The 248,297-nt window shown below is 38.7% G+C and overlaps 4 protein-coding genes and 1 long non-coding RNA gene across 12 annotated transcripts; 3 read left to right on the top strand and 2 right to left on the bottom strand.

Moving 5' to 3' along the window:
• Window positions 1-5,090: 5,090 nt before the first annotated feature.
• On the bottom strand, window positions 5,091-46,503 carry TSPAN12 (tetraspanin 12). 3 transcript variants are annotated; one of them, XM_085042432.1, is made up of 8 exons: window positions 46,325-46,501; window positions 45,832-45,968; window positions 32,031-32,113; window positions 31,272-31,407; window positions 19,314-19,388; window positions 14,917-15,024; window positions 11,937-12,080; window positions 5,091-6,623 (listed from the first exon to the last, which is right to left on the bottom strand). In XM_085042432.1, the coding sequence occupies exons 2-8, from the start codon at window positions 45,895-45,897 to the stop codon at window positions 6,318-6,320; spliced, it is 918 nt and encodes a 305-aa protein (XP_084898558.1). In that variant the 5' UTR covers window positions 45,898-45,968; window positions 46,325-46,501; the 3' UTR covers window positions 5,091-6,317. The 3 variants fall into 3 exon arrangements, with proteins under 3 accessions (XP_084898558.1, XP_084898566.1, XP_084898575.1); XM_085042440.1 differs by having other exon boundaries at window positions 46,349-46,501; XM_085042449.1 differs by lacking the exon at window positions 19,314-19,388 and having other exon boundaries at window positions 46,325-46,503.
• A 15,009-nt stretch (window positions 46,504-61,512) lies between these two features.
• LOC146443308 (uncharacterized) lies at window positions 61,513-67,994 on the bottom strand. The gene is made up of 2 exons (XM_085042423.1): window positions 64,350-67,994; window positions 61,513-62,746 (listed from the first exon to the last, which is right to left on the bottom strand). The coding sequence occupies exon 1, from the start codon at window positions 67,992-67,994 to the stop codon at window positions 67,446-67,448; it is 549 nt and encodes a 182-aa protein (XP_084898549.1). The 3' UTR covers window positions 61,513-62,746; window positions 64,350-67,445.
• On the top strand, window positions 67,878-84,624 carry ING3 (inhibitor of growth family member 3). 3 transcript variants are annotated; one of them, XM_085042400.1, is made up of 12 exons: window positions 67,878-68,020; window positions 68,185-68,256; window positions 72,223-72,323; window positions 73,690-73,755; window positions 75,884-75,980; window positions 77,991-78,062; window positions 78,347-78,466; window positions 80,425-80,582; window positions 80,944-81,134; window positions 82,299-82,491; window positions 83,014-83,052; window positions 83,678-84,624. In XM_085042400.1, exons 1-12 carry the CDS (start codon window positions 67,993-67,995, stop codon window positions 83,792-83,794), a joined length of 1,254 nt encoding a protein of 417 aa, XP_084898526.1. In that variant the 5' UTR covers window positions 67,878-67,992; the 3' UTR covers window positions 83,795-84,624. The 3 variants fall into 3 exon arrangements, with proteins under 3 accessions (XP_084898526.1, XP_084898537.1, XP_084898530.1); XM_085042411.1 differs by lacking the exon at window positions 67,878-68,020 and adding an exon at window positions 71,935-72,041 and having other exon boundaries at window positions 68,179-68,256; XM_085042404.1 differs by lacking the exon at window positions 67,878-68,020 and adding an exon at window positions 71,819-72,041.
• Window positions 84,625-96,596: 11,972 nt separating this feature from the next.
• On the top strand, window positions 96,597-234,925 carry CPED1 (cadherin like and PC-esterase domain containing 1). 4 transcript variants are annotated; one of them, XM_085042367.1, is made up of 23 exons: window positions 96,597-96,739; window positions 97,222-97,686; window positions 109,955-110,141; window positions 129,748-129,854; window positions 131,741-131,816; window positions 140,843-140,999; window positions 142,484-142,652; window positions 152,611-152,753; window positions 154,091-154,163; window positions 155,716-155,883; window positions 156,807-156,911; window positions 157,974-158,143; window positions 162,419-162,486; window positions 162,814-162,858; window positions 164,728-164,914; window positions 167,651-167,819; window positions 206,298-206,415; window positions 212,941-213,077; window positions 223,304-223,524; window positions 223,786-223,887; window positions 224,096-224,183; window positions 226,026-226,172; window positions 231,840-234,925. In XM_085042367.1, the coding sequence occupies exons 2-23, from the start codon at window positions 97,435-97,437 to the stop codon at window positions 232,065-232,067; spliced, it is 3,117 nt and encodes a 1,038-aa protein (XP_084898493.1). In that variant the 5' UTR covers window positions 96,597-96,739; window positions 97,222-97,434; the 3' UTR covers window positions 232,068-234,925. The 4 variants fall into 4 exon arrangements, with proteins under 4 accessions (XP_084898493.1, XP_084898484.1, XP_084898501.1 ...); XM_085042358.1 differs by having other exon boundaries at window positions 96,599-96,750; XM_085042375.1 differs by lacking the exon at window positions 226,026-226,172 and having other exon boundaries at window positions 96,599-96,750.
• Window positions 110,160-128,264, top strand: LOC146443306 (uncharacterized). The gene is made up of 5 exons (XR_014846773.1): window positions 110,160-117,151; window positions 121,112-121,212; window positions 124,801-124,851; window positions 125,796-125,888; window positions 127,806-128,264. It is a non-coding gene; the product is annotated as an uncharacterized LOC146443306 (long non-coding RNA).
• Window positions 234,926-248,297: the final 13,372 nt, after the last annotated feature.

Here is a 248,297-nt window from a genome sequence, read left to right as displayed (position 1 = left end):
GCAGCATTGAATTACTTGCAGCAGTATGAACTCCATCTCTTTATCGGTACTTTAAAACATGTTCCCTATGTACATCCAAAAACCAACTGCTCTGCTGAACTTCTCAGCCTACAGAGTTTCCTCATACCTGGTATCAAATTCCCTTGATAAAATATTAGTGCAGAGAGAAGATCAAACTCTTTTTTGTAGCGTAAGAGCAGGTAACAACCCACCATGGATCACTAATAAAGGGCGACTAGCTGCAGACAATGCTGATCAACACTGGGACATGCGATGGTCACCCTTGTAAGGAGCTCACTGCTCTGGGTAGTGGGGAAAGATAAATGTAGTTCCTGTCTATGAACCATTCCAAAGCATTTTTGAGAAAACTGTCCTCTCATAAAACAGCTGCAGGAGACAAACTGAAAACGTACAATTTACATTTCAAAGTTGTTTATTTACTCTCAGTGGAAGCCCACTGACAACCAAGAGAAAACTTTCACAGAAGAGAACATGATGCAGCCTCAGCTGCTGCAGAGAGGAGGGGGGCCTTCAGAGAGGAAGCTGATCTGGAGGAAGATAAATTGCTGAAGCTGCAGAATCATTAAATTTTGGGCAGGGAGTGTGCTTAGGAGGTCATCTTTGCTGTATCTGGGGCCCACCAGGGCTTTATTTTCCCATTGACCATGGGAATATTCTAGGATTATCGCCTGTTCTAGAAGAGCCATCAGCTGATGGGATATGTAAATGTGTGGCTAAAAGAGTAGGAGTGTCAGGAGTGAAAACTATATATAGATTGGCAATGCCCAGAAGGAATTATCCAGACAGTTTAGTTTCTTACCTGCCTGTATGTTATGATCCAATTATTAAGGTTCTTTGGAAATACCTCTGCCCGAATTAAGGTACAAACGAGACCATATGCCAGTCAATAGTATGGGTTTTATTTAATAGAAAATATGAGAGAGAGAGAGGGAAAAAAAGAGAGAAAAAGAGAAGTAGGAAAAGAGGTGGAGGAGACAAAAACAGAGAAAGAGAAAATATCACCATCCGTGGATCTCAATGATGTTGCGTTGATCCTCTCCAGCCGGTCTTCTTGGTGGTGATGGTCCCCCCAGAAGAACAGGATGCCATGGGTTAATATACACTCAGGCCAGGGGCAATGTCCAGGCATGTCCCCTCGGGGGAGGGGGCAGCCTCTAGCAGCACACTCTGCTTGCTCACCTGCAGTCCTGTGGTGCAAGGCCTCTGGGCAGCACTTTGGGGGGTCTTTGATAGATTGTGACTCCTCCTCAGCTCCTCTCACGTGAAAGTCCCGTGGATGTGGCCTGTGGGGTTGGGGGTGCCACAGCTGGGCCAGTTTGTGTAAACCTGGGTTCTGTGAGCTGTGTTCTGCCCCCACCCCAAACTCAGCCAGGGATGATTCTCAGGGCAGCTGGTGGCTTTGGCCTTTGTGGATGCATTCCTTTCCCTCAGCCTGACATGACTGAACAATAGGTTTCCCTTTATCTGATCTCAGCAGTTTGACTCAGTCCAAAGTCCCAGTCAGGTATCTTCAGGGAAGCTTCTTTGATTGTAGCTTCTTCATACACTTTTTGTTATAATGAGCAAAACTTTATATCAATGTTTGAGGCATTAACTATTTCAGTCTCTGACACTGTACTATCTAGTTGTCTACTTTTTACGGTAACTATGCACAAAGAACAACTGAATGCTCAGAGGTTTAGGACATCACTTTTTTTAACAGGAAGTAGTCAATCATACACAAATAGGAATGTCGTAGATACAATGTCACTCAAACAATAGCATTTTGCATGAATTAAATGCAATGCTTATGGTGGGTTGATGATGCTAGCAGGATGCCAGATGCCCACCACAGCCACTCTATCACTTCCCTTCTCAGCTGGACAGGGAAGTGAAAATATAACAAAAGACTCTTGGATTGGGATAAAGGCAGGAGGAGATCACTCACTGACTGCTGTCATAGGAAAAACAGATTTTACTTGGGGCAATTAATTTATTACCAATTTAATCCAAATAGGGTTACAATAAATAAAATCTTTCCCCCATCCTTCCCTTCTTCCCAAACTCAACTTAATCCTGAATTCTCTACCTCCTCCTCCTCAGAGGTGCAGGGAGGCAGGGAATGGGGTCTGTGGCCAGTTCATCATGTTTTTATCTGATGCTCCCTTCCTCTTCCCAGGAAGGACTCCTCACATTCTTTACCTGCTGCAGCATGGGGTCCTTTCCATGGGAGACAGCTCTCCACAAACTTCTCCAACATGAGTCCTTCCCATGGACTGCAGTTCTACATGAACTGCTCCAGCATGGGTCCCCCACAGGGTCACACAAACCGGCCAGCAAACCTGCTCCTCTCTCCATAGGTCCTGCTAGGAGCCTGCTCCAGTGGGGGCTATGCACAGGGTCATGGCTTCCTTCAAGCATCTACCTGCTCAGGTGTAGGCTTCTCCAGGGGCTGCAGGTGGATCTCTGCTCCATGGACCTTTGTGGGCTGCAGGGACACAGCCTGTTGCACCATGGATTTCACCACAGGCTGCAGGGGAATCTCTGCTCTGGTGCCTGGAGCACCTCCTGCCCTTCCTTCTTCACTGACCTTGGTGTCTGCAGAGTGGTTCCTCTCACTCCTCTCTCCAGCTGACACTGCTGTTGCCACAAGCACTTTTTCTGCCTCTTAAATAGTTATCCCAGAGGTGTTACCACTGTCACTGAAGGACTCAGCCTTGGCTAGCAGTGGGTTTGTGCTGGAGCTGGTTGGCTCTGGCTCTGTCAGACATGGGGGGAAGCTTCTCAGCCTCCCACAGAAGTCACCCCTGTAGCCTTTCTGCTACAGTGCCATGCAAACATTAAGTATTTCAATGTCGTAAGACTTTAATAATCTGTGTTTTTCTGCATAGTTCACAGAATCACAGAATATTCTGAGCTGGAAGGGACACACAAGGATTGAGTCCAACTCTTAAGTGAATGGCCCATATGGGGATTGAACTTGCAACCTTAGCATTATTAGCACCATGCTCTAACTGAGACCAAATACAATGCATTTGCAATAAAAAGTTTAAAAGCTATTTATAAATCCCTTCCTCCATCATATTTAACTGTATAGCTGCTGTGACCAACAGCCTCTCTTTTCACTATTCACTCTTTATATATTCCCTTATATTCATATATGCTTTTACAAAATGAAAATTTGTAAGAAAGAAAATACAGGTCTTTCCTTCCAAAAATCTTGTCATACAACCTGCTGGCAGATGAATGAAAGAATCAATCTCTTATCCAAGGACCAGAAACAGTGATTTTTGCCTCCTAAAAGCATCCACTTAATCTCAAATCATGACTGCTCAGCCCCACAGCAACAGGCACATCCCCTGAACTTGATATAGTCACCAGGCGGAACAGAAAATTTGGTGCTGGCACGGAGTGACCCCTTTTTCTGATTCAGTTGCTATCCTTGAGCACTCTCTGAAAAATGTTAAGAAGCATCTCCATAGTTGTTTGTTGCAACAAGAAAGAATTAGTTCATTACATTTTATGCTGCAGAGAATAAAAAACACCCCATCCTTCTCCAAGTACTCTTGTAAAACTGAGGGGAAAAAGGTAGTAAGAGGAAGAACGTTTCACTGCCTTGAGTATCTCTAAATGTTCCCATCTTGCCAAGCAGCCTCTTTCCTACATATATCCTAAAGCTCTACAGGAAAAGAGCAGGCTCACTGCAGCCTTGTCAATTAATTTTATGGCTCTTTGAAGAAGACCTAGAAAAACAGACACCTCATAGTCTGAGCAGTCAAAGAAAAAATTCTGAAAGTGTTCCAATTTAGAGCTGAGACCTATTCTGCAAATGTGGTGAAATACTCAAAATAGATCCTTTCCCAGAACATAGACTGGCTCAGGATTTGGGTAGCCAAGCCCAAGTGAGGCTACCCTGACAGCAGGTGTTCATTGTTGTGGAGGTCCATAAACAATGATTAGGGAGGTTAGTTCTGTATCAAAGGAGGCCTCACCAAAGCAATCCCTCTGCTGTTAAAAACCCCTGACTACACCTGAAGGCAGTGCTTCCTCAGCACCCAGAAAGCCTGAAACCAAATGAACTGGGCTGTAAGTACCTCTAAATTCCAACACATCTCCCTAGCTTGGCTTGCTGTATTTGTCCATGAGCTCTAACCTGGACACAAAAACATACACACGCAACCCACACTGGCAATCTGAGCAGTCCTTGCATGGAAAGACCAGGGATATTTGAAGCATGGCTAAGGGAGCTGCCACAGACACTCCCTGGGTAAAACTTTATGGGCTGAGGTTTCCTGGAAAAAGGCAATTTTGTATTTCTTTTTACATTACTTTATTTACTTTACTTAAGTGAAATTCCCTACATTCAGCAGTAATTCACTGCCAAATGCAGTCGTGTAGGCATAACCCATAATCAAGATTCCACAATTTGTGGTTTGTACAGATTTTTTTTTTGGTTTTTAAACAGGGGCGAGCGACAACTCAATCCACTGTGTAGCACCACAGGTCTCTGTAGCACTCTGAAGCCTGGAGTTGCTCTACACCCAGCCTGTGTCAAATTCCTGCTCCTGATCTGCACAGGAACCTCACCTGCAGCTACAGAACAGGCTGAGCAGTGGAAGGGGTGGAGGTTGGCTGTACCTGTGCAGTAACACCGGGCCAAGGCTTCCCAAACAGAACATAAAGTATTTCTGACAAAGAGACTCCAAGCAAAATTTTGGGATGGCCTATCCTTTAGACTTCTTACCTCCCAAAATAAGTATTAGCATCCACAGAAGTATAAAAGCAGAAAGGTAATCTTACTTGCAATACTACCCTTGAAATAATTGCAACCACATGCAGACTGCTAAAAAGCAAGCAACAGCCTAAATAACTGAAGAGCTTAATTTCATAAGCCCTCAGGAAGTTTTCTCAGAAGCAATTTAAAAAAAAAAAAAAAAAAAATTTACACTTACATTGCAGTTCCTCCACAACAGAGTAAGATGAATGGGTAAAGACATGTCAAATTAACTCACCCTGGAAGGAGGACCCTCCCAATGCCCATCCAAAGCATTTCTACTCTAGGACTTAAAAATAAAAACGGCATTATGGAATTTAAGAGAAAAGTAATTTTATTGTCTACCAAATCACACCTTGATTTTCTTTTCTTTTACAAATTTCAAAACGAATGAAAGAATTTTTTAAACGTAGTATTATTTAAAAAGCCCATTTGCCACAAACTACTATACTCAGTGGAACAAATATATATTTCAAGACTGTGGCCAATTGTAAAAATAATACTATGAAATAGACATTGTTCATAAAAATACAGTAAAATGCACTTTCCCCACCTCAATAAATACATTTTAATCTGTTTCTGGCTGGCATTTTAAGCCACCAGAGAGCTCTTAATGAAGCAGTCACCAAAGTAAAATTTTTCCTCATGTACTTTTACAATTATTGCAATAGCATCCAGAACTGTAAGCATTTTTCTTGCAGTCTTTTGTTTCTAGCTTCAGGGAAATCATGGACAGGAGAAAAGATTTATCTATAAAAATGTGCTACTCCCATATTGATTCCCATTTTGGAAAGAATGTTTAAGGTTTTCTTCATTTTCACTAAGAAACAGTCCACAGAACAAACTGTTTAAAAGAAGAATTCTCCAGAAAACTAAAGTCTATCGTCCAGAACTAAAGTTTTGCTTTCAATCCCTGTTTAATACATTTAAAATTAAAAAATAGTTATGTTAGAAAAAAATAGAAGTTTTAGAACATCTCTAAAAACAAAAGCTAAGATGAAGGTTTTGTTAGAAAAAAGAAAATCTCGCCCTTTTTACAAATCTTGCAAAATTTTAAATCCAAGTATTAACTTGAATTGTAGCTCTGCTTTCCATGCACACATGAAAACACACAATTATACATACATAGATCCCTGATTAAGACATTTTCCAAATGGCTTATTAAAAGTCAATTTCAGCTGAAGTCACATTCTGATTGTTCAAAGCACAGTTGTTTCTTCAGAAGATGAGTATTTCTCTTCCTTTCCCATGATGCTTCCTTAAAGGTTCAGTCTACACAGCTTGTGACAATGAGTATTACTGTGCCCAACTGAATGAGTGTGTTTTAAAAACAAACACACAAAATCAACTCTGTCTCCCAGCTGAGGCCATGGCTAAGAGGCTGATAGGTTTATCTTTCTTTGCTGGTCTCCTTCACTTCCATTCATTAGCAGGTTTCTGACGCATGAGAAGACTGGTGTATTCGGCATATTTGATGGAACAGAACAAAAATAACAACAAAACAATTAAAATCCTCTGTGACTTCGCAGTTTCACTGCAACACCTATAGCTCTTCCATTTCAAAGTGTGTATGAAAGCTGTTTGCCATGGATGTATGTTCAAAGATCCTGGTCAGGCTTGGTTTCAGTAGCTCCACGGAATGACATGACAGCTCCTGCGAGGTATCACTCTTCAGTGCCATGATCTGATCTGCTCTGGGATCCCTTCTGTCATAGTACAGAGCCCAGAGCAAGGTAATAGTGAGGATCATAGCCAGGATCTGTGTTACTCCAATTGAGATTCCTAGAAATCTCAGCACTTGCAATTGCTTTGTCCCCCTCAAGAAAGTGTACATTTTTTTACCGCATCCCTATAAAACAAAAATAGATTAAAAAAATGTCAGTAATATTTGGTTTGTAGTTCCCAAGGCTTAGCTCATCCTACCCACTGCTGTCTTTTCTGGCTCCCAAAAATCTCTCTCTTACTTCCTTTAAACAACACTTGGAAAATTGTTTTGCCTACCTTTTGAGTGCTTCCATAATGGGACCTCTAAGTTTTCTCGTACACAGAGACTTTATTGCAAGAGATCTGTGCTACTCTTCAATTCAGAAATCACTCAAAGTTGATCTGGGTTTTTATCAACTCTCACTGATTGTTAAAGAAACGCAACTGGTTTTGTGAATGTTTAAAAGCCATTAATGTCCTTTTTATCATCTTGTTTCTCTCCTTAAATTGAAGATCTTCAAGGTTGTCGATTATTTTAAACTCTTTTAGACTTTTTCAACAGATAACAACACATTCTGGAGCTAAAACAGTATTGTAGGCAAGATCTACAGACCTGCATAACCTCATCAGAAAATGTCCAATGAAAACTATATTAAAATGTATTAAGTTGATGTTCACAAAAATGAAAATTTAGCTCTTTCCAAACCTTCAATGCAGGCTCTACAGTTTGCTTATATGGACCACTGACCAACACAAAAGGCTTCAGAAAAGCTCCCAAGCCTTTGTAAGCCTGCAAGGATCCACAAAGAGACAGCAGCTTTGGGAACTACGGCTAACAGGGCAAGCACAAGTTACAGTGCTTGTTGCTCAGTAATGGCAAAGCCCAGTCTTCGAGACAATAAACCCATGAGCAGACAGGCCTCTGCTACTCTGCATGACGCTTATTCTCTATTCTAAGCTTTGCAGGGTTTCACAGCACAAAAATCAAAGCAACACAGACATCAAAGGAAAAATTCAGGGTAACAAACTGGATGGGCACTGGTCCCAGAAGCAGACATCAGGTACCCATCAAAATGGGCACTGTCTTCAGAATGTTATTTTTTGCATTTATATCCTTACTTCATATTTCTTATGGCTTTTCTAAGAAAATCAAGCAATCGATCAAAGTGATGGAATCTGAAGACAGGACATGATAAATAACACTTTCCAAACACACTGAAATTCCCCAAAGCCAACAATTTCAAATACTACAGTCCTAAATGTATTTGATGAAAGATCCAATTTTTGCCACACACAAAAAATTCACACTGCAGTCAACAGGTTTTCATTTAGGATCTAAATCAAATTAATGTACTGTATGGTAGTTGTACCAGAGTAAATTAGAGGATCTCAATGTCTTTGCTCATTTCACAGTTTTATTTTCTAAACAGCAGCAAAGGCACAGGAAAAGGAACAAGAACGCATTCTTTGAAATTTTGAAAGAAAAAAACCAACACTGTAGCAAAAGCAATGTAATTGAACTTGTGGGGGGAACAAAACTGTCACATTGGCATCTTCTTTTCTCCAACTGGAAGGCAGTTGTAGTTATACTATTTTCCAAGTTTGCTTTTAATTACAGAGAAACTGGCTGCATTTTAATACTTCTGATAACTTAAAGAAATGAAGGTACATGCTGGTCACAATTCAAAAATGCTCCACCACAGCAATATTCAAACTCAGTTCATTTGTTGCCTAGAGAAAACATCCACTAACAGAGAGCAATAACATTAATGCCTACATCTCCTGCAGTACACAGACACATAACTGAGACAAATTATGCCAAATCCACATAGACTGTTTTCCTCCATTTAATGATGTTCCTGTAGTTCTGCTCTAATACACGTTCAAAATCAGTTTCGAAACTGAGAAACACCCAGCCAGCCCCATCATCTTCACATTCATGCATTTTATTTCTGCTTATGTGACACTTTCATAGTTGGTAGCCTGCAATTAAACAGTACATAAATATACTTTCCTTGGCAAAAGTAAAAGTTTGTCAGTAAATGAGGAGCTCTTGTTGACAAGTCAAATATAGCATAAAACTTTGTAGCAATCATTCAGAAGAATCAGCATCAGCTTCATACAGAGCTATGAATTAAAGGCCCAATTCATATCTATTAAACAGGCTATTTTATACTTGCAGTCTTGAAATAGAAAAAAGCATGTATTTCTTATTTAGCATATATTACTGATTTACTACATCATAGAATAAGAACCTGAACGGAAATAAAGCACTTCTCTGAGCAAAAAAGATAGGCCATCAGCAAATTCAACAAATCTTTTATATACCCAAAGTTTGAGTACGCTGAAAAGTATATTAAAACAAATTGAAAAACTAAAAATTAAAACAAACCAAAATTAAACCAAAATTAATTAAATTAAAATTGATTTAAAGTATACTCAAAATTATGCCAGAAACCAAAAGAAAATATCAAACATGCAAGTTTGATTGGTTTTTGAAAATATAAACTCCTGCCAACCATTTTATCTAGGCTGCAGTTCTCAACCACAAGATTGGCAGAGCTTCCCTTGTCCTCAGACCTCAACAAACCTCCAAGGCCACACTGCCATCTTCAAACGTCTCCCAAAATCATGCTCTTTTAAGGTCAGTCTGTTCCATGAATTGCATCAAAGGTGAAGCTCATCAGAAATTCAAGAAGACTAGCACAACTGAAAAAAACTTTCAATATCCAGCAGGGAAAATATGATTCCTGCCAAAAATACTTTCAAGCAGAACTGTAAGGCACCGTTCTTTCTGCAAAAATTAAATTGTGAAGGATTCCAACTTAGACTATAGAAAGTTCTGAGTTCCCAGCAAAGAAATCACAGCAGAGCGACAACAAAACACATTTATCAGTCCCAGACAAACCAAACTTCTGAAGTACTACAAAGAATTCTTCTGAAGTACCAGAATGGACTTGCCAAATATTTACATAAACCAATTTTAGGCTAGTGAGGCTAATCTTATCAGGCTCCCTCTCACACCACCAGACTATGCAAGTTTGGTTTGAATCACTTTCTAAAAAAGCTTTTTTCCTTCAGTTCTCCAAAGCAGAATTTAGGCAGATTAGTCTTGGAAGTGTAAGTTGGTTTTGCATGATATTGATAAACTTATTAGTGAGCATACTGCAAGTCTGTGAGACACCCCACAGGCAAATGCCATGGAAAGAAACACTTTGCCAACAAAATATTGTACATATCTCAAAGAGAAATGAAGTACTTTTGTGGCTGATACAACTGAACAGAGCCTGTCCCTTTTTGGAATAGATTCTGCAGTAGAGAACCAAAAATAAATTTTTGCTAAATGCTGAATCCATCCAAAATGCACTGTGGTGCAGTAGGGGAAGAACCATAAATGTGCCCTTCAGATTTCTTTAAAAAAAAAAAAAAAAAAAAAAAAAAAAAGCCAAGCAGCCTTTCTTTTTATCAAGTGAGTCTTAACATGCCCCTTATGTCCTTCACAATAATCACCTTTGGCTACTAATTTTCTCCAAGCAAAACCAAAAGAACTTGAACATATGAAGTGCTCAGAGAACCACTTTCCTGGAATATGGCCTGGGCATGAAATGTTAGCATAAGAGATGACATGAGAAAACGTTGCAATTTAAACACTAAACTCCAATGACTAATACTTCTCAGAAATCTTTGAGCTTCCTGTGCTCAAAGAGCAGTTTTTCATTGAGTGACACTGCTTACATACTCCTGTCTTTTCACATAAGTAGGAAGCATGGGGCAAATTAATGTTCTATAGCTTCCATACACTCCTTGAAGGCTCTCTATGACAGACTTATCTGTATGGTACTAACAGCAGCAACAGGAATACAAAAAGCAACCACTAGTGCAGAGTGAGTCACAATTTCTAGTTTTTCAAAATGTGTAAGAGACTGGCAGGCCCCAGAAGAAGCCTGAATGGCTTTCTCTTTCAAGGACTGACACTTCTTAAGTGTAACTAGTGCTGTCAGTGCTGTGAGCCTTGCCAGAAGGCAAGAGAGGTTCTACAAGTAGCTGGTGTAAAAAAACAACCTCTGCCACTGTCTGTAAGGTTCCTTAGCACAGACTGACCTTCTGAAGCATCTGCCTTTTGGCAGCTTTGTCTTCCCTCTTCTTAGTGGAAGCACATGGCCTCCTAGGATGGATGTCTGAAAGTCCATGTTAGATTAAATAATTCCTGTTCATGGAGTCAATACCAATGAGATTCATTTCCCCAAAATTTGACTGTTTCCTGGCAATAGCTAATATTCATTTTGGCATGTTTATATAGCGAATCTCTTCTGCTTCAGAGGTGTTGCTCCACAGCTCCTGAACAAGAGCCATGCAACAGATTCTTTTAAGAACAGGTCTTAAACAGCCTAAGAGACTGAGAGAAAATAAAATGGTTCTTTGGGTATTCTTCCATAATGCAGAGCTACACCAACCACTGGAGAAATGTTCATGCTGCAGGATCCAGAAGTACAATTCTCAGGCCCATCCTCCTCCTTCCTATACACCCTATATTACTCTAAAAGTAAAATCCAGTAAAGAATGCACCTCTTCTCAGATCCTCATAACTGTGGGACTGAAACATGCTTTCTGTCACTGCTGGACTACCTGGACTGTTGCTCATTCTGCTGTTACTGAATGCATAATTATAGGTCTTCAGAGGTCTGTTAGCATAAAAAAATGGTAGCTAACAAAGTAGTCTTTAGACAAAGGTGACTTCAGATAATATTTGTGAGTACAAGTTTTAGTAAAGAGCATATTTACTTGTTTTTATCATTTTCACCCTAAGAATAGTTATGTCTTGCTACCTTGATGACCTCCCTTACCCACTCTGAGTTCAAACAGGTCCTTGCCCTGTTTTAAGGCTTTTTTTTGTAATTCTTTTTAAATAATCACACTGTAATGTAGAGAGAAAAAGCATCTTCACAATAAGTTTCTGTGTATGCTCAGAGTACAGCAACTGAACTACCTGCCACCTGGCATGAGACCTGTTAACCAGAGAGCTCTCATCTTCCAAAGAAATTCTCAAAAGCATCCTTCACTGTACATTTCACTAAAGTACTCTTCCACTTACCCTATGGTAGTCTGATGGGATGAAGCCTGGACACTATACTACACCTAATTTATAACTTTTGGATTGGAACAAATTTGAACTCCAACCTAACAGATATAAAACAAACACTTCAAATTTTAAGCACATCTCAGACTTCAACTGCATTGCCACTAACTCATCTCACTTCCAGGTGGGTGGGTGGGTTAGTTTTTCATTCTTTCTTCCCCCTGCTTCATCTATAACAAAAACTAACCACGAACACTTTCCATAAACACCACTACTCTACAAACTAATTACTCTATTACACTACAAATGATGAATTTGGAAAAATACTGGATCAGGAAGAATGTACAAAACCTTCCAATATATCCGAATTTTTCTCCTTACCTCCTGATAAAGGTCACTGAGATCCTCATGATGTGCCTGCTTAGAGCATCCTGGGAACTCTCTGACACAACAGGAGTCAGGTGGCCAGTCCAACTCTGTCATTTCTAGCCAGTCTGTGAAGTACACCACGCCACAACATTTAAACTGCAAAGAAAGGATTAGCCAAGATCAGTAAGAATCATGCTTCTTCTTCAGAAGGTAAAGCAGGACATCAAAAAACCTAAAGAAGTTCCTAATACCGACTTTGAAAATACTTACACAGAACTAAAATCATCTAGAACTGCTTCCACATATCTTGTTTTGCTGTACTTCGACATAAAAGCAACATGAAAAATGTAATGCAGTGATCAATGAATACTTCAGAAACAGCCAATGATATTGCTCTGTCCTTTAAATCCCAATTGCTTCCTCAAAGGATGCTTCACAGAAATTGTCCTATCTCAGGACTCTCCTATCCTTACTACAAGGAACTAATACATAATTTCATGTCAAAATGGGGACTACTGAACAAGTACACCTGTGGCTGAAAAGAGTAGCAGAAAAAGGTCTTACTAGTGAGGACTACTCTTGCAAGAGTACAACTACAGACACATTCGCTGAAAACCCAAAAGGCACAGATTTACCTGAACATAGAAAAAAAAAATTAAAAGAGTAAGCAAAAGTGTATAGAAATTACAAATGCTGAAAGGAAAACTGAAAATGAAAGGAAAGGGTATCACATTAAAATAAATACTGCAACAGAATCAACCATAAAAGTAAGACGTTTGGCTGCAAAGTAGGTGAGCTGTAACTGGCTATGGAACCCACCAGGACTAAATAACCTGTTTTCTCCTCTGCAAAGCAGACCCAGAGATTTAAAGCCAAATGACCAGTCTACCACATTAGTACCTGCTTTCACATAAAAAAGGAATGAAGCAGCTGCATTAGATTTGGTTCAGCACTGGATGTGGACTTGACATGACTGAAAAGATGCTTTGCTGCAGAAACAAGACGCCACTTTTTTCTGCCTGTATGTCCTCCGGGACCAGCCTGAGTGTAAGTCATTCCCTGGTTCCTTTGATCCACAGGTTTGGGAACATTTTTGCTCTTCAATACCTACTTCAGAGCCAGTGCCCTGTATTCCACACCACTCCTTGTTAGTAATCAAGCAGATGAGTACCCAGACATATTGGCACACACTGTGCCTTTAATTCACCAGTGCTCTCAAAAATCTCACTACTTCTTTACCACAGCTCCAATGTCTGTTTTTATTTGTTTGTTACTCAGTCAGAATCATCCCAAGCCTGGATTTTAAGGAAAGCTCAAGCTTTGGCTCCTCACTGCAATTGCAAAGACCACCTCATTAAACATCCTTTTCTTACTCTTGTATCTTTTCTTCCCACTCCCAATTTTTCTTTCCCGACTTCAGCTGAGCCCTTCCATCTTCCTTAGCATAGTCACATCTCTGATATTAGACCAGCAAGAGGACTGGGAGAGAACACATTTCTCATCTCTCTAGACGTTAAGAGATACAGAAGAAAGAACACCAAGCAGATCAGAGCTGAATCTTTGGTAACAGAACTGTAATTACAATTTTGCTGACTGAAGAAGAGCCACAGGTAAAGTGCTTATTTAGATATAAAACACATACCAGGCTCACACATCCAGCATCTGAATTATGAGTAGATGGAATATGAATGAGAGCCCACCAATTAAGCAGGAACTGTAGAAGAGCTTTCTCAGTTCCCCAAATCATTCATCTGGTCACAGATGCAATATGGAAAATCTAACTACTAAAACTTCCTCTAACTTCCAAAAGGAAGTTCTTCTCCCCTAGAAAAATTAAGGCTTAGTTGAAGTTTTATTACTAATATTCAAAGTATAATCAGCCATTACAATGAAACTACAACAACCAGGAGGATAAGAAGCAGTGTTTAATTTAATCAACCTATACATTTAAACCAAGACACAGTACTAGCTCTATCCAAGGAAAATTGACTGAGACCATTTGATTACATTATCTCAGGTACAGAACAGACATTAACACTCTACCTGCATATGAAGAATTACTCAGTTTCACAGAGTACTTGCATGGCTAGAGCAGGGAACTAGGGGGAGTGTGCTGGTGTGTAATCCTTTTCTTTCAGGTTTTAGTATAAATACAGACTAACCAAGTGCTGCCAGGAAATGTTTAAATAAACAGGAAATCTGTGCAACAATGATAGATTTCAACATTTCAACAAGGGCAGCACAATGACAGGCATTTAAAGAGTTCTCTTCCTGCACGTGAGTTATATTTGGAGTTAATGAGTTTTACCTTGGGCAATTTCATGTTTCTGTAACATAATACTTCATTCTACAAAAACAGTTCTGAATTTTAGTAAGCTAGAGGGCAAAGCTGTGAATACACAAGGAAGCTCTTTGGTTTGTTTCCCACCCCACCCCCCCGTCAAAGGAAATAAAAACCCTCATCACTTTCACAAACCTCGGCCAAAGAGACAGTGTTGGCATCTTTTTGGAAACTTCCTTTCCCATTCCTTTCCAGCTAAACATATCTTAACCATGACAGCTCCATGAAAGGAAACTAACAGAGCCTATGGGAAGGGGAGCACAGTTTAATATTAAAACAATATACAGACACATTCATTTTACTTTACCTGCAGATTTTTAATTTTATATACATCATATCCTTCAATGCTACAGTATTCCTAAAAGGTACTGGTGTCTACTAACCTTACTGAAAAAGGATATGAGAAGGTTAGCAATTTAAATGAATTCATTAACATTCTTTTTTTTTTTTTGGTTTAAGTCTCTTTAGGGCCTACAAAAACTGAAGACTTGGATATCAAGTGATGTTAAACAGCATCACTACACAGTGTTTCACACCAAATGAACTTGCATTTATTTGCCTTTTCACTCAAAACCAAACCTTTTCCTTTAGCGATAAATAGCACTCCCTAAGTGGGTATTACTTCAGTTCATGAATTAACTGTCGTCTTACCTCCCGCTGAAAGAAATTCCAAGCATGGGTCAGCCACTGGTACCTAGGTAGGCCATAGTTGGTCATCCTGGCTTTCAGTGTGATCATATCGGACCACTGCACTGGAACCTGGAGCAAGGAGAGATGAGTGACTCACAATGGACCAGCAGGCTTGTGGGTCCAAACCCACAGGTTTCATCTATACTGAGATCTTTCCAGTGCCATGACTAAAATAACTTTGTATACAAATAAAACAGGAAAACAAGTGTTGCAATTTTTATTATACTAATACTTTACAACCCTTTCTTAAAATATCAGGGAAAAGTTATTTGTTTCCTTTGCTTACAAATTAATGTACACCAAAAAACAGTTAACATTTTGGAGAGATTCTGGGATGATTTGGTACAATTTAATTATATAATTACCAGACTTTTTACTTGGCATAACACTTGAACTGAGTCCCATCCAAATCATCAGGGACAGTATCTATTTGCCCCAGTTTAAGGTATCCCGTTGGTGCTGTCTTAGATAAACAGGCAGCCAAATGGGGAAATTCATCTCAAGATAAGTAATTTAAACAGAGCAGATGAATTATTCCCTTGAAGTCCCAAATCCACTTCACAGTCTAAGGTGACAAACTTTGATTTAAATGTCTAACTTCTACGTATATAAAATTAATTGAGATGAATTCTACCCCAGGAGTTTTTTCAGTGATTTTCTGGCTCTATCTGGAGTCCTGCACACAGGTATCCTGAACGTGCTCCATTTCAATATCTTGCCCAAAAACAGTAACAAGGAAGTGCAGAGAAGGCCCTGTGACCTTTTTTTTAAAATACACTCACAGCCTTGTAAAAATCTTTTCTTCTGAAAGGATTCCTGAAGAATTTTTTTTCAAATGTGACAAATCAGAAGTGAGGTGCTGGTGCAGTCCATTGTCTGAACATGACACGTCAGTTAGCAATTTGTTACAAACAGCTGAGGCAAGTGCTATGGCTCCTAGCATACAGTGAAGTTATGAGTCAAGATCAAAACTTCAATTCAGCAGCACAAATTTCAGTGTGCCAAAACAAAACAAGGATCTGAAGACTGCAGTCACCATTCTAGGAGCACATACCGTCCATGCTCAGTTTTGCCTTGTTTCTATCAGCCTTAACAGTCACAGTTAAAGAAACCACAATTGCAGTATCAGCTGTCACTTGGATGGGAGGGGAACCCAGTTACTCTAGCAGCCGTGGCTTTGCTCTCCTGTTCCCTTTGAAGCTAACAGTAAGGGCATTCTGCAAGTAGCAACAGATGTTATCCAAGTAAAAAAAAATTCGCACAATACTTCCCGAGGAACCTGGTCTTCATTGTGCCAGATGCTCTACAAAAATATAGGGACAATCACAGCCTGCCTGAATCCACAATACAAATAAGAACATGTGATAACATTTCATTACCATTGCTAAGTTATACTACATTTTTGATGTAGCCCTAGTAAAGCTTCATGTCATCAATATATTAATAAGGTCCCAGAAAATTAACATGACTTTCACTTAGCAGACTTTTGCATTGAACTCATGACTGTTCCCATGAAAAATATGTTAGCAGTAGACTACTAAAAATATGTAAAAACATTATCACAGAATATTTCTATCACAAAAATTTACAGTGGTCACTATAATAAATTAATTTCATTTTGTACCCACTGCATTTATCTTTCCACTTCATTGTAAGCTAGCACTCTGCTTTCTTTGGATAATATTTGATAGTGCTGCAATTAAGTTCATATTTGCTAGACTATTTTTTTTATTAACTTAAGTAAGTTAAGTCCAAGGTTATGCCCGCAACATAAGACATTCAACTTCTTTAGGAAATCAAAGGAAAGTAGGGTAAAAAACTCAACAAGTGAGAGAAGGAAATTAAAGGCAAATCAAAACAATCTTAACCCCACTGTAGGAAAGCAACTTCAATGCTGGAGCTAAGGAGGGATTTCAGAATCGGTGTGTTTGACTGCTGCAAGAATGCCAACAAGTAGAACTAAGAACACTGATGTATCTATTAAATATCTTCCTGTCAGCTCATATACACGGTAGTGCATAATAATACATGATGGAGATGCCTCTGTTTGACTATACACCAATACTCATGTGTAGACAAATAAGAACTAGAGATGCTAGTTTGATTTTAACGTAAGTTCTATAAAGCTCAGTTTGCTACTGAGATCTAATTACTCATTATTTTTCTAATGACTTTCAAAGCTTGATCAATGTCTAAATAAGCCAAGAACCCACACTGGCTTTTCAATTTTGTGGGTGGAATAAATTAGTCATGAGGCACACTACATGCTGAGAGCTATCATGAGCTGGAAGGAAAGCTGTTTATGCAAGGACTCTTAGAGCAACTTGTCCACACACCAAGGAGAGCCCAACCTGGACCAGCAGAGGCAGTTATGCCTCAGTGACACTTCTGACAACATCACCCACACTACACCACACACCCACCTACCCTAATGCCAAGTGATCTCTGAAACCCACCAGGGGCTCATGTGATTTCAGCTGAAACTAATACAACATCGAGTCACCCCCGTGGTTATAAGAGCAAATCATCTTATCTTTATCAAGTAGGAGGAAGCACGTTCTAGGGAATGACCTGCACAGGTATGAAAAGAATCACTGAACCACTGAAAAACAACTGCTCTCTTTGAGACTGCCACATTCCCTATGGCTCTCAGCAGCATGAAACCCACCTTATCACAACGAGCAGCAGTGTTAGGACAAAGGCAGTAATAGTAAGAAATCTGATGGAAAAAGACAATAAACAAAACAAAGCAAAACCAAAAAACAAACAAACAAACAAAAAAAAAAACCCCACACCAAAAAACCACAACCAAAAAGATGCAACCCAACACAGTATTTCAGGAGAAGAGGAATAAAAAAGAAATACATACATATAGAGAGAATAAAAGAGACAAAGAAAAGCAAAAAAAAGGAGTATCTGGGTTTGCTGTGACCCACTGCAGAAGATGCAGGCATGGAATTCAGTGCTGCTTACTTTAGCAAAGGGCTGAAGGGACAGCAGTGCTTTCTTCTGGAGGGAAACAGCATGACCAGTGACATAAAATAAGGTAGGGTATGACAGCCTTTATCAAACTGTCCCAGGTTTGGGTTTCAGTAGAATAGCAGAGAACCAAAAGCTTGGGGATCAGATTAAACACACCATAACTTCAAGTTTTCTAACTGAACAGTGAAGGCTGAAAAACCATTGTTCCAATGTTCTGAAGACTACGCTACTTCAAGCAGTTTCCACTGACAAGATTTCTGTGGAAAGATGGATGCTAGTTATAACAATCATCCTTGGCAAAACCCCTGCAGAGGGCAGCTGTGCCCATAGGATGAAGAATGCCTCTTGTCTGTATTCCCAATTTTAAAATGAATCAACGCAAGCTGACATTTAAAGCAAAGGAATAGCTTTAATCACTGTTATATTAGAACATCTTTCTGGAATCTGTACTGCAAGGGAATGCATTCTGATGCAAAGTCCTGCCATGTAACTTCAGACTTCAAATCTGCCAGAAATGTCTTTGGTCCAAGTACTGTGTAAACATCAAGAAAGCTCCCTCACATCTTACTGCAATATAATTGTCATTCACGGTTGGAAAGACCATTATATTGGGAATATCTTGGCAGTGGAGAGAAAGGTATTTGTCCCTCTATTCATAAAAATGTACCAGACTGAGTACAAGATGTAAGGATAAAGCAGCCAGTTGAGTCACATTTCAGTTTAATTTGCTCAACACTTACCTGTTTTCTTACATGATGGTTACAAGTCCTCAGTTTGAAAATTAAAGGTTGGTGCAGTCATAAAAACAAGCCAGAGATAAAAACTCTTCGCAAGTTTACAGAACAGTGTTTTATACTCAAGACATGTTTTGCTTAAAACTGGCATTTATAGCTTGTGGAGGCAGTGTGCAGATTTTAGCAGACAGCAAGTCCTCTACGGAAAGAACATGCTGTCTGTTTACAATGTAGCACATTCTTTAAAACACAAAACTTCTGGGGCAAAATCCCTCCAAATTCTTGCATCTCCTCTCTCAAAATGCTTATTTAAGCCTGAAGTTCACAATTTATCCTTAAAAGTATCTAAGACTTCAATGAGAACCTGCCTAAGCAAGAATTAACAAAAAATGAAGCTCTTAAATGGGGGGATGAAGGATTTTGTTCTCAAATATAGAAGCGGTAGGGAGAAACCCAGACAGGGCCTTCCAGACAGACAAGCTCTCCCAGGAGAATTCTCTGTTTAAAAATAAAGCAGTCACTTGAAATTAAAATGTCAGAATAATGAACAGAGATAAACACTACAGCAATTAGAAAACAGCTAGCTAATGGAAAACTTAGTTTTCTTCTGCTGAAAAAATGCAGCCTCCTTTTCTGACTCACCGTTATTTCCTGCTCATAGGTCCAAACACCACAGGCCAGTTCAACGCAGAATATTACAAGCAAGCTTCCAAAGTACTGTAGAAAACAGAACGGTCTTAGCTAGTTTGTATGCTCTTTGAAACAAAAATGTTTTCAAAGTTTAATATTGTTAAGTGTTTTTTTCAAAGTTAAAGAACATCTGAAAATATTATTAAAAGTTCACACGACTGAAGACATGGAAATGGAAATACATTTTTGTAACCACAACATGAAAGATTCAGGCAGCAAACTCTATGAAAGCTAAGATCATGTGACATTTCTTTTTTGAAAACTGCATTCTTATCAAAGTGATTTAGGTATCTGAGGTCAGGTCTAACTGTACAGATATTTAGAGATTTATTTAAATATCTTTTTCTATTACAAGGTATAATCCTCAAACTATTTAAAAATAGAAAATACAAGTATAAAGAATAAGTATAGACCTTGGTAATAATGCTTAAGAAAACCTTGTTACTGCAATTAAAAAGAGCAGGAGTATCTTCTATATAGCATCAACAAACCCCTCCTGAACTGCAGGGTAAACCTATATGGAATTTACGGCTATTTTAACCGGTGTTATCTATTAAAAGTAACACATTTATCTTTTATTTACAGTAGAAATACAGTCTCATTCACTCTTAACTCCAAACTTTCTTCCATGTCAGTGGACTGAGCTTCCCTTTGCTCTCAGTATGCAATACTTAAAAGTTACAATCTTCATGAATTTTAATTTATTTGAAAATAGAAGAAACACCATCACAATATATACTAGAATAAAATATCATTCCATCGGTAGGATGCATGCCAAATGGCTTCTAATTTAGTTATTTAATTCTGGAATCTATTTAGGACATAAAACATGTACTGATGGTAAGTGATTCTTTTTTTTTTTTCCTATTAAAGGGTAAATAAGATGTCCTGTTTAAAATAGAGTAAAAATTCACAAATGTTATGCTTTAAAAGTCATCTACGTAACACCTTTTATATTCATCTGGTCTGGAACTGCGTAAGCCACAGATACCTTGGCACCTACTGGTCTTGCCTTAATTTCTACTTGCTTACCAAATCTAACTGAATGAATTAGGTATGTAGATATACACAGAGACATATAAGAAGTGCATTTAAAAATACTCATGGTAATTTTCAGGAGAAACCTATGCCCATACCCTCCCCCTGCAAAGCTCTATCCAACAAAGATGGTACTGGAAGAAGGATTCCTGTTTAACTATTCTTCATCATGTTACATTGCATCTTCGAAGTCATTACAGCTGAACCACACACTGCATTTCCTTACAAACCAGCACTGTAACCACATGCAGAGTTCCAGTACTACATGTCTGCAAAAACCAGTATGTTCATCCTTCAAATGTCCAAAAGAGGAAAAACAGGAGTCACACCTTCAAAGACAATGGCGCTTTCTCAAAAAAATAAATTCATGAGCCTCCACGCAATGTATCTACCACTACTGCAGTGCCTATTAACTATGGAAAGAGTTCTTTAAAAAAACTCAAAACATGGAAGTCTACTTTTATAAGTATTCACTTTGAAAGCAGGAAAGAATGCCACATGCTTTAGTGCCACGTGCTCTTTTAATTAATAATTACAATAATAAATTTTTAAGGGCATTGTGACTAATACTGACATTTTTGAGAGGGAGAACAACTAAATGTTCCAATGAAAAGCACATTTCACCTCTCAGCTGTCAAAGGAAATTTCAGTGGGTTTATTCTCTAACGAAATAACAAGCTTGGAACTATCTGCTATCCCTGAATCTTATACAAAAATCACTGATTGTGGTGAAAGTGATACTTCTGGGGGTTATGTATGGCATTCTCTGCAAAACTTAGTTTGCAGTTCTTTGTAACATTCAATTCGTCCATAAAGCTTAACATTTGAAACTTCCTCCTCTTTCTCAGCATTTGAATTAAGAGTGTCTGTGGTATAGCAGTAGGAGACAGAAGAGCCAAACCCAAAATTTTCTCCTATTACTGAATACAGCCCAAGATAGAAAACTATTTAACCAGATTTACTCATAAACCACTTCTGGGTATGCCAGGGACTGAGCATGCCTGAGCAGCTACATCTGGACACATCAGGGCACTGCAGAATCAAACTTTCTGTCCTGAGAAAGCCCATCTCTGTCCATAACATAAAAGAGAAAACACACAGTGAGTTTATACATGTGAAAGGTGATGTTCAGAACTGAGTGACTGCAGACACACCAAACTCACACACAGGAGGTTGTTTCACTCTGCAACTGAAGGGGAGTATTATACCTTTCTATATGTAATGGTTTGCAAAACAAATACTTCTCATATAAATGTTGTGGGGGAAAAAATCCTCAAACCATCATTTACATTTATTACCCTTAATTTCCATCTTCCAAATCTAGAAATTTTTACTGGCTTCAATGCTTATTCCTTGTCCCCAGTTAAATTCCCACAAGAGTCTGAATGCTAAACGCATCTTCCTGCATTTCCATGCTTCTGTTTTTTGCCACAAACAGGGATTTGGTTTTGAAGCAGGCTTAATATTTCTTCCTGTGGGCTGAGTGGCTACATGTTGTAAAGATGAGTAGCTCACTGAGGAGCACGACTGTATATCACACTCAAAACTGCACCAGGAGGTCACCAGGATATTACCTCCTACAGCACATCTCCCTCAGAGTACTCTTGGCCTTTGCTGAAATATGAAGAGAGAGGGTAAGAAGGGGAAAGCACACAAGGAAATGACCAGTTTTACAAAGACACCTACAAGCTATCATAAAATAAAGTCTACAAGCAATTAAGGCACAGTAGTGACCACTTTAAGAACTGGAAACCTTTTACAGGGCAAATCCTAGACTTTTAACATTTCCCTTTTGCAGGCAATTGCTAATCACTATCATTCTCTCCCTAGTCTGACTATGTGAAGTCATCAGAAAACTGGAGGGATGACTGTTATGAATCCATCAGTTTCACTGAAGGATTTCCTCCAGCAAAACTGTGAAAACCCTAAAATGTTGCTTCCTTGAGAGAAGTTGAATGACTGAAATGCTGGCAGAAAACAGCCTTTAGAGAGTAATAAATCAAAGTAAAAATATTTGCCAACTTAAAAATAAATAAAGCATTAGACATTTACTGTTCCACACGTCATACTTGCAGCCAAGATACTAAACTTCAGCAACCCTTCAATGCAAAATGGGCATTGTCAGTAAGCAGGAGCTGGTTCTCCTGCAGCATCCTTGTTAAGCCTGCTCTACCACAGGTCACAGGGTAGAAGGGAAGGAGGGAGAAGAGAGGGAGGCAGCAGCTCTGTAAGGCAGTAGTTTTCCAAAAGGAACATTTAATCTAATACCTGGAACATTGCACAAGCACTTGGGTTTGCTCTTCTGTTCTGACAGCTTCCTAGCTAACTACTGTCAAACTGAGGAGACATTACAATCTACTTAATTAATCCCTAGAGAACAAATATATCCCATCACACAACATAGTCAAAATACTGACTTTTTAAGCCCACTTCCACACAGTGAGAAAGCAAGAGTGCATTCTGTGTATGAAAGCAAATAGCAACGGCACACAGGAGTCAGACTACTGGAGTCAGAAATTGCAATATAGTGAAGAAAAGTGAGAGTTTGGGGAGCTATTGGAAAACCTGTTCTACAAGACTGTAGAAATTCTTTTCTGAGCAAATGCACCTTTCTCTGAAGGACCAGTGTACTTATTAATGAATCATCATTCACATCATCTGTATTTTATTTCATAAACATCTTTTTTTAAGCTTTACTACTCTCCTCTCAAGCACTTTTCTCCCAGAAGATATAAAACCCTTTTTTTTTTTCCCTCAGACTCGAGAAAAAACCCAGCCCTTATGCCAGAGCAAACAAAGAGTAGCTGATCAGCAACTCCAGCCTCCACAGACGTGCTTTCTCAAGCAACATGTTCCATATGGCATTAGAGGTGAAGAAAGCTCTGGAAAGGACAGGGGCTGAAGGAAATTCCAAGAGGGCAGCTGCAGAATGAAACCTTTCGGGAACCTCTAAAAGACCAGAGTATATGGTACGTAAAGCAAATGCCAGCAGATTTTGAGAGTTATGCATAGCATTTCCCAATGCCTAACCGCCTGAGAGCATCAGCCTTGTTTTTCTGAGGTGCAAGCCATCTTAACATCTCTCTGCCCTCTGAGAAATCTCAGATGACCATCACTACTGGATCACCAACAGGAACCAGAATCCTGCTGTGTAAAATCTAACAAGTCCTTCCTCCTTCAATAACTTGCAAGCTATAATTCCCTTTATTTTTGTCACTTTACAAGCTAACGAGGTTATTTTAATGATTAATCCAGCTATCTTTTTTAAAAATGAAGCAAACACTTATTAAATGGAGTCAGACAAGCTGCATGGAAAACTGACATCCTGTTTATCCACTTCAGCAGCACGAACCTTCCCCTGCCTCCATCCCCTGGCACCCTGTAGGAATTAACAGTCCATTCATCATTTTGATTTTAAACTTGGTTTATTTGCTTGACAACACAGAAATCTGTGAGAGATGCTGCCACAAGTCAACAGGGAAATAAGGTGAAACCATAAACTTCCAACATAAGCTGCTGAACGTCATCCAGTTTTTAAAAATAAATACATTTCACACAAAAATGATCAAATATCTCTATTATCTTAGATTTGGTTTCCTAGATCACAAAATTTTATCAAAATTCCTTAAAGTCTGTGATCTTTGCAAAGTCCATGCCTTATATAGGTGCTTACCACTTTTTAAAAAATCTTTATAAATAAATAAATTAATTTTTTATGGCAATGAACATTCTCTGTACTATTTATCCAAGTTTTTTTTATTAAGCCTTTTTTTTTAAACTAAATACAATTATTTATGAATAGTTAGAATTTTGTTCACAGCCTTGATTCTTCTGTGGGATATTCATCACATGTTGTAAATTTTTACTTTAAAGGTTATCTTTGCTTATATAAGAAAACTGGTAGTATTTGGAAATAACCAAATGTTCACTTCAAACAATTATTAGGATTTATTTGCTAAGGGTTCAATTACCTCAAGTCAGTGAACTTTTAGGAATAAGGGTTATTGCACGGTCATGGTAAAGTAGTAAACAGGACATAGGTAAAGACAGATATAAGACCATCATTTTCTCGTGGCTTGTCATATTGCCTTCCCCCTTTTTCTTCCCCTATTTCACAGGATTTATATCAAAACCTAATGTTACCTTTTCTGCATAGATTTTTCAAAACACAGCTTCCTGAATTTGTCTCCCTGCTCTTTATTTTCTGCCAAGGAAATTACATGCCATAAACTGTTTCTTTAGTCAAGAAAACCCTTTTTGCTTGTAAAATAGACCCATTTGGTGTTGATACACAGTAACTCTGCCTCAGCATGCCCCAAAACACTTCAAACAATCACCACTGAGTGAAGAAATGCTCTTATGATGTAAAACGCACACTGCAGCCCCTGTGCACACAGCAAAGTGCCTTCGTGGTTAAGTAGTCAAAAGGGTACGATTCAACAAGAAAAAAGATTAATTTACCTGACAGGACATCCACTCCATACTGAGCTTGTGGCAACAAGAATGCAGCTGAACCACAGCATCAAGGCATACCCCACTAGTGAGGCTGGGCTTTGTTTCAGACAAGACACAGAGATTTGGCTGGGCTTTGTGGATTCACAGACTCCTTCCTTGCTCTTATGGACTTCTATTCCCTACTCGTTTCAGCAGAGGAAAAAAACCTGGGCAAACAAGCAATGAGAAAAGAAATGCTGGAAAGGATGGAGGGGAAAAGAAATGCACTACGGCAGCAAGACCCTCATCTCAGTCAAGATGCAGCTTCCCATCTTTTCTCAGTCAAGATGCAGCAGCCCTCATTCCCATCCTGGTATCAGTCACAACTCTCTACCCTCAACAACCCCAGTGCCTTGAACCTCGTATCAGCCCCTGACTTTTCAATAGATTTGTGGTACCCACATCCATCACTTCACAAACCTCATTATTATTATCTTCCCTCCTCTTTTGACCTGGGAGCATTATTCCAGAGTCCTTTTCAGTTCTGGCGCTGTTTCATTCTCTTCTATTGCCCTGGGTATCAATGACTTTTAAGAACTTGGAGGGAAGAAGCAACATTAACAGTGTAACACTTGGGAATGAGGGAAAACAGGACCAAGGAAGCTATGAGGAACAAGGCTTGCTCCAAAAGGATCATGAGGCCAAACACAGTGACACCCAGTCAAATGAACATTCAGGATGTAAGTCCCCAAGAAAAAAGTAGTTACCTCCCTTCAGGTGAGCCTAAAATTACAGCAGGCAGTGAAAAGCATGTCACAGGAGTCCAGAGAGCTTGTGTCATGAAGAAAACTTACTGGAACCATGAAATGACTACTGTCAGTAGATATCTTCCATTTATCTCAGCACTGAGACAAATGGTAGATTTATCTTTCCTAAAGGATGGCCAAGTATCTCTTTACTATTGATGAAATACACACACACAAAAAAAAAATGGCCTCCTAATGGCACTCTTCAACCTTTCTGTTCTAAGTCAAAGCCATTTGACAGTTCTTGTTACTTGGAGCTGCTGGGTAACTGCACCAAATAGTGCTGTGTTGCCTCTGCAACACTCTTGAGCATTCAAGGCAGCTGCTCAGTGCCTGGATGAAAGCAGACCATCATCACCATGATCACAGCAAACATTTGGACGTAAGTCAAGTACTTGCAAGAAGACCTGGACACTCCCACCAGTTCAATTCCTGTCATGCTCCCCCACACTGCGCAAATGCACAGCTGCTCTAGCTTACTGTGTTCAGCAGGCAGCACCTTCATCACTACACACCTCCCAATATCCCACACGGCCAGCAGCTCGTGTCTCCTCTGTAAGCTCCCTCTCCTAGTTAAGGAAATTAGGCACTGTTTCAAAGCACTTGCCTTTGAAAAAGTCTTTTAAGGACATACACAGCAAAGATTTATTTATGCCAAAGCAAGGTCAACAAAATACACCTCATGCTTACACAGGCAGACAGAGAGGTTGGCACGGAACCCCAGGACCAATATACTCCACTCCACAGAGCTGGGAGCCTTGCCGAGTGCACACGTTCCTGCAAAGCCTGGCTTAGCTCTCTGGTGACACCATGGCATCAGCAAAATCCATTTCAAAATTGAACAACTTGTTTGAACCTTAAAAATCCTGAACTAAACAGGAAAGAAGCTTGCCCTTTATTTCATTTCAAGGCAAAATTATGTATAATAATGATTAGTACAGGCATCATCTCAAGCAGTTTACCTTTGAATTCAAAGTCAGAAATACAGAAAGAACAAAAATACTCTTTTTTTGAGAAATTTGCTAATATAATTAGCAAATTTATATTTATATTATAATACTTACTATTATAAAAATAATTTTATAATAATTAATTATAAATATTAAGAATATTTATATTATTATAAATATTATATAAATATATAAAAATATATATTTATATATTTTTATATTATATATTATACATTAATTATATATAATTAATAAATATGTATTGTATATTAATATAATATAATTATATGAATATTATTATATAATATATATTAATTATATATTAATGAATATTACATATTATATATTTATAATATATAAAAATATTATCTTAAATAATAGATTTTTATAATAATTATAAATATAATGATAAATTATTTTTATAATAATTTTTATAATAATTTTTATAATAAATTATAATATTTATTATGAAGTTATTATATTTATATTATAATATGATTTTTTATTATACCCCAATTTTTTGAGAAATTGGGGTGTAATAAAAATTGGTGAACTTAAAGTGTATTTTCTCTTACCAGCTGAACATGAAACAAGCCACACTTCAGAATGCAAGCTAAATGCCCAGCCCCTTAGTTACCCCCTGACTGTCTTGAAACTGAGGTTTAACAGAGAACTGGCTTCTCATCCAACCTGAACTACGGTATCATAAACACATTTAAACCAGTCTTTCAAAAAAGACAGGCCAGCCTGTCTTGTGAATCTCTGTCTTCCTCCCATTCATGCCATATTTGTAAATGGGCTGTTGATAAAAGGCACAAAATACAAACTCAGTCTGTCCAGCTTAATATTAGACTGCACAAGTTTACACCAAGTATGTTTGTTAGTTACTTCTTCCCTTCAATGCTTGGTATCTAAATAATGAAGAAAAATTAAGAAATACTTCTGGCTGGTAAATAATTCCAGTGCCAAATGTTGGTACAAGGTATTGGAACAGCTGTAACTGTGCTGAGTCCACATGGTTCAGAACAAACATCCTTTACCACTATAGAGCAAATAACCTATACCATGTACTACTGCAGAAACACATGCTGCCACAAAAAGGAAAAAAAAGCCCCAAAATTTATTATCACTGAAGTCTCATATTGATTCCTGCCAACTGTAGTAATAAGTACTACAGAATAGTTGATGCTGTGGTGCTGTAGAGCAGCTAGCATTTCACAACGAGTAAGAATGCCTTCTAGGAAGAAAACATTTGCAGTTACTGGTATCTTGCAACACAGCAGATGTCCAAATTTAACCACTCCTATCACCTCTGCATCCACATGGACTGAAATGGGTATATGTGTATAGAAGAATTTGCCCCAAGTGATGATACAGTCAATAGCATCAAGGTGTTCTTTAGACGGACTTTACAGAAACCACGAGTTTAATTATGGTTTGTCTAGTTGGGTTCCAACTCAATACACAACTTAGTCTGCTAGGGTCCAATTTATAACCAGGTTCTGCCGTAACTGTATTAAAAAGAAAACCCCACTTTAAGGTTACTATTCTTAAAGAATATATGAACTTTTTTAGGGTTCAGGCTTTTTTTCCATTAGGCAATGTGCAGAACAGATTTTGAAAACACTCCAAAATGTACAGAGCCTCAGAAGAAGAGAGGCAAAGGATGTTTTTTTCAAATCCAGAACTTGTTGAAAGAACTGTACCAAACATAAAACCTGTAGTCTACTTTCCCATCCTTGAACTTTTCATACATTCAAGTCAGTGACTTGGAAGAGGCCAGATCTGCCACTTTAGGCTGGCATCACAGCTATTTCTACATGAGGACATTGGTCAATCACACAAAAAAATATAGACACTCAAGGTACACGTGGACTCTTCAGACCAACTACCCTTCAAGACATACTTCTGAAGTAATTAAAATTAAATGATCAAAGCTTTAGAAAGTTGGTTCTGTAAATAGTCCAGAGCATGCACCTCAGAAGACTGAGCTTCCATATTTTCCAACTATTAAGCTGAGCAACCATGAGTTTGATTTGTACTTATTCCCCCACATGAAGACAGGAAGGTTTTTCAAGCATTTAATTGCAAGACAGAATTTCAAAAACAAATGAAAATTACTATGTACTCAGATATATTAAAACCTAACACTATATGTATTTTATTGTCCTTATGCTGTAATAGATTTTTGAAAAATCCACTTCAATTAACATCAGCAATTGCAATTAGCATGCTGCCAGGAATGCCAAGACTTGTATCCAAATATCTGTGCATGCCATCATTATGGCTTTCATGCACTTCAAAAAGAAGATTAAAAGCATGATTGAAGAGGTTGTTAATGTTCTACATGAAGGTTCTTTTCTTTTAGTTCATCTGGTTGAACAAAAGCTCATTTTGTTGATCCATCACTTTTCTGATTAGTCTGATGAATGAACCACTGACTTATGTCTGCATACTTCTGTATGGTACAACATAACTGCATTTGTTTAACAATTAATCAAAGACAATGACATACTTAGGAAGATATCATTTAGTTTTGCTTATCAGTTCGCTTAGCAAGAACAAATCTCAAGCTCCTGAAAATGAAATATTGCAACATAAAATGATATAAATGTCTTGTTTTGATTTAGTGTAACTTGACTGCCTAAATGCACTTCAAATAATTTATTTCCAGATGGCACTAAAGGCTATAAATGATTTCTTCATTTCACTTGCAGTGTAAATAAACTGAAGGCCAAAACCAGTTTTAATTTCATCTTCACATGAAATAGTTAGGTGGGTTTTTTCAATGCTTATACCAAAAGTAACTTTTTCTTTCCCCAGATACTATGTGGCTTTGATCAACATCACGTAGTTGGTTTTACCTTTTAATTAATTTTAATTAGCATTAAAAACTATCACCACTATAAAATAAAGAACACATTACAAAAGTAATCTTAGAACCTTACCAAAAACCCCTAAGGTTTAGTAAGTTTATCATGTTTTATTATTTTCCTTATTTAGATGAAACAAAAATAGGTACAAAGCCCTTTTAAGATAGGTAAGAAAGATTACTAGAGAAATAATTATCTGGTATGAAATCACATTAACCCATTAATCTTATGCACATGCCCATAACTAACTGTCTTAGAACTTGTTCCCATTGACTTTAACATTGCAAGGTTAAGATCTAGAAATAAAAAATGCATGACTATTCTGTTACTCAGATTTAAATGAGAGTTTTCCCCAACAATATAGTTTTGAAAGAATAACCTTCACATTGCATACAGGCTTAATAAAATATCCAAAAAGAGACAGAAACAGCACTGCCCTCTTGCAATTGAGAAACACTTCTGCTGCAGTCATTCAGCTGGAAATACCAAATAAGGCGTTCTCCAACCCTCTCAAATTTCAAAAACCCCAAGTACAGTCTTGCAACTGTTTCTTCTGCAGTTAGAATATTTCTATTAGAGAAAAACAAAGTTTGCATAAATCTCAGCCAACTTCTCACAGTGTTTTACAGTCATTTGGTGCAAACTTGTGAGCTTTAGGTATAACATACTTAAGCCTGCACAGATCCACAAGAAAAGTTCAACTGAATGCACTTTGTGAGAACCCAATATACACTGCAGTGAAAAAACAGCAGGAGCCCAACTCTACTTGTACAGGACCCTGGGTATTCTCAAGAGCTGAAGGGTTATTATTTCTGTTCACTTTCTCCTGCTGCAATTACAGCAGTCAAGTCTGATACACCTCTTTCACACCCACTGCTCACATTCTCTTGGGCTTACAGACTACTTGGAATCCAGCTTATCCTCATGTTAAAAGATGGAGTCCAATTCTGCAAAGAGCTACAGCTACACTTTTAAAAAGCATACAGGTAATTGGCACTCTTGGATCTCAGTATTGCCAACAGTCTAAAAATTTTAACTCTAAACCTTTAAAATTTGTGTGAGCTTGATGGGCTTTTGTTTAAGTGGCCTTTTTTGTTTGTTTTTGGCTGACTGTTTCTTTTATTGTCCTCAAATTCACTGACTTCCAGACAAAGAAAACAATGTTTGTCTCCCTTAACAGTCAAAGCCACATCACAGTTACACTACATAGAGACTTGTGCAGGAGAGACTACTACATTTCAGGTGCTGTCAGCTCAGTTATACACTCTCCAAATTAAGGAAAAAGATGGGTACATGGAATTTATTTTTAAATTTGCTCACAACCAAATGTAACTGCAAAATTCCACATCCATGTAAGAGAAGACAAAGCTTCTGAACACACTCATAATTAACTTTTGTCAGTACAAGTGCTGTAACTTTACACACAGTCAACTGTGGAATAAAGCAGAGTCTAGGTTAGGTAGCTGTTGCACAGCTAAGAGTCAAAACAGTAGCATATGGGTTTATTTCAGAGTGCTCAGGCTCACATCCCTATAATTATTAGCACTTAAGAGTTTGAGTTATTTTTCCCTTCAGCAACTCCTCCAGTAAATGAAGTGAATTTTTGCAATTGAGACACTGCTTGTCTTTCAGTCACAGCATAATGCAGTCTAGGCAATAAATTATTTCCTACTGTGTGCTTTGCAATTATAATTCCTCACCAATACCATAACTCAACATGGTAATAAAAAATAATCAGTATTTATCTGGTGCCTGTGGATTAAAACCTTTCTAACTCTCCCGAAACAAAATAGAAGTTATGAAACATACCCAGACAAGGAGCAACAGATTTCTTTTCACCGTTCCACAGTACCCCAGCATTCCAACTATGATGAGGAAACAGCAGACTGCAATCATAACCGGGTGGACCACGGGAAAGTAAGTCAAAATGACAGCCTCCTCCACCCTAAAATCAATCAAAACCATAATCAAAAAAGCACAATCACACAAAAATGATACAGAAGAAAAACATAATACAGCCATTAAAAAGAAGATGGTTGATTAGCAGATGTATTCTTTCCAGCACCTTACACGTTTCACAGAAATGTCTTCAACATGATTTTAAACTCAAATGCTGCATTTGGGTACCAAAAAGTAATGCATTGTGCAAAACCTCTCCGGAGTGAAGGCAATCTTCCTGTCCTGCACTTGCACAGGACTCAGCACAATGAGGCCCTGTTTTATCACTAGGGCTCATAAGCACTGCTATAACAAAATTAACAGAATTCCTAAATCTCTGGACTGAATAAAGTATTCAAAACTAAACAGTAATATAATATGATTGCATGTTGTCAAAGGGCCAAAAACTGATCCCTGTCAGAAGACTGAATTCCTATCCTTCCCCCTTTTCTAATTTCAGTTGATGCCAGAAATTGTAGTAAAAAATGCACATTTCAGTAAAACAATAATTAGCTTTACTGAAGGATTCTGAATTGTACAAATCCTAATTAGGAAGCTTGCCATACAGAATGAACAACATCTACCCCAATCAGTCACCCATACAGATTAAAAGTTTAACTAAAGCTTTACCTTGTTTCTGCAGTTAAAGTGAGAACATTATTCAAGTAGTCTCTCAGCCAAGCAGAAACACCTAATATGCTAATGGACATCACCTAGAAAGAAAACATTAAGTTATTTATCATGTGTTTAAAGCAAATTGCAAGATCATTCATAATTTAAGTAAAGGATCAACCATCACTAACATATTTCATGCATTCATTTATTTGAACAGCATGTCCCCAAAACTGTACTTCTATATGCTTAGAATTGGTTTGTTGCCCAAGTATTAGGGAGCCAGTGACAATAATCATGTTTCCCAGCTAGTGATGCTACTGCTGGCTCCTATCCCACCACTGCACAACATACCACAGAAATAACAGGGAGGGCTTACACTGCTAAAATCAGTGACTCTTTCACAGCTCACGAGTGATACACATCAGTCTGCATGAAACCATGAAGCCATGCTCAGGTACACAGCTAGTGAAGAAATATCTGACACAACAGTACTGATGCATTGACACACAGGAGATGAGATTTATCTTCGAGTTAAATTTAGAAGAATCTGTTTCTCTTGCTCATTGAGACAGAGTCACACCATGAACACTGTGTCTGTTTCCTGAACCATAAAATGAAAATAAAACTAACTGCATTTCAATTATAAACCACATAAAGCATTTGGGTACCTAATGTGTCAGGGACTTCAGAGGCATGAAGCCACTACACTTTCACCAGGACTGATCCCACAGCAAGTAAATTCCCAAGACTCAACCCACCTAGAATTGCTACCACTTCAGCAGACATGGATTTCTGTCACCTGATGCCATCGTACACTTCAGCACACCTGGAACCTACCAGGAGAAGCTCTGGCCTCTGATTTTCTTGAGAGGTGAAACCTGAATAACATGTTCAGAACCTGCCACGCTGTGACAGCACCAGCTCTGCTGCTGCTGTAGCAGGGGTACTGCTAGAGGACAAGGCACTCTCCACTCAATTTCACATGGGCACCTGTGCCTGAACCACAGCTCAGGGGCTGAACCCAGAAGACACGGGACCTCAGAAGCACCACTGTCTAGCCGAGGGAGAGAGAACTAAGCATACTCAATACTTTTGTTTTCATGCACTGTATAGGGGTAAGACAGGACACATCAGCATTACACTTACAGTTTCTCAGATCAGTAAAAAGTGCTATGTCCTCAAAATCTAGCTTTCCACATGCCCTCACATACTTCCCTGAAGTTGTTCTGAAGAACAAGTTAAGTGGTTCAAACCTAACAGGAAAAGTCACTCTGTGTCCTTACTGGCTCCTTTGCCTGCAGCATGCCCACAGCAGATTACTTCAGACTTTGAAATTTCACAGAAGTCCCAGTAGCTATCCCAGAGGTTCTTCCTGCTTTTCAGATCTCATGCACAAAGTACAGGCACTGCCCTGGTTCTGGGTGCTGCCAGCAAGTGCTGGATGCTTGGCATAATGCAAGCATACTCCTGAAAGCTAATGCATGCTACAGGTCTACATGTTCGTTACATGTCGCTGTTTGACCGCTAGCAGAGTGAAGAGATGAGTCCTTTCAGAGTGCTAAAAGAACTACTTTATTAAATAACTAACAGATTTATATACACATCAGAAGGCTATTCGGATTGGGCCAACAATCATCCACCCCCCGGGACTGATTGGCCCAGGCGTTTGACCACCTGTATCCAAAAGGCCATTTCAATAACATGAAACTTTATTTACAAAACATAGAAGAAGAAGAGAAAAATTCCCGTGGGAAAGGTTTCTGTGCTGCCACACTTTACACTCTGTGAGATCAGTAACAGTAAAGAACATTTTCTATTTTCTTATTTGCAGGAAGCTGCAGGAACAAGGAAAAGAAGGTGACTGGAATCTCCTCCTAAAAAAATTCCTCAACAACTACCTATCTCCTTGGAAGAAAACGTCAGGCAAACACACCACACAAGCAGTCAAAAACACTAGAGAGGTAAAGCAGACTACAAGGAGACAGCCTAGTCTCCTGTGGTCAAGAACAACACAAAACATTTTTAACCCTCCACATCTCCCTGAATGGCCTGTTGATACACACAGAAAAGCATTACCCCACACATCCACTCTGTTTAAGATGAAATATTTAGCGTAAAGTGGACTACTTCACTTTACAACAGTGGTGTTCAGAAGTGAGAAGTCCATCAAAACACTCAGTAACTTTCAGTAAGAGCCAGATGGTCCTGCTACAAAAACAGTACCAGAAAAATGATCACTTTCTAAATAATATTCTTCCTCACATACCAGACTGGTGAACTGCCTAGTCCTTGCTGTCCATTAGGAATTCTCAGGCTGCAAGAATTTTCTTTCACCCTTCAGCATGCAGTAACCCATTGAACAAAACAGTGAGAGGAGGTGCATTTCAAGGCAGGCAAGATTGCTCCTTCAGCAGAGGTAAGATTTGGCAGCATACTAAAGCATGCAGGTTATTCAGAGGCAACAGGGAAAGCCCAGAGCAACCAGTTAAAAGGCAGAGTGGACAGAAAGGACTTCCTGGAGACCAAAAGTACTGAGCAGAGTCCTGTCACTGAGAGAATCATTCAGTTTGCTAGAAGAAGGGACTTGCATGCAAAGGCGAATCAAGAAGAACAAGAACTTTCATTTATATTCTGTCTGCCTAAACTGAGTCTTCTCTACCTAGATATGTATTTTTGCCCACATAAAATCCATGGAAAATCTAGACAGATACATCACCAAGCTGAGGCCAACGCATGGATGCGTGACTTCTACAGAACTGTTTAATGACCACATCAGAGAACATGACTCCCTCTTCACTGCAACTTCTTTTCTTCCAACAGCAACTGGAAGAAAAGGTCTGCTTCCTTTAACTAGGAAAAATAACCTTCACCAGTAATGTAACTACATTAACACCATTTCAGTTCATAAGAACAAACCCTCTATGAGAGGCCTCTTGCATCATTCAGAAAGACTTTAGCCATTTAGATTCCAATCCCTGGCTGTTCTCATTTAGTGTGAATAGCTAACAGAAAATTATTACTGTTTCTTGCTGATGTAAATTACATGCAAGAACATTCCACCTACAAAGCCTGTGAGAGCCAGGCTACAACTCACCTACTCACCTACCCTGTGCCTGGCATGATCTCACCACCATTAGCTCCTTCAGGTGTTACTGACTTCTGCCAGTCTTAAAATGCACCTGAGCTAGCTCAGCATTACTCTGAAAAAGTAATGCCCGATGCTTCACCTCACTGCTACACAGATGCTACACATAGATTACCTGTGCAACACCCTCCTGCCAATCAAATTCCTCGCGAGGCACCTTTGGGCACCTATTTTCAAAAAAGTCCAAAGTGAATTATTACTCTGAATGACCTGAAAGCCAGAGTGCTGTGACACACTTCAATTCACAGGCATGAAAGTCAGTAACACTGTCCAGCTGGAGTGGCAGAAAGGCATGGGTCAGAAAGTGAAGGCAAATACTCAAGAGGCTCCTCTTGAACAGAAAAGGCCTCTGAAAAGGCAAACTGATAACTCAAAAAGCAATTCAGCAAGAAGTTGATTACAAAAGGTGTATTTCACAGCACCTAAACTGGCTAGGGCTTGGCAGCTCTTCACTAACAGAAGAACTGATGTATATAAAAGTTGCATCCCCTCTGATCAGCAGAAGTGAGCCTGAGGGCAGGAACACCCTGAGGGATGAAAGATGCCTTTGCAACATCAGACTGCCCTGCATAACGACTGATGTTTATTCTAGTGACAAAAGATTATCAAGCACTAGCTCCCATCCATCAATCCACTTGCTCACCTGCTCCATAGCCACAAGGGAACCACAACAAGAACACAACACACATCTGACCTCCACAGCCTCCTGCTGACTCAACATGCACATGTGCTGCCCTGTAGAAGCACTGAACATCCTCAAGGGCCAGATGACATCAAGAAGGTTCCAGGCACACTCCACACCACCTACAGCACATGCAGATCTTCAGCCAGCAGCATGAGAATTCCATCAACACCAGCAGCACAACTCAGTCCAGGCACTCAGTAAGCAGGAACAGTAACAGCCTCCCCAGAAACCTTGGTGTGCATCCAAACCCACCAGCAAAGAACAGCAGGCACATCACTGCAATTCACTGCCAAGTGGTTTTCAAGAAGTTGTGGGCAGGGGCAAGGTCCTGATTACAGCTACTGTTGGTTCATTTGAAGGATGGTGAAAAGGTGGCCCCAAAAACCTGCCAGTCCCTACTTCAGCCGTTGTTTTGTAACTAATTTATATGTAAAATACAGTTAAAATCTGTATCAAGCGATCAAAGAACACAAGTTTATGACAAATAAAACTGTTAAAACAATTCTCACATTAGCAGTAACATCATTTCACCAAAAAGTTTTCATTCAAGCTTCTCTGATGACAGCTAGTCTTCTGTGCTGTAACTATAATATGATAGTATGCAGTAAAACATGTTTATTTGTTGCAGCTGGCTGCACAAGTCACTATGGGTTTAATTCTGAACTGTCACAGTATGTTGCACAGCCATCAATATTACACTGAGGAGTTCACAACACCGCCTGCTGTCATACTCTCTATTTTAAATATATTTTCCCACTGATTAAACAAAGTATGAGCAATATGCACAAAAGAAAATATTAAATTTTCAAATGAATTTGTAATGTAAAGTTTTTAAAGCTCCTAAGGTTTTCTTAGACAACTGAATTACAATATCCAACAACAGACTTTAGCTATTAGGTGCAATAATTCCCAAACATAGTTTAAATTGTGTTTGGAACTCTCTTACATAAATTAGACATCAAAATGAAAATATAAAATCATCTGCAATTCTTTAAGTATATACTTTAAGCCATTATTTTGAAAGTTCTACTCACAGTGTCTCTGAGGCCATAACTAAACTAGAAAATAAATCTGCATTTTAAATTAAGATATGAACATGGATTTCTACCTTTAAGGGAGCAAGAACCAATTGATGTTGCTATTCACACACCTGTGTTCACCCTTTCATCATTTTTTTTTATTCAAACATTTTAATACCTTCATTTTGCTGTACTCAAATTTGAGAAAGGGGTTTTTTTAACTGTTAAATCATAGAAAAGATTAAAAGTATCTTCCATACCAAAAATCACACGATCGTTTTTATTCTAACAGATGGAGTAAACATCTTCAGGCCACGCTCTGATATCTATAATGAAATGCTGACTAGCAACACTACACAGCAACCTGCTTTTGAATGGAAAGATTTCTGGCTCCAAGAAAATTACTTCCAAGATATGACAATATTCATCAGAATACGTCTTCTAATTTTAGCTAAAAAAAGAAAAAAAAACCAAAACAATACAAAAAACAAAAACAAACACACAAACAAAAAAACCACAAACAAAAAAAAAACCAAAAAAACAGAACCAAAATACCTCTAAACTATGCCCAAACAACAAAAAAAACTCAACAAAAAAAGCCAAAGCAAACAAAAAAACAAAAAAACAAAACAAAAAAAAAATTTAAAAAAACCCAACCAAACAAAAAAACCCCAAACCAAACCTTGTGAAAATTTTCCTGTTAGAAATTGATTTGGGTAATCTGAGCTGTGACTTAACCTTACCAAGGGGGCAGGGAGATACATCACTACAAGGTCATGAACAGAGCACACTGCAATGCTTTTACAGGATTTTCACTATTAGGTTCAATATTCAGATCCTTGAACAAACACAGATAACAGATCCATGGATAAACAGACAGCTGCATTTTTTGGGATAGAGGGCCATAAGGGTGGAAGAAAGTGTGACAAGAGGCCTTGTTTTTCTGTATTCCCTGGCAAAACCATTTAAATGTTTAGAGAAAGAAGAATTGCCTACAAAAAAGGGAAATCCCCTATTTCCTAAAAAAGTACCTTTTATTGGTTTTAGCATTTTTTAGCTAAGCCTTCTACAAGGTTATGGCTTGGACCCCTCCCACCTCAGTAAACAGCTGAAGCAATTAATATTTGCACTTTGAATCTGGGTTTGCTTGCACAGCTGCACCAGTGAGTTAACAACCTGCTCCACATTTGGCACGGGCTGGAACTCGCACTTTGCAGTAAGGCAACTGCTGGAGCACTGACAGGCTGCTAAGAGGTCACCCTCCCAGGGAACATGAGCAAGTTTTCCAGCAGGTGGCTGTTCAAGGCTCCCAGAGCAAGCACAGCAGAAAGAAGCAAGAGCCCAAGCACACAAACAAGGCTTAGGTACAGCTCTACTGTGTGTCAGACCCACATCAACTTCTGGGCTGTGTAGCACAAGGCTACATTAAAAGCAAAGAGGGATAAGGCAGTGAATATATTTCTTCATCCTCCCTCTCACCGACTACTGAAGCACTGCACTTCTTGTTGGACATGACTTGTGCCACTTTCCCCCCAAAGGTAACCATCTCACTGCCAAGACATCTGTTGCCTTTGGGGAGGCACAGGCATGTGATGCTCATCACAGGGAATCCAGAGCAATGCTCAGAGCTCAAGTGTCCCAAACCATGTCACAACCCACATATCACCATCAAGATGATACGCCTTCACATATGCACAATATACTCTTAATTTTGTTTCTTAAAGAGCTTGCTTTTATTCATGGACAATAGCCAATCTCAGAGATGCAGGCAAAATATTTTTGAACTCAGCATAAATATATATATGAAGAGTGACACAAAAAAAAGAGCATGTATTTCCTATGATCCACAGGACTGCACATTAGCTGTTTGTGGGTTCATCACCCAACTTTCCTGTTTTACACATGAATACCCATGAGCACACAAAGATGACTAAAATGAACCTACATTTTTATTTAAATTCCTATAAAAATGCACAAAATTAAACTGTCCTCCATACCTTGTGAAATAGCTACAAGATATTTAAAAAATTGTTATTATTCCTATCAGCCTTGTCTAGAGCCTACCACAGACTCAAGATGATAGAGAATCCTCAGGGTACAAAAGCAGATTCTGCTGCGTATAGAGACTAATGAATAACTGGACAGCTACTGTCCACGAAAGTAGATGTGAAAGGAAAAAAAAATATACAAGTAACTACAAGCCAGATGGACCCTTCCAGTACAGTGCAGACTGCGGTTTACCAGTATAAGCACATAGCTTGAAATTTTTCCTTCCCCTTGAGCTACAGGCTCAAATCGTGTCAGCACAGGTTCATGATTCATCCTCAAGGTTGATGCAATGAATTCCACTGAGTTAGTTGTGAGTATTACCCAAAATATGTCTGTGGTTCACCAACTGCTGAATGCCAATTAAAAAGCACATTAATGCAATTTCTAACACTGGGGTGGGGTCTGGGTTTGGTTTTTTTTCCTTTCCATTAGCACATCAAGCCACTCTTTTTCAGGACAGTTTTCTAGAAACTCACCTACCAATTCACAGCTGATATGCCACTCGGGGCCAGCCATATCACCTACAAAGATACTTGGGATAAAAGGTTGTATAGAGGTAGACACAAAGTTGACTTATGGCTGAACTCTACTTTGTTAGGACACAGTCTGGTAATATAATAATGTTATATAAGTAATACAGCCTAAAGACTCCAAAAAGTAAAAGATTTCTCAAATACCAGAAGCAAAGACATTTCTGGTCCTTGAAAACTCCTTCTATAGCTTTCTTTATTGAATGCATTCCTTTAAAAAGACAGCATATTCCCACAGAAGCTACAGTATTTTCTTTACACAAATAATGCAAAGAAAATCAAGTTTTAATTATGCATGTCTAAACTGCGGTCTCTAAAATCAGAGTATATTAGCCGAGAATACAATTTACAGTGCTACAGGTAAAGGAAGGCCAGGAAGTGTTCATTTCAATGGATATTATTTGCCATTTAAACTTGAAATATTAACTCAAACTTTTCATTCCAAGTATCTACAAATCCCATCAAAGTGGAAGTCAAAACACAGCAGAAACAGCCTCTATGCAGAATCTGGTCTTACAGAAGATAGGATATGCTGATTTCTTTCTCATGACACAACAGACTTGAAAAATAAAGCAAAAAAATTTACAACATTCAACACATGCATTTGAAGTTAGAGAAAACAGGAAATAAAACATCACTGCTTCCAACCACCCTTGGTTACTTCCTTGCACAACCCTCATATTCCCTTGCTCTGAGTTGTCAAGTGGTACACATAGGCAAAACTAGAAGATATAAGTGTGGAAAGTACTCAAATGGAAAACTAACTGGAAACTTGCTCCACTTTCATACTATGTGATTTTCTTTTAACTTTGTTCACAAACACAAGCTTGAGATAGATGCAAACAATTTCCTCTATCTGCCAGAAGTGTTATTGGCTGCAATCACACAAGAGAAAGGAGATGGTACTGCTGAAGGAAAGCTTAAACACTGCTCAACAGAAACAGCACTTCCCTAAGGCAAAAAAGATCACAAGGTGAAAAGTGGCAACATCACTATCTTGGCTCAAACATCCATTGACACTATTATTCACCAGTGAAGAGATCCTTACCACCTGTGACACAGTCAGCTGCAACTTACAACCCTGATTTGTCCTCAGCACTACAGTGCAGTCACCCTCAATTACAAGCAACACAACAGCAGCTGCTGCTGCCTCACATACTCACCAGAAAAAAAAAAAAAAAGAAAAAAAAAAAGTTGGCCGTTTTCTCAACACAGAAAGTCTATACAGACTTTTCCCTGCACTTTTCCTGCCAAGTCATACTTCGCTTCTCTGTAAAAAAATTGAGGAAATTGGTAAAATAATTGTGTTGCTTTTACTTGCATCTACTATCACTATCTAGTTCATCTATTTCAACTATTTATAACTTTCTTTAAAGAACACACATGGCTAAGCTGCAAAGGAAAGTAGAATAGACCTGTATGTCTCAAAACTATTGCTTTGCTTAATCCCCTACTGTTGCAGGCAGCCAGGAGGCTGAATTTTCCCTGTATTTAGCACCATTTGCTAGTTCCTGTTCTAGCACAACCCACAGCGGATAGTTGCACTCTGGTATCTCCTGCGTTATGCCTGTGCCATTATTACAGGCTGACTATGTTCTGTGACTGAAGGTCTGCCTGGCATAAATGCTTGCAAAGCTGGTTTAACTGGGAAAACGACCACAGAAAAATACAAAACAACGGCAGCATTGCAAAGTGTGGCAAAAAGGGATTCTGTGAGGACAAGTTATACAGTGCTCAAAACGAATGAAGATACTCATGTTACATTCAGGACTGCTACTGAGCTGGGACAGTGTCAGGAGCTTGCTAATCCAGCAAAGCCCCACCAGAAAGAAAAGCCCTGCAGTCTCATAAACTGTGTAAAATATATTTGTAAAGCTATTAAAATTAAATTTCTCCAAGTCCTGACACACACACTATCTAGCTATAACAAAGACCAGTACTGTCACTAAGAACAGAAAAATAGGAAGCAGCAGGAACATGTCTTCCCTCAAGAACCACTAAAATAATCTGCTTAGCTAAGCACTAAGTCTTGACCACAAACCACCAAATCATGCATTTTTGGAGGTCTTCTCTTTTATTAGGCTGTCCAGAATTAAATATACTGGAAATAGCAGTGTTACAGAACATAGAATCAAGCTGGATCCCTCAGTCTTGCAGATTACGCTAAGAAGTGATGCCCATTTATATATATATTTATATACATATATATGGACTGCAGAAGAAGGAAACCGAATGTTAACTGCAGAATTTAATCTGAAGGCTATTCCTTGTCCAGGACACTGTCAAAAAAATCCTTATGAAATTAGAAGATTGAGGAAGTCCCAAAATTGCAACTTCTCCTGCTATGAAAGGAACATCTTGCAGTCAGATGCATGATTCAACTGACCACGGAAAAAGCTTCCAGAAGGGTGTCATCAGGTCTATCACCAGCATCAGTGACTTAATCAACAATTACAGTACTGACAACAAATTGATTTCCATCTAGTAAGAAAAAAGCCTTTCTCCAAGTTGCAGCCCCCGAAGCACCAATCCACTCACATCCACAAAAACCAGTATTTTTCTAGAGCAGTAAAGGCAGTAAATTTACCGGTCCATTATAAAACAGAATGAACCACTACAACAGAGCCTTGGGCTTTCAGTTGATTGCTTATGGATTATTTACAGCTAAACAGACTTCAGGTCAAAAATGACAGAAAGCATTACGAACAACACTTCCTGCCTGCCTCCCTCTCATGCACACACACACAGGTACATCACAGCTCATCAGCTGCGCCCAGTAAAAAAAGTTTCTTGTCAAACAGAGCACACAGCTGGACACTTAAAAAGAAATATGCTGGAGAAGCTACAAGGATAGTAGCAGAGTGACTGATGATGTTCTCTCACTTCTCTGCTTCTGAAGGCACTGAAAGCAACCAAATAATGCAGAGAGAGATGTTTTGCATCCACCATCTGCACCTTCAGTTTTTTAGAAGTATTCATGATCAAACTAGCCAGTTCTGTTATCTTAAGGAGCTTCAGATGCACTAGTCTGCTCTCACCAAGCTGGCAATGACAAATGCTGCAGTCCTGTCACACACACTGGGACAGCTGCACACAGGACACACTTTGAAGCTCTACTTCAGATGTTCTCTTCTAAGAGCTCGACAGTCAGACCTTAGCAGACAGTGACCACTGACTCTTGCATAGTTTTATTCAGGACTTCAAAAGCTTCATACCTCCCGCTTGAAGAAAGTGATCCTTTTTGCAGCATGTGTGGTTATACCTACACCTACTGCTGAACACCATCACAGTGAAATAAGGAGAGAATGTCATCTTATTCCAGCCAGGACCTGTAATCAAACCATAATTTTAAAAAGCCACACTTTTAAAAACCCACTGCAATGTTGTTTGCACATCTTCACAGTTTTCAGCCAAACACTAATAATTGACACAGCCACTGGGCACTTTATCAACAGGCTGGAAGTAATTTGGAAGCAATGGCCCTTGGGAAGGAAGGAAGCATGAGAACACATAATCTCCTCCAAGATCAGGCCTGAAGAGAATTACATGTATATGTCCCAAATCAGGAGGTCTGTACAGACTTTGGAATCACAGCATCACTCTTGTCTTTACCCACTGGGACAGAATCCATCGCTCTCAGGAGGAACATGGCTGCATCCAGCCCCTAACCTAGGCTAGTATTTATCCAGGTAAGAATATTTATCCAGGTAAGAACATAAGCAACCAGCAAGCTAAAGATTTGCAATTAGAAGGAAGAGCAGTGGCAAGGGAAGACTATGGCTGCCATACCCATACCAGTGGATAGGCACCTGCTGCCAGGGGAACTTTCCACAAAAAAACTGTACACCGTGGGTCATGCTATTACACTGAGCAAGGCAGCAGCAAAACTTCCACTAAGATGAAGGGAAGTGAAGCTCTGACAGAGAAAAAGATACGGGAGATTTCACTACAACAAGCAGCTGATAGCAGATTTATATTTAGTTGTTAAATATACGTCTGAACAGAACCAGATAGGAAGTGGAAAGAGGTTATACATGTTCATTCATCCGAAGAACTACCCACCCACCACACATACTATTACTTAAGACACAGTTCTGGCAGACTCAGGGGTTTTCTTGCTTATTTGTTAATTTGCTTTCAGCCAAACCAATGCATTCATCTGCTTTGCAACACACTAAGGACTCTAAATTAACTAGCCAATTCTTCATTTGAGTTACAACACCTTTAATTTTATACACGTGGAAAATGGCTTTAATTCTGCAATATCCATGGTGCAAGTCATCTGCTACGCCAGCATGTATTATTTAATGACATCTTCACATGCTTCAGCACCATATAGATTTCACTAAACTGTTTGGGTGTACCTTCTGGTGTCCAGACCTCAGCTAGAAAGCTAAATTACAGACCTTTTTTGTGTTTTGGAGACAAGATCAAAAAGTGGCTATTTTCTTCCCCATCACTTGTTACACCCCAACAGACTCAAAAGATCTTTTATCCTATTATGACTAGGGAAAAAAGAGAAAGAAAAAAAAAATTTTTAAAAAGTAACACTTTCTAGGTACGGGTAACATTGTTATTAAAAGGGCAACAAAATCTAAAGAATGTGAAATTATTTCTAGCAATGAATGCTTTAAACCAAACCTAGATATGACTTAAGAATGGGCCAAGCCAACAGCAGCACCACATGACAAACGCAGTTAGTGCTGTTCCACTGACAAGTTCAAAGACACTGTACAGCCCCATGCCTGAGGTCCCCAAAAGAAACGTGGAAAAAACAATGAAAAGAAGGAGCAATCTGACATGGAAAGGAACTTAAAATTTGAGCCAAGCGGGCAGACACATTTAAATCTCCTAGGTGAGACCTCGATCTCCCCAGAGAGGTAGTGCAGCACCACACACTAGCCCCTTCCAAAGACAAGGGCAGGCTTTCCTGCACAAAGCATCTCAGGACTGGAAACAGAAGCACTTGGCTCCAGCAACAAACCTCCCATTGCCACACGATGTGTAACTGACACAGCATGAAGGTACAGCCTGTTGTGTAATGTGGGTACCAGCTAAATGACCACCTGAATTACAAGGCTGTTCCTGAATAATAAATCTGATTCTGACACAGCAGGCAACAAGCACAGAGAGCAAGGGAGAAGAGCAGAGGAAGTTTAAGAGCACAAAGCAGTGATTTAAGGTGCAAGCAGAACTTTGAGGAGAGCTCAAAGCAGGAATCATGGAAACCAGAGGAAAGAAGCAAACAGGCAAAAAGTAGGACATGATATTTTCAAGCACGCGAATGTCCATGTGAATTCACTCAAGTCTCATAGCATATGTATAAAAATCTGAAGCTGAACTCCAGGCAGCTGAGCCCAGGCAACCTTCACCATAAAACACAGAGGTTTAGATTTGGTACATAATCCAATGAAAATCATGATGATGCTAGAAACAATTACATATTCCTCTTTTTTTTTTTAAAGAAAGCTTTCACCATCTCCCATTAAAAGACTTTATTCCTAAACAGACTAAGGAAATAATTTATTTTTCATCTCTATTAAATACAATATACAAAGCTACATACTTTCAACAGATTTTCAGCCCCACCCCTCTAACCATCTTGGTGGCCCTCCTCAGGACCCACTCCAACAGGTCAATGTCCTTCCTGTGCTGGGGATCCCAGAGCTGGATTCAGGAGGAAAAAAGGTCAGATATCAACTAGGCTTGGTCCCAGCCCATGTACTCTCTCTGCCTCATTCAAGTCTACAGCACCTCAGCAGCCAGCCCTTGTGAACAGGTGTGCGATGTGATCCCTTTTGCTGTCTTACCCTTATCAGGCACAAATCTCATCTATTCATGTGAAAGAGATTTCACGTGTTGCAAGTGAGTGAAGACTGAAAATATCCATCCTGCTGTTTCTTCAGAGGTCGGAAAGTTTAAGGAACAAGTGTTGATCACACCCACTTGTGCTGAGAGTGAGAAACCCTGGTGCTATAAATACAGCTTTGACTGAAATCCTCAAAACAAAAGAAGGGGTCTTGTCTGCCAGTTAGGATCTGGCCATTGGACGCACAAAAAAGACTCTGGGCAGACTACCCAAATACCTGCGAGAGCCTGGAGTTCATCTTAGGTCACAGGATGCTCTGAAATTCAACCAGTCAAGAAGTCACGCCTGAAAATTCTCCTTTACATATTACAGGTACACAAATTCCCCTGTGTAACGCTCATTCAATTTCACTTCCAACTAGTTTCCAAAGGCATTTTCCCCCCAGTGAACAGTACTCCCTTGCGGGAGCTGGCTGGCACGGCGCCACGGTCACTGGGGCGGCACCTCCTGCCCCGGCCCGGCCGTGCCCGCCCTGCGCCTCCGGCACGGCACCTGCCCGGCCCGCCTCGCTGCACTCACCCAGAAGAGCAGGTTGAGGGCGTAGAGCAGGCAGCGCAGGCACTTCACCGAGTCCTCCCTGGCCATGGCGAGCCCCCGCGGGACACAGCCCCATCCTCTCAGCACATCCTCCCTCCCGAGGCCGGGCCGCCGGCACCCTGCAGAGGAAGAGGGGAGAGTGGCGGCGAGTCCCTTACAGAGGGACCAGCGCGCAGGTGGAGGCGGCGGAGCCACGCCCAGCCCGGACCGGCCGCGCCCCGCGGAGACCCCCGGCAGCTCCCCTCCCCTGCCGGCCCGCCCGGAGACAGCGATGGGCGACCTGTTCTCATAAAAAAATAATAAATCCGCTGGCAGGGGAGAAGCCGCGGGCTACCCCAGCGGCACAGCAGAGCTGAGCGGGGCTGAGCGCAGCGGAGGCACGGCCCGGGGACGCCGGCTCCGTTCCAGCTCAGGATAGACGCGCTGCCCTGGGGAGGGAGGGAGGGAGGGCGGCCAGGGGACAGCGGCCACTTACCGCCCGGGCGCCTCCCGCACTCACTTGCTCCGGCGAGGACTCATGGGGCCGGGGCGCGGCAGCGCAGCGCGGAGCCGCGGAGCCCATGCCCTACGGCGGGCGCGGGAGAAGCTCCGGTCCCGCGGAAGGTCCGGCCCGGCCCCGCGGCTGCCCCGCCCGGAGCGCTCCGCCGGCCCGCGGCAGCCGCACCCGCGCATGCGCCGCCGCCACAGCGGTCCTAGCGCCGCCGTCCGCGCGAGCCCGGCCGAGCCCGGAGTGGGCAGCTGTCCGTGAGACACAGGCTCGTGTCCCGGCAGGGCCGTAACCCGGCAGGGCCGTAACCCGGCAGGGCTGTCCGTGTTACACAGGCTAGTGTCCCGGCAGGGCCGTAACCCGGCAGGGCTGTAACCCCGGCAGGGCTGTCCGTGAGACACAGGCTCGTGTCCCGGCAGGGCCGCAACCCCGGCAGGGCTGTAACCCCGGCAGGGCTGTAACCCCGGCAGGGCTGTAACCCCGGCAGGGCTGTCCGTGTGACACAGGCTCGTGTCCCGGCAGGGCTCTCCCGCTGGCACACAGCTAGTACCCGGTGTCCCCACTGTGGCGGGGCTTAGGGGCTGGTGGCGTTTTTTCCTTCAGGGGACATGTTTGGCAATGGGCTGGCTGGAGTTGAATGACACGAAACCTCCTCTCTTGTGGCACGTTGGCCCAGGGTGGCAAATGCCACACGAAACAGGTTCACAGCGTTTCACAGGCGTCCCACAAGGTTTTAGCATGTTTGCATCAGAAATTTAAGCTCTGCCAACATCAAATCTGAATCTGGTCATTAACAGCCTAGCACCCACTCCCATTGCTGAACAACAAATTTAGGAAAGCAACCATGTGGAAATCCAGTATTCCAGAAATTGTCAAAATCTGCAGTTATTATTTAGGAAAAATGGCCAGTGGTTTGACCTGTAATGTGCGTGGTACTTAGAGATTCCAAAACTGAGCTGAAAGAAGTCATCCTTCCTCTGAAATCCATTACTGTGTGTGCATCTGGTGACCAGAGTAGGAATTCTATAGTCATAGGATGGGTTGAGCTGGAAGGGACTTTGCAGCTCATCTAGTTCCAACCCCCCTGCTGCGGACAGCAAACACCTTTCACCAGGTTGCTCAGAGAGTTCCATCCAGCCTGGCCTTGAATGCCTCCAGGGATGGAACATCCACAGCTTCTCTGGGCAACCTGTGCCAGTGTCTCACCACCCTCACCATATTGTATTTTTTCCCTATTATCTAATCTAAACCTATCTATTTAATTTTTACTGATGTCTGTATTGTTACAATGTGTGTGCATATATACACATATTTCAAAACTAAGAATTAGAGAAGACACAGTTACGTGCAGATTAATAATGAATTTTCCATTAATACATATAAAGGTGTTGCAGTGCCACCATCACAAAAATTAGAAGAAAATATACTGGAAAAGATTTCTTAACTAGAACAGGAAAATACTCCTGAGTTCATGTTATATGAAAATTGTTTTAACAACTGCTAGTGAAAGCTGAGAGGGAGGAAAAAAGGATGTAATGCATAAAATCTAGCTCTTGTAAGGCCAAAGAAAAATCTGTTTCTTGAAGAAACAATGACTTGGAAAAAACACACAAGGTGCAGATATTCAAATGCTTATCACTGAAGCTGCTGGTGTAATCTCAATTCAGTTTTAATTTCACTGTTTCATACCATTAGTAGTGAACTGGGGCAGACAGACTCTTCAGGTGTATTTGCTCCTCCTTAGAGTTAAATAGACATGGAAGGACATAAAATCTCATGCAACAGGGGTTTTATGACAAATTTCTAGAAGTGAAAATGCTAGCAAAGTTGAAAAAGTTAAGAATATTGAAGAAATGTGGTGTGAAGCTTTTTGTTCCTTGAAATTTGCTAAGCTTTAACTGCTATTTTTATCCTCTTTGTGAAATCAAGAGCCTCTCTGGGAAGCATAATATCCACATTTAAAATCTTCAGTAAATGTTGATAATTCCATACCTAAATAAAGCAAATTGAACTACAACAGATACTGTTAAAAGGTGACATTGTACATTCATTGTGCTGTTTACATACCATTCATTCTTTTTATTACTAAAGACTTCACATGATCACAGTCAGTTAGACAGATCTTGAACAGGTACGGCATTTTCAGTGAACCTATGCCAGTTTACAAAAACAGTGTCAGTTTACAACTGAGCTCCAGCCTCGGCTGAGAACAATACAAAATTATCTAAACCAACATAAAGATAACTAAGATTGTGTTTATGTTATCGATTGTTCCTGGGAAGACAGTAAATTGCTTGAGGAAAATTTTATAAAAAATGCACTCCAAAATATTTAGGTAACTTACACTCAGTGATTTTTCTTTAGACATGCCTAAAATAGCATACAAGAAGTTCTCTTTCTTGTTTCAGATATTTTTTGGCTTAGTGTAAAACTATTAGTAACATGTGATAAGGAAATTAAGGGAAAAGAACACCAGTCTCTTAGACATCTCATGTATTAAAAATCCTGCTAAAAATGACACTTCAAGATTTTCTGTCTCTGAGTTTTCATTCTCTGAGGTCTTTGGTCATAAGACACTCTCAGACTAATTTTAAAAAAATGCTGTTGCAACAATTTCATCACAAATATAAAGTGGGTGCCCTAGTTGGCTACACAATTTTTCTGTCATTTTTTGTTATCCAAAGCATTATCTGCCCAGAAGAAATTTTGGTAAAATCCTAAAGAAAACAAGTCCTATTTATGAACAGCTGCTACACCCTATAGGGCCCAAAGCAAAGTCTCTTTGGAATACTGCTTTCTACCAGGCCATGAAACTTTATGAAATTTCTGTGATGACAACACTGGGAAAGAAACACATAGGCAGTTCCCATACATTCTAAACAGTAACTAAAATGTTTATTCAGGGCAAGACAAGAGAATATTTTTTACAAATAGAAGTGTAACAGTGAAGCTCTTCATAGGTTTTTGAAATATGTGTTTGCTGTTGGCAAGTAATGCTTATTTAATGCACAGAGACTTATGAGCACGCGAAATCTTGTGGATTGGTATTTTTTGCTTGGATTCTCTGATGTCTAATAAACTACAGTCTGAGAAGCCTTTTTTCTGTCACAGGGCATCCACAATAGTGTTCTAATATTAATTCTCTAATTAAATAAATGTTCATGATACAGTCTTTCCATCAATGACAGAGAGAGGGGGATGGGAATTCAATTAACTCCAATAATCATTTTCCTCTGCTTATCTGCCTATTTTAATTTGGAGTATGGAAACTTAATATCTGTAAGTTAGCTCCTCTTTGTCAAATGTGCTTGAAATTGGCCAACAGGTTCAAAAGCTATTAGAAGAGCTTGACAGATTGACAGACATTAAGTGTGCATGAAAACAACAGTATGGTCTTGTAAGCCCTTCCTCGTCAAGAAACCTGACTAAAAGAGGAGTGGATATTAAAGACACCCATCCAGCACATAGCTGAAAGTGTCTTTCATTTAAACTATGTGGAATAGCATTAGCCATGCATGTAAATTTATAGTTGATAATTACCTGTTAATATTTGGCAGGAAACTTCATCACTGAAAAAGCGATGAGTTAAAGTAATGACATTTTATATACCACCAGAACATTTAAAATTACTCAGATCAGCACTGAATGAAGGAACATACACATGGATGTGCTTTGGCACATACTCATTTTAATTCTGTGGTGCGTCTACTCAACTTGATCGACTCCAATGAGCAAATTGTTCATGGACAGATTTACTTCCAAGATTTTAGTATAAGCTAGAAATATCTTTGGTAGCATGACGGCAGTTCTTAATGAGTTCGTATTTTTTTCCAGCCACATTGTCTGTTAGATGTGAAAATTCTGTGATCCCATTAATTTGCATGGTATTTGTAAAGTCTCAAGTCTACTTAAGTCATTCCTTTTTACCCACAGTTTTTTAATTCCAAGCCCCTGCCAGGTATATTCAGGGCAGGCAAATTCTGTAACTGACCTCTGTCTGCAGTGAGTAATTTGTATGACCAGCTGTGCCAACACAAGTCAGGATGGATTTCTGAAGCTAGCTGGTGGCTTGTCAGTGTCTCAGGTAGGCATGTCATCACTTGGTCTTGCTTTCTCAGTCTTTTACTTGATTATAATGGTATTCTGTACTTTGATTCTATGTGCTTAGCTTAGGTCTTTCTGAGCTTTGCTCCAGATCTCTCTGCTCCTTAGCCTAGATTCAGACTTTATTTCCTATCCTTTGTTCCTTGAGCTGTTCTCTCTAGAACCCTTCTATGTATGTTTCCCTTCTTCTGCTCTTTGCTTGTTACCTTTCTTAACTTCTCCGGGGTCTGGTTTACTTTGTTTTTAAGCTTGGTTCTTGTCTGCCCAATGAATATCCCTCTCTAATGACAGGTTTAATGTCAAGGGCAGGATGGAGGTTTGTTTAGGAGCAAAATTATCAGATACACAAGCATCTTCAAAATGGAAGGTGTTCTAGCTGTCTCAGGAATAACCTGTCTTGTAAATTCATGTTTGTAACAGGACCCAGCATTGTTGCCATGAGGTAAAAGTGCCTTTTTTTCTTTTGAAATAAAGACATCAAAAGGCACCAAATTGTTCCAGTGTCTAGAGCTTGGTTTTACTCAAACATGTAAACAGCATTTGAAATTAATAAAATATGGGAGATTAACAAGATTAAACAATTAAAATTATAGTCTTGAAAACATTTTGGCTTAATGGGCTCTTGCAAATGGCCTTCCCTGCTTTCTAGTTCAGCAGCTTTCCTGGGCTCTCTGAATTGAAAAAAACACCTCAGCAGTTTTTTTTTCTGGGATCTAGATGAATAAATCCCTGAGCAACATGGTCTGACTGCACAGCTGGTCCCTTCCAGCCTATGTTACTCTCTAAACCTATGTTTCTGCCTATCTCATTTCTTTCTCCTGTCCTGGCCATTGGTATCCCTCTAGAATCTCCTCTGGGTCACACTGTGACTGGGGAGTATCATTCTTCCTTAACTAGAGGACAGCAGCAGCAGCGGTGACAAGGCACACAAGTCTTCTTATGTTGGAGACCCCGTATCTGTATGGGATACTATGGATGGGCTCTCACCAGAGCAGAGTAGAGGGGCAGAATCACCTCTGTCAGCGTGCTGCCCACACTCATTTTGATGCAGCCCAGGATACATTTGGTTTTCTGGGCTGCAGGCATATACTGCCAGGTCATGTTGAGCTTCTTGTCCACAAGCACCCGCAAGTCCTTCTCAGGGCTGATCTCGATTCATTCTCTGCCCAGCCTCTGTTTATGCTTGGGATTTCCCTAACCCAGGAAGTGCAGGACCTTGCATTCAGCCTTGTTGAACTACATGAGGTTTGCACAGGCCCTCCTCTGAAGTCTCCTAAGTTTCAGTTCCTTGCCAGTGATCTTCAGAGTCCTGTAGATTATAGTCCACACTTCCTTTTCAGGCACAACAGGGGATTTTATGTGAGCAAAGAGCACATTTTATTATCTGTGATGTGTCAACAGCACTGCTAGTTATCAAGGTTGCTGACACTTCTTATCATAGAGTCCTGGTGCTGCAGGGAAATACAAAGGAGATCCCATCACTAGACAGTAGCTGCTTTGGAGAACTGTAGTCAGTCTCCACTGCAAAGTTCCTGTGTGGCAAATTCCTTTAATCACATTTTTCCCAGGTGGTTAATTTGTTCTCTTCATTGTCTGGCTTGAGATCTCACAGGCTGATTTAGAGAAATGCTTAAACATTCACAACTAGATCTGAAGCTACTGCAAACTGAGTGAGATGCAAGTAAAAGCAGGACACAAAAATGTCAGAAATAAGTAGAAATTAAAAGACACTAAGAATAGGTAAGACTAAGGAGAATGTAAAAATCTGGAGAATGATGGAGGGATGCCAAGGCTTGAAAAAGAAAACAAGAAGTCATCTTACATGAAGAACTATATATTACTTTGCTATTTTTACAAAGTCTAGCAGGAATTATGAAGTGAAAACACTTTAGACTGTAGTCCTTCATAGGAGGAATGAAAAGTAAGTTGTCTGGCTACAATTTTATTCTAATTCTAATAAAGTTTTTTTCTGTACCAGGAGACACAGATTTTATCATGGCTTTTTAACTCTGATGTGTGATAACTGGATCTCTATAGGAAAACAGATATATGCCTGCCAAGATGCTTATCCTAAAAAAAAAAATTATAAAAGGCCTGGAAAATATGAGAAGGATACCTGTCAATTCATCTTTTCTTTTACGGAGTATCTTGAATTGTCAAATGGCAGGTTTTAATTGCTTTGAACTTATGTGTGGAAGAAGTGAACATTTTTAGGTATCTAAGCTAAAACTTTTTCTCCACAGAATGATGAGTGAGACCAGGGTTACTACCATATTTTTCCTTCACATTATAATCAGTCTCACATTTCTGCAATATGAAGGACTGTACACATGAGTTATTAGGCTGGTATCACGAGAGTCAGCAAGTAACTAGCTTTCATTACAGTCAGAATCAGAAATGATCTTTCACGGAACAGTGGATGACTGTGACTTCCTCAACATTTTCTTCTACTTCCTGCATGCTATCTGAAGTAGGTTGCTTGTGCCCTAAATCTGAGCCATCTCTGTGCTAGCGTTTTTTAAGTAGTATTCTGCATAGGCTCTGATTTTTCCATGAAGCCTCTATACCCTTGCTGCAAGACAAACAGCATTACTTCAAAAATACATACAGCAGAAACACTGTACAGCTTCATCTGAACACAAACCCTCATTATATTCTCAAGTACTTGTAATTCTCAAGTATTTTGAATTTTAAGTAGGCAGCTGAGAATGTATGGCATTTTTGGTTAAAATTCCACCACAAAGAGTCTCTTTATATTACCTTTTTAAATGTAGGCTATTTTTCAAGGGTCAACCCATGGACAACACCCAGGTGAGGGACTGAGGAATGGTGGTAGATTTGCAATGCAGACATAAGCATGCAAAACTGGACTCCCACTCAGTGGTGCAGGACATCATCAGTTCTTGTTCCACCACCCTCTGGCAATGACATGGCTGAACATAGCTACATCATCCATCCACCAGATAAGCTAAGCTGGGGGAAAAAAGGGATACAGAGCTGCTGTACAACTTTAATACAACATCCTAGCAATGCTAGAGTGAGTATAAATAGACTTTGTAGGCAACTGAAAAATACAGTTAGAGAGTTAAATGCCTTAAAGGTCAGTTTTGTGCAACACTAAAACGCCATTATTAAAGAAAATTGTCTGCTCTGAGCTAACATATCAGTGATTTGGACACTTACCTACTGTCATTTGTCCGTATTTTCCATGGAAGATGTTAAAATAGCATTACAGTCCCAGGGGATTGCTTATCAAAGAACTCTTACTTCAGTACTACACCGCTGGGATGCTTTTGATAGCTATGACATGCTTTAATTTGAATTGTCTTCTCTGTTTGCAGCACACTAGTATGCATCAGCTCTTTCAGGATCAAAGGATATCTTACTGCGCTTCAGAAACTCATTAAATCTATATTTGTAAATAAAGCATTTGTTCCACAGCACTAGGTGTCCTTGAACCACTACAATGAACAGCTCTGCAGGACGTGTCCTAAATGTACTCAAGGCTCCAGTGAATAATGAAAATGTGACTTGTCTGTTAAGTGTCCTGGGAACAAGTTGTTATGGCCTATAAAGCAGTAGAAAAAGTGCACACAGTGGTATTCCCAGAGCTGAAACACAAATCTAATTAGACTCCCATAAAATGGCTTATTCGAGACTGAAAAATTGCTAACTGATCACCAAGTTTCCTTTACAGATTAATAGGCTAGTTTAATAGCCATAGTTCTCACTGTGTATGAACTACTTCTTTATGCACTTTACTGTACAGATATTAATTGCTTTGGCTTTTATGTAATGTATGTTTATATTGCTACTATTTTTGCAAATGAGACCTGCCTCAGGTAACCTGTTTAGCCTGTGTTTTCCTTTTTCTTTTTTTTAATGAAAGATAAATAAGTCAATCTGTTTCCCAAGTTAGAATTAGTTTTCAGATTTATCAGGAGCTGAATACCTAGACTGCTATTTATGCTTCCTAATTATTGAAAAATATTTAATTCAATCCAGTAAGATATTAAAATTAGAAGCAGAACAAATTTTACATGCAGCAGTATTTTAGAAAAAAAAAAAGATTGAAATAGTAATAGACCTTTTGGGGGTACTTCTGGGGACATCTTAGATTTATAAGAAGTTACTGGATCTAGGAAATAAGCAAAAAGGAACTTCATCTGTGTCTCATCATAACAACACCTTCTTGGTAATGGTGCTACAATGATTAGGGCTGGCCACTGCCTCACACTGAGCACCAAGAATATACTTTACAGTTTCTGGAACTTGGGATAGCAGTTTTCATTGCAGAATGTTCAACTCTGTTTTCATTAAAAATCCTCTATTGCCTATAAAACCCATGTCCTAAATAGTAACTAACTACAGGACAATGAATTTTTTTTTATGGCTCTATAAACTAATGAGTCCACACCCGTGTCAACATCTAATGCCAGATGTTATGTTTGACTATTAGCAAGCCAAGAGAAGCACAGAACATTTTCTTGAGAGGGAAAAGCTGCACTGGGAACAAATTTTGAAAATACTGGAGGTACAGGGAAGTGGAAGTTCAATTTCAACAGTTAGAATAATACATTTTAATTTTTTTAATATGAAGGGAGCAATCACTTCAGAAAAAAAAATCTGAAAAAACATGTTAAAGCTAGTCATTGCATTCTTGTCAAAATATCCATTCAGTTTAATTTTCTCATCATTAAAACTCTGATCAGTCTAGGAGATGACCATCCAAACTATTTTTGACCAGCCACCACTGTTTCCTACATGCTCACTGGCTTTATGTTGGCCTTTCATGAGTGACCATGAGTTTTCAGTGTTCTCTTTCAGTCTAATTTCTACTTGTGTAATTCTTTGCCATGTTTCCCCTCTTCTCTTTTGTACCCATAAATCTATTTCTGTTCTTGCCCCATTGTTATCATCAACAATTTTCTTTCATTTTCTGTATCCTGAATTCTGCTAGACAAATCTTATGGCAACTTAGGGATCCTCACTGTAAGCTTTTCCATTCTTCTCTTATTTCTCATATTGACATTTCTCATGTCCTCTGTATTTATTTTTTCAGAAGGTCAGATAATTCTTTAATTTTCCAGTAAACACTCCTCAGTAAAACTTTGTTTCTACCACCTGATATAAGAGAAATTATCTCCTAAAAATTCCTCTCTTGCTGTATCTGCCCATTTGCAGTCCACACTGGTTCCTTCCTTCCTTCTCTGAAGTCATGAGATGATTAACTTGCAGCTGGAACCAAGCAGGATTTTTCAAACAATTATATATAAGGTGTTAAGAATGTACTTTACTTAGTTACACAGAAAAAAAGAAACCTTCCCAGCTGTCCAAATAATAAAATAAAAATATAGGTGGCCGAATGACAAAGATGGGAGTTATGTTTGTCATGATCCTGGTTTAAATGCGTATCTGATTATTTACAGTTGTGTTGGTATTTTTTCATGCTATTGTCAGTCTTAAATATAACCTATATACTTACCAACTACATGTTCTACTCTTAAACATTGACCTTTTTTTACCATTGTTTGTTGTTCTTCTTTAAACCTGAGAGCATGAAGGTTTAAGAATGTTTTGTTAGTTCTGTTAGCTGGTCACTAAGCTTGAATGATACAATTTTATAAAGTAATAATCTGAATTGTTAGTAAGGTTTTTGTTCTTTATGAACAGCACTATATTGTGCACATTTTCTTTTTTCTTTCAAGAACATTTTATAATACAAAGAATGAAATAAAAGCTCTTTCAAATGATGAAATTTATATTCAATTAAGGAAGCATCATTTGATAAGTCTTAAGCAGTCAATGCAATAGAGTAGTAGCCATGCTCAACTGGTATTGACAGGTTCTGTGCTATCTTGGGTCCCCTCTCAAACTCATATTTTATTCCATAAATTTCTTCCATAAAACACAGTGTGGCACCACTGATGGACCTTTTATGGGATCACCATTATTTATGCAGTCTAAAGTAGTAAAGTCTCCACTGGGAGATATTTACCTCACACTATCTTCTGAAGATATGTAGAAAAAGTATATACATGCTTTGTGTATTACTTTACTTTTTTTCTATACAAATAATGATAGGAACAAAAGGGATTTATTACTAAAACAGGATGTCAGTAGTTGAAAAGCTGTGCACGTGAAGCTTATCATCCTTCAATCCTGATCCACAGATCTGCTATGTTTCACATTCACTACATGCTGTAAAATACTTGGAACATATGGAAAAAGTGAAGGTGATTAAGATAAAGCTATTATGAAGCCTGATTTTGCCATTCAATGTTGTTTATTCCACGGGAACTCCTTGCATCCCATGGCACCTCTGTATATGATGCAAAGACATTTCTTAAAGTTGCACAAATACTAATAAACATGAAAAGCAAACTTCTGCTTCTTTTATCAGTGTGAAGTGAGTGTTTTATTTCTATTATAATAACCACAGAATTTTCCATAATTCAGTAGGTATGTAAGATATGACATTGTAAACACACTTTTATTCATAAGGGAAAAACATGTAATATTTAAAGATAGAAAGAAAAGGTTTTATGAGAAAGGAGGAGAGCAGTGGGTTAAAGGGACAGCTGGTGTGTGTATGTTAGCTGATATGGGAGTTCTGCTCTCTGTTACTATTTTGTCAATGCTGTAGCAAGGCAGTAAATGATAGCTACTAGTAATTCACTGAATAAGGCACGTGTCTTGTCCTGCTGTATCCATGCCTGCAGCCTTCCTGTGAACAGAATAAAGAATAGTTTCTACAGAAAATCCCTCAGAACTCGCCAGAGGTGAGTAGGTTAGTAGGGTTCTACAGAAATTACTTTAAAACTTACAGAATTTATATGAGTATGCATATTTTTGACACTATCTCACAAGACTACATAATTTGACTATTACTTCCTCATGTAATCTCTAAAATAAATTCAAAAAATACAACAAAATTATAATATCCCTTTAAATTCTATAGGCTTACCTTTCTGATGTTCTCTTTGCTCTTTTTCAATTGTCATATAAAAATTTTGTATAAAACCACACAGATATCTTCTACCGAAAATATGCATTCTTTTCTTTTCCTATCCCTTTCAGTTTCTGAATATATAAGTCTATATTGTGTCATCTGAAATGAATTATGCAGGGACAGATAATGAAAAATAGTGTTTTGAACAAGTGCTGAGTACCATTGCCAAAATAGCACATGTATATGTACGTGTGCATTCACACACACATGTATATACACATATATGAAGTGGATATTTGTCTGAAAGGGGGTGATTAAAATTCTGTTCTGAGTGAGTGATTAAAGCTGAACTCATCACCAGATGACAACAGTTGTCCTTGACTCATACATGCTTGTTATGAACTAAAAATCCATAAAATATATTAATTCCTAATAATGAATAAATTCTCAAATCTCTGAGACAGGCAGCAGACATAAAGTATTTCCAGACTGTACTTTAATTGTATGTGACACTACATACAAAGGCATTTAGCTCTGGCTACTATAATTTTTGCAGAACCCTGTGAAGTCTTTGAAGACTTATGTGACCTCCACTTGTCTGTTGTGTAGTTTGATGTGACCGTATTGCCTGCTGCCTATTTAAGAAAACGTGCCTGTATTTTTGAAAGGAAATACCAAGAACTGACTATACATTAGCTTTACGCAGTTTACACTGATTGAAAAGGGAAAAATTGAAAATAGAAAAGGGAAAACATTCACAGTAAACAAACACCTGTATAGGTGTATTTTAGTTTTAGGTATGTATATAATAAATTTCAGTCCTAGCATGATAATTTAATCTTCTTTCCATTCTGTTCTAGTTTGTTCCAAACATTGTCCCATTTGGCACAGAAACTTCTAGTTCTCTATTAGAAACCAAATATTTTTCTTTCCAGGGGCAGACATTCCTCAGTCAAGTTCAACAAAGTGGACCACAAGGGACCTGTCTCTGTTGTCCAAGCTAGCAAGATACATTTATGAGCCAGCATCAGTAAATAAAGAAGGCAAGCTACAGCTGTCCTCCAGCGCTTGAGGTCACTGAGCAATTCCAGAACCACAAGTCAGTGATTTAACGGAATTTCCCATTCAGACAATCACGGCACATGTGACCATATCATAAGACTAAACACTGGATTCTTAGTGCATTTCCACAACAACAACAACAACAGCAGCAACAAAACAACACCACCACCACCCCAAACAAACAAACTGCTGTGAATCAGATTTTTCTGCCTGGCCTCTCTTACATAATTTTCTTTTTTGCAATTCTGTAATTGAGTACAGAGAGGTTCAGAAAGAGGAATTTCTGAATATGAATTATCATGTGCCTTTTAATGAACTCCACAGCCTACAATGAACCATGGATCTGGTATGAGCCAAGGCCATTTTTGGACACAGGGGCATGCAGCAGTGGCAAGGAGAGGTGCTCGGGAGGGCCCATGAGAAAACAGCCCCCTGTAAAGGCATGTTGACAAGAGCACAGGAGGTAATTCCCATGAGCAGTCAGAATGTGCTCTAACCTGAAGGGTTACCTGTGAATCCTGCCAGTCACATGGCTGAGTAGAGATAAGGAAATAAAAGTAGAAAGTGAGTGCTTTAATTCCAGTATTACTTATAGGGTACCACACCACATGAGAAATATGATAGAGGTCATTTTAGCTAAAAAAAAGGTATAACTGATTATCCAGCCATTGCACGTCACTACACAGAAAATTAATGCGTTGCTCTGAAATCTAATATTTATTCAAATATAAGACCATATGAATTTTAAAAAGCAATTATAAAACACTACAATCTATTCTTGCAAATTACCTGTTGTAATTTTAGCTCTAGACAACAATGACAAATTACAATCCTCATTTCAAGGATATGAGATGCATTACATAATGCAGATCTATACTGTTTTCAACCATTAATCATCATCATCTGGCAGCACTGTTTGTGTTGATCCTGTTTACAAAAGAAAAGAACTGCTAAGACATACTATTTCAGGCTTTTCTTTATCCAGTAACTATTATTTAGAAAGAATCATTTATAATCTGAATTTGCATTTAGCCTCAAAGTGGAGAAACAGCCCAGATACAATTGCAGTAAAGAAAGGTTGACATCCACAATAAAAAAAAAAAAAGATTAAGACCTATTTCTATCTTCACCAAACATTTATCTGTTACAATGTTAATTAGAAGCTAAATGTTGTAATTAAATTACAACGTTGTGTGACCTGATAGTTTTAAAACTATACCTTAGGCACATAATCCAGGAACCATTGGATTTTTCTGAAAAATTTATAAAACATTGTCTTGGAAGATACATGAAGTTCTTCACATTTTCTGTCAATTTTTTCAAGAGAGATTCTCCCTTTCTATGTAGAGAACATTGTCAGTCATGGAGTACCAGATTTCATTGCTAACAAAGTAATTCTTAATTGTATCAGAATATAAACATAATCACAGTCAAACTGAAATGAATTTTTAATGATTTTTAAGATTTGTTTAATTAATTCTGTTCCCTGTCGATGAAAGATACTCAATATCAGGTTAGACTAGGAAATGTGGTTTTTTTGATCCTGTGACACCTTTTAAGGTTTCTTAAATGTTTCTTGTCTTTATTAAATGTCACTAAACACTTTCAATTTAATGAATGCACAGATAATAGCTTGGCAATAAGAGGAATTTACCTACGATGTGAAAGGCTCAGATTCATTCTGCAAGTCTACCACTTCTTCCTGTCCCAGAAATATGCTCCACACACCAGGAAATCAACCCTACAGTGGTTTACCTAGAGATGGATTATGACTTTCTGTATATTTTGTTTAAATTCTCTGCAACAAAGCTGTGAAGCTGAGTATCCAGCATCACCACTAGACAGAATATTGGACTAGCTCCACAGTGGTTTCTCCCACACCTGGCAGTAACATCCAGACAGATCAAGAAGAAAAAATCTCAGGGCCACCACCTAAATCAGACAGAAGAGACTCCTGGGTTTGTTGCTTAACTCCCAAGAGTTTTATGACCACATGGCTATTACCTCTTATACCTCTCACTCTCTAGAGTATTGCATTTCACTAAAAGTCCTGTTGAAGCACTTAGGTTCTTGCAAGCATGTTAGTTTATACTGAGTATTTTCCAGCTAAAAAAATGTTTCATTGACGAATTCCCAGTCAGCTGCATTCCCAAGTGTTTTGCATTAATCTTTAAGGGCAGAGGCACAGAGAAGAGCCAAGAAGATCTGAGGTTCTAAGTGAAATGCAGGATTTTTCCTAACAGGAAAAAATACTAACTCTTTATTTTCTAATTGAAATGGTATAAAAAATTTCAGTGATTTTATTACTTTCCTTATTGTTCTTATGGACAGATAATTATCAATAAGGAGCTTTTCCCTTTAAAAAATATGTTCCCCTGACACATTAGCTTAGAGTTTCTGTAAAATCAGCGAGTGGCCTCCTGCAAAGAAGCTCTCTTTTCTGGTAAAGTCCTTATTTCTTATAACTTCTGGGATATCAACAAATTTAATACATATAACATATGCAAATATAGAGGACCAGAGAGTTCTGCAACCACATGCATGAAAATGAAAGGTGAAAAATTTCTCAATTAGAACCTCTTCATCAAAATGAACTCTTTTTTTAGTAAGACCTTCTGTTCATGTTAGAAAAGCTGTAGCATTCCTGTAACTTGCTACCCTGAAAGTAGGCAGTTCATTGCAAATTGTTATGCCAGTAAGGTCCAATGGGGCCATGTAATTATCTTCATATTTTGTTGAAATACAATACTGACACAAGGTACATGTCTAACAGGCAAACTCTCCATGTGCACTAAAAAGAATATTGAATATTTAAGATTTAGATTTCTTTTTTGGAAAGAAATACATGAAAATAGTGGAGATGTTTGAAAACTTGAAACAAGATCAATCCTTCTAAAATTGACTGCAATGGCACTCACTGCCCCTTCTGCTTTCAAAGTGCACTTTCAAATAACCTTGTGCATGCTTACAGATTTTTGCATATATGCAAAAATGGGGCAATTTGTTACATCATCACAGTATGTGCTGATTGCAAACCTTTAGAACTCATCTAAAAATACGGTAAGGTTATTCCCCCAGTGCATGAGATATAAAACAAATTAGGTATTAACTTTGCCTGTCATGACCTTTTATTCTTTATTTCTGATACAAACGTGAACAGGGCTCACCACACGTGGGACCATGAATTTGCATTTCAGAACAAAAATAATAAATAGTAACAACCTTAAAGTATGCTGATGCGAGCTAGTAAGGAATAACAGTAGTTTGTTTGTAAGCTAAGCTATACTTCTAATTGTAATGCAAATTTGACCAAGGATATATAAAATAGGTACATTTAGATCACGTGAAATATTTGGAAAAGTTTAAAAAAATATCACACAACAAAAGTGAATAGGACAGTTGGAGAAGAACTTCTGTGCTAAGTTGTCTGTATTTAAATCAATTGTATACATCTTAATAAAATAATTATCATCTGAATTAGCTTTCCCAGGAAGAGCAATTTACTGTATCTTTGAGACTATCACAGCTACAATGTTATTACCATTTTGAATACATATAGCAATAAAATTCCAAGGAACTCCGTTGCTCTTCTTTTTTTTCCCCTAAGTTTTGCCTAACATTATCAAACCAAAGAGGTAGATCATTCTTATGCTAAATTGCAGTACGTCTCTCCCTGGTAAGAAGTTATGGTATTTGCTTTCTGTCACAAGGACTGTCCTGTCCTGCAACTCCTCAGAGTCTGAACTTCAGTTTCTCGGGTGCCTCAATCTCTGCACAGCTCTTGCCTAACGGCCATGAAAGAGGTAATTCCTGCGTTATCCTCACGTATCTGACACTGTAAGCCCTGGGGCAGTGAAGATCCATGCCTAGCTTCAAAGTCTATGTCTTCTCCTGGGTCAGCTGTGCTCCTTCAGTCAGTCATAGTATCATTATTTTGGCAAATTTCTCAATTACTTCATTCCCCTGCTGCCACTTTCAACTTCTGTTAATTTGCTCCAGGGACAAAGCAGGCTATACAATAGCATGAATCCAAGTGGAGAGTATCACAACTTCATTGTCATCTCCTAGTGTTAAGCTCTTTTATTTTTTTACTGCTCCATCTGTAGACCTCAATTCTCAGAGGACACATCTTCTGAGCTGCCTAGGGCATAGATGGTGTCATATCCCACATTCTTCTGTGCCACTGATGGCATAGCAAACATTTATAGCATTTCTTGGTGGAAACAAGTAGATATGAGCCATTTAAAAGAACAAGAATATATTGGCCTCATGGAAAAAATACATGTATAAATCTGAAAAGAAAAAAGCAGAAAATGTCTTTCATTACAGACAAATGGTTAAAGGCATTTGAAACTTCAACTTTTACTAAAAGTGTTTAAATAATCACTAAGATAATTACTTTCCAACTTATTGCCATGTGATCCAGCATTCAGGATGGCAAGACAATCAAGCAAACAAACCTGGACATTCTGTGAGCAGAAAAACTTCTTATGTTGATTCCTTCTGCATAAGTTATATTCCTCAACTAAGATTCTTCTATGGTTTGGGTACTCATTGCTTTTGCGTGTAGATTTTCTTGAGTCTAATACATGGAAGGTTCATATTGCAGCCTTCTCCTCAATGAAAGGGAGAAGACAATCCAAAACTATTAGCAGCAGCAAGTATCTATTAAGTTCACAATTATTCTCTTAAAGAACAACTTTTTTTTTCAGTTAGGTTGATATTAGTCAATTCTACAGAGACAGAGCAGAGTGAAAACACAGATAAAGAAGTATGCACACAAACATATGGATTGCTCGTGTAAGCTTTACTTCCTTAGGAAGTCAGGATAAAACATTTCAGTGATTAATATATAAACAGCAATTGCTCATATCCTGCAGACTTTCAGGAAATAACTGAAATCTGCAAGCAAATTTAGCTGAGTCTATAGCAGATAAAATTAACCAAAAGATGGAGATATAATTGCCTGAGTCTGTACACAAAGTCAAACTGAAAGATAAATGGCAGTTCCATTTTCCTGTTGACTGTTAAAGTAAATTAATTATCTGGGGTCATGGATTTGCTTCCAAAAACAGGAATGTGAATCTCAGAATCCAAAAGAGTTTGTAATAAGCAGAAAAAGAAACTGATTTCTCAAGAGAGATTACCATGCAGACGTAATATTCCTGGGCCAAATTTGCCCTTTTGAGGATCATTTCATGGAATTGTGTAGTTTCTTCATAGTGGTGCTCTAGACTAGGGCAACATTATATACTTAAAACTCTGACACAGCTTTTTCCTAGGATCCAGCTTTGGATGGAGTTTCCCATTACATAAAGTGGATTGCTTAGAAAAACACAATTATGCTGTAACCCTTACATGGTGCTCAGTCTCAAGACAATTCAGTTATTTCACTAATGTCCTCCAATAGTCATGGTGTGCACTACAGCAGGAATGATAGTTATTTCCTGCAGAGGGAGAATGAGGCTGTGGGTGATGCCCCTGCAGCAGCAGAAAGGGTGGAATTTGGGAGATGGTGGAGTCCATGGCAGCTGGGAGGGACAGCTGGACTGCAAAACTGGGAGGACTGGAAAGAATGGAAAAAACAGCTGCAACAGCAGAAAAATAGCAGGCAACAAACAGGATGTGAGGAGGAATTACAATAAAATAGTTGAAAGCATGTGAAGAGACCAGCAGGCCTGATACTGACACTGGCAGCCAGCACTGCTGGGAACGCTGCGATTCACAACACATGCTCACAGCAGTGCACCGTGGTGAATGGATTCTGGGCTGCCAGGCAGGACTGCTGTACTGCAGCAGGAGCAGGTGCCTAAGAAAAGCAAGCTGCTCCTTCCTGGTAGTTTAAGAGCTACCCAGGCTTGCAGTTTTATGTAGGCTCTGGTGGATGCCACTTACCTGTCACTCTGTCTTGAAGTTCTTCTGTGAGAGCAGGTTAGCCCTCAGAAACACACAGATTGTACATCTGCAACCTCTGTGTGCCACAGGCAGGGAGGCTCCCTTATGAGAAACAAAAGCACAGGAACCTACCAGCAATAGCTGGGACCTGGAATATCATCTTAGGGATGCGCTAGGTAGGTATTTTCTGATTTTTTCAAATCAAATCATTAGAAACATGCCCTTGAAAACAAAGAAACAAAACATTTGGACTGTAAGTCCAGAAACACTGTATTAGACAAGAGTTAAAAATCAGAGTACTGCAGTAAATACAGAACTGTGACAGTCCTAAATGGGTACAGAAAGGTCCTGCAATCATACAGCTCAGAAGATAGAACAGATTCGGAAGGAAGAAGGAAAGGGGGTATCAACAGTTGGACAGCAAATGAAATAGGAAGATGGAAATGATGGAGTTATATGTGTCAAACAGCTCTACACATGGGAAGAGATAGAATAAATTAGAATAGAAAAAGGATATTACAGATATATGGAATGGGTAAGTGCAGAAGAGAGGGAGAATATTTGAAAATCTTAACCCCATCTGAGAAGCGTACATCAGAATGTAAATTCTTGCTTTTAACCAGCTTTTCTTCCTGTCAGTTGAAAACTAATGAAACCTAAGCAAGCAATTAGCTTTAGGTAGATCACAGGGCAACTGTAATATTCCTTTATGCCATCACTCTGTCACAGTGATGAAACATGATTTATGTGAAACATTTGCTGGAGAAATGCCATCAACATTAATAACATTATATAAACAGGAGAAAACAGCAGCTCCTGTGGCCTCCATTCGCTTCCTGTGCTAAGCAGCTCTGTCGTTGCAAAGGAGTTTTTTGAGCAATGTTGATTGTAATTCACAAATTGAATTTCTTTTTACCTTGAGTTCACAGCTGGTGTTTAGTTTTCACTGTATTTGCATTCCAATAAACAGTCATTAATCCATGTTTCCTTATCAGGATCTGTTCTAATTAGGCTGTTCTAAAAGTTGAATTAATCAATAGAGTTAATTCTTTGCATTTATAAAAAAACAGAAAGTTTGCTATTGTAAAAATGGTTTCTTTTTTATAGGTCTGTTGGCTTATCACTTCTTAAATGTCAGTTTAAACTCAGTGCCATTGGTAGGTCACGATAAGCAGCACTTACACAAACAATCCTACTGAAGTTGGTGTGGCTACTCATTTGACTATACAAAATGAATTAATATGGGCAGAAATTAAAAATATGAGCTTCATTTGTCAAATCAAATTGTATTTTCATTTGTATTCTACCTCAAAATCCCCTCCCATCCCTTACTGTAAAGCTCTATGGTGAACAGTTTTTTGAGTAGATCTCTATTTCTGTAAGAGCCTCTCACATGTTATAATAAACCAGAAAACATAAACAGGGGGAACTCATACCTTGAAGACAGCAGCCAGCCCCACTAGGACTTTGTCATTCTGTTGGCGTAGCCAAGTTTCATTTTCGTGTTCTGCTAATACAGACAGGATTCATGGCATTACTAACAGAAATTACTGAAACATAGCCCCAGAAGCTGTGTTTCTTGGTTTCCTTGGTCTGGGCACCACAACACACAGAAAATACACTTGCACAGTAGCCCTTGTTGAGAATTTTGCTGGCTATCACCAAGCTTTTAAAGATGAGAACAGGAGAAGTCACAATGTCCCAATGTCTGTGCTATCCTAGGACTCTGGTCAACAAGCAAATGGTAAGGACTTACTGTATGACTGTATTTCAGTTGTGGTTCTAATAGCGGTGTCCTTGTTTGCAATATTGTTCTCTTAGACTTCTTGCATGAAATATGCTCCCAATCATGTCTACATTTTTTTCCTAAATTTCCCCTAAATTCACCTAGCCTTTTTCCTAATGAATATAGGATGTCATTATGTTGCTCTGCTTTTGCATGAGTTAAGTTCTCTTGCTGCATCAAACCCTTTCATTTCAGTAAGTGCAGGCATTTATCTTCCCACGAAGGGTTAGTTTTGTCTTCTACATACCAAAATGGGGCCAAGAAATTTCTCACACAGAACTTAAAAAATACTGTCATGCCTACACCGGTGTGTCAGAAGTTGTACATCAAAGTGGTCTGTATAAGCAATAATATAAACATTATTTCAACCAAGGCTAACTGAGCTTAATGACCACCTAAAATCTGTTCATTTGTATGTATGAGAGCAGATGATATTTCTGGTTTGGCAGTACAGACTACATGGCTGATGATGGAGTAAGTATGGAAAGTGACCACTTTGGCATAGCACTTTTTTATAAAAGTTATTGAAAGTTTATTGTTACACTTTTTTCATTCTCCCCCATCTTTAATGACACAGGAATTAACCCCCCCCACTTGTTTGCTATACTTTATGTATTCAATACATTGCTACCATCAGTTTCATAAAGGCTATATACAAAATTTATGCTTCACCTCCCAAAATTCAGTCATACTTAACTAACCACTCGCAATAAATGAACTTCAGACATGAGAAAAGTGCCATTTTCCATTGGTCTCGACCCTCAGAAACATCCCATGCAAGTTTTACTCAGACTTTGGTTAAGCATACACTTCCTATTTGCTTGGACGCATCTGACACAGATGAAGATTTGGAGACAAAAAAGCACGGTGGAAAGCAAACCTGATCTGCTACCACAATTCTTACGCTCAGGTACTTACACCTAACATTACGCATGCCCCAAAAGTTTCTTTCCCCAGGCAAAACACATCTGGATAAAAGCATCTGGATAAATGCATGGAGTCATGCTTAAAACAGTAAATAACACCAATAGAAGGGTGAAGAAATAAACTATTTTGGGGGAATGACACTGCGTAAGAAACCTCAGCCTCAAATATTTAAAAGGAAATTACTGCAAGGAGTATTGTAACTGGACTTCAATCAATCAATCGTGGTTTTGCACTCTGAACAGCAATTCCAAAGCCCTCCCACGTTTCTGCTCTCCTGAGCTGTCCGTACCTGGACCTGTGCTGAGCGGAGCAGCTTTTTTACTCTGCGCCGTGAGAGAACACGGGCTGAAGCAATCTCATTGGTTTTGGCATTTCTCACGCTTTTAACGAATTACTGCCGGCTGCGAGCATTTAAAACAAGGGACACACAAAAGCCTCGAGTCTGGTCGAGACGCTGCAAGTTTTCCCTTTCCATTCGCCTGACTTGCGGCGCTGCGCTCGTGCCAGGGACGCTCCGGAGGGCCGGCAGCTGAAGGGAGCCGAGAGCTGCTCCCGGAGAAGAATCCCGCGGCCCCTGCGAGGCGGGAGTGCCTCCAGAATCGCGAGAGTGCCTCCAGAATCGCGGGAGTGCAGCAGGACCGCGGGAATGCCCCAGCACCGGCCGCAACAACAAAGCCCGGCGGGACGCGCAGTCTCCCGCCGCCTCGCCCAGCACAGACTACGTTTCCCGTGAGGCCGCGCGGCAGAGCGCGGGCCGCGGTGTGCGTCACAGCGCGGCCAGCCAATCGCGGCGCGGCCGGGGCGAGCGCCGTCCGCCGCCAATGTTGTTTTCGCTGAGTCGAGGCGCTGGTGTTGTTGGCGGCGGCGCCATATTGGAAGGGACGAGCGCCCGCTCTCGAGCAGCCCCTGGGCGCGGGCCCGGCCGCCGCCATGCTGTACCTGGAGGACTATCTGGAGAGTGAGTGTGTGCGCGGCGGGGGCGCCGGGCGGCCGGGCACGGCCGGTGCGGGGGAGCCGGGGGGAGCCGCGGCGAGGAGGCGGCGCCCCCCCTCCCCCACGGCAGCGAGTGACTGACTGGCTCCCTCCCTCCCCCCTCTCTCCCGCTCCCCCGTGTCCCCGCAGTGATCGAGCAGCTTCCCATGGATCTGCGCGACAGGTTCACCGAGATGCGCGAGATGGACCTGCAGGTGCAGAGTACGTGAGTCCCGCCCCCTCCGCCTCCGCCCGCCCCCTCCGCGCCGCCCCGCTCCGCCCCGCGGGCACCGGCCCACCGCCGCGCCACCGCCGCGCCCCCGCCGCAGGGCGGGACGGGCGGGAAGGCCGAGCGGGGCAGGAAGGAAGGAAGGAGGCGAAGCGGCGCCGCTCTGGCCCGGGCCAGTAGCTCCACCCGCTCCCCCGCGCTGCCCCGGGGCGGTCGCGCCTCCTCCCCAGCCCTGCCCCGGCTCTCCGGCACCGCCGCTCAGGCCCGGGAGCCTCTCCTCGTCTCCTGCGGGCGAAGGCGCTGCGGAGCCGCAACGCGGCGAGGGGCGGGGCGCGCTCCCCTGGCGGTGTCGCCACAGCCCCCGGCCCGCCCAGCCCCGCCCGCCGCGCCTCGGCGCAAGGCGGCAGGGCTATGCTCTTGGGCTTGTGCTGCTCCCGAAGGCATTTTCCGTGGCACGTCCCAAACTCTTTAGATTTTTGATCCCTAAGAGCAGTGATGGTGGTTTGGAACATGAGTTATGTCCCACTCCTTCCAGTAGGCAGCGGCATGCTCTCCCTGAAACTTTCCAGCCAGCGCTTTCATAACAGCACGTGGGAAGGTGCTGTTTGCTCGGCCTCTTGTGCCCTAGCTGACACGCAGCCACATACACTTTATAAATACTACTTAAGTTTTATACAAATTATATAAACGTATATTTTCTATAAATGTATTTTTGTATAAATACATATATTATACAAAGTATATTTACAAATACACCTCAGTTTCTTTGTGGATCACTTTGTATTTCTCTGCTTATATCCCGATGTAATACACTGAGTTAGGCTGTTCTCAGGATGCACTGCCATTTCATATTTTCTAATGCCATCTCATCTGGGACTTAGGTGTCCTGTAACACACTGGATAGCTGTTGCGGTAATTTAATGCAAAATTAATATTGTTATTTATAACTGTGCTCCAAAGGTATTTGTTAATGAAACTGCTACTGCACAAAAGATGAGAGCAATCATTAATATGGAAGGGCTGGACTATCGTAAAGAGGAATGACAGAAAGAGCAGAGGTTTAAATAACGAGGAGATACTGTATAGAATTAGAAAATGTGGCATTAAGTGGGAGCAGTTCTTGAAAACAGTTTAACCTATAATATTTTAAAGTGCAGTCTGAGGCTTTGCCTCAGATATTTACTTCAGGGGACCCAGCAGGTCTGTTGAACAGACCTTACTGACACATGTAAAACTGTCTATAGGATTTTTTTTTCTATATTATGACCTAAGTGCTGTCTTGGGTTCAGTGCTTAAAGTTGTGGGTACAGTCATGGCTCCTGGGAGATAACACCTCTGAAGTCACTATGACCAGGGAGCAGTGTGAGAGGGAGTAAGCAGCTCCCTGACTTAGCTTGGAATAAATTTACAAATTTTACTTCTGTTCCATAAGAAGATAAAGAAGAGAGTAGGGTTTTTTTGGTGTGTGAGGCAGCTAGCAATGCCAAGATAGCGGGAATGTAGCAGGAATATTGTATACTAGGACCAACCTTAGATGTAGAGAAAAATTCTCTCAGACCTTAATACTTCTGAAATTCTTGTGCAATGATTGGCAGGGTATCCAAAGACATTCATGAAACTTCTGAAGTAGCACCTCTTCAGCATCAGTTGCCCAGCTGCCTGATAAACACTACATGCAAACCTGGAGGTTGTTCAGTGGCTCAGAAGTACTTGACAACAGTACTTTGATGAGTGATGTTGTCCCAGAAATCTACACGATTTGTAATTCAGAGATATCTCTGCTGCTCTGTTTTAGCATCATTGTTGACTTTGTATTCTGTCCTGTTTGGACCGCATTGACTCCTAATGAGGCAAATGCTGCTGTTTGTTGTTGGGAGAAATAATAAAGTGAGTCTATCTGCTGTATATTCTGGTAAGATTGCTGTGGGAAAAGCAAAGATCATCTGAGTTGTGACTTGACTCTTGAGCTTTAACTGAGCTCCACATGAAGCATAAAATATCTTTCTCTGTTTAAGTTAAAATCACAGATAATCAGGTTTCTCTTCTCATAGAAGTTTTGGCAACTCTGTTGGGAAATCTGATCTAAGAAATTATTATGTCAGAATACAGTATCATGAGAAAAGGTGGATGAACTTGAGTGTAGCAGAGACAACGCATATAATTTGATTGATCTGACCTGCACTCCCCTTTGCCTTTTCTGCCCTTTCAGGAGAGACCAAGTTTCTGTGGAAATCTTCCCCTAGGCAGTTTCACACAGATTCATAACGTGTCCCCAATAAAAAGTGAAGTGGGAAGATACTTTTTGTCATTTCTTGTTTATGGAGCCACTAGAATGGCTATCACTTAAGGTATTTGTGCTCTGAGGATAGGAGATAGAACATTCTGTCTTTTGGCTTTATGGACTAAATTACAGTCATTTGGTAAAGAACAAAGATTTTAGAAGCCTCCATATAAAGAGTGTGGTTCTTGCTTGCCTCTCAGGCTTCTTAATCTTCTCCACTTGGTACCACAAGGTACAAGTGGAAAATGCTGATTGTACAAGTCCTCCCCCTTTAGCCTCTTTTACTCCAAAACTGTTTGATTGCTTTGTTTGTCTGTGTCTAAATAAAGTTTAGGTGAACTTGTCACAGCTTATTATGGCTTGGGATTAATGGTGCTCTGTCGAGTCAGTCATAAGTTCTTGCTGGGTTTGATGCTGAATGTTAATATTTTTGATCATTTAGTATTAATGATTTTTGGTTATTGATGTAAATAATTCTAGCTATGAATTTTCACAGAGTTAAGAAGACCCTTGGCTTCTTTGATTTTAAGAGCGAATCATACTTAGGGATTCATGAGCTTCCTGAATTAATTAACTAATTTTCATTTTGTTTTGGCAAGAGATGATTGCCATCATGTGATCCAGCTTTAATGGTAATTTCTGGAAAGTTTCTTAGGTGTTTGCACCCAGAGCCTGAAGTTTGTAGGTGATTCATGCATTGTCATGTTTAATTTGAAACTGATAGCTGGGCAATGTTGTTGAGAATGGTGTGAAAAAAATTCAGTACTGTCATCTATCGTGACACTAGCAAGGCTGTCAAAGCTAGTTTGACTGAAGCAGCTGCATGTTTTTGGAAATATGCAAGCTGTTGAGTGCACAAGTGTCCAGCTGTTGAAATAGTAAACTCAGTGGGAGAAGGGTGGAGAGGAAGAGGAAGGGAATTCTTGTTCCTGTCTCAATAAACAACAACAAAAAAAATGACTTGTGGTTGACATTTCCCTTTCTAGAGATAGTTAATGTTAGAAAATGGGTGGTTTTATTTTTTCCCCCCTTATAATATTTCTGAACTTCATGTGAGTGAGAATCCTGTCCAAATAATATTTCATCAGTCCATTTACTCCTGTGGGGGTGGAGGGAATAATTTGTGAGTGCTTTCAATTTGCCCTGACCCTTCCTAGAATACAATTGAGAGGGCCTGGACTTAAAGGCAATGACTTTACTCTTCAGTTGGTCTACCTTTTTGAGACACTAATTTTTTTCAATTATTTGGTTTTGTATTTGACTGTTTCTCTTAGGAGAACATTTTGTTTCCTGCTCAGTTTGTAACTGGCTAGAATGTTCCAAAGTCAGCAGTCTAGAGCCCTGGGTGAGGAGTTTGGGTCGTGCTTTAAGTCACTACCACTGCTCTTAGGGACAAAAAACCTTTAGAACTTGGAGTCCTGCCTGTCCTATGCTGGAGAGCACAAGAACCTTGATGAGAATCCTACCAGAATGCAATTCTGCTTCTTGGAAATTAAGGTAAATATTTCCCTCCGCTGTCCACTGTCACTTGGTTGTTTCGGTTTTTTCTTTTTTTTCCTCTCTAATAGTTTGCACCTCAGTCCTGTCAACTTTGTTTGAGAAAAAAATTTCCCCGTATTTCCTAATGTTTATGTACATGAGAAGATAACATTTGTCTCAATCTTTTCCTATGCTACAGATGCAATGGATCAGCTTGAGCAGAGGGTAAATGAATTTTTTATGAATGCAAAGAAAAACAAACCTGAATGGAGAGAAGAACAAATGACATCAATCAAAAAAGTAAGGACATCACAGGAGTGGGTCACATTTTTCTTTTGTAAACTAAGACAACCTTAGGAGAAAATAGTTTATGATCGATGGAGATTTAAGTGTTCAGAACTGTGCCTTCCCTTGGGCTTTCATAGAGGTGGATAAAAGTACCTTGGAGGAGAAAAGTGTGTGAAAGGTTTCTTTGATGAAGCATTTATCTGAAGTTTTACCCAGCACTTTCTAGCATTAAAAAAAACGTGATCCTGAAATGGTGAGGAAACCTGGTACTAAATTTTTAGCTCAGTTTTTTTGTTTCTTTTTGTGTGACATGAAGTTGCCTAAGTTAATTTGCATTCTTGTAGAGGATATTTTTCAAGCTTAGATTTAGCATTTCCTGTGATTCTGCCTATATCCTTTTACACATTTTGTGTATGGTATATGTGGCTTGAGAGAGGGAGGAGTAAGAAGATGAGTATGTTCTGTGTTACCCTTCAATACTTGAGCTTAGTAATGGTATTGTTAGCAACATAGTCCATCATTTTGTCAAGAGAAACTCCTTTGTAGTCTCCCACATTGGCTATGTCAGCCCCTTATTTGGGTAAAGGTTGTTTTCTTCTTTAATTAATGCAAACGGATTTTTAAATTTGAAAAAAGAAAAAGGTCAGAGCTCTGACTTACCTAGAGTAAGTGAAAAATTTTGACTTTAGTTAAACCAAAATTTCAAGTAGTTTTCACATAAGCAAGATACTATTCAGTGGAAATTGAGAATTAAAAGGCAGTAAGATCTGCTCAAATTTAAAGTAAAAGGATTTGAAAACATACATTTTTTAAAAAAATGTTTTGTCTGATTTTTCACTGGTTAGTGGAGACTTTTGGATTGCTTTAGTCAAATTACTTGGAATACACCTATGAGTTAGAGAATTATTTTAAAATTATTTAATCTATATACAACATTATCTCTATTTAACTAGAGTGCTGGAAAGGCCTACCTACAAAGTACTTAAGCATCGTTTTGAAGAGCAGTAGGATTTGTGGTGGTTCTGAAGTAAAAGACATAATGTCATTTTAAGTCCATAACATGATGCTGTGTCATATAAAATAAATTCAAGATTGTCTCATTCCTTGTAGCATTTCTTGTAGAAATCTAAATATCAGTCTGGGCAGAAGTGTTCCCATCTTGTAGTTTGGCTTTTTCTAAGGCAGGGAATATAAATTTATATATATTATATCTCTCATTTAAAATTCAGGTGATTGTTGTTTACAGTAAAATTTCACAATCTTTCTGAAAACTGACTTAAATTTGTCCTTTAGACTTACATTTTGTACTTCATAACAGTAGTTTAAACTTACTGAAACTCATTATATTCATAATTAAAAAGAATTTTCTTCATAACAGGATTATTATAAAGCTTTGGAAGATGCAGATGAAAAAGTGCAACTGGCTAATCAAATATATGATCTGGTAAGTGGACACAAGACTTGTGGTGAATTACCTAAATTTATGCCCTAAGGAATTCTAAGCATTTTGATAAGCACTGCAGCTGTGCTACCTGTACTTTTATTTCATCTACATACAGATGTTTTGCTGGTGAAAGAAGCATTCAATATTTTATTGACTTCTAAGAATTTAGGTTTTTTGTGTAATTAATGTCACTTAAATATAAAACAAAGAAATAGGATTAGAAATCATAAGGTTTTAATGCATGTTTTTGGCTTGTTTAGGAGACTGGTTGAGAGAATCCCTTGGGATGCAGTGTTGAGGAGTCCAGGAAGCCTGGACATTCTTCAAGAAGGAAATCTTAAATGTATAGGAGCAGGCCATCCCCATGTGCCAAAAGAGAAGCCAGCAGGGAAGAAGACCAGCCTGGCTAAATACAGAGCTTTGGCTTCAGCTCAGGGGAAAAAAAGAGTGTATCACCTTTGGAAGAATGGACAGGCAACTTGAGAGGGCTACAAGGATTTTGTGAGGTTATGCAGGGAGAAAATTAGAAGGGCCAAAACCCAAGTAGAACTTAATCTGATGACTGCCATAAAAGGCAACAATATTTTTACAAATATATCAGCAATAAAAGAAGGGCTGTGGGAAATTTCCATCCTTTACTGGATACAGAGGTAAACATAGTGATGGAGGATGAAGAAAAGGCAGAGGTACTTAATGCCTTCATTGCCTCAATCTTTAATAACAAGACCAGTTATTCTCAGTGTGCCCAGCCGCCTGAGCTGGAAGAAGTGAGTGGGGAAAAGAATGTAATCCAAGAGAAAATGGTCAGCGGTGCCACTTAGCTGCTGTGCCATTTAGACACATGCAAGTCTGGGGCCCTGATGGGATCCACCACACAGCACTGCAGGAGGTGGTGGAAGAGGTCACTGAGCCACTTTCAGGCATTTATCAGAAGTCCCAATTGACTGGAAATCAGCAAATGTAATGCCCATGTACAAGAAGGGTCAGAAAGAGCATCCAGGGAAGTACAGGCCGGTCAGCCTGACTTCAGTGCTGAAGAGGGTCACGGAGCAGATCATCTTGAATGTCATGATGCAGCACGAGCAGGACAACAAGGGAATCAGGCCCAGGCAGCATTGGTTTTGGAAAGGCAGTTCCTGCTTGCCTGACTTGATCTTCAGTGATGAAGTGACCTGCTTAGTACATGAGGGAAAGGCTGTGGAAATTGCCTACATGGACTTTAGTATAGTCTTTGATGCTGTTTTCTGCAGTATTCTCCTGGAGAAACTTGCTGCTCATACCTTGGACAGGTGCACTATTCAATGGGTAAAAAACTGTTGGAATGGCCAGACCCAGAGAGGGTTGGCATGTGATTTAAAGTACAAAGTATATTTATTGTACATTTTCTCAGGGAACAGAACCTGCAAGTCAAACTACACTCAAATATAGAAGACATAAAACAACAGCTTTAATTTCACTTCAGCTACCAAAAGTTTGTTCTAGAATTTAGAACTTAGCCCTTCTCTTTTGCTTTGCTGGTAACTGAAAAATCCTCTCAGTTTTTAATAAAAACAGGTAGATTTTGCTTTATAAGTACAGTTGTAGAAAGCATTTGGAATGTAATGTTTCTTTTCGTGATAGTGAGTTGAAAATTTTTTTTGTTAATTTTTAGTACCCAAGAGCACATCATAGTTTGCTGAAACACACAGGAGTTTCAACTTCCAGTTAAGACTCAATACACACCAAGTTTACTGGTGTTTATAGTGGCACACAAATTGACACAATTCAGTTCAGAACTTGCAATTTCCCCAGAGCAGCCCAATCTCTACTAAAGACCACGTCATGTGCAGTTCTTTCTCTTCCCCTTTTTATCTGCATACCCAGAGTGCCTCCAAGTCCTCTTCATGTTTGTTTCTGAAAGAAGTGTCTTGGAGCTTTGCCTACAGTGTTTTGGTGTTAACACCAGTATCTCTGCTGAGTGAGGGAAGTGGAGGTGACCAAGAAGATATGCTTCTGTGTGTTATTGTGCTTAGTGCTGCATGGCATAAATTTGCTGGAAGGGAAATACTGAGCAAGCCTGAGATTAAGGATCGAGGTATTAATATTCCAGAACGGAATGGTATTTATTTTTGCATTGTCTAACACACAGGTAGACCGTCATTTGAGAAAATTGGACCAGGAACTCGCTAAATTTAAAATGGAACTTGAAGCAGATAATGCTGGAATTACAGAAATATTAGAGAGACGTAAGTATGCATGATTTTCCTTAAGAACTTGACAGACTTTCTGTGAATTTGCAGAATTAAGGTATCATACATGTGTTAGTGACTGGCAGTATTTTCACCTGTGTTTTAACCCACTTTTCATCAGTGGTTCTCAAATTTTAGTTTCAACCTCAGTTTTTACTGGTGAAATCAAAATACAACTAAGTAGTATAATTCTTTTACACAACTGTTGTCCTTGTGAATTGCTACAGTGAGATACATAATCTTTTAAACCTGTTTTTAATGATTGTTGGCATTCAGCCAAGTACTTTGGCCTAAGCCTGCCACCTACCCAGTTGCAAGTGTACCATTTCTTCCTTGAATTGATTTCCACCAAACTAAAGAGGGTCATTATTTTAGTTTTCCATATTACTTGATGGTTTTCTTCTTTTTCACGGGGTGAGAATGGGTTGTTCTCTAGTGAGGTAGTGAAGGAATAGCATTTTAGGTAAGAAGCCTGCATGTTAAATACAACAATGCTGATATTCAGAATGTGAATAAAAATGGAAAGTGACAGCTTTTTTGCCAGCTTGGTGTAGAAGAATCTGGCTTTTCTGTACTCATCAGCATTTAGACATCAAAGTCAAACGTGATTGTGATAAATTTCTGATTTAACTACTGTTATTATGGAGGCAGTGGCTGTCCTCATAGCCAAAGATGGTAAAAAGTGACTTAACTAGCAATTACAGAAAAGGACTAGTTTAGTTTAAATCCCAGCTGGTTTTAGGATATGATGCTACCTTTTGTTAAACTATGTGTTTGGAGAGGTTGCTAGATGGGATTTCAAGAGCTCAAATTAGAGAAATACTAGACTGTATATTGCATCTTTAAGGCTTGTTTGGTTTGAGGGTTTTCTTTCTTTTTCTTGTTTTTAAATAAAGCTAAAAGTAGAAGACTCTTAACATTTTTAATTTTCAGAGTGAATACATATGGTTGAAGTCCCGCCAGAGGGCAGCCTTTGGGCAAGTTCATAGTGTGGTTGAAGTTCACTCCACCAAAATAGCTCCTTATGCTTTGAACCACTTCTAGAATAATTATATTTAGACTTTTGTAATACACTTACATGTTACTCATATACTCATGTATTTCAGTGCTGTTTGAAAGCACTGGAAGAGGTAAAGAAATACTGAAGCTACAGATTTTGGAAAATGAATGTGAATTGCTTTCTTGTTTTGTCTTCTGTGTAAATGTAAGTTGGTAGGTACTGCAGCTATTTCAAAAACCTTTTATTAGAGACTGATGCACAAAATGTTGTATATAGATTTAAATTTATAGTTAAAATCTCTCCTGTGCTGTGATTATTTTGCCTCATCTTAAATGTTATTTTCAGACATTGACTTTCATTTATGCCTTTCTGACTGCTTCCCTTTTTCGGGGGTGAGGGGTGGAGTTTGTTGTTGTTTTTGTGGGGTTGTTTGTTTGTTTGTTTTGGTATGTTGCTTTGTTTTTGTTTGTGTTGGTCTGTGTATTTTGAGTGTTAAGAAAATCTGGACAATGATCTGCAGCCCTTTCTTTTGGGTGTTAAATTATCTTGAAAGACACTGCATTTTCTTGAGCTTTGACTGAATGTGACAAGGTGGACTCAGTGGGACAACATGCCTTGTTTGTACAGTTTATGTGTCACAGTCTTCATATTGGTGTAGATTGTCAGTATTTTTGGTGTAGCCATTCTGCAACCATCACCAGCTTGTGTGCAACTCATTTGACTAAGTGGCATGTTGAGGGCAATGTTGTTGGTTCTTCCTACTGGCCTTGATTTTAAGTTTTTTATTTCAACAGTTGAACAGTAGCAGTAACCAATTTTTGTTTGAAAACTAATCTCACTGGCTCCTCGTTTACTGTAGAAAGGGTCTCAACTCTAGCAAAAATTCTTCCGATTAAAATAAATGTAACTGCATTGTGATTTAGTTAATATTTTAACCATTCTTTCAGTATGTAAGTCAAAACAGTGCCAACTCTGAATTTTTCCTGTCCTTCTTACCTTCCTCTTAGGGTCTCTGGAGCTGGATACACCAGCACAGCCTGTGAATAACCATCACTCCCATTCTCACACTCCAGTAGAGAGTAAGTATTTCAAACATAAAGATTCTCACTTTTTTGTTTGTTTGTTTCTTTTTTTGGGTTTTTTTTTTTTTTGGAGTAGTATTGGGGAAAAAACAGGTTCAGAACTTTTTTCCCTCCATCATTGAGTAGAGAAAAAAAGGCATAATAAGTGCTAATATTGTCTGTTAAGAAGTGCAAGAATTAAATAGGTTTTGCTGGTAGGAATTAGTTGAAAGTGCTAGTGTAGTTTGACTTTCAGGCTGAATAGGTTTTACATTTAAGTTCCCTTAATTTGTTTCATTTAGAAAGGAAACACAATCCATCTTCTCACCACAGTACAACAGATCATGTTCCTGAAAAGAAGTTTAAATCTGAAGCTCTTCTATCTACCCTGACTTCAGATGCTTCTAAAGAAAACACACCAGGTAATCCTAATTGTCTTTCATTTCATTGCTTGTTAATCAGAAGAAGAGAAACCTAATTATATTTGTGAGTTAGTCTTTTGAAATCACAGAATCATGGAATAGGTCAGGTTGGAAAGGACCCCAGTGGGTCATCTGGTACAACCTCCATGCTCAAGCAGGGTCATCCCAGAGTACATGGCACAGGATTTGTGTCCAGACAGTTCTTGAATATTTATTGAAGGAGATTCCACAACCTTTCTGGGCAACCTATTTCTGTGCAATCTGTTCTTGTGCATTGTCACCTGCACAGTAAAGAAGTTCTTCCTTATATGCAGTTGGAACTTCGGTGCATCAGTTTCTGCCTGTTGCCTCTTGTCCCATTGCTCGGACCACCAAGCACAGCCTGGCTCCATCCCCTTGATGCACTCCTTCAGATACTCGTAGACAGTGATGAGCTCCATTCTCAGTCATCTCTTCTTGAGGCTGAACAGGCTCAGCTCCCTCAACTTTTCCTCAGAAGTGAGATGCTCCAATACCTTAATCATCTTTTTCTTCATTCCACTGGACCTACTTCAGGAGCTCCATATCTCTCTTGTACTGAGGAGCCTAGAACTGGACACAACACTCCAGACACAGCTTTGCTAGGGCTGAGTAGAGGGTCAGGATCACCTCCCTCAACGTGCTGGCCATGCTCTCCCTAATGCATCCCAGGATACCACTGGCCTTCTTGGCTGCAAGGACATACTGCTGGCGCATAGATAGTTTGTTGTCCACCAGGACCCTGAGGTCCTTCTCCACCAGGCAGCTTTTCAGCAGTCAACCAGCAGCCTGTGCTGGTGCATGGGGTTATTCTTCTCCAGGTGCACTGCACTTCCCTTTGTGGAATTTCTAGGGCCTGTGCCATCAGTAATGACCTTCTGGGATCTTCCATTCAGCCACTCCTCAGGCTCGTACTCTTTTCCCTGGGATTTTCAGTCACTTGAAACATGAGAAATTGCAGGCATTGTTACTCATCTGTGTTGTCCATGAAGTGGGTCTGCTTTGTAGTCATACAACAGCTGTATGTTGGCTGTTTCTTTTTATTTACACTTTGAGGAAGATAACAGGACATTTTCATTGTCAGTAGTAGAAATATAAGAGCTCAATGCATTATTTTGGGGAAAAAAATGCATTCAACAATTTTCAAAGTAAGGGAAAAGAATTTTCACACTTTTTTTTTTAAAGAGTTGGTCTGAAAATAAAATATTTCATGTGTTGTCTATGTCAAAAGAGGAGAGAAGTCTTTTTGAATAGTGACTAAAAAAACCTGAACCTTTCTGCCTATTCTGAATTAAGGTGTTTTGTAGTTTCTTATCTGAAAACAAAAGACTAAGGAGTTATAGTAAGTCAACTACCTTAGGTTTTGGAATTCAGTAATGTTCATCAGTTTTAAGTAGTTTCCATCATGTCTTATTTCAGTTTTCTTTTGAAGAAACCTCACATGAGGCTGCAAATAAAATGTAGCTATGTTTGAGCAGCTGTCATCCTGCAAATGACCCTGGAAATTGTGTTGCATTAAAACTGATCTGTGGTTTTTAGAATTAAGATTGTTGAAAGTTTTACTTCAGAAACAGTATAGGTGCATAGTGAAATTCTTACCCTCTTGATATAGTTATGGTTATAGTAGTGAGCATTGTTTCAATGTAGGCATAGGTACAGCAGCTGCATCTGTTCTTTGATAGCTGAATATGATAGTGAGAGCTGTCTTTCTAAAAGGACTCCTTGCACAGGAGGATAGATAGGGAGCAAACTTCTTTTTTTTCCCATAAACAAATACTGACTATGTCAAATTACTTTTAAAATCTTTTTTTCAAATTATTAGACTACTCTAATGCATAAACGGAGTCCCTTCTCTTTCACTGGTTGTCATATAAGTCTTCTTAAAATGCAAAGGAATTTAGTTTCATTTTGAATTTCATAAATGTGTTCTATTCATCAAGGGTGTCGAAACAGTAATTCATCATCCTCTTCAAACAATGCATACAATACAAACTCTTCTCAACCATTGGCATCATATAACCTGGGCTCATTATCTTCAGGATCCGGGGCCGGTGCAATTACCATGGCAGCAGCTCAAGCAGTGCAAGCCACGGCACAGGTAATGTAAAAATGTTCTTGTCATTCTGCCGTCTGCCATAGATTAAGAAGAAAGGCTAGTGACTGCTTTATTTTTTTTAAAATCTGAATTCCCATGATCACTTTCAGTTGCTGTGATTCAGTTCTCATATTACAGTTTTGTTTATATGCCACAGTTCCATCCTGTATAACTTGCCTAAAGGGACAGTTTGTTTTCTGACTTTTCCTGCAGGATATTCTCACACATTTAACTGCTTTCTATAGATAATTTTGTTAACAAGGTAACTAGTGAATCTGTGCAAATCATTAGCAGTTAGAAGCCTGGTATTTCTTATGCAGGAGCTTTACTGTGTAATCTGATACAATATCAGTATTCCTTTCAGATGAAGGAGGGAAGACGAACATCCAGTCTAAAAGCCAGCTATGAAGCATTTAAGAACAATGATTTTCAGCTTGGAAGAGAATTTGCATTGTCCAGAGATTCAGCTGGATATTCATCATCAGCTCTGGCATCCACATTAACACAGACATTAAGTTCATCAACCACAGATTCACGAAGTGGCAGAAAAAGCAAGTAGGTTTTCTTGTTGGCTGCAGTTATAGCTTTTAAGACAGCTAAGCTTTATTTTAAAAGTTCACGGGCCATATTAGAAATACACTGTAATGTCTGTGAGGGGGAATCAGCAGAAGGTAGTTATGCCTGCTGGCCATTTTTTGTTAAGAGCTGTATTCTTTAGTCTTCCCACTTCTTTTTCTTTAAGCAAACTCATTCCATTTTTAAATTAATGCCTTGATTTGCTTTTTCATCTGAGATACAGTCAAGTTTCTTCCCTCATTTTTCTGTGTTTCAGAGAGTGTTGACCTAACAGCAACTGTTGGGAATTACCATGCAATGGTTTGTAGATGGTTTGGAAATAATCTGGAGATCTGTTTGATGCCAGTTTCAAGTACACATAACACTTTCTAATGGCTGACCATATAGAACAGGGAATTAATTTTATTTCTGATTCAAGTTTTAAAACATTTTAAACAACACAATGTCACAACACATTGTGACAACAATCAGAACTTGTACTTGAAAGAATTTGTCTCAAAATGCCCATCCTTTTTAATTACCTTGAGGTTTTTTTCTTCATTCAAATTTACGTGTGTTCACAGCTCAGTTAATAATCCTGTTTTAGAAGCATTTTTCATCTGTGAATATCGTGGGTGTCAGGTCTAACCTATAAGCAAAAGCAGAGAATTTTTATTCTGGCACCATTCCTATGGAGGGATTGCTGACGCTTGAGTGGAGATTAATGGAGAAGCAGTCATCTTCTCCAAACAGTTATCTATTGTACATGACATATATGACATACGACATTATTTATATGTAATTTTCTCTTTTATTGATAACATAATTTTTATAAGGACTTGACACCAAGGCCGTTGATGGAAAATTTTTTGAAGAAAAGCATTCATTGAAGCCATTTGACAGTTTAGAACTGTTAAATTTCATTGATTAGAATAGGGTGTCTTGCACTTGTAAGCTGGTATGACTTGTTTCCTTTTCCAAAGAGCATTCAGTGGGTCCATTCCAGGGCTTGCAGTGGTTGAATGAAACATGATAGTGAATGATGCTTTAGGATTTACACACTGCAGTATTTCCGAGTCAACAAAGTACTTGTTTAGTGATTCTTTCACTTGGCAAGAAATAAATCATGCTATTTTATTTCTTTTTTTTTTTTTTTTAACTCAGAAACAACAACAAATCTTCAAGTCAGCAGTCTTCATCATCATCTTCCTCTTCCTCTCTATCATCATGTTCTTCTTCATCTGCACTGGCACAAGAACTGTCTCAGCAAACAGCAGTAATACCAGAGTCTGACTCTAATAGCCAGGTTGATTGGACCTATGATCCAAATGAGCCACGTTACTGTATTTGTAATCAGGTAAGGATGGTGTCCAAATTGAAATACAACTACAGCTGCTGTTTTGATGTAGCTGAACTTCCTTCTCTGATAGTTAATTTTAAAAAAAATGTGATTTTACTCTTGAAGTTCTGATCTATTTTTATTTACTTACTGGTGATGTGAATAATGAACTCAACTGTTGAAACTGAAAATAGTCCATTTCTTAGTGATGTGATATCTTTGGAGAGTATTAAATCTATTAATGGAGACTTCAGGAATAATTAAATTAAAAATTGAGGGGTTTCACAGTGAATTTAGTTTCTCATCCAATCTGAAATATGCAGCTGTATCTTCTTTTTCATAAACAATTTTTGAAAATGAATTCATTCTGAACATGATGGTGTTTGGGTTGTGTAACAAAAGTAAAATGAAAATGTTGTTACTGCTATTAATGGAAAAAATCCTCAAAGGAAGAAATTTGAATGTTGGCCCTTTGAAAATGTTAATTGCTTTTAACTAATAATATGATTATTAATGAGGTGGTTCTTTCTTATTTACTAGGTGTCGTATGGTGAAATGGTAGGCTGTGATAACCAAGATGTAAGTAATAAAGTTCAAAATGTTCCTGAGAGGCTTGTGTATCTAACAATTGCTTGCAGGAGTTACTTTTTTTCTTAGGTTGTTTTTGAGTAGAGTTTTTTAGAGTTAAGTGCATATGATTTGAACTATCCTTCAGGAAACTTCACCTCATCTCTTCACAGCTGAGGTTCTTTTAGAAGCCTTCAGCCTTTACTAGGTTCAAAAATGCCCTGCTTCAAAATATCCTTTATTTCTGTGAATGTTTAGCTATGTCACTACTAATGCAGTTGTCATTTTCAAATAAAAAAGTTTTTAAAGAACAGTTGAACATAGTCACGTATTTACTGAGATACTACATTTAAACAGAAGTGAGTGGTAAGATTATTTTGTCAAACCAAGTATTTCAAAGCACAACATACTTACTTTGCTCGGAGTCTATATATGACTCCTAGAATTTTTATCATTTTCTTTAGTGTACTGAGTGTTACAGATCCTTCTCTCTCCTCATTTTGTCCTGTAATTTGTGTGAAATGCAGAATATATGCTTTCCACTCATGTTTCATTTTCATAGAATTTTATTTGTGATACGCATTTTGGAAAAAACCCCAAGTCCCAAACTCTGTCTCTTTTAACTCTGTTTTTATAGTGCCCTATTGAGTGGTTCCACTATGGATGTGTTGGACTGACAGAAGCACCGAAAGGGAAGTGGTACTGTCCACAGTGTACGGCTGCAATGAAGAGAAGAGGCAGTAGACATAAATAAGTTTCTTCGTCTGGAAAACAAATTGCGTACTAAAGTTTTTATAAAGGACTTGGGAGGAGAGGGGCAACTCTCACCACTCTTCCTGGCAACCGCTGAAGGGTAACATAGCAATCATAGAATGGTATGGTTGGAAAGGACCTTAAAGATCTTCTAGTTCCAGCGCCCATCAATAAGATCTTGAACTATTGGTTTTGCTAAGTTGTGTTTTAATATTGTCAGTAAATTATTTACGCACTTTGATGTGCTACAGATATTATTCCAGTGAGCCTTGGATTGTTCCAGTGGCCAACATATGCAGACATTTGTACTATCAAACCATTTTCTCTAAGCAGTGGGCATTCTACAATTACTCAATCTTCCAAAAATTCTGACAAGTCGAGATTTTAAATGTATGTTTTATATACAACAGATATATTCTGCTGCATGTACTATACTCAAGAGCTGTTATGTAACACTATGTATATTAATAGTGCAAAAAGTCAGTGCTTCTGAAAGGAAAAAAAGAGACTGGTTTTTAAAATGCCTTTATAGCTTTGGTTCTTTATGAAACTTGATTCAGCAGGCTGAAGAAAATGGTTCTTGTATACAGCGGGCTGTTGTCCTTTAGGGTACTTGAGTATGTAAAAACAAAAAAAATGCTGTAGAATAAAACAAACTTGTGCCATTAGTCTTTATATGTTTCTGCTCCAGAGAAGGTGGGGGCCATAAGAAGAAAAAAAGGTGTTAAAGTGACGATAAATTTTTATACCAAATGTGTTTATTTTTTTGTGCAAGTAATCCTTTAAATTTTAATTGTATTAGGTGTAAAATAAAAGAACCTCAACTCCTCAGATTAATGTTTTCTGTAAATTTGTCAAAAAAAGGTCTGCCCCTGAAATGGTTTCACAAACAAATTTCCTTTTGTTTTTTTTCTGTGGCTCTTAATGCAGAAGCACTGAACAGAAATGTGCGTTTTATGCCTACTTTTTCCTTCCTCCTTCTTTCCACTATTAAAAAAAATACTCTTTCCTTTTGGGGTAGAGATTTTACTTCAGCCCTGGGTTAGGCTGAAAGACTTTGGCTGTCATGTGTTAGCTTTGCAGACCCATGAAGGGGAGAAGAGAGGGAGAGAAGCAGTGTTCCATTGCATGACTGTGCAAATAGTGTCAAGGAAATAAAAACAGATAGATCCATTAGTAATAAGAGTATGTGCAGAGAATGAAACCAGGCTTCTGTCACAGCATGTTTTTTCAAAATGAAAAAAGTAGGCATTTAAAGTCCACGAGCTCAGGAAAAGTAGATGTGTAAGAAGGGAAATGGGATTATGGATGATAAATAGACTTTAGTAAAAGAAAAGGATAGAAGTTGGTGAAAATAAACAGCAAAGAGCAGTTAACTAAGGTTCCCTTGAAACTGGGAACTAAACCCACTGTGTGTATACTTCTGTGGAAATGGCAGTCTAAAAAACACTTGAAGACTAGAATATCTGGTTTCAAGTGAGGCTGTTGAGACAGTAAAGATAACAGTGTTTGTTCTGTGAGAAACTGGTGCCATGCTATAAATTGAAATTAAATAAGCAGCCAGTAATCTAGGCTCTCCTTACACTGAATGTCTGTCTCAACAGCTACGAACTAAGTCCCTTGAGAATTAAGACCACATACAGCAAAATCTCTCACTCTGCTAGTAACCATACCTAAGATGATACCAAGATAACAAATCCAAATTATAATTTCAATTTTTAGTGTAAACATTGGATTGCTGTTTCATTGGAGAATATAAATTATTTTTTCATTGAGAAATTAGAGCACTCACGAGGAAAAAACTTGTCCTTATTAGTAAATTGCTATTTCGTGTCAAGATAACAGAAACAGACAAATGTGAAAATGTGGGAAAAAATGCAATGCCTAAATCAAAGATGTAGAACAATAAAACCTGTACATATTTTTGTTTTGTTTTCTAAATAGGAAGCCTGCAAGAGAAGCTCACAGGTCAGTAGGTGATTAGACTGTAAAGCACTGAGAAGTGTGAATATACACATTGAGAGAGGTCATGCCTCATGGTCAGTAGAGTTGCTGGACACTTCCCTGAGTAGACAAGTACCAGGTGCAAAGTCTCTCATTAGAGCTTCTTTAAAAAACAGTGATGCACTGGTTGAAGAGTGGGCATCCCTTAATTGGGACACCCACTGTGCTATTTGCAAAATATAATAAAGAGTAAAGGAATAAATTAGCATCATTCCCAACACATGCTGCTAAAGAAGAGGAGGATTGCTGCTCAAGAGATCAGTTAAAGAGGCCTAAATAGTAACATAATGTTTGCATGTATGTTATTTTCTCAAAAATAACAAAAATGGAAAGTGCTAAAAGCATCAGATCAATCTCATGACACTGTCTGATAAAGTGGAAAATGTATTTCAACATTTTGCTAAAATATTGTAAATACAAAATAATATATAAAATAATACTTAAATCTCACTTTACCTGCAGCTGAGTCCTCTGAAGTAGCTATTACCATGTAGGAAAAGTGATTTTGGAGTTATCTAGGTAATTTTATGGAAACCTGAGCTCACTGTTCAGCAGCAGGTCACGCAAGTGCTGAGAATGACTCAGGAGGAGATAAAGAAAAAAATAGAAAACAGTTTTACACTGTAAATTGATGGGGCAGTTAGGTCTTAATTTAGTGTAAAATTCTGGTCTGCTCTGTTGCAAAAGGGCAGCAAAGCTAGGAAAAGGCTCAAATAGGAGGGTCAAAGCCGTAAAATGACAACACAGCTGAGAAGGAGATGAATTGTCAGGGCCTCTTCTGGATGGGAAAGAGGCAGCTCTGTGAGGATGTAACAGGGATCTGTACATTCAGAGGTGATGAGGAAAAGGTGTGTGTTTTGATGGAAGTAGTAGCATGGAGGTAGCCAGTCCAAAATGAAAAAATGAGCAACGTTTTTTCACATGTGGCATGCTTACATTACAAGCTAAGGGACATACAGCTAAGATGACTGGGATCAGAAACTCACTGAAGGCTCATCAGTAGAAGTTCAAGAGAGTTTGTAATGAGGAAGTGCTCCAGCTTGCCTCTGACAGTCCTAAAATCCTCTGGCATTCACTGCTGTTTGATACCAGACACTATGTTAGGTGACCTTCAGCATTTAGGTAGTGCAGTTTCCTTTTAGTTTCACCTCAATGTTCCAGCATTTGGGTGGACTTTTAGGATGAGGGGTATTTGTAGTACTGCAAACTGAGAACCAATGTACAAAGCACTGTAATGGAGAAAAACATTGTCCGTTCCTAGTGAACAGTATTGTCTGTTTGCACTGGGGAGCTGTAGGTTTTGTTATTCTAGATCTGAAATGAAAAAGGGAGAGGAAATGCATTCATGGATACTGATCTGAAATCCTGCTAGGTTGTCTCTCTGAATAGCACAGGATAATATGCATTCTTCTCTACTGAACTTTGCAAAATGTTATTCAACCACACACAGTAAAGAACAGAAATTCTGAGGTTTGTTTCACTTTCCTGTTCTCCCTCACCAGGGAGGAACTTTCCACTGTGACTTGGCTTTTCTTGGCAAGATTTTTCATCTCCCTCCTCATTCTGCTGGAATGTCTGGACCCTACACTTTTCTTCTTCAACAGAGGTGGCCTTCAGCTTGACTGCAGAGAGTTCAATTTTGCAGTTAGACGAAAAAGCTCTGAGAAGCAGAATTGCAAGAGGAATAAGGCTCTGAGTTTTTACACACTCTTCAGGGTATATGTGAATAAAGTTATGCCACACGGTATGAACATAGGCACTTCAGTTTTCTTACTCCTCCCTGGTTTGATTAAAATGCTCTGAGAATAATGTAACAAGAAAAATGCCACACTTCAGCATATCCATACCAATTTATGGTAATAGTCCTCTTAGCACTTTCAAATACATATCTTGTTCTTATACTTGTATAAAATTCAATAGAGAAAAACAGTAGCTTTTTCCTCTAGATAAATCTTGTATTTTGGAGCCATTTGAGCATGCAAAAGTTGTCAACAAGTTGCATGACTACTACTTTCACGCTTGTCATTCCATACATCTTATATTTTAAAAAACCCAGTGATTTCCTACATTAGTTAATGATAGATTCAAAGTCTTTATAATAAACATGACTTTAGCTGTTTGCTTACTGTATTCTCTTTTGATAGGGATAGGAATAATTCCCTTATTTCTATTCAGTCTACTGAAAAAAAAAAACCCCAAAGGTATTGAAAAGAAAAACCCTTAGCATATTACAGCTAGAATAGAGAAATACTTGCTTTTGTGACTGTAAAAGAAATCTACCTAATGCAGTAGAAAATGATGAACAATGTTAGGATCCACAACTCTGTTAATATTTTTAAAGACCTAATACCTATTTGCACCTTTTACCTTATATTATGAAGATTCCTGTGTATTTGTGGCAGCTCTGTTCCTTTCTGAATACTTATTCAGAAATGTTATATTCATTGAATCAAATGTGTCTGCCCACATGTATAAAACTGGCTTCTGTCAATTAGAAAAGGTTTTATTCAAGTTAAAGAGAAAAATGAGGGGATTAGATGCAGTTTTTCAGCTACAATTTATATATATTTCTTAAATATATAAAATTTTTGAGGAATCTGTTGCTGAACAGATTTATTTATTTATTTATTTCATTGACAATGAACTTGGTTTTCCTAGTTAAGGCGGTATTAAGCGTTTTTTTATTGAAGAATAAATAATAGTTATACTGTATTGGCAGACATGAGGATTAGTGAAACAGAAATAGGAAGCAATCTGAAGATAATTTTGTATTTCTTCTGCCTGCCTTGTAAGTTGTAGCCTTCTAATTTCAAAGCAAATTTTACTATTTGTTTTCAGAAAAGGACATGTGGGATAGATGTTTGGATAAACTTTACAAGTGTGAGTGTAGTTAAGTGCTGGAAGAGGTCAGTCAGGGAAGTGCGATGGACTTAGGGAATCCTTTTTTTGTTAGATATACAGGAAGAGTTTTCCCTGTGTTAATAAAAGAAATTTTTTTTACAGCTTATTTATCTTTTATCTTGGTGAGATTAAAATTGTATTGTTACTAGGAGTTGGTGTGTAAAAATAAGTGGTCATCATATTTAAAAATTGTTCTAATAAATGTTTGATTTTGTAGCTTGCTTGAAAAGATGACAAGCTGGAGTGTTTCTGCTGTGATGAATTCAGCTGGATGTGCTCGTCTTGACTTAAATTATTTAAAAGTGTCTTTAATCTCTCTGTCATGTTATTTGGGGATTATTAAATTAATCTCAGGATTTTAAATAAAGCACATTCTATAGATGGATCAAATAGCCAATAGTTGAATGAACTGGCCATAAAAATATATGCTTCTTAGTCAGGTCTGGAAAATGAAACAGTTCTACAGTCAGTAGTACTGACCAACCCCTTATTTTAATTTAGGAAGGTATCCCACTCATTTCCCAGGGATCTTGCTAGTAGCTAGAATGGCTAATGAACTAAGGAATAAGCAGAAGTAAAGGTAGGAGTTACTTTAACATTGCCCTAAAAAAAATTAAATTATGTATTAATCATTTTAATCCAGAGCAGAAATTTCCTTAGACAAGGACTTACAGTTTACATGCTTTTGCACACAGAAGTGATGATTTCAGAAGTAATGATTATTTTTGAGATTGTCACTCACATCTGAACAGTTCTGCCTGTCTCCACTATAACACTGTTAGTTGCTCTTGTAAGACATAAATACAGTCTAAAATACACTATGGGAAAACATCTCTGTGAAGTTTTAGCCCAGGACAGGAAAACTAAAGATGATTCTCAAAACCAGAAAAGAGATGAAAATCCAACTTCAAGGTGGTTTGGTTAGTGTCTGCATTAATGTTCAAGATTTTCCAGTGCTGAAGTACTTTCCACTTTGAAACTGCTTTCCAAACACTCACCCACAGCTATTTACTTAAAGACTTCTGTTAAGAGGGTGAAAGGAATGTACTGAAAATGTCTCTGGAGGCTGCCAAGCCTTATAATAGAAAAGATTTGAAGTTTTTCTCTTCCCTATTGTTTGAATCTTAAGCAGTCAAACTCATGAAGAGGCACCTAAACATATTGTTTATAATTACATCAGCACATTATAAAACTGTAACCTGATTTCCTATTTAGCTAATGATAGTATGATTTTAAATCAATCCCAAAAATTGTCTGTAATTATTTTTCGAAAGATTGTTTTAAAACAAGCAAATTAGCTATCAGTCTTATATACATTTTATTAATTTTTAGTGTTGGTCCTAACTGGCTTTGCATTATTTTCCAAAACAAAGAGTCTCCTTAACATGCTTTGGTTTTAAAAGTTCATCAAAACATAGTTCTACAGAAATAGTGATTAAAAAAAAATATTAGGTTATTCATCTACTTTGTACTGTATTTCAGAGCAATTCTGATTTGGTTATATTTTGGTTATATTTTTTTTCAAAATCAAATCGCAAGTACATCTACAACTGCCTCTAGTCATAGAACTTGCCTCCATAATGAAAAAAATATAACAAAACAACCCACAAAAGAGATAGACTCCAACAAACCAGTAATGAGACAATGAATAAAAATGTTTTATTCACTTTTCAGCCCCTCTAGACAATTCAAATTATGTGTGAAGTATAGAAAAATGACAGCAAAATATTTTAGATCTCTCAGACCTGAGAAATATCTTCCTTAAACCTTGCTTTTTCAACAGACCATTGCCTGGAATGCTAGTTTTATACATGACCTGCTTAATTAAACTGGTCAAGATCACCCACTGGTAGTGTGAGGTTCAGCTTCCTCCCAGCTGTACCATCTCCCAGCCTGATGTGTCACAGCGGTTCCGCATGACGTCCCTGCCCAGTTTCAGCTTTCAAGCCCAGTGCAAGCGCCATCAGGCGTGCTTTGAGCAAGCTGTGCAGCCCACAAGGCCAGAACTGAGAGGCAGTGTTGTGACTCTGCATGGGGCAGGACATGAAGAACCCATCAGACCTCACTCCAGCTGCAATGCAGATGTTCTGTGTGGCCTCCTTCGCCCCATTTATTCAGGCCACCTGGCTTTGTAAGATGTAAAAATGGTTAAATCTAATTTTCAGCTTTACTTTTAGAAATATCTTGTTGAGCAGGTTGTCAGAAGTCAGTGCTTAAAAGATGTAATGTACTTAAGGGTATTTCTGAAGTAACTTCTGTGCCACAGTGGTTGCTGTTATCTTGTTCTGCAGCAATCATGCTGTGGCAGCTGGACTTGTGAGAGAAGCTGTACTGTTATAATCAAATCGATAAGTTCAGAAGTATACTGTTTTCTTGCCTATGCATAAGAACAATAAAATAGCTTGTCTTGCATCTTCACATATTCTATTCACTTGTACAATAATTTCTCATCTACATTCACAGTATGTGAAATGCCCCAGGCGCCACATTTCTGTGCTGGCTCATTGTATATTCTGGCAGCACCATGAGAATGCAACAAACTGTTACAAACTGTTATATACTCCGGTATATATAATAATGTCTGGCCTTGATGGGGTTAGTTAAATCTATGGGTGCCTTGAGAGGCACAGTTGAGCATTTAGTCAACATTTCTGTATAATGTGGCTCTCTTAAAACTCTCCTTGCTAACAGAAGAGCTCTGTTAAATAAATATCCATCAGTACAAAGCTTTTTGATAGGAAAAATAAAGTTCTTGTTCCCTTGTGCCTAAAACATCCACACATACAAACTCATCCTCTGAACTCAGTGGAGGCCATGATGTGGTTTGACTTTTATGTTTGCATGGATATTTACTGGATTGGGATGAACAAAAATGTAATGATCAAAATGTCTGAAATGACTGGTACCTGAAAAAATTGGTCCAAAACTACAGAGCTTGTTTGTCGAGCCTGCTAGTGGCAGAAACACCATCTATACCAGCACAGACTAAATCATCTAGAGGACAGCACAAACAGCTGTAGGTATCTGAAAGCATTACACCCTTCCGTAATGGACACAATAGAGGGGGCAAAATTTGCTTGCTTGTAGGAGATTTTAATTTGTTTCCTTGCTGCAAAGGAGCATCAGAGGACCACTGAACCTAGAAGACACTGGGATAGTCAGGCAAAAGTCTGTGAGTGGTCTCAGCAAAGCAACCACTTTGCTAAAGCAAGCAAGGATGCTCCTTATCATATAAGCAGTGAAGAGGAAGAAAGACAGCCAAAGGTAATGAGACAGAATCAAACACAGTTTAAGGAATTTAGGAGTTGAACTGGAAGATGAGTGTTTATGGAATGAGGAGGTCCTGGTCGATGGCAAGTTGAATGTGAGTCAGCAGCACCCTGGCAGCCAGGAGGGCCAACCCTGTCCTGGGGGGCATCAGGCACAGCATTGCCAGCTGAGCAAGGGAGGGGATTGTCCTGCTCTGCTCTGCACTGGGACAGCCTTATCTTAAATATTCTAGGCAGTTTTGGGTGCCACAATATGAGAAAAATAAAAAGCTATTGGTGTCTAAAGGAGAGCAACAAAGATGGTGAAGAGCCTTGAGAGGAAGCCGTATGAGGAGCAGCTGAGGTCACTTGGTCTTTCAACCTGGAGGAGACTGAGGGGAGACCTCATTGCAGTTACAACTTCCTCTTGAGGGGAAGAGGAGGGGCAGACACTGATGTCCTCTCTCTGGTGACCAGGGACAGGACCCAAGGGAATGGCCTGTAGTTGTGCCGGGGAAGTTTAGGTTGCATATAATGAAAAGGTTCTTCACCCAGAGAGTGTTTCAGCACTGCAAGAGGCTCCCCAAGGAAGTGGTCGCAGCACCAAGCCTGACAGAGCTCAAGAAATGTTTGGACAAAGCTCTCAGGCACATGGTGTGACCCTTGGGGATGGTGCTGTGCAGGGCCAGGAGTTGGATTCGATGATCCTTATGGGTCTTTTCCAACACAGCATATTCTCTGATTCTGTGGTTCTCTGCTTGCCTATTTTCACTGTAAACCAAAATCAGAGAGCTGAGCCAAAGTGGGGTTAAGACACGAATCTTTGTTCTCTGGAGTGGAGCAAAATCACAATATCACTAATGCTTACAGGGTTCTAGGAATGGGACAAGGAGAGAAAATCTGGGCTTTTACTATGCTGGGATTGATTTTAACTTCAGTGGTATTAAATCTTTTAATGTGCAGAACAGTCCTGTATTTTTCCTATTTTCTTCATTTTGTGCCATTCTTCCCCATTCACTGCTTATAATGGGACCACACACAGGATTAAAGACACTACAAATCTAATTGCAGTCTGGATTGAATTTAAGGAGAAGTAAAAAATCATGAAGGGTGCAGCTGAGCTGGCTTTTTCCAGCACAGCTTAACAAGATGCTTTGCTTGAATATTTACAGTGCAATTGAGGCCTATTCGTCCTGAAGCTTTTAACTAATTTTTTAAGTTAGTGAGAATTTATGGCCCTTGGCACAATTTTTAGCATGCTAGAAAATAAAAAAGAAATTAAGGAATTGAGCATAAACAATAAAAATTGCATGTAGATTTGCACTGTGAAGATGACAGATGATTACAAGCACTTGATTATCAGTTAATTTAGAAATTATCCATTTGTGCTTATTTTCCATGTGATCTCATTTATCACAGAAATGGTTACTAGGATGCTATGCTTTGAAATTTGAAACTTTGTCCAGAAAGAAAGCAATTGTGAATAGGTTTTTTTTAAACATATTTTCCTTTTGGCAGCCTCTCTATAGTGAAATTATTGATGCTAAATGGTTTTCTTATATCAAGACTTCATCTCACAAGCCCTTACACCTATACTTATTTATGATTTATGTTAGATCTCTGAATGAAGTTAAGCATGCCTAAGACATATGTATCCAGCTGACCTTAAATTCCTGTTAGTTTTCTGTGCCTAATATTTTCTCCTTGCTCCTGGCAATTATATGTCCAGGCTACTGTTTAGATCATGGAAATAATTTTTCAGTGGTCACTAGCTTTCACCACTGAACAAACATGGAGACTCACGTAAAATGGAAGCTGTGTGTGTATGAGCCAGCTTGCTTAAAACCTCAGTGAGATGATGAATAGTGAACATTACATGCCTGCATGGTACCTTGGCTAAATCCTTTCAAATCCCAGTCTGTGGCAATTTTTAGCAAGTCTTGGGACTTTCCTCTCACCTTTTCTGTGTCAGGGTAGCTTTAAACACTTCCAGTCTGTTCCAAATGATGCAGATGGAACTGGGATTCTGGCTACAAGCACTGGAGATTACTCTTGACAGTCATGGTGTGCTGGTTTTGGCAGAGGTGATCCCTGCACAGCCTTGCCTAATGCTGAGCAGGACAGTAGCTGGCTGCTATAGGGAGCAATCAGGCAAGAAGTCCTGAGTGAGAGGGAAGAGCAGGAAGAGGTAAACAGACTAGCGAGCCCTTAATCGATCCACTGGAAGGAACAGGTCAGGGAATCTCAAATAGGAAATCAATACTAAACTTGTTTTGTATTTTGGAAAGATGAGATTTACACCTTTCTGGTAGGAATTCTGAAATATGCCATATACCTGTGAATATAAATACTTAGCTGGATATTTCTGATCTTACCAATATTGAATATATATTGAGTATAAAATATTTGAATATTATATACTGAAGAATCTTTCTTGTGAATTTGAGACCCAGGAGGCCTGACGCTTTATCCACTTATATCCTTTTCCTAAGCGACTAGAGTTAATGCCAGGGGAATAAGTCCCCATATGCAATAGTCCTGACTTAATTACTGAAGTGTCAGAATGTGGCCAGTAGACATGTAAGCCCAGATATGGAGTGGGATCCTGATCCAATAGATAACAGGAACCATGTTCACTGCACTCTAGCTGTGATTGAGGAAAGTATTTACATCTTAAGAGATAGGCATTACATGCTACTGTCATGAAAAGAAACCACAAATTATCGAGAAAAATCCAGCTCACTCCTCAGAACATCTGGGGAAAGCAGATGGACAGAAGGCTGATTCCTCATTCCCAGGAATATACAGGAAGCAGAGTGATCTACCTGCCCTCTGCTGATACCCCTTCATCTGCTGCCCGCTTGTCCTGAAGTCTTGGGACCTATGAATGGTTTTGGGATTGCAGGAAGGATGAATTGACTCAGAGACATTGGGGAAAATGTGAGGATAACGACCCCACTTAAATGCCTGAAAGGGGAAAATAATGTTGGGCTGGAGGGAGAGCACAATTACTTGCTGTGCTGAAGTTAACTGAGGGAGCGGGGGATAGGGACAGAGAAGATTACTTTGTTCTAGTGTGGGATTCTCCAAGGAGGTATGAGCTCCACATTATGAAACAACCATTAAGTCAAATCTTTACAAAATGGCTTTAATAAAGTCTTCCAGCAATAGTACATAAAGCTCTGACTAATATGTCATCACTAGGAATCTGGGAGAAGTTGACAACCATGTAAACCACCCATGCAGCTGGTGGTTGTGGGCCCAGAAATCAGGGCATGCCAAAATCCACAGGACAATACCTTATAACAATAAAGCAAGTCTCCTCTTCTGTTGATGGCATCGCTGTGACTCCCAGGCTGGCTGGCAGTAACTCGTATCTCTGCAATCCTCCTTTGGGTGTACCAGCTCCCTGAGTATCCCTCTCCATTGGATGGACAAGACCTACCCCACAGACAGCTGCAGGGAGTACCCCATGGTTTTCTGATGTCCTCTAGCCAGATTTGGTGGCTTGCTAGAGGTTTTGCAGCACAGGCTGGCTGGAGCAGGGCCTGAGGATGTGAACTGGTGTGCTGGGAAGGAGGTAGCACAAGCAGCATGTCTCCAGAGAGCAAAGGTGGGAGTTCCTCTGTGGTTGATAAGCATCTATCACAGCAGGGCACAGGCAGTTGGAATACTATTTTCTTGTATAGGAAAACCCAGGAGTCTAATTTAGGCAACTACAATCCCAGACATAAAAGTAAAATGCAGTGTGTGTGACCACTGAGGTCCTGCAGGAGGTATTCAATCACTTCAATGGCATTTTTCTTTTTCTGCAAACTGATGGGTTTAGTTTGGAAAAAAAAATTGAAGGTGAATAAAAACCAGCACTTAAAAAAAATATATACTCTACCCTTCCTTGATGTTTATAGGCCTCTAATTTGGTAGTGCTGCTGCAGCTGCCAAACTGTGTAGATTGGCTCAAAGTTATTGTAACAACATTCATTTCTTATATATGAGGCAGTGTAGGAAGAACTTGCTTTTCAAAAATAGTTAACTAAGGATGGAAGATAAAATAGATGACTTTTAAACACATATTTTTAGATTTTAAAAGAACTTGATTATATCAGAAGTTCTGGTCTATAAAGATAACTGAGTTTGTCAACTGTTCCCATCTGTCTTGTCCCTGTCCTGTGTCAGTAGGGGGAAGTAGTAACTAAGACCTTCTGTGGCTTAAATACTAAGTGCTTTCATCGGAGTATTTTTGTCCTCCCTCCTTTCTCTCCCTCTTTGACATCAGCAAGAAGTTTTATTTATATTCAGCTCTGAGATATTATATCTACTATGGAAAATTACTGACAACTGCTTCATCAGTGATGCTTATGTCCAAATAAATCTGCTTATTTTACAACATTTTTTGTTAATCTGGATTAAAATATTGGAGGTGTTGCTGCCTGAAAGATATTAATATTGTTTAAATTAGGCTAATCACTGTAACAGCAGTTTTCTAAAAATTGCAGTGATGGTGGCTTCGAGGCATGCAGCATTTGCAAGGACACTTCTCATTCCCCATCCAGACCTCAGGCTGTGTCTCCAAACCCTGTGCCTGCTCCGAGCAGAGCCAGTTTAGCTCCACCCTCTGAGCAGTCCACCCCTTATTTATATGAAGTCTGTGGCCCAACTGGCTTCAGATGGCGTGTGTATGTGCGTGTGCCTGCCTCCTGAGTGTTTGAGACGAGCTGGGATCATGAGCCAGGGTTGTTCCAAGTGGTTTTAATCAGCAGCCCATTAGAGGAGAACGGAAAACTTCAAACAGGGTAAGAACTAAGTAAGTAAACCTAACTTTGAACTTGCAATCTGAACAAAACAAATGCAAATTAAAATCTTCATAGTCTGTTGGTTTTCAGATAAATTATCACTTTTAGAGAGAAAGCTGTGCATTCTAACAGGAAGGAGGAAATTTAAAAGGACTGAAGGAAACTGTAAAAACAAAGTGGGAATTGAAAATGCAAGAGAGAAAAAACAGCAAATGATTGTTCACAAAGTTGGTATACTCTCTTACTTTTTTCAGCTGTGGACAGGACATGTTAAGCTTTAACCTCTTGCTTTCTTAAATATTATTATCTGGCTGAGTAAGTAGTTCCTTTTGCAAAGGGGGTGAAGATTTTTGTTCCTCACCTGTCTGCTGGCAGATTTGTTTTCCTGCGAGTGTGCTGAGGAGGAGCTCTCCACGGCTCTTTGCAGGATGCCCCATGGCATGCTGCTGTTTGCTGCTGCTCACTTGTTTTTTCTTTCTTAGGTTGTTCCAGTCCCTCCATGGGAAGGTGTTCCTCAAACCTCTGCTCCTCTGTAGCTTGCCTGGCACCAGGAAAACACTCAGCAGCAGAAATGGGAAAATTCATGCTAGTTTTGGGTAAAGAGTGCCTTTGACTTTTTTTATCCTGGCAAGACGTGGCTACTTGGATTACATCTGCAATGTGGCAAAGGGCGAAGTGAGGACGGCAAAGAGGCCATGGTTTGTGGGCAAGTCCCCAGATGCCGCAGGCTTTGTCGCCCTCGTCCCTTTCTTCTGGCTTTAGTGGTGGCCCTCTGTCTGTTCTGTCAGACCCTGACTCCTCTCATGACCAGCAGCATCCTTTCAGCAGTTGTTAATGGGATTGCACCCAACAAACTGACTAAAACACAGCAAGGAAGATACAAGGAGGTCTCCCCAAGCACCATTCACTGCTTCCTCCCTGGCAGTAATTCAGAGACAGTGAAAAAGGTAAGTCAGGTGGAGCAGAGTGCTGAGCAATAATTAGCAAAGTGAGGGATAGCAAGTCTGGCAGGATCATCTGAGTCCAGCTAAAATTAGCCTAAGCTTGGAAGTCTGGGATCTGTATACAAACAAATGGGTGATCTAATGACAGCGGCATATGCGCAAGCACATTCCCGTTACCAGCTCCTCAGTGTGCTGTTACTAACACAGGAATCCTGAAATCTTCCACTGAAATATGGCATTGCTCTGTGACTCCAGCGAGATTTCTGTTTGCTGCACAGACCATACTTTATTTTGGCTTTGGGAATTGGTTTAGAGGCTTTACAGTACAGGCACGTAAATCAGGAGCCAGTGGGGTTTCATGGAAGTGACTGAGACTGGTAATTGGCACAGGGAATGCAGCTGCCCTGTATTAAAGTTATCTGCTCATCAGCTCAACTTTACTGGGATTCTGCTGAGAAGCTGAATTTAACTGCATTTGAGAAATAAAAGAAACACTTTTCATATTTTCAAATCACACTATATACTTTGGAATATTTGTCTCACAAATTTTACTTTGTCAGGAGGTTACCTGACTTCATGTTTATTTTGTATAGGGTTCCTAGGATGCGTGTTAAAACCTAACAAATGGAGACACTGTTATTTTTGTTGGAAAATGTAGTTTGTTAAATGGTCTCCAGACTGAGGTAGTTATTTTTACTCTGGAATCTGTGATCAGCACTAGCACAAATGTTTCAGGTTTCCTTCAGTCCTATAGAGGAACTGCTAACAGGGCAGTAGATACCACGCTGTAAAATTATAATTATGCTATCATTTTTTATACAACTGTAGCAGAACTGTAAAAAAATTCTGACCTCACAGGTTATGGACAGCAACCACATAAAACAGTTCAAATTAAAAAAAATTTAAAAAAAAAATACAAGGCTACTTCTTTGACTAGACAGGGTTCACAGTCTAAAAGGTCAGCAATATTGATTTTAGGTGAGCAGCTGTAAAGTGCATCTTCTGCAACAATCAAAAACAGATATGTGGAATAACCGTGGCATGAACTCTTTAACCTTAACTCTTAAGAATTTGGGGGTTTTTTTCTTACAGTCCATACCACATTTGTCATCATTTTATATTTTAATGACCTTTTAGTACACTAGGTTTAGGTTCAGATTTGATCTGCAAGATGACATAAATGGTTACAGCTTAAAGGGAAATAAGCACAGCTGACATATGCAGGTTGCATTGTGTTACGTCAATAGACACAGTCCATTCCTTTTTACTCATTGCTATTGTAATGGCAAAGAACATTTCACACCTTGGGCTATTTAATGTCTGTAAGAACTGGTGAAATAATGGCAAAGTTTGCTAGTATGCTGTTTGGCGGAAAATATCTGTAATATCCTCTTTTGCAAATTGCCTGAAAAAAAATGCAGATTGTCATCAAACTCAGTGTGCTAGCCATTTGAAATGAGAAGAAAGCTTTTGTTTTTACAACATGCTGTACTTGCTGCTCCCCAGCATACATGCTGGACCTGTGGTACAGATGTGTGTATGTTAACCCTTACAGGTATGTCTTCCAGGGCTGTGCTACTCTAACACATTCCTTTTCAAGTTCTTAAGACCACCCATAGCTGTGTCCCTATTTGTCTTGAAGTTTTCCTCTAGAGCACGGTGAACAAAATGTCTTGCACATGTTGGGATGTTACTCTAAGTTGCTCTCTGTTTCCCAACTTTCTCTGCTGGTTGTGTGGGCTGAATAATAATCTCAGAGAACAGAAAAGACAAACAATGCCAAAAATCTCTACCACTTTGCTTTGAAAGTGTGTTCTTGAACTGTGTTTTCATTCACTGCTTATTCAGATAGCTGAACTGTTATCTGGCTTGATTTTATTGGGCACTCGGTAACATCTAAGGCAGATGTCAGGGTTGAAACTTAACATTGTTTTATTTTACAGTCACGTGCCTACTGACAGTAGCTAGTTTGGAAACAACTTTTCATTAAAGCTCTGCTTAAAATCTTTATGTATGAATCTGGAAAAATACTTTAAAATACATTCACATTTGTAATTAACTAGTCATACATATATTCTTGTTCTATAAATACTCCAGCTGAAGAAAATTTAAATGTATGGAAAAAATCTATTTTACAGTTAAACAGTGACTTAAAGCAAACACTGCATCATGTCTTATGAAAACAAAGTTAATGAATAAATTTTAAGGAAAATAATACCCTGCTGGAGATAATATTCTTTAGGTTTATGGGTTTTGAGCCATAGCATCTGCCACACTGCAGATTCTCTTCTGGGTAGGGGCAGGTTTCATTCTTGCTTTCTTCAGAAAAACAATCAGTATTGTGTTGAGCCTGTTGTGAGAATTTGGTTCTGATTGTTTTTAAAGGAGCAAAATCCCCTTCCAAAGTCTGATAATTTCTTTATTCAGAGTATGCATAGCACTAGGAGCCTCGAAAAAACCCCACAAAACCAAACGAAACAATAAAAAAACCAAAAAAAACCAAAAAAACCCCCAAACACTGGCATCTTTTATGAACCATTTGTTGGAAGCAAAGGAAGAGATCTGAGGAAAAGTCCATCTTTGCCAATGCATCTCTAATAACAACATTCACCTAATTTTGGAGACTTCCAGGCAAGTGTGGAAGAAGCATGAGGCTGGACATTGCCAATTGCATCTGTAAATCTGTCTTTACATCCAGGATGCTCTGGGATGGACTCCTTCCTGTTGGGCACATAGTGCAAGGTGTCTTTTTTTAATTGCAAAAATGGCAGATTTCATTCATAGCCGGGAAAACCAGACAGAGCTCACAGTACTCCTCTCTCAGGTATCACACATTACAGGAATTTTAAAAGCTGCTGATCTTGTCCTGTAGCTTTAAATTTACAGGAACAGAGGTCAACATTTTCTTGTATAGAGGTAAATATTAATATCTGAAGCATGAAAAATAGAAGGCTTTTTTCTGAATCTCTAGCATTAAAGGCATTAGAGAGTGATATCACATCTAGCAGCAAGCAGTCTGCAGGTTTAGCAGGGTACTCTTACTTCCTGAATGATGAAATATTTGCAAATATATATAGTAAGCAGCAGAGCAGGTGCTGTAGAATCAAATCTGGAATAGGTATTAACAAAAAAAGAAAAAAAGCCCATGAAAGCCCTCTGTGTAGTTTGCCTGGCAGGGTATTGTGCCAGAAATACTTCTGGTACCAGCCAGCTCTAAACCTGTTACACTTATCTTCAGTAATTTAGGTCTGCTTCTCAGCCAGTTCTGAGAAGAGCTAATTAGCTGGTCAAGCTGTGTTTCCACTCTGAGAATTAATTCAGCCAGAGGCAATTTAGATGTCTCTGCACTCCAGTAATTTTGCCCAGGTCGATGATGTACCTCTGCTGGGTAAAATGAATGTGGACTATATTGCTTTTAGGAGGGCAGATACCTGGTGGTCAGTTGCTTTCCCAGTCAGAGAAGACCCAAAACCACTTTTCCTGTTTTCTTAAAAAACACAGTTCCTAAGCCATTAAGCTTTACATCCAGGTTGAAATTGTGAGCCTGGTTTACCATATTGACAATGGAATTTTCTGTTTGCTCCTGGACAGCAAAATTCTCTTTTCTTTATTTCTTCCACAGCTGGAAAGAAAGGAGGAGGAAATTATTAATCACCTTTTACAGTTATTTCTCCTGTGAGAGGTGCTTTTTTTTGGCACACCATCTCTCCAGCCATTGCCAATGTATTAAAAAACCCCCAAAAAACAAACAGAAAAAAACCCTCCGACTTTTAAGCTGGGTTTTGAAGGAGATGATTTCATGGTTACTGAGAGGAGTCTTGCTTCACATCCCCTGGCCGTTTAGGGCCAGCTGAGAACAAGAAAATCAAGTATCTACACAACTGATTATATGAGAACTTGATGAGTGTGTTAGGCTGGCATCCAAATAAATGAAATATAACTGGTGTGGTGAAAAAAAGCTGTCTTCCTTTCAAGGCCCTCAGCCTGCCACTTATGTTTTGTGTAAAAGATGTATCTCCAAGAGGAACTATATTGAAGTGAGCAAACAGGAAGGATAAGAAAAGGTTCCTTATGGCTTCATTCTAAACAAATAGGATTGGATATAATTTACTAGGAGTGGGCAGTATGAAAAATCCAAGATAATGACAGCTCGATGTGGCCATATCTCAAAGATGCTATGTGGAAAAAGAAGGGGAAAAAAAAAGGAAAAAAGAGAAACATCATGGTTAATCTTAACTAATTTCCAGAGGAAGATCCAGTTGACCATCTTGCAGGGGTTACTGGTCCAGGCATCTATATTTGAAAATTGGCAGTAAAATAACTGAAAAGCTGAGGTGTTACTAGAATATTAGAACTCTGGACATCCAGAGTGGAATTATCCTCCCTTTACTTGAGTGCTCCACTCTGTCAGAGGCAGAATGCTGGACTTCATAGTCAATGGAAATGACTGCCTCTAATGCAAAATCCATCATGAATTAATGCAGACATTTAAAACAAATCTGATGAACCTCATCCTCTAAAGGCACACCTTCTTTTCTACTGATTTTTTTTTGGCAGAATATGCCTGCTTCAGACAGAATAAGCAGGGAACAAAGGAAATAGGAGCAGAGTCTGTCATGGAAGAAGGCATTGGGAAAGGAAGCAGATGTGGGAGGAGAGTAGGGAACAACAGCTGCAAAGCAATAGTAACCTCAGAAGGTACAGAAGAGATTGTGTACAGAGACAGCTGAATTTGTGCAAGGAAAGATAAAGGGAGAAGAGAATTGAAATGGAAAGAAAAGAAGACAAAGCTAATGGGAACTTTTGAAATGTAAATATGTGAAAAAAGGAGAATTGAAGTTGGATGATAGAATGAGAAGGGATGATTTCTGCTATTATACAGAATGGGGCTTGGTGAGTGCTCTGGATAGAAAAGATTACATTGTGCATAATAAGGGTTGATACATTTTTAAAGTCAATTCAGCTTAAAAATTATATTTATAGAGTAAGTAGGGGAATGAGAACTTTTCTCCTCACGAAAGAACAAAGACCTTTGCTAGTATGAAACCTGCGGTTACTAGAAAGCAATCAACATAGGGTACAGTATCAGCGAGTGATTTCCTTGGAATGAAACCACATTCACATTGTGCCCTATGAAAGCAGGACATTTGTTTTCCCCTTTTCAATGTAAAATGTAAAAGGCACTGAGGAAACAGCTATTTTTACTGAGCAGATAGCTAGAGATACTCTGTGATAAAGGGCAAGGCTATTGTGGTAGCAGTCAGGAAAGAGGGGCAGGGTGGAGACTTTGCAGGAAGGGAACTTTGAGAAGGATGCATGAGGAGCAAATGGAGGCACAATCTCACTCCTGTACTTCATTGGAACGTCCTAAAAAAGGAGATGTTTTGATAAGATGGTAGGATTGTCTCATTGTCTGTTCTCAAGACAGGGCAGTGGGTACTGTGTACTACATGCCGGCATAAAGCAAAAGGATTTTGATAACATAGGCTCTGCATTTCCTGCTCAGAGTATTGGTGATGACTGTGCAGATAACTCTGTTTTTGCTCTTGGATTTATAAAGTCATCAGAAGACAGCCATCAAAGTAATGCCAATAATCTAATTGCTTTTTCTGCATTTATCCAAAAAACAATTCAAAGCAGAATTATATTCCAGCCATTTCATTCTACAACCTAGTCCTTTCTGATTAGGAAATCCAACAGAACATAAAGCCAACACATTTAAATATCCTCCAGAAAGTGAGACAGGAAATTAACTTCTCTCTTACTTCTTGATAAAGGAGCTATGTGCACTTTAAATATAATGGCAGTATGAAAAACTTACTATTTCTATGAACTTTTATGCAAACACACAAAGGATTTTAAAAGTCACATTTGGAGCTAATAAACATCTGCATAGTCCTATAAATGAATGGTTTGGGGCATTGGCACCACATGCTAAGATTTTATTATCACTCTTCTTATTGATGCTGTTTAATAGTAGTGCAGTATTTTCTAGGACTCCCCTTCATGTATTTTTTCTAATGTTGTTCTGCTAGGTGGTATTTAGTAGCAAAGGTAGATGCTGACTTCCTTTGCTAGCTAAATAGGAATTTAGGCTGTTTGCTGCCTGTGAATATTGCTAATAGTGCCAGCCTTGTTTTTATAAGGCTGCTTCTCTTTTGTGGTATTTTTGTTGCACTGTGCTTTCATGCGAAGACCTTTTGGTTTGCATAGTGGCTTATACATTTCTTTTGCAGCCACTCAGTACCCGCAGAAAGCAGTGGGGTTAAAATAAGCTGCAGTCAAGTTATTTGAAGCTACTGGACCAAGCCTCTGACAGTCTTGGCTAGCTCAGTGTGAAAAGTGGCTGCTTGTAATCAACGTAGGGACTAATGCCACAAGAACTGGGTAGCTGAAAAGATGATTCAGTTTTTTGAGTTCTTTCCTGAGAGAAGCTTAGGCTGACATGAGTTGGGCCATTACGTTAGGAGGAAGAATTTTTTTTCTGCAGTTCAAGTGATGGTCAGTGACATTCTATGGCAACAGTTCAAACTGTATATTTGCTTCTTTTCCAGGCATAGACAATGCATCAATATTTATGGAATTATGTAATCTTCTTGGAATCTAAAAGAACTGCCAAGGAACTGTTTTGCTCCCTTCAACTTGAAAATATCTTCACTATTTTTTTCTTGGCCAAAACAAAAACAGTAATTATACATCATAGGATTCGGTTACTGACCAAATTCTAGATTTTCAGAACAACCCAGAAATTCTGTACAACAGAGGAAAGCTTCAGAGACTAGTAGAATCAATTATATCCTTATACATTCATAACCTAGAATTGGATATACTAGTTTCAAGGGAAATGTCAAAACATTTTCTTTCTAAAAGAGAACTTCACAGCTGTGTGGAATTTGCAGACAGACAGAACTAAGAACTGCAACTCCGATAATAGATGTCTATTTTCAGTTGTACAGGGATGGTTACATAATTCTTCAGCTTTCATATTATATAAACTGGGCTGTTTATCTTGTTTGTTAAGACATCAAAGGAATATACATTTGATACAATATTTTTTAAAAAATCTATAATAAATTTTAATGGAGCTCAATTTGTTTTCTTTTGTGTTTCTCATGTTATTCTGTAAACTGAAAACAAAATTACAAAGTTCATTTTAATGCATTTTTATTCACTTTACAGCCCATTGTGGTTTGTTTGGACCAGTTGTTAAGGCTGTGGATCATCTGTGTAACAGCCAATTGCACTAAAATGAGGTCAGTGACTCAGCTAAGTACAGTGTTTTGTAAGCTGTAAGAGCAGGTATATCATGTCAAAGCTGACACAAGTCTCATCCAAAACCATATGGGAAATCTCAGCCTTGCTGTAAAGCCTCATTAATTTCTGTGGAGACAAACACACAGTTTTCTAGGTATGGTGGGCTGTAGATGTTCTTTACCAATCCCTTTCACATAAGATATATTGAATCTGTAATAAACTGACTTGCTAACAAATAAACTGAATCTTCAAACTGAGGAAAAGCTAAAAAAAAATGTCTGGGACATGGGAACATTTGACCACTTACTAATTATTCTCAAATTTTCAAAGGGTTATGGATCTTTTTTTTTTTTTTGGTGTATAAGCCTGTTGTACATTAAAATAATAGGAATGCCAAAAAAATCAGAACCATAAAATGTGGAAATATGTGAACAGCTTATTTTCATCTATTGCACACTGCTTCTCTTGTACCAACTCTCTGTCCAGACCTCATTTTTATGATTTGAGAAACATTTTATGAAAACCGGCAGACTCTTTAAATACATAAACATGACTGCTATTGCTATAATATTGGAAATTCTGAAAAACATCCAGTAGTAACTAGATCAGCATGTCCAGTGATGCAAGGCATTTTGTATAGAGCTTTGGGAAAAAGTATGGAATCACTTGCTACAAGCATGCAGTTGGCCAGAATTTTGTTTTAAATTCTCTGTAGCTGACAACCCACCCCACATTGCACTGGCTTGGCAAGAAAACAGATGACACGTTGCATATTGTAACCTGGACTGCAAATAGCTACAAAAGGACAGGGCACAGAAAATAAATTTGGCAACGCCATGCATGGATCTCAAGCAAGTACCCTAAAAGGTGTGGAGATCCTTCATATTATTCAATAGCACCAGATTAGACATCAGGTCAAGCTGTTAAATTTAGGCTCCCGAATTGCCTGTGTGTCCCAGAGACGCCGTTGCGGCTCTTTGGGAAGCTGCTGGATAAAAATGCCCACAGCCACTCCGGGGCGCAGAGCGGAGTGTCCTCGCTCGGTCCCTCCGGCACTGCGGCACCAGGCTGCCACTCCAGCAGCCTCAGCCGCTTCTGCGTGTCTCCGGAGTGTCCCAAGAAAAGCCCTCCGGACGAGCTGGTGCTGTGCTGTGTGTGAGGGCTCTCGCAAGCCCTCTGATCACCCATGCCAGTGACAGCGCTCGGTGGGAGCCGGGAGGCTGCGTGGGCCCCGTGGAGCCGCTCAGGGCCGTTTCCCTTTGTGTTTTGTGGAAATGACCCGGGTCATTGCCACTGCCTGCACTTCCTTTTTTCTTTCTATGCTGCTATCAGTGTTCTGTTGACTATTCGTCACTGCCAAAGCAGAGCGCTGTAAACATTTCAGCTCTTCCCCAGGGACCTGAGGAAGATGCGTCCCGCATCAGTGCTGCGGAGAGGCGTGATGTGCCCTGGCAGATGCCGCTGTAGCCACGGGCTGAACCCTTGGGACACCTCGGGGCTGCTCTGTTCCTGTCCCTTGAGCTTCGTCCCTCGGCTCTGGATGGCACCGGGGCCAAGGCCTGCTGCAGCAGATGTGCGAGTGGGAAGCCCTGGGATGCTGACCTGGGCCTACTGACTGCAGGGGAAAGGAGTCACTGCTGGGAGCTTGAGGCAGAACCTCTCAATGTTTGCAGCAACATATTTCAGAGCTAACACTGCAGCAGGCTTTGCTTCCACGAAGCAATGTGTGTTTTCATGGCATAACAGAAGTGTGGCAATTGTTAGTGAGCAGGGGGGCACACAACAGTGCTGCCATGTCCCAGGCAGGATCCTCACCCCAGGCCATGCTGGACAGACGGGAGTGGGAGAAGCCATAATCGCCAGGAAAAATGGATCAGGAACAGGGACGTGTCCTGGTCTGCAGCCCCTCTGTACTCCTCGTGTGTCCTCAGCTCACCCCGCAGCACTGGCCCCTGCAGCGCACGTGGGATGGAAAATGGAATTTTCTTGCAAAATAAAGCAAGAGGTGTCTCTGTCTTCTGGGTTTCTTCCACGAAGCAAGTGAAATGGAAAGTAGGAAGTATCTGGCTGGAATGCCTGGAAGAGAAGGGAGAGAGAGCACAAGAGGGGGTTGGGACAAGGGCTGGATTTAGGAATAGGGAGGGAGGGAAATGGAGAGGAAAGGCTGCCAGCAGCTGCTAGTGCTGCAAGAGAACAGGAAATAGAGAAGATAAGAGGAGAGGAAGGAGGGGTAAAGGCAGAAGGGGACAAGAGTGACGGGTGCTGTGGTGGACAAGGGCCCTCTGAGACTAACACTGAACTTGCCTCCTGATTAATGTGTTTTGAAAATTCTGGGATGTCAGGAATGCTATCAAATAGATGACCTAACACAGTTCTGATGACTTCACCCCATGCTATTTGTGCTTATTCTGGCTAGCAAGTGATCAGCCTCTATTTGAATATCTCAGTTTCTAAACTAGTTTTGGGTTGCACATTTAGCAAATATATGTGGAAGACTCTGATAGTGTTTTGAGATTTTTCAGGGTCCCTTCATCAGTGATGCTAACCCTTTCTATGGGGAATGACTGCTCTGGAGCAAAAGATGATGTGGTGTTAGAAAACTCAGGGCTCTGAAATAGTTTGTGCTCTTTACTGCTGCAGAGAGGCTTACACTTCAGCCTAGCATAATGTAAAACTGCATCCCACATTCAGGGAGCATGCTGCTGATGATAGTGCTTTGGCACTAGATTCCAGGCCTATAAACAACTGGACACATTTTGAATGACATTTATTTGTATCAAACTATCTGTCTCTTTTCAGTCTAGTCTACTGTGCAAAAAATGGTGGTGACTTGTTTGTGTAGTGCTTCCTATCTCCAGTGATAAGCTTACTAAAATTAGAAGTTATGGAATAACTTGTTTTTTAAACTGCTGACAACTGTCAGGTTGCAATTCACAAACTTGCAAAGAACTAATTTCATGTCCTGTTTTTAATCCCTGCTGGTATGCTTCAACCCTAAAGACAAATCTCTTTCCCCAGCAGAAGGTCTTGGTTTTTAATGGTGTTTTTATTGCAAAAGAACATCTAGATTGTTTCAGATATTAATGTCCTAATTCCCACATGGAACATCCTATTTTTATGCTTTATGTTATTGGGGTTTGAACAGCAAGGTTTGGTAGTGGGGGGGACTACCAGAGTGGCTTCTGTGAGAAGCTGCCAGAAGCTTCCCCCATGTCCCACAGAGTCAATGCCAGGTCCAAGACAGACCTGCTGTGGGCCAAGGCTGAGCCCATGAGTTATGGTGGTAGCAACTCTGGAATAACAGATTTAAAAAGGGGAAGAAAGTGACAGTGCAACTGCAGCCAGAGACAGGAATGAGGATGTAGGAGAGGAACTACTGTGCAGACTCCAGGTCAGTGAAGTAAGAGGAGGAGGAGGCACTTCAGGCACCAGAGCAGAGATTCCCCTGCAGAATGTGATGAAGAGGGTGGTGAGGCAGGCTGTCCCCCTGCAGTCCATGGAGGTCCACAGCGGAGCAGAGATCTACCGGCAGGCCATAGAGGACCCATGCCGGAGCAATCAGTTCTTGAAGGACTAGGCCCCATGGAAGAGGCCCATGCTGGAACAGTTTGAAGAATTGCAGCCTGCAGGAAGAACTCATGTTGGAGAAGTTCATGAAGGACTGTCTCCCAGGGGAGGGACATCACAGTGGAGCAGGGGAAGAGTGTGAGGAGTCCTCCCCCTGAGGAGGAAGGAGCAGCAGTAACAACGTGTGATGAACTGACCAATCCCCCAGTCTCAGCCACCCTGCTCCACTGAGGGGGAGGTAGAGAATTTGAGAGGGAAGTTGAACCTGGAAAGAAGGGAGGGGTGGGGAAAAAGTGTTTTAAGATTTGATTTTATTTCTGATTATCTCACTCTAAATCCATTTATTATCAATCAAATCAGTGTCCCCAAGCTGAGTCTGTTTTGCCTGTGACAGTAATCAGTGAATGATCTCTCCCTGTTCTGGTCTCTACCCACAAGACTTGCATTTTAATTTTTCCCCCATCCAGTTGAAAAGGGGAGTGGTAGGGTGGCTTTGGTGGGCACCTAGCTTCCAGACAGGGTCAACCCACCACACTGAAGGCATAAAACATCCCCCTCACCCAAAGATCAGATGGCAATCGCCCAGTAATTTGCCCTTTTCAGAACTTAATGATTGCAGTATGACTGTGTGTTTGAGGTGTTTCTTTTCCATTTTCCCTTTCAAGAAGCTCATACCCCAGGATAGATATAGAGGAAGGGTTTTCGCTAGATGCCATTGTCCCTGGGCACTATGTGGTATGACAGCGAGTGGTAGATAATCCAAGTGTTCCTTGGGATTCATTGGAGACATCTGATACCTTTCCACTTGCTCCGATGTACAAGTCTCTCTGCCAGTCCTCCTGTGGGCCAGATCGTGTTGGACTAACAAGGCAATAAGGCACTGACAAGGTTACATTTAACTTTATAGAGCACAGTAATCTCCAGTACTATGTAGGATTCCTGTGTATAATTTTACCCCAATACTCTTCTTAGTTTTTTCAATAATGCTGCATAGCACAACTCAGATGCCTGCACTTACCATCTGCATGGGACCCATATTCTTTGCAACAGTTCACATGGGGCCTGCCTAGCCCTCTCTGCTTAGGTTCACAGCCACAGTCGGTGAGATGGCAATTATTGTTACCAGCTCACCAGAGCAGCTCAGATCTCAGGTGAAGTTGTGGCCAAGAAGGGAAGAACGTGTTTTAAAGATCCTTGAGTGCTACCCAGAGATTTCAAACCTTTATAGTGTTAGTTCAAAATGAACGAAGAAAAAATGGAGAGGCAGACAGAGTGGAATTTGTCGTCAGAAGTCCCTGATACAAAGAGAATTCTTGATTGTATTAGAGCTATTTCCCATGTTGTCACAGTAAGTTGCTAGTTTCTTTTTGTGAAAATTAACAACTGCATTTTATGCTGCTGAGGAGTGTCCTGTCTTACAACCATTGTTTTTGCACTGTTTCGGCTGTAGATCGATGACTCCATTCTCCAGTACTTTGGAAGCCACACAAGAAGAGCAGTTCTCCATGCACCTCCTGCTCACCATGAAACTGACCGTCAGCTCTGTCAGCGCATCCTGGCAAAACATGGATATACAGTCACAGTCCTTGAAAACAGGAGACTGGTGGACGATCTTGGGCATGAGGGTCCTTATCACAGTAAGAATAACTGGATTCGTTAATTTGTCAATTACTAAGTGTGATCACTACTCGCAGAATTAATCCAGCATTCTTCCACAAAGATAAAGCATATAAACTCTGACACAAGTAAGGATAGAAGCCAAGTTCTAACCCTTCTCAGCTCTGTGGATAATCTTCCACAATTAGGTGATTATTCCATTAGATATATCCTTCTCTAAGAAAGAATGCAGCAGAGGGGTTCATCATAGTCTTGACAATTATATCAGGTCAGTTTGTTTCCTGATGACTTCTCATACCAACTTCATCAATACAACTGAGTGATTTTTCAATAGAACGTTTCATAACAAAACACATACCTGCTACATTTTTTTCCTTATCATTTTTCCTCCTAAAGAAAAGTTGTATGTGTGAAGGTATTTTTTTCCTCTAGTAATGTTTTGATTGTTCTGTAAGCTTGTTAAAGAACACAATGTATGACAAGTACCTTTTGCATTTGCTGCAGAAACTGGGATAGATTACTGTTGGTTCTCAGCTCCTCTTGAAATTTGATCCAGAGGTAAAGCAGGCTACTGAAGAATCCTTATCTCTTTCAAGAGGGACTGTAGCTATATTGTGTAGAGTTAACCTGTGCTTGGTAGAGAAGCTTTGGGCACCAGTTATATATGTGATGACCAGGTTTGAGTGTTCTTGGACACCTTAGAGGTATGAACTGAAACTGTGATCCCAATTTGGTCTTGGAAGTCAATCTGGGAACTGTAAGGCTTTGAAAAAAATACACAGGCTACCCATTCTGTGAGAGGAAAAATGGTGTAGTTAGATATTTCTCGTACTAAAGGGAGTACCGTTTGCATCATTCAGGCTTGTGGTACACTTCTGGGGCTACCAGAGAGTTTAGGTTTGCTTTGAGCTTTAACCAAACCACAAAGTTTCATAGATGAAAATTATAATTACTTAGGAAGCTTGAGACTGCTCAAAATTCCATCACTAATTTCAAGTTTCTTTAAGAAACTTTCTTGAAGATGAGGTACATGTGCTTTTCTTTAGCAAGCTGTACCAAGAAGTAGTAAATTGTCTTCATCTCACTCTTACTTTAATCTAGTTGTATAGTCACCTTTTAGCCACTCCTTGCCTTGAGTACTTTTCATCTCAGAGTGACAAGACACACCATGTCTTTAGGCTTTGCTAATGTCAGATGGGCTGCAGAGAAAAGATGGTATCTCTGGGGACTGTGTGCACCATCTCTGTAACATACTTTTGTTTCAAATGGCCAAGGAAGTGGGTATGCCAAATGCAGTTGCAACCTATTAAAAAAAAAAAAAAGACTGCACTGGATTTTCCTACAGTGCTGAGTTCATACTGAAGTTCTCCTGTATGGTTTTTACACTCCAAAAATTGCCTCTGCAGGAAAAAGCTCAGCAGTGGATATTTATACTTTACAGGCTAGAACCAGTACTTCCTGTAGTTTTTTTCCAGTAATAATAAAAAAAAATAATAAAAAGGTTTTAGGTATTTTCCAGGAACAACCTACAGCTTCCAGCAGATGTTTGATTACGTAAAAACGTCAAATGCTTGCCAACTTAAGGCAAAGAGTAAGACTCTACTAATTCCATTTCATGGCAGCACAAGTCTGCCTTTAACTATTCTCTGTTATGTAAGTGTCTAGCTTTAAGGTTATGTTTTAAAAACGAGACGAAAAAGAGCATATCTGCATGCTAATCCAAAGATCTTTTTGTACAGCTAAGCAAATTAAATTCAAAGTTAATTTTCTTCCCCAGTAGGTGATGGGGTTTACTATTCTGGATGGGATACTACTTATTTTGGAGAAGGGTATTTTGAGCTATGCTTTGGTGTAGTATTTTTCTAATATGAATGCTATAAGTTATTAAAAATATACTTCTTTAATCCTCAATTAAAAATATATAGATAATATACTGAGAAACAGAGTGTGAATGCTGTGAAAAATCTATAAAAAGAGTAATTCCTTATTACTTATTATTTAGCAGCTCTATGGTGTGCCTTTATTTTGGTGCAGTCTCTCTTACTCATGTATCTTTCAAAGCTCACTCTAAATTTGAAAGGATTTTTTGTTTTGAATGGCTGAGAGTCAAGACTCTAGCTGAAGTCATATATGGAAAAAAATTCACCACAAAACGTTCCTATCCTTTTTTTTGTGCTGGCCTGCTAAGAATTTTGGGACCAGTTCTGTGCTGTTTGAAACCCAAATGTGACAGCTATGCACACTGATCTTCCAGAAAGATTCTCAACACCTGGGCTGCAGCACTGTGTTGAATTCTTTGCTGTCAGAGAGCAACATCAGGGGAATAGTTTTTCACTTCTTACAAACAAAAAATTTTTCACTTCTTACAAACCAACCAAAACCATTTGGAGTTTTGGTAATTGGAAAACAGTTGGCTAAAAGGGAATAACAGAGTTTTTTTTTATTTTTTTAATCATGGCAAGGAGACTGTGGTTTATGGGTTTACTATGAAAAATCTATACAGATGTGTTCTGCAGTAAAACATAAATTATTCAAACCCCTAATTTTTCACTGAGAAATAGCTTTGTCAGTAAATTCTCAAGCAGCTTTGCTTGAACAAAAAGTAGTTGTGCTTTCACCATTCCTTAGCAATTAAACCCACATGGAGGGAAAAGTCTGATGATATCTGTGCCTGCTCTGAGCTCTTTGAGACTTCCTTCCTTCTGCAGCAGCCCTAAATGAATCACTTTTGCTGTAAGTTTAACATGTCTCTTAGTCTGCTGCTGGGATGGAGATAGCGAGCTGGTATTGTGGTAGAATTGTGTCAGTAGCAGATGATGGAACAGCCAGATTTTGCAGAGAGAGCTGGGATTACCACCCTGAGCAATCTGTTTTAACATGGTCAGTATCTCCAGTAAGTATCTGTGGTAAGTCCGTTTTGAAGTAAGCAGTTCAAAAGAAGTTGCTGATGAGCAAACAGCACATCATAACAGCTGAGAAAGGTATCAGGTTATATTGGCCAAATCTACAAATGGCACATTTGTTTGGTTTGCCAGCTACTGTGATTGGTCCTTCCTTCCTTCCTTCCTTCCTTCCTTCCTTCCTTCCTTCCTTCCTTCCTTCCTTCCTTCCTTCCTTCCTTCCTTCCTTCCTTCCTTCCTTCCTTCCTTTTTGAAAAAAGTGTGAAAATCTGCTCATAGAGGCATAGCCTATGGAACAAGTTATGCCTTTGCTACAGCCTTGGAGGGAATTGAAATTGGTGTCACTATCCCATGGAAAATAATAAAAGGATCAGAAGGAGGAGTGAGAAAGTCCTACACTTCCAGGTTTTCTCCTGGGATGTTTGACATACTGAGCTCTAAGAGCCTCTGGGCTTCCTTCCGTCAGCCCAGGACAGAGCTGTGCTGCTCTATCAGAGATCAGGGGGATGAGCCACCTGACTTCAGGGCTCCCTTAGATCCTCCCAGAGTGGCAAATACCAGAGAAGAACTTGCCAAATATTTTTCAGTGTCTTCTGCCTTCTTCCCTGTCCTTCCAGTCTGAGAAGTTCTCATCTCTGTTACCACAGTAAAGACTGACAGGATCTGTGTGTCCCTATGACTCTGTGCTACCCTGCCAACAAAAGGAAGGTTTTTTCCTAAGAAATTCTTTTCACTAATAGGCATTTCTGCCCTCCAAAAATAATGTTCCCTATTTACTGCCTGAATCTTTCTGGAATTCCATACTTTGCTCAAAGGCTGTCTTCAAAGATAAATAAACTACTTACATCTTTCTTTACTGAGCCATCAGTTTTTCTGTTCTCTGCTGAATGTGCCTGCCTCATTAGTCATTGGTGACCCTCCCTTAATAGGCATTTCCTTAATTTCTCAATTCTTCACCTTTATTAATAGTTAAGCAAATCTCAGCAGACTGCAGGCTCCAAGAAACATGCAGTTGTATGTTACAAATCTTACTGTCCAGTTTTAATTTATTCTGCAATAACATGCAAAATTTTGTCATTACCACTAGCACTTGGAATAGAAAAGATTGTGCAGAAGCTCAATGATAGCCTGTCAGTTTGGCCATGGAAAAAAGCATGTATTCAGGCTCCTGACAAACTGAGTGCAGTGTAACATTATATGCTCCCTGCTGCCTTAGAATATTAGTAATTTGGTGGAAGCTTTTGCAATTGCAATGAAGGACTTTAAAAGAAGGATCATAAACCATATTCATAGTATTGCTTTTACATTATAATTTCCTATTTTTAGAATACTACAGTCAAGTATTTAAACTTTACTATTGCCTCTTTTTGCAGTTTGAGTGACATCCATTGAAGAATAAATTTTAGCCATACCATTAGAAACATCACTACAGTACAAGTATTGATTTGGGTTGGGATTTTGTTTTTGTGATTTATTCTTCCATCAGATAAGTACTGAACACATCTTAGCTGTGTTCAATATTTACCTTTTCTGTCAGTTTCCACTGAAGTCAATACCATTTTCATGTCCTATTCATTTTCCTGACATTGTTAAGTAGAGATCATATACTACATAGATATTTAAATTTTCATATATTGCAAAGAATATTAGATCTGAAGATATTGCCTCTTTTCTGACATTATCAGTATACACTGAATTCTGTTCTGTTTTCTGCCATTTTAAAAGCATGCTGTGTTTAAATACTTGGCTGTGTAAACTAAGCCCTGGTTCCAGCAGCTAACTATGAGGATGATCTGGCTTTTTGCAGATGTGGGAGTGGTGCTTGGGTGGAGCTGTACCAGGAACAGGAAGGGATGACTGAGACAACAGACCCATGGGAGCAAATCTGGGCGAATCTTGGCCTTTCTCTTTATGTGCTGGGGTCAAGAGATCTGTCTGGTATTTAAAGTGGTACTACTTAAGTATTACAGCAAGGAGTAAATACCCCCTCACTGATAAAGCCACCTGAATATATTCAGGCATAAATAATTTTGCTGTTCAATGGTGGTTGGAGAATTGTATTGTTATGGAAGATAAAGGCTCTGTTGCCCCTCTCTTGGCTCTCTGTAGAGAGTTCTGTTGCTTCTTTGTACCCAGTGGTCACTTGCTGTAAAAGCTTGTGCTTGGGGGATGTCAGGGAACGTGAGGCTGCAGGAGCAAGCACAGGTGTTCACAGATGTGGAGTGATGCTAGCTGCAAAGTCTTCTCTCTCTGTATATTTTGCATGACTGAATAAGCAGTTGGAGACAGATGAAAAACTATTCTCATTTGATTTTCTCCAAAAGCAACTTTCCAAGTCAGTCTTTGTCCATTTTTCATTGTGGTTTGTTGGGTATCCTTTGGAAAAATTACTTTTAAAAGAAAATTTACATTTTTCATGAGAAGAAAATTACTCAGTTCACTTTGATTCACAGTGAGAGTTACCAGGCAGGGAAATGTTGCCACAGCAGCTAGAGATGGAGAAAACTAGGATTAAAACTGTATGAGTCACTGTCAGAACTAGGATGGAATGGATGCTCTTTGCTGTATATCTTCATGTTATTCCTTTATCATATTGTATCACCTCTAGTATTGCTCATCATTCATACTTTTGACCAGAGGCTAAATAGGAAAAGTATCAGCTTAATTGCTGCCATCTGGCCAGCAGCAAGGTAGGAACTTGCAGAAGTGCTACTTCTTAAGTGCAGCCAGTAATAGTTTCCTCAGAGCTGCTAATTAGTCTAGAGAATAACGTACAGCCATGGGTTTTGGAGGCCCCCAGGGTCACGTCTGGTGATTGTCAGACATTTGTTTTTCATTTTCCAATACATACCATATCAGCAAAATTAGTGAAAATGTGAGAAGGTGGTAGAGACAGGAGGACACAGTGATGCTCTTTCTTCAGTGAGTGTGAAGACTGCTATGTTTGGGTGAACAGAGGTACTTGTTAATACAAAATGTTAACAAATTCTGCTGCCAAGGAAAAAAGAACAATCTGTTCATCATGCCATAGTAATCAGGACAAGATGTACTACAACAACAAAGTTGTTATTAGGAAATCTGTTTTGGGAGTAAAGATAGTGAACTAATCAGATGGCTTCCTTGGAGCTGTGGAGAATTCAATCTTAGATGTCTTGAAATATTAGGCAAAGAGATTTTATTGGGTGCAGTGAGTCCCCTGGTGGGGTAACAAGATGGTCTCACAGACTTCTTAAAGTCCTTGGCTAGCCATGAGAAAATCAGGCAGACAAGAAACGGAAGAGGGAAAATGGTGATTTCTAAAGATGGAGAGATTTCAGGTATGAATCAGCTGTGGTGACTCAGGGCTTGGAGGAACAAACAGTATGTAGTTTACAGCATCTTCTTAAAATGCAAAATATTCTCAACCCCCCCACAATTTATGAGAATATATTCCTGACAGGAGTGGGGAAGAGGGAAGGGAACACAAAATCAATGGGGCTTAGATAATAGCCAGCTGAACTTTGAGAAAGTAGAAAGCAAATAACACATTGTGAAATAGGGATATTTTTCATGGGTTGGCTTGTAAAAATAAGTACTAATAGAACCAATTTTCCTCCTTTAGTGAATGGTTTTCTATGGAGTTAGAAATACATTAACAAGAGTAGGATACATTAATTTTAACTTCACTTTTCTTTCTTTTTTTTTTTTTAAATTGTTCAGAGTACAGTTAGGAGGAGCCCCTACTTACTGTTTGTTACAGCCTCAGACAAGTTTCCATGAAATCCAACTAACTTTAGCAAACAATTATAAAGACTAAAGGCCTCAAGGAAAATTGCTTGTGTGTTCTCTAAACATCTGGTTGCCATTTTCAATTACAAGGACCAACCCACTGAAGGAAGCAGTTTAATTTTTTTGGAACAGAAATGGGACACTGGGGTTTTTGTTCTTTTTCATGGTGGAGAGTAAAGGAAATGTCAGGAATACAGAGGTCACTAGATGCTCAGCTTTTATAAATACAAAAGTCTCTGAGAAAATTAAAGTAAATTGAAATCAGGTTCTGAAAGTGTAAACAACCATGTGGAGGTAAGGTTAAATAAGCAGGACTGGAGATCCTAGCATGCCAGCAAAAGCACAAGATCATTCTATCATAAGTAAGTAATTTAAAATACTTTGGAAAATAATAATGGTGGGAGTAGCCACATAAATATCTTCTGGGTTACCATACAAATACATATGTATATTCAATTCTAGCAGATGTAACTTCTCTTCCCAAAATCTTTTTGGTTAACTGTTGGTACAAATACATAACCAACAGTATACAAAACTGCTTGGTTTCCTAATTCAAAATATGTTATGTGAGTCCTGAGCTAGGTTTTGACAAATAAAACACACATTTTAGAAGCACTATTTGTATGCTGTTAAACAAGGAGTTTCCTAAACAAGCTAAATAGGTAGAAATGTGATCCTCAGAGCCTAACAAGTTATAAGCATGTAACAGAATTAACCTGCTTCCATAACGTGGAAGTTCATTAATTTTGGAAAGGAAATGCATCCCAGAAACCTACACTGTCTTAATAACTTCTTAAATTTTGCTTTTAGCAATTAATCTCTTGCTGCAAACAATTTGGTTTCAGTACAAGACTGATAAGTTTCTGACATACACGAATGCTGTTCTCTAATGTGATGCTGTGGTTTCTTGTTAGAAAATCTAAATGCATCATCGGTTTTTCTGAACAATATGTATTCTTCTTCCTAATTACTAACAGACCATGTTCATGCTTTCTATAAGAGCACACAGACAATGTCTTTGTACCACTAAAATAAACCCTCTGTAAGATGGTACTGAATCCTCTGTTTCAAATGCACTCTTTTTCTTTAGAAAGGGAAATTCTTCATTTGTTTATAACAAAAGTATAAGGACATTGAGCTCTGCCAGGTAAACCCAAAATATAGCATTAAATGCTAAGTTTACCGAACATATCTTTCTCTGAATGTTCTTTTTAGTTTTATAAACAACACATTCAGTCCAGTGCAGAGTGGTATTTAAGGGCCTGACTTGAAGATTACAATAATTAAAATGATACACACTGATTACACAGTGAGCTAAAATTAAAACTTTACTGGAATAAATTATGTCACGTTAACAGAATCTGAAAAACACCAGTGTCCAGGAAGATCCACACATAGGCCAAAGTATTTTTAAAATGCTTCTCTTTAAGAATGAATCCTGGCTCTGATAGGGTTCAAGCAGAGACGCTGGTTTATAAATATGTATGTCTGCTCCTAAATGTCAGATAATTGTCTGCTAATATAGGTGCTGGGAGAATGACAGTCAGTCTAGCCAGGAGCCTGTCACCGTCTCACCAGAGCACTCTCTCTAAGGGATTGTTGGTTAGTACTGCTCAGTGATTTGGCTGCTGGAAGCTGTGCAACCTTTTTGATGCAGTCGCTGGCTCTGAGCCCTGGTCAGCTGTGAGAAGTGTGCTGCTGCCTTTCATCATTGTGCTCCCATTTTAGGTAGTGGCATTATATACCACTGAAACGACTTTTTTTTTTTTTTTTTTTTTGCTTTAGCTACCATGACTTTTCTTGGATCAAGCAGCAAAAAGCTTATACACTGTGTAGGCCTTCATTGTAATTTGCAGCCAGCCCACGCCATTCCTATATTCAGATTCCAACTTTCTCCAGCTGCATCCACTTTCAGCTGACAGCTCTTTTGAATGCTGCATCCCAAAACCACCCCTGACCTCAAAAGTGCAGTAGCCACCCACGGTTTAGGACATGTTTCTGAAAATTTCACACAACATATTGTTGTTACACTGGCTTATCTTACACCAAATGGGAATATTTTCTTCATGAGGGGAATGATTATTCTACCTTTGTGATGTTCATTGTACTCCCTCAGAGTTGATTTTTCAATGTAATATTGAATATTCTTTTACTCAGTCCCTGAGCTTGTCCATTTGGAGGTCTGACATACTCAGAAATTGAAATGATTTCTGAGTTTCAAGTTAGTCATGAGAACTTTCAGATTCCTGGAAAAAATTATTTCATACAGAAAAATATTGCTAAAAGTGACACCCTCTCTTTGATTACAAAGAAAAACCCCCACGTCATGAATTTCTATCATTTTTCGCAGGCATGTTTCCTTACAAAACAGGGTCCATTTTTCACAACAGGAAGGCAAATATAGAAGGGATTTGGATTAAAAAGTAACACAGGAATAAGATTTGAGCAACCTTAACTGGTAGCAAGATTAAAAAATATATGTTCTTAACATATTTCCTCAGTGGGGCCTCACATAAATAAAACACAGTCATACTCTGATAGAGGGAAGGACAGAGAAGCTGAGTGGTATGCATTTGGAAAGTTTGAACCAAGTTGTTCAAGTCATAAAGTGTTTCTATAACAAGATTATTGTTGTAATGACTTTGTTTCTGACATTTGTTGTAATGCTTTCAAAAATAAATATTTAGCTATAAAAAGGATTTTCAGTTTTAATTTATAGCAACTATTAAAAGTGTATGTAGCAAGAGAGCTTACTGAGTGTTTTTCTGTTTTGTAAATGCAAGATGAATCTGGCAGAACCACAGTTATTTTAGATCTAACAGAATATAGCTCAGTTGATCCATTTATTGAAAAAGGACTTCTAGCGTAAAATGGAGAAGTAAGACAATATAATTTTTTGTTTATTTGAAAGAAAACTAGTTCACTACAATTTATTTTGCAATAGGTAAAACAGAAAACATATCAGCATACCAAAGTACTGTTCAACGGGCTGATAGACAAAATAAGAACAAGATCTAGCTATTTTGGAGCAAGTCAAGAAGCATTTGTCTGTCTAAATGAGAATTAGGCATTTAAATATTTTTTCCCCTTGGCTTCAGCAAGTGTATCAAAAAAACTCTGACTTCAGGTTTCACAGCCACAGTGAGGCCAAGTATCAGGGAAGCCTGTCTAGGAGTCATTCTTCAACAAAAAATAATTGAGGTAATTTTCTATAAAGATGAGGCTGAAGTCAAGGACTTTAAATACACAGATTTTGACATGTTTGCCGTATTTTCCCTAGGAATGTAGTGTTAGGGTTTAAAAAAAAACTCTAAGAGAAGAAAAAAAAAATTCAAGAAAGCACTGGCCCAGAAGGTAATTGTAGGCTCATTAGGTTGCCTTCTTTAAGATAGGATGATGTGTGAAATAGGAAAAATATTCAGCTCTATGACACATATGATTTACACCCCAAATGTTACAGTACACATTTTTTTGCAAATCTAACAATGTGAGGATGTCTGTTGACCTTCAAAAGTGAAGTCTGACCTGACATTTATTTAAAATGTTCATGGAGATAATTTTAAGGTCTACTTTAGAGTCCTTGTTTTATGGATGCTCTACATGGCAGTCATGATCTATCACAGACTTTCACTACCCCATGACACACCAGGTGGGTAAATGTGAAAAGCAGCATAGAGTGATGCATAGAAAACAGTATCTGTGAAGTACAGTGGAAATCTCCCTTACATTAGGCATGATTTAATTATGGCATCACTGCCTTCTGTGGTTTCGTCTAACTCAAAAATAAAATGGGTCAATTCCCTAGTCCTGAGGCCGAGTGATGTAGTATGGCTCATGTCCATGTATCTAAACTCTTTTCCCCTGACTGAGGGTGGCCTGCTTTTTGCTGAGTTTTAGGAACTGTCACTGGCTTAGTCTGTCTCCTGGGGCATTGCATGGCCACCCAGGGAGAAGAAAACAAACACAGTAGATGATTGCAGGCCAGTGGTTGAGCCTGTGTCCTGACACTGTTTAGTTTAGCCATTGTCTTTATTCCCAAGCCTCTTTTTTTGGTATTGTTTTGTGTCTGACACAGAATAAGGATTCTGACACATTAATTAGGATTGGTATAGGATGCCTGAGTGCTGTAATTGCAGTGATCAAGGTCTGCCATTTGGATCTTAAAATACATGTCTTTGTTCTTGCATATGTGATCAAACATCATTATTTTAACATTGTAATTGTTAACTTCATTCATTGTAGTTAAAATCAAACAGGACATCAAGACAAATAAACCCATTTAGTCCTTACCTGCTTATCCTGAGGCTCCTTTATATCCATAGAAGGGAAGAGGCTGTTTTCTCAGCTCTAGCACAGTTTCTGCCTTTTCAAGTCAACGATGAATTCTCATTAGTTCCATCATTCAGAGGACTTCTCAGCTCAGGTACCTCACATTCTGTTGCAAAGAGTGGGAGTGGTGGAAGGTTTGGGGTGAAATGCAGGATGGAAAGTATACACAAGCTGGCAGTTTGGTTTCCTTGGGCAGAATTCCTCCTCCCTAGGAGCTACTTTCCAACTGAATCTTCTTTCCAGCCACCAGCTCATTCTGTTTGTTGCAAGTACGTTTCTAAAAGCCCAGACTCTTCCTTACAAAAGTAGCAGGATCCCCAAGTTTTGCAACTGTCTGGGAAGTGGGGAAGGTGCCTCAGTACTTGTTGTTATGTTCTGTGTACACACTCATCCAATTTAGGATGTGCTTCCACACCTCTTCAGGTCCACAAGGTGCTTTGGGCCTCCTGTTCACTCATCATGATAGGCACTGTGGCAGAGCCTGCCCAGGGACATCTTGGAGGTACCAGGGGAGGAGCTTTTGTCTCTCTGGCATGGTTACTGGGGTTACCCCACCCAGCACTGTGCCTCTGTGCTCCTTCGTGTGTGCGTTTGTACATGTGCATAAGAGAGAATATTTTTCTGTGGGAAGATGTCCCTCCTGGGATGTCCCTGGGAGCAGCTGGGTGCTATTTGGATTCCCCCCACATGCTGCAGTTCCTCTGGCCTCCATTGTGCAGCCTGATCCTTACATGTCTCAGCTACGTGACTCTTCTTCCCACATGCACATTCTCTCCTCCCAGTTTTCACCTGGTCCTTCGTGCCAGTCTACTCTCAGTAGCCTGTCTCTAATATCTCTGGATCTGTCTTTTTTGTCAGGCAGTTTCTTTCTCCACCTTCACAGAAGGTAAGGAAACACCTACACACATGGATTTAACTGAGCTTTGGTGGATCTGTGACATCTGTGCTTTAACTAGGTACCAAATACTTCCATCCCACTGAAGGTTAGGTCTAAGTCCCACAATGTGTGAGTGAGAAACATGTCCAGCAGCTTTGACTGTGGTAGCTTACGTTGTGTATTAAATACGTATGAAGTAAGAATTCCAGCATTTGGGAGCAGTTGGCGTTGTAAATTATTTCAGCTTGCGTACAAGAAGAGCATACGGTATTGGATTGTTAGGAGCTTTTGGTTTCACTGAGGCTTGCTGTGCAGAAAATACCCATGTGTGGAGAACATACCAGCGTAATCTGAATATTTATCCAAAGCATGGTGTGTAAGCACAGAAGTGGAATAACAGGCTTGAGTGTTTGAATTGCCCCAGTGTGTTTGTCATTGGGACAGAACTGCATATTTTCCTTTTATTTGCTATTGAGCTCTACTACAGCTCAGAAAGTATTTTGACAGTGTATTTTCATACCTTGAGTTGACAGGTTATTCCATGATAAAACATATAGGTTGTTAGAGTTACAATCTGTAATACAACTCAGTGGAGAATTATTCTTAGCCTGACAGTCTTTCCTGGATAGACTGAGAACCATCTAATGTACCTGCCTTAGAATACTGCAGTATTCTTCTCCCTCTGTCAGACTAATACAATTTTGAATGCACTTTACTTTTATTTCCAGTATTCTGCCTGTTCTTTGGTTGCACAGAAAAATATATGGATATAGTTTAATAATAGTGCAATTTAATTTTTTTACTACCCTTTGTTGTCTTACAGATAGTTATCTGCAATTGAAAACACAACTTTAAAACATTTGCTCCAGGTCTGAAATTTTTTTTTTTGTTGTCTCTTATAGTATGGTCATTTGTTGATTGAAAAAAGGTATCTGTTGCATGACTGAATGTGATATAAATGGAGAAAGGATTTTCTTGTCTCTTCTCCATTCTTGTACTTATGTCTGCAATAGATTTCTTTTGCTTTTTCTTAGAGAAAGTAATCTGTGTTGTATTGTCAATTGCTCCAGTAAGGAAGATGATAACTCTTTGACTTGGTAGCTAGGTCTAAGGCAGTTTTAGAGTTTGAGACCAGGTGGAGAAATGAAAACATCTTTCCATATTCAAGAATATTTGTGAGAGAAACAGGTAGCTCTTGGCTTTTTACATTCTTTTTTTTACTTTTAAAATTCACCTTTGGATTGACAAGAAAATCAGTCTTGAAACCTGTCCCTGATATAAATAAACAGTAATAAAATAACTCTTTTTTTAAGGCAAGAGTGGAAGCATTGTGCCTCTCCATTTGTAGTTAGATGCAATATCCCTCCACACCCCTTGCAGACGAGATACAGGATAGTCAAGTATTACTCTGTCTTTATTAGAGGCACTGTGATAGAACTTCAAATGCTTATTTCACTGCCCAAATTCTGAACTCTGATGTGACTGTGCACAAATTCTTGAGCACAGGGCAGTGTTTTGTGCTAAGCTGTTCAGGGACAGATGAACTGTCCTTGGAATGAAACTGGTTCCATTTGTTTCAAGCCAGCCTCTCCTCTACAAAGAATGCTTCCCTTGGCACTTCAAATCCTCTTAGTTAGGGAGTAGCTGAGCCAAAAAAAAAGTCCTGACCATCCTCAAGGGGAGTGAATAGTGACTGTCCTCAGGATTCCTTCAGCCTTTCCCTGGCAGCCATACAGCAAATGCACAAAGTATTTTGTGAATGAATTGACAGCGTCCAACAATCTCAGTCTCATACATAGGGTGGGGTATTTTTTACACTTATAATACTCCATTGCAATTAATGTGACAATAGATTTTAATTTGTCCAGCTAAGCTAGTGGTTATGGGGCTATGGCAGAGTACAATCAGTCTCAACAAGTGGCATGGAGCACACTGTTTGAAACAGTGAAAGCTTTGCATATGGCCAGGTGAACAGGTGCTTTCCAGAATAGTTCAGAAAATATCAGAAACCTCACCATTGTGTCTTGTGCTATCACTCAGTGGAGTGATCATTTTGTTGTCGTAGTGAGTCTATGTTGGTGATAGTTTATAACCATCAAGGGCTACACCAAAAGAGAAAATAAAATGCTTCCATTACTTTTTAAGGAGAAAATTCCTGAGCACCTGGGTGTGAGACATTCCTGTAGGGAAAGTCTTACAAATGAAACCGTGATATCAAAAACTTGTAAGAGGACATGTCATTAACAAAGAAAACCTATTCAGTCCAACAAGTGGCATTCTGATATTTACACTACAAGACAGCCAAACTTCTGTAACCAGAAATAGGCTTCAAAGAATATTTTCCCCTGGTGTGTTATCAGCAAAGCTCAGATCTTCAGAGGTGTAGAATTCCCACATCCCCAGACCCCAGCACACAGCCTGCCTGATGCTACTGCCCTCTGAGATGCTCAAGGGCATAAAATTCAACTCAGAATCCAGAGCCAGTCAGTGAGGCAGAAGTTCTGTCTTTCAGACATCTGTTAGTGCTTCCACTTTAAACTTCTGGCTAACAAACTATTGGCTCCTGTAAACTGACTACATTGCAGGGTTGAAGCCGAACATTTTCCCCTGTCCAGATTAAAGTTGGATTTGTGCACAAAAAGCTACTTCAATAAAAACGTGCCTCCTCACCAGACTCGGTACAATCTGTGCTCAGTCATTACCATGCAGGAGCAGAGGAGGTTGACTTTTTTTTCCTTGTATACTATGAGGACTCATGATTCACGAAGCTAAAACTTATATTCATAATTTTTTTTTTTTTTACAGATCAAGATTACAACATGACATGAGTATAACTGAGTACAGTTGAATGCATCAGTATGTAAACAACAACTTTTACTGAAAATCTTCTCTTACATCCATGCAGCTCAGAGGTGCCTGAAAATATATTTCAAGAAGAGCTGACAGGAATTTCTCTTAAAAAAGGATCCTGTACAAATCTCAGGATCTCCCTTAGCAGGGGTTCTATAGTCTCTGTAGAGTAAGGTATTCCAGTATTTGATACATGTGTTTAGAAACTTCTTTATGTACCCTTTGTTTCAAATTAAAATGCTTACTTAGTATCCTGTCTCCAGTGATTAAAGGGACAACTGATTTTGGGTAAAAATCTATTGTGTGGTGTGGTTTAACCGCAGCCAGCAGCAAAGCAGCACCCAGCTGCTTGCTCATCTCCCCCTGGTGGGATGAGGGAGAGAATCAGAAGGGTAAAAGTGAGAAAACTTATTGAGATAGTTTAATAGGCAATGCAAAAGCTATGTCTGCAAGTAAAGCAAAACAAGGAATTAATTCAGCATTTCCCATGTGCAAACAGTTGTTCAGCCATCCCCAGAACAGAACCTTCATCATGGATGGAACTAACTGTTGGTTGGGCAGACACATGCCATCACTCTGAATGTGTGTGTCTTCCCCCTCTCACACCCTTCTTCCTTCTTCCCCCAGCTTTTGTTGTTGAGTACAGCAGCATATGGTATGGGATATCCCTTTGGCCAGTTGGGGTCAGCTGTCATGGCTGTGTCCCCCTCGAGCCCCATGCCCATCCCAGCCTCCTTGCAGCAGGTCAGTGGGAGACACTGAGAAGGCACTGTCACTGTGCAAGCACTGTTCAGAAATAGTTAAAAGAATGGTGTGTTATAAACTAGTTTGGTAACGAATGAAAAAGACATCACTGGGTGGGCTGCTAGACAAAGGATTGACTCCATCCCAGTCAGACCCTGCAGGAGGTCTTGCAAAACCTATCTCCTTTTTCTAACCGTAGTTTCCAGAACTGGGAAACTTACTGGAGAGGTATGACTAACACAAATTGAAGCAGAATGATTACCCCTGATCATTGTTACCTCTGTAACCCTCATAAACAGGTTTGGTTACAATTCCTGATATTTGTGGGGCTATTATTTAGAATTTTGTGGGGAACTGGCATGGAATAAATTGGAACTGTAATTTTAAAGGAGTGGATTCAACTGTCAACTTTGGTCTGTGATATCAGAATACAAAAAGTCTCTGCAGAATATTATTATAGAAAAATGTTAAATGTTTTTATTGTTGTCTGCATTGGTATTTCCTCTGCTGCTAAAAGATATTTTTCTCCCTAGACTATTATCTTTTAAATTATTTTTTCCACAGTAGCTATTTTAATTATTTCAAATGACAAATCAGTGTCAAAGCCAAGGAAAACAGTCATATTTTGTTGAAAATTATAAGTTGTACATTATATCAATTTCCAGTTGAAAGTTAATTGCTCTCTGAATTGAATAGCATTTACTTTTACTCATTCTGAAAAAAAAATAAATACAGCTGATCACATCAGATTTCACTCAAATTATGCTGTACTGCTACTAGTTGGAATAGAAACTTGGGTTGATGTTCTTAGGTGAACATTAGGTACATGTTCCAGGTACAAATACTTTTTAAGATGGGACTGGATGATGGCTAAAAAGACTGCAGGAGAGGAGAGGCTAAGAGCTGGCAAGAGACAGGTGAATAAAAGCATCATGCTGACAGCATGTATCCACATAAAGCTCACTTTGCCTGCATAATTAGATGTAATCCTGCAGATGAGCATTCCTTGTGTATGTAAGGCCTTAATTAACAGGCTGAACTAAACAAACTTGATTTGAAAAGATGTTCAGGGAGCAGATGAACACGCAGTAGCATATTCTCATCTTGTTACCAGTCTTCTACTTGTCCAAGTGCAAAATAATACAAAGAGTAGAGATTATCTCCATGAGGTGTGATTTCATGCTGTCTAACTGACCTATAGCTTCTGTGTGCTGAGCTCCACTGGTTTGCTGAATAAAGCAAACAGGATTTCCATAACTAGAGATGAAGTTCTTTCTATGGGAAAAGCCTCATGCAAAGTGCCAGTAATTAAATTGTTTAGATATGAAGCATTCTTTTTAATCTTCCACCTCAAATGTCCTGTCAAAGCCTACTTCTGGTTTGAAATCTGCAGGAAACCAGCAAAACAGTGTGTACATTGAAAATGGAATAATATAGACATTATTAATGCTTCTTCATTAAAGTCTCTAAAAAAATTTTGAAACATGAGTCCTTCCATGCAGATGACTGTAATTATTACTGTCACTTTTGTTCTTTGTCTTTCATTTTAGAATGTTTTTTCTTACATTTATCTTGCTTTACTTTAAAGATAAGTTCTGGGAAAGGGATCTTCTATGTTAAAACACAGAACCCGGAGTCCTTTACATGGCCCATGTGACGTTTTTGGAATACGAGTGACAGTAACACTCTTTTTTCTGTGATATAGTTCTGTAATTGTTATATATGCAGAAGGAAGACAGAGTGTTGGTTTCATGATCATAGATGTTCATTTTGCACAAAAAGTTAAGCTTTGAAAGGAGTGACATAGGCAATTTTGAGGCAATGTCTATTCCTAGAGGAGCCTATTGTGGAACTAAATAGCTGTTGTAACACATGCCTCTTTTGTTTTTGTTTTCCAAGAATGCTTTTTCAGGTATAGTTTATGAAGAATATATCAATACATTTAAATAGAAGTCACACTGCTCTGTCAGCCTGAATCTGAGAGACAGCACTAGGTGTACGCTGTTTTTCTAATAGGAAATCTCCTGACTTCTATAAATAGACATGTTTGAGTTCTGATTGTTCTGTACTGAAATAACTGGCTAGAGGTCTAATTACTCTGAATAGAAAACACAAGTAATGGCAGGCATTCAAGCTCTCCTGAACTGTTCTGCTTCCTGGGTACTGGCTCAGAAGCACACCAGATCTGAGGGTATATTTTCCTTTTCTTCTCTTAGGTGCATTCATATTGATCACTCTGATGTATCCTAAAGGCAAACATGCAGTGTAACATATCCTCTGGAGCCAGGGATCAAATTCTTCCCAGGGCAGGATGTGTCACAATAAACAAAGGAAGGAAATGAGCTGCTTCTGAGAAATGGAGTTCCCTCCAGCTCCCTTTCAATTTGCACACAACCAGGCATTGAGATTTATATGTAATTATAATGATTTATTCAAAGGTGTTTACTAGTCAGAGGTATAACATTTTGCTTATCTGATAATTACATAGCTTGTGAGGTTATTGAGTAGATTGTTAGCACTGCCAAACTTTTATACTAAAATGAAGTATTTGCTTGTATATTTCTTTAATGCTTAGTTTGTTTGCTATCTGTGACATTTTTATCCACCTGCAGGGGTATTTTTGTTGTTTCTTTCACAAAGAAGAATGTTGTGGATCTGTCTTGCCTAAATTTCATATACCCTAATTACTTTTATACCATAATACTGGTTCTCATAATGTGAAATTGAAGAACTTGTTACAGTAATAAATGCAGTGTAACTGAAAATGTATTTCTTCAGCTTTGTCACAATGCTTATAAACATAAAAAAGTGATAGCTACTTTCACATGCCTGGATCCATTCTACACAATCAGTTCATTACTGTACTTAACGTAAATTGAGTGTTAAATCTTCTTAAGTGGAATCTTTACCCTGCTTGACATTTGTAATCATGATTGGGATAGGGAAAAAATACATTCTGGAGAAAGAAAGAAGGAAAGGAAATAAATACAATAAATACCTCTGTGGGCCATTGGTGGGACCAAATTACAGGGGTAATCTAATAAAATTAAGAAGGCATCACAGATGGATAGCACAAAATGGAATAAAATACATGTAATCTTCCCAACCTTGGGAAAAAGAACCAAGAAGTTACCGAAATAGCTATTCTGCAGGGAGTTTTGAGACCTGATTCTATACCCTGCCTTGGATGCTGTACAGCTTCTCTGACTGCCCTGTTTGGCAGTTCATTATTACTAATTGTCTTTCTGTCAATGAGATAATTTACCCTCTATTGAACATATTAATGGTGTCCTCAACAGATGTAATAATTTTCTTTTGAGCTGCCACTGTCTCTAACTGGTCCACATAACAAAGGCTGTATATACAGAAGAAAACAAATGATCACGTGAGGAAGCTGACCAAGGCCATTTGAAGCAACACTGGCATTTCTACACCACATCACATACTGAGATTTGGGCAACTTCAAGACTTGCACCTTCTAATCCATAATGGTGTTTTAATTGGTGGAATTAAGTTTTGTCTTTTCAAGTGTGTCTGACTCTGGTGTTGCTTATTTTCTGACAATAGGACCCCATGGTCTCACAGGTCAGCTTTGCCCCAGGAAGGAAGCATCACACTAAGTCGGAAGCTAGCAATCTAATTCCCTCTTGTATACCAGTTCTAGATCTGGCAGTCTAGTGTCTAATATTTAGGAAGCCACTACACCAAAATTCGTGCTGTTTGCAATAGCATGACCAGTGATAATTCCTGTTAAATTTACTTTCCATTAAAGAAACACCTCAGAAGATCACATTGCATGTACTGGATGTGTGTTGTAAGTGTGCATGTTGGGGAGTTCAGAAAAAAAAGAACAATTTAAAGCAGCATCATGTTAGTGAATGTTTTAGTTTCTGAATGTTAAACAGGTCAAACAGCAGGGTTTGGACATCAGGAGGCAGGAATAACAGGAAATGCCAACTGTGAAACACCTAAATATAGTTCCAAAGCTTGAACTGTGGTAGCAAATATGTCTTTTATCCTTCTGCCACCTGTAGCTGTTCATGTAATTAGCTCTCCAACAGTTTGCTGTTCTTCAGGATTTGGCTCTAAGTATATATTATGCAAATAAGAATGGCATAATATCTTCTTTCTCAAAGTGCTTCTTTTCTTTCCTGCTAGGTGCTATGAATCCGTGGGATCTTTTGATCTGCTTATCTTCCAGAAAAAATGGTGGTACTGGCTGCTTTCAAATGGAAGATTTTCATAATCTAGAGCTATTCCAGAAGGTATGAGATTATTGTGTTATTCTTTGTGGGAATGGAAGGAAAGGCTAGCCCAAACTTTCAGCCCTCACTCATAAAAAGGAAAGTATTTATAGTTTATTTTATACCACAGCAGCATGGTTTAGCAGCAGTGAAGTTTTTCATGTTTTCTATTTACTGAGAAATACTTGTCAGGTTCCAACATTTCATTCTTCTCTATATCACACCCAGTTATCAAAAGCAATTTCTCATTTGGACATAGTATGTTAGTTTGGATGTAAGTATTTCAGTAAATACTGAAAATTGTTACAACTCAGTGTCAAGTTTCCCTTTTCTCTTCTTAAGCTTGAACTTTTGCATTCTTGGCTGCCTTCAGTGTGTCTGACTGCAAAAGTGTCTATAATTTTGCAGTCAAGCAATTTACCCCATTTTAAAAGAGAATTTAGAAATGGTGAGAAACAACTAGAAAATCCATGCAATATTGCAGAATAAGAGTATAGGCAGAAGATAGAGATGGATGAGTTTAGGCTTCACATCTTATATCACAGCTGAGTTTCACCTAATGTCTTTGCTGCTTTGTAAACATAACTTAGGCACTTCTCCAAACAGTGACAGTGCTCCTACAATTGATAATGTATAATCTGGACCAGGGCCTTCAAGGGAATTCCTTGCTCTGGCACTGCAACCTGCTTACTCATGGTCTAAAGCATCAGTAGTGCCAATTATCCTGGTATTTTCAGGATTGCTTTTTGTTTGTTTTTTTTTTTTCACTTAAGCATGTTGTGGGCACAGTTTAGGTTACTTAGATATGTAATGTCTATGTAAACACCTGGAGTACTGATAAATATATGTAAGTGATATAAACTGAAGTCTTTGCTAAAATGCGACCAAACTACAAAGCTACAACTACGGTTTGACTTGTATTTCAAGTAAAATAGCACAGATAATAATGGCAAGACCCTAAATTATAGACTCCAACTTGAGGGTCTGAGAAAAATGGAGCTGCTTTAAAAGGTGCTTCAGGTGATAAAAAAAGCCACTGGTGTCCACAGAAGTCAGTTCTAGGAACATGTACACTGGAGTTCCCTGGGACAGCATGCCATATCTAAGTACATTCAAAGTGAAATTTTTATGGCAGTTATCGTTTGCTAGAAATATACATGCTTTGAATGTACTCAGGCTCAGATAATAAAACATCCCAGGCTTCTGCAAACTGCTTTGTGCTTATTCTGCCTATGTTACCACATCTGAGCCTCTAATGCTGTGCAATAAGGTAAACCTTACAGCGTGCTACAACATCCAGATGTGTCACACATGAATAACTGGGACACAAGGTGATCAAAGGAATTATCCAAGTTCTCTCAGGAAGTCTGCAGCAGAGCAGAGACTTAAACCAGATGGCCCATTCCTCCGGGAAACTTTAAATACTGAACTAACATTACTTGCTGCTGGCATGTCCATACCACAGTGTAACACAGTTCTTGGCTGCAGAGCCTGCATGTGATTTAGCTATGTTAGCTTGCCACTGATCCCAGGAACAGCATTTCAAGAGGCATGGGGTATTTCCATGCAGGGAGAGACAGTGGCTGGTAAGTGGAATGGAACAGAGAAGCTGCAGAGTCTGAAAAGGGGACAGAGTCAACAAGGGTCAACACTGAGCAGCCAGAAGAAGAGTTATAGGCCTAAAATTTTGGCTTGTTATGGACATGGAGAAAGAGTCCACACCTTAACTTCATTATCCCCACATTGCAGGGAGGGCAAAGTTGTCATTTCCTTTTGACACTGATGGTAGTTTTGCACATGAGGTGTCTCTGATAAATTATACACAAAGCCATTGAAGGCTTTCTCCATTGAAGAAAAAAGAACTTTTTTTTTAATGAAATCATTAAAGCTCCTCTTTTTATATGCAGGTAAACCTACTTCCAGAAATCCAGCATTTTCTTTGCAGAAAAGAGGGATTATGCCAGATAACAGAAGCCTTTGCAGGTAATCTGATTTCTTCAAATCTCCATGTGTGATGATGGTCTTTTAATAGTTGTCACAGGAAGTTTCTGAAATGAGACTGTCAAGCTTACAGTTCCATTTTATTTTTAGTCATGAATGCATAGAGGGAAAAAATGAATGATAATATATTTTAACACACTTAAATATAGATTAGAATTATACAGTATCTTTCCAGGTAAAGACATTGCATTGTTTATCTAATGCATATTGCAGAAATAATTTGGCTATAAGTGTCTTATTTTTTTGACTTTTTTTGTGTTAATACAGTATATTGGTGTCTACACTTCTGTGCCCTGGGTTTGGTGTAATGTGTTTGTTCAGCTTTACAAAAATGTTGTGGCACGGAGAAGGAGTAGGAGTCAGAGTTTGGCTCCCATCCAGATATAATTTACTGATAAAAAGCCTTTGTGTATTAAGATCATCAACCAGAAAAGTTTAAAGGTTATGGGCGAGTTTCCAAAGAATTCTAATTTACCATGGGTAAAATTCAGCTTTGAATAGAAACTGGAAAAAAACCCTGTTGTGCACTGTATTAGGTCTAGTAAACTACAGAAGAATACATTATGATCTCAGTTACACTACTAAATATCCAGCATCAATGTTATTTTGCATTTATGATCTATCTCCACAACAAAACTTTGCTAAGAAGAAATTTTGTCTTTTTTATTAGTTTTGTAATTCAGTAACAACCAACTCCACATTATCCTATTCATATTTAGCCTTGTTTGCAAATATACAAGATTGATGAGTCTGATTTTTCCCTCCCCTCCCCTCCCCTCCCCTCCCTTCCCCTCCCCTCCCTTCCCCTCCCCTCCTCTTCCCTCCTCTCCTTTATGCTTGCATTCTCTGACAGATCTGTCTTTTCAACAACAGCAAAGTTGCCAATTAGCATGATTTATTTGATCCTCAATTTTAAAATTATTCACAGAAAGAACAATTTTCATCAGTATTTCCTCCACAGAACAGTTTATTTCCTTTCAAATCAGTCATATACTTTCACTGTTGTATGTTTGAGTCAACAGGGTTTCTCTGTGATTCCTGTTAGAGGATCGGTTGGTTTGTTATTACTGTTTGTCATTTAGTCAGCCTCCAAGGAGCCAAGCAATTTCCTGCAAAAGTGAAAACACCAAGAATTATGTTCTTTAATTAAAGACATAGTAAGTTGTGGAAAGAAACACCAGGCAGCAAGGCTGAGAAAATGGGATTACTGGATTAACTGTGGCTATGACAGTGTTCATGTTGATAAGCAGTAGTGAAGTGGTTTGGGGTTTTTTTTTAATGTTATTTTATTTGTTGATGTGCCTCTCTTAAACTGCTAGGTTTTGTATTTAATATAGCATGCCCATTCTCATACCCCAGTTGTATAGGAAAAAAAATGATTTCTACAAAATATCAAGCCAGTGCTTGTTTCTTTGCTTTGTTTCTTTAATAGAAAATGTTTTTGTCAGTCTGCCATTTCATACTGCTTCTATCTATATGGGGAGGAGAGAAATAATACACACACTGGTGATGACTGCTTTTTAGAAAAGAAACTGGGAAGAGAAAAAGTTAGGAAAATCAGTCTGGACAAAGACTTTAGAGGAGCAAAAATGTAAAAAATACATGATGTGTGTGGATAAATTGGATTACTATTGAAGGAGTTGATGGAAGAAGGGTATATGGATTTGTGCTAATGGATTTGTGATGAGGCATAAGAATAGTAACAGATCTTAGAATTGAACATGGAAGACACTGGTAAGTGCACACTGCACAGGCTGAGAGGATTGTTTGAACTTCTGCTTTTGCAGGGCATTTGGCTCAGTTTTTAACCAAGTGCCTGATGCCTGCTCACTATATGGGACTTGAACCATGGGGAAGTTCTGATATAGCTAATGGATGACCAAGGGAGACTTCTGGCATTCATTGCTCAGATCAGCAAAAGCTGCAACAGTTGTAGTGATCTGAAAATTAAATCTTCCCACAAACAACCCAAACCTAGAAGCTCTCTGAGGTTGGAGAATGACTGTCAAAGAGATTTTAGGTGTTCATACCTGGTAACCCACTGTATGTAGGTTAAGATCTGGGCTTGGTTGCCTTCTGGAACTACTCCCAGCCAAGAGATGGAGAGGACTAAGGTCCGCAATGTGAGCAGAGTTGCCCAGATTCAGTATAAGGCACAGGAAAGGCATCCTGATGCATGTACAACAAATACTATCTTTGGCGGGTTTTGCCTAGGAAAGTAGTGGAAGTGCTCCTTTCATTGCCTCTCTAATTTTCCTGTTCCCTAAGGAATCCAAAACAGTCTGCCTTTCCATATAAGCATTTGTCTGTGTTCGTCACTTCCAGGGTCCAGCCTGTGCCATCCATAGCTGTCTTCTCTACCCATGCAGATCACTGATCCTTTCTTTAAATAATACTTTTGCTGTATGCCTGCCTTCTGTGTTTCTTAGTGTCACTAGTGCAGAGACTTTATGAGTGTCTGCCAGCCTTTGTGCTCCCTTGATCTCCTGCCAGGCTGGTCAGCAGTGTTAATCACACAGAAGGTCTTGGGATAGACATGAGCCTAATGAAATTGTATGGGAGGGAGAGCCAAGATAGTCCAGCTGTGTGACTGTGCTCTCACTCTGTGATATGTTTATGGTCTGGTGCTAACCCCGTGCTAGCTTTCTTCTCCTGCTGCCTATCCCCAGTGTCCTTGGGTTACTCTGGAGTCAACAGGAAGGGTTGTGACCTGAGGGTAGGAAGCAAGACTCACTGGAGCCACCTATGGAAGAGAGAAATTACAGATTAAATTTATTTTCAGTTGTTACAATTCAGTATCTCTGATACAGGAACTTGATTTTTTATAGGGGGATGCATTTCTTTTGCCAGCTTATAAATATTTGCACGCCAGTTTTGATCAGGTTTGTGGCTATTACCTTTCTGCTACTGAAGTTACTAAGAGCCTCAAGAGTGGCCAATTAAACCAGCATCTGATTTTTTCCCAGTCAATTTTATGTGGGTCACGAATTTCATTGGCTTTACAAGAGTATCAAATCTCAGCTAAGATAAGAACAGCAACATAACAGCAAATATGAGTAATCTCAAAAGAAGTAAAGCAGCTAAATTAATTTAATTACTTGGCCTTCTATATTCTACCCTGTTGCTAGTACAGAAAGGTGACTCTAATCATGCAACAGTCAGACAGTATTTTCACTGAGTTGCTTTTTCCAAAGTTTTACAGCTTGTCTGTGTAATTAAGTTCTAGTATGAAGGGTGCACACAGAAGAAGCAGCCCTTCTTAAAAATACTGGAAAAAACCCCGCACCTCTAACTTTTTTTTAGGAATGAAGACACAAAAACTTACATATTGCTGTAAATACTGTTTTTCGGGCACCTGCAAAAACAGAGAGGGAAAAGATGTGGTAAATTGTTAATCTAAACTGAAGCTGTATTTGCTGATATTTCTAAGGGAAAAAATAAACATCATATAAGTGATGCACTGTCATTATTTTATCTTTTTTAACTCTGAAACTTCACAATGAATTTCAGTGCATTTCAAACCACAGTTTAAATTAATTTCCCTCTAGATCTGCTATACTGTAAGATTGTTTGGATTTTAATACTAAACATATTTAGGATATTTTAAACTTCCGGAAATGACAAGTAGTTTGACATTTCTCCATTCTAAATATCCAGGGTGTGTTGCTTTGAGTTTAAGTGTATTACAAAGGGTGGGATCACTGCATTTTTTAATGTGAAAACCTTTTAAGGACAGCTGAATCATTAGTCAGCAGTGGATGGGTTATTGGACTTGCAGCAATGTTGACATCACAAATAAAGCTTGTAACGCATATCAAGACCATCACACATTAAGTCTCAAGAAAGAAACCATATTCCAGTGAAATCAATGGAAATTTTTCCAGGACTTCGCTGGGGGCCAGGATTGCCCCTAGTTTCTCTATTTTCCGTCAAATATTTGTAATCTACTTTGAGTTTCACAGCCACACTTTTATAAATGCATAGGTTATAAAACTGTTAAAGGTTCTCTCTTTCTTTAGCAACCTCAGGGCATAGTGTGTAAGCCATAGTACATGACTAATCTTTGTTTCAGAGTCTTTTCATCCAAAAGTTAAATGGGTAACAGGAGGTGATTGAATGGAATAGATCTGCTTTCTGTGACAAGTCTCAAGGCATGTCGTGGCAGTAGTTCAAGTCAAATCATGCATCCTCCAAAATCAACACTGAAAAATGGAAAAAAATTGCACTTTCAATGCTCATTACCTTCACAGTTATGCAGCTTAGAGCAGGCTGGTATACCTGACTGAGCCAAAGGTTACTAGGCTTTATTTTGATCAAAATTCCTTGTCCTGGAGGACTCAGAATTCTGCCTAAGAATCTATGAAAGCTTTTTAAGCATCTCCTGATGCGAAACAATCTTAGCAGCTGTTAAACACGCCTAAAGCGGCTGGAAAATTGCCCAGCTGTAAGTACTAGAAGAGGACCATGTTGTAGCAATACAGCTTGCCTGGTCTGTATCACAAATAAACTCTTTGTGCTCCAGCACCCCACACCAGTAAGGAAAATGAATGATCCCAGAGCAGGATGCAATATGGAGTTTGTCTAACTCACTGAGGTGCCCTGTCAGAACGCAAACCTGCAAGGCTGAGAGAGAGGACCTCTTATCAGCAGTTCTTGAACATTGTACTGTAGAAACTGCTGATAGATGGCATGAGGTACCTATGAAGACCTTGCAAGTACAAATGTGCTGAGCTTACAATTTCATTATATGAAAGAAATTAACAATGTTTTGGACTCAGAACAAAGCACAGCACTTCAGTTACATTTCATTCCATCTCTAGCTTTGTGCTTCATTAAACAGCCAGGAGCTCCCAAGGTGACTCAATCGCTCTTGAAGTGTTTGTAACAGATCTGACAGTTGATGGGCACTTTAGAAACAAAGGGACCTTTTTCTCACAAATGATAGTCTTAATTGTTCCTTTCTCTATGTCTGAAATATATAAAATATAGTCTATTTGATCATTTACAAAGTAAAAAATTAACTAACAAACCCATATCATAACCTCCCTTGTAACATCAAAGGATACTATAGAAGGAAAGATAAAGAAGAGGACACATGCTCATTCATCTTCTGTTTCCTTTTCTTTTCACCAAGTGTTACTCACTTAGTTCAGCCAGTAGGGTATTCTCTTGCTGACTTCCTTGCCTTTGCAGATCACCAGATGTTCATGTTAACCTAAGTGTTCCATTTACCACCAGTCCAGGTGGCTGCAGCCTGGCTTTGCTCCAGGAGTTCTTAATTTGTTCAAACGTACTTCTAGCTATTGTAAACCTGTTGCTCAGCCACATGTTGTAACACTTAAATCAGCTATTCTTTACGATGTGTGTGTTGAGTCTCATGTTACACTTCAAAACTCTGAGACAAAGACAAGTAAATAACTTGTGAGCCGGAGATGAGGGGAGAAGGAGCAAGAAGTCATAGCTGTGTAAAACACTTGAAAGGCTTCATTAGATTTCAGTGAGATTGCTGCATTAGGTATCAGTTGTCACTGTCAACTGATCTGTTTGACTTGTACTTTGAGAGATTGCAGTTGACAGAACAGTATCTACCACCAGTTCATATGACAAAGAGGTGCTTAATTTTTTTGATCTAGAGGTGTTGACTTGCTTTGGTGGATTTTATACCTCCTTTTCACCTTGCCACACAGCTGTTCTTATGTCTCATGCCTGTGTTTTACCTGTTGCTGTGGTTAATGTGTGAATTCAGCTGAGAACATGTGATGGCTTCCTTATGCATCAGCATGGCCTCACAGTGAACACTGTAGGCATAGGTAAAGTGGTGTTGTTTGTCAGTGTTTTCAGTGGTACCACCCCAGAGATGTCAGCATCAGAAAGCTTCTTCAAGTCAGATTTTCAATGAAATTTAGTTTTGTGGCTTTTTAAAGTGAAAGCAGGTATCCAGCTGTAGGTCCTTTACTTTACACTGGAGCATCAAAAATGCTTGTGGCCTCAAAAAGTACTTGTGGCAAAGTCTGCAGCTGCTCTTCAGGAAAACAGCACTTTGTGTAACATTTCCACTACTGCATAGCCACTTTAAAAAGAAAATAATATCTTTTTTTGTTTAATTTTCTTTCCTTTGATCTTTAGATTCTGCCACAAAAAATAGGACTTACAAATTGCAAATATAAAGATTCGGATTTTTAAGGAGGGGATGTAGTCTGGACATGATATTAGGATGCTTGGACTCTTTATAACTTGGTTTCCCAAGCTGCTTGACACATAAACCGCTGAGCCTGCTTCACCTCTTCCTCTATAAAATGTTGATGTTGTTTTCGTACTTCAAGAGGACTGGTTAATTAACAACAGCTTGTAGAGTGATTTCAAGATGGAAAAACATGGCAATTACTGCAAACAGTAAAGGCACTGCAGGCTAATTTTCATTGATGATAAAGTTGATTAACAAATACACAGCTCTAATAAACACTGTTACTGCTTTTGAGTGCAGGAGCAGGTGAAGAGTTGCCATGAGAACTGATGCAGCTGAGTGTGCTCAGTTCAGCACTACTGATGTCTCTTTATTATTATGATAATTGTGTTCGTTGATTGCTAGGAGTACATTTACCAAAGTGACGGACTGTCACTCCCTCTTAACTGTGGCTGCTGGTGTACATGCTCTGTGTCATCTCAAAGGAGTGAGCACCTACTGACAGTCTCACTTCTTACAGCCCCCTTGTGATGGGCTCTCTCCCAAGGGGATGCCAACACAAGACCAATAAAGGGATGTAAGGCATCACACAAACACGATGCTCTGTAGAATGAAGAATAATTTATGAGTATTGCCCTTTTTTGTTCTCAGTGCTAATCATCAGCACCCTGAAACTTGTTTGACTTTTTCTTCCTTAAGACATGGCAGGTGGTTTTGTTTTTTCATTTTTTGTTGTTGTTTGTTTGGTTTGGTTTTGTGGCTTTTGTTGCGGTTGTTTTTGCTTTCTGGTTGATTGGTTGGTTTTATTTGTTTGTGATTTTGGGGGGTTTTTTGGTTTTGTTGACTTAATTTTTGTTTTTGTTTTTTTACATTGAGGCATTTTGCAATGATTTAAGACAATACTAAGGATCTTCTACCCAGGGGGTTGAGAATTTCAGGGCTGTTCTGATTTTCATTTCACCCTACCCATTTGTTTTACCTTCTTGTATCCGGCTCCAGTAAATCATGAGCTGGGTAGTAACAAATGAATTAATATTGAAGTAATTTCTTTTCTTTCCCTGAAACAGCTAAAACTCTCATTTAAGAGTGATAAATACAGGTACACAAACCTCATCTCATTATTTTCAAACTCTGTCTTGTGAGTTAATATGATATAGTTTACTTGTTGCTTTAACAACACAATTAGAAACATGTTTTTAAAAGGAAAAGACACACTGCTTTCTCTTGAGTAATGATCTGATCAGCCCTTCTCTGCCATGCTCTTATTTTCAGTAAAATGTTTACTTTCTTTTAAATATCTGAAGTGATGCACAGTAGTAATTACATGGGACTATTACTTATTGCCATGGTGAAATGCCATTGTCTATCTACAGGGTGGAAACTGCCAAGTGAAATGCCCTTTTGTCTTTGCATCAAGTCAGATATGGGAAAAAATACTGTGATTTTGCAGATCTGGTCTGTGTTCATATTCAGAAGCAAGACTGATAAGTAGATGACTTAATGGGAGTTCACAGGCTTACTCCTCTTGTCACTACACAGTCAAGGAAGCAGAGCTGTCTGCTTTTGTCACTGTACCATCAAAAACCAAGTAGTCACTTACAAAGTCCAAATCAGTTATAATGCCTAACACAACAGAAAGATGTGTGAATATAATTTGATCATGATGTGCTCTATTAAATAACTGCCTGGTTTTGGTTATTAAATCCTTTAATCCTGCTAAATGGCGCATGGAAGGCAGAGGACCAGATTAATTCTAGATCCCAGCTGAGATTGGAAGGCTGAAATGAGCTAGTCTGATGAACAGCCAATAAATATAGACATTCACAATGTCACTTTAATAGGATCTCTGTGAAAATGAATAGGTTTTTTCCTTATGTGTGTGTTCACAGCTCATCACAAGGAGCATAACTTCAGATTTATTTTTCATTTCATGTACCAAAGTTGAAAGTGCATGCTTTTAAAAAGAGGGTCTAAAAATAAATTCATAACATAGCACAATGCAGTATGTCATTAAAAAGAAAAGTAATAAGGTTTGGAAATAATGTGAACAGCTTGATTTTTCCTTACCATTACTTAAGAACTTGAAATGTGAGGTATGTTAGAGTTAATGAAAGCTACTCTACATGACATAATGACATAACATAAGGGCTATTATCAAGCACACTAAAAGTAGAAAATGCATACCACCCTTTGACTGATCTCACATCACAATATTTTGATTATTATTAATAGTCACATGCGTCAGTAATCTTGAGAACTGTGGTTCCTCAGTCCTGCTCCCACTGTGTCTGGTGGCAGAACTAAGCCTCGTATAGGTTTTAGTACTTGCAAATTGTAGCCTTAAATGTTGAACATAGAAATAAGGATATGTGGTTATTTATTGAGGTTTGTTATTACAGTGGCAAAGTCCCTTGGCCCTTAGTCAAATAGGTTTCTTGTCCCCATTAATTGCAATTAGTGCCCCACGAGAAACTAAGGTTTGGCATTCTATATTTAGAAGTCAAGGATCTCAATTTTGAAGAAGGAAGAAGGGGATGCTTTTTGTATGCTGCATTCCTACACTCACCTCTAAAATGGGAGTTATAGCTAATCCTTTCAGCCTGCAGCTTGCAGCTGGAAGGGGGTCTTGGTGGGGGTGAAACTCTCTGCTTGTAGATGAAAAAGGGTTTATCGTGTCAGCATTTGTTATTTTACATTTTCATCTGATGTTGGTAGCTCCTCTCTGTCTATTGCGTTTTATACATTTTATCTTTAGCAGCAGGAGTCCACCCCTGCTTTCAATGTTCTGCTGACTTCCTTTCTCATCCCCCTGGTACTTTTTCAGACCTGCAGCTCCCAGTTGTCACCCCAGAGTGTTCTGGCCAGCCTGGACTGTCAAGGGACAGCGTCAGAAGAAATGTGTCCCAGGGCAGCACAATCACTGAGCAGGCTCATGCCTCCCATCTGCAGCACTGGTGGAAGCAGAGCGCAAGTGCAAAGCTGTAAGTTAATGATAGCCCACCCTCAGGCACTGCCAGAGCTTCAGCATGCAGTTACTTGGGAGTCAAGGGTGCAAAATGTAGCAAAAGAGGAGACCACAGCAGATGGAGCCCTTGGGTGTATTGGACCTCATACTTGCATGCTGTTTGTTTCTGTATTAGCCAACTTTGCACATGTTCCGAGTATAAACGTCTAAGTCTTTATGTTGAGACACTGGAGCACCTAGACAGGTCCATACAGACCCAGAGACAGCCCTGAAACTTTAGGTCTCATGGTGGCTGAGCTGTTTCCTGCTCCCATCCCTGCTTTGCCCCTACCACATACACACATATTGCACAGACATCCTCCCTTAGGTGAAGAACCAAGAAGTACTTGATAACTTGTCTGTTATCAAGTGCTGTTTCCTACATTACAGTATTTCACAAATTTTATATTCTGAGGACCTACTATTCTGCAGAGGGGAGAAAAAGTTCTCTTCAAGGTAGATGTTATTAGACTTACTTAACAGAAAGCAAAATTGACATCTGGAAAGGCCACATATTGCCAAAAATTACACAGAAATGGAAGGAGAGGCCCTTGTCTTTTACCAGTAATCAGACTTAGAGACCCATAATTTCTATAGTCATCTTCCCATTGAATTGTCGATGAGGTAAATTGATACTCAAGAGATTTTAACAGACAGATTAATAATGCCATTTGTGAATATGCACAAGTATAACTCAGATTTCCCCAAGTAATAAGCTTTTAAATAACAGGTTTTTTCTTGGGTTTGCTTTTTTTTCTGTTCTTTTTCTATGGCTGACTCTTTTTGTGTGTACTATGGGGGCTGTAGGCCAGTTTTTAGAGAGCCCCGTCCCTTATTAAACAAAGTTAGCTTGTGGAATTCTTAGGTTTAACTGATTTATTATGGGTTATTTCTAGGTATCCTAGTCTCTCATAATATTTGGAATGATTGTATATGGCTTTCATTAGGGGAAGTATGCAGCACCACATGTTTCTATCCCTTTGCAGAAGAAAGTGCTAACAATAGTGCAGTCTTTCCATAGGGTTGGGTGGGGATGTTTTTCTGAATTCACTACAAATCAGTGTTAGATAGGGTACCTTGGCTATGCATTTCTGTTATTTAAGATGCTTGGATTTCTTTAATTTTTAATTTAATTTTGATTTAATGTTTAGCTCTGAATGTCCTGCATTTGCAACACTTACAATATTGCCAAAATACAGTTACTCATATGTACTCTTAAACATGACTCCCAAATATAGTTGCTTCCTGTGTTTGGAAATTAAGATTTAACAATGCTGTAAGCCATAAAATGACTTGATGTAAAGCTTCATTCCAGCCTACTTGATTTAATCTACTGTGTTGCTTAACTTGGGGGAGAAAAGGCTAATTTCATATTTCCACTAATTTCACTATTTCACGATTTATTTATAGCTCATTTGCAAAAGAACTGCATTAATGCTACATATTTTTATTACTTTCCAGGAATCAAGTATCAACGTCATCAGACCACAAGGACATTGTGAAAGCTCAAGACCTTTCTGTCATCATCAAAGCATATGTGCTCGTGACATCCTTAACACCTCTGCGGGCATTCATTCATTCAACCACCACTGTCTGGCATCCACCCAAGAAGAAGCATTTTACCATAAAGGTAAAATGTTTAATTTCCTAAGTTTTCCACCTTTCAGGCAAAGCACATAGACAGAAAACTAGAGAATATTTTCTCTTTTACCCCTTCTTTATTAGCAATCCTCAGCCTACAGTGAATATTCTGCTTTAATTTCTCAGAACAAGTGGGGTTTGCTTCATGAAGCAGGAAAGCATTGCCCTCTGCACTGGGGGCCTGGGATTTGCATATCTCCAATCCCATTTTTATTGGTGATGTTTTATAGCAGTTGCAAGGTCAGAGTTTTCTCTAAAGCACAGCAGTGTGGGTGCTGCCATGCAGTAGCAACTTTTGCGGGATATTGACAGTGTTGTGAAAAGGGAAAGTAAATATTTAAAACGGTTTGTTTAGTTTTCTTTTTTAGGTGCAGTAAAACAGACCAGAAGAGGGTCAGGGCACTTCTAAATAAGGGGAAGGAAGTATACCACAGAGAGAATAGGCCTCCTCATGGTCTCAATTTTATGAAGAAGGATGTTTCATATGGGCCTTAGATTAATTCTGGACATCTCCAAGTGTCTGGAGATACCTCTCCTCTCCACATCTTACTTGATCAGCAGTCCCATGGATTTCCAAATATGCCTTCTCATTATTTTCTTCTTCTGGCAAGGGACTGTGCTTGCAACACATCAGCTCTTTGTAAAGAAGCTACAGTTGTGTCACTGCTTCTTCCTTTTTGAAGAATTGAAGTCACAATGTAACAGTGGTTTCTTTAGGTAACATAGATCAGCTTCTGCAGCAGCTGTTAGAGGATGTGTTATGCTTTGCCCATGTAGCCTTCTTGGGGTAGGAGCAGTCTCAGCTTTGGATCAGTCTGAGTGTTGTGGTGTCACTGTCAGGACTGTTGATGGTGTTCTACAATTTTAGCTCTTGCAAAGTGAAGTGCCTGGTTTAAGCTCATTGTCTAATTCTAGTCATTAGAGAAACAGACACCTCTGAACAAACCATCCCACTCAATTAGACGCCAGTTTTGGAATGAGTTTCCTGCTTAAAGTGTCTGCTTTTTCCTATGGGCTACGACATTCTTAGAGAGCAAGCCAAATTCTGGATTGCCAAAATTAGGTGAGCTGAATCTCCTCTCTTTCCCCTCACATAAGCTATGGAAGCCCATGGAGATATATTACTTTTTCATCCATTTTCCTCCATTTACATTTATGAAGAGTAATGGCCACTTGCTTTTGAACCCTGGGATTCAGTTTTGGTTTATGTTTATTAAAATAGCACAATATCCAGCAGCATCACTGTTGCAGCTGAAGTAGGGACTGCTTTAGAGGCTAGTAGTCATTAGTAATTGTGATACAGCTCCGTAAAACAATTCCCACTGAGGGAAGTCTGCTGAAAAGGGTGCCAGCCACCATTTTCAGAGCACTTTGGCAGCTGAAGAAGCAATAAAAATGATAGATGGAAGCAGAAGTGCATCTACAGTGGTTCCAATCTGTTTACTGCTGCTGTGATGTTATGCCTTCCACAGCTTTAGACAAACTTGTCAAAATTGTGAAAAATACACAAAAGATAGGCACCATTTGTGAAAGAAAGCACATTTTTAGTGATATAGAGATTGAAATGCAAATTAACAAAATGATGGAAAATGGGGTGTGTAAGACTGCCTCTCAGCACGGTGTGCCCATAAAGAACATGGAAGCAGGCAGGGAGCTGCCAGGAGAAGTGAGACACTGGGAATTCATAGAATGGCCAGACAGCACTACTGGGAAAATCATAAAGAAGGTCTGTGCTTGATGCAGGGGCAACAGGCAGGTCACCCATCAGACAATACTTGGGGGAAGGTATGAATTCAACTAGTGATATCCTTTGTTAAGAGATTTTGTCTAGTTTTATCTAGTTTCTCAAAAACTTCATGGAGCCCTCTGTCACTTGCCAGTGAGACATACAATGTCAGCAGAGTCATCTCTCCCAAACTATCAAGAGGAGCAATGAATGTTTGTACCAGCCAAGGAGCCTGGTCCAGGAAGCTCCTAAGCTTGAAGTTTCTTCCAGCTCTATTGTGTAGGATGGAAATTGTCATGTTTTAAAGCTTCAACCTGTCAATCGTCTATATAGACAGACTCTCCAAGACCTGTTTTTCCACTGATTGACAGAATATCTACTAGGGACTCAACATGCCTCGAGGGGAGACTTTGGTCTAGAAAAATTTGCCAGTGTTTTTCCCCAGGAGCAGCTGACTGAGTTTTGTTTCTTATTGTTTTAATGAAGAGATGAGAACAATTTTTATTTTCTGCTTCCAATAGTGTTATACCATAATTTAGAGAGCTCCTCTGTGTGTATAGACCTCTGGTCAGGAAATTGTTTTCTTATACCAGTTTAATTACAATATTTTTAATGAGAAATTAATCCACATTTGTGGTTGACTTACTTTTGCTATTATAAACTCAGTATGTTAAGTATGTTTAAAATTTGATCTCCCATGTTTCTAGAATGTGGGATATATGAAGGAGAGATTTTTAAAAAACTGGAGATGGGGTAGCATATGATATCAGTGATTAAGAGAAACTGTGTAAAGAAAAAGCGAGAGTTTAATGAATTAATAAAACTGCATTACCCACTGCCTTTTTGTTAGTAAACTATTGTAAATTACTTTTGCAGTGCATGTTTTCTTTTTATAGTCATAGTGGCATGGCTGCAGAATGATTCCTTGAGTAAGCATTGGTCAAATGGCAGTTCAGGAAGAGTTCAAGTGTGTTTTTCTCACCAGCTGTCAGGTTTTCTCTGGATTATACATATTTTAGTATTTTAGTTCAGGAAGCAAAAGAAGGTAAATCCTGAGCTGGCATGAGGATTTTGTGTGCAGTCAAGGGGTAACAAAAGTGCAGCTCCAGATTTGGGCCCAGCATGGGAAGACGCAAGAGATGCAGGGGAGAGAATGGCTTTCTGCCACACAGATGTTTTGATATGAGGCTTGTGTGAACTTGAGGGGAGTTGGAAACTGCTTATTTAGACCATCTGTGTGTTAAAAAATTATTAATAAAATAGAAGCTTTCTATTTTGCATATTGTTCCAATTAAGGGAAGGGTCTCTGTCAATGTATGCAATAATTCCTTTTGTGTTAATGGACATTATGTGTATTGAGAAGAATGCTGACCTCTGAATAATCTTCTGTTTTATAGAACCCAGTGTGCAAACCAGTAATTTATGATTAATTATTTCAAGGCTTAACACAATGCAAACTGCATCTTTTGCTTTGCCATTAACCTTTCCAGACTTGGTCCCAGTTCTTTATGAAGAGATGCACTTTTGTAGACAGAAGTAACACATCCTGCATCATCAGGGAATGCTCTCTGTGCTGTTGGCAGCTTCCCATGGCCCCTGCTATGGCTCATCATCTCTTTGCTCATCCAAAATGGACAGGTGCCTCCTGGACTTGAATTCCTTGACTGGTGTTCTTGCATAACCCTCGATGCACTCAGATGAAACTCGGATTTTAAGTAATTTTCCAGCTGTGAAGTGCAGTAAATAAAATTTATTAAAGCAGTTTGCTGTTTAGCTTGCTGTGGTGTGACTATTGCTGTTGCTGAAACTCTCTCTGTGTATTAAGCAATTGGAAATTTGAGTAAAGAATTTTTTTTTTACTTTACATACATATAAATAAAACTGGACCCTCACCTATACAGGAAATCTATCTTTTAATGTGACGTGGAGCTCTGGATTAGAGCCAACCACAGTGGAAATTAGGTTGTGGTATTGCCCTCAAGTGGCCAGTTTTGATACTATTTGAAGTATTAGCCACACATACGTAAAATTAGATAGAATGCAAATATACATACAGATAAAGAGCAAAATGCTTGCCAACAGCAGAAAGGCTTGAGAATTTTTTTCCTTTGTTTAAAGTCTGTTTGGGTTTTTTTAAAAATTTAATGTTGTTGCCCTGTCACAGAAGCAAACACAAAAGAAAAATTACCATCAATTCTTAATCAATTAGATTGCAGGGCTATTTGCTACTAAAATTAAATTTGTTTCTTAGGTTCTGTTAGAATTCTGTAACGCTCTTCTTTTTGGGAGATTGAGCATAATATAAATGCCATATCTCTCTTCTTTCCTCATGATATTTAAAGCCCTATCATTTTTCTTTTCACTGACATAATAACAGAAGCCTATCTGAACTGGGGGAGATCAAAGACTTGCTTAGTCTGACATTCCATTTGTGGCAGCAACCAGGCAAGAGAGCATCAAGAAACTGTGTAACAGGACAAGCATAAAGTGGTACTGGTCCCTAGGCAGACTATATCTATTTCTGGTAACCTGCAGGGTTAGAAACACAAAACTGGAAGTGGAATATATGTCTTGATGTTTAATAAGCTCCAGTGGGCTTTTGTACACACAATTCTCTACTAGATTTTTAAATTGATGAATGCCTTTGGTCTTCCCAATGTCTTTGAGCAATGATGCTGTAAAGATCATTTATGTGTTGCTTGAGAAAGAGTATTTGTTTGCTTTAAAACTTCATCTTGGCGACTTGATTTCATGTCCTTAATTCTTGTCTTAGAAGAAGAATAAGAAATCCTTCCTTCTTTGTCTTCTTCATCTGTGTCAACCCGTCATGCAGTGCACAAATAAAATTCTTTCTGGAGTTATTTTCTGCTTTTCTCATTCTGAACATCCCTATTTAGCTAAGTAAGAGCTCTAGGGTGATTGTTCTCTACAACACGTGGATATTTCATAAGTTTTTTCACTATTATCCTGGCCCTTAGCTCTCTGGTTTTTTTTCTGGTTCACAGATCCTCTTGCTCTGGCTGTTGAATCCAGTGAGCTCTGTAAGCATGCCATTCTGTGACTTCCATCTTTCCTATACCTGCCTCCCATTATCCTGATTCTTCTTCTCATCTTTCCTGTTTTTTGATTTCCAGCTTCCCTTAGTCAAGTTGATACACTTCTATTTATTTTAGGGAACTGCTGTTAATAAATCACCTTTACTTTCCCACTAAGAAGTCAGTGCTGAGTTGGGAAACCATTCTTAGTTCAGTCTCAGTCAAAAGGCTTAATTTCATGGTTACTGAAGCTGGTGAGTGGCTTTTTGCTTTTGGACTTGGTCTTAAGAGCAAGGAGCTTTAGAGAAAAGAAACCTTACTCAGACGGCCTTTTCTCCTCCAAGTTATGAAAGTGTTAAGGGACAAGATATTAGGGTTTTTTGTGAATATTTTTTTTTTCTGAACAATTTAATTTCATCTTTTAAAAGAATCTTATGTAATGAAAAACATTTACAGAAGTGAGAAATTTACTGTATAAAACAGTTGAATACTAATGTGATTTTCCCTTTCATTAAGTGCCATGTTAGAGCTGCAGAGAAAGGAAGGGCACAACATAACAATAAATCAGGAGCGGAAAAACCAGATCTATCTGAAGCTAATTCTATAAACTTATGATAAATTACTAAACTTTTTTCTCTGAGATTTATTCTGGAACCATTGGTACATGGTTCATGGGTACATTTTTCTCCCATTACATGGCCTTTGACTTTTTCTATATACTCCGATCAATGGAGAGGTCCACCTGTGCTAGCAGAAAATATTGGAAATAGCATCATTGCTAAGAATGTTTCTTCCTGGCCTTCTGTGTGGAATTAGTTTTTATTCTTGCAGACATGTTAGATATTTAGATACTTCCATACATATAATCAAAGAAATTCTTGTTTGTGTGTAAAACAGTATTTTTGTACCTATGAACAGCTACTTACACCCAAAAGTGTTTGGACCTGGTGAAGAAATTTCCCCAAAAATAGGTCCAGTAAGAAGAATGAATGTACAAATGTGAACTGAGAGAATAAAGCCCATGTTGAAAATTTCTGAGATTTTTTGAATTTATTCAAGCTATTTTCAAGAAGAGGCATTTACTGTAAATATTTGAGGCCCTGGAGATCCAGCTGATCAGAAGGAGTGCAACAGCTCCAGTGCATAGCAGAACAATTTGGAGAGGATGCCCTTTGCTACTTCAAAACTGGTAATTTCTTTAAACCAAAGGTCATGCTTTGACTCCTCAGACATAAACATTACTTTCAACTCTTATCCTGGTAGCTCTGTCTGTTGTGTCATTTTGAAGGCTACTACTAGGAAGCAGCAAGGTCTTCCAAGATCGATTCATACAAATACTGTAAAGTAGGATGCTCTAAATCCCAAAATGAAAAACTCAAAATTGCATTGAATTACTCAGTAGCCACAGCTGTCTCTTTTCTTTTACCTCTTTGCCTCTGAGGTCAGTTCAGAACTCATCGGTGCCTCTGGAGGGAGTTACTGGTGCAGGAGAAGACATAGCAGGTCACATTGGTTAACCAAACTCAGTAGCGTCTAATTTATGTTATATAATAAAATGGCAACCTGTACTAACAGCATACCTTCTATCAATTTCAGTAACAGAAGAAATAAATCATCTCTTCTGTTTACCAGACACTTAAAAAACATGAATGATCATTGCACATTTCTAAACATCCTTCTATAAATACCCTCTGAAGCTCTAGTCACATCCGCCCATTCACCCATGTTTATCCAGCCTCTATCTCACAGGCAGTGTGGGTTACAAACACAGTCCCGCTCTCCTGGGATGCAGCTTCCCTGCTTTTGTGCACTTCTGCTTGAAGATGTGGGGCCCCCTGCTCTGTGTGTGCCCATTTCACAAGTACCCACAAAGGACCTGTGCCCATCCTTACATCTCAGTATTCCCTGAAGTCTAGGCAGAAGTGGTGCTAGCAGGCTGACTTCCGGCAGTGCCTGACCAGGTTTTGGCTGCTGCTATCTACACCCAAAGTCTCTCCCCTGCTGCAAATTTCCATGCTGCTTTTCTATTATTTCCCAAACTGACTACTTCTTCGTTTCAAAGGTCACTTTGTAGTTTCCTGGTTACTGTTTAGCCTTACTGATGGTCACATTTCTCTTTATCATTGTTAGTCTGGCCAAACATTATCGCAGACAGTTCTGCATATTCCAGGCACACAGGTGGTGCTGTCCATGGGCAGGCTGTATGAGCTCTCCAGTGATATATCTCCTACCTGTCTTCAGCGTCTCTCTTAGATTCCTCAGGGGAACCAACCAATTTTAGATTGCAATTAATGTCACCATTTTGAGACATCTACTTTAGGATGGCACAAATTATGCTCTTCAAGCATCTGTATTCTGCAGTGAGGTGTAAAGGGAACCAAGACATTTAACCTGTATGTAGACAAAAGCTATGTAGTCTTGTAGTGTGGGATTCCTCTACAATATTGACACCTGAGTGAATTGTCTTCATGTGAGCTGTGTCTCTGAACAACTGTTACTATCAACAGAGAGCTTATCAGTGCTGTCAGTGAAGGGAAGTGTTTTAAGTTTGCATTTATTGCCATTCCCAAAGTTAGTTAAGGAAAATCTTTCTTGTGCATTTCATCAGAAGGCAAGAGTGTCTAAGATTGAGCTTGAAGGCAATCTCAGAAAGATCACTACAGTTTGGTTTTATACTCTTTCCCAGGTAATCCTCAGCTGACCATTCAGCTAGCTGCCCCAGGCTGCCCCAGCAGCTCTCTTGAGAAATTCATTTGCAGAAAAATTGCCAGAGGAAATCTTCTTGAGGGAATTGCTACAGTCATCTTAACATCCAGCCCTGTGAGCCCCACACTCTTCCACTCTTCTTCAGGTTCCATGACTCTGTGCATGAAATCTGCAAATCAGAACTCTTTTGTCAATTAAATTGTGTTTTTTCAATGTGTCAGACCTTTACTTGATGATTCAGTGTATGTTTGAGGAGCCAGAGGATTCCATGTCACTGAGATTATAAGGCGTATTTTAATGACTGCAGATTTGAAAAACTGGATGTCAAAACAGGTAAACACAAAACACATGCTTTTTGTGTTAAAGCATCACAAAAGTGATATTGAGTGGCCTTTTTCTTTTCCCAGTGGCTTCTCCTAAAGCATGTCTGCATTAAGGCTTACAGCCTACTAAAATTTAATCCCTATTGCTCTGCTTAAAAATTTGCCAGCCAGAGGTCAGCTTTCTCCCAGAATAGATTCCTGTAATTGCCAGCAATATTTCCTATTCTGTCCTCTTTAAACTGTTCAATGCTTGTGTTAATCACACTCTGTCAAATGGTGAGACTGTGTTTTGTTGGACAGGCAGTCTGTTCCCTCTGAAGGTGAGAGGATCAGCATCAGTGGTGGTCACTTGAAGAAACCTTCAGCTCTTTAGTATTTTGCAATTGAACACATATTTATATACTTTTATTCACTCAGAAGTACCTGAGGTTGCTGCAGATTTTCACACTTTATCGCCCTTAATCCATACACTTTAAATTTTTCCTATCTGTTGCTGTAAATCCTGTGGAATCCATTGAAGTCAAAACTAACCTGAACTTCTTTAAATAGGATTCTTTTTTTATGAATTGGAATTTAATTGGATGAGATTTAATTTAATTTAATTGGAGATGAGATGAAGTATTTATCTTATCTCCATTGGTCCTGAACCAGCCTGACTAATTATTTATTTTCAGCCACTGGCTTGGAATAAACATTGGCCTACAACCTGATAACCTCCAATGAGAACCTGTTGAGCAATGTTTCTTTTCTGGGCTTGCTAAGGAGAGCTGCAACTAAAATGCAGTTTCTTGGAGATGCCAGTTTTATTTTAATGCCTGTTCTGTTGGCAACAGTTGACTATTACAGCCAACAGCATGCTCCAAGTGCCAGTAGGGCAAGCCAGCCTGTCTTTCATCATTTTTTACTATAAATGCATGCATTATGTATCCTTTGTGTTAAAGTGCTTGGGTACTAATTGATGGTGAGGGAGGAAACAAGCTAATGGTGTTGCCCTCCCTTCCAGTAATCCCCATCTCTCCTTATAAAACTCTGCAACTCCTAATGTTCCTTGTGCAGCAAAATGGCTGTAGCAGTCCGAGGCAGATAAAGAGGTGTGAAACATATCAGTCCTCAGCAGGCTACATGCTTCCATCATGCTACCCTACTGGAGCATGTATAAGCAGGTGATAATAGAAAATATATACTGGCCTTTCTAAATAAATGTAGTAGAGAAATTCCCAGAAATAATCAGAAAATTTTCCTTTCCAAATGTTAATACAAAAAGCATCCTACATGTACTTTACATGCTTTATCTCTGAAGATAGTGTTTTTTTGCTAAGTAAAAGTTCCTTTTTGGTAATATAGTACTACTAAATTATCTAGTGGTTTTACATAGTTCAGACGTTAACGGGGTTCTGTGCTGTATAATAACTGTAATGGAAATAGGGTTCAACGGCAGCCCCTTTATTAGCACAGAGGACTCTGATACTACAAAACCTGCCTATGTCCCACTCTTCACTGGGTCGCTCCAGTTGTTTTCCTGAATATCTGTCTGACGTGATGATAGAGGTGAATTTGCATGAGTGATGAAAGCACCTGAGGAGAGTGCTGTGCAGACCTTTAAATATGCCATTGGGAGGATTCATGAGTCTAAAAACCACAGAATTTTCGGTCAAAACACAGGCTGTGGTGGCTGATCATTTTTCCAATATCTTTTTTCTATATTTTATTTAAAGCTTGTTGACCAGAGGTAAGGATTTGTAGTCAAGCTCAAGTGGGATAGCCCTTTACACAGTATGTTAAGAAAAGAGAAGGCTTTTACTTTGAGTGTGCTATTACCCGCTAATGAAGATACCAGTATTTGTGAGTTTGTTTGCCTAGAGCCAGTTTGTTTGCCTAGAAACAGCAAAAGGGTTTCTCAAAGTAAGTTTAGACTCTGAGCAATATTTTTAAAAACCATTAATACAGATTTTGTTTCTGATATACTTATTTGTAGATAAAAAGCCATTCTCTATTAGTATGCTCTGTGGAGCTTTTTCATGCCATTTTATTTTACAAATGAGTATCAACTGAAGTTGCTATTCCAAGGCAGTTTTTATTTCTATCAGACTTTTAATTTATTATTTTAAGAACTGGCTTACTGTAAATGTTCAAAAATACATGTTTTCTCTTTCACAGCTGCAAAAGTTTTTTGAGGTATTCTTCAAAAACAGTTCTCCTCAACAAGCCTTCAACAACATGAAGGAGGCTATAAACAAACTTCTACTTATAACTGAAGTCTTCAGCAAATCATCCACCTCAGGACCAAATTCTTTCAATAGGTAAGTGACATGCAGTAGTCATTGTAATGCTAGTGTCAACATAGCTCCTTAGAACAGAATAAAAATTGTAGAGGATACAAGATTCTTAAAACAAAAAGTTCCCATCTATTTCATGCTACTTTATAAAGTAAGGACATGCTGCATTGAAGGAGTACAATTCTTCAATATCCACAGTGTTTCTAGTTTGTGAAAAGGTTATGATGAATACTTAGGACCAGATGCTGTGTCCTAATGAAGTGTTTCAGACAGCACAAATGAACAGAAATCACTCACAATTGGGTAGTCCTAACATGTATAAAGCTGAATTTCCTTTCAGTGAGCATTCTGTCATATGTCAAGTATTTAATGCTAGAGTAGCCCAGATTGTTCAGAGCTGGTTCTGGCAGGCAATCTGAACAAGTGACACTGTAAAACACTTTATGAAATGTACATTATGAAATATACCTAGGCACCAACAGTCATATTTCTGTGTGTAATCACATCTCTTAGAGTGTTATAATTCTTACATGTAAATCAACCTTTATTATGTAATATTTTTACTGAATAAAATTAATATTTGTTCTATATATGTTATGTCCCACCCCTGACATTTTTATGATAAGTACTAAATAAGTTACTGTTTATTACATTTTTGTGTTTTATAAAGCTATTTTGTGAGCCAGGTGTTTTAGTAGCAGTAATGTAAAGCTCATTATTTGACTTACATAAATTGGGAATAAAGCTTATATTGTGAGGGGAGAGAGTAGCAAGGAGGGGAGGAGTGTAATGGGGATGAAGCTATTTTGACAGTGGTCCAAACCCTTTTTTACCAATGAAATGGACTCTCTTGTTTGTGCAATGCAAGACTTGGTCATAACTCCTGGCCTGTGCCCCACAGCTACAGCAGAGCTCTTTGGCTTCAGTGAGCCTGGAGTGTTTCACCATCTCTTGCCCTCCAAATGTCTTCAAAGCTTTTGCAGGGTCTCATTTCTTCCTTCAGCGTAATTCACTTCCCTCTCTGTCAATTATATCAAAAGACTTTTGTATAGCACTATTTTCATCACCTCACAATCTGACTGCTTCCATGTTTAATGCTGCTGGCTCTTCTTAGAAATTTATTTAGTCTGTATTGCATGTTGTCTCTTGACCTATGTGTGCATGTTTTCTTGCATGTGTTCTCTGGCTGTGTATGGAATTTTACTGTCTATAGGGATGGGGTTCAGTGGTGGGCTTGGCAGTGCTAGCTTTATGATTGGATGCAATGAACTTAAAGATCTAACCTAAATTATTCTGTGATTCTATATTTCTCAACAGTACCTAACCTCACTGAATCTGATTCCTTTTATATTGTATTTCAGATGCAGCCAATGTTTTCAAATGCTAACCTTTGACATTGGATTTGGCATGTCCACACACCCAGTAGTTCTTGAGGTGAGAAAATTGTACAAATTATGGCTTGACTCAAAAAATTACACCAAGAAGAACACAGCAGGAAACCCTCTTTGATAGGTACCCTCAAATCTCTGAGAAATGTACAAATACTTCTATATTAATTTTGCCTCATTGTGGAGAGTTGCTGTAGGCAAAACCAGTTTTTAAGAGTCAGAGTTCCTGTTAATGAAGTTCAAAGTGTGCAAACTTTTCCATTTATATTAAAGGACTAGCTATTGACTCAAATGTATATCAGTGAAACAAAATCCATAGGAAGCATTGCATGAAGGTGGAATTAGGTTTTAAATGTGACAGAACAAAGATGGAGGAAGTTAAAAAAACACAATTGGCTTTTAATACAAATTAAAATTCTCTATCAATTGGATTGTCCTTCTTCATTGCATTACCAGCTTTGACCTCCACTGTGCTGCCTTCTTCTTGGATGATCTGCAAGGCCCTGAAAACCAGGGAAATGGGACCTGTGCCAGTTGTTGTACCACTCCTGCCAAGGAACAGCCTGTCCTGAAACAAATATTGTACTGCCTTCCAGCTGTTCTCATTACCTCATGTATACACATGAATATGTATATGCCTAGGTGTATGAAATGTTTCTCCATATTTATGGCATACAAATATTAACAAAAATTAGTTAATATATGCCCACTTAAAATCTTCAAGTTTCTTGTAACAACAGTGCAGTCAATCTGTCCATCCTTCAGAAAAAACGTCCTTTAAACACGTAGGAAAAATGCAGATATGAAAGGAACTTTGCACAATATAAAAAGTCCATGAAGACAATATCTGTAATTAGTCTGAGAAAACTTATTTAGCTGGTATAAGAAATGTGGTATGTCATAACAATTCATTTATTGTATACCAGGCTGTAAAAAATTACCCCAGAAATGCTTAAAAAACTAAGCATAAAACATAGAGTTTGCCTGTCTGTATAGAAGTTTCAACCATTAGCCATTTTCCATAAATTTACAATAAATCAGTAGGATTCAGTAGTTCCTTATGAAAAACCAAATTGATCTAAAAAAGAGCAGTTGATAATTAGTGCAACATTGACTTTGAATAGTATCACTTGGAAGCTTTAGTATGCACACAACCTATTCATATTGATGCTATATTTGTGTTTCTACTAAAATAATGATTTAGTCATATTTTATAACCATGACTTTGTTCATTGTGTTTATATATTATAAAACTTATACTTTCATCCGTAGTAACAGGTGTTCCGTAGTAACCCTAAACACATGAGTTCTTCAAGAGTTATGTTAACATATAATCTGACATTTGATGTTTTCAATCAAATTTCGAGTAAAACATGGAAAAAAATCTTTCACATGTGTCCGCAATACTGCACTTTGTCCACTGGAGGGCAGCAAACATCGTGATATGGAGTTGTGACAGAAAATGCAGCCCGGCATTTGTGGATTTATAATCCTATCAGTTTGTGCTATTATCACCTTTATTTAAAGTTAATATTTATTGCTATAAGAAGATTGTACTTCTTAGTCAAACTATAAATTCTTATATTGTTTTCCAACAGGTGCATGAAAACTTTGACTTTCAAGATGAGAATGAATCGACTATTCAGGACCAAATTTCCAAAGAACTTCTTTTTGAAGATACATTTAAATTTCTCTTATCTAATGAATCCTCAACATCCAGTTTCATAGAAGCTTTGCAAAAAATATATGGATCATCTGTGAGCAAGGTAGTTCATTGCGACTTTTTCTTTTTATTAACTATTTTAAAATATTCAATTTGAAATTGTGTGCATCTGAAATTGTTGGTCGCAACTTATAGAATGAAGGGTTTATTTAATCAAAACCATCTTTTACTGTATTCTGGGGAATACAACTGTAATTATATTGAATTATTAAGTTTTCTTTTGTAAAAATTCCACTCTCAAATTATGTCATTTTCCAAAATACTGTGCTTGAAATTTTTCCCACTATTTTTTAAAATGGTCTTTTTTAAATATACAGATTTGTGTGTTTTCACAATTTCATCTAGAATTGATTAACTCAGGCAAGGAGATCCATAAGCAGCGGGATTAAATGTTGTGTATTACAGCTTGGTGTCTTATTCTCAATGCAAGATATCCAGTTCCAATATTTTCTTTGCATTTATAGAATCTGTATAAATTTTGCCTCACTAGTGAAAGCCATTTCTGACAAGCTAAGATCTCTTTTAGCAGTATTTCTGTCAGTCTGGGCACTTTTAAGGATGCATTTCTGGGGAGTCCCCTGCTTGCAAGACTTCCGGGGACCAAAATATCTGGGCAACTTCTGCTTCTCAGACAGATGTGGCTAAAACAGGGTCATGGGTTCTAACTTTATGACAGGATAAAGTAGAAACCTGCAGACATATAGACATGTAGTGATGGCATTATCCAGCCTGTGTTCCAGAGACCAGTAGTTTCTATGGGTACTTTTCTACACAAAGCTAATACACAGTCTGCTTTATTCTAGACTGAAAAATGGGATGAGCTATTAAGGAGCTGGCTGGATGAGGTTAGGGCTAGTTGAGAGCTGCTGTAACTTGTTCCTATGATCAATGCAGGGATTTGGGTCTAAAGAAAGCACATTGCTTTCCATGTGATTTCACCAGAACGTGCTGCCCTTTCCTTCACAGGATGGAACACACAACAGAGAAGATGAGCAATGTTTCTCTTTAGAAGAGATAAATGCAATGATTACTTTCATAAAGGAGCTGAAGAGTCTTGGACAATTTGAGCTGGTAAAATAAATAGGGTTTTGCTTTATTGGATATATATTTAATGTAAATCTCTTAACATTTCTCCTTCATTACCATTCTTTGCTGTCTCTGGCACATGTAATTAGACTGGATGGGCAGGGAAGCAAGGAGATAGAGATAACACTGATTTTATTTTGGTGGATCATTTGAATTTAATTTAAAAGAGATAAAGAAATACAACAGGGAATTCGAGTTGAGGTTTCACTGAAAAGAACAGCTAAAGCAGAAACAGAGACCAGAAAACAGAAGGAAAGGAAAAGAAGGAAAACAATGGTAAGAAGATAGGATGATAATGAAGCAAAGCAGGAGTGAATGGAAGGACTAGAGACAGCACAACACTGAGATCATGACCAGAGAGTAGATATAGATGAAAAAATGTTGGAAAAAAGAAAAAAAGCAGGTGAAATATGTTATGTTTTCTTCTTCACACTTTGAGTTCATTTTTGTAGAAGAACACAGATGGAGGAATAACAATCAATGTCTGTGAATAGGCATGGTTAATGAGGGAAATGGTGAGTATTGGGAATATAAAGGATCTGCAACTGAATCTGTTGTTCAGAAAGTCTGCATGATATCAGGATTCCTGTGAGACTTCCTGGATTAGTATTAAGGATGAAGACTGATGACACTTTCTGAAGAAGCATTGAGTCCAATAGATCTGGAATTCACAGAATCATCTGTGTTGGAAGGGACCCAGAAGGATCATCAAGTCCAAGGGACCCAGAAGGATCATCATCATTCACTCTTAAGTAAATGGCCCAAACAGGGATTGAGCCTGTAACCTTGTCATTATTAGTTCCATGCTCTGACCAACTGAGCTAAACTCAGGGTCAGTTTAGAGGCAAAGGAGATCAACTTCCACGTCAATACTGGTAATGCTGATTTGCAAGGCTGGGCAAGACAGCCATCTTCTAAGCGTGTGGGAAAGAGCATTAATATATAACCAGCACTATGCTATGTATACTGTCTTCTGATCACTTCTCATGTCTTTGCACTCTACAAATATTATACTGTGTTCTCTCTAATCAGTGTCTCTCTTCTCAGCTTTTCCCTTCTTCTGCACCCAAGATCCAAACTTTGCTGCGTGACCTTTATCGAATGGTAGACCCAATGAGGCGGCTTAGTTCAGTCCTGACTCTGCATTGGTTGCTTTCCAGTTTACTTCAACAATTCCAGACCATGAATAAAGAGGCACATACAAATCTTTCAGAGTGGTAAGATAACTATTATATATGTTGAGGGTAGTTTCTTAAATTATATTAATTGCAATATCTCCAGTGAGCATCATAAAAGTTAATCCTTCAGAAGATGTAGGTGGACTTGCAACCCTTGAGATGAAGCTCTATCATTCCATATGGAGTCCTTTCAGCTATTCTGCCATTAGAACTCTAGCTAGGTTGCTAAATAGAAAAGTTTTTGCTTCTCTAATATGAAAGACTCTGGATTGAAAATTAATCGGAACTACAGTACATTTTTTTTTAAAGAAAAATTAATTAGGTAGGCTGTTTCTAAACTCTTAATTAGGAGCATTTCCCAGGGTTAAAACTGTCTTAGTTTATGCACCAATTAAAAGCAAAAATGTAAAGGAAATAAAAAATTTCAGCTGAAGATTTTTCCAAAAGAATTAATAATTTTGATTGGCTCCAAATATTCTGTCCAACAAAAGACAGGTCAGAGAGCATAATACTCTGAGAACCTTATTTTAAATCTTTTTAAAAAGATGGGAAAAATGCTGTAGGGAAGGAGAAAACATGTAGTATACTATATGTTTAGTATGAAATTTGTCAAAATGTGTTTTCTTTTTTCATTATCTCTTAGCTAATGATGTTTCATATACATATATGCCATACTGACTACTGACATGATTTTACAAACAAGGACTTGGGAACAGAGGCACATTAGACAATGTGTATGCTCCATTTCACTGAGTCTCAGGATGAATGTATGAATGATATTATTTTGTACATTTTTTCTGGGAGAATGTTGTAGTGAGTATTTAAGTGTCTGGGATTTCTTAAGTTTTAATTTTGTTCCTCATCGAATTGGGCATGGCTTTGAGCAAATCAATAATTATCTATATCTTTGGTTGCTTTACTGTAAAGGGGAGCTTACATTTTATTACTGCACTAGTTAACTGTTTATTAGTGTTTTGAAAATACACAGTTCCATGAGAGTGCTAAGTTATTGTTGTTACTGTCGACCACCCTGACCACTCCGTGAGAAGTAACTCAAAGATGCAGCTGCTTGCATTCATATGTAAGCCCTTGCCCTTTTGCAGAAATATTTAGGTTTGCATATCAAAGCATACCAGCCTTTAGCAGCTTTCTGTTCTAATCTAAGCTGTGCCACTCACTCACTTTGAGCAAGCCCCTTGGCCTCTTTTCTTTCTTCAAGCTGAACATTATTGCATGCATATAAATATGTAGAAGTACCATGACCTTTCTCCAGGGCATAGGCCAGTCTGCTTCTTTGGACTATATTTTTCTGCAGTGGTTAAGCTAATAACACCATTCCCGTCATTCACTGTATAAAAAACCATGTGCATTGTCATTGCTAAATCAGAATCTTCCACTCCTTTAGCTACATGCATGTGATGGTGATGCATGTGTCAGACATGCAGGTAATTATACTTAATTGCAAGGAAGAATGAGCTTAGTTGTACTTACTCCCCAAATAACTCAGATATGCATTCTCTTTGAGCTTTGATTAATCTCTTTTTTTTTTCCTTAATTCCCAGCTTTGATGAGTTTGTATATCAGAACACTTTTCCTGAATTTCTTCAGTTAGGGCCAGGTTGTTTGGTTGATTTATTTAACAGTTCTTATTTCTCTGACTGTGGAAAATTGGTATACCTGTTTATGAACTCTAGTGATTGCATAACTGACTGTTCAACCAGACAAGAAATCTTTATGAAAAATAGTGACTTCTGACTGAGGTCTTGTGCAGTTACTCTGTTCACTGATCATTACTTCATAGGATGAAGACAGGATTTAAACGTTTCCTAGTCTGCATATTTTAACTCATTTCATCTGTATAACTGATGTTGAAACTTTAAATGCTATTAGTGAACCCTCTAAATTCCTTCCACAAGGGAAGTAAGAAGAACTCTAGAGATTGATCTCAAACTATAATGAAATAATTATAGCCTAGGTGAAAATGACCACTTCAGATGTATAGGTATAAGACATTACACTAACACGTGCTCTGAAAAATTTTCGGCATTTTTATGGACTTTTTTCCACTCTATGCAGTTCAAACTCGTGATACTACTGTGATATACATAACTGCTGTCTTTTAGGATAGAGGCTGTGAGGTATCATGGGAAGTATATTTGGCTCTGTCAGACAGCACGGAAGAATCAGATTAGGGAGTAAAGCTAACCCTTCTGCGAAAGACAAAAGCCTAAGCAGGTCAAAGGGCTGAAAATGTTTTTATTAAATCAACTCATATATTTGGAAAAGTGGTTCTAGCTTCCCACATGCAAACCCTTTTTTAGTTCTGCTATAGTGGTGCTGATGATTAAAAAGCTCAGGCTGCAACAGAGGTAAATCACTGAACCATAGAGTCATTTATGTTGGAAAGGTTCCTCTCATCCTGGCTTGGGAGACTTATTGCTTGGGAGAACAACTCCACCTGGCTCCTCTTTTCAGGGAGTTGTAGACAGCAATAATGTCTCCCCTGAGCTTCCTTTTTCCCAGGCAAAACACCCTCAGCTCACTGAGCCTCTCCTCATAAGGCTTGTGCTCCAGCCACTTCCCCAGCTTTGTTACCCTTCTCTGGACATTCTCCAGCACTTCAATGTCTTTCTTGTAGTGAGAGGCCAAAACCGAACACAAGATTCAAGGTGTGGCCTCACCAGTGCTGAGTGCAAAAGGTCAATCACTGCCCCAGTCCTGCTGGCCACATTGTAATCTGAGTATCTTTCTCTAAAATGATTTCTAAATATTACATTTTTCTTCCCTGCTGTTATCAGGTATAGTTATTATATGTCTCAGTGCTGTCTGATGTAAATTGCGATCTCTACAGGTTTGTGATTTGTACATATCAGACTGTTCCTTTGTGAGCAGGGGCCTTGCAGTTGTGGTGGCTGCCACACTCCTGGGGAGGTCTCTGACTAAACCAAAGTCTGAACCAAAGTCTGGCATTTTATACAGTTAAGACATGTTGCTTTCACCTTAAAATAGAGTTTGGGACCCGGCAAGCAAAAAGGAGCAGTGGAGAGAAGAAATGTGTTTGACAGATGTTAGCTGTTACTTCCTTGACAAGCAGAAAGAGGGGTGCAAAATTACTTACAACTTGGAAAACAAACTTTCCAATAGTTTGTTAAGTGCCTACTTTGAAGTGGGTCACGAATGTGCATGAAATTAGGGTGGTGTCTAGACACTGCAAGCTCAGAACTACATTTTCCTGCACACACAAAGACACATAGATCTGCCAGCTGCTTCTTTCCTTATCTCATCAAGTTAATGCAGAAATCTCTGGTTTATCACAGGACAGTTTTTTTATCACTGGACAGTTTATCTTTTTTCATGATTGACTTCAATACTGCTTTCAGAAGCTCTTGTTGAAACATCAGTGATGGATCATTGCACAGAACAATACTGCTACCTCCCTTCCTTGGCACAGTGACTTCTTTCAAAATCCAAACTGGAGTATCCAGGAAGAAGCTGCTTTATGAGAACTTCTAAAGGAAAACTGGGAAAAAAACCTGTGAAAGCTTCAAGAAATGCTAATGGACCTCCAAAAAGGTCTTACTAGCCAGAGGATTGGATTGGAGAGAAGCCTACTCCCTTTTTTCTACCATGCTACCAACATTCTGCTTGAAAGAAAAAATCTGCAGAGTTCGCCATATGTGCACGACTAACATGTTGATGAATTATTGAAATTGACTTTTCTGCACAGATATTTCATATATATATATACACACACACATATATATACACATATATATATATGTACACACTCTCTCTGGATTTGTTTTGAATTTGCAAACAAGGCAAAACACATGGAAGTTCCATTTTAGGAATTCATGCTAATGTCAGTACAGATATTCCCCTTGAGACAGGCTTTCATCTTTATTTAATTATTTTTGAACAAAGTCTAACTTTAATCTCATGTATATGCAAGAAAACCCATCATAGAAGCAGTAAAGAGATATAGTTTGGGTTATTTTATTCTTGGCTATATCCACTGTTTCTTTTCCCAGCAATGCAACTATGTTTTGGAATTTTTTTTTTTTTTTTTTCTATTTTGATGTGATATGCATGTATATGGAAAGTATTTTCTCTTATGTTCACTTCGTTCACTTCTCTTATGTTCTCTTATGTTCATCTCTAATTCTGGGAATATGAACCCAGAAGGTTCATATTTGCATGGAGAATACTAAAATACCATGTGCCCTGGGATATCATATAGAAATTTGTGCAAAATGTTTCATTGTTTCTGTTCTGTAAATTCATTTAGAATTATGTCTGCTATTGAATTGACAGGCAACCTTCTCAAAAAAATACGACTCCAAAGCAAAATGTTCCTTCTGAATTCAGGAAGAATCATGAAGGTAAGAGATCAGAGTAAGATCTTTTATAGACAGTATTTTTTCATTTTTGTATTATTTATGACACCGTTTGGATTTAGATTACATTGTCTTGCATTCCAGCTGGAAAGTCTTAGCTTACTACATATAAAAGACCAGTCTCTTCCTTATCTTGTGTAAGTTGGTATGCTGAGCCCATAAGCAGCATTTACAAGCCTAAAGCAAGGACCTCACACTGTAAAGAATAAAAGTACAATGTGTCTCTTATAATTAAAAGATGGTTCTTTCTCCAATAGGACTATAATTGGGCTTAGAGGAGAAAATTATTTGCTGCTTCTGTTTATCTTTCAGCATTGCATTATTCCAGTAGGACTGAAGAAAGACAATGCAGTTATGGTAAGTCAGGGTCTTTCTAGACCACTGAGGGGGATGATCAGAGATTTCTAAAAAAATTTCTTGGGTTTCTCTACATAATCTCTCAGTGAATAGAGTGTCTGCAGACAGGTAAAAAAAAATATATATTTTTAAGTTACAAGAATGTATATAAAACACTCAGTAAATGGACTATTATGTTAAGTAAGCCCCAAAACCAAAATTAAATATTGCTATATGTGCATATTAATTGATTGTACTCATTGATCCCTTGTCACACTTCAACAGACTTTGGCCCCTCTTTCTAACAGCCTCAGCATACATTTCTTCTTGTAAAAAAACCTTTAAACTTGTCTGGAATTTAATCAGCTTTGTTTAAGGCTTTCTCTTCAGCTCAGTAATGGAGTATTAAGAAGCTACTTACGAGATGCTGAGTTTTTCTAAAATATCTGCTTGTAGGACTATTTAAAGTATTATTAAAGATCTTTAAAGATGTAAAATATATTTTTCTTTGGTGGTAGCAATGCTTTCTGCAGCCTTCCTCATTCCCAAGCTATATGAGAGGCCTGTTTGTAAACATGAAGCCATTGTTCTGTGGTGGAAAGTTTTGCTACACATTTAGCCTCATGTCACCTCTGGTACTGAGCTCATGCTGCTCCTAGGAACTATTCGTGTGTCAGATAGATGTCAGAAATACTCCTGGGCTGGCTGACTGGCATCACCATTCTAATTGCATGATATTTTATTTTAAAAATACCTCAATAAATGTTATTTTGAAATTCCTCTTCATCTTTAAGCTAGTAGTGAGACATTTCTAAGTAAGGCATACATGATATGGAGAAATGTTTATAGGCATCTGTAGGGGTTTTTTTTAGTACCTTTGGCATGTCAATGTGTAAGAATCTATTCCCCCACAAATCTAGCCCAAATTCTGTTCTTCCATTGGAATATCATCTCTTAAATTTTCATCCATGCAAGAGAATGCTGAAATTGCCCTGTTTCGTTTCTCAGGGCAGATATTTCAAGGTAGAAAGGGTCCACAACAGAAGTATTTGCATCCTTCTGACACTTTTAAGACAGGTTTTAGGCCACAAGATTTTTCAGATACTATAGTAAAAGAGTCTCCTATCTGGAATATTTTCTGAAGAACCCAGTTTAAAACATGTACCAGTGAATATATGTGTAAAGCAATTTGAATGTGATATTATACTGTAAATCTGAATCCAGTACGCTGGATTAAAATATTTGTCATAAGTAGGTTGCCAACAAATAATTATTCTCCTGAGTAATTTGGCAAAAACTGTGGAATAAAGAACACATTTGAGCAAATAGGATTTGATTGTGGAGATTTCATACACTGGAAAGGAGCTGGAATTTGTTGATATAGGAATTTTAATAAAACATTCTTCCAGCTGTACTGCAAATGACCCCATGGGTCTTGATATCTCCATGTGACTTGGTCTTGTGAACAGTATGTCTAACTTATTTTGATTTTTATTGGAAATTACACTTGTACATAAACCCTGTACACAGCCTGGTACCTAAGTAGGTTATGAATTTTGGCCTACCTCTTCTTTAAGTTTCAGTTAACCAACTAGAGACAGATCTCCCAGACTTAATCCTTCCATTTTCAAAGGCTTACCCAGGCTTTGAATTTTGTGACTAGGACTAAAGCGATTGGACACTGAATGTTTAAAATCCCTCCAAGGTCTAAAAATTTCTCTCAAGTGCCATTACAAACTCCATTAAAACTTTGCAGCAGGATTATGAGTCTCAGAGTCACTAGGCATTAAATATTTTGCCACTGTACATGTTACCAATGCCAGAAGTTGCATGTTGTTCCAAAATGTTCATACATTTCACCATTTTTTCTTTGATGCCTTCTTGGAACAGATAAAGATACCCTATCTCATATCAGACAGATCTTCACCAGTCCACAGCTGGACTTGAATCCTCACTTTGACCCAAAGATCAAAGAATACTATGCAGAAGTGCCATTCGACATGGTGACAGTGAAGATAGGAGCAGAACCCTCTAACTGTCAATGCCATGTACACCTCGATGACAAGAAAGGGCCAAGGTATGAGCAACAAAATTGAGTGTAAAAACGTAATTTTGGAAATATGTCATAATGTTCCAGAATTGTTTTTTGTGTCTGAAAACCCAAAACACCGATAAATTAGTTACAGAAAAGTCAGAGAGAGTTCAACACTGAGAAACTTGTATTTATTTTCGTGTCCTGGGGGCAATGGTCATATGTCATTCTCAAGCCATAATTAACCCTAGCTTAATGGAGTGTACAGTTGCAGTATCTCACCCAGCATCTGCAGTCACTAACACCATCAAAGCTGGGTGGTTACAGACTGTCCCTACACTGCACACAGTAGATGACAGAGAATTTGAGCTTTTGTATCCAGGTGTTAATTTTGCACAGTGCCCTAACCTGCTGCCCTGCTGGGCTTGGTCTGCTTACTTGGGTCAGAATAGGGCAGCTGGCTTCCAAAGCAGAAGTTCAAGTTTACTAAATCAGAATGATCTGGTTCTGTCATAGTTATATTATAAACGATTGTCATAAAATCATAGAATAAGTCTCTTTGAAAAAGACTCTTATGATCATCAAGTCCAACTATTAACCAAGCAGTGCCAAGCCCACCACTAAACCATATCCCTCAGTGCCCCATATACATGGTTTTAGATACCTCCCAAGATTCTGACAGAGCCACTTTGCTGAGCAGCCTGTTCCAATGCTTGACAACATTTTCAGTAACGAAATTCTTCCTACTGTACAACCTAAACCTCCCCTGGTGCAACTTAAAGCCATTTCCTTTCATCCTGTCACTTGTGACAAGAGACTGACCTCCACCTTGCTACAGCCTCCTGTCAGGCAGTTGTTGAGAGTGACATGGGGTCCCCTCAGCCTCCTTTTCTCCAGACTAAATACACCCAGTTCCTTCAGCCAGTCCTCATCAGACTTGTGCTCTAGTCCCCTCTGCAGCTTCCTTGCCCTTCTCTGGACATGCTCCAGCCCCTCAATGTCCTTCTTGTAGTAAGGGGCCCAAAACTGAAGGCAGGATTTGAGGTGCAGCTTCCCCAGTGCTGAGTACATGGAGGCAGTCACTGCTCTGGTCCTGCTGGCTGCACTATTGCTGATCCAGGCCAGGAAGGCATTGGCCTTCTCAGCCACCTGGGCACACACTGCCTCATGTTCAGCAGCTCTTGACCAGCACCCTCAAGTCCTTTTCCACCAGGCAGCTTTGCAGCCACTCTGCCCTCAACCTGTAGCTCTGCCTAGGGTAGTTGTGACCCAAGGGCGGGACCCAGCACCTGGCCTTGTTGAACCTCCTACACTTGGCCTCAGCCCATGGATCCAGCCTGTCCAGATCTCTCTGCAGAGTCTCCCTGTCCTCCATCAGATCAACACTCCCACCTAACTTAGTGTTCTCTGCAAACTGACTGAGGACACCCTCAATCTCCATGTCCAGATAATTGGCCTGGCCATCCAGCCAGTTTTTTACCCAGCAAAATATATGTGAATCTAAGGTGTGAGCAGCCAGTTTCTCCAGAAGAATGCTTTGGGAAACAGTGCCAAAGACTTCACGAAAGTCTAGGTAGGCAACAGTCACAGCCTTTCTCTCTTTCACTAAGAGGGTCATCTTGTCATCCACAAAAGTCCCAGCTTATTTTCTTTTAGAGAGCTATAAAGCTGGATGATAGACAAGAGTCATCACTAAACATCATGTTTGAGCACTGACATACAATCAACCACGATGTTTAATTGCTACTATGATCCCTGGCACAGTTTTGGCTTTCCCAGCCAGCTGTCTCAGAGATGACACCATGTACCAGGGACAATACCAATAGGTATTTTGGGTATGACCTGGTTTTTAATGTTGGGAGGGACAAAAAGTGTTTATTTATCTGGGTCAGGTACTTCAGAACCAGAGAACTGGCCTAATTACATACTAGCCATTAGTAAGTGGATAAAAGGGAGAACAGGGACAGTGATTTTCTTGGGAAGAAAAATTCTTTACCATTTCAGAGCTAACTTTGCTTCATGACGTGAAGTGCTAAGCCAATACACCATCTTTTGACTGATTGTGCTGATCTAAGGCTCAATATGTTTCCTGTATTTTCAGTAAGAAATCAGTCTTTATCATTTCCAAAGAAACTGTCATTAAATTCTTCCACCCAACATTTTGATGTTTTAATGTTAAGTTCCTTGACAGTCAACATGGATATATGTGAAAACCTCAAAGATTTCTTCCTTGTAGAATAAAAAAGAGTATGAAGATGTTCTTTACCCAGAAAAGTAAAAGCCCTGGATTTGAAGGTTCTGTGCCTTTTGGCATTTCCTATTTCCCTGCTAAAGGAAGAATGCAACAGTTCAGCTTTGTTCTGGTTTGTCACTCTAAGCAGTTTGTCTGGGCTCCATCACATTTGGCTAGTGGACAATTTCAGCATCTACCTGCACTTCTGATTGTATTTGTCTCCCTGCTGACTTCATCACAAATTTGGGCCTTGCAAGAATTATTGTCCCTAATGATTTTATTCACAGATTTCATGTCAGAATATTTGCCACTGCCACTGTTTTAACTAAGTTCACTCGCGGTATTTTGTCTTCTTGAAAGAATTGCAAATACTTACAAATATTGTATAACACTGTTTTTATTTAAAATCACATGTATTTTGTAAGAGAAAGAAAATGTTAGAAATAGCAACCTCTAGGAGCAAGTAAAGATTAGCAGCCATAAATAAAAGAGTGTAAATGTTTGTTTCTTTAGTGTTTATTCCGCTTCTTTCCTATTTTGTCATGCAGCATTGCTAACTACCCCCTTGGCCTTGGATTGAATAAAGTCATCGTTCTTGTAATGGATGATTCACAGCCTAGCCCTGAGGTTGTGAGCAGCTACAAAATCACAATTTATCGAGAGGACCGCCCTAGTCTCCCTTTGTTTGATGACTATATGATGTGTGGGTTTGTGCAGGTATTGTCTCTTCATTCTTTTGCTATACATTATTTGCTATTAATATTAATATTAATATTAATATTAATATTAATATTAATATTAGCTGGTTTCTGTTCATCTTGTGGTATAAATTAGGGTACATGAGCCAAAGCTCATGTAGAGCCAGATTTGTTGAGATTAGAATCTGAGTTCTAAGCACTATAGTTGCATGAAATTCAGCATTTACACTACATTTTGGGTATAAAAGGTAAGTCCAGCATAAGAACCTGTTACCATGTATTTGAGAGCTCCAGGTTAATTAATTCTTGCCTTGGTCAGCCATAACCTTTTCATTACTTTCCATAACTGTGCCTTTCTGGCATTAGAGCCTTTTACCAGGAAGGATATTTATAATCACAGTCTGTTTATCAGTCTTCAAAACAGATGCTGCTACATAATTTGTGAAAGAAAATTGTTTATTCTATATCAATAAACACAATGAAAACACCCCACTGATAATTCCAAAGAAAGGGGTGATTGTTGCTTACATCACATTTCTGCGAATATAAATATGGTAATGCACACAATTTACTCCCAAGAAATAGCAATCCTTAGAAAGGAGTGGGTCTGTTGAATGAAAAAAGGGCCAGAGTCTGTCCAACAGGGCTTAATAAGAGCTAGGAAAGGGGAGCTCAGGCTAAATTAGACACAAAAATGGAAGAAAAGTAGTGAGAGTAACAGTGAAGATTTCAGTTAGTGAAACTATAGTGATAAAACTATTGTGCATAAGAGAGAAAACCTGGAACACATGCTGGATCAGAGCTGTTTGTATTCCAAAGTTTGAGGACCAAATGTTGGTTGCTACTTGATATGGTGGGCAAAGATAAGCCAGCCAGTTCAAAGAGGGAAGTGACATTGTAAATGGTAATCACAGGCACTGCTTTTGTCTGTGGAATTTTAGGCAGATTAAAAGGATTGGTGGGTTTGTTCCAGAGCATCCAGGAATAATATATTTTGTCACAATTAATTCTGCAACTAGGATTTTCAAAACTATTGCGTTGAAACTGTCTTCCATGTTCACGTCAAATATCTAATCCTATCTTTATTTATCTTTGTTATGAAGACCTTAACATATCCTTTAGCAAAACTTGCTTCCCTTCCCTGCTTTCTTTCTATATACTGCAGAAGATGTTGGGAGACCAGGCTGGTAGAGGGCAGTGCATTTTATATGATGGGGCAGATCAAGAGGGATTTTGTTTTTCTTGTGGACAAATAAGCACTAGGGCTTAAAACAGGAGCCGAAGAGATTATAAATGTTGATAGCAAATTGTATGTTGACAATAATTATCTCAATCTGCAAATCAGGACTGCCAGAGAAAATGTATGTGGTAGTCATAGTGTACTGACTGCTGACCTGAATTCCTGGTTATGATGTTGTCTAGGCCTTCACCTATTCTCTGTCTCTTCTCTTGGACTTCTCTTAGAAGCTCAAAAGGTCAAGGACCATCTTCTTACTGTTTGTGCTGACTCCACAGTACATCTGCTAGTTTCTACAGTAAAATAAGAATAAACACATATAATACCTGAGATTTCAGTTCAGGTGTACAGCGGCCTGCTTGACATCTTAAGTATGAGTTAATATGAGAAGGAGAGCAGCAGTATTGAACTAGAGTTATATTAGTAGGAGAGCACACTGGCTGGAAAGATGCGAGGAAAGCTCTTTTTGTTTCCTTATTTGGGGCACATATCTGAGTGTAGGAACAGGAATTCAATCTCAAAAATATCTTCCCACACCAGAGTTTACACTGTTGTTAATGTTTTATGATAGCATTTGTGAGACTGAGTATGAATGTTTGAAGCACTGTGAAGGCAAAGAGATCTAGACTGATAAAAATAAAAAATGTTTTAGAAATTTCTTTTGACTGAGCTTGGTTTTCTGCTCCTCTGTGAATAACTACGCCCTAATTAATACAAGTGTTCAGAGCTAGGGATGACTTCAGGAGTTTAAAGAAAAAATGAGATGAAAAGCATTCTTGTGGTATCTAACGAGCACTGTGAAGATACAGTTTGAGATTCTAAAACAATTTTTAGATATGTTAGAGGCAAACTTATCAGAGAGTGCCTTTAAAAAACAAACAAGGCTGGAGCTGGAGATAGAAATGGCATTCTAAAACACTTAAAAGCCTGCATTTTTTTCTATTTGCTAGAATAGAATGTATTGCCTTCTGCTTAGAATGAGGGTTTTTTATCAATACAAAATTCTGGTCTCACATAGCCTCATTTCATTTTGCTCTTCATACCAGAGAATATTATGCACTCTTGCAGAGCAGGTCAATACACCCCCATCAGTGGCATGAATACTTGTAAGTCAAGAGACACCTGTTTTAGGAGCAAAAGGATAAATAAAGCATGACCTGATGGAGTCTCCTTTGGACACTTGACCAGGCACAAGTGGGATCACCCATGAGGAGAGAAAAGTCACTCATAGTGGTGTGGTCTTTCTCATAGAAAGCTTCAGTTAAAATTCTAATCCTGCAACTTTTTTTCTTGACTTTCTTTTATGTTTAATCCCATTAGGATATTCAGGTTTCAGTGCAAGATGATACTATATGAAAGCTTACAATTAAAAGACAGAGTGTGGGATGTTTCCAGTCTTCTAACAATTCTCATGTAGTTGAATAATCCTGGGTGCATTTCAATGCATTGAATTGAGAAGTGTGTGGTTCCTAGCCTTGCAACCCCTAAAAAGGGAAAAAATATTGTCTCCTGTACTCTTTGATAGCAGCTGTAATATCCCTGTTAAAACCAAATTACTAGAGGGTAAACTGTTACTTCACAATAGCACCTTCAGCAGATTTGGTTGCCTTCCATTGTGTGTTCTGCACTTTGATAGCATTGTTTGGATTGCAAGTGGAGAGGTTATTGATTTGTGCTTGAACTTAATTTTGTTCAATTGCTGCCAATATTCAAATTAAGTCTCCTTGAAAGAAGTGGTGCCATTTCATTATCACCTGTGAAGCTGTGATGTGAAGATAGCCAGAATCCGAAGCAATCAGCAGAAAAACCAGTGAGCTCTTAAGACAGAGTTATCAGCATCACTCTCAAGTGAAAAATCCCAGACTATGTACATACTATCAACAAGGACAAAATGTTTTATTCATTCTTACACTGCCCATTATCTTTAAAATGCAAACTCATTTATCTATGCCTCACTTGAAATATGTGGCTGTTACCTCTTTTATTGTTAATCTTTGCCTAGTGCAGCCATGGAGAGTAACTGCTGATGTGTTTAGGGAACCTTTTTTGACCCTGTGGACTTCTATACCTATTTGTACCTTGAGTGTCCCATTGGAATATGGCTTGTTTTGTTTGTTTGGTTGTTGTTTGTTTGTCTGTGGGTGAGTTTGGGTTTGGTTTGTTGTTGTTGTATTTTAGTAATAGAGTTATTTTATTTGGGTTTGCATTCATATTGTGAGCAACGTATAGCTAATGCTATATTTTATAGCATAGTGTGTTTCATTCTCTGTAATTTTCTTTTGTGCATTTGTACAGTTGATTCCAAAATCAGTGCAGTGCAGTGGGCTGGTGTTCTGGCAGTCCTACAGCTTGCTCAGCTTTGAGATAACAGACTTAGAGAACAGCTTCAAAAACTTTCCTGATTTTTGTAGAATATCTTTTTCCTAAGTACTTTTATCTCTTGTATTTTTGTAAATCCTTTTATCATATTCTTTTCCTAGGGCCCAAATAGCTCAAGAAGCCCAACAGAGCTGATGATGAGATACTGACATAGCATTGCTGACTGTATAACACTAAATGGCAGCAATGCAGCTGCAGATGCTAGCAACAACATGTTGATTTCTCTGTCTGTTACTAAACTTCCATTCATCAAAAAGCAATTAAGACATAAGCCTAGCCTGTTAATGGTAGTTAACTTTACTATAAACTTCTGGGGTAGAGATGAAAAAAAACTCTCTAGAAAGGAAGAAACCTTAAAAAAAAAAAAAAATTTAATTTTCATGCTCAGGAAGATATGAGCATACTTTTTATTTTTTAGCTCAAATTATACACTTCCGAAGGGAAATAAAATGGTTTTACTTCATTTTTAACTGTGTGCTATTGCAGTTTCAGAGCTTTTTGTACCAGACAGTAGAAGTAAAAACTGTCAATTATAGAAACAAGTATTAACTCCTTGCCTAGTACTTTCATGCAAAGGATTCAAAGAACCATGCAAATATTAAATAATGTAAAAAAACCCCAAAACAGCTTAGGAGATAAACAAAGAACTTGTTCTGTAGTAGGACAGGCTGGAAGCACATTAATCTCTTCTGAATTTCCCATTAGCTGGATTAGATTCAGTGTGACCCCCATTACAAATCGCCCATCTCGTCTGTCCTTAGGACACTGTGGGTGCTGTGTACAGACTCTAAGGATTTGCAGTGGTTATTGTAGCAGCAGCTGACCCTCTTGGCAGTTCTGGGTTTGTGTGTCTTGCTTGAAAAGGCACGGAAAGTGCATCTCTGGAACTAAATATACAGTCTAATTATATCAGCAACCAGACTGTATCTTATTTGCAAAATTAGCTTACTTGCCTTTCAGAAAAAATAAAGATATCCATTATAGGAGCAACCATGCATTGCATTCTTCTGCCTTTTCAAGTATAGAGCTGGTGACAATTTTTTTCAGTGGTTTTGAATTTTTCCAAAAACAACATAAAAATGCCCCAGACTTAAAAAAAAATTAGTTTGAATTAATTTTTTTGGTTGTTATTCAAAAGAGGATGTTTTGATTCAGTGGGGACTACTTGATTTTAAGATTTTAGCATTTAAAATTTGTATTGGTATAACTTAGATATTTTCACTGTAATGCAGTCCAGAATGCTAGCTCTCTTTTCAAGGAAGGAGTGGCTGGGATAACCAAAAAGCTCACTCAATAGATCTGAAATAGCCAAGTCTAAATTTTCCTAAGAAACACTGGTCAGAGCACAGTATGACAATCATGTTTTCCAGGAGCAATGCCAACTTAAGCATCCCTTTCCCTGCCTGCAGCTACTCATGAACCAGATGGGAAAACTTTTTTATTTAATTAACTAGTTTCTAAGATAAGGTTCTCATTCTCTCTATGTGAACACAAGTGAGGGGGTAAGTGCAGGGGCAGAAATGAGCAGCTGAGCACAGAAGGAGGGTGGGTGCTGTTTAAGGCTGCTTTTTCTTTCTTCATGAAAGAAATTCACATTGAGATTGGGTTTAAAACTCTTGCTGGTTTTAAATGAGCAGGAGCTTCATGTTCAAAAATTGTAGAAGTAATTTATGGGTAGAAACATACAAAACACTAGAAATACTTTTGCATTGGTATTAATCTATAAATTATTTTGGTTCTGTGTGACTGCAGCCCACTTCCCAGGAAAAACACAGCAAGGTTCACATAGCCTTGAGGAGCAAATACATAGCAAACTGAACACATTAAATTGTCAGCAGTTCAGGTGAAAGCTACAAAAGAGCTGGTAGAGGGAGACTGCCATAAAAAAGGCTGAGGTCTTACATCTTCAACTGCTGTATGTCAGCGTGGTTCAATTAATTTCAGGGGAGCAATTCCAAATTAAACTGATGGAGTACCTGTCCTGACAGAAACATACAACTGAATTCTCTTCTATTATATATGCAATGCTCATGAACAAATTCACTTGCATAAAACTGCTGAATTTGTTAGTAATTTTCCTCAATATTAGGTCAAACAACAGCTTAGGCTAATGCAAAAAACTGCTTCAAGGTCTTTTAAAGTATTTAAAGATCAAGGGATGTATAATCACTATACTGTAAGTATAAACTAATCAGACACCTAAATTAAATAACACAACTTGGTGTTCTAAAAAGTATATTTAAGATGATATAGAAGGGAGAGATGTAAATACTAAATACACTTAGCTGATGTTCAAGTACAGGGTTAATTTGTGTGTGTATCTCAGAGCAAACTTTGTACAGTCAGCATGTTCTGTCTTTGTCAACATCTATACTACTGGGAGAGAAGGCTTACCACATTTTCTTAATTATACCAAAGACTTCTGTGATGATTTAAAGCATTGCTCTATAGATGAGTCAGAGGAACAATTAACCATTGTGATGGATATTCTTTACATTTATGCAGTTCTGTGCTGAACTCCTTTTGGATCTCAGAATAAGGATGTGGCTGTTAGGCTGACATCTTAATCAGCATTTGGTATCTTCTGCTTTAAGAAAAGGTCTCTAAAACTCAGCAGAGCATAGATCCAACATTTGAAGGAATTAATACAATGCTCTGAGTTTTCTCTAGAAGTCAAACCCATCTTTCACCTATGAAGTTAACTCCATAGACAGTCTGCACTATCATCTGGTACTCATGAGTTCCCATAATCAGTGCTCACTGCGAGATATCTGCTGGACTCTGAAGAGGCCACAGAGAGAAAATGGGCAGAACTAGGGCGTAAAATGGGAAGACACTGCAAAAGAATAAGTTTATGTGTCCTTTTATTTAGGCATCTCTTGCTCTGAGCATGGAATAAAAATTTATAGTTTTATTCTGTATCTCCAGTAGGCTGTGCCTGACTAGGACCATCATCATACTCTCCAGCACTTTGGGGATGCCACATTACAGAGCCCAAATTTTAAGGCTCAGGATCATGTTGGCTCCAGCTGCCTGGAGAAAAGTTTATAGTCTTCCAGTTTATGGTATTTTGCTTACACTCCTGATTTTATATTAGTTGCGCTTAGTCTTCTCTCTATAGCTAAGTTTCCTGTTTAACATGTGATTCAAGATTAATACCAGATACACTCCAGGAAATGCTTCCAGAAGATTCAGGCAGAGACTGAAGAGAGCGGATGTTTCTATGTAGCAGCAGCTACATTTGTCATTATTACGATGTCTGTATTTAGGAAATGGTGCGTTACACAGATCGCTGATGGATAAATTGCCACCAGTATTTTGAGACAAGCCATATGAATACTGATTCAATGATTCAGCAGGTATAAGACAGTAGTTACTGGGATGACACCAACAAACTAATTTGGTTTATTATCATTAGCCAGAAATTTTGTTGCTATAAGTTTAAGTTCCTATAATAATTAGACCTTGAAGACTGAGAATTTTATAGGAAGCTTTCAGCCTTATTTTTTCCAATGTTCCCTTTCCTTGGATGGCACTCTTTTGGACAACAACTTCTTAAATCAGGAGCGATACCACTCTTCAGCACAACTGAATTTATTGACACTACTAGAGTTGTTTGTAGCACCTCCTACCTCAGCAGTGGAAACTTTAATATCTACTACCATTCTTTTCTTCTTTTATGTGTTTGAACTTTAGCGCAGTCTTACTAGGAACATCCCACCCTCCCAGATACTCAGGTGGCTCCTGAATTGAGTAGTTATTTTGCTGTTATGGTGCCACAGAAAAATATCATTAGTATATAATTATGTGATGTACAAAACTGTAGAAGATAAGCCTCAACGATCTGACAGGGAAATTCCATTCTTTTGTGTGCTCAGGCCATTCTCCCGTTTCATACAATTAGTGATGTCATCCCATGAGTGTGCATGACACATTAAAGATACAGAAGATGAAGATCTGCCCATAAACTAGCCAAGGAGAAACTCATAACTCCATGACTAAAAATAGCAGGGACTTAAATTATGACCTGTATGATTGCAACTGGAGAACAAAATCCCACTGGTGCTAGTGGGGTGTAAGGTTGGACATTTCAGCTTTACAATAGCTGCTCCCTATGGTGCTTCAGGATGGGGAGATACTGTGGCAGGCACAGTGCTGTGGGTGCAGATTCTGTAGATACACTGCTATCTCTGAGCCCAAGATGGACTGCTAGTACAGACTGGAAGAGATCCAGGTTTTTCTGATTCCTTGCTTTTAACCAAAGGATTAAAATGTCTTTTTAAATAATAGCAGCAAATCATTGTGGGTGGCTGTGAAAGGAGACAGATGACAGTAAATGCTGGGTAGGCAATTCTGCTCCTGGGAGAATACTGTTCTCTGGAAAAGTTTATCAGAAAACCTATTTTTATATAATTTTTGTCAGCTATGTGGTTTTTTGTTTGTGCTAAGTTATCAGGCAATCATCCCACATATTTAGATTTTCAGTTATGGTCCTTCTTTGCTCTTATTTTTGATGTTTTCAATATAGTACAGGCCCAGTAACACCACTGGAATCAATTACATTTTGCTAGAGACCTGGTAGCAGTAACTTTTCAAAAGATTCCTCATAGCACAGACATTTTTTGTGCTTATTCTTGCTCCCATTCTTTGGCCTACACGGTGATTCCTCCATGCATTGCTGTATTGCGGGGCAGTTCAGGCAGAGAGGTATTGTTTGATGGACTGATGGCCCTTTAGGGGAAAGAGGGAGCTTCATGCTCGAATCACCTCAACCTGAGGCCAGCCAAAAGAGTGTTTGGGGGGTCCTGGCCCAGCCTAACTAGCTGGGTTGCTTCCTTCTGGCTGCTCCTACCTACAGAAGGGCACTGCTGGAGCCAGACACTGGGCAGGCAGAGGCAGGTTCTCTTGAGTCATGCTCTGTGTACTGTACTGATGATATTACCTTGTGAAGGCATCTGAGATCTCTGGAGAGGAACAGATGGTGTACTTGAGGATTCTGTCTCCCTCTACCAGCTGCTTTTCCATGATTCTACAGGGAACCTAGCTTAGCTGTCTCACCCTGCTGGGTCAGGATTTGCATTGCCTACATTAACTAGGCTAAATTAGGAAGGTAGAGTGAGGCCCATAATTTTTTTGATGCTTCCCTTCCAACTGTACAATATCAGGATTTTAAAAAATCCTCAGTAGAGCATAAAGCCTTACAAGTCTTTGAATGAACCACGTAAGTATGAAAATTGCAACGTTTGAGTTAAGCAGTTCTCCTTTACAAGTTCCAGAAAATCCAATGATATTTAAAGTATCGAAGGGGGTGGGGAAGAAGAAGGGGTCATCCAAAGTTTCTGAAGCCTCACTGAAATATTTAGCTTATGTTGTGGGTAAATAGCTATCAGTTTTTGCATGCTGTCAATGTACCTGATTAATGAAGAGAAAGTTCATTAATTGGAAATAACTTGCCCTGTATGACAGCACACAAACTGTTACAACAATGATCAGACTGCCAGTTTATAAATCACAGAGAAATCAGTACAGGCATATGGGTGAAGTATTTGCAAATTATATGTTGAGCATAAATCTCAACATATTTATAAATGGTCAACATTTTTATAAATGGTCACTGCAGTTTGTACTTAAGCAAAAGTTATTGTTAGGATTAAACTTCAATAGCTTCATGTGATACACCAGGGCTCTGTTGTGCCTTGGTTACATTTTTTGGTGAATGGTACCACTTGTTAAAAGGCTGCTGTGACAGTAGAGTGAGGGGCCTGGTCTAAGTCCAAGGGACAAACAAGGTGCTACTGCTTCATCTCACCCAGGCCAGTCCAGCTAGATGTTAATGGAATATCAGTTTCTGGTACATGAGCTCACTACTCTGCAAGACTTTCTGTCATGCCTGTAGACATATTGTGAGGGGTGGATGGTAAAACTGTCTAGAGTCAAGTTTGGGGCAACACCTGAAGGACAAACTTTTGCCAAAGTCAGGAAGCCAATCCACCTCTGCTCTTTTTCCTGTTGGAATCAGAGTAGTTATAAAACCCAATCACCAATATATGACAAAGAAGAGACTCAGATTTGGTAAACTTTGCTGAGAAAATCAGATTCACAGTACAGATCCATTGCTATTTCTGTAGCTGTAAAATTCTCTGCATCCTACAGAGAACTGTTATTCTCCTCACCTGGCCCTCTACAGTTTGTGTTTCAAAGCTGAAATCTAGAGCATTCATTATTGACAGTTCAATTGTTGTATTCTTTTCGGTTCACCTCATACACTGCTCTCAAATTCATCAGAAAATGTGAAATAGCCTGTTGAATTTTGCCCTTGATGATACCACAATAGATGTGAAAGAAGAGCCTTCAGCATAAGGCTTCCTAAGTGTTAACAGATCATGAAACCTGGCAACAACTGCTGTGCTGAGCATCATAACCTGCAAGAGGAGGGCCAGCAATTCCACAGTGATGAGAAGAGAGTGCTTGGTGTTTGAGCTGTGGTCACATTTGCCTTTCAAGTCATTTGGGCCTCCCTGCCATACTTCTCAAGAGAAGAAAGCTAATGCAGCTGCCTTTGTTAATCAGTCAGTATGACCCAGGCCCTCAGGGAGGCAGGCAAAGGCAGATACACACTGAGACACACAATCCTTGCTGATTAACAGTGAAAGCTGGTAAAGTTACTCTCTAAGCCTGTCTAGCCCATCAGCTGCAGAGATGTAATTTAGATGATTATCTACATGCCCATTAAACCTTGTGACCCATCACTAGTCTGTTTGAAGTTTGCCTGCTTAAACTCGCTAATAGGAAGAATAGAAGGATTAACTTGGAGGTCGTGAAATAAGAGAGCAGCGAGGAAGATGACAAAAGAGCAGAGGAAAACTTCCTATTGCATGTATTTGGTAAGGAGAAAGAACTACAGTACCATGATCATCTCAGCAGATACTGTTACTTTATGGAGCAAGCAAGCCATCTGGAATTCAGGCCATTTAATACTTGTGTGTGTGTGCTTTCAACACATTTTGTTTAGCTGCACAAATAAAATGACCTACCTGTGTGATGAATGTTGTCAAGTTACGTGTTTACTAAACATTATGCAATATAAAAGAGTGTGGAATGCTGGTGAATGATAAGTGTTTCTGATTTTGTTCAGGGCTACAGTGTGTAGATATAAAAAAGGAAATAATTTAACTCAGTCACATCAGAGCAGTTGCAGTCAGGTCAGCGTCAAGTCCAGCCTTGTTCCCTTTAGGACAAGAACCTCCAGCCATTACAGATCCTTGTTAACTTAAGGATTATGAGTGAAAATCTTACCCAGTGATCTATTTTCATTTGGTCAAATTGAAATAAGTATAACATTTATAATAATCTGCCTAAATTAGTTGCAGGATGTTGCAATGAAAATGGTGACCAGTTAAAACTAAATTTGTAGAGAAAAGGTGGGATGCATTGCAGAAAACAGTAAGGGTGTCCTGGAGTCAGACTATTTACTGGAAGAAAATGAGCTAGAACTTTAAATGGAGTCTTGAGTGTCATTTACCTACTTTTACATATACTACCACTCTCAAAATGAGTCCTTGCCCTTTTGCTAAAGACGGCCAGCCTATTTGCTCAAAAACATTGGTTGGGACTATATTTCACTGTATTTCACAGAAGATGAAACCATTCCTCTCGTGCTCTGTCTGGATCCCTAGGTTTTGCAATACTAGATTTCTTTATAAAGAATTATTGTGGTCTATTTTGCAATACTTTTGGTATATTTATTTAGACTTTTGTTCATACATTTGTGATTAAGCGTAGATCTGTTTCTCATTCTATTGTGTTGAATCAAGCATATTTTCCAGTTATCTCAGACTGTTCATTGCCATGTACAGCTCTGTATGAAGCACAGCAATATACCAGTGGGGGAACAAAAGAACAGTATTCAGTGCTGTGGCAATTAATTTTAGAACTCGAGACTTTTTTTCCCAGTGTTATTTGCATTTTTCTTTTCATGACTGATACTGCAAATTCAGATACCTGATGCTGCAAAGCTAATGCCTGTACTTTGTAATAAAATGCATAAATTTTAAAATTCCATTTTAAGCATCACCTGAAGATGATTTGCATGTTAATCTGTTTACAAATTTTCCAAATTAGTGTTAGCCACAGTTGGGATCTTCAGTGTAAAACTGTCAGTCTCATTTCTTGGCAGTGGTTCTCACCTTGAAAAATACAAAAGTTTTAGGAGGGAAACAGACTTCTGTTCCTGATCATAAGTCTTCCATTGAGTGACACGTATTCAGCTGTTTGCAACCAGACTGCTTCAGAGGACAGAAGTTATTCATAAATCTCATTCCATTGGTGTTGTCTGAAAAATAAAGTAGATGCCAATATCTGCTGGGAAGCCTTGTAGAAAAGAGATCAAAGGCTGCTGGAGTTTATTTAAGAAGGAGCAGTTGTGACTGGCTTAATATCTGAGCATGGCATGAAAAGTGAAACAGCCATGACAATGAGCTACCATATGCAGAAGTCCTCTGGACTTCAGTAAAGAATTTGAGTAATATGTGGTACAGGTGGACTGTTGTCTCAGCCTGTCATTCTGTTATTCCTTTGTCTCTAAGGAAGGCATTGCCTCCTCTGTCTAACCCCACAAAAAAGGGAAAAATTTCTTCAGAAAGTCATTGCAGAATAGTGCCACCTTCACTTACACAAAACATTGTGCCTGCTGAAGTGATGTCATCTTCTCTAGGGCATTTGGTTTAAAAGTCTGTGATTATATGTAATTCACTTAACCTGTGGACAGTGTTCTGCCAGCACTTTGACTTTAATCACATGAAGCTGTGTCAGGCAAGATTTGGGCTAGATATTAGGAAAAGATCCTTCAACCAAAGGGTGATTGGGCACTGCAAGAGGCTCCTTAGAGAAGTGGTTGCAGCACCAGTCTGACGGAGTTCAAGAAGTGTTTGGACAATGCTCTCAGGTGCATGATGTGACTCTTGGGGCTGTCCTGTGCAGGGCTAGGAGCTGGACTTGATTATCCTTATGGGTCTCTTCCAGCTCTGGACATTCTATGAATCTATGATTTGAGAGTTTCTGAGTGAAACATGTATCTCTGTTCCAGGTGTGAGAAATTGTCTTATTTTCCATTAGAATTGTCTATTTTATTTATGTCTGCTCCTCATATGTCCTTGCAGTGGGCTGACCCAGGCTTGACCCAGGCCCACCAGTCACTGTATTCATTGGTCAATACAGAACTTTCATTTGTCAGAAATCTGCAAGATAGTAATGTTTGCTATCAAATCAACCACTCCTCTGGCTGTTACTTTGTGTTTGCAGTTAAATACTTAAAGTTTTTCCTTTGCCAAATCTTTGTATTCTTTGCACTGAGTGAGTTTACAAGTCTAACCTAGGAGTAAACCCAACACCTGGAATTTCCTAGCTGATTGTGCAATGAGAGCAGAGGCTAAACTGAGGTCTTCACGAAGATCTGGACATCCCACAATAGAATATGAGGAAAAAAAATACAAGAAGAATTCTGTATTTGTACATGATCTCAGGAAAACATCAAAAACGTGTAGATGCATCTTGCAGGACTGCCTGTTAGCCTCCATATTAAAATCTCAGGATGTGACTTTTCCATTCTTAAAACAGCATGGAACAAAATCAGAGGAGTTGTTTTGGTTTGTTGGGGGTGTTTTTTAAGCTAAAATTCAAATCTTGTGGCTGAAAACTTGAAATCTAAATGAAAATTATAGGCAGGGCCAGTCATGAGCAAAGTTCTTCCTGTAGCTGTACAAGACAGGGCTCTGCAGTATGCATACTCTATACCGCTAAATAAATGGCAGGAACGCATGTCTAAAGAATTTATTTGTTTTTTAGTAACCCTGAGATCAAAATAGTATGGATGGGTTACAGTGACCAAAGGAAAGTACTACAGTTATCTCTACAAGCAGTAAATCCACTGAGCATAATAGCCATGTAAGAACAGCATATACAGCAGCAGCTCTCAGACCCTGGCATGTACATTTGCACGGGTATTTCATTTCTGCTATTCAAAGTTTCTTGTCTGTGATAACCTCTGCCCCTGCCACTCCCTATTTAGTTGTGTATTCAGTCTTCCACTGTAATATTTTGACTGCTACAGAGGGTTGGAGAAACCAAGGCTTGTGTTTAGAGCAAAAGTAGCAAAATAAAATTAATACTATTACAAGGTTATGGTAGTTTGTTTCTCCTGTACAAAGTTTTATAGGTCTTAAATTTTCCTCTTTCTTTCTCCCTTTCCCTTTCCTTTCAACTTTCTCACTTTTCTTGTTTTCTTTGAGAATTCTGTATTCTGTTAGATACATCTGACGATGTATCTAACCTGAGAAGAATGTGGTTAAAATTTGCTCTGCATGAGCTGATGCTCCTAGTCATCCACCTCCCCTTAGGGATGAAGTGTATTTGTCAGCTCAGTCACTCTGAAAGTTCACACACAGGTTCCACTCTCACAAACTGTCCAGTTCCCCAGCTCTAAGAGAAAGCAGGTGTCATGAAAATTTTCAAGCTTGAAAATAAGTTGGATATTTGTTTGCAATACAAGCAGAACTGGAAGATGAGTACAAAAGGCTGTAAGGTCACCTAGGTCAGGTGGTGAAACCCAGGGTACAGTGATCCCCTGCAATGATGTCCTTTCCCCCTTGTTGCAAACAGGATTAAGCCCTCTTAAATATTGCACCAAATCACTGAGCACTTTAGATGCTTTTGGTGAACAGGACTTTGAGATTCAGAATATATGGACATTGTCTGTGAATTCTTGGCTGAAACATTAGCGTCCAGTTTCCTGGATGGTGTAGGAAATACTCAAAGGGAGCCACTCTGGTTCCTTTCACCTGAGCCCAGAGAAGGTGGACTTCACAGTTTGTTTGGCAGGATGCCAAGACTCAGGCCCACTATCTCCTGATAGAGAAAGTGCACTGTAAGCTTTTATAAATCAGCAATTCCCAGTATTGCTAACACATACGAATAGAGAGCAGCTAGTGTGATAAGCAATGCTACCCAGCAAAAAACCTTTAAAAGGGAAAGACATCCCTATTAAAGGAATCATATAAAAAGCAAAAAAAAAAAACCATTGTAGATCACAGAGGGAAAAACTTGCATTATGACTCACTATTAGCAGTTCTTAACTTGCAGTAGTAAGGATAAAATGGCACCTTTATTTTTTTTTTTTTTTGGAAAGAACTTGTGCTGAGGGATGAGAAGGTGCCTGGCTCACAGAACCCCAACCATCATTAGTTGCTTTGAAAAACACACTTTTGCACCTGCTGGTTTCAGTTGTGCACACAGCTTTGGCCACACATTTCAAGATTTGGACACATGACTAGGATGCATTTTCAAAACTTACAATAAATATTCAGAAGTCTTTTAAAATATGTGTGATCACTAAAACATATTTAAAACAACCTGAAAGCAAATTCAGACTGTGAGACACAGGGTCTTGAAATGTCCAGCAGAGAAGTCAACATTAACTGCATGAAATTCTTTTGTGTGAAAGAAGAGAAAGATAATTCTCTTTATTTTACTTATATTCATGCATTTATTTTCAGATATATTGCATACTTTATGTTGATATTATGAAGTATATTATGATATACTGTAATACATAAGAAACTTGGATTTTTTTCTTAAGCTGTTTTATATTTTTTGCATTTTATTGTTGCAATGAAGACTGAGCCTGTATTCAGCTGTTGCTGTGCAGCCTGGTGTAACCCCACCAAAGTAACTGAAGCTTTGTAACTGAGTACAGACTCTAGGTTTGTACATTTTGCAAAGCATCTGGAAACTTTAGTGGATCAGAGCCAAACCCATAACTCATTGTTATTGCTCTCATTATGTGATGATTTTATGACATGTAATATTCCATTTTCTTAATCTCAGTCTTTTAAATGCAAACCTCTGGGAACTGATATATTTCTGTCCCTAACTTTTGTTCATTGCTAGCTTGGGCAAGGGTGTTTCATTGGAGACAGGTAAGGTGTATTTGTTTGAATATAGTGCTTGAATGTGACAAACATTTAGCACTTTACTTAAACAGTTTAGGCATCTGAGTCAGCTTCCGAGACAGAACTGAGGGTATCATAATAGATCTGATCTTAAATTAGAAAATAACATAAAGGACTGAACCATTCATCATTGTCTGAAAGACTAGTATAGTCTCCTTAATAATATAATTTGCCTGGGAACATCAGAGTTCCCATTTGAAATGGGCGCATCGGAAATACAGAATGAAACAAGTTGAATTATTTTTCTTATACCTCTGACAGTCTTTAGGAGTAGAAAGAAGCTTAACAGATATTCACTGCTTTGAATATTTCCAGTGCTAAACCTAGGTCTGAAACAGGATAATTTATTTTCATTTGACAGGTGGGTTTTTGGTATTTAGAGTTTCAGAAATCATCAGATTTCACATTTGAATTACTGCATATAACTAAACATTTTTTTTTAAAGAATGGGCTAAAGCATAATGGTGTTTCAATAGAAGGTATGAAATACTTTTGTTATCTTTTGAACCTGGCAAATTCTACAATAAAATGTGAATAATTCTTTTGGAAGTTAGTTGATGCACATGATAATTAGGTTCAGAAATACTGATTCATTGTCTGTTCAGGCTTTCAGTTTTTCTACCCCTACTTTGATTATCAGATGTCCAAAGAGACTTCTTCTGAAGGCTGGTTCAGCATATTGGAATTGAAGCAAGTTGGTGAGTTTTTCCTGAAATGATCTTTCAACCCAGACCATCCTTCCACTTACTCCAGTCTTACCCCAAAATAAAAAAGAATGTTGTTCCTTGTTTCTTTTTCTTCTGCCTCCAACTCAGCTGTGTCCTATCTTCCTCATTCTTTATGACCTTCTCCAGTTCTCAATCGGCTTTAGGTTCTTCTGTCTATATAGTAAAGTAGATAGGTGAATCCTCAGAAAGCTCTTTTCTCTGATGGGAGAGAATAATTTGCTTCTTGGCCAATATTTTCATTGGTGATATTTCATTAGTGAGGTGAGGTTCAGATGGATGCAAGAAGAATACTGCTGTGTCCTCCTCCTGACTGGCTTTGTCCTTCATAAGAAGTGTGGCACCACCTTAAATAAATGTCCTGCTGATGGTCTTAATCGTTCCTTCTGAATCATATTCCAATGATCATCCTAGATCAAAGCATCTGACTAGTCAGTTTTCAGAGAAGCTTTCTCTTACTGGTTTATGGAATTCTGCACAGTTCCAAATCAGTGTAGTTGTCCTAAGGCAACTGTGTATGCAATATGATCTCCTATATAGCTTGATGATGGATTGATGTACAAGTGGATGGTTCTCTGTTACCTTGAATACCATGCAAACCTAATTTTCCAATCAAGAAAAAGATCCACTCATTTGGGATTTTATCCAAGACAAAATAGTTGCACCTGGAAGGTTGTGTTTTGATCCCCACTACACGAAAAAGGACATGGACAGGCTGGAGAGGGTCCAGCGCAAAGATGATCAGAGGACTGGGAAGCCTGCCAGATGAGGAAAGGCTGAAACTGCTGGGTTTGTTCAGTCTTGAGAAAAGAGGACTTAGGGGAAACTTTAGCGTCATGTTCCAGTATTTAAAGGGTGGCTACAAAGAAGATGGAGTCTCCCTTTTTACAAGGAGTTGCATGGAAAAGATGAGGGGTATGATACAAGTTACTCTGGGGGAGATTGCAATTGGACACAGAAGGAAAAATTTTCACAGTGATAATTTCAGCCATTGAAACAAACTGCAAAGAAAAGTGGTGGATTACCCAGCATCGGACACCTAAGATTCAGTGAACAGGGTGCTGGGTCATTTTGTCTAGACTGTGGTTTTGACAAAGTAGTTGGATCAGATGATTCTTGGGGTCCCTTCCAACTTGGTATTATATGTTTTTATGGTTCTCTGGCAATTCAGATTGATGCTCCAAGAAGGAACATCAGACAAAACTGGACTGAGAAGGTTCATTCCAGAATAGGTTAACACCTTTGACTGGGACATCTTTAGCTAGAGGTGTGTAAAACAAACAGTGGGATGCACCAGGTCTCTGCTGTGTTGCTTTGAGTTGCTGCTGCTCAGCTGTTCGGTACTGCTTGCTCAGCAAACATGCAGTCACTTCTTGCAGAAATTCTCTTTCAGTGTTTTAAAATAAAATTAACCAGGTTTGCTAGACTCCAGTATGTGGAGGTTGAAATACTTTGGAACCCTCAATAAGTGAGTTATCACATTTCTGCTTGCTTTGAGCTTCCTACAGTCTGTTTCAACCAAAATTATTCTATGAGTCCGAGAGTATAGAGTCCATGAAATTAGTTGAGTGTGAAGACTGTTGAGAATGTCTCAGCTCCATGGATTACTTCAGAGTAATAGTAACTCCATCCCATAGTATAATGTCTTTTCTGTTATTCCTGTACACAGGAATCACAGGTTAGCTTTTCCCACCTCCTTTGTATATATGTTCCATGGAAGAAAACAGTGAATATTTCCACTGCATCTAGTAAAATTTCACCTATCTTTGAAGGTCTGAATCAACTGTAGGCCTTCCAATTTGCTAAATCCCATGAATAAGACTTTGTGCCTGCCAGCTGGCAATCAGACCTACAAGGGGATAGAACTCATTAGCAGGGACTGGTTCCATTTGGAGATTGGACTTGCTGTGTACGTATCCCACACATTGCTGCAACTAGATTCCAACCTCTGGACCTTTGGCAATACAAGGCAGGAGCATCATCTGCCAAGTCAGACTGCAACTCCCCACTCAGCAAGTTAGAAGCTGTGCCAAGTTTGCCGTAATGTGAAGCTAAGTATGATACAAGTTATATCCTAGTACTCTCATTCAAGTTAGTCCACCTGAGAAAAGGGAGCACATTCACTAATACTGTTTTTCTACACAGTCATATTTACAGTTTTGCAAACCACTGTTCATTTCCATCACATTCAAATAAAAAAAACTAATCTTGTTTCTCTACTATTACTCTGATATTTTGAAGGAGAGAATTGATTGAGGTTCAAAGGATGCAATGTACTTGTTCATATCACATTTAATCAAAAATTCCACTCAGAAGAATTTGTCTCTTGGTCATATTCACATAAAAGTTACTGGGGTTAGTAATCAGTATTTTAGATGAATTCATATTTTTAACAGTTGTAATTGAAATGAGCATAAATAACCTGGAGTTTTCTGCTATCAGGTCTTTTGGTTAAATATCCTTTTTGGTTTAGAATTCTGGATTCACTTTTTTCCGAATCCTTGTGCTTGAGGGAGGACTCATTCATGCCAGAGTCTCTTCTGCATTGCACTGTTTTAAATTAACTTTATAGTTGAAAATCTCTAGAGAATTGCTTTTTGTCCTGTGAATTAATTCCTTTCTACTAATGGTTAGTTAAAGATTCATTTGTGAAACAAGGGAAGATCCTATAAAGAAGAAATAATAGATGTGAAACAGATATTTGGCAAAGAACATTACTGCTCATTCTTTTTGCCAGTTGCTTTTCTTAGCATTTCATGAGTGATAGATTATGTGGCTTCTCACAGACTTTTTAGCTATGTTGTGGAATACCCTTTACTGGAAGATTTTAAGTGAGATAAGCAAAACTTCTGGTGCACTTGATCTTGCCTCAGTATGGGAGGATGAACTGAATGACCCTGTGGATTTCTTTGCTGGTGGGTTTCTGTCCTGCTTTGTGTGTCCAGGATTCTCACAACTCAGATTCTTTTTGTAAAAGGTTGTGCTATGCTACATGTAGTTTAAACTGGAAATAAAGTAGAACTGCTAATGATTTTATTAATTTCTATTTCTCATATCTGAGCTTAAGAACTTCTCTTTCCATTCAGTTTTAAAGCAGTGAAACAAGAAAGAAGTATCATTTAGAGGCTTTTTATTGGCAGAAATCTTGCTCACAAATTGCTTTGCTTTGTAAATTAAAGGTCAAGAGGGTTTAAAACCAGGATGTTCCTTGCCAACAGTGCAATTTAGGAAGCAATTATTTGTAGTTAATACGGTTTGGGATGGATGCCATCATTAGAACAATGAGACTTTTCCCTTGTTTTTGACCCAGTAAACATTCTGTTATGAAGCTATTTAACTATACATATGGACATTAGGGAAACGAAGGACAAGTTTGAAAAAGGAAGTCTCTAAATTGAAGGTAAACTCATGATACAGATTTTAACACCAATTGAAGCTGGGATTGAGAATAAAGACTTCATTTATGATAGCTGAAGACTTATGAGGTTGTTGGAGGTCAACAGAACTGCGGTGTTATGATTTACATAAAAGTATAAAAGCAAAGCAATTAATTTATTCCATTGTTCAAAGAAAGCTATTATGTCTACCTAGCTTAAATTAGTAAACTGTGATGTAGTAGAAAACAAAGACATTTTCAGACAACATGTTTTACTTGCTAGCAAAGTAATCTCCAACTATATATGCTGCTCTAATACTTTTCCAGAAATTCAGCCTAATCACTAATCATCGAACTTTCCAGAAAACTTTTTCTAAATATTGGCTTCATAAAACCAAATTGAAAAGGTAGACAAAACTGAAAATTGTTTTGTTTGAAGGTAGCTGCTTTGCACAATTATGAGAAGTGATATGTGGTCATAAGAGGTAAAGTTCTAATAAAACTTCATTTTTGCAGCATGGTCAACTTTTTTTTCTGCATTTCTGATCAACTGTGCACAATGAACAATAATTATTAATATTTTTCCTGTTTATTCCTCTGATATTGGTGTTAATTCCAACTGAAAGGCAGATGCATTTGCTAAACAAACCATATTTTAGCTACACAGTTCCTCTTGTATCTCCTGTTGGAGTTCTGTGGAATGGACAGTGTCCAAGGACACAAAAGGATGTAAAACATCTGTTCCAACATAAATACGGAAAGCTACTTTAGGAGACATTTGTGTCTATTAGCATCAGCTGTGTTACGTATGTTAAACTTATACTAAGTTCTAGTGTTCTGAACAAATCCAGAGCATTTAAAACCCTGTCCTTTTGAAAGAGCAGAACAGAAATAGAACAGAAATCAAACAGTAAAAAAAAAAAAACCCAGCTGCAAAAAGAAGATCTGTGATCACATGCAAATACTGAAATAATGACTTTTTTTCAATTTTAATGATGCTACACATAGATACCAGAAGAGCTGAACATATCTTGTCAAAATTTTATTGTAAAAAAAATCTTTATAATAAAAGATTTCTTATCTATGTGTTTCTGAAAATAAAATTTGGACAGTGATTTCATATACTTCATTAAGCAGGAGTATGTTAGGCTGCCTTTTTTTCCTCTTGTAACACTGTGTTACAGATTTTACCTGAACACTCCAGTCTACTGATGCCGTAATCCAGTGAAGGAAGGCTCAGGGCTTCCATATTTTTAATAAGTAAAAGAACAAACAGTCTTGACTATTAAGATTATGCTTAGTCTATCCAGCAAAAGTGCTGACTTTATTTAAAAAAATTAATGTGTGCCATATTTTAGGCCTAGATAAGATTTCAGAAATAGCATAGAAATCAAAAAGTCAACTTTGTCCCTCTGTGTAGGAAGATCCTGCTGGCTAATGCTATGGAAAGCAAAAGTAGCAGTAGTCTTTATTGTGCAAGTTTGGTGTTTGGTCCAGGTAGGTGAAATCGTAATGTCCTTAGCCAAGGGACGTTTTCAGAGATCTCTTCCAGGCACAAACCCAGAAAAGCAGAGTCAGTACATCATCCACACCTTCTTTATTAGTTCTTTCCACCAGGGATTACATTAGGAAATAAACTCTTTATTCCCTGTTGTTTGACAGAGTTTGAATGCCTGACTGGCCAAATTAAGATGAGGCATTGAAGACCAGGCTCTGTCTGGAAGGTTAATCGATTAGAACAGAGGCCTCTGCTAGAAAAGATACTGTTTCAGAAAAAGAAAATGGAATATGGTAGTTGTTCTGTTCTACTTCAATAATTCTGTGTTTTGTGGCTGTTTTCAGTAAAGAGCATATGGAGAACTGAGTCATGGATCAAAGGCATACCACACTCGTTAGGAATTAAATTTTTCTGTTTCACAATAAATTAAACTAATAATCGTAAACTTTAGACAGAAGCATAGAAAAATATGTAAATCCACTGAAAGAGAAATGTGACAGTGTATTGTCTCCTCAAAATGCATTTTATTGTTCCCTCTGAAAGCATGATATTGAAATTAACCTAGCTTCAAAGCTCTGTTTTTCATTATTGTGGCTTGTTGGCAACTATTAGCTGTTTCCAAAGCCCGTTGAAAGCTCTTGTGTTCTTTGACTGCTTCTCCTACAGATTGTGAAAGAATTTGCTGCCTGTTGTGGACTGTTAAGTTTCATATTTGGTTTGCTATAGAAAAGAATATTAACACTATCTTCTGCTGCCTCCTCTTCTTGCAGTAGGAAATATGGAGGCAGATGTGTGGATTTCCTCTGCTTTGTAGCAGCCTTAAAATACATTTGTTTGATGATGAGTTGCCAGAGAATTGACATGATACCTGAAGACCTACCATGTACACTTCAGACAGCCGCTCTTGTAGCTAACAGCTTACATTGACCTTTTGTAGCAGATATTTTGCTTGGTCCCTGCTCTCTGCAAAAAGGAAAATATGATGGTGGGATGGAAGGGAAAGTCTTTTGTGACCCAGGTATTTTTTCGGTCTGTACAGTGTGCATGAGATCCATCTTACCCCTCTTCTGTTTTCAACAATGTGACCTAGTTCCTTTGGATGCCTATATAGTGGGGTGAATTAGCAGTTTTAAGGCAAAGTTTAGTGGATCTGTTTTGAATATCTGCTTTAGTTGTCCGAATGGCTTGGCTATAAAGTTTTTGTGTCTGTGTTTCAGCTCCTAATATTTGATCAGATGAAACCTATCTCCTGTAACTTAGATCCTAAGCAATCTGGATGAAATATGTTTGACAAAAATGAGTCATGAAGCAAAGTTACATGACTCTCATGTGCATAGGAAGTAGGGAATGCGGTACAAACTCCTTTAGCAGGATGTTGGTTGCATTCACTAGCACATGAAATTCATGTAGTTCAAACCTGATGTTGTAACTCTTGGTGCCACTTTGTGACTACTGAGTATCTGATGATGGATATTCAGGGCTTGGAAACTTGTGGGGTGCTGTATGTATATATGTACTTGAGCAGAATGAAAACATTTGATCCTAAGGGATTGGACCTGTCTTGGATCTGCCTCTTCATCCACTGAAAATCTTAAAACTCTTACAAATGCAAGGTCAAGTTATTATAGAGGTTTTTTGCATAAAGGTTTGTTTTGGAAAAGGAAGTAAAAGAGCAAATGGGGAAGAGGATGAGAAAGAAGACTGGTGATGAAGGAAATTGAGCAGAGAAACCACTTTTCCCATAATAATTTTATTTGAAAGCATAATTTCATAATGATTTTTTACTTTTTCTTTATATGGCTTGAGGTTTTACCCTTCATCTGAGGTTTTATAATCTGTTAAGAATTTAATGTATAATTTAAGTAAATGATAGAAAAATAAACCCACTAGTGATAAGAATGAAGGCTCTGTCTCTATGAAGTAAAATTTCAAAGTGTTCACTTCTCACCTTACAAAGTTATGAAGCTTTGCTCCAGTCATGTACTTCTGTGATTGTTCCCTACCTTTAGGTGTGAAAGTCATTATTAGTTGTCAAAAGCTGTTGAAATATAAAAGCTAACCTGTAAATATTATTATTTGCTCTTACTATTTTGCAATAGAATAATATGAGCAGCAAATTAACATATAGTATAAAAGTTCAAAAATGCAGTTTTTATTATTTTGAGTTTTTAAGTTCCTGCCTGCCAAAAAGGCTCCTTCAAAAGTGTCCCTTAATCCTAAATAGCAACCTAGAAAGGAAGTAAGTACCATCTGGAAAAGTCTCTTTTGTGGGAAGAACAAAGAAATGTATGGTGCCTAAGTCTTGGTGTAGCCATCTGTCAAGATGGAAACAGCACATCATATTCTGTATTTTGGATGTGGTTTTTACCATCGCACTTGCTGAGAAAATGCTGGCGTCTAAGAACCTTGGAAATTTAATTTATCATAATAAGGACTTGGATCAATTTCATTCCTCTTGATAGGAGCATTCTCTTTGTATCACCTCTTCATGGGAGTATTTCTGTAAGGGGGGTACTTACAGTAAGTTCCCTCTGTGATAGATGGGCACTCTCCTGGTTCCTACAGAAGGCTATTAATTTTGGCACAATCCAAATCAACTTCTGAAGATACCACTGTCCAGTCTCTGACTCAAAATGGCTTCAGCTGTTGTGGCATAACTTACAGGAGGGCATCAGTAAGCAGGAATTAAAGAATCAACTCCCATGCCAAGGTATGAATGATACAGTGCTCTTAGTTGGCAGATAGGAAGCAAAAAATGGTTAGACAACCCCTTAAACACTGCACATGTGGATGTTGCAGGCAGCAAGTTATTACAGATAAAATCACAATAAAGCTATGATCAGCTTGCTTCCACTTAATTTTTCATTTTTCTGACAGTATATAATGATTTGACACTGTATTTTTTATATAATTACATCTGTATGAGGAAAACTTCAGATTAAGGACCTTGTACTTCAGAAAAGGACAAGCAGATCTGAAGAGCTGCTCTGTTGGAAAAAAACATATATAGAAGTTTTATCTAGTAGGATGTGAACATGAGTGTTCAGGGAACCTACACTTTGCTTTAGCTCCTGGCATTTGTGACATTCACTATTATGCATGGTGAAACAATAGAAGTTACTTTTGGAACTTGCTGTATTTGCTGTAGAGAGGTATACCTTGGTGTGTGGACCTTTGAAATAATTGCACTCAACAGCTGCCACTGAGGTCAATCAGAAGACAAGGAAAAATATTTTGGGAAAAGTCCAATTTCTTGTGAAAACTGGTTATGAGCAGCACACCGCCACTGGACCACCAGCACTCATAAATAATGATAGCACAGCTTTTGTTTGGCTTTAACTCAGAACTAACTTCTCAGCTTCAGTCAGTTACTGGAGGGTGAGAAAGGCAGAATAAGACTGGGAGAGCTTTCTTTGCTTTACATGAAATGCCTTACTGCACATTTGAGTCTCATTTAATCATAGAATCATTAAAGTAGGAAACGACCTCCAAGATCATCAAGCCCAACCTTCATTTACATGAAGCTTTGCTTTCTGATACAATGAAGGGATTTATGCTGTTTTACCAGGAGGAAGTGGGATCATCCCTAAGCCATTGAACTTGGCAATATGAAGGCCATTTGGAGCCTCTGCATGTCTGGGATTTCATAGCTGCATTGAGGTAATTTGTTGGATCTGTGTACTTTTCCATTCCCACTATGCTAGATGATGAAGTTCATCAGCCCAGAAGGAGCTTATTTAATCACCATAATCATTGCGTGGTGTTCTATTAAGAACAGTCTTTATATGGACATTTTGTAGTGCAAAATTATAGATTTTGATCAAAAAGCTAGATTTTATCTACTACATTTTCTTTTAAGTTCACTCTTTAGTATGAAAATAGTCTGAATGCAATGCTTTCAGACTACCAGCCAATCTCAAGCTGTTTGCTCCCATGTTATTCTTTCCACACAGTAGAATAGTAGGTTTAATATTGCAAAACAGAGGCATTTCAAAGTATTTCCAAATATTTTTTAGCAATTGCAAGCAATTATTTAAGCAATTCTATTGAATTGCCATAACATGGCAGATCTAAACAGCTGTGTATCCTAAGAAAACAATTTACTGTTCATTTAACTCACGTCCTTCTCTTTCACCTTTCCCCTTCCTGACCTTCCCTCAAGCTTTCTTATGTTGGTGATATGAAAAATAATTGGAAAGAGACAATAACTTCTCAAATATGAATAATTTTCTGTAAGTATCCTCCTCTGATTCAGTCATGCAGAACTGCCATTTTTATGAGAGAAAGGGTTATTAACAGATTAGTATAAAGATCAGCACAGCAAGATTACTCCACATCTGTGTATTCCTATAAAAAAAAGACTGTAAAGTTTATACAATCTCTACTGCTGTCAGATGATAAAGAGGCTGTAAAAAGGATGCGGAAGGAAGGAATTAAAATTAAATAAAAGCAAGATGACAACATCTCTAAGCACTAATACTTAATTTAACTTTTTTAAAATTCCTATCATGTATCTATTATAGATTACAGAATACAGTAAATTATGGTATCTAATGTGTGCTATATCATAATACACTGTAATCTAATATTTGCTGGAATAGATCCTTTCCATTGTCTCAGTCCTTTTGTCTGTAGTACATCCTCTAGGTCTGATTCAAACTGGAAGTGTTCAGTTTTCTGCAACAGTCTAGTATGCTGCAAGGCCAGGGTCTCAATGTCCACAGTAAGTTCTTGCAGCTCTTTACCACATGGAAGAGAACTGGCACTGGAGGGAATCTGGTCTGTGTGATTGGATCAAGATTTGTAGGGCTTTTTGTAGGGCTTTTTTACTACTGGGCAGACACTCTGCATAAAATTCCTGTGCAAGATAGCCAGTATCTTACTGAGAAATAAGTAAGATAATATAATTCTCAATCCATTATTTTAGAGCTGCTCAGGGAGCACTGTCTGTAATCAAATAACCCTTTCAGTCAGAAAAACAATGTGAGTCATAATGTGGGAGGATTTGCTACAGGATGTGAATGTGTCCATGCATACTTTGATGAAAGAAAAGCTTGTTCCACATTCCAGAAACCTGAATTTACAGTAATTAATTTTATTAGTGGGCACAAGAAACGCTAAACACCTCACAGGCTGACTCAAAATCCATACAAAAAGTGGAGGAGTCCCTAGCTCTATACAGAATTATTCCTTTGAAGTGCTAAATCTTGGTGAGTGAGTTTCACCTGGGCTGGGAACAGTGCCCAAATTCAAGTGTAGCCTCTATCCTTGCAGGAAAAACAGTAGTTGACACATTTCTGACATTTCAGTGGAAAAAACCTGAGTCAGCTTGATTCAATTATGTTTGTTGTGATACACTGGCAGCATTTTCTGCCTCCTCATTGCTCCCCAGACCTGAAGTAAATCACAAAAATCTTCCAGATGTTTTCCTATTGGAGAGCATGAATTTCTGTATGAAAGCAATTGTGTTGGTCAGGGAAAATTCAGTGTTCAATAAGCTGTAATTAACTGCCTTAATACCTCACTGAGGGAGTGTAAATTTTGATTTTAAGGGTTTTTTTTTCCTGCTTCCACTATGTCTCATCCCTGTGCTAGTGTGATCTCAATATTTATCATAGCAAGGCTTCAGCTCAGCATCACCTATCATGCCTTGTGTAGTAGAATAAATACAGTTGTTAAGCACATTTTTTGGTTTTGAGAAGTAGCTGGTTTTTTTGAGGGAGGCCTTATTCAACTCATGGCTGCTTGATTACTTTAGCTGAATGAAAATATATGTAGTAAAATACTGCAAGAAGGCTGTTGGAGAAAGCAGGGGAAATTCTAACTTCAGTCTGCTCATTTGGCACTAACTGCATGCAATCTGTTTCTGTCCTTGTGTGAGAGCGACCGGCATGCAGTCTGCTGTTCAGTGAGCCATCAAGCTGTAAGCCTGCATTTTCAGTCTGTTGTGCACCATAAGACAGACCTTTAATCAGTATCTTTTGGAAAAGATCATGGTTAGTAAAAATCCATTAAATTCACTTCTGTGATTGTAGCAGCCAGTGTGCTGCAAATTCACTGGAGTCAATTTTGACTCCGTTATAATTTTGAAAATAAATTACTACATGGCTAGATTTGTAACTGTTCTAGGAAAACAAACTTACCCGTCTTGCTCTTGTCTCCCAGCTGTGTATATTAAATGAGTATCTGGGGATATGTGAAATTTAGAGCTGGTCATGGCTATTAGACATCAATGAAAATATTCTAACTCAAAGGCGCTTTTGAATGAAATACCTAATGATTTTCAAAGTCAAATCAGTCCTTCATTACTTCATTCTTTTTATGGTAGCCATAGTGAGGAAGCATAAATGATAACCAGATTCTGTCTGTAAATAAATTTATCTTTTCTGGTTTGATACAGTCTCCATATCTGTGTTTTCCAAGAAACTTTGGTCTTAAATGTTTTTAACTTCTTTCCTTTCAAGTAATGTAAATTTTACCCAAGCTTTTAACTGAAGAGGAAGAAATGAGAAAATACCCCCAGCACTTCTTAAACCTTCCCCATTGTCTGATGCTCTTTCATACATGCAGTCATAGTTGTCCTTTCTGCACTATCTTGGGCTTATACAGCTCATTCTGAATATAAGTAGCTGCAGCTGGAGTTATGGGTTTTGTCAAATGGAGACCTATCCATGCACTGCCTATGTGTCCTGGACATTTGCACAGATACTTTCTCTAGTGTCATTTACACATTCTTAGTTTTAGCCCTCACATTTTGTTGTGTAGGCAACAACACTCTAAGCTTTACATCAGTAATAGATTTTTCATAATGTATTTGCTGGTTACAGTTAGAAAGATTTGTGTGAATGCTCTCTATCTAAAAATAAATGTTTTCAAGGTCTCTGGACAAACTTAAACAAACAGCCTAATGTCTTAATTAGAGAAGGGTCTGATCTTTGGCCAGAAAAGCATCAGAGATTTATTCTTTATCAGAGATGGATCCTTTATTGAAGGTCACTTTAAAACCAGAGCCAAATACAGAAGGGTAAGGCAGCTGCTTGCAAGGCTGCCAGGCACTGTGACCTGCCTCCCACTGAGCTGCTGGGAAAGCTCAAGGTGTAGGGATCACCCCTGCCCAGAGTGGGGCATTGCAGTGAGAGCACATCTATTTCAGGTACCTCTTTTCTTCTTGGCACCTTTCAGATGAGAAGCAGTAGTGGCTGAGATGTCTTCCACAGAAAAAATGTCCCCAGGCTCAAGTGTGACCCAATGGCACTGCCCTGTGTTCCCCTGACTGTCTGTATATAGTTGGGTGACATTTTTCAGTTCATGCTTGAGCAGACAAACCCTTTTGAACACTCTCACTGGAGAGCAAGAGTACATCCTTTTCAGCAGGGATATTGTTTTCTGAAGTGGAGGGTATTTGGCTCTTGGGAATTGACTCAAATAATTCGAAGGTTTGACATGACTGTTCTGAGGATCTGACCCAGTATGTTCCCTGAGACACCATTAAGGACAGTCAGCATCAAAGGCCATGGCTGCTCTGGAAACGTGTCAGTGCAGACTGTAAGAGTGCAAAGGGAAATGCCTCCTGTTGCCCACACAAACAAGTGTACTTTCCATTAGACTGAAGCCTCCACACATATGTAGGTTCTGTCCTTACATGAAAGGCAGGAACTGACAGGGATTTTTGGAATTGTCTGGGAAAACAGTTTCAGAAGTCTTCTACTTGGTGTTTCTGAGCCTGTATTAATGGCTTTCTCAATATTTTCCAGACCATGTGTGGCTCTGGTGAGTATTCCAAAACATAGTATGCCATGGAGAACTGAATTTCTGCATAAAACAGTGTGTGAAGTAATTTCTTAAACAAAAAAATTTTAATTTGCCCGAAAGCCAACATTACATAAAGTAATACATTTAGAAATCTTGCCTTCAGTCTAACCATGGCTCACTAATACCTTTCCAGTCCTTTGGGCCACTTGAAACTCAATTTAGAAAATTTAGAATAAGAAAGGAAATACTATTTTTTTTCTTTTTCCTTCTTTTTCTTTTTCTTTTTTTTGTCACATAAAGCAGGCAAAAGAAACAAAATCCATGCTCCTATTGAACTAGTCTTGTAGAGTTCTGTTATTTTGCATCCTGTCTGGCAGTCACCAGGCTTGCTATTAGTGAGTAATATTTTGCTGAAAAAAGTCAAAGTTACATTCCTTTTCTGATGTTTAGGTAATGTCCAGGAGAATCCAGGGAAATCAGTTGAAGAGAGAGTTAAGCATCCTTAGCTCTAGGGAAACAGAACATGTCCAAGCAGTGTAACTACGCTCCTTATGCACTGTGTAGGGAGTGATAGTGAGGTGAAGCTTGCAGAGAAAGATTTAATTCCATTTAGTAGAACATCAGATATATTTGGGGGGGAGAAAAATACACAAAATACTTGTATGGGTGCAACCCTTTTTAAAATTTTAAATAGAAGAATTCAGTTTGTAAATCTTGAGAATATTCTCTACATGCCAGCACAGTGATTAGGGAGTCAGATATATTGCACTGCAGATAGTCATAAGGAAAATAAGTTATCTCATATTTATCTTTCTGTGGGAGTTATACATCCAGTTTTAGATTACAGAACAACCTGTCCTCCACTTTGACTTGCCACATGATCTCTCAGGGATCTAAGTACCTACTTCAGTCAGTCCTTTCTCATGCAGCAGTTATTAGGGACCTAGTGGTGCTCCCTCCATCCAGTTTCAGCCAATGTTCTTTACACACTCCTATCTATGGACAGAGCGGGTTCAAGGCTCTTTGCAAGTCAGCATTTAATTGTGTGTACAAAGCAAATTCAAACAGCTTTCTTGGGAGAGCCTCAGACAGAGCTTACCAGAATAGCCTGTAGCCCCCTGACTGGAGGGAAAACATTGGGAGCTTGAACTGAAATCTCTGCTGCCAGTCTGTTCAAAGGGGGACTTTAAACTGTGTTTGCTGTATCACAGGGAAGTGTTCTGCCAGGGAAATACCAATTAATGCTTTCTGCACAGTCCCAGTAACATGTTCTGAGAACACTTATTAGATCAAGCATTGCTGGCAAAGGGATTTTTAGATTCTGTTAGTGCTGAAGAGGCTGGCTTAAGTATCTCTGTGAGCTATGGGTGGCTTTACCTATGCTCACTAGAAGAAAATTGGGCACTTAGGGGGACGGTGGTAACTGCGTGAGAGTTTTGAGATGGTATGCTACAAGGGTGAATAGTGTTGGATGGAGCTTCAAGATACAGAAAATAAGAGGCAGAGTTGTGAATGGGACTCAAACATCCTAAATCTCCTTGGAATCCAACCTCAGTATGCCCCAGGCCCTAAATGAAAAGTTAATAGGAGTACTTCACAGTCTGAAGGATTTTGTGCCAGGAAATGAGGAAGAAGTACTTTTGATATGGTATATCCTGAAACACTGAATTCAAATCTGCAAGCCTTGCTTACTGTGAAAAGCAGCTTTAGCAGTAATGTTGGCAGATGTATAGCTCACTGGACCAAGTCCTTGGCAAACTTTTTTTCAATTCATTGCATTAATTGTTAGAGTATTTCAATTTCAGAATTCATGAAGAAACGGTAATGCTTTTCAATTCATCATTTCTCTCATCCTTTCCCCACTTTCTGAATGTAGTGATAATTGTTCAGTCGGAGAAGTTCTGCTGTGTTTGTCATGGCTGTGATATAAATGTCTTAGCCTAAAATCAAAGAGACAAGGCTAGAGCTCAAGTGTCTCTTGCACATAGGAAGCTTAGAGCATAGAGCTCTCTGCAGTGTGATCTGTGAACGCCAAATACCCTGAGCATGGGAGAGTAGAAACGAATGATCTTTAAAAAAAGCCACAAGACTGTGGGATTTCCCAGCTAGTATAGTACATTCTTTACCTAATTACCAGGGAAAACAGTCAGGGTCACATCAGCACTTCATTGAGGGAACCATAAATATGTAGTAATTCATCTGGTTATCACTTAAAACATCTACTTTTTGCATTGTCGAAGCATGTGGTTTTCTCAAGCTGTTCTCCATTTTCAGATAGTGTACTTGGCAAAATTCAAGTCAGTTCATATTCAGAGCTTGCACTTAAAAAGATGGATGCAAAAAAGAGGACTAAATGGGAATCGAAAACTGATGCAGCTCTTGGAGTCTGCAGGTCAACATTACCATATCACTTTTTAAACTAAAATAACACCAGAACAGAAACAGCAAAACGTCTCTCTTTATCTGCTATTCCTTGTTCCTGTTTTATCTTAATTTTTAGGGAGGAAGAAATACTAAATTCTTTTAATTCCTTTTTTTCCTTGCTTTGTGTGCTTTGTTTATAAAGCATACAAGCTGGAAATCATCTCTGTTCTTGCTTTTGAAAAATATCATTATCCTCGTGAGGAAAACATGTTTGCTAAGAAAGCACTTGAAAAATCCATGCAGATGTTAGGTACAAATACTGAAAAACCCCACTCTGTAATTATCTTTAGTTACATTTTGAGACACATTTCCAAAATTTATCATATTCTGTTCTTAATGGAATTGGAGTTGGATTTCACATTCAGTTGTCTTAGTTCAGCTAATTCTGCTGGATTTCTGAGCTGTTCTGAATGATAATTCACAAGATTTTGCTAGATTAATGGTCATGCTTTTTAGGTCTCATGTGAATATTTTTGTTCTATGGCTCACAGATGCAGCACTTTGAACTGTTTGGGAGCAGGAAGGCAGATAGGGTCTAACTGATATCAGGCAGATAGGGTCTAACTGATATCATGTGCATATAAAATGGAATTGAATCAAAATCCTTCATAGGTTAAAAGGATACTTTTATATTCCCCATGCACATAAAAGATACTAAACTATTGGTGTGAAACTTAGTATTTTCTCAAAAGTTTCACAGCTTTCTTTGAGGTTAGCATTTTCAATGCAGAGGAAGACACTGCATCTGCTGTCATGTCAAGATGAACTTTATTTGTCCATATAAACTGTAAGTACTTTGAGTCTTTGTAGAGAAGCACCTACTGGGACTTCCAAACGTTCTTTAGCCCTTAGTAAAGGTACTGTGTCTTTATGACAATCGTCAGTCACTAGTTAAAGCATGTGACTTTTATTTTTTTTCTCAAAGAAATTCTATATGCAGAAATTTGTGACTGAGAAAGATCATGCAAATCAGGGTATGCTTCTGCATTTAAGAAACAATTATACTAATTACAGCAACAACATGAATAGCACAATTAAGAACTTAAAAGCAATTTAGACTGATGGCTGTACTTTGTCCACATATCAAAGTGTTCTCTGATGCCCTGACAACGCGACCAGTATCTCAGCTTTTCATATCATTCCCAGTCTCCTACTGATGTCTGTGCAGTGCATTTTCCAGCCCTGTGGGTGCTCAGACTCCTTTTCTAATGTGTTTTTATGGCCCCTACCAGATCTGTGTGGAACTGAACATCTCATAGTTTTTTGATGTGTTGTGACAGTCTTTGGGGTCATTGGGGAACTATTATTCTATATTTGCAGACAGAAGTTATTAGGTTCCTCAAAAAATACAGTGGTGACAGTTTCTTTCCTTTAAAACATAGCTGCAGCACAAGGATACATTACCCCATCAGTTAATCCCATTAATCCTATATTCTCTATTTAATGGCTTTCTGTGTCTTTTGATATAGACAATGTCTTCATCTATGTCTTAGACAGTGCTTGCTGGCTAATAATAGTCATTGCTTACCATCCGATAGCAATAATGAACTGAAATTTCTTGGGAGGATGCCTCTTTTTATGACAGGTCTCTAGACATATTTTGTACACACACAAGTTTCAGTTCAATCTAGTCAGTTTGGGTGTTGAACTGAACTAGCTTGAACCTCTGGATCTTTGGAGGTTCATCTGTTACTGAATAATGCAGCTGGCCAGAGGGAGACAGTTGAATAGGGGGTCAATATGCCAACTGCCCCTTCATTTATTACTGCCATGTTAAGAAAGTTGGGAGTGAAGCGAATCCATCTGCTCACAATTTATTCTCTAGCAATAAGATACAGTTTCACCATTTCATGAGCTCACTCACTATTTCATTAGTCACTCTTTGACTAATTTTATTAGAAGTCCTTCCATAGCATCATTTTTAATCACTTTTCATGCAGTTTTAGTTATGTGTAAAATCCTAGAAAAAGATGACTAAAGAGACATGAAAGGATTTAATGGGGAACTCAGATCAGCTTAAATAGAACCAGATCAAATAAAGTTCAGTCAGTGAGCCTACAAAGACCAGCAGAAAAGTGTTCTAAATTACCTCTTTCACATGAAGCTTTATTTTGTCATGTCTAAAGTGCAGTCAAAAGGAGTATGACAGCCCTGCCAGCACCATGAGAGGAGAAAGGGCTGCAGTGCCTGGAGGAGGTGGCTGGGTGACCTGCCAGGCTGACAGGCAATGCTGCCCAAAGGACTGCAGGGTCAGAGCTGACAGGTGGATGGGTCTCTTGCCTTCTTTACCAAGAACACATAGTGATATTTGCTTCATCCACTAGTTCTCAGACATGCATGGGTTCTGGATATTAAAAAGAGACAGGATTTTGGCTACATGTTGGTTCTATGCAATACTAAAAAGAATTCCTGTGAGCTTAATTGTACTTCTCTTGTTATTTAGTTTAAAATGTTTTGATACACTGATCCTTTATTGGACTGCTAGGGATAGTCTTCAGTGATCTGGGCTGGGTACAATTTCAGAAGTGAGTACTGAAGCAGAAATTGCCTGTTTTTCAGTGTTGAGACCCATTGATTGTTAGGGGTTTTTATATAAATGCAAGGATGACTTTTACTGAGCAAGCTGACTGTAGAGCCTCTATATAGGCAAGCTGTGTGGGAATTTCCAAAGCATTCAAGTTATTAACATAAGTCTACTTCCACCAAAAGTTATGGTTTTAGCCACAGCTTTGAATGAACAGAGTTGGGTTAGTCCAGAAAATTCTGAAAATCCTTCCTTTCTATTTAGAAATGCCTTTTTGAGCTGACAGGTAGCAGCAGGTGTAGATGTTAAAAGTAATTTTTTTTTTTTTTATGGTGCTCTGTTACTGCTGGAGCACCAACTATTAAAATGAACACAAATGGACAATTTTTCCCTATTTGATATGTCTTCTCCCAGGAAAGTCAAGGGCTTCTTACCTTCTTTCCTTTTGCTGCAGTTTCAGAGTAATCATTTTTTCATTTGGGGGGGTGGTGAAAAGGTATGACAGCAATTAAAAATCCATTAATAGTTAAGTTAGATCCTTAAATCTAAAGCATCTCTGCATCTGAAACGGTCTTCACATTATGACATTCATCCCATGACATCAACTGCATGAGTGTGGGTCACATTTATAATGCTTCGTTTTTTCTCTCTCTCTCTGCCTCCACCTGTGAGGTTTTAAAACTGGTTATGATTTTTTTTCCACTATGAGTGAAACTATGTTACATATGTTACATATGTTATACATATTATATGCATATGTATATAATTGAGAGGAAATAAGTATATAATTGAGAGGAAATATGGTGTGGTTATTGAAAGGTGAGTTAACAAACAAAATTCTTATTAAATTATGCACGCAGACTATAACTAAATGAAATAACATGAATTAACAGCCCCAAATATTTTGGAGATAACAATTGAGAAAATAGTAAAGTAATAGGCTTGAAAATTCGTTTAATCTCTTAAAGGCTAAAGCATTATGAAGAATCAGCTTCACTGTAATATGAACTGAAAGAGACAAGGAAATTGTCATTTCAGATAGCAGATGGACTACAGAAATGTTCACTCTTTAAGTATCAACCAATGTTGATTAAAAGCTATGTAGATGTACAGAAGAAAGCTTTATCCCTCTTTGATTTGCTAGTGTCCAGAAAATCTTCCATAGAGATAAAAGAAAGTTTACTAGCGAAATGCCACACCGATCTTATACTTAATTCTAAATGTGCACTAAAGTACATAATGCAGGGAAATTTTTCTTTTGATTCTAATCCAGACATTAAAAGGGCCTTTTTATGTCTCCCTTCTAAAAATGAAGGTTTGCAGGAAGAACAGACACAGAGCAACAACTATCATTTACGTTTACGTGTCTGGCTCTCATCTTTGCCATGAGTGATCTTTTCTAAACATACTTAAGATCACAAGATGTTTCACCTTTGGCCAGGGCAAGAGGGATGTCATGTCACCACAGCACCTGAAGAAAACAGTAAAAAAACCTACAGGTGGTTAGTAAAACCCTCAATGTGCCAAACATTTGTGGAGCTGTTGTAAATCTGTAGCTGCCACAGATTCATTTTGGATATTATATTAAATATGTCAATAATAGTAAAGCATTGAAAAAATGAAAGAAATAAGTTTTGTTCAGGGATTCACCATTTCTCACTACATGATAGTTTCGATGTCAATTACATACTAAATGCAAGCAGTGTCCTTTACTTTGAAAACACAACAAAGTCAGAGGGAATCACTTACATAATTCCCTGCATATTGCTTGTAATTGCTAATAAACCAGCCCCATGAAATTGTTGTTAATGGTCTTGCCCAAGAAATATGATTAAAACAAAATTTTGTTTGTTTAAACCCCTACCCTGGGCAGAGGTATTAACAAGAAAATCCCTGTTAATTCATTTTATGGCACTGTGTTGAGGGCAATGACAGCACATTCAGGAATTTGGGGCACTCCTGTGAAGTTCTGTGCAAATTGTTTTACTGCAAGTTAGGAACTTTCTGATGTTAATGTTAGTTGAAGTAATACTGTCAAATAGCTGTACAATGTGTCCAGACCCACAGACTCCAAAACACAGTTTAATACTAGATTATATTGTGCCATTCATTTTGTCATAACAGCTTTCCCTAGTTAGAGAGATTAAGCAGGGAACAGGACAACCCACATAACAACTATTTTGTTGCCTTTTTATGCACAGATATTACCATAACCCTTTGAAGTCACTGGGAAGATTTATTTTTACTTTTTTTCACCACCATGGACTTTAATGAGATGAGAATAATTGTAAGACATCTATTTCACTTTGCTTTTTGATTGCATAATCAAGAACCATAAGTATTTACAAAATTCTGAGCTGTGTTCATATTGCTATCCTTATCAGTGGCACATATTTTACTAACTGTCAACACCTTGACCCTATTAGGTCTTAATTGTCTTTTGCTCATTGGTGCAATTTAGGCATAGCATCCTAGATGTAGCATAATTGCATGGCAACAGTGAATAATGTTATATAACAGTTAGGAAACTAATTTTAATATCATTTTAGAAAATGGAAATCAGCATGCTTCAGTAAAGAAAAAACAATGCAATATATTTTTCTTTTTGGTGAAATTGCATTTTAATATTCTGTTTGTTTCAAGAACAGTGTTTCCTTAAATGAACACACTCCAGTAAAAATGTCTTTCCATTTGTGTAGTTTGCAATTAATTGGTAGTACTAAGCATATATAATTCTGTAAAAAGGCAAATTTTTATTATTGAACAATACTACTCCATTTAGACAGAAAGGGCCACAACTGTATTTTCATCCAGTACTTAAAAGCACATAAAGTAATTATTCCCATAGTTAAATGCTCATATTCCCTTCTTTGTCATGATATAACCTTTTTCAGTATTTTAAATTTCAGTTTTATAGATTTTGGTTTCGGAGAAAAAGATTCATCATTGTGTTCTGGTGAGTTTATCACAATACAGAAATGAGGGTGAGACAATGAAATATGAGATAGTAGACACTATTTCTGAAGTTTAAAACTGACCCCAGAATGCTTCTAACTTCTAATGAAACAACTGGCAATAGCATCAATTTGGGCAAGCAGTATGCAGGATGAGTATTTTGTAAAGTAATTTGAAGAGAGATTAATCTGAACTAATGCAGATACAATGAATTTTCCTAGACTTGTTACAGGTAAGGGAGAAAGGCCTATTTGGAATATGAGTCATTTTATCCTGAACACACTTCTAAAAATACACTTAATATGTGTCTCAGGAATGCTATTTCACTGCAGAAATGATATAGGAAACCTAGAATAAACAACTTGTGATCATAAAGACTGTAGATGTAGAAGTTTACCAAAAGAATTGCCCAAAGTCACAGATGTTGTGATGTTATTTATACCATGTCATTGGAGGCTCAAACATTATAACTGTAAGGCACGAAGTTGGAATAACTATTCATAACAATGTAAGCACCCACATGTGCTAAAATTTATGGTAAGGACTAACTATTTGTCTGGATTTGTTTTCTGAAATTTTTGGGAACTGGCATCACCTTCCGTATAGAATAATGTTCAAGTTTTCTAAAAGTCAACCCTTGTCACCTGCAAATTTTAAGAAAGTTAATTTCAAATTGATTGATTGTTGTTGCAGCTTGTTACTATTTAATTTTTATACATCTGGAATTAATTAATTCACATATACATTTCTGCTAATACTCAGATGATTTATCCTAAATTATCCAAATGTGAGAAAGTCAGCTCTTTATGAAGTGCTTGGAGTGTATGCCATTGCAGTAGCAGTCTCCAGTTCTCTACTACATTCTCTTGATTTAGTAACCAGTCTATATTTCTGTATGCAAGCATAAATATAGATATTTCTATGTTAATTGAGGGCCTTAGTGAACTCTTCTTTAACTAGAATATGACAAAGATTATGTTCTGTTAAGAAAATTAATCAAAAGGTGAATGTTTCAAAACATAACTTCATTCATTATTTGTTTTAGCCTTGTGGTAATGTCTGAGATTTACTATGGATTGCATCTGACATGAAGACTCGTATGCAGATTATGTTTGTAGTTTTGTTAAATTCTTTCATTCAGTACCCCTAATAAGTTTTTGTAACCACTCTATATCTTGAACATTTTCCCCTTGAAGTGTTTCTTTTTTCTTGCTCTTTTCCTTAAAGCACCTGTATCTCTTGAAGCTAATTTGGGGCATTTCATCACAGAAATGGATCCCATATGACTACAAATAGGCATAAAAATTCCTAAGGGCATATAGGTAGAGATTATAGAATACTTAGAGACAACATGATGTTACATGAAAGTTATATATATTTGCCTTAATAAATTTTCTTATATCTTTAGCAAGTGTAGTATCTTGTATGTTTACTGTGGATTGGGATATTTTTTTGCAAAACCTTTGTCTGAATGGAAAAAGGATTCTAAATTTCATATTAAAGAGCTAAGGATTAATTAATTGCAGAACCACCCCAAATAACTTTTTTACTCTTAAAGAGGATTTCAAGATGATGTGGATGGGCATGGTGCTGTCATTTTCAAAGATTTTGTTTTAATTTAGGACTGTGGTTCCAAAATTCGCCCAGAGGAATCCTGTGGCTTGCAGCCTCTCTCTCATGAATACCTCTCAGCAATTTCACAGACAGTGTTCAAGACCTGTGAAGCTGGAGACACAAAAGGTTTGTACTTTATTCCCCTTTTTCTGAAAATTAAGTCATGCACTTCATCAAAGAAAAACCAGAAACAATATTAACTCTTTCCTATAGACATGCACTAACCTATGCACAATAAATTGAACTAATCACTTGTAACAGTTACTGATTTTTAAAATCAGGTTAATTAGTTTATATGAGAATTTTTTGTTATATAATTTTCTAATCAGTGATCCACCACTACATGTGTTATAGTCATGTAGTCTTTAAAATGCATTGAAATATTCCATCAACACCACTTAAAATAAAAATGCTTTATTCTAAATAGAAGGGATTTTCTATTCAAAATAAAAATTAACTAGAAAAAGAATACAGCATTTTGACCCATTTGAATTTTATATTTCCATTGCTATATTAGAAACAGAAAACTAGTTTTTAATTTTACATATATTGATACCTTAAAAAAAAGATGGACAAATTGAATATTATACAATAACCAATACAATCAAGGCATGTCTTTGGTTTAGTGAGAACTCAGAATGCAACAGATTGTCAGGCAAATACTCATGAAAGTCACAGTTGCATGAAGATTTTTTCAAGTGTACTTTAACTACTCAAATATGGGGTCTTATTCATAGTTCAAGTTGTTGCTGTATTAGACAGTAAGTAATTTTGTTCAATTCTTTATTAGAGAAATGAAAAAAAAAGCCAACAGTGCTCTATGATCTACTGACACAACTGAATTTGTTATCTTGCCACAGACAGGAGCAGCCCCTCACAGCAGTAAATTTGCACTAACTTGTTGAATAATCAATAAAAAGTAACAGCAATGTGGGAAGTGCCTTAATGTATCACTTCATGTGAAACAGAGGCATATAATAAATTTGTGTTATATGGAGGCAAAGCACAAAGGAGACACTGTGGTTCCTAGCAGCATATTTTAATCACACAAGTTGTGAATCATGCTATGCAACAATATCAGGACGTAAAGTTCAAAACAAGAAAGCCCAAGCCAAATCCAGTGAATCCTTTCTGAGGCAGGCAATCCTTCTCTTGATATACAGCATACTCCTTTTGAATACTGAATCTAGCTAAGTGAGGCTGAATAGAGTATCTTTTACAGCCTTGTTGTGAATAGTGTACACAATTAAAGTTCAAACAAACTACAGGACACATAGCCTCAAAGGACAAATATATTAAACAGGGAAGAATAATTTGTGCTTATAAAGTGAATATTGCCAACAGGTGTCTAATGAGCTTTGAACTGGGGTTTGCAGTGTCTGGGAAGTAGCTGTATAGTTTTAATGTTTGTCTCAGCTTCCAACTGGAACAGGAATGCATGGCTTTGTGTGGAAAATCATTCCAAATTTTTAACAGCCAATGATATACCAGTCCTGGCAGAGAACAATGGCAAATGGCAAATTCCCTGCTAAAGCAAGAACATCTCTTAAATAAGTCAAATTTTTAGAGAAGACAAGCAGTGTTATTTCTCCTCAAAAGACAACTCAAACTTGTGCAGAAGTAAGGTGGTGTCATACACTGTTCTCATGCTGGGAAACATCTTAATTGTATAAGGATACTGAAGAACCACAGCAAAATATATCTATGCTGAAACAAGCTTTTGCTTGTGCATTCATGGACAGAGGCTGAGGCAAAGCAGCCGAGATAGAGATGAAACTTTACTTCTGACATTAATGGTAAAATTTCAGTGGTTGGTTTATTATTCAGTACAACCAGGATTTCATGATTCATTTGTTATCCCTTGAAGCAGAGCAGAGACAGTAATTCAGGGTCTAACCAGACAGAAATGACTTCCTCCTCTCCTAGTGACCATGGCACTATTCTTTGGAGGAAGCAGCACCTTACCAAATATACACTTAATTTAGACAATTTCTCTCTCTCTGTCCCTCTTTTAATCAATATAAATTCAAATTGGAATATACAACAGGGGAAGTTTCTTTGCTTTGTGTTTACATCATGGAATAAAATTACGATTTTTATACCAAAAAAATCTTTTTTTTGCAGAAGTTCTCCTTTGATTCACATGTGATTTGAATCTAGCTATCATGTGAAAATTAATTCTATGTTCAATATTGTTGCATTATCAATAATATAGAAGTCAGCAAACATTAACTGTGTATTTGGCTTCTCAGAGGGAGAGAAACTGATAGAGACCATGAGAACTCCAACTTGTGCTAAATTCCTGCAGGTGAATCAGGTTACTGTAGGCTGTAGAAATGTGATTTGTAGACAATTGCAAAATCTGGTGGATATCACAGATTCACTTCTAATTTTCTGTTGCTGTGACATGTATGTTTTAATTATATACCACTTTCCCCTCTTCCCGCAACTGTATCCAGTTTAAAATAATTCTGTGTGATCTCTCTCTGCATTCAACAGCTGTCTCGATTTGGGTCCAGCAGAGCCATAAATTCATGTCCAACAAAATGAATGTCTCCTTTGCTTACAAGGAGTAAATCTCAGTTTGGACATAAGTCCATAGGCCTAAGGCTATTTATTCTGTAGCAAATCATGTCCTTTTTAAAATAGTTTTTTCTTTTGTTTATCATATATACAACTAGAACCAAAAGAAAAATATTTCCATAGCCTATTCACAGAGAAGAAGTATTTTAAAGGTCGCAGGGTACCAAATAAACACCAAATGCAAAAGTAAACTAGTCATAAATCAAGAAATTAACATCAGTGTAGGTTAAATATTTATATTTGAAATTATCAAGTTAGAATACTATTTTGTCTTTATATGGATGATTGTTCAGCACTATAGAAACACCTGGCTTTTAAATTTGAAAGCAAAATATGTGTATTTGTGGCTATGACAATGTAAAAGGATGAATAAAAATAAAAGAGGCTGAAAGAAAAAAAAACTATCAAATTAAGTGTACAGCCATTCTTGGTTAAAACTTTCAATTTTAGGCTAATATTTTTTACATAGAAAGTTAACAATCCTAACTAATTATTTTGAAAGTATATTTCTTTTCATGCCATTTTATGAGAACAGTTTTAGGGAGTACTGGCAATGTTTAAACTCATATCTTAAGCAGAAGATTTATGTATGCAGCTGATAACTAAGGAGCCAGAAAGCCAGCTTTCTTTCACTCTTCCTGTGGAAACCTCCTGCTTACAGGTTTTCATAAAACTTTGCTTATGCCAATTTTTAATTTGTGAAGAAGGTAACAGCGTCTCTCTATTTTGCTCTCTCTCTCACTTCATTGTTGGTAAACTTGTCCTTGCCTGGTAGAGCCAATGCTAATGCTTTTGCCTGAAGCACCACGAAATGCAGCCTGATTGAAATGGTGCTGAAAGCTGCATTTTGTGCTGCTAACTTATATAAGCAAGGAAAGAGCAACTTAAAATTGCCATAGAATTTAAGCCTAGTTTCCAAACGAATATTGTTTTGCAATTTTTCACTGTTGTCTTCTTTTTTATGGGATTCATTCTATCTTTTAACACAATCCTCTTTTTGAAGGTTAAGAATGCATTGACCAACTGTTTTGAAATTGTGACAGGAAAAGTTTAAAATAGTTGGATTTAAAATGCATAAGTTTACATGTATCATTTTTAAAAAAATATGTAAATATAAAAATGGGAATTATTCTGTTAGTATGAAATGCTAGTGTTTCCTATAAATATGAATTTATCTCCATATATCCGTGTTCTCAAATCTTTTTACATTTGCCACTAACCTTTAGCATATGCCAAAAACTGACCTATTTTTTTCCTTAATATACCTAGGGAGCTATTGAACATAAACCAAACTATTTAAAAGAAGCTTTTCAAAAGTTACTTATCACTTTCAATTGCCAAAGTTTGAACTTTTATTGTTCAGATATTTTGCCTCCTCAATATTCATTTTATATAGTTCTACTTTTCTAGTTTATTACCTAAAACCAGATCAGCTCATAAAAGTATAGCATGTTAAAAAGAAAATTCCATAAAATGGGGGATCTCATATGTTGCAGACATTGCCAGAACTTTTATGTATTTGGTTTGAAAGAAAAATTACAACATCAGGAAAAAAACCCCGAGTTTTCATATAATTTTAAAATATAGGCCACTGCCTGAAACATCTCTCAGATCATTTATTCAAAGCTCTATAGCAGTGGCAGGGTCTGAGTCCAGACTTCAAACCGACCAACCATTCCATCCCTGTTTTATTACTCAAAAGGTACAAAGCAGTAAAGGGTGTTTGCATGGCACCTATTTCTGGATTATCAGAGACAGCACTTTTCAGTCTCCACATGAGACTGCTGTGAAGCTGGGAATGACCATCTAGTCCCAGATTGCCAAGTGGGAGACAACAGCAAGATCCACAAGTGGCAATAGAAATCTTGGAGAGTCAAAGTATTCTTGGCCAGTTGTGGCCAGGAGACCACAGCGTGGTATAAGGGATCTCAACGGTAAGGGAGTGTAGCATGAGTAAGTGATTCACAGCAGCCAGCACTGGGAGGCTACAGTAAGAGAAATTGCCTAAATTCAGCCTCTGATGTCCAAGCTGAGCAGGATATTCATTTGGAAGAAGACTCCCTGCTCCAGGAACTGATTATCTGATTTGTAACTTTAGATAAAGATTCAATTTAACCCCTTGATAAAAATTCTACATAGGATCTTGCTCAGGGACCACAGTTCAGATCTCTCTCTTCACACAAAAATTATCAGGTTACAAGCACACTATTTTCCTGTCCTAATGAATTTTGAACTTTAAAGTGGTCCATAACTGGGTCCATAGTCATGCTCCTAACAGCTGCATGACTAGGATGCAGAAAATGCAAGTTTGAAACTCCTCTCAGCAAGAAGCATAGGGTATCTCTATGTTCCTGCCTGCACCCTACCACCATGGTCCTGAGTGTCCCTCCTTCCCTCCTTCCTCCCCCCGTGCTGTGAACTGGGCTGGAGGCACCCATGCCATGGAAACAGAGGAAGCTGGGTTATGCTCACTGATCCACAGTGTGCTGAAAGCCAGTGTCCAGGGTTTTGTTTAGGTTCAGTCTCCTATAATTTGATCCACGTTATCTACAAGTGCATCTGAGGGTGGTGTGAGCACATTTTGCACAGGGCAGAAATAGGGGCAGCTGTGCAGGGTACACAGAAACCGGTATTGCATGGTTGTGGCACTGTGGGATGTATTCTGCCCTTATATGTACCTGTTCAGGCTCCCATACAAAAAATTCTTGATGCCTTTATAAGAAGGACTTCTTTATCTGTTTAGACAGCTCACCCTGCTACTTACCTAAACATATTCACTTGGACTTTTGCCTGAGTGCAAGCACAGGCTGCCTCCCTGGAAATTCCCTTGCTCCTGAGGTAGCAGCTGGCTCTCCCAAGGCCACTGGGATCCTTCAGGGTTTCTTTGCTCAGCCTCCCCCTCAGTTCCTGGCCAGATGAAATGTCAATAGGCAGCCTTGGTTTTTTTTCTGTGGCTTCCTGTGCAGCAGCAATCCATCACACACAGCTGCTGCATGGTAGCAGTGGTGGGGACAGGATCTAAGGCGAGGTCTGCTCTGCGAATATTTGACTTTGGAACTGTTTTTCTGGGCTGTGGTGAGAAACCCATTTGTGGCAGCAAGGCCCAATACATTGACACAAGGACCTTGGGCCTCTGTTGTGTGATGCCTTTAATAAGAACAGAAGTAGGTTTTGCTGGCAGAGCTACATAGGCACAGGGAGATACTCTCATTACTGTATATTTATATGGGCTAGAAAAAGTGTTTCTTTTGTTCATCTGAATATAATGGCAGCTCAAAGATTTTCTGTCTTCCTTCAGAAATTAAACCCCTCAAGCTTCCAGTAGGATTTTGGAAAGAAATACCTTTAGAAAACCAAAATAACAAAACCATTTAACTTTAGATAAGGGATTACTAAAACCCACTGATTTTTAGTAATCCCACTTTATGCTCCCAATCTTCAAAATCATTTTTGTAAGTAATATCAGGCTCTAATAAATCCCATCAGTTAATCATTTCACCTTATTGTCATCTTCTGAAATGCATTTGTGTAGTCTGGGACAATCCTCTGAATTCTCGCAAGTTAAAAAAATTAGTGTTTTTGAAGGAAACTCTTAATCTTGCTTCATTTTTATATCAAGGGCTCTCAACTAGCCACCCAACCTTTAGATGTTTCATTGTAGATGAGAATGAATCTTGACACTTCTGAATGTGAATATTTTCTTTTTGCTTTAACTTCCTCACCTGTTTTCTCTTTGTCGTATCCCTTCTGTTGAGAAAGGACAAGCTCCTACAGGAAAGGCAACATGGACTGAGAAATGAGCCCACAAACGTCTGTCAAATTTGAGCCTTCACAGCTCTTTCAGGGAAAGGAAAAAACTCCCACCTTAGCTAAATGAAAAGGGCATAACACGGTGAAAGGAAATAATCTCTCCAAAGGGTTGAAGGGCATTTAACATAGGGGAAACTCCCATATGAAGTTTTTTTACTCATGTATAAGTAAAATACTCAAAAATATCTTTCTTCCTGTGTAATAAAACTACTCAGAAAAATACAGAGGAGGTGCTGACACACCGTTGCTGTTTTCCAGGGCAGTGGATTGTCCCTTGCCTCAGCTGCTCTGACAACAGGACCTGTGACTGGAGAGAAATCACATGGCAGCCCCATGGCTGCCGATACTCTGTGCTGGCCAAGCCTGAACTCCAGCGCTGCATGGAGGGCAGAAGGGTAAGTAACAGGCTTTACATTTTAATTAATTCTTATTTACCTGCATATTTAGTGTCCTGAAGCTTTGAAAATATTTTTAAGATTGATATGTGAGAAAAATCCCTTTTTATTATAAATGGAAAAATATTTGGTTGAAAAATTCACAAGGATGAAAACCAACCATTGTCCATAATTTAGCCTCATATGCAGACACAGTTGTCTGCTGCCATTTCACATAGGATCTTAGGTCACACCACTGGAATTTCAAGACCTATGGTGTATGTGATTACCAGTCAGACCTGCAGTGAGCACACAAGGACAGCAAATGGAGGATGGATTTGCATTGTTGTCACAGTTTGGTCTCACATGCAAGTTGGTTTTCTTCTGCTGCATACCTAATGCATGGCATTGCTTGTGCACACTAATCTTACCAAGTCTTCTTGCACATTCTTTTCTTTTAGTGAAGCTTCTAAAGTGATTGCTTGGAAATACAAGGTCTCCTTAATAAGCATGCTATGACTCTTAAACTGTTGAGAGAGAGCTCTGATCTGAGGCTCAGGTACCTTACTGAGGATACAAGTATCCAGAAAGTAAGTAATTAATTGTTATAAAGCTCTTTAAAGTGTATTGCCTAGGTAAGAAAATAGTGATTAAAAGTGGCATTTTGATAAAACCCAAGAGCATTTCCATGTAGACAAATACACAACTAATAGTCTTTCAATTATCATTTTCTCTTTAATTTCTGATAAGTTTCTTGCTCTGCACAAAGTACGTTATTGGCATTTTGCTGTATTTCTGCCTGTGGTTTTCTCTGTTACTATAGAGCTGCGGGTTACTCCTAGAATATTTTTCTGAGGAAAAAATATTACTTTTTACGACAGAGGAGAAGCTTGATTTGCTCATTATGTACAAAACAAGCACTTCTGAATTGACCACATAAAAAAAAATATTCAGTAATTTGATTCCTTTCCTTTGGTCTTTAATTTCCATGGACATGAGGCTGCTTAGACAAGCAAACACCCTTTGGTCAGGCAATTGAAGGACAGCAGAGGACCAATATGCTGCTATGGAAGTGGATTGCCAGAGTATTGCTGAGAGGATTTGCTGACATTTCCACATCCCAAATCTGACCACTCACATTCACGAGTGCCAAAAACAGGAAAGCATTTGCAAAGGGTCCATTAAAACTGAGTATATGAAATGAGTGTCTGTGAAGATTAACTTTTTTATTAAAATTCCATGATGTTCTAACTCTCTGAGGTCACTGATCTATTCTAGTGTCAGATGACAGCCAGATCCTATGTGAGCTACATTAACACCTTGAGAGAAAAATCTCTGAAAAACTAATTGCACTTGTTTCCCATTCTGCATCCTTTATAGAAGTCTCCTGACACTGTCTGATAACCTTTGCTGCTCTGTAGAAATCTGCTGAATTACTCCTGTCACCTTTGCAAAGATGTCCATTTAAATGCTTTATTCTCTTAAAATCATAACTCTAAAGCATGTTCCCCATTTGGTATATTTCTCCTCTCTCTTTCCCTCAGATGTTATCTTTGTCATAACTTTGTAGTGATTTTAATTTTGTGTGACATTTTGCAATAGCATTTTTGCTTCTTTTACTGAATAAATACATGTAGAGCCTGGATCAACTCCTTTGTGTCAATACAACTTAAGAACTAAGAGAGATTTTCCTCGTACAAAAGTCAGATGAGTAAAAATGTTTCCCTCCTTGGCTGATAAGATTCTGATTCTGCCTTTGATAAGTCAAACTTTGGAATTGCTTTACACTGCCCAAGCGATGTAGTAGAAAAAGAATTTTTTTTCATTTGCTCACTGAAAAAGACTTTTGTCTGTGTTATATATGTTTAAGCAACCTGAATGTTTTATAAAGGGGCTACTGAGTAGTAGCAGGAAGATATAATTCTTGTGAACAAATACATGTTTATTTCAAAAGAGGTTTTGATAACCATCTATAAATATTTATATTTCCTCAATTGTGATTTTAGTTTTGATTTATTATATATCTCGTCTCTAAGTACTACAGAGATCACCAGCATGTCAAATTGAAGACATCAAAGTTTCCATAATAAAATAAGCAGAAGGTTTCAATGCTGGAAACAGAAGCAGATGTCAAAAGACAGCATGAGTGCCAAACAAAAGGGCAAAAGTCATCAAGCCAAGTCAGAACACCGAGATAATCTAGAATGCTGTTTGATTTATATTGTTGTTTGCTGCAGTTAGCTAAGAACAGCAGAACTCATTCTTGTGTCCACTCAAAATGGGCTCAACTAACCCTTGTGCCTCTGTATTCAGGGGTTTTGAATATTAAGCTTGTGTAACTTTGGTCTCTGGGGTTCAAAATTCTTTACAAAAGAGTCATGCATCTACATCTGAATTCTTCCTGGAAGTTTAATATGAACTAAGGCAATAAAACCTCAATATGCCCCAGATAATTACCAATCCTTTTTCAGGAAAGCAGAGACATATATTTCTGTAGTGTCTTTGGGTCAAATGACAGCGTACGTACTGCCAAACCTGTAACAGCCTTCTATGACTGAATTTCACATCTGAATACCTTCATAAAAATTCAGCCATGCAAAATGCACCAGGAATCACAGATAAAGCAAATAGTGACATTTGTGATTCACTAGGTTAAAGCTTCTGATTTTTGTCCTGGAAAAAAGTGTAATTTGATTTGTATACCTTGTACAGTTTAAAATACCATTTGTGCAAAGCATTTGACACTGTCCTGCATGACATCCATAGAGACAAGGATTTGATGGATGGAACACTCAGTGGATAAAATTGACTGAATAGTCACACTCAAAGTTTTGTTCAGTGGCTCAATGTCTGAGTGAGGAGTGGTGACAAGTGGCTTCAGGGGACCAGTGCTGTTTTAACATCTTTGCTGTTGACATGGACAGAGGAATTGAATGGGCCCTCAGCAAGTTTGCTGACAACACCAGGCTGTGTGATGCAGTTGACTTGCTGAAGGGAAGGGAGGGGACCTGGAGGGAGCTGGACAGGCTTGAGAGGTGAACCTGTGGACCTGTATGAACCTTGTGAAATCAGCAAGGCCAAGTGCAAGGTCCTGCACCTGCATCAGGGCAATCCCAATCACAAGTACAGGCTCAGCAGAGAATGGATTGAAAGCAGCCCTGGTGAGAAGAACTTGGGGATGCTGACAAAAATCTCAACATAAGCCAGCAGCGTGCTCTCACAGCACAGAAAGCCAACCATACCTTGGGCTGCATCAAAAGCAGTGTTGGAGGAGGTGATTTTCTCCCTCTGCTCTGGTGAGACCCCACCTGGAGTACTGTGGCCAGCTCTGGGGTCTTCAGCACAAGAAAATGCTGGCTGTTGGAAGGAGTCCAGAGGAGGGCCCCTGAGTTTATCACTGGGCTGGAGCACCTTTCCCATGAAGACAGGCTCTGAGAGTTGGGGCTGTTCAGTCTGGAGAAGAGAAGACTCTGGGCAGACCTTAGAGTAGCCTTCCAGTATCTGAAGAGGGTCTACGAGACAGATGGAGAGGGATTTTTTACAAGGACATGTTGTGATAGGACAAGGGGGAATGGCCTTGAGCTGAAAGAGGGTTGATTTAGATATCAGGAGGAATTTCTTTACTCTAAGGATTGTGAGGCTCTGGCAAAGGTTGCCCAAAGAAGCTGTGGACTTGCTATCCTTAAAGGTGTTCAAGACCAGGCTGGATGGGGCTCTGAGCAACCTGGACTAGTGGAAGGTTCCCTGCACCTGTCAGCTGGTTGGAACTAGGTGATTTTTAAGGTCCCTTCCAACCCAAACCATTCCATGATTCTATGATCGTGGTAAGACATAAACAGCATGTCTGTGATTACATCTTTTAATTTAAATAGGAGGTGTTAATCTCTATACCATTGTCAGATTTCAGCTTTGTTAGCTGGAGGCTAACTTTCTTGGGCTTCTTTATTAGTTTTATATGGGGAGGGAAGGAAGATAAAGAAAAGCCTACTTTTCTTTCTACTTTTAATAAATGTGAAGAGGAACATGCAACAATTAACCAGTGCTATGCTGTGTCCCTGATTGTGTTCATTTCAGCAAGTGATGAATTAAGATGCAATGTGAATGCTCTTTTTGACTGAAATGCAGCACATGGAAGACCAACTGCGTCTTTAAGTGCAATCCTTCTATTTTTCTCATGTTTCATAAAACAATGGTAAAATGCAGTAAACAGACATCTCTGGGTCACTAATTTCTTGTATTCATTTGTCAGCCTTTCTGAAATATATTTATAGTCACCCAAACAGAGTGCTTCTTTCCTACCTGCATCATAATTAAGCCTTCAAAAATGCTTTCTAATTTGCTTTCTAACTCCAGGCTGCTTTCATTTCTAACGTTAAAATTGATTTGTTTTCCAAAGCTCATCTGTAAAATTATAATCTTTCTCTGTAACAGAAATTCATTTCCCTGGCTATGACTTCCAATTGATTTCACATCATCATTAACTGCTGGTTTAGTTTGTGTGCATATAAAACTGTTTGAATTAAGTTGTTTCTGTGTGTTGTGGTTTACCCTGGCAGGCAGCTGAACACCACACAGTCATTTGCTCACTTGCCCACAGTGGGATGAGGGAGAGAATCAGAAAATAAGTAAAATTCATGTGTTGAGAAAAAGACTGTTTGGTAGAATGGAAGGGAAAACAGTAATAATAATAATAATAAATATACAAAGCAAGTAATGCACAATGCAATTTTGCAGCACTCACTGACTGATTCTCATCCCATTCCAGACCAGCAGCCACTGCCTCCCAGCCAGTTCCCCCCAGTTTTATTGTTTAGCATGATGCCATATGGTTTGGAATATCACTCTGGCCAGTTGAGGTCAGCTGCCTTGGCTGTGTCCCCTCCCAGCTTCTTGTGCCATCATCTTCCTCTCTGGCAGGGAAGAATGAGAAGCTGAAAAGTCCTTGACTTAGTGTAAGTGCTGCTCAGCAACAGCAAAACCGTGAGTGTGTTACCAACATTATTCTTATCCTGAATCCAAACCACAGCACTGCACCAGCTACGAGGAAGAAAATTAATTGTATCCCAGCCAAAACCAGGACACTTGGTTTCATAAAAACATAAGACCTCCCACAGTGAAACAATAACACTCAATATGGTGGAGACATGAGAAAGTATGTACATGCACAAAAACAGCTTTGTGAGGCCTTATTTAGCTTTATGATGTGTCAGCAAGAATAGTCTGTCATGTTTGTATTTCATACACAGTAAACAGGAAAATTTTGAAGTGTTGAGGTTAAGGTGGTTCTGGTTGAGTAGATTTTCCTTCAGTCCACTTTTAATATCAGCAGTCTTTTTTCTCCTCCATTTTAAACTCTGAGAGTAATGAGATGCAGACTGTGTCATTCTTAGGGAACTCCATATATATGTCCTAATTGAATCAAATAAATTGTTCCTCATCATAAAATATCTGTATTACGTTGGCTCAACAAAATTCTCTGTAGCTGTGGTTAATGACTTTTTACTGTAAGACATATACAAATGTATTAAGACGATGCTTTGATTTTTGTACAAGATTGATTTTCTTGTTTTAAAATTGGGTAAAGGAAAAAGGGTTCTAGCAGGTTATTATTTATCCAATTAGCAGTATATAGAAAGTTGGCCTCAATAGCAGGAAGGATATATATTTTGCTTATCACTGAGAAATACTACCCAGAGTTAAGTCTTATAATAAAGTACCATTGAGTCATATGTAATTAAGAACAGGAAATATGAAAAGGCAATATTTGCTGAAGTACTTAAAATTCAGCTGTTAAAACAGGAATTTTAACTTATAATTTCTTAATAATATTTTAAAGTTAAGTAGTGTTTTGAACTTACAGGTGTTTAAATTTCCTAAGTGTGGTTAATTTTTAATGATAGGTCTGGTTAAGAAGTGAATTCCACTATGCTTACACAATCTTTCAAAGCCTTTAAGCTATAATGGAATTTTTCACACAAAATATTTGCAACAGAAGACAGTGAAAACATCTGTCTGCATGGAAGTGTTGTTCTTTGTCTGGTAAAATTATAACCTTGTGTTTGATCATTTAGTCATTCCTGTAGACAAATGCCCTATCAACTTGAAGAGTACATGACTAAGTCTTGTGCCAGACTCATAGAAAAAATGAGACATGGCATACTCTACAAACCTGAGCCATCATGTTCCTCATTATTGTCATAGAGATAAATACAAAATCATCCCTGGAGCCTTTTGTTCAAATCATATTTATGATTTATGATATACTTATGAGTTAGATGAACTCATTGTAGTTGCACATGCAACTACAATGAGTTCATCTAACTGTATAGAAATAAATATGGCTGTAGTTACCATACATTTAATTACATTGAAAGATTATTTTAATTCATAGAAACTCTTGGGTTAGTTGAAAGACGTAGGTTTTCTTCCTGTGGCTAAACACCACTTATTTCAACCTTTGAGTCCTTCAAGTGTTTGCTGAAAATGAAGCTGACTTGCAAAAGGTGAACTTTGAAAGATGCTTTCTGATGGCCTACATACCAAAACAAAATGTGTTTGGCCAGCTCTGGACAAGGGCAGTTTGAAAAGAGGGTAGGATTAACTACAGATATCTTCTTCCTTCACTTCGATTTTTTTTTCTTCTTTTGAGGAGAAAAAGAAAAAGAAGGATTATTTTATTTTTCCAGGATTTACACATCTCAAGTCATGGTTGAACCAATGGTTAAATGCAGATTGTTGGATGCAGACAAGATCTTAATGAATGGATGCAGAGTGTGTGTGCAGATGTGCTGCTGATGTGCTAAGCATCCACCAGCCTGGGGTACATTGAATTGCAAGGAATGCACACCTATCTTTCTATCTGATATCTTTAGATTTTTGAGAGAGCATTCCCTTTAAAATCCCAGCACACAGTCTCCAGGAGATGACTGCTGATACTGTCCCATGATGACTGCAAACTGACTTTACAGCTCTCTCTCAGAGCTAGAGGACAGGGACTGTTGGTTTCTCACACTGCAGTCCTAGTATTCATATTTTTCAACAATGTTGTGGTTTCACTGTGGAAGACAGAGTTAAACAAATTTGCTTGATTCCAATTCCAATTCTTGAACAATCAAAAACTTCTTGTCTGTGATATGACTAATATGTGATGTGACTTATATGCTTACTATAATTGACACCTTTAAGGAAGACCTGCCCTCTTGATCTGTCTTTCCGTACAACCACAAGTCCACTTTGGCTCATTTCTTTTTTCCCACTTGCAGCAAGCTTTGACTATTCTTTTAGCAGACCAGTTTCTAAAAGTCTCCATTAATCTCCCTAGTGGAACAGCATGTATTTTTCCCCAGTGTGATGTTGCTATCTGTCTCATTCCTGATTTGGAAATGGGCTGAGTACAGTCTCATCAGTCTCGTGATGGCATTTGAAGAAGTATGTCAGGGCCTTAACAGTTGCCTGTTTCATCCAGTTTTGCTCATTGCTCTAAAGGAATCTGCTCTGACTCCTGTCACCTCCTTCACATTCTCAGAACATCAGGACAACAACAATAGTACCATCCTAAGGCCCACCTGATATTTTCATATGGTGCCCATCATGGCATTTCCAGACTAGAGCTGCCACTTTAACACGTGATTGTATCGAACTTGTTTCTTCTGGTACTGGTTTACTAGATGACTGCACATAGTGCCCTTCCAACTGCAGACCTGGCCAGCTAGGTATCCCAGGGCAGGCTTGAAGTGTTCAGCATGACTGTTCACACCTAAGTGAATACACAGTGTTGGCGAAAGAGACGTGTGTGCATCATGTTCATTGGCATCGGCCATAGTTTTTTTTCTCCTTTTTTTTCCATGGAAGTTGTTGTCCTGCTATTTGAAATCAGTAGTAGATTAAATTAGATCAAATATAGTTAGGAGAAAACAACTATGAGAATTCTAGTCACACTAGAATGAAGAATGAGATAAAAATGCCCCATCTGCCAATTTAGTGTAATTAATAGCTGAACATGCTCCTTTGCAATTCCCACGTGCTGTGATAACAAAATGGTGTCATATGTTACTAGAAGAGAAGCAGTCTTATATGTTCTACCAACTGCTCTGTAACTTGGTAGGGCCTGTTTGTCATTCTGCTAATGATGTGTTGGGTTTTTACAGAAATGTTCTCACCCACATTACAAGCTAATGATGTCCTTGCCGGCGAATATCTGAGAACTGCTTTTTAAATAGATATGCATCAAGATACTACAGTGATGGGCTTATGAAATGGAGATTAAAGGGACATGGTTACAGACAGACTGGAGAGATTAAGAGATTTTGCAATGCAAAAGAATTGTTGTTTAAAACCTCAAGTTAACCTACTTTAGAATTAGGACATATTCTGAGCATGGACTGTCTTCCTAATTGGAAATAATTTAACACATGTGTGTGTCTGTCAGAGAGGAAAGAGAAAATATCCAATCAGTCCTTACATGGATCCAAGGATCCTTGACTTCTGCGAGTCACATTATGCTTCATTTAAAGAGGTTTCTTCTGACACTATGTGAAAAGCTGGAAACCCCCTTGCATGTGAGAGAAATGCTTATGCAATACAAGCATGAACAGCAGTTGTTTAAGAATTTTCCCTATGAAGCAGCTTTGAGAGGTCCAGGACAGGAGGTAGAACAGCCTCTATGAGCTCAGTGCTAGTTTTAATTTGCTTGCTACCGTACATAATCTATCAAGGGCTTCCCTGAAGCCCACAATGGGCAAGGCATGGAAAGCTGCAGGCATTGTCATGCCCATTCTTGGCCCTAATATCGGATCAGGGTATGCTCACCCAAAATTCCTTCTCTGCTGTGGGAAGTATCATTGGTATGCTGTTGTGGCTTATTTTTAATCACAGTAGGTTAATAGTGGGAAGTGGAATGAGTTTTCAAAACTGTGACATTCCTGAAGGGAATAGATAAATATATAGATAAATGTGTTAAATGACTGTAATCCAAAATGCCTCTACCACATAAAACCTCTAAAAAAACTTTTGGAAATATATCCTGAAATGTGTCACCTTGTGCAGTCTGAATTTTATTTGCATAATCAAATATTCAAGGTGGAAGTGGTAAAACATCAAACTCCAAATCAAATTAGGAAATGAAACAACAAAATGGCTTAAAGGATGGCTTAAAGGATGCCAACTACCCTGAGTGCCAGAGGAGGTAGCAGAAGCTGGGTACTGCTGTGCAGAGAACTGGGCTGTTACAGTCTGATGGCTTTATGGGGTTTCTGACTCCCAGTTTTACATTTTGGCTCCTCATTGTTGATTTCCGGCTGAGGTGATTGGGGTAATTGATTCTGTACACAGTTTCATTGGCAAACCACAGTGAATCTGGATTCTTCTACTCTTTGGACTTGTCTTCTACTACCTGCTTCATCAGAAGGAAATTTGAGTTCTACCCACTCAAAATAGGGCAATAGCATTAAAAAAACTAACCCCACAACACTTCAAATTCTATGGTCTCCACATACAGAGATGTTTGTTTTTTCAGAGGAATCTACAGAGTGAATAGGAGCAAACCCAAATTTCTTCATTCATTTGCAAGTTCAGGGTAGCCCAGCAGAGACTGCTATACTTAAAGTACTTCTGTCATCCTGGCAGGATTTCTAGCTCTCTGCAGGCCATGATGCTTCCTGGTGGTCAAATCAGACAAGACAGGACTCTATTCAGATTATCCTCCACCCAAATGACCCCCTTTTCTTTCCCCTCTGAAACTGCAGAAAGGCCATATCTCTACAAATAAGGCAGCCACTGCATCCTTTGGGGATGTGTGTGTGTGTTACTTTGGTGTAAATTCTAATGAATCCTGTTAATGGAAGACAGACATTAACCAATACATGCTATATAGGAACAAACCACATGAAAAACTGAAGGGAAAAAAGCACAAAGCTGCAAGCAATCATGAGAGAAATTGTGTACTAGCAATTGGAAATAAATATATCACCAAGGATGAAAAATGCAGGGCTAATTGTGCAGCTATAGCCATTTATAACCTGTACCTTTTGTCTTCAAAATGTATAATACAGCTTTTTATTAACCAAATCACACAGATTTTGCTAAAGGAGAAATTTAGTATTCAGATGCCAGGATACTAGCAGTTCACAGATGTATTTCTGGAACATTATGAGAAGCATTTGAAAAGCTCCCAGCTAGCTGTGTTATTTTCTTATCTTTTGGTTTCTGGATTGTACAGCTTCTAAGTCATACCTTTTTTCCATCTGAAGATTCTTTTTATAGGTGACTCAACTAACAGAGGGATGATGTACTATCTAATAGAAAGAGTGAATAAGACTCTTCAGGAATGGCAGAAGACTCATGATGTTAAATGTTATCACAATATCAATGAGGGGAAAACATTTATCAGTTATTCCTACTACCCCCAGTTCTGGATGAATGCAAACCAGAGACCGACATTTGAAAAAGCACTAGAACAGCTGCTGCAGAGGTACTGTACAAACTCTGTATCTCCCTTGTTTGTATTGTCGTTCTATTCACAAATGTGTTTAACACATTTTACAATTAAAGTCAGTAAACAATAAAACATAACATGCACAAACCATATTGTGTGGGTAAAAAATAGCTGAAAATTACATCAGGCCTCTGATCAGAGTGCCAGATACAGTTCAGTGAAATGCAATGCAATGTAGTTAAAATGTTTGCCATCTGTTTAAAGCAACATGTGTTGTTTTTCTTTTCTGGGTTTCAGATCACGTCCTCTGGAGAACACAGACCAGACCGTATTAATTGTAGGTGGTGTTCAGTGGCTTAATTCCAATCACCTGCAAATTATCCAAAAGGTTTTGAACAGGTAATGTTATGTACTTGGGGTTATTCCAATATTTGATATGATAAATTAAGGGAAACAACAAAAAATTTTAAATACAAACTTTTCATTTGTTTTTTTATGGATGTGTACTTAAATTACTTTGAAAAAAATAAAAGATGCATTGTCTTTTGCTGTGTCTGTTAAGTAAAAAGTGTGTCCTTTTTTTTTTTTTTTCCCAATTTTAAAACAGAGAAAATCTATCAAATATCCTGGTAATTGTCAAATCCATAGGAATGGGCTTCCACCTTCCAGTGGATGGAATCCATTCTCTATCACAGGTGAGCTATAGTACATTTTGAGTGCAGTTTCATGGAAGACTTGTCATTTCAGCATTAATTTTGCTATCTGATCAAAATACATTACAACCTCTGCTGAGCACATTTTAAGTGGATCAAAGGGAGATTAATGTTTGTATTTGCTCATACTGCTTACTAATAGGGATTCAAACCAATTTCCTTATTTCATGGCTTTTGCTGCAGTCAGAGAGCCATTTGAGATGCCTTGCTTGGTCAGCTGTCCCAAGAACCAGAAGAAGCTCCAATATTAATCCTGCTGCCAAAACTGAGAAACTGTGCTGTGGATAAGCAGATTGCTCCTCGTACCACATTGTGCGTTGGCCCTCCCCAGGCTTCCTCCAGGGTTATTATTGGATCAGATTCACTTGTCTGGCTTGCACAACTCTCAATAATGTCTTAACCCACCTATGAAGCCAGAACATTACAGAGCAGCTGGAATGTACCAGTGAATCCAGCCTGTTATTTGCATGTTAATTGGATGTTACAGTCAGTTTAAATCATATCCAAGACTCTCAGAGAAACAAGTGTGCTCATTGCAATGTGCTGTGTAACTCACTAAATTCACTATTTTTATTTACAATTTGGACAGTGATTCTCTATTGAACACACATAAAATGCATGGATGAGAAGCACTGGAAGGCAGAACGGAGTAAATGATGCCTTCCAGTGCTGTGTGTCATGCTCCAGCTATTCCCAGGTGTTGAAAAGAGAAAATTATTACCTTTCACAGATTATGTACAGCACTCCTTGCATGCTGGGGACTGGCGCCCACGTCTTTTTGCAACATAACACACTGCTGTATTCAGTGTGTGACTTCCTGCTGCTCTCACCCTTCTCTTTGCTACAGAGACTGCCCTGTCTGATTTTGCCCTTTCTTTCTAAGTTAGTACTGCCTATCTGCCTTGTCTCTACTGAATGGCTTCTTCTTGATTCAAACCATTTTCTTAATTTATCTGGAAGACCTAAATAGAATAAAGTAAGGAAATTGTTGTCATCGACATGAAGAAACATTTTCATAGCTCCTACCATGGTTTTCGGCAAAGTTCAGGCCTAGGATGAAGAACTTCAATCCAGGATACATGAGGCAAGGATAGAAAAAAATATTAAAGGCTTCCCAGGACTACCATTTTCTTACTAAATAAATTTACAAAACTCCAGAAATCAACTACAATGCATAACCAACATTCTTTTCTCTTTCAATATTGGAATCATATGCCATGTGGTTTGTATGCTCTAGGCTTCAGGATTACCCCAGCAACTCTCAAAGGCCTTCTGTCTGCCCTGTCAAATCTACTGCCTTGCCAACTTTATGGCTAATTTTTTCTATTCTTGGCCTTCCTGAAGTATATTCAGAAATAATAATCTGTTCTTCAGCATAATCATATTTAAGATACCCATGGCCCTATACTCCGTTTTAGGCAACAGCCTCAATGAATTTGATTTGAAGCTAAATTTTTCTTTAAAGGAGCAGTTTCACCATTTGTTCCAGAGAATTTTATAATTGGAAGTTTTTCTGAATTACATCTCATATTAGCTAAGTACACGTTAAAAACCATTACCCAGGAATTACATTTTCAGCAATCATGAAACCTTCCTATAAAGGAAGCAGCACATCTACTGAAAAGTAATTATAATTTCCTGAAAAAAAACCCTACATCAGTCTTGGAGTAGTAGCTGTTTTGAAGAGTGAATTTATAGTAATTCATGTCTGAAGCATAACATAATTAGTTATGCAAAATATAGTTTTACTGTTTATTTACATGACACAATAACCTTTAAACAGTCCTTCTGACAAGACATTGCAACATTTTGTCTGGAATGCAGGCAGAAGTGCAAAACTTGTGGAATGAAAACTTGATTATTCTGGATACAGCAAAAAATTTGGGCTATGAAGTGGTTGACACCTTTGTCATCACCATGGGACGTTACAAAGAATTCCTGCAAGGGAAGTGCGGCTGCCATTTCCATGAGGTAATTGTTTACACTTATATCATTCCCAGGTATTTCATATATTTTAACTCCCAGGCCTTAGAAACAAAAAGGTTTGTGGTGAGGTTAGCAAGTGTCACTCAAAATTAGGCTGAATACAAATCGTGGGGAAAGCAGTTTGCATGGTGGCACCTGTCCCTCACTGCTCAGAGTGCAAGGCCATCCAAGGACATGCTGAACTGCTGGTGTGGTCATTTCTTGGGGAAAAAAAAACCCTTCTGCAAAGGTAACTCAAATAAAAGGATGTTGCACAGTTTCCAGGTTCTTGTATTATTTGTTATGTGTTAAGTATTCCTGCAGCTTCTGCATGGACTCACTTTCTCTTTTTACTCAGTCTCATAGGTTTTTGACAGATGCCTTCCTAACTGAGCAGCTCAGCACACTCACATCAAACAATAAGTACAATTAAAATGCAGCTCAAAATGGAAGGACCAATCTTACTGCTATATATCTCTTTTCGTATGTCTGAGAAAAAATAATCTGGGATAGTTAAGTGACCACTGTACAAACAGAAGTGTAAGTTGCTTGTTCTCACTCACACCCATAGTTCTGCTTTCTTGTCTAAAATCTATATATTTTTTATCTTCTGTTTTATAACTACTGAACTGATGAAACAGGGACATGGTAAAACATAAGTAGGTTAGTTGAGAACATACGCATTTTAAGTTCCGGCAAGGAATTTTCACAATATATTACAAATGACAGGAGGACATTGAATAAACCAAAAATTAAGAAAATACATTACTATACATAGGCACAAAATCAGCTCAGAGTGAAAAGCCAGTGAAAGTAAAGATTTTGGAAAACAAGATATGTAAATCTTTTCTAGTTATCTGCAAGACATGTTTTGAGTATGTGATACGACTTTTTATAGTGAGTGCTCTTCTCCATCAGTAAAGGGATAGACCTCTATTAGTTTGGGATTTCTTGTACCTTGTGTACAGCAAATAAGAAGTGCATGCCCAGTTTAGTGGAGGCAACCTTGAATGAAAACAGAGTAGAATTTCTGAGTAGTCAAGTACACAGGGACCCATAGGCTGATGGCACTACTTTTGCATATTCAGTTAAAGAACTGTCACCAAGGCCACGAGACCATCCATGTAGCTTCCACCCAAGTCCTTCCTGGTACCCAGGGCATCAATTTGTTGGTATACAAGGCCAGCTCCCAGGCTCCTGCTTTGTGTGGTCAATCTGCTGAGAACCTGTACACATCATTAATTGCCCTAAAGAAAACCCATGAATGTTGCATTACTCACTTTGGAAACCAGAAAAAGCTTTGAGGAATAAAGGAGGCTTATATCTTCCCCACTCCTGATTCCAGATAAAAACTATTTCTTCAGTGAAAACTGGTATCATGCACTCAGACCTCATCAATGGCTCCATTCACTGCTGCATATAAGGACAGAGGATCTTTATCTTTTTATCTAGAGATAAAGTTATGTCTAGCACAGTGAGAAATTGCATGTGATGCTTCTTAGTTCTTATCAACTGAATTTGGAGCTGTCATATCTTTCAGGAAGATTGCATTAACTATGAGTGATGAAAAGAGACATGACAGCTACAGGTTTTCATAGAAAAAATACCAAACAAGTAGAAATTGTTACTGAAATTGTTACTGAAAGTTAAAACTGGAGAAAAAAGAAATATAGCAATGAACTCTTAGAAACCAAGTCAATGAATGTATGGTGTTTCACAGTCAGCTGGGGGCTTTAAGCCAATGAGAAGCTACTAGTTGGAAGAAATTTTGAAAGTTGTCTTTTAAAAGATAAAACGCCACAATTTAATCCTTACAGAGAAAATCCTAGAACATTTATTTTTTATTAGAGTTATCAAATAGGCATAAATATTAAAAAGGGCTGGCACCCCCACAAGTGAAGTACTATTTTTCCAGCATTAATTTAGGAATTTTTTTTCTGTCAAAACAAATTGCTTAAGTAAGAGACACCACCAAATATTTTCTGAATTTCTCGAAGGAAGGATAAACCCCTTTTGCTTATTCTGCCAAGTCATGCCTATTTTTCTGCAAGCCTCACTCTTGACCAAACCTGTTCCCAGAACCTGGAAGTGTGCAGGAGTAGCACAGAAGCTCCATAGAGCCTTGCAGGTACAAATACAGGCCATTCCTCCACCAGGAATGGAGGTACTTATTTTTGCTGTGAAGAAATATCAAAATGTTATCTTTTCCTTAAAGATGCAGAAAAAGCAAAGATCTAAAAATAAGGTTTCCTTCATCAGACACCCACAGTATACACTAGAAAACAAAATATCCTGTGGTAATTAAACCTAGGAGTAGTTTAAACCAAACAAACTGGAATTCAGTGGTGATGATAGTAAAGCTCAAACATAGGCTCCTGAATGTATTTGCAGTGAATATATTGCAGTATGGCCAAGTACTAGCATAGCAAGTCTATTTTCTTGTAGCCAGTGAATTATATTTATTTCTCTCAGCCACAGCAGAATAAAACAGCTAAGGCTTTGATTTTTCTCCCTAAATACAGAAGCAGAGATATAATTTCAGACACAGTCTACCAGACAGAAAATGAATTTCCAAAAGAGTCTGGGGAGACAATCAGCTGGGACAGGTTGGGTCTCTACTCCAGCATGAGGCTCCTTGGGACAGAGCACAATTTTGGGAGTTTTATCAGACTCACATGAGCTCATATGCCATGTGTCAACCCCACAGCTGGTTTCCACTTCAGGCTCCACAGCAGCTCCTGTATTTTCAGGCCAGTACTATAGCCTTTGTCCTGCTTTGGGGCCAACATCAGCAGGTGGGGTTAGTTAACCAGTCCTTTAATCTACTCTGCTCAGTTCTTGAGAGGCACAAGCACAGCTCAGTCCAAATGAAGCTGGAAAAGAGGGAGTTAGTCACAGAGTAGATATTTGTGTGATTGATAAATAGTCCCATGGAGCAAATACCTCCCTCCATTTTACCCAGACAGCTGTATTGACCTTTTTTTATCTAGAACCCAGATGCTGGTGTTATCATGGGTCATTGCTGATGTTTGCCATTTCCACAGATTTTATGACTGAAACAGAGAGCTTCAAAATTAAATATTTCAAGAGCTTTGTATGAAACTGGGTAGAAAAACAGGGCGTGATCATTCATCAGCATTGTTCATGCACTCCTCCATCATTTTGTATGAGCTCATGTGCAGATTTGGTCTTGCTTCTCTGCCGAAGGAATCTCAACAGAGTATGTGTTTCTGGGGAGGATCAGGGAAGAATTTGGCAAACAGAGCTGTTGTTAATGAAGCTTGAGAGGTCATTGTGCCTGAAAGAGCCATGGATATGTCCAGTAGAATCCATCAGCCACCAAAAACCAGCATTGATCCTTGAGGAAAGCAAAAAGAAAGTCCTTGAGTTCTTTTGATACTTCATTAGTTTTAACAGCTTTGTCATCAGCTTATTTCTGCATCCTGGCAAGTGGAGTTTCATTAGGTGCTGAAGCAGTTTGCACCAGGAAAATGGCATTTTGCCCCTGAGGACAGAGCCAAGAACACTGTGTAAAACCCCAGCACTTTTCATGTTTTCTGAAACCAGATGAGATAGATTAAATATTGTGCTTTGTACTTTCACTTTCTTTCTCTGAAAAACTGACATTCCTAAAGTCTCAGAAGATGTCACCCCTCTGTAAATGCCATCTGAGCTGAAGCACGGCTGTGCAGGAATGGAGGGTTGGCCATTCTGTGCAGTCAGAAAACAAGAACTGAAATGCCTTCAGCAGTTCTCATTTAGTTCCCACTGGCTGGCTGAAGAGAAAGCTGTTTCCCCTGAATAGCCTGAAAAATTATTTGTGTTCCCACCAACCCACTTCTGAGGGTCTCAGGTGACCCTGATAGCATAGAAATCTGCATCTCTGTAGACTTTACAATCTTTGCTCAGATTTCTATGGGATCTAGACTTTCAAAGGGATTATACTGAGCTGGGACAAAATATCTTGCATGACCTTGCACTTACTGCCTAAACATACTTCTAGTTCTGTGCACACATGAAAACATTTTTTATTTACCTCATTCTTTGAAAATGCTTATGGAGATGGGCCAGCACTACAAAATTATTATATAAGCTATTTTTTAATTCAGATTTATTTCTTATTTTAATGGCAGTGAAATCATAATCAGAACACATAAATTAGCAACCTTGGGATTTTGGTATCTTAATCAGTGTCTGGCTGCTGGGTGAACATTAGATTGCATTCCTGGGAGATTATGCCTAACAGGAATGCAGTTTGGGTGATTGGTTCAAGGTGGCATCATTTTGAAATAGTTGTAAGATCTAAGGCACTAATTTAGAAAAATGAACCTACAGTAATTGCATGAAAACAAATAATAGCCCTTGGCTTAGCTGTATCAAATTGATCAGAGGATATATTAATTTTCTACATGGATAATTCCTGGTCTGTTTTCAGCTCAGCCAGCTCCCTCATAGCTTCTCTGCTCAGTCTTTCAAGCCTTTGCACATGTTGTTCCTTCACTCACATTTAATTTTGTATTATTTATTTCATTTATTATGAGTTTCACTGCATATGAACATTGATTCTGATTGCTCAGTGACAGTAAATATACTTTTTTTTTTAAAGCTAACATGCTTCTGCATAAATATGTGCATTAATAAATGAATTCTGCATTTTCAAGTGTCTGCTGTGATTATGTAGCAGGAAAACTGATAGGCATCAGAGCTATCAAGCCAGCATATACAGACTGTTTTAAAAGTAACTACTTGTCTCCTTTTCTTTCTCTGTGCTTGCCACTGCCTGGGTTGAAGTCCTCAGTCCTGCATACGTGCAAGGTTCTGAAGTTTTGTCTCTCTCAAAGTTGCTTCATTATTCACCAGTGGCTGAGTATTCACTGGAACAAGACCTTCAGCATTTCACAGGAGACCACCTCTCCCCCAGTCATTAAGTTCCCGACAACCATACCTTTCACTTTCTCACTCGTTAGTCCCATGAGCATGGTTTTATTCCATACAAGTCGAACACGATAATCCCAGAGCTTTATACATATTTCAGGGGCCAAGGTGGGGCATTCTTTGGCACTGAGTTTCTGAATCATGTTGTGGTTATGTCAGCATGCTGTCCCAGGGAGAGGGATGTAAAATTGCACTGTAACTCCCTTCTTGGAGAAACACGACACTTGAGGGTTTTTATCTCAACATGGGCTGGGCCAGGTTTACATCAAGACCTCAGAGTGAGACATTCTCACAGGGCTCATGGCTGAGACGCATTATATATGCCTCAAGTCCTTAGTATCACAGCAAGATTTAAGCCTTCCTGCAATTTGGAGCAGCCCTGAGGTTTTTTTTTTCACGTGCTAAAAATATACAGACAAGCTGTTGAGTATGAATTTTATTGTTTCAGGTAAATTGTCTCTAGCGAAGAGAACAGAGTCTAATATACAAAGGCATTACCGAGTCAAATGACAGTATAATGGGTCTATGCATGTAGATTTCAAAACTTAGATCTTCCACTTTATTTAGTTTGTAGCATAACAGGTTGACCATTAAATTACTGTTTGCGAACAACTTGCAAGGTAAAAGTATCAGGACCTGCTTCATGGACAACTGCCTCAGCATTTCTGCACACACAGCTGTGTATCTGTCTTTCTAGGTGCAGGCAGAAAGCACTCACATATGTCATTTCTTTTGCAGGTGGTGAAATCCAATCCCTCTGAAGAAAGGCCACACATAACAATGACGTTATCGAGGCACTATACACTGGGGAAATATTTCGGCAGTCAAAGCAAACCATCACAACTGCAGGACTATGCAACAAATTCTCAGTCCCCGTATCATGTCCGAGGTCCAATAAATCAAGTTTATTCTGAAATCCTTCTCAGCAGGCTCTGTGCAAGTAAGAGGGAGTTTGTCAGCACATAGACCCTCTTGGATATAGCACCAAGACTAGAGAAATGCCACTGCCTGAGTGACAATTGAAGGATCATGGTGGATTTATGACATGCTTCCTTGATTTACTGCACGCACAAAAAGAGAGTTTGGGACATGTGATATTTCCCCCAAAACCTTATGAAATTAAGATATGCCCTGGTGGCTCTGTTGTGTGAAAATGGAAGATGGAGGGTTGCAAAGGAAAGAAGAGGGGAAGTTACTTGAACTGTTGCCAAAGGCTATAACAGCTGTAGTTCAAGCAAGTGTGTATTATTGATAGTAAAAAGAGGGCTATATATGCACTTGAACATTTGGAAAGGGCTGCTTTAGGTCCTCAGCACTATCTAGTTTTCTATTTATAGAGACACTGTAATATATGAATGTATTTAGAAACTGATTACATTCCATTTTAAAGCGTTTTGGTTTATGTGGATGGGTTTCCCTTCCATATCAAAACTTTTCTGTTTAGACACTTGGTTTATAGAATTTGAAAATGTCTATTAGCATTTTATTCATGACATGAAGTTTTGAACTCTAGTGTTTTTAGTGAAAACACCTCTCTTCTTTGTATCTTGGATGGAACAGATATCTACTCTATTTTTTTGCATGTTCTGAAGCTAATAGGTAGATAGGTTACCTACACTTGAGACTGATTGTAACTGTCTCAATGTAACATGTAAATATAGTGAATTTGTCAACATAACTTTATGGTCCCCTTTTAGGGGAGAGCCCATATGCAGGAAGACTGCTTAAATGAGTGCTTCACTGCCTACCTTGGCCTGTAAACCAAGGAAGTATTCTTCCTGCATGGAAGTGCCATTTCTTTCCTGATCCTTTATAATATACTTGCCAAAGTGTGATATCAGTACCACAAACATAAGAAAAATCCCCTTTGCACGCACACATAAGAATTTCAGGATCTGGTAATTAATCTATCATAAGGAGTGCAATGTGATGGCAGCAGAATATACTGCCAGCATATCTTGCTTGGCAGGGACAAGACCTTCTCTGAACTGCAGTTTCATGCTGCAGCCCAGCTACATCACCAGTGTTTGCAGACCTTCTGTGGGTGACACCCCAGGCTGAGGCTGTGTGCTGCTCTCCTGCCACAGCGTTGGCAGCCCACTCGTTCACAGTCGTGGTGCCCGAGGGGAAACCACACACGGTCCAGGCTTAGCCTCTGGGTGACAGGTTAGTGGCAGCTCATAAGACTGTTGTCTTATGACAACAAATTATCCAGGTATGCATTTTTATTCATCCAGTCACGCAGTAGGCAACCAAGGCACCACCCTCCCCCCATGCATTAGAGAAGGGAGGTTCGGCCAGGAAAGCGCCAGTCTAACAAAGGATTTGCTGAGTTCTGTGTCATGCTTCCCTGTCACAATTTTACATATAATCCTCCACTAGCTTCTGCTTTGGGAAAGGAAGCCACAAACAATGTCAGGGAATAAACAAATTATAGCAAGGAACTAATCATCATCTTATTTGCCTTAGTAGCACACAGAGGGGCTGCCCTATACAGAAATAGGGCTAGCAATTCATGACACAACATTCAGTGTTTGCCGAAGATCCTTAAACTCAACAGTCTGTATGCCCAGCTATAGTTTTGCGAACTTGTGCTCCTTTAGGTAAGATATGTAAAGATATAATAGGAGATTGTCATGGAATATGGAGTTTGGCATCCTAGGTGATAGAGAGGATCTGGCATACCTAATTTAAAAGACCTTCCACTATATTGAAAAAGCTAATTTAGACAATGACTTACAATTAGTGAGATGGTGTGTTTATTTCTGTTTCTTTATAATATGCTGCTGATTGCTTACAGTAAATATCCCCAAATTTCCATGTAAGATTTTCCCTGGCATGGAAATCTACATGAAAGATGGGTTAGGAGCTGTGCATAAATACTGAAAATGTCAGCATTTGGTTTTGAGCAATATGATTATCTAAAGGATATAATTGTATGCAAATGATATAATATATTCTATTGGGTCTGGAAGTCCAGGGCTGTACAACCTTAAAGCTGAAGGATATAATACCATGTCATTAATATTATTAGAAACAAAATACAGCCAGATGTCTTTGGTATTAAGATGATCAATGGTAGGTGTATTACTGTTCTGCTTCTGATAAGATTCTTTTTTTGTAGCTCATTTAAATCCACATGCTGTTATTGTTATTGTTCTGTACACAAATGTTTTTAAGGCATTAACTGGGTTTTTATGATTGTTTTTTTTAGCCAAAACCTATTGCTGAAGCATCAGCTTAGTGATGAAAAGGAAAGAGCTGACTTTGTTATACTGTAGTTGATACCAGTGAATGTGCAATTCATCAGTTCTGGTTTCACCACAAAATGGTTTACATGCGCTGTACACCCAGATGTCTTAATGTTTTCCAAATCTTACTATTTTTCAGATGTATTAAGTGTATATTTTCCTGTATGTTTTCTATTTTTTACATGTCTATGTACATTACTATGTCTGTACAGAGTGATTGGTAGAATCTGCAAATTGATCTTTATTTAAACAAGTTCTTTGAATAAGCTTTTTTCAACACTATGTATGATCCATGTAGTCTTAGGAATAAACAAAGGGTAATAAGCTACATTTTTGTTATTTAACTTTGAAATATATCTAGCATCTCTAGATATGTGAAAGATAAAAGCTGAGATTGACATGCAAGGATCACTTGCTCATACACACTAAAATTTATGGATTAAGACAATAAAAGAATTACTGTGTTTAAATTCCAGTGAGAGCACATGTGTTGCCATCTACAGTTTATTCTAGAATTGTTATATCTGCTGTGACATTTTGCCTGAATAAACATTAAAGTGTTCCTGTAGTCCATATATTTACCTTAATCCCATTACTTACCACTAAAATAGCAAAGGACCTCGTTGTCAAGTTGAGTTCCACCTCCTAATACAGACATGAGTGGCCCTGGTATTAGTGATAGGACTGAAATATTCAGGCTGGGGAACAAGTGCACTCAGAAGTGGAGTTTCCTGTTCAATATCTGCCCAGCAGCATGTGGAGCTTAGAATAGAACTAGGGTAGACTTTAAGCTACAGGTAGAGAAAGAATGGAACTGTGTTGCAAAATAAATACTCTGATATACAGAGCTGTAGTTTCAGCTATTATTGAATCCCTTTAAACTTTAGCTGATTTACTGGTGTCCAATGAGTTGCAACTCCTCACGTCTCATATAACTCCATAGATGTTAACCATGAATTGGGTTTGAGCCTTGCAGAGTACCTGCCCACCATGTTCAAGTCCATCCTAATAAATATCTTTGGAGTAACTGGCTATAATAAAAATATTTCCCTTTTTTTAGAGAAATGCCTTGACAAGTTATCTCTGTCATTGGAGTTGCTAGATCTCAGGGAGCTGAAAGAATGAACTACGAATACAATATTTAGTCTTAGTATTCATTTGAAAATTATAATCTTTAGAATAACATCTTCCACACTGTTAAATACAAGGCCTTTATTTTTCTCTTCTGTGACATATTAAAGGGACATCAAAGTAAGTTTATTTGCTTAGTGGGTGGGGTAGCAAGGCATCAAATTACCTCAAGGTTGAAATAACCACTAATAGTTATGCTTCTGTTGCTATGTTGGGCCAAAGAGAATGCTTTGAAGATGCAGATATGCGTGATGTTAAGTTGACTGCAGTCCAGGGATCTTTTAGATTACTCTAAAAGAGTAAAGCAATTTTTAGAGGTGCAGTGAACAATTTGGCATAGAGTCAAACTGCTAAACAAGTCTCTGTAGGGTCACATGAAAAATATGGTTTTACCTTCTTGTTTGCCAGCTAGGTTTGCATGTGGCTTGTTTTACCTCACTGACTATCTGTACCTGCTCTACTCCACATCAGCCTTTCTGTCAAATGACCTAAGAAATTTGTGTTTCATCAGGCTAGCAACTTCTGGAAATCTGAGATATAATTGTTGCAAACTCAGTCTGAATCTTCAAAATATGTTTTTGTCAATCCAAACAGCGCTAGAGTGCAGCAACGGTAGAGCAAGACTCTTATCTAGGGCACTGATTTTCTCTGATGAATTGAAAACAGCTGTGTTGTATTAAGTAGTTAGTTTGCACTACCACTTAGCTCTTCATGGAGTGTGCCTTTACCAAGCAAAATCCATCTTTCAAACTCTACTGCCATCTTTACCTGTGTAAATCTGCAAAACACCAAAGCAGGCTGTGTTTAATGCAGGCATACCTATGTATTGGTGCTGGTACATATGCATTATTTATTGGTACCTTCACACAATCCCTTGAAAAGAAAAGCTCTGACTACAGGGTAAAAAGACTCTCTGCATTTTAGCCTTACTCACCTGTGATTAGATTGCACTAAAAATAGTGCTACATGTCAGTCTAGGCCAGTACCTGGAGCTAAGTGTCCTAGAACACTGCTCAAGTCATTAACTTCAATGGTCAGGATGAGCCTGTAGGGTCTCCTGCAGCACAAGTTTCTACTGTGATGGACTTCTCCTTTTTCTACCTTTTTTTCATCTGACTGCTTGGCCAGCTCTCCACACCCGTGGACAGCCCTTCCTGCAATCCCTCAGGCATGTGCAACAGCCTTGGCAAGGGACATCACATTAAGCAGCCCCAAACTGAAGATCAAGCAAATGTTTAAACGAAATCTGAACTGAGGTCTTTATGAAACACAGCATCTCTTCACCTTCATTTCCTTTAGTACTGAACTGAACTTCCTTAATGAGGAGCAGGATTCACTTACTTTCAGCTGAAACTGAAATACCAAGGTCTTTTCCCAGCTTTTGACAAACTTTTTCCCTACTGCTTGCTTGCATGAAATGAAGGGAGGGAAATGCTCTGCTTGCTTCTGCCTAACAGAGTGAGGTGAGCTGTGTTTGCACAGTAGGCATTTCCCTGCAGTGGCCCCCCTACAGGGGGGCATTTCCCTCTCATACCTCATTATGGGGACAGCACTCCCACAGCAGATGGTGTTTTCAATATTGTGATTTTTTATCTGTCTTGAGCAGAGACAGTCTATGTGGTTAAAATAGACAGCTCAGTGTCTGCCAGCACCACCTGCCCCAGTGCTGCTCTCAGGAGGCTGGGGAGATTTTGGGTGAAGACTTCAGAACTAAAACCCTTGAGCAAGGAATAAAAATGATTCAGACACATCTTGACAAAGTCAGGGCAGTTATGAAGAGCTCACTGCAGATCAATCAGGTGAAATTAAAGTTGTCAGGAGCCCTTTTAAATCAGTAAATTGTATGAATTGTCAGGGTTTGAAGACCAGATCTGTATTTGGCAGAGTTTCTCACTTGCCATGTTCCAAAAACATATATTTTCTTTTGTTCTTGTCATTATCAACTTCCATATTCCTGTTATGATTCTCTGGGAATAAGAAGTTTAAAGTACTATTTCTACCCTGATTGATAATGATTGTGCAGCCTCCCCATATGGTAATCAAATAATCAAATAGATCAGAGAAATTTTATTACTTCTGAAGGGTTTTTTTCCCTTTACTTCCATATGCCAGCTCCAAAGTTTCTTTATATTTTCAGAAAGCTTTAGTTATGATAGCTCTAATGCCTCCAATTTATTCAAAGAAACCTGCCAATCCCTATTTATCCTAACAGGACGGAAAACATTAAGCCTTGAAAACCTGCCCTTGCAAGCCATTAGACAATGCAGCACCAACATGATCTAGCCCACAACTGGCTTCCTTTGAAATAGAGAATCACAGTTGTGTTCTACTAAGTTTTCACTGGGGTGATTACAAATTAAATATAATTTGTGTGGACTGATAGGTGTGGGTTTTTTCAACTCAGGGCCTTTGTTGAGCTCTCTTTACAGCAAATGGTATCTATTAGCTGCTGTAAAATCCTGTTTCAACATCCTTTGACACTGTGTCCTGCCCAGTTATTATAAAACACATACATACAAGGGGATTTACGGCTGATGGTAAAAGGTTAAATCATAACAGGTCTTATTGCTCCACCCATTACTGTTCCCTAAATTCTACACTGCATCATTTCTGTGCAATAACAAGGAGTCAGGGTCTAGTAACCTCTTAAGGCTGGCTGTCTGCATGGCTCCTCAGTCTCTAGAACAGTTAGCACTGTAGCCCTGATGGAGTTATCAAAATAACACACCTTCAGCTGCGAAATGCATTCAACAGAGCCTGCAGACATACTCAAAACTCGACGTGGGTCAAGGCCAGCCTGGAAGTCAAGAACAACAGCTTCTGGAGACTGTTTTCAGGCACCAAAACCTGGTTACCTCCTTAACTCTAGATATTTAACTGAGGCATTGTAATTATGATTGTGGTCACACTGGGGTTCTTTGTAATCATCGCAGAAAGACCAAAATCTGAATTATTCTCTAGAAGTGTCTATTATTTCTATAATATTGCTTACTGTAAAGGGAACTTAAGCAATTTGGATTTTTCTGATTGGCTCCTAAAATGTTGAGAGAAGAGTGTCAGTTCAACAGAGATGTGGCTGTGGGATTCCTTATGCAGGTAGGAGATGATTTTACATCCTCTTTCTGCTCCTTTAGACCAGGAATTTGATCACAAGCCCACCATCCCCATCAACAGGACATGCTTTCCAGCATGGATAACATGGAACATTCCCAACATTTGCTCCTGAAGCTGCTTGTATGTTTAACAGTGCACTGGGTCAGAGGGAAGCCAGTCCTGCATGCAATTTGCTGAGCAGAACATTTCATGGCAGTATGGGATATTACAGGTTTAAGACCCTCCATTTGGGTAAATGAAGAACAAATCTCCACCTACTGCCTTACTCGGGGGCTAGGTAAATGTTCCTGTTTCTGCCGAGCTGACAGGCACCTAACTCCAGAAAATAATAGGGATTCTTTTTCAAGTTTAGGAGCCATATCAGAGATAGGTACCTGGTTGGATTCTGAGAACTCCAGTTTCTAGCACTTATTTCTGGATCAGAAGTGCATGGTGAGCCCAAGTAACTTAGGGACTGCTGACCACCATACAGGAAAAATGTCTAATATGCTTTAAAAAATGAACCCAGCATTAGCCATATTCCCCATTTTGGATCTATGAAGAATTTACTGCCCTGAGCATCTCTCCATGCCTCACACACACTAATACACCCCCAGCATCACCACTCTGTGTGTGGCTTAGAGCTGTTCATGTAATTGCTCTCTACCTCACTTAATTCAAAACAATACAGTATAGAAGAGATCTCTGTGAATTGTCATGTGTAAATTAACTTGTGCAATTTCAGATGGTTTAAATGGGGCTGTAAGATAGCAGTTACTCACAGTGGGTGAATGGTAACATCCCTGAAGACATAGAGGGGAAAGGCAAATGGTGAGCTGGAGCCAGGAGGGAGCTGACAATCTCTTCACAATTTAGATGCAGACAAACCACATCCTTCCCCACTGAAGTGCTGCTGGTGGACTTGTCCTCAGTTCCTGGGGTTTAAATGCCTGGCTTCAAAGTAATATTCTTAAATCAATGTGAATAAATACCTGCTACAATTTTTTAAATGAAACAAAAAGGGTCAGAAGCAGGAACTTCTAAATGTTTGGTAACTATATCTGTGTCTAGGCAGCCCGAGGGGCTATAATGCATCTATAAAACAAGTTAACACCTGCTCCTCACACTTCTGTTAATTAACATTCAGTAGAGATGCAAGTCATTTTAATGAGTGATCTGTCACTCCACAGGAGCCAGTCTGGAGCAGAGTGTCTGTCTAGACAACGCTGCAATTACCACATTTTGTATCTGGTATGCCTTCTTCCATGCTTCCCCAGCCTGGGCACTTGGGTTATTTCCTAGAGTAGGAACAGAATATCAGCCCCCAAGTTCACAGCCATTTCTAGTTTTGACTAGACAAACTCCAGACAATCTGTTTTGATTGTGGGGAGGTCAATACAGGTGCAGATCTACCTGTAAGCTCCCAACCCCCAAAAAACAGCACCACCATCTCAACGCTACCAAATATGGTCCTGCAACTACTGGAAGAGAGACAGTGCAGTAGCACAGCCCAGTATTTGGCAAGCAAAGTGATTGTCATGTGCCAGAAAAGGGCAGCACTTGTGCATCTAGCAAGGCTTCTCTGGTTCTGAAGAGATGTTTCCTGACATGGATTTGCTTCAGTTTAGTTCACTTGGGAATGTAAGATCTAGCCTTGCTGTGTCCACCATAAGCAGGTCTCTGCCTCCTTCTGGGACCTGGGGAAGCTAGGATGGTCATGTCCCTTTCCATCATCCCGAGATCCATTTTCTGGGATGTTTGTAAGTGAAAACACCACACTGACTATTTGTTGCCTAGTTCAAGGTTGTCATTGCCTCTGCTGAGCAAAGGCTTTCTACACAGACTGTAGAAGCTCTGAGGAGGAAAATCCTATGGAACATTTAAGGGTTTGACAGTAATTCAGCCACAGACAAGTTGCTGAAGTGAAAAGTATGGCTAAGGTCCAAGTGGCAGCACACTGCAATATAAAATGAAAGAAAAATCAAGGCTTGATTTACAAGGGCTCTGGTTAAGATACTATGACACAACACTGGTAGATTTTTAAATAGGGATTTGTGTCTTCAAATCTTTCACCAAGTAATATTGAGGAACCTAGACTTACTTTTTTTCATTTCAGATGGAATATTTTTGAGTTTTTTCTCACCACACAATATTAATGACAGTGTAAACTGAAATAGGAATCTGAGGTTCAATCTTGGCTTGTTTATGCATGATATCTTATTACTTTTGGAGAAAATATAGATACCCAGAAGAAATTCTCAGTCTTTAGCTAATTAATTTCATCAAATTCTCATTTTCATGGAAATGTGTTCTACCTGTCCATTTACCTTCCAACCCCTGTGCCTGTAAAGGCAAAATTAAATGGTGTATTTACACAGCCATGACCTCCTTTTTAGCTGGTTCTAATACAGGGACAGTGTACTAAAGAAAGGAAATTTTGTTTTGTTGAAGTGGAGACCCCTGATTTAAATAGATGGAGCTCTATTCCTGTAACATGGCAGATTTGGGATTTGGTGAGTAAATTGCACCAACTCTCACACTCACACGTGCATAAGTGGTCTCAGGGGTCGCACTGTAAAGCAGTCCCCCTTGTGACACATCACCTCAGCATACAGCTTCAAGTGTCTTAAAGCTTACTTCTATAAAAAGTTGTTTCCATAGTTTCTGGCCACTTTCTGAAAGTGACAGATTCTGCACCTAGGGAGTAGTTTCACATATGATTATATTTTTTTTTAAACCCATTTGCTTATTTTTATAAGGCAGGTAAATTTTAAGTTAATATACAGCCCTTCTATAGCCACAAATAATACAATGAAACTTTGTCCTCCGACATGGCTGCAGGGATCTGATCCAGTAGACACTTACTGTTAAGTTTCTATGATGTAAATATCATCTGATATAGTTTTATTCAGCAGACATTTATTTTTCTGCTTTATTTATACTGTACAGATAGTTCCATTTATTCCTTGAAAATAGCAACAGATATAAAATAGAGACCATATGGAATATTTGCTAGCTCTGGAGTTTTTTATCATCAGATCTGAGAATATGTTTCTTTCCATTTTTAATACATATGATTCACTTAACATTTTGTGTTTAGGCTTCCCTTTGAGCTATGCATTAGTTTTTGCCATCACCACTTTTTATAGCCATACAAGTAATTTTTATTGGTAAAGACAAATGAGTAGTATTTACTCTCTCTCCTTAAATTCAGTTTATTGTTTACTATTCACTTTTTGGTTTGTCTTTGTCAGTATATTCTTAACTCTCAACTCCTGCATTTACCATAAGGACACATTAGTGTTGACATTGCTAACAATATCATCTTCAATCCCAAATGAAAAATAAAAATAATACAGGAGTTCTTCATAACTGTGATAATATAAAATTTGTGACAGCTGCAATAAAAAAAATATATATACTGAATTCCCTTTCATGTCATTTTGCCCCTGAATCACACGCTCAAGTTCTCTCTGCAATCATGAAAGGTTTTTATCACATGTACCCATTAAGTTGTACTTCAAAGCACAAGTCAAGTATCACCAAGTCAGTCTAAAAATCTTTCCTGTGGAATCCCCTATATTATTGGCCAGCATGCTACTATATCCTGTATAGCCTGAGGATGAGATCAACAGGAAGTGCACAGAGATACTGGATTTGCATGCTAACCAAGTCAGCTGTGTGATAATAAAAATAGAAAGCCCCTGTGGCTTTCCTCCCTTTTGTTCCAACAGATATTGAAGTGTAACAAGCCTTGAAAAACACAAGATGATGTAAAGATCTAAAGATAGTCACTCAGGAAAACAGGCTTATTATCCCTTTTTTTGGTGTGGACCAGGCCTGCTGTATATCATCACGATATTTGTCCATGACCAAATGGACTCTCTTGGATCCTTGCAGATAACACCTCCTGGAGTGCAGCTGAGGAGGATGCATGTTCCATTAAAACACAGATAATGGGATGTCTGGCACTGGAAAACAATTCTGAGGAATGATACACAGCTTATGATCAAAGTTCATTACCCAAAAATATTTCCTAATCACTTCTTCAGAAATAGCCATAGATATTAAAAAAAACCCAAAAAACCACCAACAGTGATGGCAATGAGGCACCTGTCAGACTCTCTCATGTGAAAGTACCATGCACAGCTGGGGCAGAACAATGAGTCTGAGTAAATTCTAATGCAACTGCTGAGAATAATTACAAAATAAAATAGATTGTATTTACACAAATGAGAAATTAAAGGAGTTGATGGTCCTGCCTGTTGTCTTTTACTACCTAAAGAGCAGGAAAATTTTGAATCACAAAATAATTGAATGTTTTGACCAATAGCGAAGGTTAAAAGCATTTGCAGGGAGCGTATTGAAACTACAGAAATATGCCTAAATTCTAGACAGAAGATGTCATTATCTTGGTTCTGAGGCTGTAAATAAATTGTTCATTCAAGAGGGGAACTTAATACTGTGTGCACTATTAAAAATAGATATTTATGGCACAGCGGCACTTAATTTTACAGCTGTGTTTGTGAGTACCTTTACACTTCATCTGGGGAATCTTTCTTATGCCCTAGGAACTACAGCAAGCAAGAGATTCCAGGCATCTGAGCAGCAACCCATTCTCTGCAGGATGGCAAAGAAAGGCAGAGGGAGTGACAAACTGCCCAGCTGCACTCCCAGAGTCAGGATTACCCACTGCACTTTCACTGAGAATTCCATCAGAGGTGTTTATGGGGTCCTGGCATCACCTGGACCCCCCAGGGCAATACTGGGCCATGTACCTCCTGCGTGTCTCTTCTAGCACAGACTACCTGGCTGTACTATCTCCTGGAAGCAGCTGGGGTCTAGGCTGCCTTGCCCTACTATCCAGGATGAGTCCCGAGGCAGGATTACCATTGCCCATGCCATGCCAAAGAATACTGATCTCTCCCTAAAAGAGTAGGGGAAAGTGTAGATGCTCAAGCTCTGGCCCCATTTTCCCTGGTGGTCACTGGAGGTTTTTGAGGTTGTTGAGCTGCTCAAACATCTCAGAACAGAGAAGTCAAAGTTTTCAAATAAAGAATAATAAGCACAATAGGAAACTACCAATGAGAAAGGAACAAAGATACAAAACAAAAAAATCCCCAAACAACTCAAACCATTCCTTTATCCCCATGGCCTTGACTTTTGCACGATTTAGGTTGATCCTATGACAGGCTTGCTGAGATGTCAAGCCCCAGCTACTCTGATAACTTGCCAGTTTAGCAGAGTTCAATTAGTTGGGGACAGCCTAAACCCTGTAGATTTTGGCATCTTGCCCATGGCTACACACATTTTAAACCACAACTACCCTGCCTTATGCAACAGTGGATAAATATCACAGCTGCAGGGATATAATAAGGGTAAGGTTTCCAAAGCTTAAATACTTTCTTTGACGACAGTGTTAAAAGGTTTAAGTGGGTTCAGATACTTTAGTGCCAGACCCAGTCAAGAAAAAAATAATTGTTAGAGAGGAGAAGGGGATCACTGAGGAGAGGAAATAAGGAAGTGTCTCAGGAAACAGGTAACATGTAACACTGACTGAGCAAGATTTAGTAAGATTCAAAAAAGGATTTGATGTTTGTCATCTAACACAATCAAAAATTTTGACAGTCATAAAACCTGCTAGGGCAAGGAAACCTGTAACCATTTGACATTAAAATGAACATTTATGAAGGGACAGATTGCCTTCTTACTAGGGAGTTTCTAGCACTTTGATTTTTAACATCTGCTGTGTTTATTACCAATGAAGACATGTAATTTTACATGGACCTTGGATTATCCACAATGTAACCATATAAGGTTTTAAATTTTTAATACTTTTGTATTTTTATCAATCAGAAAGTGCTAAGTGGGAAGGAGGCAAGATATGAACAAAGGATTATTTGGGATATAAACGAAAAATGCTGAGACAGAAAAGATTAAATTAATGCACTGAAATGGGAGAGATCATTGAAATTGGGGGGGAGTGGGTAATTAATTATTTTAATTTGGAATGTTTTAAATGTTGTCATACAACTTGAATGCTCTTAACTTGAAAAAGTTGACCTTTCATTTTTTCCCATTACCACCACACCATGGGTAGAAAGGGACTACTTCTGTGGTTGTTGACACAATACCATTCTTTCACATTTCTTCCTAAGCTTCCTCTTTCTAAACTGGCCTGGTAGGTAAATCCATATGTATGGCATGAGTAGTTTGATCACTGGACCAAATGCTTTGCAAATTAGGCATAGATCTGTACCTCAATGAATGAGAATACAATAAATAGATCTTTCTATTATGACAGGTACAGAAGAGATTATTCTGTTTATCTCATTATCCTCACTCAAAGGATAAGTAACTCATTAGAAATTGAATTAGTGATGAGAAACCAAGGACTTGGTTATATTTTTGATGATGATGCACCATCTGACACCAGAAAATTAAATTGCTCTCTGAATGTCAGTTCTCCTATCACAGGATGGCAACAGTTCTGTCCATGTGAATAATGTCTCTAGTAGGAGATGTAACAAAATCATGCTATGAAAGAGTCATGTGGAAAGTGTTAATGCAAATTATCAGTTGGGGCAGGAATATAAATTGAGTGGTAGACAGCACTGGCGAGCCTTCCTCCACCTGTATTAAATCTAAAATTCAGTGACCTTCCTGGGAGCAAGTGTACTGCTTCTGTGCACACCATGGACATGCATGAGCACACTCACACAGGATCTTATCCTGCTTATCTCAGGAACAAAGCTTACAAATACATCAGCAAATCAGTGGTGTTACATCCTCAGGGGAGTCTGATTTAAAACTAAGTAAGGAATAACTCCAAATGTCCTCTCTCCACTGAAATAATTTGAATTCTTCCATGCACTTGAGCTACTCTTTTCACCAAACTCCACAATTACCACCTAGAAGTTCTGCAACACCAGCCAGCAGCAGCAACTCTAATCTCATATACTTTATCTAAAAATCAAAAAATAAAAATTTTAAATGATTTTGCTTTAAGTACGAAGAAAACATTAAACAAATTTTAAGTCAGCGAAAAATTCCTTTTTTCGTTATATCCTGTCTCCAAGAGCATTTCTCATCATCCAAAACAACCAGGGAAATTCGCTGATGGCATAAAGGTGCACTGTTATCAAATACAATTTTACTACTAATTTTAGCTTTTAGTCGTAAGTAAGGTCTGGTAGAAATCGGAATTAATAAGTGGATTTTATTCCCATATCATTGACACTAAGATTTGAAGCCTTTTCAGCATTCCCTTGATGAACTTTACTTAATATTGGTATGCTGAAAATATCTCACTGAAGTAACTCTAGAAAATACTTACATTTAGACTGTCCGTGCCAGAGAACAGAATTTGCCACCAGCACTTCAGAAGAAATTCATAGCTACTTCCAGGATCCCCCCAAAAATGAACAATTCTCAAGCACTCCTGTAAATATTGGTAAGCCCAGGACAGTGCCTCCACACGTGTGACCAGAGGGAGTAGCAGATTCTAAAGTCAGACTGAGTCCTCTCTTCCTGAGCCCCAGCGTTCTGGCAGCACATCTGCAGTAGATACAGATTGCCAGACCTCAGCAAGCCATTCAGCAACTATCCAGAGTTATGGGCTAAGCTTTATTTTCTTCAGGATCCTTTGGCAAGAACAGAAGGGATTGTGAGAAGCATGCATGCTCTTTCCTCACCTTCCAGGTACTACTTATCCCTTTTTTATATATCCATGCACAGAAAATGTGATCCTGTGTAGTGTGATGTGCAACTTAATATTCAGGGGTAGCTTTGGAAGCATTACATGTTTGTGAGGTCTGTTTGTGAAGTCAACATCTGACAACATGTCACTCCTGGATGCACTTTAATTGCTGCCCCAGTCATTTGGGAACTCAGCTAGGTCTGAATCAGAAACAGGGTATACTTTCAGATAAAAATATTAAAATGAATAATACACTGATGACAGCAATAATGATATACATATATGTAACTGTCTCTGTCAAGATCACATTAATTTTCAATAAATATTAAATTAATAAATGTCCAGTCAGGAAATGCAAATCTTAGACATATTTCCTTTGTTGGGTTTTTTTTTTCCTTTTTTTCTTTTATGAACTTTGGATTGTCTTCTTTTTAAAATAAAAAATTGTGGGCATTTTAGTATGAGCAGCCACAGATAGCCCCACCATGGCCAGAGAAAGCAAGATAAGAAGCAAGTTGAATTTATCTTCCCTGACTTATAGTAAATTTTGTTCACTGAAGCTTGGCACTTGACCTTTGCTTGGATTCAGCTTCACTGTCTTTGCATCCCACTCATGTTGCTGTCTGTGATGGAGTGAATGCTCTTCCAGCACAGAGGGCTTTGAAGCATCAGTGAATTAGAATTTCAGACAGTTGGCAAATTACAAGAAATTTTGGTACAACAGCAAAGCATTTCTAAATTGTTTCCCTTTGCACGTTTGCCCTTCCCTTCTTAGTAGCCAACTGACCTATATGCAGACACAGAATTGAAGACTAACAGAAAAAGCACTGTATGTGCTGCCTTTGCCTGTGGAACAAAGTATTGCTGGAGGGAATAAAGCAGAGAGATGGTGTAAACGGCAGGCAGGAAGCTAAAGGGAAGGAGAAGGGCAGAGGATGGGGATCTGGTGGGGAATCAGGCTGTGACAGCAACAGGGGAGTGGTTGCAAGGGAAACAGATAGAAAGAAAGGCAAATGAGAGATTAGGATTCAAACACATAGTAACCCAAACTCTTTTAAATCAGATGGTCATGGAAAAATGTAGTTTGCTTCCAGTCACTGCTAGAGATTGAATTGGATGATGTCAAGAAGTCCTTTACAATTAATGTTATTTTTTATTTAGCATCAGCCCTCCAAATTGCAAATGTTTCACTTTACAGTGTCTGTGATCGAAGAGTTTTCTTAACTAGATGAAGATGATTGTAGCAAAAAATGTACACAAAGTCAGATACCAGCACATGGGATCCCAACAGAAAGGTAATTTATCTATGGGGTCTTATATGAAAAGCTACAAAGAGGACTGGAATTTTTGAAATCAACATTTTCCTAATTTAAATTTTATATTGCTATTAGCACATAAGATTCTGTAGCTACTATTGAAAAATGCACGTATAAGAATTTTGAACCAAAAGACCCACATTAACTTCAAAAAACCAAAAATAAAAACAAACAGCAGCAACAAAACCAAAACAAACAAAAAAACACAGAGAAGAACCCTGTTTAAAGAACGTGCAGGAAAACATAATTTCAGAGTGGATGATAAATGCATAGAGCAGATAAAGGAGCACATAAGGAATCCACGTCTGCTAGACCAAGGCTTTGAATTAACTTTGGAAGACAGAGCCAGGAAGCAGCAATGAGGATAAAACGAACCATGTGTCCTGGAATAATTAGATATTTCTATGACACAGCCCACACATTTTGGCTGGTTCAGGCCTGCTTCATGGCTGATTCTCTGTGTTCCAATGTCCTTCATCCATTACCCTCACTCTCGACTAAGTTCCTCTGCAACCACAAGCAGATGTTCGCTGGACTAAAATTCAGAACAGAGAAAACAAGTTGTATCGAAAGGTTTAAATAACTAGTGACGTCATTAGCAATCAGCCTGGAGTTGGTGATGCTTTGGAGACCCTTTGAGAGCAGATAGCATGAAGTAGGAAGAGGACATAATTTCATAGATCTAAATATACCACAGACAGTGCTC

Source organism: Lichenostomus cassidix, chromosome 1Aa, assembly GCF_008360975.1.
Source record: "Lichenostomus cassidix isolate B80296 chromosome 1Aa, HeHo_3.0, whole genome shotgun sequence".
NCBI classification, from domain to species: Eukaryota; Metazoa; Chordata; class Aves; order Passeriformes; family Meliphagidae; genus Lichenostomus; species Lichenostomus cassidix.
The sequence above is the reverse complement of the archived record's forward strand: the minus strand, read 5'-3'. Positions and strand labels throughout refer to the sequence as shown.

Coding starts and splice junctions, on each gene's coding strand:
- TSPAN12 (XM_085042432.1), bottom strand. CDS start 45,897: ATGGCCAGGGAGGACTCGGTGAAGTGCCTGCGCTGCCTGCTCTACGCC. Junction 32,114..45,831: donor CCCTCAACCTGCTCTTCTGG/GTGAGTGCAGCG, acceptor TTTTCTTTCTAG/GTGATGTCCATTAGCATATT. Junction 6,624..11,936: donor TCAGTGACCTTTATCAGGAG/GTAAGGAGAAAA, acceptor TTTGTTTTATAG/GGATGCGGTAAAAAAATGTA.
- ING3 (XM_085042400.1), top strand. CDS start 67,993: ATGCTGTACCTGGAGGACTATCTGGAGA. Junction 78,467..80,424: donor TTCTAAAGAAAACACACCAG/GTAATCCTAATT, acceptor CTATTCATCAAG/GGTGTCGAAACAGTAATTCA. Junction 81,135..82,298: donor CGAAGTGGCAGAAAAAGCAA/GTAGGTTTTCTT, acceptor TTTTTAACTCAG/AAACAACAACAAATCTTCAA.
- LOC146443308 (XM_085042423.1), bottom strand. CDS start 67,994: ATGGCGGCGGCCGGGCCCGCGCCCAGGGGCTGCTCGAGAGCGGGCGCT.
- CPED1 (XM_085042367.1), top strand. CDS start 97,435: ATGGTTTGTGGGCAAGTCCCCAGATGCCGCAGGCTTTGTCGCCCTCGT. Junction 154,164..155,715: donor CACACCCAGTAGTTCTTGAG/GTGAGAAAATTG, acceptor GTTTTCCAACAG/GTGCATGAAAACTTTGACTT. Junction 156,912..157,973: donor GTCTTGGACAATTTGAGCTG/GTAAAATAAATA, acceptor CTCTCTTCTCAG/CTTTTCCCTTCTTCTGCACC.